Here is a 246,325-nt window from a genome sequence, read left to right on the forward strand (position 1 = left end):
ATAACTATTTTTATCAAACACAATAATAGCGATATCTTTACGTTTGAATATATATCAAAAAATATATTCAAACGTTCGTGACTCGATTGTCAATATTAGTGATGAAATTAAGAGAAGGAATCTTAAATAGTTATTTGAGCCAAGAAAATTTCGAAATTAACTAAATATATCAAGATATCAAAACGAGTGGAAAAAATTAATTTTAATGTTTAAGAATATAGGGACCGAATAGAAAATAAATAAAGAAAACTAGTTTTCATTAGATGCAACTAATAGTTTTCTGAATTATTCACTCTCTGATAATGGTGTCAGAGCACTTGTCCTGCTTGCCCCTCCTTAGTTACGCCACTGTTATCTTCTCTTTGTATAAATTTGTGGTCCTAGTCCACAATTTTATACAAAAATTTGTTCAGAAGTGGATAGATTTGTAAGGAATTTCTGAATTTCATTTATGAAATACCATGTATTCCTTTCTAAATTCAATTTGTCTTTCGTACGTTTTTCCATGAGATTCAAAGAAATCTATAATCCAAGTTTTGTTAGAGACTGACTAAGGCAGGGACATACAGGGCAGTTGCCCCGGGCCCCCACATCAAACGGGTGGGTCCAAATCGAATAGAAATTTTATTTTATGTCTCCTTCTTTAATGAACTTTTTTAAACAAAATATCAGTACAGTGTAAAATCCGTGAGTTTTATGTTCGCTTCTTCATTAATCTATCGTATGAGCACAAAATATCTGTAATTCGTAATTCAGGCTTTCTAGCCCTGAATTCAGCTAAATTTTCGCAATTACGATGGAGAAATCTCACCAATCAAATTTTCTTCTCATATATGAAAAATGAGGTGAAAAATTTAAATACCTCCATAAAGTTCGGTTCTTCATTACTGAAGTAGTGAGGCGGATATATATATATATATATATATATATATATATATATATATATATATATATATATATATATATATATATATATATATATATATATATATATATATATATATATATATATATATATATATATATATATATATATATATATATATATATATATATATATATATATATGTGTGTGTGTGTGTGTGTGTGTGGGGAAAGGCAACGACCAGCATTAATATGTGAAATATATTCATTGAGATTAAAGGGCAAAAGACAAAACATTGCTAACAAAGAGCACATAAAGATACATGAGCGTGAGCTGTACGTCTTACAGGTTCATTACCCAACTCTCGTCAGTCAATAATGGCGGGAAAGCATCATGTGATTAATGACGCAACATGGCCAACATGGCGCCATACAGGAGATGAGATCTGTTAACAGTTCCCACATATATGTGTGTGTAAACATTATTTTTTAAGCCGAAGAGACGAAGAGAGAGAAGAGACGCGTTCGAATTTTAAACTTCGCTGTTATTCCATCCCGGGAGGCATAATTTAGTGGAAGAGATCAGGAAATAAGAGAGAATAAAGTTACTATGGGCTGATATATATATATAGTTTAAGAGGACGGCATCACATCTCATTCTAATTACTAATTACACTCGCAACAATTACTATTATAATAGAGTATATATATATCCCATATTATATTATATAGTGTATATATATATATATCCCATAATAGTGTAATTACTATCTAATTACACTATTATGGGATGGCCCAATCAGGCATCGCCATCTAGTATCCAAAAGAGAAGATAAGTAATGTAACTGCTGCAATATGAATATGAATATGTAATGATATCTCTTAATCTAATTTAAAACCTCATTAATTTTCTAATTTTTATTTTAATTTAGTCCATGCAGTTGTTGATTTTTTGAAAAAAAAATTGTGAGTGTAAACACAAAATTTATGGAAAAAAGACATAATCCTCTAAAAGAAGAGAAATCATAAGATCAGCAGCTCATTCCATTGAAGTTTCCAAAACTTCTTTATTACTAATTTTGAGAAAAGGAAAATTAGTAAAACGAATTTCAAATACCCTCATACCAATTCTTACAGAAAAGAACAAAGCTTTGTAGCCAAGGGATTCTACCTACGTGTTTAAAATGCACTAATGAAATTAATTAAAAATCCAGGAACTATTCGAATATTCAAACTAAAAATGATGAGTAATATCTTTAATTTATTGTTGAATTTAATCAAACTTTTTTTGATAATAAATATTGTGATCTATATTTATTTTCGTTCTTTATCATTATGGAAAAGAGGGAATACTACTTCTTTCTCTTACATTCATATAATGTAAAAACCCGTTTGAATATCTACAGTATTTAGAGAGCTTAATTTCCCTTTGAATATCTTTTGAATATCCGTTGGAACATCTACAATATTAGAATTTATCTGAGCTGAATTTCCCTTTGAACACAATATTTATTTCTTCATCAATGTCGGAATCTCATTAACAATACCACATATGTTCTTATAGTAAATATAATAGTCCTTTAAATGCAGAAAAAACAACTAAAACTAAACATAACTCGCCATTTCTAATTCCATTTCATCTTCTAATATAAAATATCCGTTCATTCGAAGAGATACTTCATTTATGGTGGCTGAAAGCTGAGGCAAGAATTACAACTTCTTTTATTCTTAAAAAGTAAAAGAAGAAGGAGGGGGGGGGGGCAGAAATCTTTATTTAGTTCACGTACAAGACCAAAGATGCAATATTAAGATTTTAACGTCATAACTAGTACCTGGCACTGCAATGACGAAAACAGTCAATTAATGCCAGATCGGGACAAAGGCACAAGGCGGGGTAGCTCTAATTCACGTTGCGGATTTGGCGTTCTTTCTGACCCCCCCCCCCCTTTCTTCCTCCCTCAAGTCATCATCCACCGGAAAACCCACAATGCACTCGCGAACATCATCGTGGTCGGCCATCCCGGCCCTGAGTATCGTGTACGAACTCAAATTAAGGCACACAAGAGGCCAAAAAAAGAAAACGACCAACGGAAAGGCCGCGAAGTCGTGGCATGTAGGACTATGTAAAAAATGATCCTACCTGCCAACGGGTTGAGTGATGGAGATATCAAATCAAGATGGGGGGGCCGGGCCCCACATGGCGCCGATTTCGTAAGGGCCCCCGTTCTTTTTCCGTGGCCCTATCATTAGGCGGCGCCCTAGATTACTACCTACACCGCATACCAATTATTTTCAAAGTACGAGGGGCGGGTTTGCTAGAATTTGGCGCCTTCTCGCTTCATTAGTTGGATCAAATTTCTTTATTTATGACTCGACGTGAATGAATAGATCAACACCAGAACGGAATCGCTTTTGTTAGATATAAAATTTTAACCGGAAAGAGCCTGAGCTTGCTTCATTATGTGATTTTCAAATTTGGTACATTGTAAATACTATAATGCATAACATTATGCATTATAGTATTTACATTTTCATTCAGTATATGCATTTTCAGAAAAAGTTGGTTTGTATGTTTTACGGGGTTTTTTTTTCTTTCTTTTTGACTTTTTCGTATGTAAAGAAATATGATCGTAATATGACTTCGAAAGAATAGAATCATGATAATGTTAAAAAAATATGACCCCGATATTTTGATGAATCTCCACTTTTAAGGCCTCACTGAATTGGAAAAATAAATAAATAATGGAATTATGTCTATCTATATTTCTATTCTTCTGCAAGCACGATAATTCAAAAACGCATAGAGCTAGACAGATGCAATTTAGTAAGTGGTCAATGTGTATATTGTTGTCAAATGTTCAACGAAGTCTATTAATAGGAAACGAGCCTATTTATCCAAGAACACGATAATTACAAAACATATAGATTTAGAGCTGAAAATTTTGTATACATTTTTTTTAGCATGTAAGTGTAAATCTACTAAAAAGTAGATAAATCTATTTAAAATTTTGAACTAAGTCGATCGTGGGTTTATTGCTCTGCCAATCTATTCATTTGCATTCATGTAACGCGAAAACTCAAAAATTAACAACTTAAATGAATGAAATTTGTTATGTGATCTTGTAAAAATTGTTTTCTGTCAAAATTTAGTTTAAATTGACCGATATAAGATGTCTTAAATGCATAGTTTTCTTCACTATACTTATGTGAGGAACTATGAAAATAAAACTCTGAGCATTCGTGGAGCTCATTGCTTTGTCCAATATCCACGACTTTTATATCGGAAGTGGGTGGAAGATAACATTCTTAACTTTACAACTTTATTCAAAACAATGCAAGAAAACTTCGAGAAGACCGCCTGCGCTGATTCTTCTAAATATATCCTTATAAAATGAAAGCATACAAAAAAAGGTAGAAAACATTCGCATTTATTTTAAAATGAAGAAGTCAAGAATTGTACAAATAGCTTCCCATGGTAAAGTAACTGTGCGACCTATGAGATTGAAAAAAAGTGCCTCTCTAGGTAAATTTTAAAAATGAACAAAATTCTCCAAAATCAATCATACTAGGCAGTGAAAAACAAAGCAAGACTCCCAAATCGAGTTTAGTTTCTTATGCAACCTCAAAAATTCTATCTTCATTTAACTTCATTCAGCTGAAGATACCTCAAGATTCTTATAATCTGATGAATTCCTGTAAACTCTGTTTCGTTGTTCATTACTTTAAGACAAAGTTGAAGCAAAATTTATAATAAAAACATTTTAATTTATAATAAAAAAACATATTGTTTAGGACAATCTGCTAATTTTTTTTCTATTTACAAATTTTTATAAAGTATTTTTTTCAAAATGAAAAAAAAATGATTTATGATTTTTTTTTCAGTAAGAAGAATTAAGTACTCATGCTAAATTTTTATACATTATATTTGTTTACCAGACATGCTCCATTTATAAAATCTTATTTGAACTACAGTTTAAAATTGTAAATGATTAAATATATAATTTTAGATTTGAGTGCCATTTTAAAAGTTTGATTATTTTCAAAAAGGAGTTAAATTACTATTACAAAATTAAATTGAATGTTGCGATTAGGATAATTCAAACAAGGCAAATAAATAAAATGAGTTAAAATTGTAAAAACATATAAATGAATAGGCATTGCAGCACTGAGACAAAAAAAAATGTTTTCTATACATTAAGATATTTAATAATAATGATAAAAAAAAATGACGGTAGACTAATCCGACCCTCGTTATTCCGACACTTCCACTAGTCCAAAGCACTTGTTGGAACATGTTATTTGGTGATGATCATTCTTTCAAGTTAAAATTTGAAACTTCTCTTTTTCTGTACACGACTTGTCTGTTTAGTACTTTAATTCGTGAATTATTTTACCATCCATTTTTCAATTTTATTTTTACATCATTAGATAAATTTAAGTGCAGTAAAACTTCAGGAAAGAGAAAAGAAACTTTTTTAAATAATTAATATAATTTATTAACAGTTAACAATTTTTATTTCTGCCTTAGTGGATATCTAGTGCTTGCTGCCCAGTCATTGAAGTTTTTGATTTAATAAACAACATTGTAGTCGACGAACACATTTCTTTTTTTAACAAGAGTCTTTCGAAAGAAGCGAAAGAATTCGATTATTTTCTGATATAAATACAAAAATAAATAAACTCTTTTTTTAGATTCTTTCCGTTCGGAAATAAAAGAAAAACAAATTTTCATAACCTTAATTATTTTCACCTCCAATTTCATAAGGATTGGAGCTATGACGATGACAAATGGCAGAAGAAAAGAGAGAGAGAGAAATTGTAAAAGAGAAAGGTAGAGATCTTCCTAAGAAATTTTCTTAAGAAGGAATCACAAGCTTAGATTAAAAAGCTGTTCAAGTTAAGAGCTCAAAATCTCTTTTCAACTTCTAATTTCTAAACAACTGCAAGAATTAAAAAAAAAATATCCCGAAGTTAAAGTTATTAATACAAGTTCTAGAAAACCGATTATGTACTTAGAAGCCCTTTTTTACCGATCATTCAATAGATTTTACTTCATTACAATAAATTTTGTTCAGAATTTTTAAAAAATCTTCATATTTGGTGTAAATTTATATCTTCATATTTGGTACTCATCAAGCTCAAAGAATCTTCGTGCATAAGCAGACGTCATTCCAATATGTTTTCCGAACTCAGGGAAGCCTGAATCGTGGAGATTCGTCAAAGTCTCGAGTTCAAATCTTTTAACGATTACAATACTTTCTTTTCGTATACGAAAAAGTGAAAAGTTACGATGAAATGAAAATCCTCAACTTACTCTTTTTATTTAATTATTTTTCTTCGAACAGCAGCATGACCTTCTAGAAAATCGCAATTGCAAGGTCAATCTTCAAACTCGATCGAAATCTTCACCCCTTCCTACAGCATATTGCCGGTTAGATCAGATTTAATAAAATTATTACAGTTACGGCGTTCACAAGACAACATAGGCAGATATGCAAGTATACATTTTTCAACTAATGTGGAAGAGGGATTCCATGCACCTAAGATACTTTCGTAATACTAAATTTAGTAATGATTTTTTTACTGAACAATTTTCAAGATCCTGTTATTACAACCATTAAGTCCCCTCAGGAGCTCACCTGCTATTGGTGAGTACGGGCATCCCACCCCCGAGGAACCCAGGGATCTTTACTCCCTTTCAGCTCGCTCTCCTCCACGCCTTCTGCTTTCTGCTGTGTTAATACTTAACCATTTTTTAAAACAAATTATGTGTATTTTAGAACTTTTTTTCACTGTAATTTTATATGTTTATATATTCACCATACGTTTGGTGCAGCATAGCCATGTCTGGCTTTTGCGCCATTAAGATCCAACCAATCAATCAATCAATCATACAACCATTAAGTACGAAGTCAGAGCAATCCTTTTCGATCGAACTAGTTTACGTTTTTAAAATAGCAAATTTTCTAAAAAATATCTGTGCGTGGTATTATCCTCTATGGCGGGTAGTTACCATGCAGGTTTTGGCATCACTGTGATTCGGTCTCTTCTGAATTGTAAATTCGCTTTTCGATTGATTTGTACTTTTCGAAAATTTCTTGTTCATTTTAAAACTAATAATCTGTTACCTTCTTCTTTTAACTATCAAAATAATTTGTAATTGTCGGTTTGAGCTATTTTTTTCATGATTGGACCCCATATAGAAAACCCGTTTAAGTAAGTTCTGTATAATCTCGAGGCATCTATAAAATTTACTAAATATCCATTAGTAAAAGCATATTTTCCCTTTAGATGGAATAATACCTCACGTCAAATTCCATTTTAAATGGAATTACTTCATTCAGAATTTATTCATCCAACAGGTCTTAGTTCGATTTAAAATGGATAAATTGACTCAAAAAATGGTTTATTCTAATGGAAAAGGCCAAGTTCGACAATATTTGCAGATGCAACTTGTTTTTATTGCTTTGAAAGAGAGTCAAAAACTGGAGGTCCGAAATAGTAAGGAAAACTTCTTTCAATATCTGACAATGCCCTAAAAGAATTAGAAATGGCTTATTCTAACATATGTACCTTCCACTATGCATCTTCTAACACACTCCATGTAGATCGGTGATCGGAGATCATTTACCGCACTTTTAACCATCAAAAACACCTGTGCGCGGAATTGCCCATTGCGCCCTTAATGAATTTGAGCTCTAAAATCACAATGATAAAAACAATGTAAATGTATATCATTCTTATGAGGAATTTACCTAAAATCTGTAGCATTTAACTGCCACAATTATAATTTTTTTTCATCAAGTCTTTTGATTATATCGTTTTAATTAGAAATTAAATAAAAGGCTCGGAATTATCAGAAGAAAGGAATTTTACCGAAACGCCAGGCAATAAATGTTTTTATTACAGAAGAAAGAACTCTCCTAATCAAGGTATAATGAAAGAAACAAGCTCATTTTAATTCCAAAATAGGGTGATAAATATGTGCATTATTTTCATGAGATGGAATGGAGGGAAAGAACATGCCTTTTGTGTATAATGAATTAAAATAAAAAAAGGAGTCGTCTGCTTATTATGCATCTGCCATTTTACGTCTGCAGTCTCCTTGACATTTATTGTCCTATTTTAAACCGAGATCTCGTTCTCTTAATACATATCGTTAAATTCTGTTCAGGCGATTTTTTTTTGTTAAAAAAAATCGAAAAACAACAACGACTGACTGCCACCGTAACCTATACTTAAAATGATAGGAACATAGAATTCTGTTGTGCGTGTGTTCTTGTCGGAATCAGACGTTTAAAATCATTATTTGAAAGTAAAAAGAAATCTCCAAATATTTTTTTAAAATGGATGATTGTTTTTCAAGCGTCCTTAAGAAGACTTTCTATATTTCTTCTTTTATTATGTGTTTTTTTTTCTTTGAACAGACAGACCAGGAATTTATTATCCTCGTTCATTTCTTGGAACGTGTGATTAGGGCAGTTATTTTTTTCTAGATAAAGAAATTGATTTAAGAAGATGAAGTAAAAAATGAAGACGTGAAACACAACAACTGAAATTCTTGGAACCATTTCCATATAATTTCTGTTTTCGTCCTTTGTTTGACTCATGCAATAAATGGGCTTCTATTTATTAGTTTATTTGTTATTGGCGATTGAAAAATTTAACCTCTTTTCTTAAGTAAATAGAAAGCCACCAAATCATTCAAAGATTTTGTATCAAAGGAAATGTGGCAATATTTAAAATAATTCTTCAATCGATTCGATGAAATGAATTCTTCAATCTTGTCAAATTTCTCTCTTTCTTATTGGTTTGGAAATTGGATTGGTTTATGCGGGGGGGGGGGATTTGATATATATATTCCTATTCATAGATTAAGAAGAGATATTATAATATGATCATATATCTTTAAAAAACATATAAAACTTGCATTAGGAAATATTATTAAGAAAATGGCAAACCATAAGATTCCATAAACATGCCTCTTGCGATACATTTCATAGAAAAATCTTTTTCTTCAACTTCATAATTGTGTAATGAATTACAAAACTAATTTTAACTAAAAGAAAATTTAATTAAAATAGGTATCAGGAGGATTTTGAGGAAAAATTTTAATGGGGATAGGAATACTTTGTTGGATTAATATCTCATTTTGGTGCAAGACAAATACTTGCCATTTTGTAGCGCTACCAACAGGTGAGTAAGAGGCATTCCGATCTTCAAACGACGATTCACTTAATTGCAACCGAGCCTAGAAATATTGATAGATACATTTATTAAGAAAAATATCATTTTTCTTTCAATAGTTTTTATTTCTAAGGCGTACGTAATCACATGCCTTATTAGCTTTCCTGTCTTTCAACGAGATAGGTCGCAGCATAACTTAAACCATATCTGATGATTTTTAACAAATTTATTTATAAAATTATCTATTTGTAATATGGAAAAAGAATTTACCAAATATTTGTATTCTGCGAAATTTTTACGTCTCTGCTGACACGAAGAGAAAGAAACTCAAGAGGTCGATTTAAAAGAACAAATACTTGCATTCATTTATGAGGTGAGACAGCAAACGATTTGTACAAGTACCTCACAATCATTGAGTATATAAAAGTAAACAAAACATTTGCGAGAATCAAACTATCACCGTTAATAACGCGTGTTCACCTGTTTTTGATTCGTATTCCTCATCTCGTCACTTGGATCTAAATTCAGCCGATAATTTCTTTGGATCGTTTTAACATCGATATAATATATTTTGAACGCTGCACATTTCTAATATTTAGTGGAATTTTTAGGATAGATCATGACTTTATTATGTTTCAAGAAAACACACAGATGCTTATCGAGGGTAATCGGCGTCCAGGTTATAAGATTCATTTTTCACCCCTCAATCGTCATTGGTACTTCAAGCAAATGGAAATGGCATCAGGAGTTAGACATTATTTTTTCAACTAAAAAATTCCATAAATGCACTCGAGACATCTATCTCTTCCCCCCCCCGCCCCATCCTTGGTCCCCAGTTGTTTTACCATTGTCTCATGTCGCAACTCCAAAACCTTTATTGTTAAACCTTTATTATTAAATTGGTCACTAATTAAAGACCCCACAGAGATGCTTAGTGGAAGTTTCGAATCCATTTTATTTTTAAAGTATAATTCTTATCAACTGACGACGGCTAAAAATTAAGAGGTCCAATTTTAGTTTGTTACAATGTACCTTAGATGTGTTCTTAAAAGTTTTGATAGCTCTTTATTTCACCAAACTTTTAAGCAAGAATAAGCAAAAGAAAAAAAAAAGATAATGCTTATAAGATAATGTTAATAAAGATAATAATATTTCATTCAAAAGAGCAAACCAATTATGTTAAAGTGGTCTTTTTATTTATCACGGGCTTTTGAAATGAGGGATTCTGCCAAGAAGTTTTAGCTATAACTTTTTATAGATTATAAATTGTGTATGTAAAACCAAACTTAGAAGTATTTATTACACAATAACTAATTGTTACATCAAATTAGCTGTTGTCGGCTATGCCGATGTGAATACCAAATGATATATATATTTAATAATGCATGTCTCAGAATGCCATCTTATATGCAATATGCTTTTTTTTAATTCTATATTATATTACCTATATAGAAAATACCTTTTTTTTACAAAATATTATAAAATTCATATTATTCTACAACTTTATTTTTAATTAAAATTAGAATGTCATTCATAAAGTTCATTTTGAAATATGGAATCTCGGACGATAAGATATATTTGAAAGTGGTTGAAAAATATTGTTTTTAAAAATAAGGAAAGTAAATTATTAATTAAATGAAGCACTGCGATTGGACAGTCGGAGATAAATAAATTAATTAATTAAATAATTTAAAACATCAATACAATTATCATTTAACAGGATGAAAACGCTAAAGCTGAAATAATTTTTTTTATATGTGGAAACGTAATTTTCAATTAATAAAGAACTATAATTTAATTAACTGAAACCTTCACTAAACCCCTCCCTAAGTTGCACAACAGTTCCGAGCAAAATTTGAAGGAAATATATTTATTTGAATATCTGTAGAGGTCAAATTAGATATTATCAAATTAGTGATCCATCATGATCAAATTAATGACCAGTTTATCGTGTATTGATGTAGAGAAATGCAATTGCGTTGGCATAATTTTCTTATTGTCTTTGCAGAGATCCGAAAATGAACCCTTAGAATGGGCTGCAGATTCAACTAATCAAAGAAAGTTCGCTTTTGAAAATTCTTAGGTAAGATTTTTTTTTAAGTTAAAGCAAGTTTTTTTAAAATGACAATTATATATGTTAGAAACGCTTTGACGAAGAAAATAGTAGTCGTTGTAATTAGTAAAGTAGACTTTGAACTCATTTTTATTAATGTATTAAAAATTAAGAATCTCTGTTTTAATTCTTTCTTTCTTTTTTTTTATTTAATTTATAATTGACAATTGTAAATATTTATAATGAAATGATTTTTTTTCCTTATATTCGTCATTGGCGCCACTATGCTATAAACTCAAAACTGACTTAAATGAATTTTTAAACTGATAATTAAGTTCTGAAAATCAGTAGTGAATTGCTCAGGATCGTTTGTAACGCTTTGCTGAGTTTAAATATATCCTCGCCGCTGATGCAAAATCCCAACCTCGGGCACAAATTTAGACTTTTTTTATATGTGCTAATAAAACAATGTATGAATAAAAGTAGTTATGAGATTTGAATTGAGAATTTTATTTTTTATTTATATTTTATACTAAATTGAAGCAAAGACCAGTGAGCCAAAGTTTGCAATTTTTATTATTTATCTTGATACATTACATTCTCATTTCACTGGACACTTTGAAAATTATTCCTATTATTTTCTTTCGTCAACTATTTTATATTTTAAAGATGGTCTTTTTTTTTTCCATTGATAGGTAAATATTTGTTTCGATTCGATTTTCAGGGTTAGTTTTAGTTTGAGTGTTTTTGAATATTGTGTACAGAGAAAGTCCCACTGAAAGGAAACAAAGAAAACTGGAGGAAAGATTTACATCATTGTGCAAAAGACAAAGCTTAACAAATAAAAATTCGTTATGAAATTTCATATTTTATTTTTAAAAAATTTCATACTTGACTGTAGTAAAGGTTTATGAACTGAGGTCTGATGATTCATAACATTCTCTTTTCAATTGGAGGTTATTGTTAAACTGTTCTTTATTTTTATTTTGCATTCTGCATAGTTTTTTTTTTTTTCGATTAGTAGACCACTATTTATTTTAAACCTATTTTAGTGATTACTTTTAATTTAAATATTCATAAACGTTATATATAGAGAAGATCTCAATGCAAGGAAATTATACCTTACACTTTTATGTTATTGTATATTTACATCTAAATGTACTACAAATAATAATTTGTTTTAATATCGTACGCTCTCTGTCAATATGCAAGAGATTTTCATTACAACTTTGTTTAACTAATCTGTGGCAATCGCATCTGAAATATTGTTAGCAGGATAACAGCCCTTCTATATAAACACATCTTCTAGTTATATAATAATGCATTGTCAACCAGAAAACTCAAATGTACAAAATTTCAAATTTTATTCAATCAATATTAAGTTAATTAGAAGTGTTTTATAATAGCAGATTTTTCCGCCATTCTCCGCCAAGGAGGTCACACTTAAACTTCGGAGGTTACTAAAATCAATTGCTGTTATTTAACCTTCATTGAATATTATTTACACACTCAAGTAAAAATTAAATTATTCTTCGGTCAATCTTTGATCTTATGATTACTATCTTACGTCGTAATTATAGCAATCGAAGCCATTGTTGACAAATTACGTATTCCGTCTTTGTCGTTACTTAAGTATTCATAAATTCAAAAATCGTATTTAATGAGTAGTTAATCGATTCGATTTTATTCTTTCTTTTATAACTTATTCAAATATTCCATTCTGATAGATAGTTTAGCATCGTTCATTTTCATCATGAATGAATGTGCTCTTAAAAATGGATAGTTTGGCTTTAAATCCGTTTTTAAAATGTACGCACTTCTACAACCGTAATCGAAACAACTAATTCATCTCAATAGTTGTTTTTGAAGTGAATATGAATCACAGAATTCTGATGGAAATTGTAATTTCTCTCTTTCGAAATTCCATCGACTCGGTTTTAGAGTACATCATTATTTATCTTAACTACTGAATTAATTTTATTTGTAGACAAAGATCGAAAGATATTTTAAATTCTAATTTCAAGCAAATTTCATAATTTTATTATAAAAGAAATGAAATTTATAATTTTCCTTTCCCCATCCTTTATCTTGTTCTTTTTGTGATTTTAATTTTTTGCAATATTCTATAATATATTATTACCGATTCTATGAATTACATTGTGTGCAGGCTAGGATAAGATATAAGATTCTATATAAAAATTATATATATATATATATTATACATGAGTTTTCAGGATGCTGTCTTTATACATTTCCTTCAAAAAAAAATTAACGACCTCGTTTGGTATGTCCTTTAAAATGCGAAGAATATGTTGAATTATAAAATAATTATTCTAATTTTTTATTAAACTTACATAAGTAATATTATCATGACTTTAATGCTTGAAATAACTTAATAAGTAATAATATAAATTATATATTTATTAATTAAATTGGGTTTTTTTTTCATTATTTTATTGTTAATAAATTAACTTTTGGTAATCTGAATTATAATTGCACATTTGGAATAAAATCGCTTCATAAATAAAGTAGTGTTGCCAATGCACGATTATATTACTATTTTTCATGCAGAATTATAATATTTAAATTCTAAAGACAGATATTATATTATGGGATTGAGAAACAGGAATGAATGATTCATCAGGCAATGGAATCGCGCAAATTTACTAAAAATATTTTTTGATTATCTGTTTGAGATTATTGCATATATGAAAAATTAAAATGACTGTTCGTGAAAAAAAAAATCCTTTTAAAATTTTTTAGATGATTCTAACAAAAATTTATATGAATCCAGCTGCAGTAGAATTTTTTTGTTTCTTCTTTTCACAATTTAGTTTATTAATATTAATTTAACGAATTTTTTATAACAAAATTTTTAAGTGTATGACAAGATTTCTTTATATAAAGATTCGATTGTATTTTTTCAATCCTTATTCTATTTACGCCAACGTTCGATAGTTTATTTTGGTATTATCTTTACCATATAAGCACTTCAGAAAACAAACCTTTATAGGCCTCGTCTTTTTTAATACCCATCTCCCCTAAAACGGTTAGCAGCCGCCCCAAACCGACCCACGTCGATGTTATAGGGTAAATTCTCAAACCGCCCCAAACCGCCCCGCTGGAATCGAGAGGGTTAAGCCAAATACGCTGTCTTCGAAAGAGTTAATTGACATTTCCAATGACGTTCGCAATACATAAAAATGAGTAGATTTGCTGCTGAACCACATCATAATATATGAGTTCTACAGGTGTCACACTGCCTGATTTTATGTTGCAAGGAGTTTAGCTTTTAAAGTTGCTACAGGACCAAGCACCAACAAAGATGCTATTCATTGGCATTACAGTCCTTCTGAATTACTATTATCAACTATTACTTGATTTCCGGCATCTAGCTATTCTCCTTTTATAGTTGCCTCATGATCAAGAACCAATACAGACATTATTCGTTTGCATTACAACCCTCCTAAACTATCATCGGTTGCAGTTAATCGCATCAGATATTCTGCTGTTATAACTGTCATAAGATCAAGAATGAATATACACACCATTCATTTGCATTAAAACGCTTCTGAATCGTCACTGCTGTTGAAATCATTCTGATCATCTACACTTAGAAACAAAATGGTTTAAGAACATTACATAAATTAAAGTATTCAAGTTTCACAGGCATCTCATAAGTTCTTATTTGAATAAAAACAAGTAATAAATATTCAGTAAAGAATGTCAATTAATTAAGTAGTAGTTCCAGAATAGCAAAAAGGCTAAAAAGAAAATGAGAGTCAAGTGTTTAGATACGATCCTTAATACTGGATAGAATCTATCAAATGAGATGCCACTTCCTGTTTTGATAATGCTTCATTAGCATGACATTAGAGATATTTTGAAAGTTTGTAAATTTTGTTGGTGCATTTCATTCTAATGCCTGCCTTAAGGTCGCATTTAAACTGAGAAAAGGGGTAAGCTATCGATATTCAATTGCAGTATTTGCTCTTTTTTTGTTGTTGTGAGTACCAAAAATTTATTTTAAAGAAAACAGCGAAATTTGTCTTGTATTGTCACGGACACTCTCGCTGAAGGATATTAAAAATACAATAAAGTATTTACAATTCATCTGGTTACTATACAGTAAAATAAATCAGAAAGAAAAAAGATATAATTAATGATAAATAAAAAATGATTTAAAGAAACTTCTTGTTTTATTTAAAGTTGAATTAATTTGTTTTTTGTTATCCAACTAATATTTTTCGTAATCCAAATTCTTTTTTCTTTTCGTTTATATTTGCTTGCAAATGTTGGGAAATCTAACAGAAATAGCTTTCGGAAATCTACACGACCCTAGCATTATTATCTTATTTGAGGCCTTAATTCATAGCTTAAAAACCTTGAAAAATAAAACACAGGTAGCTCCAAAAAACAGAATTTCGTAAAAATTATTAATAATTGTATTCCAGTTTAAAAGCTTTGCACAACAGATCGAAGTAGATTATAAGAGCAACAATTTCATCGTGCAAATGTCTTACAATTGTGTGAATATCAGTAGTGAAGCACCTTTTCTGTATATTTCCACACAGTTGAAATTTGAAAAGCTATGTTTTGAAACGATCTATGTAATCTAACCAATGATGAATGATAACCTAATGATGTAATCTAACCAACCCATGGCCTTGGGGGGGGGGGAGGCCCGACCGAAGGTATTACGTTGATGCATAAACATTCGGCTACTGGTCTATCCTTAAAATTTGCGATGAGGATATCTCATATTTTCTGAATTCATCACTAAATCTGACAACAATTTATTTATTATAATTGAAAAAAAAAAAAGATCAAAATTTTACTTTTAAAATTATTTGCTAATATTGAAAGAAATTAATTTATACCTCACCATTTTCAAAACTGACGATGTATTTTTCATTCAATCTAACAATAATTTTGGAAAAAATCATTCATTTGTAAGCAACAATTATTTAAGATATAACTATGAGTCAAATTTCGGTAGTTCATACCCCAGCGTTAAATTCTAAACAATATTCAGAACCATTTTTGCACCACTGCATAGATAGTAAACCAACTATAAACGTTATTAATTAATATCAGGATTCCGTAATATTTATAAAAAGAATTATATATTTAATACAAAAAATCAAAATCAATTTAATACAAAAATAATTAAAATCGTAAAAAAAATCCACATTTTAAAAACCAATAAAGTAATATTTCCAAACATTGTATTTAATAATTTTAGTATTTAAATCAAATTTTGAAAAACGTTAAGAAACAAGGACACCAATTTTAAATACTTTTTCGATGTCTTTCTTCAATGACTCAGAAAAAGTCGCCAAACTGAGTCAATGATATAGAGGCTTGGCGCCTTTCCTGCAACCCACGGTGCTCCTCCCGGCCTTTCCCGCAACAACTTTATCTCGCGCCTTGACCTTGCGCTCACCGGTGCGGTTGATAACAGTGCTCTTACCCTACCGCACAGCCTGCCTCCAAAATCACTTTATTAACTCCGCCATTCATGGTCATCCCGTGGCCTTTGTTGGAATGGAATCGACTTAATGTCGTTTTTTCGAGGAACGCAGATGAAGTTATTAGTGGTTTGGACTGAAGTGGTAGTTCGCGGAACGGAAAAGCACACAAGAACTTTTTTTAAAAAATTTATCAAACGGAACAGTAGCGATTACAGGATCGGAAAAAAAAAGTCGCAAGTTTTATTTTTATTTACTCATTTTTTCGACACTTTCTAGTAACCGAAGGAAGCCGAGAAATGCTTTTGTGTTACCGCCATACAGGTGAAATAAAGACTAGTTCACCAAGCTAGGGTTTTTTTTTAAAAAAAGAAAGAAAAAGAAAAACATGCTTCAAGACTTAAAAAAAAAAAAATTTTTTTAACTGGTGGGCAGGATCGTCCTTAGGAGGCGCGTCACACAAATAAAAACAATTGCGGTAAACAATTTAGGTTTTCAAAATCAAACGGCGTAAAATAAAGAAGAAAAAGAAGAAGGAAAAAAAAAAAAAACAGCAGGAGTATTCTTTCTTTGTTTACGCTTTGTGCTTCGTTATGTAATGAAGGGAACTGACTATAAATTTGAAATGTCTTCTCTTTCTTTTTTCGATTATAAATAAAATTTGATACAGTTTGGATAACAATATGACATACAAATTTCATATATCTGTATGGGACCTGTTTGAATTAGAGAATTCACAGGCTTTTGATGGATTTTGTCCAAAGTTTGATGTAGATCCACAATTGTGGTGATAAAGCCTAAAGCCACATTTACTCGATCTAGTTCTTTGAGTTCTACTGAATTATTGTGTCTAAATGCATTCGGACGAAAAAACAGATTACCTATAAACAAATTTTATTCATCAGTCTCCTTGGGATTTAGAATTATCGCGTTCTGAAGCAGGCCGATATAATTTCAAAAAATTTTGTGAACTAATAGGGATATTAAACGTTTTAATTCATCATTTATTTCGATATGATGAATGATGAAAGCACATTCAAAGGACATTCTAAGAAGACATTTAAAAAATGGACTAATGGAGGTATTAAACGTTTGAATTCATCATTCATTTCGGTATGATGAATGATGAACGTATTAAACGTTTGAATTCCTCATTCATTTCGGAATGATGAATGATAGAAGGACATTCAAATGACATTCTAAGAGGACATTCAAAAATTGGACAAATGGAGGTATTAAACGTTTGAATTCCTCATTCATTTCGGAATGATGAATGATAGGACATTCTAAGAAGACATTTAAAAAATGGACTAATGGAGGTATTAAACGTTTGAATTCCTCATTCATTTCGGAATGATGAATGATAGGACATTCAAAGGACATTCTAAGAAGACATTTAAAAAATGGACTAATGGAGGTATTAAACGTTTGAATTCATCATTCATTTCGGTATGATGAATGATGAACGTATTAAACGTTTGAATTCCTCATTCATTTCGGAATGATGAATGATAGAAGGACATTCAAATGACATTCTAAGAGGACATTCAAAAATTGGACAAATGGAGGTATTAAACGTTTGAATTCATCAATCATTCCGGAATGATGAATGATGAGGGACATTCAAAGGACATTCTAAGAGGACATTCAAAAAATAGTGAGGACTAATGAAAGGTATTAAACGCTTGATTTCCTCATTCATTTCGGAACGATGGAAGGACATTCAAAAGACATTCAAAGGACATTCTAAAAGGATATTCAACACATTTTGTGGACTAATGGAAATATTAAACATTTGAATTTATCACTCATTCCGTAGTCGAATTTTTTCGACAATTCCAATATTTTCTCTTTCTAAATTTTCTGAAGCAGAATGTTCAATACATACATAATTAAATAAAAGTAATAGTAAAAGATTTAAAATTGGATAAAAAAATAATTTTTTAAGTTATAGTAATGGTGACAGGCATATTACTCTTGCCTATCCGAGTTAACGCTACGATCTGATTCTTGATGAGCTGAATCAAGAATCAGATACCAGTCTATGAAGAGGTCCGTTGGAGAGCGTTTGCATTACGGATGGTCAAATATGTCTCCGTCATGAATAAATATATAAATTTTTTTTACAAGTTTGGCTTAAGTTCTCAGAATCGTTGCATCTAGGGAGACAAATGCGAACCAGAACACAAATTACTATCTGTCATATGACAAATATGACAAAAATCTTTCATTTTACTAAGCCAGGATTGAAAACTTATAAAAGCCTTACCAAAATATTATTTAAAATAAGATAAAAGATCCATGACGCGAATAATGAAGATTACGAAACTTTTATAAGAATGAAGGCATTGTATTATCATTATTTAAGATTGATTTCAAATGCCTTCGTTCGGCATTCATGGTGGACTTTTTCAGTACACACTTAAGTCTCCTTCAAAATATTTTTAACCCATTTATATCTTAGATCTCTGTCGTATTCAGAGGGTGTTGTTTTGTTAGATTGAGTCCATTCCGATAATTTAATAATAATAGTAAATTTTTTTGTTTATTTATAAGTCCCATCGTAGCCTCTGTCTCTTTAAAACTAATTACTGTTCAGCAACGGATTGTAAAACCCTCCATGCCTTTGCGCATGCGGTAGGATGGGTTTAATTCGTCAAAATAAGGGTGAAATTAAAGATAAAAGGAGGTGATGTTTACATTTACTAGTATCTAATAGGGGAAATCCATGGTCAAAGGGAATACCGGAAATGCACCCCCTTATGTGGTCGTCTCAGAATCCGTTGACGAACAGTACATTAGATTACATATTCACACAACACAAAGAGTATTTAAAAGATGTAATAAAACAAATTAATTTCACTGCTTTTTTGTATACATTCACCAGTTTAGACTAATTTGCCACAATTTACACTACAAGGTGAAATTGTTCTGAAGTGGTTCATGTGTACCTGTTTCTCTACGCAGACCATGTACATTTATCAAAACATTGAATAACGGGAGATATATATGAAATTTCAGTTGTAGTTACAAAACAAAACTCAGTTTAAAACTTCCGGCTTTTTTTTATCTGATTTATAAACTTTACTTTTTTTTTAATTTAAAAGAAAAATTAAGAACAGCCTGCAATATGGAGCATTTGTACAAGAGATTAAAGGATCCGTGTTAACGTCCGAACTATAGACATCTGTTCTGTAACACTAAACACATAATTTTTTTAGAAAGAAAGCAGTCATCCAATCTCTTAAATAAAAGAGAAAGAGCATACTTAAAATGAAATCAGGCTATTTTAATATACAGAGTTGAAGACTTCATTCTTAGAATAAGTTCTCGAAGTATTTGACTATCAAGATTAATAAATTTATTTCTCAATTCAGAAATCATAGATTTAAATGTTTCATTTGTATTGGCTGGAAAGGTGTCAATTGTAAGCATTCAATAGAGATATTTATATTAAAAAGACACTCCTCTAGTAGCATTTTTATGTTGCGGAAATAAAGAACTAAGACATTTATCTATTGAAATTATTCACGATTTTCTTTTTTTATTTTACAAAGAAACTGAACTATGTTTACGACATGGAAGAAGTGGGCAGTTTGTTGTGAGCATTTCAGTTTTGAGAAATTCAAGATTGCCATAAATTTATAAGAGAGCATTCCCAATCCGTCAGTTTAATTTCCATGAATGGACCATTTCAGTTGCTTTTCGAATTCTAACAACGACCTAATTACAAGTAAGATCGTAAAATTAAGGTTTTAACCTTGAAAAGATCTTTAGCAAAAGAAATTATACTGAACCTTTATTAATAATAAAAAATTAATGAGATCAGATAATTCATAAAAAAAAAAACCCAAACAATTTGCTAAATAGTTATAGAAAATTAAATGATGCTGTCGTTCATTCTGACCTTCTTGTTTTTATATGATAATGAAAAAAATTGTCTGGAAACAACAATAAAAGAAACATCTGCTTCCTCTCCTTTATTTTTTTCCCCCATCGTTCAAGTACAAACAGCATTTAATTATTGGACTATGATATTCCTTTCGGCTTTTTATTATGGACGTTTTTTAATGATCATTTAATTGTTTATTCATGATAATATGTAAGAGATAAACGCTTATTTTAAAGGAAGATTCTGTTAAGCCCATGGGCATTTTAAAACTCATAGAATACTAACTTATTTATAGAACAGGTTGTTAATGAAAAAAAGAAAAGAAAGATAATAGCTTAGTAATTAAATCATTTTATGAATACAAATGCAGTAAAATTAACAATGCAGAATTAGTAAACAGAATTTTAATGAATGTCGTTGTCAATTTAATTATGTATTTTTCTGCGCTCGGGGACTTTTTTTTTCTCGGTAGTTAAAATGGCAAAAACATTTATTGTAAATTCGACCATTTTTCTTTATTTGTTCAATTTATTTAAAAATCATTTGGATTAAAGAGACTCGTCTTTAGAAATCCAGTTATCTAAAGGATGATTATCAATCTATTTTTCTTTTGAAAGTATCTACTTCCTCCTTCAATTTCTGACAAACGCCCCAAAGCAATGCATATCAATGGAACATCTTCGTTACAGGCTGTCGAGGTTTCTATGACTTAATAACGAACGCTTTACAGTCCGGATGATTTACAGGTTGCATAAGATTCTTGTAAATCATTCTGAGCTACGAAGATGCAGTTATTAAGTAATGAGGGGTAACAATATTAACAGAATTAATAAGGCCGAGCTTTTCTTTCTTTCCGGTCATGTGAAATGACAGATTTTCTTGGGGTTGCCAAGTTTGGTTATAGAATTATATGTAATTATGCAGATGAGGAAAATCTTGATGAAAGCAAGCTTGTTTGTTCGAGAAAAAAATTGTACTTCAGGACTTTTTAAATTATTAATGGACGACAATGAATAATGTCGCAAAATCTTTAGCAATGTGTTTCATTTTTGGATCTGAATTTTTTACGTTTGTAAGCCGAAAATACTTTAATTTAAAACATTTATTTGAAAAAATATCAAGCAAATGAACATTTTTCATTTTAATAAAATTTTGTAAACATTTTAAATATAAGGAAATTGATAATAAATATAATATTTAAAAATCCATAATAAATCTATAAAATTAAATATAAATCTGTGATTATAGTAATTTTGACATTTTATTATAGATTTTTAAAAACAGAATTCTTACAAAAGACTCTCCATGTTTATAAATGCTGTAATAATTAAGCAACGTAAAGAAAGAGATAGGGACTTGGATAATTATACCTGACCAAGTGCTAACATTATCCCAATATTTTATAATTTATAGAATTCGTATGTTTTACTTATTTACCTATTCATTTGACAAGTGGCCTTTTAATATTTTTTGATTGACATGCTTGAGCTGCCGTTCAGTCCAGAGGCCCTAGGCAATTTCCTATCCTGCCTAGCTGAAAACTGCAACTGTTTTTAATTGACATTTTGGGCTATTATCTTTAATAGTTAATTAGATAAAATCACTTTTTAAATTTTTTTTCTTTGTGCAGACATTAGTCAGCTATCGCTCATGGAGTTTAATTGTGGAGATGCTTTTAATTTTATCCTTCCCTTCATGGTGTTGTATATTTGTTCCACTTACATTTTTTTAATAATTTAAAATAATTAGTAAAGCATTTAATATGCAAAATTAGCATATTTTTATTACAAATAGATAAATATTTAAACTCATTAATTTTAATAAGTATCTGACCTGGAAATGTGCTTTTTTTTTCCTATACTCATTATTGCATTTATGTAGATTCACAGAGCTGCATCTGAATAATTAGAAGATAGTGTAGTACATACGGATAAAATTATTTTCTTATCAATTTACAAAAATAAAATGTCATGGTATAAGTAATATAAAATTATGCAGTATTGAATTTTATTTATCAATATTATTAACCCTTAACTGGGGATGTGTGGTCTGTGAGACCGCTGGCGATGGATTTTCGGTCACCCCTATACTATTTTTAGCTTAATTGAAGGGATTGATCCTGTAGCTTCCTGTTTTGTGACATTCAATACACGTGCACTTTTTCAACCGATTTCAGCAGATGCTTTTAAAAATAATTCAGTTATTTCTTCGAGCGCGGTCTCTAAGACCGCATCTCCCTGTTAGTGTCCCAGTGATAAACAAGACTTAGCCGATGACGCTAAAACGTGGGCCCCGAAATATCATCCAGTTTACTGATCCTACTATGAAGCAGTGCTCCAGACACTTTTAAATGAAGCAGAAAGTGATTTTAGTGATAAGGATAATTGTACAGAAGAGTTTTTCGATGAAAGTTCACATTCAACTGATTCTAATATGTATGTTCAAACATAATTAATTTTTCTAGTGATAATGTATTTTGAAAAATTTATAAATTATATTAATATACCAAGAGATATATATACAGAATGTATAGGTTGATTTTTATACTAGTTCTTAACCTGTATGTTTAAAATACCCTAGAAAACGTGCTATGAAAGTTACACACGCCGATAAAAAAAGGGCCAATTTTATCCATTGTCATTTTTTATTTTTCATATAATTGTTGAATTTTACATTATATTGTCTTCTATATACCTTCATATACTGTAAAAATAAATATGATTGAAAAAGTAAAAAGTAATATGCCTTTTCAAGAATATTATTTATTGTAACATGTAATTTGAGAAGAAAATGTATGTTCCAACGCATTTACTTTTTTCAATGACAATATATTTTGAAAAATTTCTAAAACATTTCTATATATAGAGAAAAATATCTGCAAAATAGATTGGCAGTTTTTCATACTAATACATTCATTATAAAATTTAATTTGAGTGTAAATGAAATGCGGTCTAGTAGACCGCACCTCCCCAGTTAAGTCCTAAAATTTCACCTCTCCAGTTAAGGGTTAAAAAAAAATTACTCAAAAATAAAATTTGAATCTTCTAGTTTAGTTTTACTCAAAAAATGAAACATTTTTGTCTTCTTGAATCTTCTTGAAAAATTTTTATCCTTTGAAATCATAATAGCTAAACATAATCTATCACAATTCCTATAGCGCCTCAAATGATATTTTAATCATTTTCTTAATAACACGAGTAAAAAGCGAAATTCAGATTCAGATTTAGTAACAAGAATTATCAGAAGAAGAAGAAGAAAAAAAAAAAAAAAGAGATTAATTTATTCTATCACATTTGTCTAAAAGATCGTTTTGACTTTATTAAATATGAGCATAAATATAGATATTTTTAAGAATTTTTCTTCCTTGAAGTCATCCGTATTTTATTTGAATAGATTTTCTTAAACTATAAATCAGAATCTGAAAAAAATAATTTGGAATAATACTGGGTTGTGGGAATTTTGAAAACGCTTTCTTTCAAATTCATCACTATTTGTAATTAAAAGTTATCAAAAAGCAATTTGGATTCCAAGAAATTTCTTACACATTTAGCTACTATAAATAATTATTTTTAATTATTTTTGTACTTATTAACTAATCTTCATTTACTAATGTCGCGAAAAAATTTCCCGTGATAATATGGGAAAGAGGAGGCGCTTAAAAATTATGTTTTTAACATAGTACTACCATTTCGACAACACTATTTTCAGCTAAAAAGCATGGCACTTGCTTTCTTTTAAATTTCTATAAATGCACTATACACATGCGATCTAGAAAAATTTGAAATTATTAGGAAGGATAGTTCGTTCAGCCTGTTATTTTTCAGTCTGCTCAGGGAGCAGGTTGAACTAGCATAAGGAACCTAATTTTCCTCTGCAACATTTTATGCAGCTTACATAAAGATCGAAATTGTTAATTGTAATATTACATTAGAATATTCATAGACGTATATAAGAAGCACAACATAAAATAAGATAAAGGTTAAATATGCACCATGAAAAAAGGGCCACCATAAAATGCCACAGTGCCTATGCAAGGACAACCCATAGGTATTTTTATTACTGTATCTATATCCGTTCATGGTGAAACAATATCGTAAAATATACTCTCTTCGTCCTCTAAGTATCCGTTCAATACATTCAGCGTAAAATTACTTACGGTAAACAAGATATTATGTTCCTATAAAACAAAATATATTTTCAAAATTAACATATTAATTATAATCTATAACTACATATTTGTGTAAGATCAGAAACGTGAGCATAAATTAATGAAATAATTTTAACTGCTTAATCATCAGACATTACGACTTTTTAATGGAATTTATTTCACTCTTCGTTCTATTTCTTTTTGTTTCATACATACTTTTTTTAATGAAAATTCTTGTAGAAATTCTCACAAATCAGAGAGATTAATTTTTTTTTCAAACCTTCGCAAAAAAAGAGATTCAGAATGAAAAAAAAAGAAGTTTGCTCACGACAAGAGCAATCTTATTTACTACAATAGCAACCAGATCCGTGTGTAACTGAAATCGTGATAAAACACCATTCCTCTTTTTTGCAATCTAGAACTGAATGCCGTCACGAATTTTTACAGGGTTTTAAACTGGTTCACTCGTTCTTGCTTTTTCTGTGTACCCACAATTTTCGTATCCCTGAAAGAGATTTCCACCGTTGATTAAGCAGAATCTGGCCTATGAAACAAGATTGATAATTTAAGGTAATTGTTGACCTTCGCTCCGTTATCATATGTTCTTAACTAGATAATCATAACCACCGTTCCGTAGCGAGTGTTAACAGTAGGTTTCTTTGGCAGATTTGATCAGTGAAATTTTTGTTTTAAAGAAAACCTGCTGTATACAATTAAGTTATTTGGGCGTGAGATCATTGTTATATATTATAGAGAAAACCATTAAGTTGCTTCAGCAAACTCTAAATCAAAGCTGTCTTTCTCATTTTTTAAAACCTTTTCGTCCAAAAGAATTCTCAACTCTTATTAAAAAATAGAGAGTTCATTTTTATCTCTTTGTTGCAGCAATAGGGATGCTATTAGTAAACAGTCTATTATTGGAAAATGGCCAGGGAGGGGTATGGTTGCCATTACACCGATCGTTTTCTTTTGTTGTTGTGAACATTTTAGTTTGAAAGGTGCATGGATTGCCAGCCATGTTTTCAAATTTTAATGCTTCTTTGGTATTCAAAAATTTGTGCTTATAATGGTTTGCTTGTCACATAATCTGATTAAAAATCCTAAAAACCCGAATAAAATTACTTCGATGAAAAGTCAAAATTAATAGTTGCGAGATCAGTAAAGGTCTGCTTATATTGTTTGAATAAAAAATTTTTATTATGCATATTTAAGCCTAAAATACGCATGTGATAATGTATCCAAGTAACGGTACCAGCCGAATACTAATAATTAACGAAGGATGATATAGCTAAAGCTTATCTCAGATTTATTGGATAGTTCAAAATAAATGCCCTGATTAAAACCGATTATTATTATTTGATAAATAATAATATTATGAAGATAACTTTATAGTATCGATAGAAGGGAATTCAAAGTCAATTTGTTGAGAAACAAGAAGAGTATATCACATTTCATTTGAAGAACAAAAAATTGGATGAATAATTAAAATACTATAATTAATTTTTTTTCCCTTCAACGAATAGTTTTAACAAATGTTAACACACTACCTCAAAAATTGGTGCCAGAGCTAAATAAAGCTTTTAGCGATGATGAGCAAAGTGGTTCACTTTCACAACTGACACATGCATTTCACATTTTAAATCCCTTCCTATTAGGGACTTCCTTCCAATATCGGACTAAAAGTTCAATACCGGTATTCGGTATTTTTTACATCTTAATACCGGGATACCGGTAGTAGAAATTTTAGAGAAAGAGAGGAAACACAGGTGTTTCTTTATTTGCCAGTTTTATTAGAGAATGTAAGTCCTATATTCCAAATTTTTTTTCTGAATGAATATTTCTATTTAAATAGCGTCTATTTCTTACATCTATCCATTCATCAAATTTAAGACTAAATTTTTCATCGTTTACTTTTAATTGTATTAGCTCGTGTTTCAAAGAACTGCGAGCATAAAATATAGTTCTTCTTAATACTATAAGAAGAACTGTAGCTTATAACAGTTCTTCTTATAGTATTAATCGATGTTGGTAAATTTTTAAAACCACTGGCGGTTAGAGATTTTCTTAATTCAGTAGAAGTGCAAAACACTCGAAATGGCAAGCCATCTAATGATGTCATTTTACTTACAATTTCATCCAAATTAACTTTTTTTTCAAAATAATCTAAAATCCCTGATGGCTTGGGCTTAGAAACTATGCTTAAATCTATATCTTCATCGTAATTAGATTCTTTCCTCTTTAACAAATTTCTATCATGGTTCGTTTTTAAATGTGTATGGAGTCCGTTTGTATTTCCTTCGTTCACTTTAATAACGCTTGAACATTTTTTGCGCTGTACCACCATATTCTTTTCATCGTATAAACAATGAAACCAAACCGAAGTATTATCAGCTGATTTTTTATGTTCTTTAAAGTTATTCTTATTCATTTTCATGGGTTATTATTTAAGAGTATATACATAATAATTCTGAAAAATATTTTGATCCCTAAAGTATGATATGCAAATACAATATGAATAACAAACTCACCAGTTTAAAAAATATCGAAATATTACGCACTTACTCCACAACTACAACCGTGTTTTCACAAATACGAATATCAGACTACGAATCCTGCTGGTGTGCAGTATCGCTCGGAACTGGAATAGAATAGTTTTCACCCGCCTCTTTGGATGATTCACTACCAGTATTTTATGACTTCTTTTGATTGTACGATGCAACTTTATATTCCCAGTCTAATTAATTTCGCCTGTTAGGGAAACATAAAAACAAAAACGTATACTATTTTGCTGTGTTGGCGATCCCTGAACATTTCTTGTAAATATAGATAAAACGGTATTTGAACTTGTGAATACCGATATTACAAAATTCTACAAATGGCTCAAAGTACCGGTATTCGGTATTCCGGTATACCGGTATTGCAATCCTTACTTCCTATGCTTTCAACCCTTTGGAATGGCCGTTGTGGATTGTCATATCGTCATATTTTTATATTGATTACTTAGATCTCCCTATCTAACTCAATTCTATTTATATTTATGGCGACATATAGAAGGTCTTAAGATATTTTCTATATATTCTCAACAAACATCCCCTCCTCTTCATATATGCATCAATTAATCCAGTTGGATTGTATATTGACATGGGAAAAAAATACTTAACAACAATTTTATAGTTTTCATTTATTGGGTTGATCATCTAAAACAGGTTACTATATCTATTCCCGGATAAAAGTGTGGAATATTAATAATTAATGAATCATTCATCTGGTAGGAAAAGTTTAAATAAAAGGTTATATTAAAAAATACAAATAATCATACGTTAAGATTGTTTAAATAAATCAGGAGTAAATTTTTAGAAAGTGTAAATAATTTGAAAAAAAAAATAAGTTTTTATAATTCCATTTAAGGTGTAACACAGAGAAAAATAGCGAACAAAAATTACAGATCGACATCCAAATTTCTTTTTTTTTTAATTCAATTTTCACTGAAAAAACAGAATTATCAAAAAATATCTGTAATCTTGTAGCAATAAAAAAAATGTCTTATAAATTGTAGAATGGCAACAGTCAAATGTAAACAAATCACTATACGAACGTTTCTGATTACTTCATCGAATATTTTTGCAGTTGCACTTGATTCAACACTTCGCTCATTAATGAAGCTGAAAAATATTATTAGAAAATTTCTGAATCGAGTTCACCAAACACTTTATTCAGTTCAGGGAAAACAAAATAGACATCAAACAAAGTTGAATCGAACGAGGAGCATGGTTCGATGGGAAATAATTCTGACTTACCTAAACATATGGATGACTATATTTTCCAAAAATATTATTCCACAAAAATGGTTTTGCATTATCTTACGATTAAAAGAAAATTCTTTTTTAATGATATCATCTCTATACAATGTTTTTACTACTTTTTATAAATTTTTTAACAATTAATTTTTAATATGATGAAATTCAAATTCATCCAATCAAATATTCAGTCCCTAGCTTTTTCAAATGTTAATTTTCATATTGCAAAATGATTTCTTTGGACATTCATTCCGAAGTAGGATTTTCACTCTCGCTTTTATTTACATTTTTTTTTTAAAAAAAATGGCACGTGTTGTAATTTGTTTTGATTTATTCAGTTAAATTCATATTTTTCGGTCATATCCAATAGCAAGGAAAAATTTAAATAAAATATGTGCATTCCAAATTAATATTTAAAAAAAGCAATAATCTGGGTCAGAGGTCTATCTGTTTATTCGAATACAATTTAACACAGTAACTACAAAATGAATATAATTAGATGGATAATATTGGATTCACACATTTAACATCTGTACTGCAGACACCAGTCAAATTTTGCACCAAATGCAACGAGGTGTCTTACGGTCTATCGCGTCGGTCTATAATTTCAGAATCATTTAAACGCGATAGATCAAAGACGAAGTGACTTAAATATATCAAATTTTGTAAGAGATTTTATTTTTTTATTGCAACAGTAGTTCTGTGTAAAATTTTGTTTCAATACAGACGGAGAAAAAATGTGTCTGAAACACAAATTCACTTATACAGGGTGTTCATTAATTATTGTCGGGGTTTCCATACCTCATAACTTTCAAATAAAAAATATTACGCAAAAACTGATTACGTATTCGTGAATTACAACTCAAAGAATTTTAGTAATGATATTAAAGTGTAAAGCTTGCACAATTTACACTTTGTAGGCATTCAGCTGAAGGCGATTATGTATTCGTAAATTACAACTCAAAGAATTATGTATTCGTAAATTACAACTCAAAGAATTATGAATACGTAAATTACAACTCAAAGAATTATGTATTCGTAAAGTACAACTCAAAGAATCGCCTTCAGCTGAATGCCTACAAAGTGTAAATTGTGCAAGCTTTACACTTTAATACCATTACTAAAATTCTTTGAGTTGTAATTTACGAATACGTAATCGGTTTTTGCGTAATATTTTTTATTCGAAAGTTATGAGGTACGGAAACCCCGACAATAATTAATGAACACCCTGTATTAAAGGGTATGCTTGAAAGTTTTGGTTTTCATTCCTGTTGGTTTTTCTACCTCTTCTGTTTTCATCAGTAGGTCTCTTTTAAAGTGGGTTTTTGTTTATATATTTACTTTCTTGTAACATAGGGTAGAATTTATTCCGTTCAATGATCTCCTCTTGCAGAATAGTCACGTGAAGTAGGTTTCGGTTGGTCATTCGACAATAGTTTCCAAGTTATCTTCTTATACAAGTTTTTCTCATGTTTACATATACATATGACTAGAAGTAATAGGATCGAACAAGATGACCGCACTACTCATGGTGTTGCATTTATGAATACTAAGACAGAGATATCCATTGCTGTATACTGTTTCATTTAGCGCATAAAAAATTATTGTAACCTCAAATATTATTATGTTATATGAAATTTGAATAACGTCGTACAGAAAGAAATTGGAGAATAGAAAGCAAAATTTTTAATTTGACCATGAAAATGATAGGGTGAAATTCAATAGATCTGTTTACAAAAATCTTGGAATGGGCTATCAGTCGGAAGAAGAAGAGAGGAAAACTGTGGACATGAAAAAAATGGTCTGAAGTAATGACAGCAAGAATCGGAAGAACTATATTAGAAAACTGAGAAGATAAGAAAAAAAAAAAAAAACTTGAATCAGATAAACAAGGTGTTCATTCGAATTGTGGTACAATAGCTAGTTTCTAAATGATTAGAAATAGGAATATTCTTTAAATGATGTAAAGATTTATGCTGCTTCGGTCAATAAATGTAATGTTGAAAAAATGACAAGGTCTAAATTTTTAAACAATCCTCCGCTTTTTCTAGTCACAGTAAAACATTTGTTCACACTAATACTTCCATTAAAAAGCAGCGAATAAAACTAATAATTATGAAATGACAAATACTAGTATTTTAAATGTTTTTATAGCATTCAAATAGCTTCGTTTAGAAAATCCATCAATCAAAGGGCGACGCTTGCTCGAGGCAGCTGTTTATTGGTTTAAATGAAAGAAATTCAAAATTTCATAACTCTGGCAATTTCAATCCAGAAAATTGAATTATTTAAAAAATGTTAGAATGGCAAAAATATTTTACTAAATTTAACTCATTAGCAGATAATTCGTATAAGAATTTAGATTTCATAATTTTTTCAAGTTACATTTATCGACACAAATATCATAATATATAAATCGTTGCCTCGTTTAAAATCTTTTCCTAATGGACGTCACCCAAGAAATTATACATAAATCGCTATTAATGCGTATATCTCAGAGATCAATAACTCTAAAATAATACCCTTATACATCAGCACTATAAATGGGATCGGGTACATTGCATGATCAGGTCGCTATGAAGAATCCCACAGGTACTTTCGTCAACGGATTCTGAGACGACCACATCTCGACGACTCGATCTCATTAAGAGGTGAGACGCGGAACGATGAGTGCCTTTCCGATATTCCCTTTGACCTTGGATTTCCCCTATAAGATACTAGTAAATGTTAACACCTCACCCTTTCATCCCTATTTTGACGGATTCAACCCATCCTAACACATGTGCAAAAGCGCGAAGGGTTTTACAATCCGTTGCTGAACAAATCCGAAGTTACAAAATATCCGCCACTGGTTCATCCTCTATCACTGGCAAGTATGTACTTTTATCTGAATTATGGCGAACTTATATATACTGCTTACATATTTGAGATTTCTTATCCTCATGTTTGAAATTCTTCCATGTGAACCGAATGATTATTAACCATCATGAATTATTCTTTCTTTGCCTTAACATTTGTGATAACCTGAATGATTGAATCGTTATGAACTTTTAAATATCATTGTAGTAACTGAATGATATCTCCTATTGCGAACGGCTTAATTCTCATACACAAGCATGACTAGTCTTGAATAAAGGTAACTCGCCCTACACCATTAATGTACCTATCAAGGAAGCGAGAACTAATCCCCATACCATTTTGTTCACATAATATTGCTTAAAATACAATCTCTGTTCCAAAAATAGAATTACTTGGATATTCCTTTAAAAATGTTTCTAAAAACATTGCAGAGGTCTTATACGGCTTAAGGATTGCGGCTGGCTTAATCATTTCGTCAAATACTATCGATATAAAACATTTGAAATGGTCATGCGTATTCTGTATAAAACATGTAAAAAAAGTTTTAATATTTGATACATATTTGGTAAATTAGTTGATAATATACAGGGTGATTATAATTAAAGTGACCTTCCTAATCTATGTAGAGTCTGTTCTCATCCGTTGAATCACGATTTAGACATATTATGAACTATGGGCAAATAAAAATTGCAAATAAATAAAAGTTTAAATTTTGTCCGCTGGATGGCGCTTTTCATGTAATGTAAAAAAATCGATATGAAAATTAGGAATGTTTAAAAATACCAATAGTCAGTGCCGTAAAATAGTCATTTTTACCAGGCAAGGGCATTTTATCATCACTCTGCTTCCAACAAAACTGCAGACCGGACTTAAACAACATCAATCTCCTTCTTAATCTTAAAATCATTTTTTACCTTGCTTTACTAATTTTTCTATAAGAATTCTGGTAATACTTTAGCTGCATTGCGAAAATTTTCGAGCTTGAAACGTTTGCGATAAAGAATGACTGAAAAAGATTATTATTATATTTGAAGAGACCATGGAGTTTGGTATGTTGCCAGGAAGAGGATGAAAATGGATTTCAAATGAAAACGTAAGAGAAGTCACTTTTGTTCTGGTTCAAAGAGTATCTGATTCCCAGTGCTCTTCAACAAGTACTCAAGCGGTGGCACTGATTTGTCTCTTTCTTAGTTTACAGTATAAAAGTTCCTACGATCCATTTAATAATGGGATCCATACAAAGTCCACGTGGATCAAAAGTTGCGTCGTCAAGATCCGTGACAACGCGTTGAATTTGTATACTGACTTCTTTTTGGGCAGAATGGAACATTTTATAATCAGGGCTTCTGGACTCTGGAACATTTTATGGTCAGATAAGGCTTATTATACCCTAGATGGAACAATGAATATTCAGAACTGCCGCATTATGGGATACGGCACTTCTTATTGTTACGCACGAACAGTCTCTGCTTTCCGATTGCACTATTGTAAAGACTGGAACGTACTGGAACTTTGATTTCATTCTTGATCCCTTTTCCATTGAGGAGAAAACTTCTGAAGAGCATAAAAAGTGTTCTGTTACGATAGCAAGTCATCCCTGCCTTACCAGAATTCGAATATTCAGGGATTTCTGCCATCATACAAGATGGTGCAATATCCCATGTTATTCAACAAGTGCCATCTCATATTGCAAGACAAGTGCTTTTTCGTGCCCAGTTTGATCACATCATTTCCATTTTTTAAGACATATTTATCTCCTTGTTCTTCAGATTTGAATCTCTTTACTTTCTATTTGTGGGGAATCCTAGATCGAATGAATAACACACTTTGAATACAAGACTAACACAAATGGTTTGCACAGTGGAAAAAAATAATGTGATTAGATAAAGTTGTGTGTACCAAATTAATGTTTTTTATTCTTTATGGGCCGCTTTTTTCGTGTAATGATCGAAATTCGTATTGACGTTTTCTTTCCTCTGAGGTTCAAATAACGTATATGTCTAGTTTCAGCAAAATATGTTAACCATAAATATATATGCATTAGTCTGATTACGATCGTATTAATCATAATCACCCTATACAAAGAGATAAATTCATCTTTTTAAGCATCAGTCACGGCATGCCAATTATAGAATGACTCTTTTTGTTGAAGGAAATAAGATGCATCGTCATATCATTCATAATAAAGTTCATGCCATGATGAAATTGACTTTGGTTGTGACGCGACGTAAATTGAACTAATAAACAAAATGCAAATATATGTGTTGCTTTCAGAGTTTATAAATTTAAGTGCCGGCGCTCTGGCATAAGGGTAGCGCGTCTTCCCCGTAATCTGGGCGTCCTGGGTTCGAGTCCCGGTTTGGGCATGGTTGTTCCTCCGTTGTTCTATCCGTGAGATGTGTGAATGTGCCTTCCTGTAAAAAGGGGTTGTGCAAGCGAATGGGTGATGCGTGAGTAGCAAAGTCGTACTCTTGGCCCTAGTTGCCGCTACTATAAAAACAAGAGACACTCCCCCACCAGCTTAAAATCGCTGTCTTCGTAACAGCGGGCTTGTCCTTGGCAAGTGCCATAAGAAACAACAACAACATAAATTTAGGAAGCTAGATAGTAAGATCTTTGATGTGAAACCATGATTTCAAGTGTACGCCGCGCTCTAATGTAAGGGCTTCGTAATCATGTATTTTTATTTTCAGAGATTGTAAAGGCTAGGATGGTTTGATGGAATCTGATACCAGAGGATTGTAACGACCAGCCATTATGATGGGTATTCATCTGGTTATGTTTTTAGGGATAATGGAGATTGCGATGATGTGAGGGTAAGGTCTCGAATCCAGATACTGGAGGATTTCAATGATGTGCCGCATTTGAAAGTTCGGCATACTTTCAAACTGGGATAAAGTCTCAAATGTGATTGGTGGGGAATGGAAGTTTTTGTATTAAAATATGGTATCAGACGTTGCCTTTTCAGCTCGCCTCGAATCAACACATAACAAAATTCGTCCCGAAGTAGTTTTCGTGTTACTTCAAAACGGTACATTGTTGCATAAACTAAATTTTTCTGGCTTTATAAGAGATAAATATTCTGATAATAAGAATTATTGTGACTTTGGCTGTTTTCCCTCATTCCAACTATCCACTGTATTCATAATATGAGAATAAAAAATCCTGTTACCAATCGAGTTAATTCGCAACGAATTATCTCTGATCATTTTGTTTGTCCTGCTACCATTCAGAAACCTTATTAAAGTTCATTGACTTTTTAATTTCTATCATTCTAAGTGGAAGACAATTCCGAATGCAATTATTTGTGGCTTATTATATTCTCATTAAAATGGTAACGAACATCATGGTACTACTCGTCATCTCTATCCCACGTTAAACTAATGTAAGATCCCCGGGGTCATTATTTAATTAATAAACTCCAATATAAATTCCACCGAATGAAAAATACTTTGCAGATACAAAAAAAGGGAACTAATCTCCATTTTAACTTCATTACCATCTACGTTTTAATTCCGAGTTGGAGGAAAATAAATTAATATCTTCGGCAAGGGTCGCGAACTCAATTTCCGAAGAGCCGTTGCTATTCATGACTAAGCAATCATCCGAGTGCCGTGCCTCATCTTTTCTTTGCAGAAATGCATTAATTTTCAATTTGCTCGTGGCAACAGTGATTTGAAAGGTTCGCTTTCGTGTCCCGAGTGCAGGTGATATATTGCGGCACGGCCACTGTAATTATGTGGATAAATGGAAACACTGTATTACCTTTTAACTTCGCTACATACTAACTTCATTTTGCGCGTAACCACGCCTCGACGTTTAAAGGTCCTACTTAAGATGGGTGTAATTGACCACACTTCAACAACACTCCCACCTGTTGGATTCTGAATGGAATCGAAGGAAAACGGATGACACGAACAGAAATAAAGAAGGCAATAAGATAATTGAGTGGGTGTCTTTCTTATAATTGTTATTGTTCCGATTTTTTAAAAATATGTTTAAATGAGGTATGTGAGGCAAATCCCGTGATAAAAATTGAGATAAATAAATCATTGAAATCAAAACAAAAACCAGCAGGAGCGGTCTTTCTCAAAACTTTCGTTCCCACTCCTTAATAAAGGCGTTATCCCTCTTTCTCACGAGTTAAGATTGGAAGCCTTGAGCCGTGACTACCACGATACTTGAAAGCGGAAAGTGCTCAGGATTTTATTTTCAGAATCTCATATATGAGAGCTTTGTACTTCCTACTATGCTGAGTATGCATTTTTGTCTCCCTTTTTTTCAATCGACTGAAATCAAAATTTGGCTCAGAAAACTATAATTATAATAACAAAATAATGTGCTAAATTTTATTTATGAATTATCGCGTTTTTGAAGTTTGTGATTGTATATTTGTGAATCTATACATCGACAAAAGGTCAACCTCCCGTCGTATTTGACCGTAATTTAAATGGATCTACACTTCAAATTTCAATCATTTCTTTCCTTTATTTCTATTTATCTTGGTTTCTAGATCTCAAACAGATAAATTTCTTTTAAAAAAACTGATAGAAATATTTAAATTTGGTGTAAAGACTATATACCAAATTTCATATGACTAGCTCAAAGCATTTTGGAGTTATTGTATTTATAGATATAATGCCAAGAATATGTTCTTCGGATTCCAGAAGATGTGAAAATGGAAATTCGTCAAAACTTCCAGCTCGAACTTCTTCGAGAAAGTAAAAAAGAATTCAAACCAAAACAACATCATATTCTTACATGATAATACATTTTGAAGTCGTACTGTTATGCTATTTTTAGTCCAGTCCATTATTAAATATAGGAGAAAAGTAAGAATTCGCTTATTTATCCTTTGACTTCTCATCCATATACTTCTGGTGTCTCCTTTCCGAAGGAAGGTTAAGGAAGTAAGAGGATTTGTATGAAAGAAAATACATATATGGAGATGGATTGATTGATTGGATTAAATCTCATTTTGAAAATACATTAAACCAATGTATGACAGGTTAGAGATTCAGTCAAATATATATAACCAACCATAAATATTTATCATAGTTTTGATAAAACGGTCATATATATATATATTTTTCCCTTTTAAAATCATGAAATCCTGAAATGAAAAATGAAATTAAAAATCTACCTCTGTATTAAAGACGACGGCGTTAATATGACATAGATTTATTCTTCACAATAAGTAGACGTACAAACATTTATAGAATAACAATTTTATAGAATAATAACAAAATAAGGTGATGTCACTCAAGCTAAAAGTAATTATACAGAATTGTTTGCTCGCTTGCCGCAACATCCTCCTCATCCTGGTCAACCTCCAGAGGTATAACCAGTTGAATTGGACGGGTAATCTTCTTTCCTTTGACACGAAGGAAGCAGGTTCGAATTCTTCCGTCCCGACCATCGATTAATTTCATCACGAGAGCCTTTCTTCCACATTTGTCGTGGTCGTAGATGTTCTTGTAATAGGACCAAGTCTCCAACTCGTACTCGTGTTGATTGATTGCTTTACATTCCGTAGTTGAAATGTACGTTACTCCAAAAGCTATTCTTTGGACCATCTTTCCAAAATGTATCCAGTAGGTCTTGCTGTTGCCTGTAAATATTTGTGAGCTTGTCATTTCTAGACTCAGGTCCGGATGGGACAGTGGTCAACTTTCGACCAGTTAGGAAATGAGCTGGCGTCAAAACTTCCTCTGCATCATTCGCACCATGCTCATAAATCAAAGGTCTATTGTTGAATGAGGCTTCTATTCTCACTAATACCTTAGTTAAGGCTTCTAGTAATGAGCGACCAAGGGATTTTCGAAGGCAGCGTTTGGTTAGACCTATTAGTCGCTCCCACCATCCACCCCACCAAGCTGCTCGTGATGCAATAAACTTCCACTTTATACCATTGTGAGCATAGAATTGCTGCACTTTCGCTAAAGTCAATGTATTCCAAAGGAGAATGTGTTCTTTGTTTGCGGCATGGAAGGTAGTGGCGCTGTCACTGTATCGGAATCCGAAGTATAAATACAAAAAATTCCGTAAGAAATTAAACTTGCCGATATTTCGTAAAAAGCAGGAAGTATAAATTCACGGTCCTGATTCAAATAGTAGAGTTTTCGGCAATAGAGTTTTCAGAATTGATTGCTTGTTCGCCGCAACACACTGCAAGAAGACAAACAGTCCTCTCTAATTTAATTTTGGAATTCATTGTGAATCTTGTAAGAGAGAAAATGATATCCTGCTTTAGGGAGCGTAAAAAAAATGTTAATTTGGGTACTAGATGACATGTTACTGTGACGACTGCATATTGGCTCTTGTAACGCTTGATTCGTAAAGAAACGAATTTTTATTTAATGCTCCCTTATGAAAGAATTATGTTAACATAGATGACTTTAAACTTAAAAAAAAGAATATTAAATTCTATGTTTTGTAAGATTTGCGAAGTCTCATTTATTTTTAAGTTCTAATTAATGTAATTTTGAGTTTTTAACTTTAGCAAGTGTACCTTCGATTCATTTTATTTAATGTACCTGTGTAATAGATTGTACCTTATTTAATGTTATGTACCTTATTTAATGTAATGCAATTTAATGTACCTGTGTGGATAGATTAAATTTTATATCCAAGTAACTACAATGTTAAAAGAATTAGCTTTTGCAAGTTTGCGAAGTTGCATTTATAAAACTAAAAAGTGACAAAAATTTCTTCCTCTAAAATGACAGATTATGCAAATATTAAAAATGCAATATTAAAAAAAAACTATTTACATTTATATAGAAACATGATCTTTGGTATTCAAATGAATTACAGAACGACCGAAAAAGTAAATATAGCTCTCAGCACTCAATAACAACACGAAACAACTAAATAAACCGATCCTATGGCATTCGTAGTTGTCTTTTAATCCAGGCGGAACTGATAAAAAAAAAGGCCGAGATCTCAATTAAGAACTTTAAAATTTTGTCATGGTTCTAGAATTCATCAAATATGATTAATAAATTAAATCTTAGCTTATTAAAATTCAGATTTTTTTAAAAATTACACGGAGACGTTTAGCAACTTCCTGTAAAATTAAAAACAAACAAACAAAAATAATAATGAAAAACAAATAACTAGCAAAAGAACTACACATTCACTGCAAACATTTAAAAAAACAATATTTAGAAAAATAAAATAGAGTTTTGCAAATACTTACAAATCTTAAAAAGAAAAAATTAATAGCAAGGTTCTGCTTGGGCCAGCCAATTAGAACTGAATAAATTTTAGATTAGTTGCACGAATTCGTTTTATCTTCCGAAATGCATGAAAGCGAAATGTAATTAAAAATAATTAAGTGACTCGACTGTCATGTTACGAACATAATATTACGTGATATCAAAATTTGAGTACCCCCGATGTCATGCACAGTATTGTGAAGTCTTTTTTTTTTCTTTCCTTTTTAAATTATGCGCAATGTAAAAATTAAAATGGCATTGCATATTTGTTATCGATCGTGTAAGATAAACTGTTTCCATTCCTCTGCAGAAATTCTTTTAAAAAATACCCAACAAAGTGCGGAAATTGCAGCTATTTTCGTTTCACAATGAAAAATTAGAACAGGACAACAGCTTTTATTGATGTTGACGTTGAATATATTATTAACTGGACATTCCAGACATGTTTATGGTGATCTTTAACTTTTTAAGCAATTTTGACATTCTTGACTTACAAAGATAAATGACTGAAGGTCGGCAGCTCAAACACAGTTATAAATCAATACATGAGTTTGCGAATGAAGGTCAAACTTCACTTGTTTTATTTATTTAACGTATACAGAGATTTTTTTTTTCACTTTAAGAATACGGAATAATTAAAATTACGGAAAAATGTTAGTGTATTTTTTTTGCTACTTTCTAATGCAATTCCACATCAGGCAATGACATCTAGCTTTTGGCCAAAAAAAAAAAAAAGAATATGTCTCTGCGTATGCATTAAAACGTTACATAATTGGAATAATTAAAAATATTATAAAAGTTTCCAAATTTATTTTATCCACTTAAACAAATTTATCTTTTTCTTTATACAGCATAGTTTTGAGTTATCGATAATAAGTTCAAATAACAATTTAAAAAAAATCTTCCTAAAAAAATGATAAAGTTATTTTCAGTAATAACACATTGATAGTCTTACTCTACAAAAAAATTCAAACCATAATGAATCACTTTTGGTGACCATCTCGTTCGCAGGGTTATTGGTTATGAGTTCAGTTAAATATCTTATCCATTGCTTGATATTCATTATTCTCTTAACAAAATATGTTTAAGCGTGCAATTGTGACAAAGCCGTATTGTTCCATTAGTTTTACACTTATCAATTTTATTCCGTGCATGCATTTTTTTAATGGAATCGAATCCCATGACGTCATAATGTCATTAAAAATTTAAGAGTCTGGGTAATCAATTTTTTTTTTTTTTTTTTGCAGAAATATAATTGCATTACCTTAATTCTCAAGTAAACTTGCCTAAACAATAAATAAATTTTTCCTTCACTAGCTTTCAACAATAAGAGAAAATGTTTGATGGAACAACTGAATTGTAATTTCCTTGTAATAATAAAATCTAAAGTTAAAAATTATGCAAAAAAAAAAAAAAAAAAAAAAAAATCTTCATAATCCAGGAGATAATATCAAGGTAATTAAATTGGATAATTTGAATTGAGTTATTTAATTCAATTTTATTTTTTAAAAATATTAATTATCTAGTTGTAATTTCGGAAATTATCAAAGAACGTCAAAAATCTGATTTAATTTTTAATTAATTAAAATTTTTGCTAAATCATTTCGAGATGCACATTTCCACCCTAAAAAATATAAATATGCAAAATCTTGTAATTCAGTGTAAAACAGTCTGTCTTCTAGAGCGTCATCACATGCGCATGCGCACATATACACACACGACGTTCTCTTTTATCACTTTCTCATGCACAAAGTATAGAAAGAGAAAGTAGTATAGTTGTCAAAAAAATTGAAATTTGAGATTTTGACGAAGCATCATGTTTCAGAATCCCTTGAATGCAAAAACACATTAATGGAATTATGCCTGCCTGTCTGTGAATACGGAAATTCAGAAATGTTTTGAGCTAGGATGGATGAAATTTGGTATGTGGCCTTAATAATAAATTTGCAGGTTTCAATCGATTTTTGATTAAGTTCGTTCAGAGGAAGTCCATTTACAAGACTGTCTGTAGGTCGCGGTGGCCTGGTGGTAAGGTCTCGGCTTCAGAACCGGAGGGTTTCAGGTTCGTGTCCCGATTCCACCGAAGAACCATTGTGTAAGGGGGTCTGCTGCACGTTAAATTCGTCATGACCAAACGTCCTCCCGCTGGTGTGGCGTGGTGTGGAGAGGGGGTGCCAGCTCAGGTGTCTTCCTCGTCATCCAACAGAGGTTCAAAATTACGAAGTCCGTCCCAAAAATAGCCCTAGTGTTGCTTTAAACGGGACGGTAATATAACTAAAGTTAACTAAGACTGTCTGTAAAAGTTAATATGATAATCTACAGAAATAAAATGTGTTACACAGATGTAGCAAACTCAAATGTAGATTTGTGCCGAATTTGGAATCACGTCTATCAAAGGATTGATTGCCTTTTGGTCTGTTCTTCCGCTTGTATGCGAATTTTACTTCTTGAAACAAATTTAAATAAAAGTAAACTTCGTGAGTGATCTTGTGACTACAGTGGTAATTCTATGTCAAATTTTGATTTCGATTAGTCGGAAAAAAATGCATATTGGATTTTCTGTTATCTGGGTAACAATCGCGTGCCAGAGATGAATCGCCAAAGATCGCGAATTATAATGTTTTTCAAGACTATTATTCGCCAATTTATCAATCCATCAATGCAAAGCGCAATATTTCTTTACTGTGTTGTGGATCACAAATCTCATTAGTAAGGGACCCTGATGATAAAAACTGGAGCCTCTGGGACTTCACAACTACAATTTTATTTGGAGAAAAGGGAAGGTATCATCTTTATTAGAGGAGACCCTTCCGCTGGTTCTTTATAGAAGTGACTATCTCGAAACAAGAATTTATAAATTTTAAATACATGTAAATTTTGAGAAGAAAGAAAATTAAAATATAGCTATTTCAAATTTATCAAAAAATGTTTTAGATTTGAATATAGGACCAAACTAGAACGAAATATTATGTTTTACAGGCGTCACTTTTCAATACGATTATTTAAAATCTTGTTTCTTAAAACGAATTAGTCATGCGAAGATAAAGAAAGCACTCAAAATGTTTACTACATTCGAACTCTGGGAAGGCCTTCAGTTTGCAACCACGCCGTTGTTTGTGATACCTAGCCATACAGAGGAATGCTTCGTTTCCTGTTTTTAACGGCAGTTCATTTTATATATTTTGCTTCCTGATATATGAAATATACGAAGGGAAAGCATTCTAATAATCAAAAAATTAAAATCAATATTTTTATCAAATCTCTACATTTCAGACCTCGTTTAGTTCGAAAAAGAGAGTTTTGGAATTTTCTGTTCACCTGTGGACAAGATAACATAAAAACGCTATGCGCCAGATAAGAAAAATTGTATATGTTGTATTTGCCTCAAATTTGCAGAATTTTATCAAACTTTATCAAATACATACTGTGGAAGTTTGTCTGTTTCTCTGTTCCTATGCAAGTAAACAAAATTATAACGAAACGTTAAGAGTTAGAATTGACAAATTTTGGTGTACTTCTTATTCCTTTACTTTTATATTCTTCTTACTTCTTATTTGTTTTCACTTTTTATATATTTTTTCTCAGACCCCATACCAGACACACATAAATAAAAAAAAAAAAAAAAAATATATGCTTTTTCTTTTTCCCCCGAACAAGCGGAAATCAAATCTCTAATTTGCAAACAAATCTTTTCCTCTGGAAAGACTATCTTGACATCTTTATCGCGCAGATTATAGAAACTTGAATAAACATTCGCGAGATAAAAATAAATTCTGGACAAACAAAAAAATCTGAATAGAAAAGATATGAGTGATAAAACACTCATCTGTTTTTGAGTTCATCTGCAAACGTGAAGGGTTTTATTTACTCAGCGATGACTTCAAAATGAGTGTTGGAATAAGACCAAATCGATTCAGAAGAGAGTTAAAATGACTTCTTGGAAAATGGCATCGTTTAGGCGTTCCATCCTATACGTAATTAACGTCAAAACTATTTTCGAAGTTGTATTTCAAACCTACTTCGTTAAAAATTCTTGTCCCAAAAATAAAAAATAAATTCTAGAATAATTTCTTAGAGGTGATTTTAAAACTCCAATCGGTACTAGTGTAAATTTAAAGTCAAGAAAGCTTTGGCACAAAATCTCTTTACTTTTTCTTATACGAAATATGCAAAGAGTGCAATCTAATCGTCAAAAAATCCGAACTCGAAATTTTGATGAATTTTCACATTTCAGCTCTCCTGAATTCGAAAAACATATTTTTGAAATTTTGCCTGTCTGTCCATCAATCTGTGAACACAATTACTCCAAAACTGTTTGAGTTAAATGTATGAAATTTAATATGCAGCCTCTACTCTAATTTTGTAGATATATGTGAAATTTTGAGCGAACCCCATTCAGAGAATGTCTATCTGTCCAGTGTCCGAATATAAAACTATTATAAATAAAAACGGAGAACGGCTGGAAAGATTAAATTTGATACCTAGATTTAGCATTTAAAGTATACAAATTTTTTGCTTAAGCACTCTAAACTTTTAAAGGTCTTTAGTTATCCTTATATTAAATGATTTTTAAAAATTCCATTTCTGCTTTGGTATTTTATATGTTAATTTATTGCAGCAAAATTATATTCCTATTGATTTTTGCATTTATATTTTGCTGATTGTAAATTATGAAATCATTCGATTTTTCTCCTCATTCGATTTTTTCTCCTCAAAATGAAAATTAAATAAGATTAAAAAATATATTCTTGGTTTGTTTCTCTGGAATAATATTTTTTATTCCTTTTTTTTTTTCATTTTATTTTGCATGCAAAAAAGGTTGAAAGGTTGAAAATGCCGAAATATTCGAATGCAAAAAATCTATTACGATGACAATTGCAAAACACACACTCATTTCTCTGGAAAAGATGTGCTTCATTTACATTCATAAATTACTTTCAAATGAGTGTTGGACAGCGACCAAACAGATTAAGGCGCAAGTTAAAACTTCTATCTTCTCGGAACGTGGCATCTTTAAAATGTTCCATCCGGTGCAAAATGGGCGCCAAAAACAATTCTCGGAATCGTATTTTAAGCTCCCTGATGCGAGTGCAGAGCTGACGCTTCAATGAAAGAAAGCATTCAGTAAATAAATATTTCAGCAGAAAAAATAATTATAAAATTTAAAATGAGCTGGTACACATTTCGTATGAACATGTGGCAGTTTCAATTTCACTGACTTATGTTTATTTTACAAAATATTCGAAACCTGTGTGACCTGATGGCAAGATTTAAAACCCTTGAGTAGAGGTTCTAGTGTTCCAGATTTAAGTTCCCCAAAAATAAATAAAATAAAATAGAAAAGGAATTTCCGGAAAGTATCATGAATATCTCTCTGTATATATGACATTAAATTGCATATCTATATATTTTGCTCTTTTTACTTAATGACAAATGGCAACAGTCAAATATAAAAGTGTCATAGAAACGTTTCAGAGTGCTTCATCGAACTTTTTTACTGCTGCTCTTCATTTTTAATGCTTCACTTAAGTAGCGACGTAAAAATATAAGATGGCGGCCAAGCCAATTAGTGAGATCACGCCTCCTCCTCTGTTTTTTGAAACGAGATCATTTTTTTTTCTTTTTCTGATCTGATCTTCGAGGAGCAAAAATACAAAATGTAATTAAAGCTTAATAATACTATACTACTATATAAAGCGTTTTTGAATTGATATGTTTAGTACATTATAAATAATATCAGTGACAATTACGTATCGACAACAATTTAATATAAAATGAATATTTAATATTAATTTAATTCACTAAAAATATTCACTGAAGTAATGTGAAACGTTTGTATGACGATTTGTTTACATTTGATTATTATAATTAGATAATAATAATAATTAGATAATAATATTTCCTTTATCTACTGTTACTGTTAAAAATTCCGAAAAAAAAAACATCCTAAAGCCGTGTCTGTCGGAATTGTGTTTGTCTACGCGGTTTAGTTTAGTTTAGTTATATATTAACGTCCCGTTGTAAAGCAACATTAGGACTATTTTGGGACTGACTTCGTAATTTTGAACCGCGGTCAGATAACGAGGACGACACCTGAGCTGGCATCCCGTCTCCTCACCACACCAGAGGGAGGACGTTTGGCATGACGGATTTAACGTGCAACAGACCCCCTTACACGACGGTTCTTCGGTGGAATCGGGTCTCGAACCTGAAACCCTACGGCTGACAAGCCGAGACCTTACCACCAGGCCACCGCGGCCTTTGACTACGCGGACTTTCACCTGATTGGTTGAAAATTACCCATCTATCCGCTAGGAATAGGCCAGGTTTCTCTGTTTTGGATGCAAATTTCATGCCTGTCGATCCTTGCCTTAAATTTACACACTCCTCAAATATAATTAAATATAATTAAAAATATAATTTTAAAAAAAACTGTTTTACAAACAAGGAGAGGTCTGAAACATGGAGAAATATCAAAATGTCAATCAAATTTTTTGAGATTACACTACTTTCTGTGTATATCATTTTCGTACGACAAGATAAAAAACAAACAAACAAGAAATTGATCTAAAAAGTAAAATTTTATTTAATTCTCTAGATATTGCTTTGCATATATTCACAAAAAAATGTTATCGAACAAAAAAAAAATGTAACAATAAAACTTAAATCACAATATTAGTTTCAGTTATTATTTTCTTATAACATTTAAATAAATTCAAACGATAAAACAAAAATTAGAGAACATACATTTCGTAGAAGCAATAAAGTTTTTTCCAATACCGAATCAAATAACAATAAATTAGCAACTTTATGCATGATTATGCCATGAAATCTAACTCAGATATGCTAATAAGAAGTACAACTCAAAACAGAAACATAATTTTTTAAAAAATCATACTTTCTACTCAATATTTTAATATTCAAAAAAAGTTCTTGATTTAAACATTTTTTTCATTATTCCAGGGAATACATTTTGTAGAAGAATCATGTCATTTTTTAAAAGTTAAAATATTAAAATATTTTAAACTCATTGCCTGTATGCTTTGAAGTTCAATATTTAACAATATTACTTTAATTCCGATTATTTTAAATGTTCTTATGAATATCAAATATTCTTTAAATATATATTTTAATATTGTTATCAACATTGTAAAGGCAAATGGCTGTCTGGAATTTTTCATCATTTCAGAATCACCACAATGTTGATATTTATATGGCGTTTCTTCAACAACAATAAAATGCGTGGTTAATATCTATTCTAGAGAAATTATTTTAACATTTGCAGAAGTCCTGGTTGATTGAGGTTATACCGTGCCTGAAATGCTGTCAATCAGATACATAAGTTCTCCCAATGATGTTCTTCCATCAAAAAACGGTATCCCAAATTCCGCGTATGGAAAACTTACAAAACGTTGATGTAAGAATCTATCTATAGATGTTCTAGTGGTTACTCGTTCGCGCACAAGAAATTTAAAGAATTCTACATTTCCTTTTTCAAAATGGGGGATATTTTCTGGAATCTCTTGCTGTAAAACAACGCCTCTAAATTTCGCCTTGAGAGCGAAAGCGTTCTCGACGAAAAGAAACTCAAAATATTTCTTAACGAATTTCATAAATATTCCAAAACCAATCCTGGACTCCGCCACGTACGCTTTGCTCTTCAGCGGACTTTGAAGCCAAAATTCCATGAACAGTTTCTTGTAATCATAATCCTTAAAATCTCCATGATCTCTTTCGAATATCCTTTCCAACAAGTCTCCGAATCTTCTTTCAAAAAGATAGTGTCTCATCCGATTGACAACAGCCATGAAATACTTCTGTCTGGGCCATTCCAAAAAATGAAGGCAAATCAAATGAAGCATATCGAAATTATAAATGGCTGGATAGTTCGGGCGTATCTCACTTATCAAAAAGCAAGCAATGGCCAGATGATCTTTTATAATACAATGAGGCTTATATAATTCCTTGAAATGGATACAAAAACTATTTGCAATCATCCTGCTTCTAAGTTGTTTTTTCAATTTTCCAAAAAAGAATTTGGTAGCATTGAGGTACCCTTTCGTCACTGAATATTTGAATAATTGGGAATGATTTAATGCCTTACTATCCCAATGATCTATTGGCACCTCTTGTATATAATAAGTCCAGTAAAGTACGATTGGATTTTGATCCGATTTCTTTAAATTCCCCCTGACATAAAAAGACCTTCTTTCCGATAAGCTCATCATATCCCACAAAGAACGTGCCTCCTGTTCCAAGCAAAAAAGGCAAGACAATTCAAACCTCTTTTTTATATCTAATGCCTCATTTTCAGTCAAAATACTTGCAGTTTTCTCGTAATCGATAGTAAAATGCGGAGTCCAGCAAAAATATGACGAAGAGTCAACGCCCATGTCCTTAGCGTGCCTGAAAAACCACTTAAATATCTCGAAGCTTATTGGCCAAAGGTTTTCTAGAATTATATCGATGATTAAATCAGGGACGCCGGTCTGTTCTAAAATTCTTCTCGCTTTGAATTGTAATCGTTTCCACTGACCGTCTGAAAATCCCACAGGAACTTTATCAGCAGCTTTGCAGAACCTTCCTATCATGCGTTGCATATCTTCTGATTCGCAGACGGACAAGACCATTCTCATAGCCGCCAGATACTGCAGCGATTCCAAATCATCAGGTTTCATAACTTCTCTAATTATGTTCCTCATCATGACTTTTTGAGTTAAGATGTTGATGAAAAATCCTTTCAAGACCCCACTGGGAAAAAAAAGAAAAGGGGAAGAAATATTAATTTGTGTACAAATACAGCAGTTTCACTACAGTACGTCCAAACTCCCGAAAGATAAAATATAGATGGCAGGCATTATTAATGTCTGGTTTGGTACGCTTATGTTTGTTGTAATTAGGATTGCGTAATGTTGTGGTTATATTTGACTCCAATTATTGCGACATGTTAGAAAAATAATTTTATTTGCTTTTAAACTTAAGAATTTAAACAATTTAAACTTAAGAAATTTTGACTACAAGCTTCACCGAGGCGAGTGCGTGAGCGTTCTGAAGAAAAAATGACTTTTGAAGGAGTACCCGCTTCTAAACAGAAGCTATCTCCTGTAGTGACAATGGTTGTGAAATTTAGCCCATAGCTTTTGATGAATGACATGGGCGTTCTTTCCTCTTTGGTGGCTAGTAATGGTCTGACGTTCTGAAGAAAAAGGAGGGAATAGCTTTTTTAGAAGCATCGCGCGCATCAATACCCGGATGATGGGCAGCGTGCCAGTTACATCACACACAGCCTCGATGGAGCCTGTAGTTTATAGATTCATATTGATATATGATCTGCATTCACCATTAATTCATGAACCATTACTTAACTATATGATGATTTAAAAAGTTTCTTAAATAGTGTGAAGTAATAAATTAATGTCATTAAAACTAATCCAAAATTATTGCACTCCGGGTAGTAACCCAGAATTACTGCAATAAATCTGAGATACTACCAGGGTATTTTATAATGCAGTAACACTTACGAAGCTAAGTGTGATAAGATTGTCTACCTAAGGGAGTTTTGATGCCATGTATTAGATCATGGCGTTACACGCGAAAGGTTATATCGAATGGATTCATATGAATTCAAACATGTCCCTAATTTGTAACCCTTCTTACACGCTTACCAAGAAGAAGCATTGCAATCGTCAAAAAATTGGAACTGGAGATTTTGACATATCTTCACGTTTAAGATCTCCCTGAGTTCGAAAACCTCATTTTTGGCATTATGCCCGTCTGTTCTGTGACGAAAATTAAGGCAGTGTTTTTAAAAATAATTGTCTGGTCATTGGATGCAATCGAGATACATTTCTTGTGAATGAATTTCGTCATCTCGAAAGCTTGTGTGTGTGCAGTGATCGAGTTCAGACAATTTCTAAACTTTTTCAAACTTGAAGATTTGAATGTAGAAAAATATCTGAAGAATTGTAGAGAATAGAGTCTGAAATGAGACATTCGAGATGGAAATCCCAAACTTGAATTTACTCACGATTACATTACTTTTTCTTTGTATAATTCATCTATGAAAAAATAAAGACTACCTGAAAAGTAGAGATAGATATACCTCAAAATTCGCAATTAGGAGCTGGATCTTGTTTGTGCAAATGCATCCAATTACCAGACAATAACTTTTAAAACCATTTATAAACAATTAAAATTTATAAACAATTAAAACAATTAGTAATAAAACTGTAAATGAATTTACATTTAGTCAACATTTCACAGTACAGAAATTAATGATTGTTGCTAATTCGGTCTTGGAGACAAACGGACGAATTGTTATACAACTAACCAGAAATTTTCCCCCGTATTTTCTCTTACACTAACACAATATGGCGTTAAATTAAACAATCGCTGCGTTAAAAAAAACATACTCTCAGCAAGTTGAAAGGCAAAGCTAGATTCCTTGTCATCAAAATTAATATTTCATGAATCTAATTTCTCACAAAATTAGACTTCGAAAATCACTTTTTAGCCCCTAACGTCCAAAATATTGAAATTATCAAACATTTTAAATGCAAGAGTTGTTGTTCTTAATGAAGCCCTAATTCCACTACTTAGATTTATTTTTCTATTTTCAATACTAAGAAAGTTATAGCGAAATGAAAATTTCAAATCTCTCGACATTTCCACCCCGTTTGAGCTAGATGGTCCATTTACGAACACTTCCGAGGGTTCTTCATTTCTAGCATATTTCAAACCGGTTGAAATAAAAATGAAATTACTACAATTATCTTACTCACAAGATAACATGGGGAAAGCGTTATACGCATATATATAAACTTTTGAACGAAGGGCAATTTAGAGTTCTAGGGACCATGATCGTGAAGATCTACAGAAATGTTCCTAGAGAACCATTGCAAGAGGTTGTCTTCCTATAAGAATCTACCTAAAAATCAATGGTAGATTTTTGATGTTTCCTTTTCTTGTAAGTGGCTTCAAATTTGTTGCTCATCCACAAGGTTGGTGACGAAACCATGCCGAAATTCATTTGTGTAAATTGTTTTCTATTCATTGAGTTCGCAAATAAACAGTAGACATATGATCAACACTTTAATAAATTGAATCCAAAATTTAAGACAGATCTGTAATTGTTACGATGCATCAATATACCTAAGTTCATCCATCTAGATATTCGTGTTTCTGAGTTATTTATTGTGCTCTCACGAAATGGGCGAATCAATGGAGAAACAATATATATTGAGACCCTATGGCAATGCATATTATAAGGCTTTTCTTTTAATAAGTTGGCCAATTTAGTTTCATATTAAAGCATATTTTTAACATCTTAATAAGTCACTTTACACTAAAACTAATTTCAAGAATATTTATATGATGTTCATTGTGGCTTCGTACAACCTAGCATCCAGATTTGTTCATTATTTAAGGAGATGATCGGTTTTTGTAAAAAGTTTAACAACAAATGAACATAATAAAACATGCAGGAATCATGGCAATTATACTAGATGAAATGTTAATATTATATATCGCATGATACACAAGATTTTCATTTTTATATAAATTTATTAATTTGGTAACTAGAAAAACAAAGCTTCTTAATCGATCCGCTTACAAACCTAAGCAGCTGCATAGTCTGCTAAATTGGAAATCCTATGCATAAAACAAAAAAGCATAAATAATCCTAACTACTACACACATCAACAAACTTAAATATATACACATCTTACCTGGCTAAAACAAAATCAGCGCTTTGGTGAATTTCGATGATCAATTAAAATTGATAAAAGGTATCTAGTTCCAGACGAAATAAAATGTAATTGACCGAAAAAAAACTGACCTTAGGTTTATTTTCAAGTAAAATTATCCAAATTTTCGCATATTTCAGCCTTTATCTGAAAAGTAAGTGAATGGCAAAAATGGCATCCAAACCAAAACACAAATGCGAATGAAAATAACTTCGTTGAGGTATATTTGCTGCCATCTAAATTTTGTAATGACTTCTTTTATTCCCTTGACGCCCAAATGGCCTGATGGTAAATTCGTGGAATCGAGTTTGGAGGTTCGAATCCTCATTCCACCGAGGAAATTCAATGTGTATCAATCTGGTGTGCATTTAATCAACCAACGAAATGTTCTCATGTCACTATAATGCAAAAATCTGGAGAATCAGGTGAGGGTTTCTGAATCATCTTTGCCATTTGATTTAAAATTATGATTTCCGTTACAAAGCGACACTCGTGTAGGGTTCAAAATGGAACATCAATATAATTAAAATTAAAAGGTATATTATGGCAGGCATGCTGTCCTTGTTGTCAAAATGTGGCTCGAAGGAAAAGATTTCGATACCCAAAACTCAAATCGCTTCAAATCACCTATCCAGTTCATACTTTGACACGCTAATTAGTTCAAAAATACTTTAGGAACTTTAATTCCCTTGATTGATAGTAGATGGCACTGTATCTGATCTCCCAGTGTAACGCGTGCAGTCACTTTACGGTAACAAGACACCAAGTATGTAGTAATATTGCTCGCCTTTTTCAAGTTAATGTGGCGTAAAACTACTTTAGTGAACCTGCTGTGTAAAAAGTATGATAGCAATAAATGTGACTTAACACCGGACATGACACGATATTTGTTTTCATTTGAACCAAATTTATTAAAACACGGTTCCAAGAAGTAGTATCAAGGATCTCATAGCAACTTGTCTTACATTTGAAAACTTGATTATCATGATAATAATAGTTCTATAATCATGAATTAATGAGAAATTATTTCAAGTCTGCTTTTCTTTATTAGGACGTCGAACTCATTTTGTCATACAAAATGGAATAAAATGTAAAATCAAAATGAGCCCTACAAATACTTAATCCAATCCAGTCGTTTGACTCTTAAGTTAATCAAGGCCCGACATTAATAAAGCTTCATTATCCAACGGAAGAGTTGGTGGTCGGGGCATTATGATGCCGTTGTTTCTTATGGCATTTGTTACAGAAGCCGCTGACGAAGTCGGCGATTTTAAGTCCAGTCGGTGCTGTAACTTCTGAGAGTAAATTACCCTGAGCACCCGACGGTAGAAGTCTGACTTCTAGCTCTAATTAAGATGACACTCACACACTCGCTTGCACAACCCCTTTTTACAGAGGGGGGGGGGCTTTTTCACATATAGAACACGAAGGGGAGGGGATAACCATGTCTGAACCAGGACTCGAACCCAGGATGCACAAATCACGGGGAAGGCGCGCTACACCTAGACCAGGACTCCGGCGGGGCAATATGATAGTAGGGGATAGTAGGATTCATGTCCCTTGGGTTACGAGTTCGAGCCTCGCCGACCGAAGACTCCCCTTGTGTGTGTCTGTGGTAGCTGGCGCACGTATAAATCTGTCGTGGTCAATATAATGCATGAATGAAGTCCGCTGCGTAATGTGAGTTGTGACGTGTGTGAAGCTAAGTCGTGCTCTTACTCAATATTGCAGGTCATTTTGTAATGTTACGGTGATGAAACAAATATGTATTTGTAAATGTGCTGACTAATATCATCTAAATATTTCATTGTTCATAGATATTGTATTTTTGAAATAAATTTATTTGCTAGATAATCTGACTAATTATCATTTTCAATCAGCTTATTTGCCTCTTTTTTTCCCCTCAGCTCAGTGACGCTAGGCTGCTACCTATTCTATTGTTTGCCAACGGATTCTGAAACCCTCAGGGCTTTTGCGCATGCGTTAGAATGGGAGTAATTCAACAAAATAGGGATGAGAGGAAAGATGAAAAGAGGATATATTTACATTTAACAATAAAAGATATTCCGGAAATGCGCACATCCTTCCTCTTCTCATCCCTTGGAAAGATAGACTCGTCGGAAAGTAGTGGTCTCGGAATACCATAACGAACAGTACCTAGGTGATAATTCGCCACTGTTGTGTATCTTAGAGACCCCCTTCCCACTAAAAGAAATAATTTAGTTCCCGATAGTTTTATTCATTGAGATGAAAAGCAACACTCTGTCGAATAGTAAGTATCTCTCTCATCTCCATCAAATACGTGTTGATCCCACAAGTTTTGCGAGACCGTTTCCCACCCCAATTTCTGGAGGCAATAAGAGATAACCCCGCACACAATGCTGCAGTGTCTTCGGAAACGTCATGACGTCATTTGGTTCCAGATCATAAATAAGGCTCGTTACGAAGATGGTGCAGCCGATAGTTGATATGCCTCCGCTTTTTATATGCGAATCTGATATGAAATTGCTTTTGCGTGTAACTTGTCATCGGCTTTAAATCGACGACCTTCTGAACCACTCCGATATTTGGTTTCAGCTCCGCCATATAGATCGGATATCAAAGTCGGCTTCGTGAAACCGCACCACATTACATCCTGTGATTAAAAGTGCGTGTGGTTTCGAATCTTTTATGAATAAGAATCGCTGTTTCCATAGGATGTTTTCCCGTTTTTACAATGGGAGGGAGTTATCGTATGTGGGCCATTATCGTAACCTCAATTCTTTTAAATATTTTGGGTCGTAAAGATGGCAATGTTTGCTGCAATGATGTAAATGTGGCTTGTGGAATCTTTTTTTAAGGAAGCTTAGATAAGCTTATATGAATGCTTGACTTCTAGATCGTCATCAATGACTACCTCTTAACATTATTCTCCATTTCTAAGGCACGCTTCAAAATCGCTGCTTCATTTTACACATTCTAAAAATAGCATTAGTGTTTTCCACCTAAAGCCATGTAATGATTTCGAAAAATTTTATAGCGTACCGATCTCCATATTTGCAACTTCTTAATGAACCAGTAAACACTCAATTTAATTCAGAGTTAAGTTCCCATTCAATTTAATAAAGATGAGTCGCCATTGGCGCCCATCTGGTTCGCCTGGAACAGCGCTCACTAAAATGTTCCATTAAATATTTTATATAACTTGGTCTCTTAAAGATTCTCCAGCAAAATATTTTTAAGTTTTTAATTTTTATAATCATAAAACTTTTAATATTATGCATCTCTCTCTCTCTCTCTAATTTTCTATCAACAACCATTAATTTTAAACTTTAAATTAAAGCAGTAGTAATTAAACTTCAATTTAAACAAAAATATCTTTTGCCGAAATCACACATATTTAAAAAAATATATATGAATACAGCAAACATAATCGTTTGGCATTAATGTCTTATGTGCATTACAGAATAATTTTCATAATTTATGCAATATTTCAAAGAATTATTCAATCAAAATTTCTCAGTCATCAAAATATTCAGCTTTTTATTTCACTTTCACAAGAAATTTAAATGACGTAATAATAATAATTACGGACTCATCATAAAATTCATTTTTTTTGTTTTACTTTTAAAAGGATTTAAATGGCGTAAATAATAATATTTTATTTTATTTCTGTCAATAAATATGCTTCAAAAATTATGGTCTGAATTTTATACAGTCTTTGATTCTAAGGAATCTAATTTGGTCAAATATCCTTGTCACTCCAATTTTAAAAATAAAAAAATAAGAAAAACGTTAATAATAAAAATAAAAAGTTCCAATAATAATAATAATAAAACGTTTCTATCTTCTGAAGTCAAATCTGACGGAATTTTGAAGTTTTGAATTATAAAATAATTTGTTTGTATTTATTTTTACGACTACTGTTTGTGAGATACCCATACTTGTTACAATAATATTTAAATAGGCCGGCCTAAGGGTAGCGCGTCTGCTCCATGATCTGGGCGTCTCTGGGTTCGAGTCCTGGTTCGGGCATGGTTCTTATTCACCCTGTGTTCTATCTATGAGGTGTGTGAAAGAGTTCCCCTGTAAAAAGGGGTTGTGCAAGCGAGTGTGTGAGTGTTATCTTCATATGAGCTAGAAGTCAGACTTGTGCTCAGGAGTCTTTACCCTCAGAAGTTACTGCATCCTCTTTCGGTGGTAATGTGGACAAGACGTCATCAATATTTAAACAGATATTTTGTTAGGTGGCTATGGATACTATAATAATTAAGAAGATGTAATGAAAGCAATATATTCTAACTTGGCCAATTGTCAAAGTCGTCATATCATTTTATAATTCGTAGCAGTTTGAATTTTTTACGAATTCATTTATTTGGCTATCAAACAAACAATATCTTTTTAATCAAACTGCCTGCTGATCTAGACAACTACCTAATTGGAAATCTGCCATTGATTACCCTTTATAGTTATTCTTAGAGGGTTGTGTTTGTTTGTTTGCTTTATGAGTTTCTTTTGTAATTTCGAGTAAAATTCTTATTATTCCTTTACGATTTCTTATAGTGAGTATAGCATCTAAAAAGAAATATTTGTGAAAGTGAAGCTCAAATCAACGAAAGTGACAGCGTAGCAATACATCAACTTGTACGAGGCATAAGTATTGCACCAATTGGGACTGGATTGATACGCGGTTTTTGTTGTATCAGGTTGATACTGTACTAGATTATAGATAATACTTTCATCTGATACTTTTGTATCTAATACACCCAATAACTGATTCACCCAGTAACCAGATATGTGAATTATTTAATCAGTCTTTTAATAAAAAAGTTTATTATTGGTTAAATTCTGTTATTGATTTATGCCTTATTAATTAGCTGCAATGTGCAGTTAAAGGATCCAATTATCAATTATCTTAGAACTTTTAGAATCTTCAATGGTTGTAATAGTAAGATTCAAATATATTTCTTAGAAAAGAATTTATTTTTATAATAGTTTGATTTCCATTTTAGAATTCAGTTTGGTATATTTCTTATGTTTAAACATCAAAATTTAGTTCAAATACCATAACATTTTATCTCTATAGCAGCCGGCGTCCTGGCATAGGAGTAGCGCGTCTTCCCCGTGATCCGGGCGTCCCGGGTTCGAGTCCCGGTTTGGGCATGGTTGTTGTTCTATCTGTGAGATGTGTGAATGGGCCCTACTGTAAAAAGGGGTTGTGCGAGCGAATGAGTGGTGCGTGAGTGACAAAGTCGTACTCTTGGCCTTAGTTGGCGCTGCTAAAAAGAAACAAGAGACGCTCCCCCACCGGCTTAAATCGCTGTCTTCGTAACAGAGGGCTTGTCTATGGTAAGTGCCATAAGAAAAGATAACAACATCTCTGCATCTACTCGCCAAATATTCTTGTGAAGAATTAAAACGTTTGAGGGAACCTAAACTTACTCCATAACGCAACTTTTTCAATAAATGATTTTTTGGACGTTTATGACCAGTACGGAAATGTTGGCAGAAGTTCCAATACCAGATTATCTAAGATCGAAATGGAGAATCTGCCACTCACCGGACTTCCATGTGTTGTGATTCCTCATTTAATATTTTGTGTTTCTTAATGTAATAAGGAAAATTCAGGATAATTTAATAAAGTCAACCTTTCCTCCATTTCCGTTTAAATTTTAACAGACTTTGGTGCATTGCGACTCCTTATTTAACATTTTGTTGTTTCTTATGTCACTTGCCATGGACAAGCCCGCTGTTACGAAGACAGCGGTTTTAAGTCGGTGGGGGATCGTCGCTTGTTTTTAAGCAGCGCCAACTAGGGCCAAGAGTGCGACTTTATTACGATTTTGCACAACCCCTTTTTACAGGAGGGCACATTCACATTTCTCACAGAGAGAACAACAACCATGCCTAAACCGGGACTCGAACGCAGAACGCCCAGATAACGGGGAAGACGCGCTACCCCTATGGCAGGACGCGGGTTAATGTTTTGTGTTTCCTAGTATGATTTTATAAGGTTGCCTTTCCACCAGATGGCTTAAATTTTAAGAGACTTCCATGTGTTGTGACTCCTCTTTTAACGTTTTGTCTTTGTTTCGTAGTATAATAAATAAAACTCAGTATGATTTTATAAAGTCGCCTTTCCACTCATTGGATTTAAATTTTAATACAGATGTTCAGCTTTGGTCATTCTATGGCATAACAAATATCATTTATCAGAGTTGGTATTTCCCCCCCCCCTCTTGAGTTATCATGTTTATAAACTTTCGAATCAACAAGTAGATAAGTGGTCACCTCCCCTTGAAGGATTTCATCTAAAATTTAATATTATCTCTATTTCTGATGATGGAATTATGTATACATTTCATCCATCTAAAGTTTTGCATTTTGTAGTTATCGTGTACTCAAATACACTGAATTAACATCCCTTCGATGGATTTCGTACAGAATTTCATTGAAATCTACAAATTTGATATTAGAATTACATATCAAGTTTCATTCATTCCGTAATAATTGTTCATAGGCAGACAAACCTAATTCTGTGAACATTTAGCGATATGAGATGCGCGAATTTCAAATCACGTCCAGGTCACCAATTTAGTGATATGAGATGCGCGAAGTTCAAATCACGTCCGGGTCACCAATTTAGCGATATGAGATGCACGAAGGGTAGAACCTGGGACCTTCTGGTTAGCAGTCCAGTAACATAACCATTATACAAAAGCAATTGCTCGTGCAGCGTAGTTGTTAACTGCCTTATATGCTATTCACCACAAACGTGCTTTTTGAATTCAGAGATATCTAAACTATTAAAATACCTCAAAATCTCGGCAAACTCTCTCTTAATGCAATATTTTATCTTTTTGCACTTAATAAGTGAAAAATCACTTTTTAGAGATTAACAAAGTAAACATTGACAAAACATCAAACCAGGGGGAGGGGAGAGTATTGAAAGCTACTGAAATGGTGAATAGTAGATTTTCTTTAAGTTACCTAAATAAGAGAGGCCAACTATAGTTCCAAACATTAAAAAAAAAAAAAAAAAACTGTTGAGAGACTTTTGAAGCACCAAAAATCTTTTTTTCTTTCTGTATATTGGTTTATGTGAACATCAACCATTCGAAAAATCAACCTGAACAGTCTCGTTCCACTTTAACAATCGGTAGAATACACAAAATATTTTTCTCCGAGTTCTTTTACACAGTTTCTTCACTTCAAAGGTGATGAAAGAATGGCTCATATTTTTTTTCCCACGGCTGCGTTCGAAATGGTTGAAAACCACCAGGGATACTTCTGACAAGTTCTGTAGACGTCTTCATTGCTCTGAGGAACATTTTGATACTTTGCCAAGCGATGCGTATCGCCCAGAACCTTGAAGTTTTCAACGCTTGCATGTCAACGCGAAGAAACGCTCGCCAGTTGTCGCTCTTCGGAAAGGAAGGAGAATACAAAGAAATAAAGTAAAATAAACCACCATTTGGCGAGGATTGTTTGGTTCTAAATTCCACATTGCCATGTTGACCTTTTTACGCCACTTGTGGGGAAAAAAATAACTGTTTTCGAAATGTTTATCATGAAAAATTTTAATGCCGGACTTTAATCGGTCATTTTTAGAATTAATTAATTATATTTTTAATTAATTTATTTTTTTCTTTATTTATTTCTTCTAGTGCGAGAAACACTCCTAAAGAAATTATTGTAAACGTCAAAAATTTCATTTTAGATCTTCCTGCGTCCAAAATACAAATTTTAGAAATGCCTGTCTTTGTATAAGATTAGTGGCGTAGTATGCACCCCTCCCTTCTGCCTCATAACATGATTTTCTCTCCCTCCTCGTGGTGAGCAACGGCCTAATATGTGTAAATCATTTCAGGAAGATTTTTTTTTTCGCACCCTCATCATATTTAACTTACAAAATGGGATAAGAATTAACATTTTTGTCTCCATGGCATCGACTAAGACAGGCGCTAAAGCCAACGGCTCTCTTTTTCGTCCACCCCTGCCTCTGTATGCGATAATTCAAAATCCAAAGAGTTGGTTGAATGAATTAAATGCGTCATGTAATATTCACGTTGAAATTATAAATCATTTTTCCCCCGTACAAATCCATTGTTAATAATAGGTAATTTTCAGAAATACGCACTCGTTTTTTTCTTTGTCAGTACATGACGATACTAAAAGGAAATATGCTATATTGTGGAAATATACAAGAAAGTCGAAGGAAGAACTATCTCGAATTTAAATAATCTTGCTATTTTTTGTTCTATAGTTTTCTGTAAGGATTTTATATTCTGTCTGTATATATTCTAGATTTCATTTGTTCAAATATTTTAAAAATACTGAAGTTTCTATCGAAAAAGAATGTGTTTTTAACACTTAACTAACTGTAACAATTGGAATGCGTGTAATTAGTTCAACTTTTTTTTTTTTAATCATCTGAACAGAGAATCTTTATTTCTCTATTTCCGACCAAAGCAAGTTGAAATCATTTTTATTGATCCTACTAATAATTCATCCCGGCTTTCTTCTTTTCCATTGTTGATTATAAAAATATGGCTTATTTTTTAGAGGTTGAATAGATTCCAGTAAAAGGTGTGATTTTAATAAAATTCTTGAACTTTCATAATTTAACATAAAATTTATTTTGTTAAAATTAATGTTAAGGATGAACAATTAAGGTTTAACTTTAGAATCATGTAATGATGAAAAGGTTTTCAAGTGCACCCATTTTTTATATACTCTTACTCCTTCTTTTGAGTTTAGTTTATTTGTATTAACGTCCCGTTTGAAGCAACACTAGGGCTATTTTGGAACTTACCTCGTCATTTTGAACCGCGGTCAGATGGCGAGCATGACACCTGAGCTGGCACCCCCCTCTCCACACCACACCAGCTGGAGGACGTTTGGTCAGGACGGATTTAACGTGCAACAGACCCCCTTACACGACGGTTCTTCGGTGGAATCGGGACTCGAACCTGAAACCCTCCGGTTCCGAAGCTGAGACCTTACCACCAAACCACCGCGGCCCCGTCTTTCTTTTGATATAACAGTTGTGGAGAGATACAGACAAAAAAAATTAGAGATGCGTAGCACAATAAAATGAATTATGTTAAACTTCTAAAATGGTACAAGTTATATGTTCATTAAAATTTCATATATATATATATATATATATATATATATATATATATATATATATATATATATATATATATATATATATATATATATATATATATATATATATATTGCAGAGGAAGCCATTAAGACATAACTACACAGAATATTTAATTGAAATTTTTTGCAATTATTAATCCTTTCAATCCAATCGGTTGCTAACGATGACTAGTTAATAATAAAGTAAAAAAATAGACAATAATTTAAGTTAGCAAAGTTCAACTTTTGAGTATTAAAACTGAGTTCTTAAAAACTGTCCTAAAAAAATTGTTTTATTTTTTAAGAAGTTGACATTATTTGGTCCTTATATATTGTGTCAAGGCGAATCGTCTGTTCACCGACTGTATGCCCTCCACAGGAGAGAAAGAAAGAAAAAAGTAAGAAAAGCGCCAGTTGGCGAGTATTGCTTTGTTCCAAAATTCGACAAAAAAAAAAAAAAAAGAGAGAAGGGATTTCTTAAGTGCGAAGGAGTGCCACTCGTCAAACAGTTGACACTTTCCGAGGAGTGGTAATTCTCTTTTTCACCCTCCCATTTTTATTTTTATATTTTTATTTCGAATTCTTTTTCACCCCCTCGCCGTTTTTCGGCTGACACCGTCGCCAATTCAGTGACAGAGGCGACGTTTGTTCAACCGTTTCGAGCCAGGAAGTGGAGATTTGGATTGCCAATGAAATTTCGGGACTGTCGACGGTCGTACGATTTGTCGCGTGTTACCGGGAATTCGATACGCCATTTGTGTCCGCCTACGTGGTTCAGTTTTTTCGTTTGCGGTTTAGAATTTTAAAAAACGAATAAATAAATTTGTGAAAAGAATCTCCCTTTTTTTTCGCCCTGAATAATGAAACTAACTTGTTGCAACACTTTATACAAATTAAGAACGTTTTAAGTTACAGCATTTGAAGTTTAAAATTTCAAATAATTAAAAAGGAGAAAAGAAAAGAGAGAGAGAGAGAGAGAGAGAGATTTGGAGTCTATATTTAAAGAGAAAATAATTTAAAGCTGTGATTCCTTTTTAAGGAGTATATTTGATATGTCTACTATTTTAATGCATGTTTTTAACAACAACAACAGAGGAAAAAATCTGGGATGGGTTTTATCGTAGGCACACCCGCATAGTTTATCTGCATAGCGTGGTAAATATTGAATATACTTAGTTGCATTAATCTATTTATTTATACTTCTTATGAAGAATCATTATTTATTTTCAATAATTACATTACTTATTAGTGTATCTCAAATATCGGCACATTATATTTCGGGATTGGATTTATATTTCACGACTGAGTGTGCGCACATACGTTTGGTTAGAGTTCTCTCTGAATTAATCTGAGGAATGCAATGTCCAACGATCAATTGTTGGAACCACCGGAAAGTCCCAGAATTCCCTATTGCACAGCCAGTGTGTTACCAACCGTAATGAATTAATATATAGAAAGGCATCATGTATAAACAATTTAAATTAAAAAAGTGTAAATATTTTTTACGCATTACGCAAATACAAAATTTGCTAGAGGCATTAACATTCGAGTCATTTAGATGCAAATTGAGTAAAAATTTGGGAGAAAAGTGAAGAAATCTTAAGCCTAATGTTCTGAGATTTAAAAGATGCTTGATTTTAATTTGAATGTGAATATTCATTATATAGGATCAGTAAATTTATTCTTATATGTGGAACCTCGCCTAACAAGCACAATTCATTCAAGCATATTAAGTGAAAAAAAAATCCTTAAGAATCCATGTAAAATGCGTTCCATTCCGAAAAAAAAATTAATCAAACAAATTTATAATAATGTAATTTATTATTTACTAGCTGGTACCAGGCGCGTAGCTACCGAATAAGAAATAATTTTAGAAATATCGTTTGAAATTTGAAATAACTATCTTGTTTAATTAGGAATGATAGAAAGAATGCTATTTATTTTCTTGTCGACAATGAATACATTCATTGAAATTGAGTGATAAATAAATGAGAAGTATAAATAATATATATTTATTTATTTATTATTCGGGTATACTTAGGGTAAACAATATTTTCTGTTTTTCCGTCTTTAGCAAAAAAAATAAATAAATAAATAAATAAATTTCTTGACTCTCAGACTCGTGAGTATCGAACCTACAACTAACTGGCCATGTGAAAAACCTGGATTTTCTAGGTCCAAAGCAATCAGTTGGCAAAGTTTTATCACGATCGATGAACGATACGGCAGCGCATAAAATAAGAGCAAACGAAAATTCATTTTTATACATTATATAATAATATATGCTTTTTTACAAATAAATAAAAAAATAACAAATCTAAAGATATTTGTCTTTGGCTACGCTTTAAAATTTGGCGATGAGACATATAATTATCGTTAAATGAATCTGTAGCCCGCACAGCTATTGATATTATTAAGGCGATGCTTCTGAACGTAATAAGAAACAATTCTTCATGTTGTTAGCTTCTCTCTTATTTCACTGGAAGGTTGTTGCTTTGTTGCGTCTCATTTCCATTTTTCCTGACCAAATCTCTCCCAGTAGCCTTTTTGCTATGAGACATAAGGCAACTTCATAAGCTTTTCGGAGGTCCTTGCTACCTTCTTCCATCCATTCATCGATGTCATTGCTGTCTATCTACAGTCCCATAATAATCTTGTCCAATGACACTATCTTGTTGGTTTAGGCTCTATGGTCACTTGCTCAAACACTTCGGAGTCACGGTCTGTAACGCTACCCGGTCAAAATTTCATGTATGTAGATATAAGAGTTATCTTCAAACAAGCGCTTGAAAAACTAATCAATGCGACTTTGCCACTCGTTCTGCGAAACATCGCTCGCTAAAGGCGCTTTTTTTTAACATTTTGTTTTGCTTTGAGAGATCAATTTATTCTTTAAAAATTCTTTCAAAGAATCACCTTTGTATAGCGAAGAAATATCTATTACATACAAAAAAAATTAGAATATAGAGAAATTATTATTATATATATTCAATGTGCGTCATTTATATTTCAAAATACTGTCACATAAAGAAAAGGTACAAATAATCGATATCTTATGTTAAATATAATCAATGTTCAAAATAAAAGATACTAATCCTATTTTGTTTCCTTTTATTATTGAAATTAAATTATCTGTATCGTTGAGTCATTATGAAAATGATGTAAATCCATTTATATCCCTTAAATATATATTACTTGAATTAAATTCCCCTAGAAGAAATGTATATAATTAAAGTACACTTTGATAAATTAATAGAAACCTTTCCAGACATGACACAATTAATTTATATTTTTTGAATTGACACGTATATTAATCTTCAATTTTTCTAAAACAACAACAACAAAAAATGGATTTGCACTACATTCAAAATAAACTATCCTTGTGAGGGTTTTTTGTTTGTTTGTTTGTTTCTCCTTTTTTAAAAAAAAAAGTGAAATTTGTAGATTCTTATCAAATTTTGAACGAAATCCATTCAGTCTATCTGTCTTTCTGTTCGAATGAAAGTGAGCCATGATAATTACAAAACTGAAAAGATCCAGAAGGGTAATATCTGATAAGCAGTTTTAACATATACTCCTATCAAATATCCCATCCAATCTGGCAATGGGGTGACCGTCAGTCCATCTGTATATTCGTTTGCATGCAAACAATGTATCTCAAAAGATGCAACGACTTCTATCATTGAAATTTTATAGTACTACTAAAATTGTAATTTGATACCAGATTTGTTTTTCAAAAAAACAGAGGAAATGTCTCCCTAAAACTTTCTTGCATGCTGTCTAATAAACTTGTTATGTCAGAGAACGTCTTGAATGACATTGACGTACAGTAGTTGCAAAATGTTAACTTTTGGCTTGAATTTAATATTTTTGCTGAATCTATCCTGTCATCCTTGACGAGTTATTTGGCGATTCACCCCTAGCATGCGGTTAACAGTATCCGAAAATCGAATATGTGTTTTAGACACACTTTTTCTCAATCGATTGATGTCAAACTGACCCGTCTCCGTATAGGACATACTCGCTATAATCATCGTCATCTCATCTTCGGTGAAAGGATACCAATGTGTACTACTTGTAATATTGCTTTTAGTATTAAACATATTTTAATCGAATCTCCCGATTTTAATGTTCATCGTCGTAATTTTTCCTACTCGTCTTCTCTTAAATTGCAAGACCTGGTGGGTGAAACATACCATCCAAATATTTTCAAGTTTCTAAAAACCATTGTCTTTTATTCTTGTATTTAGTAATTTTTGACTTTTGTTCATGTTTCACCTTTTATTCTGCTTTATTGTAATGCTTTTATCACATCAATGTTTTATTTAAATTATTAACATAATTGCACATTAATTTCCTGCATTTTCATGTTGATCCCTTTCGCTTTTATATTTTTAATGTGTTGGTTTTATTGTCGGCCTTTTTTCCTTACCATTTACTTGGCGCAGCATAGCCAAACATGACTTTTGCGCCAAAACAAAAAGACCGAAACAACCAACCAATCAACCTCAACCGATTGAAACAAAACTTTGACACAAAGTTGCACTTACAGCCACAAAATCCCATACCAAATTTGATATATTTATGTTTTTGAATTATCGCGTTTACATGTTTCTGAAAGTAGTGACCGACAGACTTTCAACTCCTTGTTGGATTTGGCACAAAATTTGATATGAGCCAATACTATAGATGTCAAATCTGTGTGCCAAATTTTATCCATCTAGCTCTCTTCGTTTTGTAGTTATATTCGAAATGCTGGAAAAACGGATGTCCTCTGAACAGATTTTCTCGAAATTTATTAACAACCTACACATTTGGTGTCAAGACCGTATACCCAATTTTATCCGTCTAGCTCAAAACTATTTGGAGTTATCTTTGCCACAGACAGATAGACGGACATTTGTTTCGAACACAGGGAGGTCTAAAGTGTGAAGATTCGTAAAAATTCCGAGTTCGAAGTTTTTGATGATTATTATACTTTCTCTGTACTACGTATACAAGCAAAGGCTGCCAAAATACATACATGATTTACTTCTTTATGCTATAAAGCGTGAAACTGAGTCAAAAATAAAGTACCTAGTAAAAGTCTAAGCACTCACGACATTATTTGAATACCATTTTTATTTATTTATTTATTTGGCGCGCGCGCCGGTTGTTAGAACGCCGCCTTTATAAGGGAATGCTCAAGTCAGTTTCGAGGAGATCATTCCTTTTGGTTATTAATAGAGGCTTAATGTCACCGTATTCATTACTCATCGACAAGCCCGAGGGGAATCCCATTTGTCCTTTTGGCAGCAATAATCATCTTGATAAGAAATAAATATTATGAGAATATTACCAGCTGTTCATCGCGCAAAACCGAAATGAATGCACAGTGGCTGTGGTTCATGATGTTTGTGGTCGTCAAAATTGCATAATGATCAAAATGCTTTATTACGATTCCAAATCCTTGAATCATAATGGGGTGGATCAGGGAACTGACAGCCAAATGATCACCTGCTCTTCACAGGTTTGATGTCCTTGATTGGATCCAGTGTTTAGAGATATAAAAGTTCCTTTGCGTCGTGGTTTTTTGCATTTTTTGTTTGTTCGGATGTGAGCCACATCTTTATCACACAGTTTGCCTGAGGTAACTTATACATATTACTTAATTCTTATTTGAATTGTTTGCTAGGCATCAAGGAATGATAGTGAAAACTTGGATTATACACAGGGGGTGTAGCTCAGTGGTAGAGTGTTCGTTTTGCATGTGAAAGACCCCGGGTTCGATCCCCGGCGCCTCCAGTGATTTACTTTTATGGGCCGGGATAGCCTGGTTTGTAGAGCGTTAGATTCGTGTCCCTTAGGTTGCGAATTCGAACCCCACCGGCCGAAGATTCCCCACGTGCTTGGTGGCTGACGCGCGTACAAATCTGTCTTGGTAACAAAGTCCTCCATCTCGAAAGTAATACTACTGGGGGTACTGGATTAGGGGTGATCGTTCTCTGATTCAGATCTAAATGACCATCTGTGGATCAGTGAATGAAGTCCGCCCCGTAAAATGGGTTGTGACGTGTGTGTAGTTAAGTCGTTCTCATGGCCCTAGATGACGCTATTATAAAAACAAGAGACGCTCCCCCACCGGCTTAAAATCGTTGTCTTCGTAACAGCGGGCTTGTCCATGGCAAATGCCATAAGAAACAAAACTTGGGTTATTTTGCGTTTTCATTTCGAATTTATTTTTCCGGTACCACAGATTTACTATCAACATATTGCTCACCCGATGATAGCGCAAACTATATCGGGGCATGGAAGATTCCCTGAATACTTCTACAGATTCGGAAGGATGCAAGGCAGTACATGTATATTTGGAGAAATACACTCAGTACAGTACTCTATAACAGAATGTGTCGTACTCAAAGAAATGAGAGGAATACTCATCATGAATGGTAATTTTAATTTTACAATACTCTGGAAGTTTAAAAGTATTAAAAGAAATGATGGAAAAGATTTCCAACCTTTTACCAACAGTTTGAAGATTCTTTGAATTTTAGTTGGCCGTTGTTTTCTTATGCGAAAATTTGGATAGTTCATGACATAACAGGCAATAACAATAATCCCTGTTTATACGGCTTAGTTCTGTGGTGACAGGGTGACTGGCTGTAATTAAAAAAACGTATTCCTCATAATTCGAATTTATTTTGGTAAATTCGAAAACGAATTAAATGTTTTAAGAAAAATGCTTGAATTTCTGAATTCTTCTTCTCTTAGTTAAATACATCTGAACCTTGTATCCGTATTGATTATATGTGAATAATTAAAATCCCAATTTTGTTCGTGGATTTCAGCCCACTTCTATTAAATATCAGTCTTATATACATATATAAGCTTGGTACATGAGCGTCATTGGACAAGACAAAGTGTTGGTATCTGATCAGGTCCTCGTTTAAGAAATGTAGCTCACCTTAGCCATCGTGAATGTTCAAAACGGGATTCAGATTTTAAAACATGATGGAATTAAACTGCGAATGCTTTTTCTAAGACTGAATTTCTCAATGGCGAGAGAATTGCCGTATCGAAATCACTTGAATACAGACGAACATCTATGTAATGAACTTCGAGAATACTGGGGAAAAAATTTCGATGTACAGAAATTTCACTAAACAAAAATACTTATTCCAAAAGTTTTATCATTTTCATGTTGAAAATAATTGTGTGAATTCAGTTTGTTAAGAGTATAAGTCAGCCATCTAACTCTCCGACCAGCCACGAAGGCACACGGATTTAAACCATAAAAACTGAATGATCGGACCGCCGCAACAGCAACATTGGCGGGAACTGTGGTTGAATCCTAAGGGCCATCACCGGCCACGGTACAACCCTCCCCGAAGGAAGCACATCCCGTCATCGATGGGAGGAGTCAGATCCCCCACCTATTAGTGTGCCCTCCAGGGTGGCGAGATCCAACCACCACGCCGGAAGCCTCTCATCCTCATTTCGAGGAACCCCCCGGGGGATTGTTAAGAGTATAAGTAAGTATAGAGAGGAATAAAAATTTAAAAAAAACTGAAGCATCAAAAATTTTTTTTAATTATAGAAATAACAAATTTACAAAGCAATTGATCCGTTATTGTCAAATTTTCGTACTATTTATTTCTAGTCTTTATTTTTTATTCCTCTTATTCAGTCGTAAACTAATTACAAAGTAAGATTACGTCTTATTATTATCCTTTTTTGGTGAGTGACTCGTTCGCCTAGAATATTGCTTGTATTATTTGCAATAAAATTATAATTTAAAGTTCATGATTCATCCAAGTAAATATTTTTAAGCATCCATTTCTGACAGATATCAAAATATTATATCTGTTTTAATCATTGAAAGCATGAATCATCCTAGTACAGTCAAGTTCCATTACATCATAGCATTATTAGAAATATAGCTTTTAAGATAACCCGTCTTCTAATTTCATTTCAATAATAACTTCATTGTAATGTAACTGCGTTAAAAGTTGTATAAAAATTTATTCAGAAGTGGGCACGCGAAAAAGCTAAAATCGCCCTTCATTTTTGATTAGTTAAAATTCGAATGAAAAGTTTTAAAAAAATCTTTCCGAGATGCATTCTGATCCTTTTAACTATATCTGTAAACAAATCTGTATCTCCAAGTCAAACGGTCTGTCCCGCTGAGTGCCAACCCAAATAAACAATATTTTTATTTATTATTAGTAGAGATAGAGATAAAGACCAGTTTTCGGAACTTAGCAAAAACAGTTCATATAATTTGGATTTTTTTGCTTCAAAATTAATCTGACAACAATTCCAGAAAACACTTTTAATTATCTTTCCAAAAGATCTTTGATAAAATTACACTCGCCAATATAATCTACCCCAATCTCTGAGTTATCAAAAGAAAAAAAATGATAAAACAGATTTTTTTCCTTTTATTTTTCTTTTTTCTCCTGCTTCTTTTATTATCTAATTAATTTCTCTTTATCTCACAGAGCTTCTTCTGCCATCTATATCCATTATTTCGGCTCTCAATCGCATACCAGAAACCTTCCCTTTTCGGAAACAAAATACTTCCCAATTAAATTAACACTCGCGTCATAAAAATGGCATTCCTCCGAATTATCCCACGGTTATTTTTGACGACGAAAAGCTTCCACCAACACTCATTAAGCCTACTTCGTGTCACATCGATGCCAATCCACGAAACGAAATACTTTTTTAAAAAAGAAAAAAATGAAAGACAAAAAAAAAAACGCTGCACAATTAACCTGCATAAGTCAGAGGCCCACTCAATGAATGGTACTCTCGGCCCAGCTCCAAGATGGAGGAAAATAATAACCCTATAATAATAATGACATCTCTTTAAAAGGCAGAACCGAGGCACAGCTGCGCGATGAAGACGGTGGGGCTCCCTTTGGGGGGCTACAGGCAGAGCTACCCCGGGCTATGAAGGGGCTGGCCCCGTTTTGATAGAAGGCAGGTCAACATGCAACAACCGCTTTTTTTGATGATCTTGTTGTAGGCGATTTTTTTTCCAGTGCCTCTCTCACTCCCAGCCGTCAACCTGGTTCTACTCAATCGCGAGGTTTCTAAAACAAAGGTAAAATATATATCAAGTCATCCTGGCTGTCGGTGGTAGAGACGCTATTTCCCCATCTAATTGATTTCGAGTTAGATTAATTTATTCCACGTTCTTCTTCTTCTTCCTTTTCTTCATTTTTTAATTGTATTTTATTCCATTGATGAATTCGCGACGAGCGCAGGTGTTATCATCAGGAGTCGAGGTTCGTGCATTTTAGACTCGGGGAGTTTTGTATTTTGTTGACGCATTTCGGCCTGCACGTAAAGTCCTTCGCTCTTGATGTTTGTGTTCATCACTTTGACAGATTCATTCAAGGGTAATGGCATCCCAGAGCGAGATAGATAACTCGACTTTTTTTTTTTTTTTTGTTATTGTTGTTGTTTTTTCCTTTTAGAAAAAAGCGTACGTGCGATTGGCTTCCAAGTAATCAGTTCAATTTACTCTCTCGAGTTTTATTTTCCCTTTTTTTTCTTCTTTTCCTAGAAATGTTTGTTTACTGAATGATTGTGGGAAATGTAGGAAATAGCAAAATAAACAAAAATTCCACAGATTATTATTTTTTTTAATGTTTCACAAGAACTGAAAAAAAAGTCACGATCACATTATTATTAAGTTCTCGGTTGTGCATGAAATAAAGTTACCTTTTTTTGAAAATGGCAAACAGAATTTTATGTAAACAGAATTTTAAATATTAATCTTTAATAAGGAAATAAATGGTGAAGACTAAAAAGCTTTTTATTTTATCTTATGAAACCACATAATAAAAGTATTTTAAGTGGAAAAACCACTTGATAAAATAAAATTCAGACAGAATCTCAACAACAAAAAGAATAATAATAATAGAAAAAGTTGCATATCCAAGAGAGATAAACAACACAAAAAGGTTTTCAGTCAAGAAACCGCCAATGCAACTAAGAAGGCAATATCTTTCGAACAAATCACTAGAAAAAAAATGTAAGAATAATCGAAAAACACGTTGATCGGACATGTTTATTGATTAATCAGAAAAAATGGTGTCACTTTAGAAATTATAAATTTTTGCACTTGGGATGTTATAAAACGTTTAAGGTATATCCGTTGATTCAAAAGTCCGTTAGCATTTCGTTAGAAAATTCAGTAATTTACGGAATAATGTAAGTAGAGGGTAAAAATTGACCACACACGCTTGAAATGATATGGAATTTTATTAACACCAAAAAAGTGCAAAAAACGATCAATAGATGGCCCTTTATATGATAAAAAAAGCTATATTTAGAATAACAATTGATTTTTAGCAAGGAATATATTCTTTTTAAAGCCCGGTTCCAACAACCTGTGCTTATCTCCAGACGTGCACACTTTCCCCTATTTCCTCTCTCTTGTGGTTTTTCCGGCGTTCTTTGATGTCTTTTCAGTTTACCGACGATTTGCGTACAACTCCACAGCCGGGTTGGTCCAACAATGGGTCAGTTGAAACCAAGAGAGGGGAAAGTGTGCCCTGTCTGCAGACGCACAGGTCATCGGAACGCGGCTTAGAAAATACTCAACTTGTCGACCATTATTCTTCAACAATACCTGTAGCTGTGGAACAATGTTGTGAATAGCATTAAACAGCATATCTGTAAGTGTGAAGAGAAATTGTCGTCAGATGTTGTCTTTTAGCCTCCCTAATGAGGTTGGACGATCGAGATAGACTTACTACTTTAGATAACTTCACAATCAACGACATGCAATGGGGGTTCCAAGAATATTCTGAAACAGTACATGTTCCATATGTTATTATTCACTCTCATGCTATTATACTACTACAAATTTATTTTCCCCAAACGCCTTTGATAACCAGTTGGTTCCTTAGGATTATTAATGTTTGCTAAAAATTTCAATTAAACTTCTTGTATGACTTGGTCTTAATGGTTATTTCAGCGAAATATTTTCAAACCATATTTTGATAGACATATATTATTTAAAAAGATTAAATAGCTCAGATTAATTATACTGCCCATTTTCCTGTCTGTATCTTTATGCATCCAATTATATCACAGGAAAGAGCATCAGTATTTAAAACTTTTTCACCACTGCTCTGTTCTGAAGTTACATCTTCATTGTAAGTACAACAAAATGTCAAAAAGTTTTATTAAAAGCAAAACTTGTGCTAAAATCTATTCAAGAAGGGGGAAAAAAACCGATCATCTATAAAGAGGGAAGATAAAGGCAAATGAAATATTAGTAGCAACAATGGAAACGATTTGAGTTTCATTTCAATAATAAAATATACTGTAAAAAAAAAAAAAAATGAAAATAGAAAAAAGCAAAAGTGTGATTTCATTTTTTTTTTTAATTTTAAGATGGCGTAAAAATCGTTTTTGTATTGCAATATTTTCTTTTATAGGTTAAGGTTTAAAAAGTTAATATTTCAATTAATTTTTAATTTGGTAAATTTTTTTTAATTGCTCTCAGATGCACTTTTTTACCCGCCAAATTTATGCATTGTATACAAAATTTGGAAGCTGAAGGTCATGCGAAGGACCTGTAAAATGCAAACACGTTCGTCTTTATTATTAGTAACGATTAAACCAATGTTGGATATTTATTTATCCTGTCACTTAAATCACCATCAAAGTGTTTCTGTTGTTGCCGACCGTTCTGTTTGCGATTCCATATTCTTTTGTGAAAATTATTATTTGTTATTCTTTTGTTTCTATATGCCTGATTCGCTGTTTAAATCTGTTTTTACTTCGTTTGAATATTTTTGAGTCACCCTGTATTTAAAATTTATGATCTTCAGGATAAAATTTCCTTAGTTAAAACTTTTGTTGCTGTTATTTCTTGATTCTTTTCGATTAAGAATTGTTCATTTTTAATTCAGTTATGTAAAAAAATACATTTTTAGATTCATTAATAGTAATTAAATAAATCGTGAGTAACAAATACTTTTCTTAATCAGGCCAAGACACAAAGTTAAAGGAAGTACAGCTCGTAGACTCAGAAGAAAACTTGAATATGATGCATTATTGTCTCTTATTTACTAAGTCTTATTACTATTAATATTTTCTTAGGATCCGAGATATTAACCTACGTTCTTTGAATAGCCTAACTACGAAAAATAAGTAGAATCGTGCAAACCTTAAACAAATGAGGTAGGGGGAAAAACTGAAAAATATTAAGGAACGAAAAGAAAAGAAATAAGGTTAATCACAACCACATGTTTACAGTTGTCGTATGTTGCAAAATTTTCGTATGTGCATTCTTTTTTTTATATATATCACTAACAGTATGCTAATTAGTGCCGGAATCACTTGCTTTTTTTTTTATTAACAATGCTCTTTTCCCAAATTTTTCCATCAATTCTTTCTTTCAATGTTAGAAATACTTTTTTACGTTTCACAGCTGTTATATCATTAGAAAGCAACTAATAAAATCAGAAGCAATCCCATTCATTATTTAAAACATTCGCAACACTAATTTCTAAATAAATGACATCAATATTTGAAGACAAGAAACATAATAGTTAAAGTTAATTAAGACATATTACTCATGTTATTGCTTTGGCAGATGTATTAACAGGGACTGTGTTTCTGTTATTGTAATTGCTTTATAATCGCTCTAGAATCACAGTCATTGAAATCAATACCAGTGATTATCGACAATCTATTATCATTTCAATCTAATGGATATTTAACATTGATTGTTTTCAGTCACATAATAAGTCAATAATTTGACTGTTTGAAAATGCGGTGAGTAATTCTTTAAGGCAGAAATTAATAATAGTTTAAGGCAACAGTTTTATATTACTAAGTCATATCTTGTTATAAGGTAGTTATATTTTCATATCTTAATAATATCTGGCAAAGAAATTGCGTCTGAAGTGTGTTTATAAACTTTTCAGTTTTCTATATGAATTAGGGAAATATTTAATAGAAATTTGAATGAGCAAAGAAGGTAACTTAAATTGACAACAAATCTTTGCTACAAATGATTTCAAAAGACAGAAAGGCTTTTTGCCGTTTTTAGTCAGTATTTCAACACTAACCAGCAGGAGAGGTCTCCCAAAACTTTCTTATTTGACAGAGAAAAACTCAAAAAATATTTAACTGACATTGGAGATATTTGTACCATTTTGTAGGACATTTATTGGGGAAGGTTTTAGTATTTTGAAGTTATATCAAAATGAAAAAAAGGAGCTTTATAATTCCGATTTTAAATATTTTCCTACTACGATTCGAGCATGCGTAAACCAGCAGTAACTGTGCTTAGCACTTACCCACGCATGTGCGAAAATCTCAAACTGCGCATGCGCAAATAGCAAGAGCTGTGGTATGCATATGCGATACATTTCTTTGTTTAAGTCTGATTTTAATCAGCGGTTTAAAACTCATTATGCTCCAAAAAAGTTAACTGATACAGGAGATATTTGTACCATTTTGTAGGGCATTTATTGGAGAATGAACAACTTCATGTGGTACTTTCTAAAGTTACATCCAAACAAACTCTTTTTGTCTTAGCACTAAGAGGAAAGACAGCCAATATAGTTTACAGATAAATATTATGAAGCAAGCTGAATTTTATTTTCATATCAGATTATACAGAGATGATAAGCAAGTGTGGAACAGTGGGAGCAATGACTTATTTGTATATTTTTAAATTTTAGAACAGCTTTTCTAGTTTGATATATTTAAGCCTTTGGGACTTTGAGCTATCATGTTTATGTGTTTTTAAAAATACAGACAGACAAACGGTCAACCCTTTGTCCGATTTGGTTCAAAATTTGATTGGTGTCTATACTATAGATGTTAAATTTGTGTATTGTATTTCATCTACCTATCTCTCTTCGTTTTGAAGTTATTGTCTTAAATTATATTTGAACAGTCGAACAAACAGACTTCATCTGAGCAGATTTTGTTTAAAATTTAACTGAAATCTACAAATTTGGTATAAAGACCGCATACCAAATTTCATCCGTCTAGCTCAAAGCGTTTTTGAGTTATCTTTGTCGCAAAAATGACAGACAGGCATAATACCACAAATGTCTTTTTCGAATTCAGGGTGATCTAAAATGTGAAGATTCTTCAAATCTCGAGTTCGAATTTTTTTACTATTTTTATACCTTCTCTATACTTCACATACAGGAAAATAAATAGATAATTCAGATCCTGTCTGGGCGCATTTAAAAAGATTAACGAAGAGTCATGACTATGCTGTACAAGGTATGCTATAATAAAATTTCAAAAGGCATCCTTCGAATTCTCCTGAATAATTAAATGTAGAAACGGGATTTTCTTTACAGTAAACTAACACTTATTGCTTATAATATCAGTGCTATGAATAAATACGTGAAATATAAATTATACACACCTGAGGAAATTGTTAAGTCAAATCTTGATTGAAAATACAGTAGCTAATAGCTCTCTTGTGTTGTTGACACACCTGCGCCCGAGGTGAGAAAAATCACAACTAGAGAATTTTTCGTTTAAGAAATGGTGTCAATAACTGCTCTTGAATGTATGTTATAGCTTTGAAAGCGAAGGGGGCGTAGCTCAGATGGTAGAGCGCTCGCTTAGCATACGAGAGGCACCGGGATCGATACCCGGCGCCTCCAATTTTAAATTTAAATCAAAATAAATTTTAAGATTTTCAAGTTTTTTTTTTTGCTTTTTTTACAAATATTTTTTTTATTTTTAAAAAAATACTATTGGCTGATAAAATGAATAAGTTAATAAACCAACCGGCATGGTGTTTCTTAAACTTTCTCGCATGCTATTTAATGAAGATGTTATATCCCAGTATGAAATTCTGGATCCTGGGCAAAGACATGAAATCTCCAAACACTCAGATGTTTATTTTTAGAGTCTCACACATGAGAGCTTTGTTCTTCACAGTATAATAATGGAAACCGGTAATCACAGTATAATTGGTAACCGGTAATTAATTATAGGGCTTTGGCGAACAATAAAAAAAATCAATCTTTTGCCTAAATCTAACGTTATTATTGAATATTGTGAGCAATCTTTGGCAAGCGGTTCATGCACAAGTACCAGAAAAACGAATACATATCTCAGACAAATCGAAACCCAAATTTGACACGAAACTACAACTATGGTTAACAAGTTACACATAAAATTTCATTTTTCTAAATCATTAAGTGTCTGTGTTATTGCATTTATATGCATGTGAAAATGCAGACCGACAGATGGTCCATTCCTTGCCAGATTTGGTTCCTAATTTTATACGGTCCTATATTTTAGATGCTTAACCTGAGTACCAAATTTATATCTACCTAGCTCATTACATTTTATAATTATAGTGTTCACTTGTATTCGAACAATCAGACAGATAGACTTCGTTCAAATAAATTCCATCCAAAATATGACAGAAATCTACAAATTTAGTGCAATGATTTTATGCCAAAATTCATCGGTCTAGAGTCTCTTTCATCGGTCTTTGAGTTATTATGTTTCCAGATAAACAGAATGATAAAAATGTATTTTTTTTGAATTAAGAAAATCTGAAACATCGAGTTTGATTTCTTTTTAACCCTTTCTAGGGCCGTGGGAAGTATGCTTCCCACCAAATTTATCAATCTTTGTATGAAATTATGTAGGTTGGCATAAGTTCAAACATTTTTTTTTTAGGCAGACAGAAACTTAGATGCTTCAGTTCTTTATCTCGCACAAAATGACGTGTCTTGATTTATTACTTAATTTTTAATTAACCAAATTAATTAATGAATCAAATTAAATGTATCTAATAAGCTAAATGAATCCCATTTCTTATTATAATTTCAAGCCTAAAAATATTTTAACATAATATGACTAAAAAAAATGGCCCTTTAAAGGGTTAAATGTTACAATACTTTCTGTTTGAGTTTGAGAAAGTAAAAATTTACTTTTAACAAAAGTAAATAAACAAAACAGCTTTGAAGGATTCTTTTTTTTTTATATTTCGTCTCTCATTTTATTGTTACTTTTTATTCATTTACCTATTTGTCATCATCATTTTACGAAGACAGTATCAAAAGTCTCAGGTAGATGAAACAACAACAAAATTGAAGATTAGATATAGCAGACACCGTGAAATAAACTTGCTAAGTAGCCAACCGCATCGCCTCGAATTTTCTTCCTCTTTGCAACATTCGAGTGGTTTGATAAATACTTTAATTTTTTTTTTTAACTCTCAAAAAGTGATTGCAAATTTCTAAATAAAAGATGTCAGATTTCAAAGGAATTTAAACGCACCTGCTACCTGCTATCTTCTAAAACTTTTGGCATTTTGCTTCATTCAAAGCGAGTCTTACCTATTGTCCATCTATTATCATAAATAATGATAAATCTATTTCCATAAATTCTCTCTGTATAAAGCCAGTGGTACTTCAAACTTCCATATACCAATAGATGTTTACTTGACGCAACACATGTTTAACAAAAAAAAAAAAAAAAAAAAAAAAAAAAAGCGGGCGTTTTTTCTTTAAAATTTTCTCGCATAATAACTCTCTAATTAACTTGTCATGCCAGAGAGCGCTTTGTATGATATTAGAGTTCAATAGTTACGAAATATTAATTTTTGGCGTGAATTAGGATTTTTATTGAATCTGCCGTGTCATCCTTGGCGAGTTATTTGGCGATAAATCAATGCTTGCATTAATGGTATCCGAAAATCGAAATTGTGCTTTAGACACGTTCGATTGAAACATAGATTTGACACAAAACTTCACTTGTAATCAGAAAATCCCATAAAAAATTTGATAAAGCTATTTCGTTTTTGAATGATCGCGCTTATTTATTTTTGGAAGTATAGAAAGTTTTCGTTTTGTTGTTATCGTGTTAATTTATATTCGAATACTCGAACGGACGGACTTCTAAAAAGATTTTACTCAAAACTTGATAGAAACCTGAAAATTTGGTGTAAAGACCGCATATCAAATTTCATCCGTCTAGCTCACAGCGTTTTTGTGATATCTTTGTCATAGACAGATGGACGGACATTTTCCAAAAATGTGTTTTTTTGAACTCTTGGAAGTTTAAAACGTGGAGTTGCGTCAAAATCTCGTGTTCGAATTTTTGGACAATTATTATACTTTCTCTACACTACGGTCAATTGTTCAATTTGCACTTTCTCAGCTCTTGATTATTATTCATTTAGCTTTTTTCTGAATATTATATTGTTCAGCATTTATAAAATTATCCAGGACATGTTATGGATATTGTCTTGCTGGGAGGACTATAAGAATAACATAAGAATGTAATTTTTTTAAAAAAAAATTAGGATCAATCTTCTTAGAAACTAAAGTGCTTTCATACGATTTCTCATTTTATTTAAAAGAGCCTGTAATTCGATTTATATGTCTAGAAACAATACTTAAAGAAATAAATGCTTGTTTCACTTCATTGGATCTTTCATCAATGTCGATATTTGTTAACAGAACCAAAAACGAAGTCAAATATTAAAAATACTAAGAAACCGAAAATCCGGAGCAAAATTAGTTTATTAGAAATTAATTAATTAGTTTAAAATATTTTAATTAGAATTTTTAGTAATTTACTTCAGAAGAAAATACATAATTTATAAATGATTTTATTAATTTATTTTTCCTAATTCAATCTGACATGAAATTTCAATCTGATTAACAAAACAGCCACAATAAAAGTTGTTTACTGGCTTTTGAAAGTTGCATTTGGTTGCAAAGTTGTAACTTACTTAATTGACTTGTGAACATATAAAGCATATTCCAATTTAAAATGTGGTGAAATGGCCTTCAGAAATTCAGCATATATTGAATATATCCTGAATGAAATAAAACTTGAAGTAAAAAATGCAAAATGCTTAAAAAATGATTATTTATTTTAGTCACGATAAATTTTTATCATTTCAAATTGATTTAAATCACGTAAAAAACATTTCAAAATTGCTTTTCAAACGAGATTTTATCTGTTATTTAAATAGACAATCCATAAATCATTTAAAGTTCTGATAAAGACAACAGTAAAGACAATTATTACATAATTATTGTTCATAATGGATATTATCAAACGAAAATTATACAGAGGACAAGAATTTATTTATGAATTCATCGGATGCTGAATGTGTAAAAAATGCGTAATGATTCATTTTTGCCATTAATCACTGAAGTCATTAATCTTATTCGCTTCAGTCTAGAATTGAGAGATTACTATTTAAGAACCATTAAACATTATCATTCAGTTTGTCGGTCCAGTTCTTTTGAATGATTAGTTAGTTTTTATACGGGAGATAATTAAATGGAACTTGAATGATTCGAATCTGTAGGAACGGCGGTAAAAATATGATTCATCCAAAAACTTAATTTACAAAAGATGGAGTATAAAATATTACGTTAAAAAAGATGGAGTAAAACTTAAAGTGACATTTTTTTTTTAAGAATGACAGTAAATAATTATTTTAATATATATAATGTATATTATATTAAATGAACTGCAAGTAATTTAAAAAATAAAGTAATAATAATTTAAAAAGAATTTTGTAATTAAAAATATTATATTTTGATTAAATAAATAATTAATTTTAATACATAAATAATATAAAGTAATTTGCACTTCGGATTTTCGAAAAAAAAAAAATGGATTTAAAATTGGCTACAGATAGAAAAAAAAATGGAGATTTCTGTAAAAGATTTATTTTTAATATTTAACAGTTTCATTAATTGAAATATAGCTAATGGATAATCACTGAATAAATTTAATAAATAATGTCCAAAATTAAAATAAAAAATGAAATATTAAAAAAGCAATTTCAATAATTGAGTGATTATAAAAAAGTTGTATCACTTTAAAATCAACAAATGTGCAATAAGAGAGAGCTATTCATATCTAACGTTTTCTTTTTCTTAAAAAGTGAAAATGGTTTTATTACTCTTTTAACTAAAAGCATTACGTAGTAATAAAGTTCTCCAGTAAATGAAAGACTTTAAGAAATTATTCACTTGAGTTCCTTGGAAACAAAAAGGTACGAAGTATTTAACTTTCGAAAATATTTCAGCAATAAAAACAATTTTTAATTTTTACTCCGAACTAACAAAAAAAAAAATCAAATAGCAGACGATATTTTAATATTGCGTAAATTGATAATTTATGAGATGGAAAAAAATTCTATTTACAGAGTTAAAATTAATTTTAAAAAAATTGCAAAATATAATAATAGAGAAAAAATATATAATATAATAATAGAGTATAATAAATTATAATAACAGAGAAAATAATAATTATGGAGTTAGAACGACTTTATTTAATGAATAATTCTCAATTGATTCCCAATCCACTTTTGAAACCAGTGGGAGTTGTCTCTTTGTAATTTTCTCGCATACTCCATAGTAAAAATGTTATTACCTCTCCCGCTCGAGTAAAAAATTCTGAAATTTAGACAAAATCGTGAGCTTTACCAGTATTTTTTCATTTTCAGATTTTTTTTTCAGAATCTTGCACATGCTTATTTTGTGCTTCGGAAAAAATGAAACATGCATATGTGCATTTTGTGTGCCTTTTGGCGACAGATAGAAACCAAAATTTGGCATAGAATTACAATTTTAGTAACAAGACTATGTATCGAATTTTATTTATCTAAATCTTGCGTTTTTTTTCGCTGTAGCATACATGCGGAAATACAGATGGGAGACGGTCAAACTTTTAACAGATTTAATTCAAACCTTCATTGGGATCTACACTTTTATGCTAAAACACGTGAATCAAATTATATCCATCTAGGTCATTCCTTTTTTTGTAGTTATTGTGTTCATTTGCACATGGATAGGCAGACTTTTTCTTAATGAATTTCATTCAAAAATTTATACATATTCGATATACAAGTATACAAATTCGATCTAAAATCCATTTACCAATTTTCATCTGTCCAATTCTAAGTGGTTTTAAGCTATCATATTTAGAGACGCATGCATAATTCTTTAAATGAAATTCTCGAACTCAAGAAGGGTTCTAAAACGTGAAAATTCACCAAAATCTCGAGTTCAAATATTTTGACAATTTCAATATTACAAAGAAAAGTATTTTTAGTAGTATTATTAAAGTATTTTATTATTAAAAGTATTTAAAAAGTATTTACAATATCAAGTATACAAAGAAAAGTATTTTTCTTTGTATACTTCGTATGAGAGAAAGTAAAAAAAAAATAGTTTAAACTAGAATTTTAAATAACAATTTTTAAATATCAGGGATCGACGCTCTATACATTACAATTCTCTAAATAAAACTAAAAATCCTTAATTTTATTTGGAGCCTAAAGATACGCAGGAATAATTGTGTGGTTATACAAGAGAAATATAGAATTCTACGTGCTGTAGAGTTACCAATGGCTATGGTATCATTCGAGTACATTTTTATGTTTTTGCTACTGCTCTTTTTTAGCAAAATTTAATGATTGATACATAATGTTTTCCCTTCAATTTTTTTAGCACTTACGCATTTTATGTTTAGTTTCATAATGCAGAGAAGAGAATCAAAGATTATGGATATCTTCCTTTTGAATATAGAGAATAGAATAGGGGATTATAGATATCTTCCTTTTGAAAATAGAGAAGATGATCACGGATTATGGATATCTTTCTTTTGAATATAGAGAAGAGAATCGAAGCTTATGCATATCTTCCTTTTGAACATAGAGAAGAAAATCTAGGATTATAGATATCTTCCATTTGAATATAGAGAAGAGAATCCAGGATTATGGATATCTTCCTTTTGAATATAGAATCAAGGATTAGGGATATCTTCCTTTTGAATATAGATTCAAGGATTAGAGATATCTTCCTTTTGAATATAGATTGAAGGATTAGGGATATCTTCCTTTTGAATACAGAGACGAGAATCAAGGGTTAGACATATCTTCTTTTGAATGATTAGATCTGAAAACAGTTAACGTTTCGACATGTCAAATTTCATTTAGGCTTGTTTGAGCTACAGGTTCATATATACATAAACTGTCAATACATCTTTCCTTGTGAATGTGAATGCAATGACAAAAATGCAATTATTTCGATAAATGAAATCTCGTATGGAGTCAGAATATTATTTATTAATTAATCAGTATTGTTAAATCGTTTTTCCCTTGTGTTGATATCATAAACCGGTTCTTTAACCAGTCAAAAGAATAGCAGAAATATTGAATGATGCTCCAACTGCATAGGTTGAGTCCTAAAGGCCACGATACAGCAACTTTTGCAGAAGGAACGTCTCATTGGGGGGAGGGGGGGGCAACTGATCCCACACCTTTTCTGTACCACCATTCCCTTGGAGTATACAAATACTGTATGACATTGATTAATACTCGCAGTATTGTATAACATTGTGGAATATTGATTAATATCATATAATATAGCACAACATTATAAAAATATTGTATAACCTGGTTCCCAGATGGTTCTCATCCCCATTTCTGAGGTGCCTTCCTTTGAATGGTAGTTGGTCATTCCTGTATGAACACCCTTTCGCTCTCTGATTGCAGTAATTCATTTAAATATATGCACATAGGTCACGTGATTATCAATGCCATTTCAAAAGAAAAAGACTTCATCACAGCAAAAGAATTTGTGTCTTTACTTTCTAGATAATGCATTAAAATCCACCATTACTTCATAATAAATTAATTGATAACACATTTGTTATAATAAACTTCAAACTGAGCATCAACGCCAGCAAAAGTTTGAAGCAATAAATTGACTATTCAGTTAATGAATATCAAATATAGAAATATCTCAGGCCGACTGGATTTCAAACTTCCAAGAAAGTCGCCGTCATTTTTTCTTCTATCTAAAAAAGAACAGCAATTAATTTAATGTCAACACTGAAATTTCCCATGATATTTTTCATTTAATAAAACCCATAAATATGAAATAATGCGTTTGGCGCAATTAGAGAAGTAGCCATGAATGTGTCTTCGAACACTTCAAGGCTGATTCCAACTAAGTGGGTGAAGAAAGCTGACAACCAATTAAATGAAATAATTTAGATGTCTGGATTTGTTAAATTGTAGTTACCATTTGACAAAGTTGCAACCGAATTGGATAGCTTCCAAGCGTCGTTTTTATCTCCAAAATTATCTTTCATTTAATCGACAGCATTCATTCCTTATTCTAGAAAATTATGTCGTAAAGTAAAGAGATAAAAAATAACTTATCATATATTAGTCACCTTTGGCATCCAGTTGCTTCACTTGGAATATTGGTTATATTTCATTTCAATTAAATAGTTTAGATATAACTTCATGTCCGTGATTTCCTCGAGTTATCGGATATTAAAGTCGTCTTATTGTAATAGTCTTTCATAGGTTCTATTCATTCTGTACATGGATGTTACCAGGACATTAAAATACTATTAAAAACGTTAATGTGCGCTTCAATTTTTTTCTAAATTTTGTGGTTTTATAACTCCACTTTTTAATTCGTCTTGTAAAATACGTATATTTATACGTATTTTACGTAAATACGTATTCAAGATTCCTTCTTGAATTTTTGATTATGAAAGAAAGTTAAGCTTTTAAATATTTGACCAAACAATGATAACGAATTGAATTTTAGAGCAACATTGTAATTTAATGTAGGGAATTAGGGTAAAAAATATTTTGTTCCAGAGTGAACATTCCCACTCTTCAAAGTATATGTGCGTGCGTGCGTGCTTGCGTGCGTGCTTGCGTGCGTGTGTGCGTGCGTGCGTGCGTGTGTGTGTGTGTGTGTGTGTGTGCGTGTGCGTGTGTGTGTAATCATATAGATATTTTTAAAAAATTCAAATCTAAAAAGAAGTCCAAAAATAAAAATAAGAGAAATGGCAATTTTGAAATTAAAAAAAATAATGATTGAATTTTCATATTCAGCAGTTTTATAATTTACAATGCATAATTAATAACTATATAATAAGTAATTTTAACAAATAAAATAAATAGTATATGAATTATGTAATTTTGATAAACGGATAATTCACAATACTTTAAATATAGTAATTGAATTATAAAACTTCATAATAAAAACTAATAAATTGTTCACAACCACTGTGCATTTAATTGCAAGTGCTCACGCGTGACTAAAATTGATTGTTAAATGAATTGAATTGACTTCAACTGTATTTTAATTCTAATAACGGGAAATATCTTAAATCAGCGGTGTGTGATTCACAGCAAATATTTAGTCCCCAGAGAAATTTTTTTAACTCATGTCAAATAAAAGTTTTACTTCGAACAACAAGCTTTTTTAAAACAATATTTTATCAACGATGTAATTTTTTTTATATCGTTTCTTCATTTTAACGAAAAAATTCTTCAAAATCCAAAGATCGATTCAATGTGAGTGCCTATACAGGGACTATTCAAGATCTTCTAAGACCTAAAGTTTTTCTGATCGTGCCACCACCCTACGCCACTGCTCTTAATCATACTCTTGTGATGACAAGATAAAATGAAAAAAATTTAATAACAACTGAACGAACTTCACTTTTTCCTTTGTTATTAGTCACTCTTCCTTTAAAAGTTGCAACATCATTGTGAAATGCATAAGATAAATCGAATCAAACAGTTAAAGGAAGTCTGGTTTTTAAATGCTGAAAGTTGGCGAATTTGCTGTCTGGTTGAGTAACAGTAAATCCCATCCTTCAGAGTGAAAGAAACTCGAACCAAACAAGTGAAGGATTTGATCAACTCCCCGCTCGGAAAATGATGCATCGCTGTCTTTTGTTGGACTGGATTAGCCATTTGATCGCTCCGCAAAGGGGAGGAGATTGAGCGATCCTCCCTTCAAAAATGTCTTGAGACCTTTTTGTGACCATAAGCTTCTGATGGCTGGATTAGAGTCCAATGAATAAACTCGGGTATTTCTTTGGAATGAAAGAAGATCCGCTTAGAAAAGAAAATGTTCTTTTAAACTTTCCGCGATCCCTTTTTCCTTGCGAACTATTCCTCAATCCTATATGAGCCTAGAAATATTTTACTGGACGCAAAGTGTTATACGGAAAAAAAAAAAGTAAATCCTTAAAGGATCTAATAAGAAAGAAATTAAATTTGAAATTAACATTTTGTCCCAGTTTTTATTCCTGAATGCATTTTCCGATGGCTCAAGCCACCGTTAAGCTCGGGAAAATAATTTGATATTTTTATAACCCAATCACCACTCGCAAGATTATTTTTAAAAAAATTTAATCTTCATCTCTTTTTCTGAAAATTGAACTTACAATAACACCATGTGAAACCGTCGAATAACACTTTTAGAATTAGATTTATTTTTTCGTCCATAAATGCAGATTAATTAAAAAGTACTAATAGGCATTTTCTGACAACTCTGTTTTTTTTCTTCTTTTTTTTTTTAAGATAAAGTTGAATTTTCCGAAAAATAATATAGATATTCAAACTAAAATCTTTGCCAGGTGCTTCGTTCTGTGTAACGCGTGTTTAAATAAAATTCCAAAAATTTCGCTCAAATTAAAAAAAAAAGTAATCAAAAGAACTTTTCACGCTTTCTTTAAAATTTACTTCTGTTAATCAGTTATTTTAACATTCTGCAGTTCATTTTATAGATCTTATTAATACTATATCGTTTCTACTTAAATTTCTCGTCTCAGATTAATAGCATTTTATTTAAATGCAAAAATAAAATTAATTTAAATTTTCCTCCCACCCCCTGCCTTCCCATACCTGAAAGCAAACATGCAGATCTGTTTTAGATAGGGAAACTCAGCAACATAAAGCACTAAAATTGCTATTTTCAAGCAAATCCTATCTTCAAATGGCTTGGAAAGACAGAAAAGAATTCTGCTGTCTCTCAATCAATGTCTAGACACTAAAAGAATATTTAAGATCTAGTTTAAATGTATTCTAATGATTTGATGGTGTGAAAGTTGCATCAGGCGTGTCATTGTAGTGTTTTACAATGCATCATTCCATTTTTTTTTATAAATAATTAAATATAGAAATGGGATCACCTTTACGTTAAATTAACACTTATTGTTCCTAATGTTAGCATAATGAACAAATAAATAAAATATAAAATATATGCATCTGAGGAAACTTTTAAGACGAATGTTAATTGAAACTGCAGCAGCTGATCATTCGCTTGTGTTGTTGACACACCTGCGCCCGAGATGAGGAAAAGTAACAACTAGAAACTGTTTCGTTTACGAAATGGTGTCAATAACTACTCTTGAATACATGTTATAGACTTGGAAGCGAAGGGGGCGTATCTCAGATGGTAGAGCGCTCGCTTAGCATGCGAGAGGTACCGGGATCGATACCCGGCGCCTCCAATTTTGAATTTAAGTCAAAATAAATTTTAGATTTTCAAGCATTTTTTTTCGTGTTTTCTTACAAATGTTTCTAATAATTATTGGCTGATAAAATGAACCAGCCGGCGTAATTTCTCTTAAAATTTTTCGCATGCTATTTAATGAAGATTTTATCTGTGGAACTTGGGCACAGATATGACAGCTCTAAGCACTCAGATGTTTATTTTGAAAGTCTCACATATGAGAGTTGCGTTCTTGACAGCATAATAACGGAAACCAGTAATTGCGTTTTAGATGAATAGTATTAGCATACAATCTATAAAAAAATATCGATGTTTGTTTAAATATAGCGTTATTACTGAATACAGTGAATGATCTTTGGCGATTTTTGGCGATTATTCGTTGGCAAGCGGTTCATGCGCAAGTATCAGGAAATCAAATATATATTTCAGATGCCCTATTTTTGACACATAAATATACTTGACTTGAAACTACAACTGTAATCACTAAATTGCATATAAAATTTAATTTATCTGAATCATTTAATTTTTAGTTATTACAATTATATGCGTGTGGAAATCACAACTATTAGGGTATGTTCCTTTTACAAATGGTGTCAATAACGACTCTTGAATGCAATAATTACTCATCGAAGGCGAAGGGGCATTGCTCAGAAAGTAGAATTCTCACTTAGGAACCGGGTTCGATGCCCGGCGCCTCCAATTTTAAATTTGTCAAAATAAATTTTAAGATTTTCCGAAAAAATATGCAACTTCTGACCAATGTTTTCAAATTGTCAAAAAATACAACTGGCTGATAATAATAAAAAAAATTTTTGGTAGCTAAAAATTGATCTTTAACAATAAATAAATAAATCAGTTTTGAAAAATATTGTTTGCCTTTTATCTCAACTACCATTTATCTTTTATCCTGCTAATGCCCATTTACCAACTTCCTTTTATGTGAAGTTGTGTTCAAATATCTCAGAAAGATCCAGTTGCTGCAAATATAGATATAAAATATTTTATATAAGCAAATTCCATGAAATAAATTCATGTACTCCGAATAGCCGATCGCATCTTCTCGGGTTTTTTTCTTGCCACTTTCTAATTGTTTGATCTAATTGTCTTTCTAAGACATATTCAGGAGAATATGAGTACAAAATTTGGTTGTGATGTAGCTTATAATTTTCACACGGCTAGTGCCTAAACACCTTTTTCTTAATTGGCTTTATGTTAGGCTATTCAAAACCAATTAATAAAATAAATTAAAATTGAAATGGATTTTTTGGTTTACTTCTAATAATTTTTTTAAGATCTTTTTCAAGTAGTCCCCTTTGGAGATTAACTGGTTCGCCGGGAATATTAATTGCATCTAATTTCAATTAAATGGTTTAGGCATTATTGTACGTCAATGGTTCCGTTTAATAGTCACACATTAAGGTCGAATTGTTTTAATTGTCTTACATATGCTCTGCTCATTGTGAATACCAACTTTTCTATTAGAGATCAGTCCCATGACGTTGTAGTTCTATTAAAAAATTAAATATACGATTCATTTATTAAATTTCGTAATATTGCAACTTCACTTTTTTTCTTCTTGTAAATTATACAGATATTAAACAGAATTTTTCTCCTTTGGTTTTCAACAATGGAAGAAAAGCATGCGAATTTATATTTAAAGAAATAATGAAAATGATTCGAATTTCAGGGGCAACAATGTAATCTACAATTGATAATTGCTAAAAAAAATATTAAAATTTTTTTTCCAAAGTTAAAGAAAAATTTGAACAAGAACTATTAAACAAGTATCATTCAAAAGACTTTTTTTTTTTTAAATTTTGAAATAATGTAAAATTTATTTTTGTGCAATAATATTTATGGAAATTATCGTGGAAAAATGTCAAAATTGGACTTAATTTTTAATTAATTAAAATTAAAAAAACCCGCTTCGAGGTGCCCTTGCCAGTTTTCAAGTATATATACAGTCAAACCAGGTTTTGTGCTGTAGATAGGGATTGCATAAAAGAAATCCCTCAAAAAAATATTTCAGAACTTTATAAACAGCTATAATAAATAATTGCTATAACTTATTAAAGAAAAAAATTTTATGCGGTGCATGGGAACTGCATATCGCATAAAAAAGGACCGCACTGAAACAGGTTTGACTGTATGTACCAAATTTGTAAGTCATGAACAGATGAATAAATGCGTCCAAACAGCCCTACAGTTCTTATTAAAACAGGATATTATTACAACTAAACTAAACTAAAGTCTCGTTTAAACTTAGACTAAGTTCTAAACTAAACGTATTATCTTTCATAGAAAGATACTCATAAAAAAACTCGTACTCATTAAAAAATGTTATACTCACTAAAAACTTTCATATTCTCTAATAAAGGTGTTATTCCAGAGAACGTCTCGCAGGGCATTGGCGTGCAATAGTTACAAAATATTAACCTTTGGCTTGAATTTAGTATTTTTACTGAATCTATCGTGTCATCCTTGGCGAGTTATTTGGCGATTAATTCCAGACACACGGTTAATAGTATTCGAAAATTGAATATGTTTTTTAAATGGGTTTTTTCCAAGCGATTGAAACTGAAATTTGACACAGAACTATAATAGTAGTCACAAAATCCCATACCAAATTTAATATATTTAAATCCTTATATCTTAAAATTATTCCATTTATTTATTTCTGAAAGTACAGATCGACAGACAGTTAGTTAACCCTTTTTGGATTTATACCAAAATTTGAAAAGCGTCTAGACTATAGATGTTATTCTGCGTATCGCATTTTATCTATCTATCTCTCTTCGTTTTGTAGTAATCGTCTTAAATTATATTTGAAAAGCCGGACAGACAGACTTCCTCTGAGCGGATTTTACTGAAAATTTGATTGAATTTTACAAATTTGGTGTCAAGACCGTATACCAAATTTCATATGTCTAGATCGAAATGTTTTTGAATTATTTTTGTCACAGACGGATGGACGGGCATACTGATATTTTCCAAAAATGTGTTTTTCGGGTGAGATATAAAACGTGAAAATACGTCAAAATCTCTAGTTCTAATTTTTTTGACGATTATTATACTTTCTCTAAACTACGTATACGAGAAAGTAAAAAAGCTGCCAATACATATATTTAGCCTCCAAAAATTCATTGAATTTTTGTATTGTACATGAAAATCCATGTCACGACCTTATAACTATCTTTCTTATTCACGATTCGTTGAAATAGCAAAGAAATGGAAAGACAATTTATAAAAGTAAAAGCAACTCTGAGGAATAAGTTTAAGGATCATCAACTTAGATCATGAAATTCGCATAAAAGCTAGTATAGTTTAGTCATCATCTTCGTATAATTCATGTAAAATATGCGGATGAGTTCATAATGATAGTTAATTTAATTCACTCATTATCAAGATTTTATCACAATTCTTATCGTGTAAAGTATTAGTAATAAAGTCGCACAATTAAACTGTTATCTTCATATGTTATCAAGTTTACGAGTTATATGAGTTTATAATAATTGAATTATACGAACTTGATACGATTGATTGAATTATACGGTTGAATTATAATTCAATCATTATAAACTCATATAACTCGTACGTAATGAATAATTATTTTCGCTCTGGCAAGCATCCGGATTCCAAATCCTGAATCACCATGATAATAACAAGAGTACTAGGATCAATGACAAAACGGGCATCATTGGCCCATCTACTACTCTTTCAATACGAGGTACGTTCCGACATCGGCAGTCCAACCTAATCAATTACATCACATTTCTGTAATTTACTTATCTGGCAAATTCTCTTCCATGTCTCTTCATGTTCCCTACCTCGGAGAACGCATAATTAGCATAATGAGTTTCATATAAAGTTCATATAATTCAATCATTATCATATTTACTTAATACTTTGTATACTTTAATCATATGAAGACCAAATAGCGATAATTATAATTCAACCATCAAATTCGTGCATATTAACCACTATAATGGATCGTATTAAATCAATCGTCGTTAAGTTCAAACATCAATTCATAGAATTCAATCATTTTCTACTTCAGACAACAAAGACTCGCAAAAAAAAGCGGGGATTTTGAATCAGTTCCGTAACAACAGATTTCTACATGATGGAACGTAAAGGTGTGCTTTTAGTTCGAAATCTTAATGCAAAATCAATCTTCTGTAGGATCTCACTTGTCTGTTTCTTTTTTAATTTTAATTTAAAAATGAGAACAGAAAGACGCTTTAGTTTTAAAATAAACAAATAATAATTTAGAAGTTGACAAGAGCAAGCAACAGCCGTAAAATGAAAACACGGTGTTAGGTGTGATGGTTAATTTAGTTAATAATTACGTGTCGAGTTAATGAATAATCGCATTTTAAGTCTTGCTGAATAAAACATGAACCATTCACTGCAAAAACGGATTGATCCATGTAGAGAGAGATCCTTTCTCTTTTCTTCGTCCAGTTTTGTAAACATCCACATATTCGTTATTCGAATTTTGTTGTGACGCAGAATGTTAAGAAGCTTTTCATTCGTCATATCTTATCTCATGATTTGCTGTTATTCAAACACCAGTAGGTATTTTTACTTTTACAGGTACTTTGAATGAATAGAAATTAGCTTCGAAGTCCTCATTATTTTTAGGAGATTTATACAAATATAAAATCGAACACTTTTTGAGCAGCAATTAATTTTTTAAAGATTTTTTTTTTTTTTTTTTTGAGTTATACGAGGGAAAGTCAAAAAGTAAAGGGACTTTTGAAATTTCTCTTTCCAGAGTTTGGTAACACTGCTAGTATCCAACTCTGAATTAGTGTAGTCGGCAACACTTCTATGCAATGTGTAACTCTTATTCCCGCGTTAGTCGATGGAGGTAGTAGACCTTAAATATGAGAACTCCATTGCCGATTTGCACCATGAAGGACATGAGGGCAGTGATTCGCTTTTTGTTTGCGGAAGGTGTTAAAACAGTGGTTATTATTTGTCGAATGCAAGAGCGGTATTGTTTATCGCGAAGCAAGATCTACGAATGGATAGAGCGCTTCAAACAGATAAGAACTGATATATGTGACGACGAAATTTCGGGTTAGCCATCGACGTCAACTACTGAGAACAATTTGAAAGTCGTTGAGGTTATGAGTGATGGAAAACAGAGGAATATAAAGACAAAATCGTCAATATTTTACATATCAGTCATGGTTTAGCATATTCCATCTTACATGACAGGTTAAATTTTCGGAAAGTATGTGAACGGTGGGTCTGCCAACAACAATAAAGGAGCAACAAAGGAACTGGAATTCGAAGTGTGCGAACACCTGCCATACAGTCCTGACCAGCCTTCAATTTCATTGTTTGGACCATTGAAAAAACTCCTAAGGGGAAGAAGATTTACAACCGACGAAGAAATCATTTTTACGGAGCAAACTTAGTTACTGCAACAGAAAAACATTTTTCCATACGGAATCAAATAATTTGTGAAATTTTAAGAAAAGTGCGTTGAAGTCCAGGTCCGTTAAGTAGAAAAACAATACATGTCTCAGTTCTCCATCATTTGAATAAATGCGCCTCACAAATGGCCCTTTACTTTTTGACACTCCTTCGTATACGCCCGTATTTATTGGTCCATTTGTTGGCGATCGTTTTCCGTAACAGTCTCCAAAAAAAGATAATTAGCGAATTGTTATGCGAGTAAAAATGATGCCATTCCTTCATAGCATCACTGAAAAAGATCGTACTTTCCATTCGGATAAAATTGGTGAATTGATAAGCCTTTATTTATATCGCCAAGAGCTGCCAAGTCGCCAATTCCTAAAAGCAAAATGGTTGTTATTATATATGATATAGTAAATAGGACAATTACAATGCATAAAAGCTTGAAGGTAAAAAAAAATTATTGATTTTTTGCATAAAAATAAAAAACCTTGATGCTTTAATTAGTTAATATTTAACTATAAACGTTTCAATGCAGTGTTTACTTCAATTATAATCTTGTTTCCCAGCATGAGCAACTTGGGAGCTGTAAAGGATATAAATGATAATCATTTGAGAACTTCAAACAAATGGAATTTTTGAAATACAATCATTTTTAATGGCCATATGATTCAGAGATGAAGCACTGGGAATTTAGAAGGCAAAGACGGTGTTAATTCATTATCTAATTGAATAATGTTGATAGTAATACCCTTAATGCACTGGAAACTTAATCATATATATATATATATATATATATATATATATATATATATATATATATTAATTTTCATTAAATGCTTAATAATTTTATCATGATATCCATGGTGCTTTAATTCTATTATAGTATCGTTTTCAGCGCCACTTACTTTTTCAATTTTATTTTGATGAAAAGAAAAACTGATACTCTCTCCCTCTTTCTCTTTTTTTTTCTTTGCTTTAAGCATATTTCACAAATCCTAATTAATAATATTATCGGATTTAACTATAGTTTTTTTTCTGATTCAACACCAGGTGGCGCCTTTCATATGGAATAAAAATTTAATTGCACGACCGTTCTAACCATGGTTTGAACAACTTTCTGACTCTTGGCTCATTTAAAATGGTCTTATGGCCGATAAAAGGTCTAAAAACCTTTGTCAAGGTAAAAAAAAAAAAAAAAAATCATAAAAGTTTTTGTCCACAATATATATATATAATATTTAGGAAATGATTAAGATCTATGATTTGAGCAACATTTTCCAATTTTTGGCGAAAAAGTGGCTCAAACTTCGACAATTACTTTAATAAATTACACCTTATCACACTTTCTGGCTAATGAAAACTTAATCCACAGAAATGATCCGTTGATAGAATTTAACTTGGGAAGGTTGTTAACAATTTTGCATAACGCCTAGTTAAAACTCATTTAAGTATTCCCTTGCCAAAATATCAATTAATAAAACAATTTGAAGTGAAGGGAAAATTATGCTACAAACTCGTCAAATAAGTTATCGATTACGGACCAATAATATATAGTTATTTTCTCCAAGGTATTCGATTGCATTTTCTATTAATCACGGGGACGGCCATTAATATTAGCTGTCAGTTCTGCGATACGAAAGTTATTGATTGTTGTTTTAATTAGGGGGATATCTGTATTTAGCGATGTTTTAACGAAATTGTTCCGTATACTTAAAAGTCATTAGCTGCAGCCATCTTTGCGCGCTCTGCATATCAAGTCTTTTAATTTAAGTACACTGCGACTTTTTTTCTTGTTAGGAGGACGTTATTAATTGATGTATCTATTTAGACAAAGGATCACGTGATGTTGTCAGCTTATTCGTCCGTCTAAAATGGAAATAAGTGCACTTTTTAATGTCTCGCTGCAGGCCAGAGGAAAAACTACCGTTCCAGACATTAAACGAGATACAGTTAACTTTAATAGGTTATTTCTACAGACCCTGGAGCTTTGTTTTGCGGGATTGGATGATATGTCGTTGCCGTTATTAGCAGGACCGGATTATGTCCTGTCGGCAATACTATGTGTGGGTTCCTATTCCCTTTCCCTAATATTCAAAACCAGAATTTGTTTTTCTGCCGATTTTTATTTAATCTCAATATAAACAATGTTTGCATAACAAGTGCTATAAAACACTGAAAATAAAAAGAATTAAAATTTTGAGCACGTTCAAGCGAGTTTAAAAGAATGACGTTAAGTAGAATGGAATAGAATACAGACAAAAGGAAATTGAATAGAACGACAAAAAATTAATGAAATTTAAATATTTTAAACAAAATTTAATCTCCAAGAGTTTTTCTCGCATATTCACTAATAAGGGTGAATTTGTGCCTTAGATGCATTTTTCCCCCAACTGATTGAAAGCAAAATTTGACACAGAACTATAATTGTAGTCCCAAAATCACATATCAAATTTAGTATATTTAAATTATTGCATTTTACATGCTTGTAAAAGTACAGACCGACAGATGGTCAACTCCTCGTTAGATTTGATTCAGAATTTGGTAGGTATTTACACTATTGATGTTAAATCTATGTACCGAATTTTATCTGTCTAGCTCTCTTCGTTTTGTAGTTATCATGTAAAGCGCATATTCATATAGCCAGACAGTGAGATTTTTTCTGAAGTAATTTAGCTCAAAATTTGCTAGAAATCTATAAATTTGGTGTAAAAACTGTATAACAAATTTCATCTATCTTGCTCAAAAGTTTTCTGAATTATCTTTGTCACGGATAGACAGATATTTTCCAGAAATGTGTTTTTCGAATTCAAGGTAATAAGTCCAAAACGTTTAGAATTTTTTTGAAGTTTACAATATTTTTTCTATGTATGCGAGAAAGTAAACATTTTATTGACTTGTGAGGCAGTCATTTAACTGTAAAACAAATTAAAACGCTCCAAAATGTATTTGAAAGCATGGGAAGAAAATTCTATTGACTTGTGAGGCAGTCATTCAACTGTAAAACCAATTAAAACGCTCCAAAATGTATTTGAAAGCATGGGAAGAAAATTCTATTGACTTGTGAGGCAGTCATTTAACTGTAAAACAAATTAAAACGCTCCAAAATGTATTTGAAAGCATGGGAAGAAAATTTTATTGACTTGTGAGGCAGTCATTTAACTGTAAAACAAATTAAAACGCTCCAAAATGTATTTGAAAGCATGGGAAGAAAATTTTATTGACTTGTGAGGCAGTCATTTAACTGTAAAACAAATTAAAACGCTCCAAAATGTATTTGAAAGCATGGGAAGAAAATTTTATTGACTTGTGAGGCAGTCATTTAACTGTAAAACAAATTAAAACGCTCCAAAATGTATTTGAAAGCATGGGAAGAAAATTTTATTGACTTGTGAGGCAGTCATTCAACTGTAAAACAAATTAAAACGCTCCAAAATGTATTTGAAAGCATGGGAAGAAAATTTTATTGACTTGTGAGGCAGTCATTTAACTGTAAAACAAATTAAAACGCTCCAAAATGTATTTGAAAGCATGGGAAGAAAATTTTATTGACTTGTGAGGCAGTCATTTAACTGTAAAACAAATTAAAACGCTCCAAAATGTATTTGAAAGCATGGGAAGAAAATTTTATTGACTTGTGAGGCAGTCATTCAACTGTAAAACAAATTAAAACGCTCCAAAATGTATTTGAAAGCATGGGAAGAAAATTTTATTGACTTGTGAGGCAGTCATTTAACTGTAAAACAAATTAAAACGCTCCAAAATGTATTTGAAAGCATGGGAAGAAAATTTTATTGACTTGTGAGGCAGTCATTTAACTGTAAAACCAATTAACACTCTCCAAATGTATTTGAAAGCATGGGAAGAAAATTCTATTGACTTGTGAGGCAGTCATTTAACTGTAAAACAAATTAAAACGCTCCAAAATGTATTTGAAAGCATGGGAAGAAAATTTTATTGACTTGTGAGGCAGTCATTTAACTGTAAAACAAATTAAAACGCTCCAAAATGTATTTGAAAGCATGGGAAGAAAATTTTATTGACTTGTGAGGCAGTCATTTAACTGTAAAACAAATTAAAACGCTCCAAAATGTATTTGAAAGCATGGGAAGAAAATTTTATTGACTTGTGAGGCAGTCATTCAACTGTAAAACAAATTAAAACGCTCCAAAATGTATTTGAAAGCATGGGAAGAAAATTTTATTGACTTGTGAGGCAGTCATTTAACTGTAAAACAAATTAAAACGCTCCAAAATGTATTTGAAAGCATGGGAAGAAAATTTTATTGACTTGTGAGGCAGTCATTTAACTGTAAAACAAATTAAAACGCTCCAAAATGTATTTGAAAGCATGGGAAGAAAATTTTATTGACTTGTGAGGCAGTCATTTAACTGTAAAACAAATTAAAACGCTCCAAAATGTATTTGAAAGCATGGGAAGAAAATTTTATTGACTTGTGAGGCAGTCATTTAACTGTAAAACAAATTAAAACGCTCCAAAATGTATTTGAAAGCATGGGAAGAAAATTTTATTGACTTGTGAGGCAGTCATTTAACTGTAAAACAAATTAAAACGCTCCAAAATGTATTTGAAAGCATGGGAAGAAAATTTTATTGACTTGTGAGGCAGTCATTCAATTGTAAAACAAATTAAAACGCTCCAAAATGTATTTGAAAGCATGGGAAGAAAATTTTATTGACTTGTGAGGCAGTCATTTAACTGTAAAACAAATTAAAACGCTCCAAAATGTATTTGAAAGCATGGGAAGAAAATTTTATTGACTTGTGAGGCAGTCATTTAACTGTAAAACAAATTAAAACGCTCCAAAATGTATTTGAAAGCATGGGAAGAAAATTTTATTGACTTGTGAGGCAGTCATTTAACTGTAAAACAAATTAAAACGCTCCAAAATGTATTTGAAAGCATGGGAAGAAAATTTTATTGACTTGTGAGGCAGTCATTCAACTGTAAAACAAATTAAAACGCTCCAAAATGTATTTGAAAGCATGTGAAGAAAATTTTATTGACTTGTGAGGCAGTCATTTAACTGTAAAACAAATTAAAACTCTTCAAAATTTATTTGAAAGCATGGGAAGAAAATTCTAAGTATAATATTCTGAAATTTGAATGATACGTGATTTTAATTTGAATGAGGTTTGTGTCCACAGCTATTATAAATCAAATAAAATCAGATCACTAAACCATCCTGAAGATAATGATAGGGGGAAAAAATCTCGAAACATTTTTTTTTTTTTAAATTCTGAGGCGCTTTCTTAATCTGTTTGGTAATCCGGCTCTGGATACTTGGTAGATTGTTAATAGGAATTCAATCTATTGTAATGACTCTTAAGACACAACATGCAATACAGCACAAAAATATCTGAAAACTTTAATGGTCTCTAGAATCCAAAACCAATTTTCGTTTAAAAATTTATAAATATGTGTAAAGTATGGACAATATTATTATTAATAATAAGCGTGATGTATTAACATTAACAACGAATAATGTAATAAATCGATCAAACTTTTTTACGGTTATTGTTTATAATGATCATCGATTACTAGTGAAATTTTGATTAGTTTTGAACGGGCGTGTGACATATAGTTAGGGAAAAAAAAGACAGATTATTAATCTCCGAGTATAGAAATAGATGTGTTTGAAATTTTCATTTCCTTATAACTTCCTTACTATTAAGATAGAAAAGTAATTAAAAGGAAAGGAATCGTTGCCTCATCATGATAAACAACTTTTGTAATAGAAGTTTTACGATAGCCACAGTTGCTGAGAAGTTAGAGGGAGAAAAGTGAGGTCCCTGAAAGTCCTCTTCGCCGCTTTTCTTCTCTGGCCTTATTGTGAGTTCAGAAAAAACACGATGGAACACAATCTTGTCGAGAGAATTACTTGCTGAGGAAAGGTCGAGATGTGTCGGTTCCGTAGTGTAGTGGTTATCACGTTCGCTTTACACGCGAAAGGTCCCCGGTTCGATCCCGGGCGGAACCAGATGTCGGTATTTGCATTTTTAGCTTCTTCATTCTTTCAAAAAAAAAAAAAAAAAAAAAAAATGCAGTGCAATTGTTAGACCGACGAAAAAATTTTTTTTAATATATTTAATTTTTCGTGACTATATTGATCATAAATTTGTTATATTCTATAAATGTTTTGTATTAAAAAGTTTTCTTTCGTTTTTCGAAAATAAATTATGTTTCTATGCTAAACAAAGCACAGAGGATTTATAGTCATTACATTGTTAAATATGATAACTGAAATTAAGTATTCACTTAACATACAACACCAAATGCATTACATTCGTTGCATTCATCGCTGAAACACAACATCAAGAATACAAAGTAATTAATTTGTAAAAATGATTGTTAATCGTTTGCAGTTTAATTTGGATAATAGTATTTCTTTATTAAAAAAACAATAATAACAATAATTTCCCACAAAATAAATACACTGAACAAAATTAAATTATTCCGATTTAAAAAAAAAAAAAAAAAATATCAGCATTGAACAGTTTGCTACGCACAAGAAAAAAAAAATCTGTGTTTCTATCTTTCAATTTTAGAGGTAATTTTTTTTCCCGTAATTTTTTTTAATTCGTCATATTTGTTAACTTCTTTTTGCATCTTTCAAACTGGTTGTCACTATTTTTACATTAGTCACGTGATTATTTCATGCAATTAGCGACTTGTAATCTGTGGATTTATTTATACTATTAGCAAAAATGCTTAAATCATAAATATTAGTTCTTCAAGTACTTATTTGAAACTCATATCACAAAGGATGAGCAATTTTACGAATTCCACGTATGGTATTTAAACTGAAGCACAGTTACACAAAATTAAAACTGGTGCACAGTTCGAAAAATTTTGGAACTATTTTCACATTTAGTACACCTTCGAAAGAAGAATAAACACAAGTTGAAAAGTGAAAATCACTAGAAAAATGTAAACCTCATTTATATATATAGAGAGAGAGAAGGGAAAAAAGTTTTCAGCAGATCACTGGTTCCTCTCGGGATCGAAAGATTACCGCCTAAGGTAAAGGCCCTAAAGAATTGTTGTCATTTCAAAGTGAAAAATAAAAATCATGAAAGTATGGTTCCGCCCGGGATCGAACCGGGGACCTTTCGCGTGTAAAGCGAACGTGATGACCACTACACTACGGAACCGACGGCACTTGCTTCTCAAATTACATCCAGTTCAGTTGATAAATGCCTTAATTGCTTTATATATAGTTGGAGTTATTATATACGATAATATGCTATTAAGCGGTTATAATGCTTATGCAACATTTTTTAAATATTATCTTATTTATTTATTTATTTTGAATTTGCATTTTTGCCCCCCCCCTCCCTTCAACATCCATTTCTAGGTTATATTCGCTATTCTGTAACTGATTTTTTTCCATTGAATTTAATCTTAGTTCTTCAATTTTTGAAACATAATTTGCTGAAAGGCATTTTCCCCCTAAAGACAAAATTGCTTTTATCTTATTGTTTATATATAAAAAAATAAATGATCAGTATAATTTTTTTTTCTTTGAAATAATTCATTTTGTTTATTCAGAAATTTTTTTTTTCTATTGCAATTAATGTTTTTTATTATTTATTCGGTAAGAGGGGGGGGGGATACTTTGGCATAAGTATAAAACATAAGTACCAAAGTTCTCGTCCTTAATACTGGAAACTTCAAAGCTTATAATCCGAGTTCTTTAAAAGTCCACCATATATGTAAAGAGATCCGATGTGGCGAGTGTGTAATATCTTTCAGCTGATGTCGTGCAGAAACTTTCAGACGAACGCATACTCAGGTGTCTCCCTCGTCATCTGACTATAGTACCAAATCACGAAGTTCATTCACAAAATACTCCCTCGTGTTGATTCTAAACTAAATCTGGTTTATTTGGTAAACTTTCTGATTCATCTGTGGCAATCGTTTTCGTTATGATATTTCAATAATAATAATAATAATATTTTTTTATTTATGTTTATTTTGTAAAATCTTTTTATTCTTCTTCATCTAATATTTTTTCTTGTTCATTTCAGTATATATATATATATATATATATATATATATATATATATATATATATATATATATATATATATATATATATATATATATATATATATATATATATATATCAATCTTTTTAATAATATTTCTTATATTTTGTTCAGCAAAATCTTTTTTTTTTATAATCTTTTTTTAAATAATATTTCTTAAGTTTTTTTCAGTAAAACCTTTTTTTTTTTTTTTTTTTTGTTGCATGATTCCACTTTTTAATAATATTCTTTATACTTCATAGAGTAAAATCTTTTTCATTATAAATTCTTTTAATATTATCCATTATGTTTTTTTCAGTGAAATCGCTTTCTTTATAAATTTTTTTCTTCGTAATATTCCCTATGCTTTATTTTGTAAAATCTTCTTTAAAAATCTTTTTTCTTAATAATAATTTATCTTGTGTTACGCTTAGCAAAACCTTTTTATTTTTCATCAATCGTTTTTTTTTTTGGGGGGGGGGAGAGGGCTTAATCCCACAGCTCATCCTTTTTATATCCAGAAATATATATATATATATATATATATATATATATATATATATATATATATATATATATATATATATATATATATATATATATATATATATATATTGGCGGGGTTTGGTTCCTGTCAACATTAGATATGCAAAACTTGTGTGCCACATTTTACCCATCTATTTGTTTATGGTTTGTAATTATCGTGTTCACATGTACTTTCTCTAAGCAAGTGATATTGATGAAAAGGACTTCTTGTTGGGCTTTCAGTTGCTGTAGTGGCATGAGCCTGTAATGACTGGCAAAACTACAGTTGGTATTGTGCGATATGATCCAGTGATATAAAGGAGGAAGATCCTCTGAATAGAAGCTATACCAAAGAAGAATCTATACCAAATCTAGAGAAGAATCTATACCAAACCGGAAAGGGGCCACATGGGCTCTAGAAACGGAGGTGTGGTGTGGTATGGTGTTAAGTGTTCACATGTATTCGGACAACCGGATAGACAGACAGACTGAATTTCTCTGGACAGATTTCGTTCAAAATTTGGTAGAAATTTGCAAATTCGGTGTAAAATCCTTGTCTCAAGTTTCATTGGTCTAGTTCAAAGGGTTGTTGAGTTCATTTTTTCAAAAACAAACAGGCATGATTCCAAATGTTTCGGATTCAAGATGGTCTAAAATAGGAAGAATCATAAAAATCTCAAGTTCAAATTTTTTAAGAGTACATTAATTTCTCTTTGCATGCGAGGAAGTAAAAACGCGCTTGTTTTTATATTTAAAATGTTCGAGTCTTTTAAATCTTTTTAAAAAAATGTCAATTTGATAGTAGAGCTCTTTTTATTCTAATTCCGAACATTTTAATAATTTTTTTTTTTTACTTACAACCGTGTTATTTTGCACGCAAAAATATAGAATGTTTTAAATATATTTATAAATTGAGTGGCAACATTCGTGTAAATCAAGAGAAAAGCTGAACAGCAATATTTCTCGTTTATATGAATAGCAATGAATAGGAAATTAAATTTATTAGTAAAAAAAGTAAATAGTATTGATATTTAATGTGAAGGCAACAGATAAGTTATAACAATCTTCTCAAATATTATTTATTTGTTTATTTTCATATAAAAAAACAGTATAAATATCTGTGAGAATAAAAGTATAACGTTCGTCTGGACGAATTTAATACAAAATGTTTTCATATCGATAATTAGGGTGTCTTAACCACATGCCAGCTTTAATCATCTGGCTCTTTAGGTTTTTTTTCAGTTCTCGCTTACAGATAAGTAAGATTAAATAGATAAAAAAACAGTTGATTTGATTCAAAATCTGGCATCGATCGATATTTCTGATGCTAAAAACGTATACCAAGTTCATCTACATAGGTTTCGATAGTTTTGAATTATCGTGTTCAAACGCACATGGATGAACAGATAAGCTTCCTCTTGAAAGATTTGATTCAAAATTTGATAGATAATTTCAGTTTTAAGACCCCCCCCTATTAAATTTCATTCATCTAGTTTTGCTAGATTTTTGAGTTATCGTGAGCATCAACAGGCAAATTTAACGTCATTTCATGTCTTCTTAATTATGATTATTACAGTTATCAAACGGTTAAATGAAAGAACAGACAAATATTTTAATTCTCTGTCTCTCTCTTTATCCGAGTCTTTAAAAAAAAGGGGGTGAAAAAACCATATGAAAGTCTCAAGGTCGCATATTTCCGAGGATGGTAATTCTCACTTTTTCTATAATTCATATAAGACAAAGTTGACTAAAAAAATAAGGAGAGTGACACTGCAGTAATTATAAAAGCATTTTTAATGTACCTTTCGCTTTTCTTTCCCTTTCACTTCCGAATAAATATCAAGGTAAGAGACTATCTCCTCTTATTTTATAAATTGCCAGTTATCAAAACATTTCATTCTTTTTTTCCCCCTCCTTTTTTCAAAAATATCAGTCATTAAGATTGAAAATTCTGTGAATGTCTTTAAACAGTGCAGACGCAGACAAATAAAATATTACCAAAAGCATACTAGCTCCATGTACACACATCATTACAGCATTTTACTGAGAAAACACGCAATATAGCGATTAAATAAGATGAAGATAAAGACAACGACGGGTTATTTCGAATTCCTGCAGATATAATAAACACTCTGAGATCGCCGAACTTGGCAATAAAATCGCTATGTTTGGAGCTGTGAAACTGGAACTGGCCTGTTTTAAATTTAAAACTCTAAATCAAAAAATACAATGCCTCCTTTTCTTCTGGTGTAAGTATGAATGGCCTTATTATTTCAAGTAATGGTGTTAAAAAGTACCATAAAGATGCGGATGACTTTGCACATTAACTAGACATGAAATCTTAACAGGCAATTTTGGCTTACTAAGATCAAAGGAATATTACATATTTAATATTCCTTTTATATTTCTAAAACAATAGAGTTGTTATGGGTGCCATTAGGGTATTTTCAGACTGAAGTCGTTTTTATAGTAATAAATAATTATTCAAAAGCTCTCTTTATGATAAACACAGTTCGATAGCCCGAATGTTTCTATTTTATAATAGATTATATGTTGTATCCACGACGTGCTTGCTTTTATCTGTTTTATATGGAGATAAGAAAAAACGAAAAATAAATATTTTATTTTCAGTTTCTTAAGATGTTTTAAGACATTCAATTGTAATTAAATTCTTATTTAAATATTTCAGGTAAACGAAATAAAATCTTATTAATGGAATTCTGACCACAAAAACAATTTTAAAAAGACAATTAATATGCTAATTGGACGAATTACAAATTTAAAAAATGCAAACATATTAGAAAATTTTAGGTTAAGCAATAAATGATACCGTAACACAATTTCTAAGAATGACTTATTCTATGCAGTAAAAACAAAGATGAAAATGTTTGGAAAAAAACAACTTTAACATTAGCAACATTTTTGCAGATTAATTCTAATAAAAATAGAATACCTACACATTATGATTAAATTAAATTTGAAAATGGATTAAAACTCAAAAAAAAGCCTTATGAAAAGGACTTCACTGAAAAGCTGATAGTATGAATTTCTCGACAGTGTAGAAATGACTTTTATGCGGTGATATATGCTGTAAAGTTATGGTGGAAAAACGTTAAAACGGTACATTGCACACTTTAACTTCTTGTCAAGACTCTAATTGTTTCTAACGCAGTCGGCCTACCCAGACCCTGAATCATGAACTATTTATTTCCCCCACGAAAAGGAAAACTGAAAAACCGAGACCTGAGTCTCCTCAAAATGCAATAATAACAAAAATAAATTCCAACCGATAAAAAAAAATAACAATAAAGAAGGAATCAGCCCAAGAAGCTAAAATAAAATTTCCAAACATCATGCTGAAGTATTCGGAAAACTTTAACGAAATGTTAGAACAAATAGCGAAAACATGCGCAAAAACTGTAAATAAATTAAACAAAGATTTTATTAAAATCTTTCCAAACTCCACTGAGCAGCATATGGTAATACAAAATTTCAGCAGACAACAGGGTTCGATTTTCAAATTTCATACAAAGACGCCAAGGGGTGTGGAATTATAAAAGGTAGGTTCATTACGCACAAACAAACAAATGAATATTTAATTATACATATATTTCCTATTTGTGTAGTATTGTATATTTAAATTGTTTCTATAAACCTTTCTTCTATTAATTCTTTGTTCTTAAAGATAAAATAATATTCCCAAATAACACTGTAAATTTTTATTTTCTTTTTATCCGTTGCTCTTAAATTTTCACATTAGTCTCGTAACATGAACCTTGAGCTTTAACTTTTCGTTTGAAATTGACACCTTTTACTCACTTCTGTGATTCATATTCACTGCCTAATTGGATAACCATTGCTCCATCGGTAATTAGATAGAAGGTGGGAATCACAGGTGTCAAACATAATAGCAGAAGTCATGTAAAATACAAGCAATGTATTAATAATTTGTTAATTCATAAGCAAATTATTATTAGAAATTTAATTCTTTTAAACATTCATCGATTCCCTTTTAATATCAACACTATATTTACAGGGAATGGTTTCTTACTAACTTTGATTGTCATTTTGTTAACTAAATGGAAAAATAGGAACTCAAAATTTGAAGTCCATCAACGAAAACAAATTGCAATAATTACACTCTCAGTTTAATACACTTAGTAATCAAAGAAAAATTCTAATACAAAATATTTATGTTTTCTGATATATTTAATTTAACGAAAGATTTACAGAACACAACGATATGAAGAGTTTCATTTTCTTAATTAAAATGGTCGAAAGGCGTAACGCTACAAGTTTGAGTTCTCCTTCTAAAAAGATAGTAAAAGCTTGAAACTCACTTCCGGAATTTGAAACTACTTATTTCAAAACAGAAATACGAAACAAAATGACCGATCCAAATTTCTACATGCGGTTTTAATTCTTTTTTAGTTGATAGCTGGTATTTGAAGAATGTCTTTCGGTCCCAAATTGCATCTATGTATTTGAACACATCTGCAGTTACTCAAATAAAAGTTACTCAAATAAAGAAACATTTTTCGAAGTAATTGATTCACACTACTTTTATACCAAAACGTGAGAATGAAAGCGATAAAATATGACGAAATCAACTTCGTTTTCTTTTTCGAATTGTATTGACTTTTCGATGGCAGTGACGTCGTCTCTTATCGTGTGCCTTCTCGTAGATGAAAGTAATTCGAATCGATTGGAATGCTCATACGTATGCAGTCAGAATGGCCGATCGGTTTAGGTCGCAGGATTTAAGCTCTGGTTCTCGAAAGAGAGCGTTGGTTTGAACCCCACTTCTGACACATGTGTGCATTTCTTTTAAAATATTAAATACAGAACAAAACCAGCAAGCTAAAATAGATTTTAACTTTCAGTATTTCATAAGCAGTAAGTTGAAGAACGTCTTTCGGTCCCCAATTCCATCTATTGGAACATGTGCGTAGTTACTCAAATAAGTAGGAAACATTTCTCTAAGTAATTAATTCAGAATCAATTTTTTAAAACAAAGTGAGAAAGAGAGAGCCATTAAAGATATGGCGAAATAAACTTTGTTTCCTTTTTCGAATGTATTGACTTTTCGCCGGCAGTGACGTCTTCTCCGATTGTGTGCCTTCTTATAGATGAAAGTAATTCGAATCGATTGGAATGCTCATACGCATGCAGTCAGAATGGCCGAGCGGTCTAAGGCGCCAGGTTTAAGCTCTGGTTCTCGAAAGGGAGCGTGGGTTCGAACCCCACTTCTGACACGTGTGTGCATTTCTTTTAAAATATTAAATACAGAACAAAACCAGCAAGCTAAAATAGATTTTAACTTTCAGTATTTCATAAGCAGTAAGTTGAAGAACGTCTTTCGGTCCCCAATTCCATCTATTTGAACATGTGCGTAGTTACTCAAATAAGTAAGAAACATTTCTCTAAGTAATTAATTCAGAATCAATTTTTTACCACAAAGTGAGAAAGAGAGAGCCATTAAAGATATGGCGAAATAAACTTTGTTTCCTTTTTCGAATGTATTGACTTTTCGCCGGCAGTGACGTCTTCTCCGATTGTGTGCCTTCTTATAGATGAAAGTAATTCGAATCGATTGGAATGCTCATACGCATGCAGTCAGAATGGCCGAGCGGTCTAAGGCGCCAGGTTTAAGCTCTGGTTCTCGAAAGGGAGCGTGGGTTCGAACCCCACTTCTGACACGTGTGTGCATTTCTTTTAAAATATTAAATACAGAACAAAACCAGCAAGCTAAAATAGATTTTAACTTTCAGTACTTCATAAGCAGTAAGTTGAAGAACGTCTTTCGGTCCCCAATTCCATCTATTTGAACATGTGCGTAGTTACTCAAATAAGTAAGAAACATTTCTCTAAGTAATTAATTCAGAATCAATTTTTTACCACAAAGTGAGAAAGAGAGAGCCATTAAAGATATGGCGAAATAAACTTTGTTTCCTTTTTCGAATGTATTGACTTTTCGCCGGCAGTGAAGTCTTCTCCGATTGTGTGCCTTCTTATAGATGAAAGTAATTCGAATCGATTGGAATGCTCATACGCATGCAGTCAGAATGTCCGAGCGGTCTAAGGCGCCAGATTTAAGCTCTGGTTCTCGAAAGAGAGCGTGGTTTCGAACCCCACTTCTGACACGTGAGTGCATTTCTTTTAAAATATTAAATACAGAACAAAACCAGCAAGCTAAAATAGATTTTAACTTTCAGTATTTCATAAGCAGTAAGTTGAAGAACGTCTTTCGGTCCCCAATTCCATCTATTTGAACATGTGCGTAGTTACTCAAATAAGTAAGAAACATTTCTCTAAGTAATTAATTCAGAATCAATTTTTTACCACAAAGTGAGAAAGAGAGAGCCATTAAAGATATGGCGAAATAAACTTTGTTTCCTTTTTCGAATGTATTGACTTTTCGCCGGCAGTGACGTCTTCTCCGATTGTGTGCCTTCTTACAGGTGAAAGTAATTCGAATCGATTCGAATGCTCATACGCATGCAGTCAGAATGGCCGAGCGGTCTAAGGCGCCAGATTTAAGCTCTGGTTCTCGAAAGAGAGCGTGGGTTCGAACCCCACTTCTGACACATGTGTGCATTTCTTTTAAAATATTAAATACAGAACAAAACCAGCAAGCTAAAATAGATTTTAACTTTCAGTATTTCATAAGCAGTAAGTTGAAGAACGTCTTTCGGTCCCCAATTCCATCTATTTGAACATGTGCGTAGTTACTCAAATACGTAAGAAACATTTCTCTAAGTAATTAATTCAGAATCAATTTTTTACCACAAAGTGAGAAAGAGAGAGCCATTAAAGATATGGCGAAATAAACTTTGTTTCCTTTTTCGAATGTATTGACTTTTCGCCGGCAGTGACGTCTTCTCCGATTGTGTGCCTTCTTATAGATAAAAGTAATTCGAATCGATTGGAATGCTCATACGCATGCAGTCAGAATGTCCGAGCGGTCTAAGGCGCCAGATTTAAGCTCTGGTTCTCGAAAGAGAGCGTGGGTTCGAACCCCACTTCTGACACGTGAGTGCATTTCTTTTAAAATATTAAATACAGAACAAAACCAGCAAGCTAAAATAGATTTTAACTTTCAGTATTTCATAAGCAGTAAGTTGAAGAACGTCTTTCGGTCCCCAATTCCATCTATTTGAACATGTGCGTAGTTACTCAAATAAGTAAGAAACATTTCTCTAAGTAATTAATTCTCAATCAATTTTTTACCACAAAGTGAGAAAGAGAGAGCCATTAAAGATATGGCGAAATAAACTTTGTTTCCTTTTTCGAATGTATTGACTTTTCGCCGGCAGTGACGTCTTCTCCGATTGTGTGCCTTCTTATAGATGAAAGTAATTCGAATCGATTGGAATGCTCATACGCATGCAGTCAGAATGGCCGAGCGGTCTAAGGCGCCAGATTTAAGCTCTGGTTCTCGAAAGAGAGCGTGGGTTCGAACCCCACTTCTGACACGTGTGTGCATTTCTTTTAAAATATTAAATACAGAACAAAACCAGCAAGCTAAAATAGATTTTAACTTTCAGTATTTCATAAGCAGTAAGTTGAAGAACGTCTTTCGGTCCCCAATTCCTTCTATTTGAACATGTGCGTAGTTACTCAAATAAGTAAGAAACATTTCTCTAAGTAATTAATTCAGAAACAATTTTTTGCCACAAAGTGAGAAAGAGAGAGCCATTAAAGATATGGCGAAATAAACTTTGTTTCCTTTTTCGAATGTATTGACTTTTCGCCGGCAGTGACGTCTTCTCCGATTGTGTGCCTTCTTATAGATGAAAGTAATTCGAATCGATTGGAATGCTCATACGCATGCAGTCAGAATGGCCGAGCGGTCTAAGGCGCCAGATTTAAGCTCTGGTTCTCGAAAGAGAGCGTGGGTTCGAACCCCACTTCTGACACATGTGTGCATTTCTTTTAAAATATTAAATACAGAACAAAACCAGCAAGCTAAAATAGATTTTAACTTTCAGTATTTCATAAGCAGTAAGTTGAAGAAAGTCTTTCGGTCCCCAATTCCATCTATTTGAACATGTGCGTAGTTACTCAAATAAGTAAGAAACATTTCTCTAAGTAATTAATTCAGAATCAATTTTTTACCACAAAGTGAGAAAGAGAGGGCCATTAAAGATATGGCGAAATAAACTTTGTTTCCTTTTTCGAATGTATTGACTTTTCGCCGGCAGTGACGTCTTCTCCGATTGTGTGCCTTCTTATAGATGAAAGTAATTCGAATCGATTGGAATGCTCATACGCATGCAGTCAGAATGGCCGAGCGGTCTAAGGCGCCAGATTTAAGCTCTGGTTCTCGAAAGAGAGCGTGGGTTCGAACCCCACTTCTGACACGTGTGTGCATTTCTTTTAAAATATTAAATACAGAACAAAACCAGCAAGCTAAAATAGATTTTAACTTTCAGTATTTCATAAGCAGTAAGTTGAAGAACGTCTTTCGGTCCCCAATTCCATCTATTTGAACATGTGCGTAGTTACTCAAATAAGTAAGAAACATTTCTCTAAGTAATTAATTCAGAATCAATTTTTTACCACAAAGTGAGAAACAGAGAGCCATTAAAGATATGGCGAAATAAACTTTGTTTCCTTTTTCGAATGTATTGACTTTTCGCCGACAGTGACGTCTTCTCCGATTGTGTGCCTTCTTATAGATGAAAGTAATTCGAATCGATTTTAATGCTCATACGCATGCAGTCAGAATGGCCGAGCGGTCTAAGGCGCCAGATTTAAGCTCTGGTTCTCGAAAGAGAGCGTGGGTTCGAACCCCACTTCTGACACATGTGTGCATTTCTTTTAAAATATTAAATACAGAACAAAACCAGCAAGCTAAAATAGATTTTAACTTTCAGTATTTCATAAGCAGTAAGTTGAAGAACGTCTTTCGGTCCCCAATTCCATCTATTTGAACATGTGCGTAGTTACTCAAATAAGTAAGAAACATTTCTCAAAGTAATTAATTCAGAATCAATTTTTTACCACAAAGTGAGAAAGAGAGAGCCATTAAAGATATGGCGAAATAAACTTTGTTTCCTTTTTCGAATGTATTGACTTTTCGCCGGCAGTGACGTCTTCTCCGATTGTGTGCCTTCTTATAGATGAAAGTAATTCGAATCGATTGGAATGCTCATACGCATGCAGTCAGAATGGCCGAGCGGTCTAAGGCGCCAGATTTAAGCTCTGGTTCTCGAAAGAGAGCGTGGGTTCGAACCCCACTTCTGACACATGTGTGCATTTCTTTTAAAATATTATATACAGAACAAAACCAGCAAGCTAAAATAGATTTTAACTTTCAGTATTTCATAAGCAGTAAGTTGAAGAACGTCTTTCGGTCCCCAATTCCATCTATTTGAACATGTGCGTAGTTACTCAAATAAGTAAGAAACATTTCTCTAAGTAATTAATTCAGAATCAATTTTTTACCACAAAGTGAGAAAGAGAGAGCCATTAAAGATATGGCGAAATAAACTTTGTTTCCTTTTTCGAATGTATTGACTTTTCGCCGGCAGTGACGTCTTCTCCGATTGTGTGCCTTCTTATAGATGAAAGTAATTCGAATCGATTGGAAAGCTCATACGCATGCAGTCAGAATGGCCGAGCGGTCTAAGGCGCCAGATTTAAGCTCTGGTTCTCGAAAGAGAGCGTGGGTTCGAACCCCACTTCTGACACGTGTGTGCATTTCTTTTAAAATATTAAATACAGAACAAGACCAGCAAGCTAAAATAGATTTTAACTTTCAGTATTTCATAAGCAGTAAGTTGAAGAACGTCTTTCGGTCCCCAATTCCATCTATTTGAACATGTGCGTAGTTACTCAAATAAGTAAGAAACATTTCTCTAAGTAATTAATTCAGAATCAATTTTTTACCACAAAGTGAGAAAGAGAGAGCCATTAAAGATATGGCGAAATAAACTTTGTTTCCTTTTTCGAATGTATTGACTTTTCGCCGGCAGTGACGTCTTCTCCGATTGTGTGCCTTCTTATAGATGAAAGTAATTCGAATCGATTGGAATGCTCATACGCATGCAGTCAGAATGGCCGAGCGGTCTAAGGCGCCAGATTTAAGCTCTGGTTCTCGAAAGAGAGCGTGGGTTCGAACCCCACTTCTGACACGTGTGTGCATTTCTTTTAAAATATTAAATACAGAACAAAACCAGCAAGCTAAAATAGATTTTAACTTTCAGTATTTCATAAGCAGTAAGTTGAAGAACGTCTTTCGGTCCCCAATTCCATCTATTTGAACATGTGCGTAGTTACTCAAATAAGTAAGAAACATTTCTCTAAGTAATTAATTCAGAATCAATTTTTTACCACAAAGTGAGAAAGAGAGAGCCATTAAAGATATGGCGAAATAAACTTTGTTTCCTTTTTCGAATGTATTGACTTTTCGCCGGCAGTGACGTATTCTCCGATTGTGTGCCTTCTTACAGGTGAAAGTAATTCGAATCGATTGGAATGCTCATACGCATGCAGTCAGAATGGCCGAGCGGTCTAAGGCGCCAGATTTAAGCTCTGGTTCTCGAAAGAGAGCGTGGGTTCGAACCCCACTTCTGACACATGTGTGCATTTCTTTTAAAATATTAAATACAGAACAAAACCAGCAAGCTAAAATAGATTTTAACTTTCAGTATTTCATAAGCAGTAAGTTGAAGAACGTCTTTCGGTCCCCAATTCCATCTATTTGAACATGTGCGTAGTTACTCAAATAAGTAAGAAACATTTCTCTAAGTAATTAATTCAGAATCAATTTTTTACCACAAAGTGAGAAAGAGAGAGCCATTAAAGATATGGCGAAATAAACTTTGTTTCCTTTTTCGAATGTATTGACTTTTCGCCGACAGTGACGTCTTCTCCGATTGTGTGCCTTCTTATAGATGAAAGTAATTCGAATCGATTTTAATGCTCATACGCATGCAGTCAGAATGGCCGAGCGGTCTAAGGCGCCAGATTTAAGCTCTGGTTCTCGAAAGAGAGCGTGGGTTCGAACCCCACTTCTGACACATGTGTGCATTTCTTTTAAAATATTAAATACAGAACAAAACCAGCAAGCTAAAATAGATTTTAACTTTCAGTATTTCATAAGCAGTAAGTTGAAGAACGTCTTTCGGTCCCCAATTCCATCTATTTGAACATGTGCGTAGTTACTCAAATAAGTAAGAAACATTTCTCTAAGTAATTAATTCAGAATCAATTTTTTACCACAAAGTGAGAAAGAGAGAGCCATTAAAGATATGGCGAAATAAACTTTGTTTCCTTTTTCGAATGTATTGACTTTTCGCCGGCAGTGACGTCTTCTCCGATTGTGTGCCTTCTTATAGATGAAAGTAATTCGAATCGATTGGAATGCTCATACGCATGCTGTCAGAATGGCCGAGCGGTCTAAGGCGCCAGATTTAAGCTCTGGTTCTCGAAAGAGAGCGTGGGTTCGAACCCCACTTCTGACACGTGTGTGCATTTCTTTTAAAATATTAAATACAGAACAAAACCAGCAAGCTAAAATAGATTTTAACTTTCAGTATTTCATAAGCAGTAAGTTGAAGAACGTCTTTCGGTCCCCAATTCCATCTATTTGAACATGTGCGTAGTTACTCAAATAAGTAAGAAACATTTCTCTAAGTAATTAATTCAGAATCAATTTTTTACCACAAAGTGAGAAAGAGAGAGCCATTAAAGATATGGCGAAATAAACTTTGTTTCTTTTTTCGAATGTATTGACTTTTCGCCGGCAGTGACGTCTTCTCCGATTGTGTGCCTTCTTATAGATGAAAGTAATTCGAATCGATTGGAATGCTCATACGCATGCTGTCAGAATGGCCGAGCGGTCTAAGGCGCCAGATTTAAGCTCTGGTTCTCGAAAGAGAGCGTGGGTTCGAACCCCACTTCTGACACGTGTGTGCATTTCTTTTAAAATATTAAATACAGAAGAAAACCAGCAAGCTAAAATAGATTTTAACTTTCAGTATTTCATAAGCAGTAAGTTGAAGAACGTCTTTCGGTCCCCAATTCCATCTATTTGAACATGTGCGTAGTTACTCAAATAAGTAAGAAACATTTCTCTAAGTAATTAATTCAGAATCAATTTTTTACCACAAAGTGAGAAAGAGAGAGCCATTAAAGATATGGCGAAATAAACTTTGTTTCCTTTTTCGAATGTATTGACTTTTCGCCGGCAGTGACGTCTTCTCCGATTGTGTGCCTTCTTATAGATGAAAGTAATTCGAATCGATTTTAATGCTCATACGCATGCAGTCAGAATGGCCGAGCGGTCTAAGGCGCCAGATTTAAGCTCTGGTTCTCGAAAGAGAGCGTGGGTTCGAACCCCACTTCTGACACATGTGTGCATTTCTTTTAAAACATTAAATACAGAACAAAACCAGCAAGCTAAAATAGATTTTAACTTTCAGTATTTCATAAGCAGTAAGTTGAAGAACGTCTTTCGGTCCCCAATTCCATCTATTTGAACATGTGCGTAGTTACTCAAATAAGTAAGAAACATTTCTCTAAGTAATTAATTCAGAATCAATTTTTTACCACAAAGTGAGAAAGAGAGAGCCATTAAAGATATGGCGAAATAAACTTTGTTTCCTTTTTCGAATGTATTGACTTTTCGCCGGCAGTGACGTCTTCTCCGATTGTGTGCCTTCTTATAGATGAAAGTAATTCGAATCGATTGGAATGCTCATACGCATGCAGTCAGAATGGCCGAGCGGTCTAAGGCGCCAGATTTAAGCTCTGGTTCTCGAAAGAGAGCGTGGGTTCGAACCCCACTTCTGACACGTGTGTGCATTTCTTTTAAAATATTAAATACAGAACAAGACCAGCAAGCTAAAATAGATTTTAACTTTCAGTATTTCATAAGCAGTAAGTTGAAGAACGTCTTTCGGTCCCCAATTCCATCTATTTGAACATGTGCGTAGTTACTCAAATAAGTAAGAAACATTTCTCTAAGTAATTAATTCAGAATCAATTTTTTACCACAAAGTGAGAAAGAGAGAGCCATTAAAGATATGGCGAAATAAACTTTGTTTCCTTTTTCGAATGTATTGACTTTTCGCCGGCAGTGACGTCTTCTCCGATTGTGTGCCTTCTTATAGATGAAAGTAATTCGAATCGATTGGAATGCTCATACGCATGCAGTCAGAATGGCCGAGCGGTCTAAGGCGCCAGATTTAAGCTCTGGTTCTCGAAAGAGAGCGTGGGTTCGAACCCCACTTCTGACACGTGTGTGCATTTCTTTTAAAATATTAAATACAGAACAAAACCAGCAAGCTAAAATAGATTTTAACTTTCAGTATTTCATAAGCAGTAAGTTGAAGAACGTCTTTCGGTCCCCAATTCCATCTATTTGAACATGTGCGTAGTTACTCAAATAAGTAAGAAACATTTCTCTAAGTAATTAATTCAGAATCAATTTTTTACCACAAAGTGAGAAAGAGAGAGCCATTAAAGATATGGCGAAATAAACTTTGTTTCCTTTTTCGAATGTATTGACTTTTCGCCGGCAGTGACGTCTTCTCCGATTGTGTGCCTTCTTACAGGTGAAAGTAATTCGAATCGATTGGAATGCTCATACGCATGCAGTCAGAATGGCCGAGCGGTCTAAGGCGCCAGATTTAAGCTCTGGTTCTCGAAAGAGAGCGTGGGTTCGAACCCCACTTCTGACACATGTGTGCATTTCTTTTAAAATATTAAATACAGAACAAAACCAGCAAGCTAAAATAGATTTTAACTTTCAGTATTTCATAAGCAGTAAGTTGAAGAACGTCTTTCGGTCCCCAATTCCATCTATTTGAACATGTGCGTAGTTACTCAAATAAGTAAGAAACATTTCTCTAAGTAATTAATTCAGAATCAATTTTTTACCACAAAGTGAGAAAGAGAGAGCCATTAAAGATATGGCGAAATAAACTTTGTTTCCTTTTTCGAATGTATTGACTTTTCGCCGACAGTGACGTCTTCTCCGATTGTGTGCCTTCTTATAGATGAAAGTAATTCGAATCGATTTTAATGCTCATACGCATGCAGTCAGAATGGCCGAGTGGTCTAAGGCGCCAGATTTAAGCTCTGGTTCTCGAAAGAGAGCGTGGGTTCGAACCCCACTTCTGACACATGTGTGCATTTCTTTTAAAATATTAAATACAGAACAAAACCAGCAAGCTAAAATAGATTTTAACTTTCAGTATTTCATAAGCAGTAAGTTGAAGAACGTCTTTCGGTCCCCAATTCCATCTATTTGAACATGTGCGTAGTTACTCAAATAAGTAAGAAACATTTCTCTAAGTAATTAATTCAGAATCAATTTTTTACCACAAAGTGAGAAAGAGAGAGCCATTAAAGATATGGCGAAATAAACTTTGTTTCCTTTTTCGAATGTATTGACTTTTCGCCGGCAGTGACGTCTTCTCCGATTGTGTGCCTTCTTATAGATGAAAGTAATTCGAATCGATTGGAATGCTCATACGCATGCTGTCAGAATGGCCGAGCGGTCTAAGGCGCCAGATTTAAGCTCTGGTTCTCGAAAGAGAGCGTGGGTTCGAACCCCACTTCTGACACGTGTGTGCATTTCTTTTAAAATATTAAATACAGAACAAAACCAGCAAGCTAAAATAGATTTTAACTTTCAGTATTTCATAAGCAGTAAGTTGAAGAACGTCTTTCGGTCCCCAATTCCATCTATTTGAACATGTGCGTAGTTACTCAAATAAGTAAGAAACATTTCTCTAAGTAATTAATTCAGAATCAATTTTTTACCACAAAGTGAGAAAGAGAGAGCCATTAAAGATATGGCGAAATAAACTTTGTTTCCTTTTTCGAATGTATTGACTTTTCGCCGGCAGTGACGTCTTCTCCGATTGTGTGCCTTCTTATAGATGAAAGTAATTCGAATCGATTGGAATGCTCATACGCATGCAGTCAGAATGGCCGAGCGGTCTAAGGCGCCAGATTTAAGCTCTGGTTCTCGAAAGAGAGCGTGGGGTCGAACCCCACTTCTGACACGTGTGTGCATTTCTTTTAAAATATTAAATACAGAACAAGACCAGCAAGCTAAAATAGATTTTAACTTTCAGTATTTCATAAGCAGTAAGTTGAAGAACGTCTTTCGGTCCCCAATTCCATCTATTTGAACATGTGCGTAGTTACTCAAATAAGTAAGAAACATTTCTCTAAGTAATTAATTCAGAATCAATTTTTTACCACAAAGTGAGAAAGAGAGAGCCATTAAAGATATGGCGAAATAAACTTTGTTTCCTTTTTCGAATGTATTGACTTTTCGCCGGCAGTGACGTCTTCTCCGATTGTGTGCCTTCTTATAGATGAAAGTAATTCGAATCGATTGGAATGCTCATACGCATGCAGTCAGAATGGCCGAGCGGTCTAAGGCGCCAGATTTAAGCTCTGGTTCTCGAAAGAGAGCGTGGGTTCGAACCCCACTTCTGACACGTGTGTGCATTTCTTTTAAAATATTAAATACAGAACAAAACCAGCAAGCTAAAATAGATTTTAACTTTCAGTATTTCATAAGCAGTAAGTTGAAGAACGTCTTTCGGTCCCCAATTCCATCTATTTGAACATGTGCGTAGTTACTCAAATAAGTAAGAAACATTTCTCTAAGTAATTAATTCAGAATCAATTTTTTACCACAAAGTGAGAAAGAGAGAGCCATTAAAGATATGGCGAAATAAACTTTGTTTCCTTTTTCGAATGTATTGACTTTTCGCCGGCAGTGACGTCTTCTCCGATTGTGTGCCTTCTTACAGGTGAAAGTAATTCGAATCGATTGGAATGCTCATACGCATGCAGTCAGAATGGCCGAGCGGTCTAAGGCGCCAGATTTAAGCTCTGGTTCTCGAAAGAGAGCGTGGGTTCGAACCCCACTTCTGACACATGTGTGCATTTCTTTTAAAATATTAAATACAGAACAAAACCAGCAAGCTAAAATAGATTTTAACTTTCAGTATTTCATAAGCAGTAAGTTGAAGAACGTCTTTCGGTCCCCAATTCCATCTATTTGAACATGTGCGTAGTTACTCAAATAAGTAAGAAACATTTCTCTAAGTAATTAATTCAGAATCAATTTTTTACCACAAAGTGAGAAAGAGAGAGCCATTAAAGATATGGCGAAATAAACTTTGTTTCCTTTTTCGAATGTATTGACTTTTCGCCGACAGTGACGTCTTCTCCGATTGTGTGCCTTCTTATAGATGAAAGTAATTCGAATCGATTTTAATGCTCATACGCATGCAGTCAGAATGGCCGAGCGGTCTAAGGCGCCAGATTTAAGCTCTGGTTCTCGAAAGACAGCGTGGGTTCGAACCCCACTTCTGACACATGTGTGCATTTCTTTTAAAATATTAAATACAGAACAAAACCAGCAAGCTAAAATAGATTTTAACTTTCAGTATTTCATAAGCAGTAAGTTGAAGAACGTCTTTCGGTCCCCAATTCCATCTATTTGAACATGTGCGTAGTTACTCAAATAAGTAAGAAACATTTCTCTAAGTAATTAATTCAGAATCAATTTTTTACCACAAAGTGAGAAAGAGAGAGCCATTAAAGATATGGCGAAATAAACTTTGTTTCCTTTTTCGAATGTATTGACTTTTCGCCGGCAGTGACGTCTTCTCCGATTGTGTGCCTTCTTATAGATGAAAGTAATTCGAATCGATTGGAATGCTCATACGCATGCTGTCAGAATGGCCGAGCGGTCTAAGGCGCCAGATTTAAGCTCTGGTTCTCGAAAGAGAGCGTGGGTTCGAACCCCACTTCTGACACGTGTGTGCATTTCTTTTAAAATATTAAATACAGAACAAAACCAGCAAGCTAAAATAGATTTTAACTTTCAGTATTTCATAAGCAGTAAGTTGAAGAACGTCTTTCGGTCCCCAATTCCATCTATTTGAACATGTGCGTAGTTACTCAAATAAGTAAGAAACATTTCTCTAAGTAATTAATTCAGAATCAATTTTTTACCACAAAGTGAGAAAGAGAGAGCCATTAAAGATATGGCGAAATAAACTTTGTTTCCTTTTTCGAATGTATTGACTTTTCGCCGGCAGTGACGTCTTCTCCGATTGTGTGCCTTCTTATAGATGAAAGTAATTCGAATCGATTGGAATGCTCATACGCATGCAGTCAGAATGGCCGAGCGGTCTAAGGCGCCAGATTTAAGCTCTGGTTCTCGAAAGAGAGCGTGGGTTCGAACCCCACTTCTGACACGTGTGTGCATTTCTTTTAAAATATTAAATACAGAACAAGACCAGCAAGCTAAAATAGATTTTAACTTTCAGTATTTCATAAGCAGTAAGTTGAAGAACGTCTTTCGGTCCCCAATTCCATCTATTTGAACATGTGCGTAGTTACTCAAATAAGTAAGAAACATTTCTCTAAGTAATTAATTCAGAATCAATTTTTTACCACAAAGTGAGAAAGAGAGAGCCATTAAAGATATGGCGAAATAAACTTTGTTTCCTTTTTCGAATGTATTGACTTTTCGCCGGCAGTGACGTCTTCTCCGATTGTGTGCCTTCTTATAGATGAAAGTAATTCGAATCGATTGGAATGCTCATACGCATGCAGTCAGAATGGCCGAGCGGTCTAAGGCGCCAGATTTAAGCTCTGGTTCTCGAAAGAGAGCGTGGGTTCGAACCCCACTTCTGACACGTGTGTGCATTTCTTTTAAAATATTAAATACAGAACAAAACCAGCAAGCTAAAATAGATTTTAACTTTCAGTATTTCATAAGCAGTAAGTTGAAGAACGTCTTTCGGTCCCCAATTCCATCTATTTGAACATGTGCGTAGTTACTCAAATAAGTAAGAAACATTTCTCTAAGTAATTAATTCAGAATCAATTTTTTACCACAAAGTGAGAAAGAGAGAGCCATTAAAGATATGGCGAAATAAACTTTGTTTCCTTTTTCGAATGTATTGACTTTTCGCCGGCAGTGACGTATTCTCCGATTGTGTGCCTTCTTACAGGTGAAAGTAATTCGAATCGATTGGAATGCTCATACGCATGCAGTCAGAATGGCCGAGCGGTCTAAGGCGCCAGATTTAAGCTCTGGTTCTCGAAAGAGAGCGTGGGTTCGAACCCCACTTCTGACACATGTGTGCATTTCTTTTAAAATATTAAATACAGAACAAAACCAGCAAGCTAAAATAGATTTTAACTTTCAGTATTTCATAAGCAGTAAGTTGAAGAACGTCTTTCGGTCCCCAATTCCATCTATTTGAACATGTGCGTAGTTACTCAAATAAGTAAGAAACATTTCTCTAAGTAATTAATTCAGAATCAATTTTTTACCACAAAGTGAGAAAGAGAGAGCCATTAAAGATATGGCGAAATAAACTTTGTTTCCTTTTTCGAATGTATTGACTTTTCGCCGACAGTGACGTCTTCTCCGATTGTGTGCCTTCTTATAGATGAAAGTAATTCGAATCGATTTTAATGCTCATACGCATGCAGTCAGAATGGCCGAGCGGTCTAAGGCGCCAGATTTAAGCTCTGGTTCTCGAAAGAGAGCGTGGGTTCGAACCCCACTTCTGACACATGTGTGCATTTCTTTTAAAATATTAAATACAGAACAAAACCAGCAAGCTAAAATAGATTTTAACTTTCAGTATTTCATAAGCAGTAAGTTGAAGAACGTCTTTCGGTCCCCAATTCCATCTATTTGAACATGTGCGTAGTTACTCAAATAAGTAAGAAACATTTCTCTAAGTAATTAATTCAGAATCAATTTTTTACCACAAAGTGAGAAAGAGAGAGCCATTAAAGATATGGCGAAATAAACTTTGTTTCCTTTTTCGAATGTATTGACTTTTCGCCGGCAGTGACGTCTTCTCCGATTGTGTGCCTTCTTATAGATGAAAGTAATTCGAATCGATTGGAATGCTCATACGCATGCTGTCAGAATGGCCGAGCGGTCTAAGGCGCCAGATTTAAGCTCTGGTTCTCGAAAGAGAGCGTGGGTTCGAACCCCACTTCTGACACGTGTGTGCATTTCTTTTAAAATATTAAATACAGAACAAAACCAGCAAGCTAAAATAGATTTTAACTTTCAGTATTTCATAAGCAGTAAGTTGAAGAACGTCTTTCGGTCCCCAATTCCATCTATTTGAACATGTGCGTAGTTACTCAAATAAGTAAGAAACATTTCTCTAAGTAATTAATTCAGAATCAATTTTTTACCACAAAGTGAGAAAGAGAGAGCCATTAAAGATATGGCGAAATAAACTTTGTTTCCTTTTTCGAATGTATTGACTTTTCGCCGGCAGTGACGTCTTCTCCGATTGTGTGCCTTCTTATAGATGAAAGTAATTCGAATCGATTGGAATGCTCATACGCATGCTGTCAGAATGGCCGAGCGGTCTAAGGCGCCAGATTTAAGCTCTGGTTCTCGAAAGAGAGCGTGGGTTCGAACCCCACTTCTGACACGTGTGTGCATTTCTTTTAAAATATTAAATACAGAAGAAAACCAGCAAGCTAAAATAGATTTTAACTTTCATTATTTCATAAGCAGTAAGTTGAAGAACGTCTTTCGGTCCCCAATTCCATCTATTTGAACATGTGCGTAGTTACTCAAATAAGTAAGAAACATTTCTCTAAGTAATTAATTCAGAATCAATTTTTTACCACAAAGTGAGAAAGAGAGAGCCATTAAAGACATGGCGAAATAAACTTTGTTTCCTTTTTCGAATGTATTGACTTTTCGCCGGCAGTGACGTCTTCTCCGATTGTGTGCCTTCTTATAGATGAAAGTAATTCGAATCGATTGGAATGCTCATACGCATGCAGTCAGAATGGCCGAGCGGTCTAAGGCGCCAGATTTAAGCTCTGGTTCTCGAAAGAGAGCGTGGGTTCGAACCCCACTTCTGACACATGTGTGCATTTCTTTTAAAATATTAAATACAGAACAAAACCAGCAAGCTAAAATAGATTTTAACTTTCAGTATTTCATAAGCAGTAAGTTGAAGAACGTCTTTCGGTCCCCAATTCCATCTATTTGAACATGTGCGTAGTTACTCAAATAAGTAAGAAACATTTCTCTAAGTAATTAATTCAGAATCAATTTTTTACCACAAAGTGAGAAAGAGAGAGCCATTAAAGATATGGCGAAATAAACTTTGTTTCCTTTTTCGAATGTATTGACTTTTCGCCGGCAGTGACGTCTTCTCCGATTGTGTGCCTTCTTATAGATGAAAGTAATTCGAATCGATTGGAATGCTCATACGCATGCAGTCAGAATGGCCGAGCGGTCTAAGGCGCCAGATTTAAGCTCTGGTTCTCGAAAGAGAGCGTGGGTTCGAACCCCACTTCTGACACGGGTGTGCATTTCTTTTAAAATATTAAATACAGAACAAAACCAGCAAGCTAAAATAGATTTTAACTTTCAGTATTTCATAAGCAGTAAGTTGAAGAACGTCTTTCGGTCCCCAATTCCATCTATTTGAACATGTGCGTAGTTACTCAAATAAGTAAGAAACATTTCTCTAAGTAATTAATTCAGAATCAATTTTTTACCACAAAGTGAGAAAGAGAGAGCCATTAAAGATATGGCGAAATAAACTTTGTTTCCTTTTTCGAATGTATTGACTTTTCGCCGGCAGTGACGTCTTCTCCGATTGTGTGCCTTCTTATAGATGAAAGTAATTCGAATCGATTGGAATGCTCATACGCATGCAGTCAGAATGGCCGAGCGGTCTAAGGCGCCAGATTTAAGCTCTGGTTCTCGAAAGAGAGCGTGGGTTCGAACCCCACTTCTGACACGTGTGTGCATTTCTTTTAAAATATTAAATACAGAACAAAACCAGCAAGCTAAAATAGATTTTAACTTTCAGTATTTCATAAGCAGTAAGTTGAAGAACGTCTTTCGGTCCCCAATTCCATCTATTTGAACATGTGCGTAGTTACTCAAATAAGTAAGAAACATTTCTCTAAGTAATTAATTCAGAATCAATTTTTTACCACAAAGTGAGAAAGAGAGAGCCATTAAAGATATGGCGAAATAAACTTTGTTTCCTTTTTCGAATGTATTGACTTTTCGCCGGCAGTGACGTCTTCTCCGATTGTGTGCCTTCTTATAGATGAAAGTAATTCGAATCGATTTTAATGCTCATACGCATGCAGTCAGAATGGCCGAGCGGTCTAAGGCGCCAGATTTAAGCTCTGGTTCTCGAAAGAGAGCGTGGGTTCGAACCCCACTTCTGACACATGTGTGCATTTCTTTTAAAATATTAAATACAGAACAAAACCAGCAAGCTAAAATAGATTTTAACTTTCAGTATTTCATAAGCAGTAAGTTGAAGAACGTCTTTCGGTCCCCAATTCCATCTATTTGAACATGTGCGTAGTTACTCAAATAAGTAAGAAACATTTCTCTAAGTAATTAATTCAGAATCAATTTTTTACCACAAAGTGAGAAAGAGAGAGCCATTAAAGATATGGCGAAATAAACTTTGTTTCCTTTTTCGAATGTATTGACTTTTCGCCGGCAGTGACGTCTTCTCCGATTGTGTGCCTTCTTATAGATGAAAGTAATTCGAATCGATTGGAATGCTCATACGCATGCTGTCAGAATGGCCGAGCGGTCTAAGGCGCCAGATTTAAGCTCTGGTTCTCGAAAGAGAGGGTGGGTTCGAACCCCACTTCTGACACGTGTGTGCATTTCTTTTAAAATATTAAATACAGAACAAAACCAGCAAGCTAAAATAGATTTTAACTTTCAGTATTTCATAATCAGTAAGTTGAAGAACGTCTTTCGGTCCCCAATTCCATCTATTTGAACATGTGCGTAGTTACTCAAATAAGTAAGAAACATTTCTCTAAGTAATTAATTCAGAATCAATTTTTTACCACAAAGTGAGAAAGAGAGAGCCATTAAAGATATGGCGAAATAAACTTTGTTTCCTTTTTCGAATGTATTGACTTTTCGCCGGCAGTGACGTCTTCTCCGATTGTGCGCCTTCTTATAGATGAAAGTAATTTGAATCGATTGGAATGCTCATACGCATGCAGTCAGAATGGCCGAGCGGTCTAAGGCGCCAGATTTAAGCTCTGGTTCTCGAAAGAGAGCGTGGGTTCGAACCCCACTTCTGACACGTGAGTGCATTTCTTTTAAAATATTAAATACAGAACAAAACCAGCAAACTAAAATAGATTTTAACTTTCAGTATTTCATAAGCAGTAAGTTGAAGAACGTCTTTCGGTCCCCAATTCCATCTATTTGAACATGTGCGTAGTTACTCAAATAAGTAAGAAACATTTCTCTAAGTAATTAATTCTCAATCAATTTTTTACCACAAAGTGAGAAAGAGAGAGCCATTAAAGATATGGCGAAATAAACTTTGTTTCCTTTTTCGAATGTATTGACTTTTCGCCGGCAGTGACGTCTTCTCCGATTGTGCGCCCTCTTATAGATGAAAGTAATTCGAATCGATTGGAATGCTCATACGCATGCAGTCAGAATGGCCGAGCGGTCTAAGGCGCCAGATTTAAGCTCTGGTTCTCGAAAGAGAGCGTGGGTTCGAACCCCACTTCTGACACGTGAGTGCATTTCTTTTAAAATATTAAATACAGAACAAAACCAGCAAGCTAAAATAGATTTTAACTTTCAGTATTTCATAAGCAGTAAGTTGAAGAACGTCTTTCGGTCCCCAATTCCAACTATTTGAACATGTGCGTAGTTACTCAAATAAGTAAGAAACATTTCTCTAAGTAATTAATTCAGAATCAATTTTTTACCACAAAGTGAGAAAGAGAGAGCCATTAAAGATATGGCGAAATAAACTTTGTTTCCTTTTTCGCATGAATTGACTTTTCGCCGGCAGTGACGTCTTCTCCGATTGTGTGCCTTCTTATAGATAAAAGTTATTCGAATCGATTGGAATGCTCATACGCATGCAGTCAGAAGGTTCGAGCAGTCTAAGGCGCCAGATTTAAGCTCTGGTTCTCGAAAGAGAGCGTGGGTTCGAACCCCACTTCTGACACGTGAGTGCATTTCTTTTAAAATATGAAATACAGAACAAAACCAGCAAGCTAAAATAGATTTTAACTTTCAGTACTTCATAAACAGTAAGTTGAAGAACGTCTTTCGGTCCCCAATTCCATCTATTTGAACATGTGCGTAGTTACTCAAATAAGTAAGAAACATTTCTCTAAGTAATTAATTCTCAATCAATTTTTTACCACAAAGTGAGAAAGAGAGAGCCATTAAAGATATGGCGAAATAAACTTTGTTTCCTTTTTCGAATGTATTGACTTTTCGCCGGCAGTGACGTCTTCTCCGATTGTGTGCCTTCTTATAGATGAAAGTAATTCGAATCGATTTGAATGCTCATACTCATGCAGTCAGAATGGCCGAGCGGTCTAAGGCGCCAGATTTAAGCTCTGGTTTTCGAAAGAGAGCGTGGGTTCGAACCCCACTTCTGACACATGTGTGCATTTCTTTTAAAATATTAAATACAGAACAAAACCAGCAAGCTAAAATAGATTTTAACTTTCAGTATTTCATAAGCAGTAAGTTGAAGAACGTCTTTCGGTCCCCAATTCCATCTATTTGAACATGTGCGTAGTTACTCAAATAAGTAAGAAACATTTCTCTAAGTAATTAATTCAGAATCAATTTTTTACCACAAAGTGAGAAAGAGAGAGCCATTAAAGATATGGCGAAATAAACTTAGTTTCCTTTTTCGAAAGTATTGACTTTTTGCCGGCAGTGACGTCTTCTCCGATTGTGTGCCTTCTTATAGATGAAATTAATTCGAATCGATTGGAATGCTCATACGCATGCTGTCAGAATGGCCGAGCGGTCTAAGGCGCCAGATTTAAGCTCTGGTTCTCGAAAGAGAGCGTGGGTTCGAACCCCACTTCTGACACGTGTGTGCATTTCTTTTAAAATATTAAATACAGAACAAAACCGGCAAGCTAAAATAGATTTTAACTTTCAGTACTTCATAAACAGTAAGTTGAAGAACGTCTTTCGGTCCCCAATTCCATCTATTTGAACATGTGCGCAGTTACTCAAATAAGTAAGAAACATTTCTCTAAGTAATTAATTCAGAATCAATTTTTTACCACAAAGTGAGAAAGAGAGAGCCATTAAAGATATGGCGAAATAAACTTTGTTTCCTTTTTCGAATGTATTGACTTTTCGCCGGCAGTGACGTCTTCTCCGATTGTGCGCCTTCTTATAGATGAAAGTAATTCGAATCGATTGGAATGCTCATACGCATGCAGTCAGAATGGCCGAGCGGTCTAAGGCGCCAGATTTAAGCTCTGGTTCTCGAAAGAGAGCGTGGGTTCGAACCCCACTTCTGACACGTGAGTGCATTTCTTTTAAAATATTAAATACAGAACAAAACCAGCAAGCTAAAATAGATTTTAACTTTCAGTATTTCATAAGCAGTAAGTTGAAGAACGTCTTTCGGTCCCCAATTCCATCTATTTGAACATGTGCGTAGTTACTCAAATAAGTAAGAAACATTTCTCTAAGTAATTAATTCTCAATCAATTTTTTACCACAAAGTGAGAAAGAGAGAGCCATTAAAGATATGGCGAAATAAACTTTGTTTCCTTTTTCGAAAGTATTGACTTTTTGCCGGCAGTGACGTCTTCTTCGATTGTGTGCCTTCTTATAGATGAAATTAATTCGAATCGATTGGAATGCTCATACGCATGCTGTCAGAATGGCCGAGCGGTCTAAGGCGCCAGATTTAAGCTCTGGTTCTCGAAAGAGAGCGTGGGTTCGAACCCCACTTCTGACACGTGTGTGCATTTCTTTTAAAATATTAAATACAGAACAAAACCAGCAAGCTAAAATAGATTTTAACTTTCAGTATTTCATAAGCAGTAAGTTGAAGAACGTCTTTCGGTCCCCAATTCCATCTATTTGAACATGTGCGTAGTTACTCAAATAAGTAAGAAACATTTCTCTAAGTAATTAATTCAGAATCAATTTTTTACCACAAAGTGAGAAAGAGAGAGCCATTAAAGATATGGCGAAATAAACTTTGTTTCCTTTTTAGAATGTATTGACTTTTCGCCGGCAGTGACGTCTTCTCCGATTGTGCGCCTTCTTATAGATGAAAGTAATTCGAATCGATAGGAATGCTCATACGCATGCAGTCAGAATGGCCGAGCGGTCTAAGGCGCCAGATTTAAGCTCTGGTTCTCGAAAGAGAGCGTGGGTTCGAACCCCACTTCTGACACGTGAGTGCATTTCTTTTAAAATATTAAATACAGAACAAAACCAGCAAGCTAAAATAGATTTTAACTTTCAGTACTTCATAAACAGTAAGTTGAAGAACGTCTTTCGGTCCCCAATTCCATCTATTTGAACATGTGCGTAGTTACTCAAATAAGTAAGAAACATTTCTCTAAGTAATTAATTCTCAATCAATTTTTTACCACAAAGTGAGAAAGAGAGAGCCATTAAAGATATGGCGAAATAAACTTTGTTTCCTTTTTCGAAAGTATTGACTTTTTGCCGGCAGTGACGTCTTCTCCGATTGTGTGCCTTCTTATAGATGAAATTAATTCGAATCGATTGGAATGCTCATACGCATGCTGTCAGAATGGCCGAGCGGTCTAAGGCGCCAGATTTAAGCTCTGGTTCTCGAAAGAGAGCGTGGGTTCGAACCCCACTTCTGACACGTGAGTGCATTTCTTTTAAAATATTAAATACAGAACAAAACCAGCAAGCTAAAATAGATTTTAACTTTCAGTACTTCATAAACAGTAAGTTGAAGAACGTCTTTCGGTCCCCAATTCCATCTATTTGAACATGTGCGTAGTTACTCAAATAAGTAAGAAACATTTCTCTAAGTAATTAATTCTCAATCAATTTTTTACCACAAAGTGAGAAAGAGAGAGCCATTAAAGATATGGCGAAACAAACTTTGTTTCCTTTTTCGAATGTATTGACTTTTCGCCGGCAGTGACGTCTTCTCCGATTGTGTGCCTTCTTATAGATGAAATTAATTCGAATCGATTGGAATGCTCATACGCATGCTGTCAGAATGGCCGAGCGGTCTAAGGCGCCAGATTTAAGCTCTGGTTCTCGAAAGAGAGCGTGGGTTCGAACCCCACTTCTGACACGTGTGTGCATTTCTTTTAAAATATTAAATACAGAACAAAACCGGCAAGCTAAAATAGATTTTAACTTTCAGTATTTCATAAGCAGTAAGTTGAAGAACGTCTTTCGGTCCCCAATTCCATCTATTTGAACATGTGCGTAGTTACTCAAATAAGTAAGAAACATTTCTCTAAGTAATTAATTCTCAATCAATTTTTTACCACAAAGTGAGAAAGAGAGAGCCATTAAAGATATGGCGAAATAAACTTTGTTTCCTTTTTCGAAAGTATTGACTTTTTGCCGGCAGTGACGTCTTCTCCGATTGTGTGCCTTCTTATAGATGAAATTAATTCGAATCGATTGGAATGCTCATACGCATGCTGTCAGAATGGCCGAGCGGTCTAAGGCGCCCGATTTAAGCTCTGGTTCTCGAAAGAGAGCGTGGGTTCGAACCCCACTTCTGACACGTGTGTGCATTTCTTTTAAAATATTAAATACAGAACAAAACCAGCAAGCTAAAATAGATTTTAACTTTCAGTACTTCATAAACAGTAAGTTGAAGAACGTCTTTCGGTCCCCAATTCCATCTATTTGAACATGTGCGTAGTTACTCAAATAAGTAAGAAACATTTCTCTAAGTAATTAATTCTCAATCAATTTTTTACCACAAAGTGAGAAAGAGAGAGCCATTAAAGATATGGCGAAATAAACTTTGTTTCCTTTTTCGAAAGTATTGACTTTTTGCCGGCAGTGACGTCTTCTTCGATTGTGTGCCTTCTTATAGATGAAATTAATTCGAATCGATTGGAATGCTCATACGCATGCTGTCAGAATGGCCGAGCGGTCTAAGGCGCCAGATTTAAGCTCTGGTTCTCGAAAGAGAGCGTGGGTTCGAACCCCACTTCTGACACGTGTGTGCATTTCTTTTAAAATATTAAATACAGAACAAAACCAGCAAGCTAAAATAGATTTTAACTTTCAGTACTTCATAAACAGTAAGTTGAAGAACGTCTTTCGGTCCCCAATTCCATCTATTTGAACATGTGCGTAGTTACTCAAATAAGTAAGAAACATTTCTCTAAGTAATTAATTCTCAATCAATTTTTTACCACAAAGTGAGAAAGAGAGAGCCATTAAAGATATGGCGAAACAAACTTTGTTTCCTTTTTCGAATGTATTGACTTTTCGCCGGCAGTGACGTCTTCTCCGATTGTGTGCCTTCTTATAGATGAAATTAATTCGAATCGATTGGAATGCTCATACGCATGCTGTCAGAATGGCCGAGCGGTCTAAGGCGCCAGATTTAAGCTCTGGTTCTCGAAAGAGAGCGTGGGTTCGAACCCCACTTCTGACACGTGTGTGCATTTCTTTTAAAATATTAAATACAGAACAAAACCGGCAAGCTAAAATAGATTTTAACTTTCAGTATTTCATAAGCAGTAAGTTGAAGAACGTCTTTCGGTCCCCAATTCCATCTATTTGAACATGTGCGTAGTTACTCAAATAAGTAAGAAACATTTCTCTAAGTAATTAATTCTCAATCAATTTTTTACCACAAAGTGAGAAAGAGAGAGCCATTAAAGATATGGCGAAATAAACTTTGTTTCCTTTTTCGAAAGTATTGACTTTTTGCCGGCAGTGACGTCTTCTCCGATTGTGTGCCTTCTTATAGATGAAATTAATTCGAATCGATTGGAATGCTCATACGCATGCTGTCAGAATGGCCGAGCGGTCTAAGGCGCCCGATTTAAGCTCTGGTTCTCGAAAGAGAGCGTGGGTTCGAACCCCACTTCTGACACGTGTGTGCATTTCTTTTAAAATATTAAATACAGAACAAAACCAGCAAGCTAAAATAGATTTTAACTTTCAGTACTTCATAAACAGTAAGTTGAAGAACGTCTTTCGGTCCCCAATTCCATCTATTTGAACATGTGCGTAGTTACTCAAATAAGTAAGAAACATTTCTCTAAGTAATTAATTCTCAATCAATTTTTTACCACAAAGTGAGAAAGAGAGAGCCATTAAAGATATGGCGAAATAAACTTTGTTTCCTTTTTCGAAAGTATTGACTTTTTGCCGGCAGTGACGTCTTCTTCGATTGTGTGCCTTCTTATAGATGAAATTAATTCGAATCGATTGGAATGCTCATACGCATGCTGTCAGAATGGCCGAGCGGTCTAAGGCGCCAGATTTAAGCTCTGGTTCTCGAAAGAGAGCGTGGGTTCGAACCCCACTTCTGACACGTGTGTGCATTTCTTTTAAAATATTAAATACAGAACAAAACCAGCAAGCTAAAATAGATTTTAACTTTCAGTACTTCATAAACATTAAGTTGAAGAACGTCTTTCGGTCCCCATTTCCATCTATTTGAACATGTGCGTAGTTACTCAAATAAGTAAGAAACATTTCTCTAAGTAATTAATTCAGAATCAATTTTTTACCACAAAGTGAGAAAGAGAGAGCCATTAAAGATATGGCGAAATAAACTTTGTTTCCTTTTTCGAATGTATTGACTTTTCGCCGGCAGTGACGTCTTCTCCGATTGTGTGCCTTCTTATAGATGAAATTAATTCGAATCGATTGGAATGCTCATACGCATGCTGTCAGAATGGCCGAGCGGTCTAAGGCGCCAGGTTTAAGCTCTGGTTCTCGAAAGGGAGCGTGGGTTCGAACCCCACTTCTGACACATGTGTGCATTTCTTTTAAAATATTAAATACAGAACAAAACCAGCAAGCTAAAATAGATTTTAACTTTCAGTATGTCATAAGCAGTAAGTTGAAGAACGTCTTTCGGTCCCCAATTCCATCTATTTGAACATGTGCGTAGTTACTCAAATAAGTAAGAAACATTTCTCTAAGTAATTAATTCAGAATCAATTTTTTACCACAAAGTGAGAAAGAGAGAGCCATTAAAGATATGGCGAAATAAACTTTGTTTCCTTTTTAGAATGTATTGACTTTTCGCCGGCAGTGACGTCTTCTCCGATTGTGCGCCTTCTTATAGATGAAAGTAATTCGAATCGATAGGAATGCTCATACGCATGCAGTCAGAATGGCCGAGCGGTCTAAGGCGCCAGATTTAAGCTCTGGTTCTCGAAAGAGAGCGTGGGTTCGAACCCCACTTCTGACACGTGAGTGCATTTCTTTTAAAATATTAAATACAGAACAAAACCAGCAAGCTAAAATAGATTTTAACTTTCAGTACTTCATAAACAGTAAGTTGAAGAACGTCTTTCGGTCCCCAATTCCATCTATTTGAACATGTGCGTAGTTACTCAAATAAGTAAGAAACATTTCTCTAAGTAATTAATTCTCAATCAATTTTTTACCACAAAGTGAGAAAGAGAGAGCCATTAAAGATATGGCGAAATAAACTTTGTTTCCTTTTTCGAAAGTATTGACTTTTTGCCGGCAGTGACGTCTTCTCCGATTGTGTGCCTTCTTATAGATGAAATTAATTCGAATCGATTGGAATGCTCATACGCATGCTGTCAGAATGGCCGAGCGGTCTAAGGCGCCAGATTTAAGCTCTGGTTCTCGAAAGAGAGCGTGGGTTCGAACCCCACTTCTGACACGTAAGTGCATTTCTTTTAAAATATTAAATACAGAACAAAACCAGCAAGCTAAAATAGATTTTAACTTTCAGTACTTCATAAACAGTAAGTTGAAGAACGTCTTTCGGTCCCCAATTCCATCTATTTGAACATGTGCGTAGTTACTCAAATAAGTAAGAAACATTTCTCTAAGTAATTAATTCTCAATCAATTTTTTACCACAAAGTGAGAAAGAGAGAGCCATTAAAGATATGGCGAAACAAACTTTGTTTCCTTTTTCGAATGTATTGACTTTTCGCCGGCAGTGACGTCTTCTCCGATTGTGTGCCTTCTTATAGATGAAATTAATTCGAATCGATTGGAATGCTCATACGCATGCTGTCAGAATGGCCGAGCGGTCTAAGGCGCCAGATTTAAGCTCTGGTTCTCGAAAGAGAGCGTGGGTTCGAACCCCACTTCTGACACGTGTGTGCATTTCTTTTAAATTATTAAATACAGAACAAAACCGGCAAGCTAAAATAGATTTTAACTTTCAGTACTTCAGTCTAAGGCGCCAGATTTAAGCTCTGGTTCTCGAAAGAGAGCGTGGGTTCGAACCCCACTTCTGACACGTGTGTGCATTTCTTTTAAAATATTAAATACAGAACAAAACCGGCAAGCTAAAATAGATTTTAACTTTCAGTACTTCATAAACAGTAAGTTGAAGAACGTCTTTCGGTCCCCAATTCCATCTATTTGAACATGTGCGTAGTTACTCAAATAAGTAAGAAACATTTCTCTAAGTAATTAATTCAGAATCAATTTTTTACCACAAAGTGAGAAAGAGAGAGCCATTAAAGATATGGCGAAATAAACTTTGTTTCCTTTTTCGAATGTATTGACTTTTCGCCGGCAGTGACGTCTTCTCCGATTGTGCGCCTTCTTATAGATGAAAGTAATTTGAATCGATTGGAATGCTCATACGCATGCAGTCAGAATGGCCGAGCGGTCTAAGGCGCCAGATTTAAGCTCTGGTTCTCGAAAGAGAGCGTGGGTTCGAACCCCACTTCTGACACGTGAGTGCATTTCTTTTAAAATATTAAATACAGAACAAAACCAGCAAGCTAAAATAGATTTTAACTTTCAGTATTTCATAAGCAGTAAGTTGAAGAACGTCTTTCGGTCCCCAATTCCATCTATTTGAACATGTGCGTAGTTACTCAAATAAGTAAGAAACATTTCTCTAAGTAATTAATTCTCAATCAATTTTTTACCACAAAGTGAGAAAGAGAGAGCCATTAAAGATATGGCGAAATAAACTTTGTTTCCTTTTTCGAAAGTATTGACTTTTTGCCGGCAGTGACGTCTTCTCCGATTGTGTGCCTTCTTATAGATGAAATTAATTCGAATCGATTGGAATGCTCATACGCATGCTGTCAGAATGGCCGAGCGGTCTAAGGCGCCCGATTTAAGCTCTGGTTCTCGAAAGAGAGCGTGGGTTCGAACCCCACTTCTGACACGTGTGTGCATTTCTTTTAAAATATTAAATACAGAACAAAACCAGCAAGCTAAAATAGATTTTAACTTTCAGTACTTCATAAACAGTAAGTTGAAGAACGTCTTTCGGTCCCCAATTCCATCTATTTGAACATGTGCGTAGTTACTCAAATAAGTAAGAAACATTTCTCTAAGTAATTAATTCAGAATCAATTTTTTACCACAAAGTGAGAAAGAGAGAGCCATTAAAGATATGGCGAAATAAACTTTGTTTCCTTTTTCGAATGTATTGACTTTTCGCCGGCAGTGACGTCTTCTCCGATTGTGCGCCTTCTTATAGATGAAAGTAATTCGAATCGATTGGAATGCTCATACGCATGCAGTCAGAATGGCCGAGCGGTCTAAGGCGCCAGATTTAAGCTCTGGTTCTCGAAAGAGAGCGTGGGTTCGAACCCCACTTCTGACACGTGAGTGCATTTCTTTTAAAATATTAAATACAGAACAAAACCAGCAAGCTAAAATAGATTTTAACTTTCAGTACTTCATAAACAGTAAGTTGAAGAACGTCTTTCGGTCCCCAATTCCATCTATTTGAACATGTGCGTAGTTACTCAAATAAGTAAGAAACATTTCTCTAAGTAATTAATTCTCAATCAATTTTTTACCACAAAGTGAGAAAGAGAGAGCCATTAAAGATATGGCGAAATAAACTTTGTTTCCTTTTTCGAATGTATTGACTTTTCGCCGGCAGTGACGTCTTCTCCGATTGTGTGCCTTCTTATAGATGAAATTAATTCGAATCGATTGGAATGCTCATACGCATGCTGTCAGAATGGCCGAGCGGTCTAAGGCGCCAGGTTTAAGCTCTGGTTCTCGAAAGGGAGCGTGGGTTCGAACCCCACTTCTGACACATGTGTGCATTTCTTTTAAAATATTAAATACAGAACAAAACCAGCAAGCTAAAATAGATTTTAACTTTCAGTATTTCATAAGCAGTAAGTTGAAGAACGTCTTTCGGTCCCCAATTCCATCTATTTGAACATGTGCGTAGTTACTCAAATAAGTAAGAAACATTTCTCTAAGTAATTAATTAAGAATCAATTTTTTACCACAAAGTGAGAAAGAGAGAGCCATTAAAGATATGGCGAAATAAACTTTGTTTCCTTTTTCGAATGTATTGACTTTTCGCCGGCAGTGACATCTTCTCCGATTGTGTGCCTTCTTATAGATGAAAGTAATTCGAATCGATTGGAATGCTCATACGCATGCAGTCAGAATGGCCGAGCGGTCTAAGGCGCCAGATTTAAGCTCTGGTTCTCGAAAAAGAGCGTGGGTTCGAACCCCACTTCTGACACGTGTGTGCATTTCTTTTAAATTTTTAAATACAGAACAAAACCAGCAAGCTAAAATAGATTTTAACTTTCAGTATTTCATAAGCAGTAAGTTGAAGAACGTTTTTCGGTCCCCAATTCCATCTATTTGAACATGTGCGTAGTTACTCAAATAAGTAAGAAACATTTCTCTAAGTAATTAATTCTCAATCAATTTTTTACCACAAAGTGAGAAAGAGAGAGCCATTAAAGATATGGCGAAACAAACTTTGTTTCCTTTTTCGAATGTATTGACTTTTCGCCGGCAGTGACGTCTTCTCCGATTGTGTGCCTTCTTATAGATGAAATTAATTCGAATCGATTGGAATGCTCATACGCATGCTGTCAGAATGGCCGAGCCGTCTAAGGCGCCAGGTTTAAGCTCTGGTTCTCGAAAGGGAGCGTGGGTTCGAACCCCACTTCTGACACATGTGTGCATTTCTTTTAAAATATTAAATACAGAACAAAACCAGCAAGCTAAAATAGATTTTAACTTTCAGTATTTCATAAGCAGTAAGTTGAAGAACGTCTTTCGGTCCCCAATTCCATCTATTTGAACATGTGCGTAGTTACTCAAATAAGTAAGAAACATTTCTCTAAGTAATTAATTCTCAATCAATTTTTTACCACAAAGTGAGAAAGAGAGAGCCATTAAAGATATGGCGAAATAAACTTTGTTTCCTTTTTCGAAAGTATTGACTTTTTGCCGGCAGTGACGTCTTCTCCGATTGTGTGCCTTCTTATAGATGAAATTAATTCGAATCGATTGGAATGCTCATACGCATGCTGTCAGAATGGCCGAGCGGTCTAAGGCGCCAGATTTAAGCTCTGGTTCTCGAAAGAGAGCGTGGGTTCGAACCCCACTTCTGACACGTGTGTGCATTTCTTTTAAAATATTAAATACAGAACAAAACCGGCAAGCTAAAATAGATTTTAACTTTCAGTACTTCTTAAACAGTAAGTTGAAGAACGTCTTTCGGTCCCCAATTCCATCTATTTGAACATGTGCGTAGTTACTCAAATAAGTAAGAAACATTTCTCTAAGTAATTAATTCAGAATCAATTTTTTACCACAAAGTGAGAAAGAGAGAGCCATTAAAGATATGGCGAAATAAACTTTGTTTCCTTTTTCGAATGTATTGACTTTTCGCCGGCAGTGACGTCTTCTCCGATTGTGCGCCTTCTTATAGATGAAAGTAATTCGAATCGATTGGAATGCTCATACGCATGCAGTCAGAATGGCCGAGCGGTCTAAGGCGCCAGATTTAAGCTCTGGTTCTCGAAAGAGAGCGTGGGTTCGAACCCCACTTCTGACACGTGAGAGCATTTCTTTTAAAATATTAAATACAGAACAAAACCAGCAAGCTAAAATAGATTTTAACTTTCAGTATTTCATAAGCAGTAAGTTGAAGAACGTCTTTCGGTCCCCAATTCCATCTATTTGAACATGTGCGTAGTTACTCAAATAAGTAAGAAACATTTCTCTAAGTAATTAATTCTCAATCAATTTTTTACCACAAAGTGAGAAAGAGAGAGCCATTAAAGATATGGCGAAATAAACTTTGTTTCCTTTTTCGAATGTATTGACTTTTCGCCGGCAGTGACGTCTTCTCCGATTGTGTGCCTCCTTATAGATGAAATTAATTCGAATCGATTGGAATGCTCATACGCATGCTGTCAGAATGGCCGAGCGGTCTAAGGCGCCAGATTTAAGCTCTGGTTCTCGAAAAAGAGCGTGGGTTCGAACCCCACTTCTGACACGTGTGTGCATTTCTTTTAAAATATTAAATACAGAACAAAACCAGCAAGCTAAAATAGATTTTAACTTTCAGTATTTCATAAGCAGTAAGTTGAAGAACGTCTTTCGGTCCCCAATTCCATCTATTTGAACATGTGCGCAGTTACTCAAATAAGTAAGAAACATTTCTCTCAGTAATTAATTCAGAATCAATTTTTTACCACAAAGTGAGAAAGACAGAGCCATTAAAGATATGGCGAAATAAACTTTGTTTCCTTTTTCGAATGTATTGACTTTTCGCCGGCAGTGACGTCTTCTCCGATTGTGTGCCTTCTTATAGATGAAATTAATTCGAATCGATTGGAATGCTCATACGCATGCTGTCAGAATGGCCGAGCCGTCTAAGGCGCCAGGTTTAAGCTCTGGTTCTCGAAAGGGAGCGTGGGTTCGAACCCCACTTCTGACACGTGTGTGCATTTCTTTTAAAATATTAAATACAGAACAAAACCAGCAAGCTAAAATAGATTTTAACTTTCAGTATTTCATAAGCAGTAAGTTGAAGAACGTCTTTCGGTCCCCAATTCCATCTATTTGAACATGTGCGCAGTTACTCAAATAAGTAAGAAACATTTCTCTCAGTAATTAATTCAGAATCAATTTTTTACCACAAAGTGAGAAAGACAGAGCCATTAAAGATATGGCGAAATAAACTTTGTTTCCTTTTTCGAATGTATTGACTTTTCGCCGGCAGTGACGTCTTCTCCGATTGTGTGCCTTCTTATAGATGAAATTAATTCGAATCGATTGGAATGCTCATACGCATGCTGTCAGAATGGCCGAGCCGTCTAAGGCGCCAGGTTTAAGCTCTGGTTCTCGAAAGGGAGCGTGGGTTCGAACCCCACTTCTGACACATGTGTGCATTTCTTTTAAAATATTAAATACAGAACAAAACCAGCAAGCTAAAATAGATTTTAACTTTCAGTACTTCCTAAACAGTAAGTTAAAGAACGTCTTTCGGTCCCCAATTCCATCTATTTGAACATGTGCGTAGTTACTCAAATAAGTAAGAAACATTTCTCTAAGTAATTAATTCAGAATCAATTTTTTACCACAAAGTGAGAAAGAGAGAGCCATTAAAGATATGGCGAAATAAACTTTGTTTCCTTTTTCGAATGTATTGACTTTTCGCCGGCAGTGACGTCTTCTCCGATTGTGCGCCTTCTTATAGATGAAAGTAATTCGAATCGATTGGAATGCTCATACGCATGCAGTCAGAATGGCCGAGCGGTCTAAGGCGCCAGATTTAAGCTCTGGTTCTCGAAAGAGAGCGTGGGTTCGAACCCCACTTCTGACACGTGAGTGCATTTCTTTTAAAATATTAAATACAGAACAAAACCAGCAAGCTAAAATAGATTTTAACTTTCAGTATTTCATAAGCAGTAAGTTGAAGAACGTCTTTCGGTCCCCAATTCCATCTATTTGAACATGTGCGTAGTTACTCAAATAAGTAAGAAACATTTCTCTAAGTAATTAATTCTCAATCAATTTTTTACCACAAAGTGAGAAAGAGAGAGCCATTAAAGATATGGCGAAATAAACTTTGTTTCCTTTTTCGAAAGTATTGACTTTTTGCCGGCAGTGACGTCTTCTCCGATTGTGTGCCTTCTTATAGATGAAATTAATTCGAATCGATTGGAATGCTCATACGCATGCTGTCAGAATGGCCGAGCGGTCTAAGGCGCCCGATTTAAGCTCTGGTTCTCGAAAGAGAGCGTGGGTTCGAACCCCACTTCTGACACGTGTGTGCATTTCTTTTAAAATATTAAATACAGAACAAAACCAGCAAGCTAAAATAGATTTTAACTTTCAGTACTTCATAAACAGTAAGTTGAAGAACGTCTTTCGGTCCCCAATTCCATCTATTTGAACATGTGCGTAGTTACTCAAATAAGTAAGAAACATTTCTCTAAGTAATTAATTCAGAATCAATTTTTTACCACAAAGTGAGAAAGAGAGAGCCATTAAAGATATGGCGAAATAAACTTTGTTTCCTTTTTCGAATGTATTGACTTTTCGCCGGCAGTGACGTCTTCTCCGATTGTGCGCCTTCTTATAGATGAAAGTAATTCGAATCGATTGGAATGCTCATACGCATGCAGTCAGAATGGCCGAGCGGTCTAAGGCGCCAGATTTAAGCTCTGGTTCTCGAAAGAGAGCGTGGGTTCGAACCCCACTTCTGACACGTGAGTGCATTTCTTTTAAAATATTAAATACAGAACAAAACCAGCAAGCTAAAATAGATTTTAACTTTCAGTACTTCATAAACAGTAAGTTGAAGAACGTCTTTCGGTCCCCAATTCCATCTATTTGAACATGTGCGTAGTTACTCAAATAAGTAAGAAACATTTCTCTAAGTAATTAATTCTCAATCAATTTTTTACCACAAAGTGAGAAAGAGAGAGCCATTAAAGATATGGCGAAATAAACTTTGTTTCCTTTTTCGAATGTATTGACTTTTCGCCGGCAGTGACGTCTTCTCCGATTGTGTGCCTTCTTATAGATGAAATTAATTCGAATCGATTGGAATGCTCATACGCATGCTGTCAAAATGGCCGAGCGGTCTAAGGCGCCAGGTTTAAGCTCTGGTTCTCGAAAGGGAGCGTGGGTTCGAACCCCACTTCTGACACATGTGTGCATTTCTTTTAAAATATTAAATACAGAACAAAACCAGCAAGCTAAAATAGATTTTAACTTTCAGTATTTCATAAGCAGTAAGTTGAAGAACGTCTTTCGGTCCCCAATTCCATCTATTTGAACATGTGCGTAGTTACTCAAATAAGTAAGAAACATTTCTCTAAGTAATTAATTAAGAATCAATTTTTTACCACAAAGTGAGAAAGAGAGAGCCATTAAACATATGGCGAAATAAACTTTGTTTCCTTTTTCGAATGTATTGACTTTTCGCCGGCAGTGACGTCTTCTCCGATTGTGTGCCTTCTTATAGATGAAAGTAATTCGAATCGATTGGAATGCTCATACGCATGCAGTCAGAATGGCCGAGCGGTCTAAGGCGCCAGATTTAAGCTCTGGTTCTCGAAAAAGAGCGTGGGTTCGAACCCCACTTCTGACACGTGTGTGCATTTCTTTTAAAATATTAAATACAGAACAAAACCAGCAAGCTAAAATAGATTTTAACTTTCAGTATTTCATAAGCAGTAAGTTGAAGAACGTCTTTCGGTCCCCAATTCCATCTATTTGAACATGTGCGTAGTTACTCAAATAAGTAAGAAACATTTCTCTAAGTAATTAATTCAGAATCAATTTTTTACCACAAAGTGAGAAAGACAGAGCCATTAAAGATATGGCGAAATAAACTTTGTTTCCTTTTTCGAATGTATTGACTTTTCGCCGGCAGTGACGTCTTCTCCGATTGTGTGCCTTCTTATAGATGAAAGTAATTCGAATCGATTGGAATGCTCATACGCATGCAGTCAGAATGTTCGAGCAGTCTAAGGCGCCAGATTTAAGCTCTGGTTCTCGAAAGAGAGCGTGGGTTCGAACCCCACTTCTGACACGTGAGTGCATTTCTTTTAAAATATTAAATACAGAACAAAACCAGCAAGCTAAAATAGATTTTAACTTTCAGTATTTCATAAGCAGTAAGTTGAAGAACGTCTTTCGGTCCCCATTTCCATCTATTTGAACATGTGCGTAGTTACTCAAATAAGTAAGAAACATTTCTCTAAGTAATTAATTCTCAATCAATTTTTTACCACAAAGTGAGAAAGAGAGAGCCATTAAAGATATGGCGAAATAAACTTTGTTTCCTTTTTCGAATGTATTGACTTTTCGCCGGCAGTGACGTCTTCTCCGATTGTGTGCCTTCTTATAGATGAAAGTAATTCGAATCGATTGGAATGCTCATACGCATGCAGTCAGAATGGCCGAGCGGTCTAAGGCGCCAGATTTAAGCTCTGGTTCTCGAAAGAGAGCGTGGGTTCGAACCCCACTTCTGACACATGTGTGCATTTTTTTTATAATATTAAATACAGAACAAAACCAGCAAGCTAAAATAGATTTTAACTTTCAGTATTTCATAAGCAGTAAGTTGAAGAACGTCTTTCGGTCTCCAATTCCATCTATTTGAACATGTGCGTAGTTACTCAAATAAGTAAGAAACATTTCTCTAACTAATTAATTCAGAATCAATTTTTTACCACAAAGTGAGAAAGAGAGAGCCATTAAAGATATGGCGAAATAAACTTTGTTTCCTTTTTCGAATGTATTGACTTTTCGCCGGCAGTGACGTCTTCTCCGATTGTGTGCCTTCTTATAGATGAAAGTAATTCGAATCGATTGGAATGCTCATACGCATGCAGTCAGAATGGCCGAGCGGTCTAAGGCGCCAGATTTAAGCTCTGGTTCTCGAAAGAGAGCGTGGGTTCGAACCCCACTTCTGACACGTGTGTGCATTTCTTTTAAAATATTAAATACAGAACAAAACCAGCAAGCTAAAATAGATTTTAACTTTCAGTACTTCATAAGCAGTAAGTTGAAGAACGTCTTTCGGTCCCCAATTCCATCTATTTGAACATGTGCGTAGTTACTCAAATAAGTAAGAAACATTTCTCTAAGTAATTAATTCAGAATCAATTTTTTACCACAAAGTGAGAAAAAGAGAGCCATTAAAGATATGGCCAAATAAACTTTGTTTCCTTTTTCGAGTGTATTGACTTTTCGCCGGCAGTGACGTCTTCTCCGATTGTGTGCCTTCTTATAGATGAAAGTAATTCGAATCGATTGGAATGCTCATACGCATGCATTCTGAATGGCCGAGCGGTCTAAGGCGCCAGATTTAAGCTCTGGTTCTCGAAAGAGAGCGTGGGTTCGAACCCCACTTCTGACACGTGTGTGCATTTCTTTTAAAATATTAAATACAGAAAAAAACCAGCAAGCTAAAATAGATTTTAACTTTCAGTATTTCATAAGCAGTAAGTTGAAGAACGTCTTTCGGTCCCCAATTCCATCTATTTGAACATGTGCGTAGTTACTCAAATAAGTAAGAAACATTTCTCTAAGTAATTAATTAAGAATCAATTTTTTACCACAAAGTGAGAAAGAGAGAGCCATTAAACATATGGCGAAATAAACTTTGTTTCCTTTTTCGAATGTATTGACTTTTCGCCGGCAGTGACGTCTTCTCCGATTGTGTGCCTTCTTATAGATGAAAGTAATTCGAATCGATTGGAATGCTCATACGCATGCAGTCAGAATGGCCGAGCGGTCTAAGGCGCCAGATTTAAGCTCTGGTTCTCGAAAAAGAGCGTGGGTTCGAACCCCACTTCTGACACGTGTGTGCATTTCTTTTAAAATATTAAATACAGAACAAAACCAGCAAGCTAAAATAGATTTTAACTTTCAGTATTTCATAAGCAGTAAGTTGAAGAACGTCTTTCGGTCCCCAATTCCATCTATTTGAACATGTGCGTAGTTACTCAAATAAGTAAGAAACATTTCTCTAAGTAATTAATTCAGAATCAATTTTTTACCACAAAGTGAGAAAGACAGAGCCATTAAAGATATGGCGAAATAAACTTTGTTTCCTTTTTCGAATGTATTGACTTTTCGCCGGCAGTGACGTCTTCTCCGATTGTGTGCCTTCTTATAGATGAAAGTAATTCGAATCGATTGGAATGCTCATACGCATGCAGTCAGAATGTTCGAGCAGTCTAAGGCGCCAGATTTAAGCTCTGGTTCTCGAAAGAGAGCGTGGGTTCGAACCCCACTTCTGACACGTGAGTGCATTTCTTTTAAAATATTAAATACAGAACAAAACCAGCAAGCTAAAATAGATTTTAACTTTCAGTATTTCATAAGCAGTAAGTTGAAGAACGTCTTTCGGTCCCCATTTCCATCTATTTGAACATGTGCGTAGTTACTCAAATAAGTAAGAAACATTTCTCTAAGTAATTAATTCTCAATCAATTTTTTACCACAAAGTGAGAAAGAGAGAGCCATTAAAGATATGGCGAAATAAACTTTGTTTCCTTTTTCGAATGTATTGACTTTTCGCCGGCAGTGACGTCTTCTCCGATTGTGTGCCTTCTTATAGATGAAAGTAATTCGAATCGATTGGAATGCTCATACGCATGCAGTCAGAATGGCCGAGCGGTCTAAGGCGCCAGATTTAAGCTCTGGTTCTCGAAAGAGAGCGTGGGTTCGAACCCCACTTCTGACACATGTGTGCATTTTTTTTATAATATTAAATACAGAACAAAACCAGCAAGCTAAAATAGATTTTAACTTTCAGTATTTCATAAGCAGTAAGTTGAAGAACGTCTTTCGGTCTCCAATTCCATCTATTTGAACATGTGCGTAGTTACTCAAATAAGTAAGAAACATTTCTCTAACTAATTAATTCAGAATCAATTTTTTACCACAAAGTGAGAAAGAGAGAGCCATTAAAGATATGGCGAAATAAACTTTGTTTCCTTTTTCGAATGTATTGACTTTTCGCCGGCAGTGACGTCTTCTCCGATTGTGTGCCTTCTTATAGATGAAAGTAATTCGAATCGATTGGAATGCTCATACGCATGCAGTCAGAATGGCCGAGCGGTCTAAGGCGCCAGATTTAAGCTCTGGTTCTCGAAAGAGAGCGTGGGTTCGAACCCCACTTCTGACACGTGTGTGCATTTCTTTTAAAATATTAAATACAGAACAAAACCAGCAAGCTAAAATAGATTTTAACTTTCAGTACTTCATAAGCAGTAAGTTGAAGAACGTCTTTCGGTCCCCAATTCCATCTATTTGAACATGTGCGTAGTTACTCAAATAAGTAAGAAACATTTCTCTAAGTAATTAATTCAGAATCAATTTTTTACCACAAAGTGAGAAAAAGAGAGCCATTAAAGATATGGCCAAATAAACTTTGTTTCCTTTTTCGAGTGTATTGACTTTTCGCCGGCAGTGACGTCTTCTCCGATTGTGTGCCTTCTTATAGATGAAAGTAATTCGAATCGATTGGAATGCTCATACGCATGCATTCTGAATGGCCGAGCGGTCTAAGGCGCCAGATTTAAGCTCTGGTTCTCGAAAGAGAGCGTGGGTTCGAACCCCACTTCTGACACGTGTGTGCATTTCTTTTAAAATATTAAATACAGAAAAAAACCAGCAAGCTAAAATAGATTTTAACTTTCAGTATTTCATAAGCAGTAAGTTGAAGAACGTCTTTCGGTCCCCATTTCCATCTATTTGAACATGTGCGTAGTTACTCAAATAAGTAAGAAACATTTCTCTAAGTAATTAATTCTCAATCAATTTTTTACCACAAAGTGAGAAAGAGAGAGCCATTAAAGATATGGCGAAATAAACTTTGTTTCCTTTTTCGAATGTATTGACTTTTCGCCGGCAGTGACGTCTTCTCCGATTGTGTGCCTTCTTATAGATGAAAGTAATTCGAATCGATTGGAATGCTCATACGCATGCAGTCAGAATGGCCGAGCGGTCTAAGGCGCCAGATTTAAGCTCTGGTTCTCGAAAGAGAGCGTGGGTTCGAACCCCACTTCTGACACATGTGTGCATTTTTTTTATAATATTAAATACAGAACAAAACCAGCAAGCTAAAATAGATTTTAACTTTCAGTATTTCATAAGCAGTAAGTTGAAGAACGTCTTTCGGTCTCCAATTCCATCTATTTGAACATGTGCGTAGTTACTCAAATAAGTAAGAAACATTTCTCTAACTAATTAATTCAGAATCAATTTTTTACCACAAAGTGAGAAAGAGAGAGCCATTAAAGATATGGCGAAATAAACTTTGTTTCCTTTTTCGAATGTATTGACTTTTCGCCGGCAGTGACGTCTTCTCCGATTGTGTGCCTTCTTATAGATGAAAGTAATTCGAATCGATTGGAATGCTCATACGCATGCAGTCAGAATGGCCGAGCGGTCTAAGGCGCCAGATTTAAGCTCTGGTTCTCGAAAGAGAGCGTGGGTTCGAACCCCACTTCTGACACGTGTGTGCATTTCTTTTAAAATATTAAATACAGAACAAAACCAGCAAGCTAAAATAGATTTTAACTTTCAGTACTTCATAAGCAGTAAGTTGAAGAACGTCTTTCGGTCCCCAATTCCATCTATTTGAACATGTGCGTAGTTACTCAAATAAGTAAGAAACATTTCTCTAAGTAATTAATTCAGAATCAATTTTTTACCACAAAGTGAGAAAAAGAGAGCCATTAAAGATATGGCCAAATAAACTTTGTTTCCTTTTTCGAGTGTATTGACTTTTCGCCGGCAGTGACGTCTTCTCCGATTGTGTGCCTTCTTATAGATGAAAGTAATTCGAATCGATTGGAATGCTCATACGCATGCAGTCAGAATGGCCGAGCGGTCTAAGGCGCCAGATTTAAGCTCTGGTTCTCGAAAGAGAGCGTGGGTTCGAACCCCACTTCTGACACGTGTGTGCATTTCTTTTAAAATATTAAATACAGAACAAAACCAGCAAGCTAAAATAGATTTTAACTTTCAGTACTTCATAAGCAGTAAGTTGAAGAACGTCTTTCGGTCCCCAATTCCATCTATTTGAACATGTGCGTAGTTACTCAAATAAGTAAGAAACATTTCTCTAAGTAATTAATTCAGAATCAATTTTTTACCACAAAGTGAGAAAAAGAGAGCCATTAAAGATATGGCCAAATAAACTTTGTTTCCTTTTTCGAGTGTATTGACTTTTCGCCGGCAGTGACGTCTTCTCCGATTGTGTGCCTTCTTATAGATGAAAGTAATTCGAATCGATTGGAATGCTCATACGCATGCAGTCAGAATGGCCGAGCGGTCTAAGGCGCCAGATTTAAGCTCTGGTTCTCGAAAGAGAGCGTGGGTTCGAACCCCACTTCTGACACATGTGTGCATTTTTTTTATAATATTAAATACAGAACAAAACCAGCAAGCTAAAATAGATTTTAACTTTCAGTATTTCATAAGCAGTAAGTTGAAGAACGTCTTTCGGTCTCCAATTCCATCTATTTGAACATGTGCGTAGTTACTCAAATAAGTAAGAAACATTTCTCTAACTAATTAATTCAGAATCAATTTTTTACCACAAAGTGAGAAAGAGAGAGCCATTAAAGATATGGCGAAATAAGCTTTGTTTCCTTTTTCGAATGTATTGACTTTTCGCCGGCAGTGACGTCTTCTCCGATTGTGTGCCTTCTTATAGATGAAAGTAATTCGAATCGATTGGAATGCTCATACGCATGCAGTCAGAATGGCCGAGCAGTCTAAGGCGCCAGATTTAAGCTCTGGTTCTCGAATGAGAGCGTGCGTTCGAACCCCACTTCTGACACATGTGTGCATTTCTTTAAAAATATTAAATACAGAACAAAACCAGCAAGCTAAAATAGATTTTAACTTTCAGTATTTCATAAGCAGTAAGTTGAAGAACGTCTTTCGGTCCCCAATTCCATCTATTTGAACATGTGCGTAGTTACTCAAATAAGTAAGAAACATTTCTCTAACTAATTAATTCAGAATCAATTTTTTACCACAAAGTGAGAAAGAGAGAGCCATTAAAGATATGGCGAAATAAACTTTGTTTCCTTTTTCGAATGTATTGACTTTTCGCCGGCAGTGACGTCTTCTCCGATTGTGTGCCTTCTTATAGATGAAAGTAATTCGAATCGATTGGAATGCTCATACGCATGCAGTCAGAATGGCCGAGCGGTCTAAGGCGCCAGATTTAAGCTCTGGTTCTCGAAAGAGAGCGTAGGTTCGAACCCCACTTCTGACACGTGTGTACATTTTTTTTAAAATATTAAATACAGAACAAAACCAGCAAGCTAAAATAGATTTTAACTTTCAGTATTTCATAAGCAGTAAGTTGGAGAACGTCTTTCGGTCTCCAATTCCATCTATTTGAACATGTGCGTAGTTACTCAAATAAGTAAGAAACATTTCTCTAAGTAATTAATTCAGAATCAATTTTTTACCACAAAGTGAGAAAGAGAGAGCCATTAAAGATATGGCGAAATAAACTTTGTTTCCTTTTTCAAATGTATTGACTTTTCGCCGGCAGTGACGTCTTCTCCGATTGTGTGCCTTCTTATAGATGAAAGTTATTCGAATCGATTGGAATGCTCATACGCATGCAGTCAGAATGGCCGAGCTTTCTAAGGCGCCAGATTTAAGCTCTGGTTTTCGAAAGAGAGCGTGGGTTCGAACCCCACTTCTGACACATGTGTGCATTTCTTTTAAAATATTAAATACAGAACAAAACCAGCAAGCTAAAATAGATTTTAACTTTCAGTATTTCATAAGCAGTAAGTTGAAGAACGTCTTTCGGTCCCCAATTCCATCTATTTGAACATGTGCGTAGTTACTCAAATAAGTAAGAAACATTTCTCTAAGTAATTAATTCAGAATCAATTTTTTACCACAAAGTGAGAAAGAGAGAGCCATTAAAGATATGGCGAAATAAACTTTGTTTCCTTTTTCGAATGTATTGACTTTTCGCCGGCAGTGACGTCTTCTCCGATTGTGTGCCTTCTTATAGATGAAAGTAATTCGAATCGATTGGAATGCTCATACGCATGCAGTCAGAATGGCCGAGCGGTCTAAGGCGCCATATTTAAGCTCTGGTTCTCGAAAGAGAGCGTGGGTTCGAACCCCACTTCTGACACGTGTGTGCATTTCTTTTAAAATATTAAATACAGAACAAAACCAGCAAGCTAAAATAGATTTTAACTTTCAGTATTTCATAAGCAGTAAGTTGAAGAACGTCTTTCGGTCCCCAATTCCATCTATTTGAACATGTGCGTAGTTACTCAAATAAGTAAGAAACATTTCTCTAAGTAATTAATTCAGAATCAATTTTTTACCACAAAGTGAGAAAGAGAGAGCCATTAAAGATATGGCGAAATAAACTTTGTTTCCTTTTTCGAATGTATTGACTTTTCGCCGGCAGTGACGTCTTCTCCGATTGTGTGCCTTCTTATAGATGAAAGTTATTCGAATCGATTGGAATGCTCATACGCATGCAGTCAGAATGGCCGAGCTTTCTAAGGCGCCAGATTTAAGCTCTGGTTCTCGAAAGAGAGCGTGGGTTCGAACCCCACTTCTGACACATGTGTGCATTTCTTTAAAAATATTAAATATAGAACAAAACCAGCAAGCAAAATAGATTTTAACTTTCAGTATTTCATAAGCAGTAAGTTGAAGAACGTCTTTCGGTCTCCAATTCCATCTATTTGAACATGTGCGTAGTTACTCAAATAAGTAAGAAACATTTCTCTAAGTAATTAATTCAGAATCAATTTTTTACCACAAAGTGAGAAAGAGAGAGCCATTAAAGATATGGCGAAATAAACTTTGTTTCCTTTTTCGAATGTATTGACTTTTCGCCGGCAGTGACGTCTTCTCCGATTGTGTGCCTTCTTATAGATGAAAGTAATTCGAATCGATTGGAATGCTCATACGCATGCAGTCAGAATGGCCGAGCGGTCTAAGGCGCCAGATTTAAGCTCTGGTTCTCGAAAGAGAGCGTGGGTTCGAACCCCACTTCTGACACGTGTGTACCTTTCTTTTAAAATATTAAATACAGAACAAAACCAGCAAGCTAAAATAGATTTTAACTTTCAGTATTTCATAAGCAGTAAGTTGAAGAACGTCTTTCGGTCCCCAATTCCATCTATTTGAACATGTGCGTAGTTACTCAAATAAGTAAGAAACATTACTCTAAGTAATTAATTCAGAATCAATTTTTTACCACAAAGTGAGAAAGAGAGAGCCATTAAAGATACGGCGAAATAAACTTTGTTTCCTTTTTCGAATGTATTGACTTTTCGCCGGCAGTGACGTCTTCTCCGATTGTGTGCCTTCTTATAGATGAAAGTAATTCGAATCGATTGGAATGCTCAGACGCATGCAGTCAGAATGGCCGAGCGGTCTAAGGCGCCAGATTTAAGCTCTGGTTCTCGAAAGAGAGCGTGGGTTCGAACCCCACTTCTGACACGTGTGTACATTTCTTTTAAAATATTAAATACAGAACAAAACCAGCAAGCTAAAATAGATTTTAACTTTCAGTATTTCATAAGCAGTAAGTTGAAGAACGTCTTTCGGTCTCCAATTCCATCTATTTGAACATGTGCGTAGTTACTCAAATAAGTAAGAAACATTTCTCTAAGTAATTAATTCAGAATCAATTTTTTACCACAAAGTGAGAAAGAGAGAGCCATTAAAGATATGGCGAAATAAACTTTGTTTCCTTTTTCGAATGTATTGACTTTTCGCCGGCAGTGACGTCTTCTCCGATTGTGTGCCTTCTTATAGATGAAAGTTATTCGAATCGATTGGAATGCTCATACGCATGCAGTCAGAATGGCCGAGCGGACTAAGGCGCCAGATTTAAGCTCTGGTTCTCGAAAGAGAGCGTGGGTTCGAACCCCACTTCTGACACGTGTGTACCTTTCTTTTAAAATATTAAATACAGAACAAAACCAGCAAGCTAAAATAGATTTTAACTTTCAGTATTTCATAAGCAGTAAGTTGAAGAACGTCTTTCGGTCCCCAATTCCATCTATTTGAACATGTGCGTAGTTACTCAAATAAGTAAGAAACATTTCTCTAAGTAATTAATTCAGAATCAATTTTTTACCACAAAGTGAGAAAGAGAGAGCCATTAAAGATATGGCGAAATAAACTTTGTTTCCTTTTTCGAATGTATTGACTTTTCGCCGGCAGTGACGTCTTCTCCGATTGTGTGCCTTCTTATAGATGAAAGTTATTCGAATCGATTGGAATGCTCATACGCATGCAGTCAGAATGGCCGAGCGGACTAAGGCGCCAGATTTAAGCTCTGGTTCTCCAGAGAGAGCGTGGGTTCGAACCCCACTTCTGACACGTGTGTACCTTTCTTTTAAAATATTAAATACAGAACAAAACCAGCAAGCTAAAATAGATTTTAACTTTCAGTATTTCATAAGCAGTAAGTTGAAGAACGTCTTTCGGTCCCCAATTCCATCTATTTGAACATGTGCGTAGTTACTCAAATAAGTAAGAAACATTACTCTAAGTAATTAATTCAGAATCAATTTTTTACCACAAAGTGAGAAAGAGAGAGCCATTAAAGATTTGGCGAAATAAACTTTGTTTCCTTTTTCGAATGTATTGACTTTTCGCCGGCAGTGACGTCTTCTCCGATTGTGTGCCTTCTTATAGATGAAAGTAATTCGAATCGATTGGAATGCTCATACGCATGCAGTCAGAATGGCCGAGCGGTCTAAGGCGCCAGATTTAAGCTCTGGTTCTCGAAAGAGAGCGTGGGTTCGAACCCCACTTCTGGCACGTGTGTGCATTTCTTTAAAAATATTAAATATAGAACAAAACCAGCAAGCTAAAATAGATTTTAACTTTCAGTATTTCATAAGCAGTAAGTTGAAGAACGTCTTTCGGTCTCCAATTCCATCTATTTGAACATGTGCGTAGTTACTCAAATAAGTAAGAAACATTTCTCTAAGTAATTAATTCAGAATCAATTTTTTACCACAAAGTGAGAAAGAGAGAGCCATTAAAGATATGGCGAAATAAACTTTGTTTCCTTTTTCGAATGTATTGACTTTTCGCCGGCAGTGACGTCTTCTCCGATTGTGTGCCTTCTTATAGATGAAAGTAATTCGAATCGATTGGAATGCTCATACGCATGCAGTCAGAATGGCCGAGCGGTCTAAGGCGCCAGATTTAAGCTCTGGTTCTCGAAAGAGAGCGTGGGTTCGAACCCCACTTCTGACACGTGTGTACATTTCTTTTAAAATATTAAATACAGAACAAAACCAGCAAGCTAAAATAGATTTTAACTTTCAGTATTTCATAAGCAGTAAGTTGAAGAACGTCTTTCGGTCTCCAATTCCATCTATTTGAACATGTGCGTAGTTACTCAAATAAGTAAGAAACATTTCTCTAAGTAATTAATTCAGAATCAATTTTTTACCACAAAGTGAGAAAGAGAGAGCCATTAAAGATATGGCGAAATAAACTTTGTTTCCTTTTTCGAATGTATTGACTTTTCGCCGGCAGTGACGTCTTCTCCGATTGTGTGCCTTCTTATAGATGAAAGTTATTCGAATCGATTGGAATGCTCATACGCATGCAGTCAGAATGGCCGAGCGGACTAAGGCGCCAGATTTAAGCTCTGGTTCTCGAAAGAGAGCGTGGGTTCGAACCCCACTTCTGACACGTGTGTACCTTTCTTTTAAAATATTAAATACAGAACAAAACCAGCAACCTAAAATAGATTTTAACTTTCAGTATTTCATAAGCAGTAAGTTGAAGAACGTCTTTCGGTCCCCAATTCCATCTATTTGAACATGTGCGTAGTTACTCAAATAAGTAAGAAACATTTCTCTAAGTAATTAATTCAGAATCAATTTTTTACCACAAAGTGAGAAAGAGAGAGCCATTAAAGATATGGCGAAATAAACTTTGTTTCCTTTTTCGAATGTATTGACTTTTCGCCGGCAGTGACGTCTTCTCCGATTGTGTGCCTTCTTATAGATGAAAGTTATTCGAATCGATTGGAATGCTCATACGCATGCAGTCAGAATGGCCGAGCGGACTAAGGCGCCAGATTTAAGCTCTGGTTCTCCAAAGAGAGCGTGGGTTCGAACCCCACTTCTGACACGTGTGTACCTTTCTTTTAAAATATTAAATACAGAACAAAACCAGCAAGCTAAAATAGATTTTAACTTTCAGTATTTCATAAGCAGTAAGTTGAAGAACGTCTTTCGGTCCCCAATTCCATCTATTTGAACATGTGCGTAGTTACTCAAATAAGTAAGAAACATTACTCTAAGTAATTAATTCAGAATCAATTTTTTACCACAAAGTGAGAAAGAGAGAGCCATTAAAGATATGGCGAAATAAACTTTGTTTCCTTTTTCGAATGTATTGACTTTTCGCCGGCAGTGACGTCTTCTCCGATTGTGTGCCTTCTTATAGATGAAAGTAATTCGAATCGATTGGAATGCTCATACGCATGCAGTCAGAATGGCCGAGCGGTCTAAGGCGCCAGATTTAAGCTCTAGTTCTCGAAAGAGAGCGTGGGTTCGAACCCCACTTCTGACACGTGTGTGCATTTCTTTTAAAATATTAAATACAGAACAAAACCAGCAAGCTAAAATAGATTTTAACTTTCAGTATTTCATAAGCAGTAAGTTGAAGAACGTCTTTCGGTCCCCAATTCCATCTATTTGAACATGTGCGTAGTTACTCAAATAAGTAAGAAACATTTCTCTAAGTAATTAATTCAGAATCAATTTTTTACCACAAAGTGAGAAAGAGAGAGCCATTAAAGATATGGCGAAATAAACTTTGTTTCCTTTTTCGAATGTATTGACTTTTCGCCGGCAGTGACGTCTTTTCTGATTGTGTGCCTTCTTATAGATGAAAGTAATTCCAATCGATTGGAATGCTCATACGCATGAAGTCAGAATGGCCGAGCGGTCTAAGGCGCCCGATTTAAGCTCTGGTTCTCGAAAGAGAGCGTGGGTTCGAACCCCACTTCTGGCACGTGTGTGCATTTCTTTTAAAATATTAAATACAGAACAAAACCAGCAAGCTAAAATAGATTTTAACTTTCAGTATTTCATAAGCAGTAAGTTGAAGAACGTCTTTCGGTCCCCAATTCCATCTATTTGAACATGTGCGTAGTTACTCAAATAAGTAAGAAACATTTCTCTAAGTAATTAATTCAGAATCAATTTTTTACCACAAAGAGAGAAAGAGAGAGCCATTAAAGATATGGCGAAATAAACTTTGTTTCCTTTTTCGAATGTATTGACTTTTCGCCGGCAGTGACGTCTTCTCCGATTGTGTGCCTTCTTATAGATGAAAGTTATTCGAATCGATTGGAATGCTCATACGCATGCAGTCAGAATGGCCGAGCGGACTAAGGCGCCAGATTTAAGCTCTGGTTCTCGAAAGAGAGCGTGGGTTCGAACCCCACTTCTGACACGTGTGTACCTTTCTTTTAAAATATTAAATACAGAACAAAACCAGCAAGCTAAAATAGATTTTAACTTTCAGTATTTCATAAGCAGTAAGTTGAAGAACGTCTTTCGGTCCCCAATTCCATCTATTTGAACATGTGCGTAGTTACTCAAATAAGTAAGAAACATTTCTCTAAGTAATTAATTCAGAATCAATTTTTTACCACAAAGTGAGAAAGAGAGAGCCATTAAAGATATGGCGAAATAAACTTTGTTTCCTTTTTCGAATGTATTGACTTTTCGCCGGCAGTGACGTCTTCTCCGATTGTGTGCCTTCTTATAGATGAAAGTTATTCGAATCGATTGGAATGCTCATACGCATGCAGTCAGAATGGCCGAGCGGACTAAGGCGCCAGATTTAAGCTCTGGTTCTCCAAAGAGAGCGTGGGTTCGAACCCCACTTCTGACACGTGTGTACCTTTCTTTTAAAATATTAAATACAGAACAAAACCAGCAAGCTAAAATAGATTTTAACTTTCAGTATTTCATAAGCAGTAAGTTGAAGAACGTCTTTCGGTCCCCAATTCCATCTATTTGAACATGTGCGTAGTTACTCAAATAAGTAAGAAACATTTCTCTAAGTAATTAATTCAGAATCAATTTTTTACCACAAAGTGAGAAAGAGAGAGCCATTAAAGATATGGCGAAATAAACTTTGTTTCCTTTTTCGAATGTATTGACTTTTCGCCGGCAGTGACGTCTTCTCTGATTGTGTGCCTTCTTATAGATGAAAGTAATTCCAATCGATTGGAATGCTCATACGCATGAAGTCAGAATGGCCGAGCGGTCTAAGGCGCCCGATTTAAGCTCTGGTTCTCGAAAGAGAGCGTGGGTTCGAACCCCACTTCTGGCACGTGTGTGCATTTCTTTTAAAATATTAAATACAGAACAAAACCAGCAAGCTAAAATAGATTTTAACTTTCAGTATTTCATAAGCAGTAAGTTGAAGAACGTCTTTCGGTCCCCAATTCCATCTATTTGAACATGTGCGTGGTTACTCAAATAAGTAAGAAACATTTCTCTAAGTAATTAGTTCAGAATCAATTTTTTACCACAAAGTGAGAAAGAGAGAGAGCCATTAAAGATTTGGCGAAATAAACTTTGTTTCCTTTTTCGAATGTATTGACTTTTCGCCGGCAGTGACGTCTTCTCCGATTGTGTGCCTTCTTATAGATGAAAGTAATTCGAATCGATTGGAATGCTCATACGCATGCAGTCAGAATGGCCGAGCGGTCTAAGGCGCCAGATTTAAGCTCTGGTTCTCGAAAGAGAGCGTGGGTTCGAACCCCACTTCTGACACGTGTGTGCATTTTTTTTAAAATATTAAATACAGAACAAAACCAGCAAGCTAAAATAGATTTTAACTTTCAGTATTTCATAAGCAGTAAGTTGAAGAACGTCTTTCGGTCCCCAATTCCATCTATTTGAACATGTGCGTAGTTACTCAAATAAGTAAGAAACATTTCTCTAAGTAATTAATTCAGAATCAATTTTTTACCACAAAGTGAGAAAGAGAGAGCCATTAAAGATATGGCGAAATAAACTTTGTTTCCTTTTTCGAATGTATTGACTTTTCGCCGGCAGTGACGTCTTCTCCGATTGTGTGCCTTCTTATAGATGAAAGTAATTCGAATCGATTGGAATGCTCATACGCATGCAGTCAGAATGGCCGAGCGGTCTAAGGCGCCAGATTTAAGCTCTAGTTCTCGAAAGAGAGCGTGGGTTCGAACCCCACTTCTGACACGTGTGTGCATTTCTTTTAAAATATTAAATACAGAACAAAACCAGCAAGCTAAAATAGATTTTAACTTTCAGTATTTCATAAGCAGTAAGTTGAAGAACGTCTTTCGGTCCCCAATTCCATCTATTTGAACATGTGCGTAGTTACTCAAATAAGTAAGAAACATTTCTCTAAGTAATTAATTCAGAATCAATTTTTTACCACAAAGTGAGAAAGAGAGAGCCATTAAAGATATGGCGAAATAAACTTTGTTTCCTTTTTCGAATGTATTGACTTTTCGCCGGCAGTGACGTCTTCTCTGATTGTGTGCCTTCTTATAGATGAAAGTAATTCCAATCGATTGGAATGCTCATACGCATTAAGTCAGAATGGCCGAGCGGTCTAAGGCGCCCGATTTAAGCTCTGGTTCTCGAAAGAGAGCGTGGGTTCGAACCCCACTTCTGGCACGTGTGTGCATTTCTTTTAAAATATTAAATACAGAACAAAACCAGCAAGCTAAAATAGATTTTAACTTTCAGTATTTCATAAGCAGTAAGTTGAAGAACGTCTTTCGGTCCCCAATTCCATCTATTTGAACATGTGCGTGGTTACTCAAATAAGTAAGAAACATTTCTCTAAGTAATTAGTTCAGAATCAATTTTTTACCACAAAGTGAGAAAGAGAGAGAGCCATTAAAGATTTGGCGAAATAAACTTTGTTTCCTTTTTCGAATGTATTGACTTTTCGCCGGCAGTGACGTCTTCTCCGATTGTGTGCCTTCTTATAGATGAAAGTAATTCGAATCGATTGGAATGCTCATACGCATGCAGTCAGAATGGCCGAGCAGTCTAAGGCGCCAGATTTAAGCTCTGGTTCTCGAAAGAGAGCGTGGGTTCGAACCCCACTTCTGACACGTGTGTGCATTTTTTTTAAAATATTAAATACAGAACAAAACCAGCAAGCTAAAATAGATTTTAACTTTCAGTATTTCATAAGCAGTAAGTTGAAGAACGTCTTTCGGTCCCCAATTCCATCTATTTGAACATGTGCGTAGTTACTCAAATAAGTAAGAAACATTTCTCTAAGTAATTAATTCAGAATCAATTTTTTACCACAAAGTGAGAAAGAGAGAGCCATTAAAGATATGGCGAAATAAACTTTGTTTCCTTTTTCGAATGTATTGACTTTTCGCCGGCAGTGACGTCTTCTCCGATTGTGTGCCTTGTTATAGATGAAAGTAATTCGAATCGATTGGAATGCTCATACGCATGCAGTCAGAATGGCCGAGCGGTCTAAGGCGCCAGATTTAAGCTCTAGTTCTCGAAAGAGAGCGTGGGTTCGAACCCCACTTCTGACACGTGTGTGCATTTCTTTTAAAATATTAAATACAGAACAAAACCAGCAAGCTAAAATAGATTTTAACTTTCAGTATTTCATAAGCAGTAAGTTGAAGAACGTCTTTCGGTCCCCAATTCCATCTATTTGAACATGTGCGTAGTTACTCAAATAAGTAAGAAACATTTCTCTAAGTAATTAATTCAGAATCAATTTTTTACCACAAAGTGAGAAAGAGAGAGCCATTAAAGATATGGCGAAATAAACTTTGTTTCCTTTTTCGAATGTATTGACTTTTCGCCGGCAGTGACGTCTTCTCTGATTGTGTGCCTTCTTATAGATGAAAGTAATTCCAATCGATTGGAATGCTCATACGCATGAAGTCAGAATGGCCGAGCGGTCTAAGGCGCCCGATTTAAGCTCTGGTTCTCGAAAGAGAGCGTGGGTTCGAACCCCACTTCTGGCACGTGTGTGCATTTCTTTTAAAATATTAAATACAGAACAAAACCAGCAAGCTAAAATAGATTTTAACTTTCAGTATTTCATAAGCAGTAAGTTGAAGAACGTCTTTCGGTCCCCAATTCCATCTATTTGAACATGTGCGTGGTTACTCAAATAAGTAAGAAACATTTCTCTAAGTAATTAGTTCAGAATCAATTTTTTACCACAAAGTGAGAAAGAGAGAGAGCCATTAAAGATTTGGCGAAATAAACTTTGTTTCCTTTTTCGAATGTATTGACTTTTCGCCGGCAGTGACGTCTTCTCCGATTGTGTGCCTTCTTATAGATGAAAGTAATTCGAATCGATTGGAATGCTCATACGCATGCAGTCAGAATGGCCGAGCGGTCTAAGGCGCCAGATTTAAGCTCTGGTTCTCGAAAGAGAGCGTGGGTTCGAACCCCACTTCTGACACGTGTGTGCATTTTTTTTAAAATATTAAATACAGAACAAAACCAGCAAGCTAAAATAGATTTTAACTTTCAGTATTTCATAAGCAGTAAGTTGAAGAACGTCTTTCGGTCCCCAATTCCATCTATTTGAACATGTGCGTAGTTACTCAAATAAGTAAGAAACATTTCTCTAAGTAATTAATTCAGAATCAATTTTTTACCACAAAGTGAGAAAGAGAGAGCCATTAAAGATATGGCGAAATAAACTTTGTTTCCTTTTTCGAATGTATTGACTTTTCGCCGGCAGTGACGTCTTCTCCGATTGTGTGCCTTCTTATAGATGAAAGTAATTCGAATCGATTGGAATGCTCATACGCATGCAGTCAGAATGGCCGAGCGGTCTAAGGCGCCAGATTTAAGCTCTGGTTCTCGAAAGAGAGCGTGGGTTCGAACCCCACTTCTGACACGTGTGTACATTTCTTTTAAAATATTAAATACAGAACAAAACCAGCAAGCTAAAATAGATTTTAACTTTCAGTATTTCATAAGCAGTAAGTTGAAGAACGTCTTTCGGTCCCCAATTCCATCTATTTGAACATGTGCGTGGTTACTCAAATAAGTAAGAAACATTTCTCTAAGTAATTAGTTCAGAATCAATTTTTTACCACAAAGTGAGAAAGAGAGAGAGCCATTAAAGATTTGGCGAAATAAACTTTGTTTCCTTTTTCGAATGTATTTACTTTTTGCCGGCAGTGACGTCTTCTCCGATTGTGTGCCTTCTTATAGATGAAAGTAATTCGAATCGATTGGAATGCTCATACGCATGCAGTCAGAATGGCCGAGCGGTCTAAGGCGCCAGATTTAAGCTCTGGTTCTCGAAAGAGAGCGTGGGTTCGAACCCCACTTCTGACACGTGTGTGCATTTTTTTTTAAATATTAAATACAGAACAAAACCAGCAAGCTAAAATAGATTTTAACTTTCAGTATTTCATAAGCAGTAAGTTGAAGAACGTCTTTCGGTCCCCAATTCCATCTATTTGAACATGTGCGTAGTTACTCAAATAAGTAAGAAACATTTCTCTAAGTAATTAATTCAGAATCAATTTTTTACCACAAAGTGAGAAAGAGAGAGCCATTAAAGATATGGCGAAATAAACTTTGTTTCCTTTTTCGAATGTATTGACTTTTCGCCGGCAGTGACGTCTTCTCCGATTGTGTGCCTTGTTATAGATGAAAGTAATTCGAATCGATTGGAATGCTCATACGCATGCAGTCAGAATGGCCGAGCGGTCTAAGGCGCCAGATTTAAGCTCTAGTTCTCGAAAGAGAGCGTGGGTTCGAACCCCACTTCTGACACGTGTGTGCATTTCTTTTAAAATATTAAATACAGAACAAAACCAGCAAGCTAAAATAGATTTTAACTTTCAGTATTTCATAAGCAGTAAGTTGAAGAACGTCTTTCGGTCCCCAATTCCATCTATTTGAACATGTGCGTAGTTACTCAAATAAGTAAGAAACATTTCTCTAAGTAATTAATTCAGAATCAATTTTTTACCACAAAGTGAGAAAGAGAGAGCCATTAAAGATATGGCGAAATAAACTTTGTTTCCTTTTTCGAATGTATTGACTTTTCGCCGGCAGTGACGTCTTCTCTGATTGTGTGCCTTCTTATAGATGAAAGTAATTCCAATCGATTGGAATGCTCATACGCATGAAGTCAGAATGGCCGAGCGGTCTAAGGCGCCCGATTTAAGCTCTGGTTCTCGAAAGAGAGCGTGGGTTCGAACCCCACTTCTGGCACGTGTGTGCATTTCTTTTAAAATATTAAATACAGAACAAAACCAGCAAGCTAAAATAGATATTAACTTTCAGTATTTCATAAGCAGTAAGTTGAAGAACGTCTTTCGGTCCCCAATTCCATCTATTTGAACATGTGCGTGGTTACTCAAATAAGTAAGAAACATTTCTCTAAGTAATTAGTTCAGAATCAATTTTTTACCACAAAGTGAGAAAGAGAGAGAGCCATTAAAGATTTGGCGAAATAAACTTTGTTTCCTTTTTCGAATGTATTGACTTTTCGCCGGCAGTGACGTCTTCTCCGATTGTGTGCCTTCTTATAGATGAAAGTAATTCGAATCGATTGGAATGCTCATACGCATGCAGTCAGAATGGCCGAGCGGTCTAAGGCGCCAGATTTAAGCTCTGGTTCTCGAAAGAGAGCGTGGGTTCGAACCCCACTTCTGACACGTGTGTGCATTTTTTTTAAAATATTAAATACAGAACAAAACCAGCAAGCTAAAATAGATTTTAACTTTCAGTATTTCATAAGCAGTAAGTTGAAGAACGTCTTTCGGTCCCCAATTCCATCTATTTGAACATGTGCGTAGTTACTCAAATAAGTAAGAAACATTTCTCTAAGTAATTAATTCAGAATCAATTTTTTACCACAAAGTGAGAAAGAGAGAGCCATTAAAGATATGGCGAAATAAACTTTGTTTCCTTTTTCGAATGTATTGACTTTTCGCCGGCAGTGACGTCTTCTCCGATTGTGTGCCTTCTTATAGATGAAAGTAATTCGAATCGATTGGAATGCTCATACGCATGCAGTCAGAATGGCCGAGCGGTCTAAGGCGCCAGATTTAAGCTCTGGTTCTCGAAAGAGAGCGTGGGTTCGAACCCCACTTCTGACACGTGTGTACATTTCTTTTAAAATATTAAATACAGAACAAAACCAGCAAGCTAAAATAGATTTTAACTTTCAGTATTTTATAAGCTGTAAGTTGAAGAACGTCTTTCGGTCCCCAATTCCTTCTATTTGAACATGTGCGTAGTTACTCAAATAAGTAAGAAACATTTCTCTAAGTAATTAATTCAGAATCAATTTTTTGCCACAAAGTGAGAAAGAGAGAGCCATTAAAGATATGGCGAAATAAACTTTGTTTCCTTTTTCGAATGTATTGACTTTTCGCCGGCAGTGACGTCTTCTCCGATTGTGTGCCTTCTTATAGATGAAAGTAATTCGAATCGATTGGAATGCTCATACGCATGCAGTCAGAATGGCCGAGCGGTCTAAGGCGCCCGATTTAAGCTCTGGTTCTCGAAAGAGAGCGTGGGTTCGAACCCCACTTCTGACACGTGTGTACCTTTCTTTTAAAATATTAAATACAGAACAAAACCAGCAAGCTAAAATAGATTTTAACTTTCAGTATTTCATAAGCAGTAAGTTGAAGAACGTCTTTCGGTCCCCAATTCCATCTATTTGAACATGTGCGTAGTTACTCAAATAAGTAAGAAACATTTCTCTAAGTAATTAATTCAGAATCAATTTTTTACCACAAAGTGAGAAAGAGAGAGCCATTAAAGATATGGCGAAATAAACTTTGTTTCCTTTTTCGAATGTATTGACTTTTCGCCGGCAGTGACGTCTTCTCCGATTGTGTGCCTTCTTATAGATGAAAGTAATTCGAATCGATTGGAATGCTCATACGCATGCAGTCAGAATGGCCGAGCGGTCTAAGGCGCCAGATTTAAGCTCTAGTTCTCGAAAGAGAGCGTGGGTTCGAACCCCACTTCTGACACGTGTGTGCATTTCTTTTAAAATATTAAATACAGAACAAAACCAGCTAGCTAAAATAGATTTTAACTTTCAGTATTTCATAAGCAGTAAGTTGAAGAACGTCTTTCGGTCCCCAATTCCATCTATTTGAACATGTGCGTAGTTACTCAAATAAGTAAGAAACATTTCTCTAAGTAATTAATTCAGAATCAATTTTTTACCACAAAGTGAGAAAGAGAGAGCCATTAAAGATATGGCGAAATAAACTTTGTTTCCTTTTTCGAATGTATTGACTTTTCGCCGGCAGTGACGTCTTCTCTGATTGTGTGCCTTCTTATAGATGAAAGTAATTCCAATCGATTGGAATGCTCATACGCATGAAGTCAGAATGGCCGAGCGGTCTAAGGCGCCCGATTTAAGCTCTGGTTCTCGAAAGAGAGCGTGGGTTCGAACCTCACTTCTGGCACGTGTGTGCATTTCTTTTAAAATATTAAATACAGAACAAAACCAGCAAGCTAAAATAGATTTTAACTTTCAGTATTTCATAAGCAGTAAGTTGAAGAACGTCTTTCGGTCCCCAATTCCATCTATTTGAACATGTGCGTGGTTACTCAAATAAGTAAGAAACATTTCTCTAAGTAATTAGTTCAGAATCAATTTTTTACCACAAAGTGAGAAAGAGAGAGAGAGCCATTAAAGATTTGGCGAAATAAACTTTGTTTCCTTTTTCGAATGTATTGACTTTTCGCCGGCAGTGACGTCTTCTCCGATTGTGTGCCTTCTTATAGATGAAAGTAATTCGAATCGATTGGAATGCTCATACGCATGCAGTCAGAATGGCCGAGCGGTCTAAGGCGCCAGATTTAAGCTCTGGTTCTCGAAAGAGAGCGTGGGTTCGAACCCCACTTCTGACACGTGTGTGCATTTTTTTTAAAATATTAAATACAGAACAAAACCAGCAAGCTAAAATAGATTTTAACTTTCAGTATTTCATAAGCAGTAAGTTGAAGAACGTCTTTCGGTCCCCAATTCCATCTATTTGAACATGTGCGTAGTTACTCAAATAAGTAAGAAACATTTCTCTAAGTAATTAATTCAGAATCAATTTTTTACCACAAAGTGAGAAAGAGAGAGCCATTAAAGATATGGCGAAATAAACTTTTTTTTCCTTTTTCGAATGTATTGACTTTTCGCCGGCAGTGACGTCTTCTCCGATTGTGTGCCTTCTTATAGATGAAAGTAATTCGAATCGATTGGAATGCTCATACGCCTGCAGTCAGAATGGCCGAGCGGTCTAAGGCGCCAGATTTAAGCTCTGGTTCTCGAAAGAGAGCGTGGGTTCGAACCCCACTTCTGACACGTGTGTACATTTCTTTTAAAATATTAAATACAGAACAAAACCAGCAAGCTAAAATAGATTTTAACTTTCAGTATTTTATAAGCTGTAAGTTGAAGAACGTCTTTCGGTCCCCAATTCCTTCTATTTGAACATGTGCGTAGTTACTCAAATAAGTAAGAAACATTTCTCTAAGTAATTAATTCAGAATCAATTTTTTGCCACAAAGTGAGAAAGAGAGAGCCATTAAAGATATGGCGAAATAAACTTTGTTTCCTTTTTCGAATGTATTGACTTTTCGCCGGCAGTGACGTCTTCTCCGATTGTGTGCCTTCTTATAGATGAAAGTAATTCGAATCGATTGGAATGCTCATACGCATGCAGTCAGAATGGCCGAGCGGTCTAAGGCGCCCGATTTAAGCTCTGGTTCTCGAAAAAGAGCGTGGGTTCGAACCCCACTTCTGGCACGTGTGTGCATTTCTTTTAAAATATTAAATACAGAACAAAACCAGCAAGCTAAAATAGATTTTAACTTTCAGTATTTCATAAGCAGTAAGTTGAAGAACGTCTTTCGGTCCCCAATTCCATCTATTTGAACATGTGCGTAGTTACTCAAATAAGTAAGAAACATTTCTCTAAGTAATTAGTTCAGAATCAATTTTTTACCACAAAGTGAGAAAGAGAGAGAGCCATTAAAGATTTGGCGAAATAAACTTTGTTTCCTTTTTCGAATGTATTGACTTTTCGCCGGCAGTGACGTCTTCTCCGATTGTGTGCCTTCTTATAGATGAAAGTAATTCGAATCGATTGGAATGCTCATACGCATGCAGTCAGAATGGCCGAGCGGTCTAAGGCGCCAGATTTAAGCTCTGGTTCTCGAAAGAGAGCGTGGGTTCGAACCCCACTTCTGACACGTGTGTGCATTTTTTTTAAAATATTAAATACAGAACAAAACCAGCAAGCTAAAATAGATTTTAACTTTCAGTATTTCATAAGCAGTAAGTTGAAGAACGTCTTTCGGTCCCCAATTCCATCTATTTGAACATGTGAGTAGTTACTCAAATAAGTAAGAAACATTTCTCTAAGTAATTAATTCAGAATCAATTTTTTACCACAAAGTGAGAAAGAGAGAGCCATTAAAGATATGGCGAAATAAACTTTGTTTCCTTTTTCGAATGTATTGACTTTTCGCCGGCAGTGACGTCTTCTCCGATTGTGTGCCTTCTTATAGATGAAAGTAATTCGAATCGATTGGAATGCTCATACGCATGCAGTCAGAATGGCCGAGCGGTCTAAGGCGCCAGATTTAAGCTCTGGTTCTCGAAAGAGAGCGTGGGTTCGAACCCCACTTCTGACACGTGTGTACATTTCTTTTAAAATATTAAATACAGAACAAAACCAGCAAGCTAAAATAGATTTTAACCTTCAGTATTTCATAAGCAGTAAGTTGAAGAACGTCTTTCGGTCCCCAATTCCATCTATTTGAACATGTGCGTAGTTACTCAAATAAGTAAGAAACATTTCTCTAAGTAATTAATTCAGAATCAATTTTTTACCACAAAGTGAGAAAGAGAGAGCCATTAAAGATATGGCGAAATAAACTTTGTTTCCTTTTTCGAATGTATTGACTTTTCGCCGGCAGTGACGTCTTCTCCGATTGTGTGCCTTCTTATAGATGAAAGTAATTCGAATCGATTGGAATGCTCATACGCATGCAGTCAGAATGGCCGAGCGGTCTAAGGCGCCAGATTTAAGCTCTGGTTCTCGAAAGAGAGCGTGGGTTCGAACCCCACTTCTGACACGTGTGTGCATTTCTTTTAAAATATTAAATACAGAACAAGACCAGCAAGCTAAAATAGATTTTAACTTTCAGTATTTCATAAGCAGTAAGTTGAAGAACGTCTTTCGGTCCCCAATTCCATCTATTTGAACATGTGCGTAGTTACTCAAATAAGTAAGAAACATTTCTCTAAGTAATTAATTCAGAATCAATTTTTTACCACAAAGTGAGAAAGAGAGAGCCATTAAAGATATGGCGAAATAAACTTTGTTTCCTTTTTCGAATGTATTGACTTTTCGCCGGCAGTGACGTCTTCTCCGATTGTGTGCCTTCTTATAGATGAAAGTAATTCGAATCGATTGGAATGCTCATACGCATGCAGTCAGAATGGCCGAGCGGTCTAAGGCGCCAGATTTAAGCTCTGGTTCTCGAAAGAGAGCGTGGGTTCGAACCCCACTTCTGACACGTGTGTGCATTTCTTTTAAAATATTAAATACAGAACAAAACCAGCAAGCTAAAATAGATTTTAACTTTTAGTATTTCATAAGCAGTAAGTTGAAGTACGTCTTTCGGTCCCCAATTCCATCTATTTGAACATGTGCGTAGTTACTCAAATAAGTAAGAAACATTTCTCTAAGTAATTAATTCAGAATCAATTTTTTACCACAAAGTGAGAAAGAGAGAGCCATTAAAGATATGGCGAAATAAACTTTGTTTCCTTTTTCGAATGTATTGACTTTTCGCCGGCAGTGACGTCTTCTCCGATTGTGTGCCTTCTTATAGATGAAAGTAATTCGAATCGATTGGAATGCTCATACGCATGCAGTCAGAATGGCCGAGGTGTCTAAGGCGCCAGATTTAAGCTCTGGTTCTCGAAAGAGAGCGTGGGTTCGAACCCCACTTCTGACACGTGTGTGCATTTCTTTTAAAATATTAAATACAGAACAAAACCAGCAAGCTAAAATAGATTTTAACTTTCAGTATTTCATAAGCAGTAAGTTGAAGAACGTCTTTCGGTCCCCAATTCCATCTATTTGAACATGTGCGTAGTTACTCAAATAAGTAAGAAACATTTCTCTAAGTAATTAATTCAGAATCAATTTTTTACCACAAAGTGAGAAAGAGAGAGCCATTAAAGATATGGCGAAATAAACTTTGTTTCCTTTTTCGAATGTATTGACTTTTCGCCGGCAGTGACGTCTTCTCCGATTGTGTGCCTTCTTATAGATGAAAGTAATTCGAATCGATTGGAATGCTCATACGCATGCAGTCAGAATGGCCGAGCGGTCTAAGGCGCCAGATTTAAGCTCTGGTTCTCGAAAGAGAGCGTGGGTTCGAACCCCACTTCTGACACGTGTGTGCATTTCTTTTAAAATATTAAATACAGAACAAAACCAGTAAGCTAAAATAGATTTTAACTTTCAGTATTTCATAAGCAGTAAGTTGAAGAACGTCTTTCGGTCCCCAATTCCATCTATTTGAACATGTGCGTAGTTACTCAAATAAGTAAGAAACATTTCTCTAAGTAATTAATTCAGAATCAATTTTTTACCACAAAGTGAGAAAGAGAGAGCCATTAAAGATATGGCGAAATAAACTTTGTTTTCCTTTTTCGAATGTATTGACTTTTCGCCGGCAGTGACGTCTTCTCCGATTGTGTGCCTTCTTATAGATGAAAGTAATTCGAATCGATTTTAATGCTCATACGCATGCAGTCAGAATGGCCGAGCGGTCTAAGGCGCCAGATTTAAGCTCTGGTTCTCGAAAGAGAGCGTGGGTTCGAACCCCACTTCTGACACATGTGTGCATTTCTTTTAAAATATTAAATACAGAACAAAACCAGCAAGCTAAAATAGATTTTAACTTTCAGTATTTCATAAGCAGTAAGTTGAAGAACGTCTTTCGGTCCCCAATTCCATCTATTTGAACATGTGCGTAGTTACTCAAATAAGTAAGAAACATTTCTCTAAGTAATTAATTCAGAATCAATTTTTTACCACAAAGTGAGAAAGAGAGAGCCATTAAAGATATGGCGAAATAAACTTTGTTTCCTTTTTCGAATGTATTGACTTTTCGCCGGCAGTGACGTCTTCTCCGATTGTGTGCCTTCTTATAGATGAAAGTAATTCGAATCGATTGGAATGCTCATACGCATGCTGTCAGAATGGCCGAGCGGTCTAAGGCGCCAGATTTAAGCTCTGGTTCTCGAAAGAGAGCGTGGGTTCGAACCCCACTTCTGACACGTGTGTGCATTTCTTTTAAAATATTAAATACAGAACAAAACCAGCAAGCTACAATAGATTTTAACTTTCAGTATTTCATAATCAGTAAGTTGAAGAACGTCTTTCGGTCCCCAATTCCATCTATTTGAACATGTGCGTAGTTACTCAAATAAGTAAGAAACATTTCTCTAAGTAATTAATTCAGAATCAATTTTTTACCACAAAGTGAGAAAGAGAGAGCCATTAAAGATATGGCGAAATAAACTTTGTTTCCTTTTTCGAATGTATTGACTTTTCGCCGGCAGTGACGTCTTCTCCGATTGTGCGCCTCCTTATAGATGAAAGTAATTCGAATCGATTGGAATGCTCATACGCATGCAGTCAGAATGGCCGAGCGGTCTAAGGCGCCAGATTTAAGCTCTGGTTCTCGAAAGAGAGCGTGGGTTCGAACCCCACTTCTGACACGTGAGTGCATTTCTTTTAAAATATTAAATACAGAACAAAACCAGCAAACTAAAATAGATTTTAACTTTCAGTATTTCATAAGCAGTAAGTTGAAGAACGTCTTTCGGTCCCCAATTCCATCTATTTGAACATGTGCGTAGTTACTCAAATAAGTAAGAAACATTTCTCTAAGTAATTAATTCTCAATCAATTTTTTACCACAAAGTGAGAAAGAGAGAGCCATTAAAGATATGGCGAAATAAACTTTGTTTCCTTTTTCGAATGTATTGACTTTTCGCCGGCAGTGACGTCTTCTCCGATTGTGTGCCTTCTTATAGATGAAAGTAATTCGAATCGATTGGAATGCCCATACGCATGCAGTCAGAATGGCCGAGAGGTCTAAGGTGCCAGATTTAAGCTCTGGTTCTCGAAAGAGAGCGTGGGTTCGAACCCCACTTCTGACACGTGTGTGCATTTCTTTTAAAATATTAAATACAGAACAAAACCAGCAAGCTAAAATAGATTTTAACTTTCAGTATTTCATAAGCAGTAAGTTGAAGAACGTCTTTCGGTCCCCAATTCCATCTATTTGAACATGTGCGTAGTTACTCAAATAAGTAAGAAACATTTCTCTAAGTAATTAATTCAGAATCAATTTTTTACCACAAAGTGAGAAAGAGAGAGCCATTAAAGATATGGCGAAATAAACTTTGTTTCCTTTTTCGAATGTATTGACTTTTCGCCGGCAGTGACGTCTTCTCCGATTGTGTGCCTTCTTATAGATGAAAGTAATTCGAATCGATTGGAATGCTCATACGCATGCTGTCAGAATGGCCGAGCGGTCTAAGGCGCCAGATTTAAGCTCTGGTTCTCGAAAGAGAGCGTGGGTTCGAACCCCACTTCTGACACGTGTGTGCATTTCTTTTAAAATATTAAATACAGAACAAAACCAGCAAGCTAAAATAGATTTTAACTTTCAGTATTTCATAATCAGTAAGTTGAAGAACGTCTTTCGGTCCCCAATTCCATCTATTTGAACATGTGCGTAGTTACTCAAATAAGTAAGAAACATTTCTCTAAGTAATTAATTCAGAATCAATTTTTTACCACAAAGTGAGAAAGAGAGAGCCATTAAAGATATGGCGAAATAAACTTTGTTTCCTTTTTCGAATGTATTGACTTTTCGCCGGCAGTGACGTCTTCTCCGATTGTGCGCCCTCTTATAGATGAAAGTAATTCGAATCGATTGGAATGCTCATACGCATGCAGTCAGAATGGCCGAGCGGTCTAAGGCGCCAGATTTAAGCTCTGGTTCTCGAAAGAGAGCGTGGGTTCGAACCCCACTTCTGACACGTGAGTGCATTTCTTTTAAAATATTAAATACAGAACAAAACCAGCAAGATAAAATAGATTTTAACTTTCAGTATTTCATAAGCAGTAAGTTGAAGAACGTCTTTCGGTCCCCAATTCCATCTATTTGAACATGTGCGTAGTTACTCAAATAAGTAAGAAACATTTCTCTAAGTAATTAATTCAGAATCAATTTTTTACCACAAAGTGAGAAAGATAGAGCCATTAAAGATATGGCAAAATAAACTTTGTTTCCTTTTTCGCATGAATTGACTTTTCGCCGGCAGTGACGTCTTCTCCGATTGTGTGCCTTCTTATAGATAAAAGTTATTCGAATCGATTGGAATGCTCATACGCATGCAGTCAGAATGTTCGAGCAGTCTAAGGCGCCAGATTTAAGCTCTGGTTCTCGAAAGAGAGCGTGGGTTCGAACCCCACTTCTGACACGTGAGTGCATTTCTTTTAAAATATGAAATACAGAACAAAACCAGCAAGCTAAAATAGATTTTAACTTTCAGTACTTCATAAACAGTAAGTTGAAGAACGTCTTTCGGTCCCCAATTCCATCTATTTGAACATGTGCGTAGTTACTCAAATAAGTAAGAAACATTTCTCTAAGTAATTAATTCTCAATCAATTTTTTACCACAAAGTGAGAAAGAGAGAGCCATTAAAGATATGGCGAAATAAACTTTGTTTCCTTTTTCGAATGTATTGACTTTTCGCCGGCAGTGACGTCTTCTCCGATTGTGTGCCTTCTTATAGATGAAAGTAATTCGAATCGATTTGAATGCTCATACTCATGCAGTCAAAATGGCCGAGCGGTCTAAGGCGCCAGATTTAAGCTCTGGTTTTCGAAAGAGAGCGTGGGTTCGAACCCCACTTCTGACACATGTGTGCATTTCTTTTAAAATATTAAATACAGAACAAAACCAGCAAGCTAAAATAGATTTTAACTTTCAGTATTTCATAAGCAGTAAGTTGAAGAACGTCTTTCGGTCCCCAATTCCATCTATTTGAACATGTGCGTAGTTACTCAAATAAGTAAGAAACATTTCTCTAAGTAATTAATTCTCAATCAATTTTTTACCACAAAGTGAGAAAGAGAGAGCCATTAAAGATATGGCGAAATAAACTTTGTTTCCTTTTTCGAAAGTAATGACTTTTTGCCGGCAGTGACGTCTTCTCCGATTGTGTGCCTTCTTATAGATGAAATTAATTCGAATCGATTGGAATGCTCATACGCATGCTGTCAGAATGGCCGAGCGGTCTAAGGCGCCAGATTTAAGCTCTGGTTCTCGAAAGAGAGCGTGGGTTCGAACCCCACTTCTGACACGTGTGTGCATTTCTTTTAAAATATTAAATACAGAACAAAACCGGCAAGCTAAAATAGATTTTAACTTTCAGTACTTCATAAACAGTAAGTTGAAGAACATCTTTCGGTCCCCAATTCCATCTATTTGAACATGTGCGTAGTTACTCAAATAAGTAAGAAACATTTCTCTAAGTAATTAATTCAGAATCAATTTTTTACCACAAAGTGAGAAAGAGAGAGCCATTAAAGATATGGCGAAATAAACTTTGTTTCCTTTTTCGAATGTATTGACTTTTCGCCGGCAGTGACGTCTTCTCTGATTGTGTGCCTTCTTATAGATGAAAGTAATTCCAATCGATTGGAATGCTCATACGCATGAAGTCAGAATGGCCGAGCGGTCTAAGGCGCCCGATTTAAGCTCTGGTTCTCGAAAGAGAGCGTGGGTTCGAACCTCACTTCTGGCACGTGTGTGCATTTCTTTTAAAATATTAAATACAGAACAAAACCAGCAAGCTAAAATAGATTTTAACTTTCAGTATTTCATAAGCAGTAAGTTGAAGAACGTCTTTCGGTCCCCAATTCCATCTATTTGAACATGTGCGTGGTTACTCAAATAAGTAAGAAACATTTCTCTAAGTAATTAGTTCAGAATCAATTTTTTACCACAAAGTGAGAAAGAGAGAGAGAGCCATTAAAGATTTGGCGAAATAAACTTTGTTTCCTTTTTCGAATGTATTGACTTTTCGCCGGCAGTGACGTCTTCTCCGATTGTGTGCCTTCTTATAGATGAAAGTAATTCGAATCGATTGGAATGCTCATACGCATGCAGTCAGAATGGCCGAGCGGTCTAAGGCGCCAGATTTAAGCTCTGGTTCTCGAAAGAGAGCGTGGGTTCGAACCCCACTTCTGACACGTGTGTGCATTTTTTTTAAAATATTAAATACAGAACAAAACCAGCAAGCTAAAATAGATTTTAACTTTCAGTATTTCATAAGCAGTAAGTTGAAGAACGTCTTTCGGTCCCCAATTCCATCTATTTGAACATGTGCGTAGTTACTCAAATAAGTAAGAAACATTTCTCTAAGTAATTAATTCAGAATCAATTTTTTACCACAAAGTGAGAAAGAGAGAGCCATTAAAGATATGGCGAAATAAACTTTTTTTTCCTTTTTCGAATGTATTGACTTTTCGCCGGCAGTGACGTCTTCTCCGATTGTGTGCCTTCTTATAGATGAAAGTAATTCGAATCGATTGGAATGCTCATACGCCTGCAGTCAGAATGGCCGAGCGGTCTAAGGCGCCAGATTTAAGCTCTGGTTCTCGAAAGAGAGCGTGGGTTCGAACCCCACTTCTGACACGTGTGTACATTTCTTTTAAAATATTAAATACAGAACAAAACCAGCAAGCTAAAATAGATTTTAACTTTCAGTATTTTATAAGCTGTAAGTTGAAGAACGTCTTTCGGTCCCCAATTCCTTCTATTTGAACATGTGCGTAGTTACTCAAATAAGTAAGAAACATTTCTCTAAGTAATTAATTCAGAATCAATTTTTTGCCACAAAGTGAGAAAGAGAGAGCCATTAAAGATATGGCGAAATAAACTTTGTTTCCTTTTTCGAATGTATTGACTTTTCGCCGGCAGTGACGTCTTCTCCGATTGTGTGCCTTCTTATAGATGAAAGTAATTCGAATCGATTGGAATGCTCATACGCATGCAGTCAGAATGGCCGAGCGGTCTAAGGCGCCCGATTTAAGCTCTGGTTCTCGAAAAAGAGCGTGGGTTCGAACCCCACTTCTGGCACGTGTGTGCATTTCTTTTAAAATATTAAATACAGAACAAAACCAGCAAGCTAAAATAGATTTTAACTTTCAGTATTTCATAAGCAGTAAGTTGAAGAACGTCTTTCGGTCCCCAATTCCATCTATTTGAACATGTGCGTAGTTACTCAAATAAGTAAGAAACATTTCTCTAAGTAATTAGTTCAGAATCAATTTTTTACCACAAAGTGAGAAAGAGAGAGAGCCATTAAAGATTTGGCGAAATAAACTTTGTTTCCTTTTTCGAATGTATTGACTTTTCGCCGGCAGTGACGTCTTCTCCGATTGTGTGCCTTCTTATAGATGAAAGTAATTCGAATCGATTGGAATGCTCATACGCATGCAGTCAGAATGGCCGAGCGGTCTAAGGCGCCAGATTTAAGCTCTGGTTCTCGAAAGAGAGCGTGGGTTCGAACCCCACTTCTGACACGTGTGTGCATTTTTTTTAAAATATTAAATACAGAACAAAACCAGCAAGCTAAAATAGATTTTAACTTTCAGTATTTCATAAGCAGTAAGTTGAAGAACGTCTTTCGGTCCCCAATTCCATCTATTTGAACATGTGAGTAGTTACTCAAATAAGTAAGAAACATTTCTCTAAGTAATTAATTCAGAATCAATTTTTTACCACAAAGTGAGAAAGAGAGAGCCATTAAAGATATGGCGAAATAAACTTTGTTTCCTTTTTCGAATGTATTGACTTTTCGCCGGCAGTGACGTCTTCTCCGATTGTGTGCCTTCTTATAGATGAAAGTAATTCGAATCGATTGGAATGCTCATACGCATGCAGTCAGAATGGCCGAGCGGTCTAAGGCGCCAGATTTAAGCTCTGGTTCTCGAAAGAGAGCGTGGGTTCGAACCCCACTTCTGACACGTGTGTACATTTCTTTTAAAATATTAAATACAGAACAAAACCAGCAAGCTAAAATAGATTTTAACCTTCAGTATTTCATAAGCAGTAAGTTGAAGAACGTCTTTCGGTCCCCAATTCCATCTATTTGAACATGTGCGTAGTTACTCAAATAAGTAAGAAACATTTCTCTAAGTAATTAATTCAGAATCAATTTTTTACCACAAAGTGAGAAAGAGAGAGCCATTAAAGATATGGCGAAATAAACTTTGTTTCCTTTTTCGAATGTATTGACTTTTCGCCGGCAGTGACGTCTTCTCCGATTGTGTGCCTTCTTATAGATGAAAGTAATTCGAATCGATTGGAATGCTCATACGCATGCAGTCAGAATGGCCGAGCGGTCTAAGGCGCCAGATTTAAGCTCTGGTTCTCGAAAGAGAGCGTGGGTTCGAACCCCACTTCTGACACGTGTGTGCATTTCTTTTAAAATATTAAATACAGAACAAGACCAGCAAGCTAAAATAGATTTTAACTTTCAGTATTTCATAAGCAGTAAGTTGAAGAACGTCTTTCGGTCCCCAATTCCATCTATTTGAACATGTGCGTAGTTACTCAAATAAGTAAGAAACATTTCTCTAAGTAATTAATTCAGAATCAATTTTTTACCACAAAGTGAGAAAGAGAGAGCCATTAAAGATATGGCGAAATAAACTTTGTTTCCTTTTTCGAATGTATTGACTTTTCGCCGGCAGTGACGTCTTCTCCGATTGTGTGCCTTCTTATAGATGAAAGTAATTCGAATCGATTGGAATGCTCATACGCATGCAGTCAGAATGGCCGAGCGGTCTAAGGCGCCAGATTTAAGCTCTGGTTCTCGAAAGAGAGCGTGGGTTCGAACCCCACTTCTGACACGTGTGTGCATTTCTTTTAAAATATTAAATACAGAACAAAACCAGCAAGCTAAAATAGATTTTAACTTTTAGTATTTCATAAGCAGTAAGTTGAAGTACGTCTTTCGGTCCCCAATTCCATCTATTTGAACATGTGCGTAGTTACTCAAATAAGTAAGAAACATTTCTCTAAGTAATTAATTCAGAATCAATTTTTTACCACAAAGTGAGAAAGAGAGAGCCATTAAAGATATGGCGAAATAAACTTTGTTTCCTTTTTCGAATGTATTGACTTTTCGCCGGCAGTGACGTCTTCTCCGATTGTGTGCCTTCTTATAGATGAAAGTAATTCGAATCGATTGGAATGCTCATACGCATGCAGTCAGAATGGCCGAGGTGTCTAAGGCGCCAGATTTAAGCTCTGGTTCTCGAAAGAGAGCGTGGGTTCGAACCCCACTTCTGACACGTGTGTGCATTTCTTTTAAAATATTAAATACAGAACAAAACCAGCAAGCTAAAATAGATTTTAACTTTCAGTATTTCATAAGCAGTAAGTTGAAGAACGTCTTTCGGTCCCCAATTCCATCTATTTGAACATGTGCGTAGTTACTCAAATAAGTAAGAAACATTTCTCTAAGTAATTAATTCAGAATCAATTTTTTACCACAAAGTGAGAAAGAGAGAGCCATTAAAGATATGGCGAAATAAACTTTGTTTCCTTTTTCGAATGTATTGACTTTTCGCCGGCAGTGACGTCTTCTCCGATTGTGTGCCTTCTTATAGATGAAAGTAATTCGAATCGATTGGAATGCTCATACGCATGCAGTCAGAATGGCCGAGCGGTCTAAGGCGCCAGATTTAAGCTCTGGTTCTCGAAAGAGAGCGTGGGTTCGAACCCCACTTCTGACACGTGTGTGCATTTCTTTTAAAATATTAAATACAGAACAAAACCAGTAAGCTAAAATAGATTTTAACTTTCAGTATTTCATAAGCAGTAAGTTGAAGAACGTCTTTCGGTCCCCAATTCCATCTATTTGAACATGTGCGTAGTTACTCAAATAAGTAAGAAACATTTCTCTAAGTAATTAATTCAGAATCAATTTTTTACCACAAAGTGAGAAAGAGAGAGCCATTAAAGATATGGCGAAATAAACTTTGTTTTCCTTTTTCGAATGTATTGACTTTTCGCCGGCAGTGACGTCTTCTCCGATTGTGTGCCTTCTTATAGATGAAAGTAATTCGAATCGATTTTAATGCTCATACGCATGCAGTCAGAATGGCCGAGCGGTCTAAGGCGCCAGATTTAAGCTCTGGTTCTCGAAAGAGAGCGTGGGTTCGAACCCCACTTCTGACACATGTGTGCATTTCTTTTAAAATATTAAATACAGAACAAAACCAGCAAGCTAAAATAGATTTTAACTTTCAGTATTTCATAAGCAGTAAGTTGAAGAACGTCTTTCGGTCCCCAATTCCATCTATTTGAACATGTGCGTAGTTACTCAAATAAGTAAGAAACATTTCTCTAAGTAATTAATTCAGAATCAATTTTTTACCACAAAGTGAGAAAGAGAGAGCCATTAAAGATATGGCGAAATAAACTTTGTTTCCTTTTTCGAATGTATTGACTTTTCGCCGGCAGTGACGTCTTCTCCGATTGTGTGCCTTCTTATAGATGAAAGTAATTCGAATCGATTGGAATGCTCATACGCATGCTGTCAGAATGGCCGAGCGGTCTAAGGCGCCAGATTTAAGCTCTGGTTCTCGAAAGAGAGCGTGGGTTCGAACCCCACTTCTGACACGTGTGTGCATTTCTTTTAAAATATTAAATACAGAACAAAACCAGCAAGCTACAATAGATTTTAACTTTCAGTATTTCATAATCAGTAAGTTGAAGAACGTCTTTCGGTCCCCAATTCCATCTATTTGAACATGTGCGTAGTTACTCAAATAAGTAAGAAACATTTCTCTAAGTAATTAATTCAGAATCAATTTTTTACCACAAAGTGAGAAAGAGAGAGCCATTAAAGATATGGCGAAATAAACTTTGTTTCCTTTTTCGAATGTATTGACTTTTCGCCGGCAGTGACGTCTTCTCCGATTGTGCGCCTCCTTATAGATGAAAGTAATTCGAATCGATTGGAATGCTCATACGCATGCAGTCAGAATGGCCGAGCGGTCTAAGGCGCCAGATTTAAGCTCTGGTTCTCGAAAGAGAGCGTGGGTTCGAACCCCACTTCTGACACGTGAGTGCATTTCTTTTAAAATATTAAATACAGAACAAAACCAGCAAACTAAAATAGATTTTAACTTTCAGTATTTCATAAGCAGTAAGTTGAAGAACGTCTTTCGGTCCCCAATTCCATCTATTTGAACATGTGCGTAGTTACTCAAATAAGTAAGAAACATTTCTCTAAGTAATTAATTCTCAATCAATTTTTTACCACAAAGTGAGAAAGAGAGAGCCATTAAAGATATGGCGAAATAAACTTTGTTTCCTTTTTCGAATGTATTGACTTTTCGCCGGCAGTGACGTCTTCTCCGATTGTGTGCCTTCTTATAGATGAAAGTAATTCGAATCGATTGGAATGCCCATACGCATGCAGTCAGAATGGCCGAGAGGTCTAAGGTGCCAGATTTAAGCTCTGGTTCTCGAAAGAGAGCGTGGGTTCGAACCCCACTTCTGACACGTGTGTGCATTTCTTTTAAAATATTAAATACAGAACAAAACCAGCAAGCTAAAATAGATTTTAACTTTCAGTATTTCATAAGCAGTAAGTTGAAGAACGTCTTTCGGTCCCCAATTCCATCTATTTGAACATGTGCGTAGTTACTCAAATAAGTAAGAAACATTTCTCTAAGTAATTAATTCAGAATCAATTTTTTACCACAAAGTGAGAAAGAGAGAGCCATTAAAGATATGGCGAAATAAACTTTGTTTCCTTTTTCGAATGTATTGACTTTTCGCCGGCAGTGACGTCTTCTCCGATTGTGTGCCTTCTTATAGATGAAAGTAATTCGAATCGATTGGAATGCTCATACGCATGCTGTCAGAATGGCCGAGCGGTCTAAGGCGCCAGATTTAAGCTCTGGTTCTCGAAAGAGAGCGTGGGTTCGAACCCCACTTCTGACACGTGTGTGCATTTCTTTTAAAATATTAAATACAGAACAAAACCAGCAAGCTAAAATAGATTTTAACTTTCAGTATTTCATAATCAGTAAGTTGAAGAACGTCTTTCGGTCCCCAATTCCATCTATTTGAACATGTGCGTAGTTACTCAAATAAGTAAGAAACATTTCTCTAAGTAATTAATTCAGAATCAATTTTTTACCACAAAGTGAGAAAGAGAGAGCCATTAAAGATATGGCGAAATAAACTTTGTTTCCTTTTTCGAATGTATTGACTTTTCGCCGGCAGTGACGTCTTCTCCGATTGTGCGCCCTCTTATAGATGAAAGTAATTCGAATCGATTGGAATGCTCATACGCATGCAGTCAGAATGGCCGAGCGGTCTAAGGCGCCAGATTTAAGCTCTGGTTCTCGAAAGAGAGCGTGGGTTCGAACCCCACTTCTGACACGTGAGTGCATTTCTTTTAAAATATTAAATACAGAACAAAACCAGCAAGATAAAATAGATTTTAACTTTCAGTATTTCATAAGCAGTAAGTTGAAGAACGTCTTTCGGTCCCCAATTCCATCTATTTGAACATGTGCGTAGTTACTCAAATAAGTAAGAAACATTTCTCTAAGTAATTAATTCAGAATCAATTTTTTACCACAAAGTGAGAAAGATAGAGCCATTAAAGATATGGCAAAATAAACTTTGTTTCCTTTTTCGCATGAATTGACTTTTCGCCGGCAGTGACGTCTTCTCCGATTGTGTGCCTTCTTATAGATAAAAGTTATTCGAATCGATTGGAATGCTCATACGCATGCAGTCAGAATGTTCGAGCAGTCTAAGGCGCCAGATTTAAGCTCTGGTTCTCGAAAGAGAGCGTGGGTTCGAACCCCACTTCTGACACGTGAGTGCATTTCTTTTAAAATATGAAATACAGAACAAAACCAGCAAGCTAAAATAGATTTTAACTTTCAGTACTTCATAAACAGTAAGTTGAAGAACGTCTTTCGGTCCCCAATTCCATCTATTTGAACATGTGCGTAGTTACTCAAATAAGTAAGAAACATTTCTCTAAGTAATTAATTCTCAATCAATTTTTTACCACAAAGTGAGAAAGAGAGAGCCATTAAAGATATGGCGAAATAAACTTTGTTTCCTTTTTCGAATGTATTGACTTTTCGCCGGCAGTGACGTCTTCTCCGATTGTGTGCCTTCTTATAGATGAAAGTAATTCGAATCGATTTGAATGCTCATACTCATGCAGTCAAAATGGCCGAGCGGTCTAAGGCGCCAGATTTAAGCTCTGGTTTTCGAAAGAGAGCGTGGGTTCGAACCCCACTTCTGACACATGTGTGCATTTCTTTTAAAATATTAAATACAGAACAAAACCAGCAAGCTAAAATAGATTTTAACTTTCAGTATTTCATAAGCAGTAAGTTGAAGAACGTCTTTCGGTCCCCAATTCCATCTATTTGAACATGTGCGTAGTTACTCAAATAAGTAAGAAACATTTCTCTAAGTAATTAATTCTCAATCAATTTTTTACCACAAAGTGAGAAAGAGAGAGCCATTAAAGATATGGCGAAATAAACTTTGTTTCCTTTTTCGAAAGTAATGACTTTTTGCCGGCAGTGACGTCTTCTCCGATTGTGTGCCTTCTTATAGATGAAATTAATTCGAATCGATTGGAATGCTCATACGCATGCTGTCAGAATGGCCGAGCGGTCTAAGGCGCCAGATTTAAGCTCTGGTTCTCGAAAGAGAGCGTGGGTTCGAACCCCACTTCTGACACGTGTGTGCATTTCTTTTAAAATATTAAATACAGAACAAAACCGGCAAGCTAAAATAGATTTTAACTTTCAGTACTTCATAAACAGTAAGTTGAAGAACATCTTTCGGTCCCCAATTCCATCTATTTGAACATGTGCGTAGTTACTCAAATAAGTAAGAAACATTTCTCTAAGTAATTAATTCAGAATCAATTTTTTACCACAAAGTGAGAAAGAGAGAGCCATTAAAGATATGGCGAAATAAACTTTGTTTCCTTTTTCGAATGTATTGACTTTTCGCCGGCAGTGACGTCTTCTCCGATTGTGCGCCTTCTTATAGATGAAAGTAATTCGAATCGATTGGAATGCTCATACGCATGCAGTCAGAATGGCCGAGCGGTCTAAGGCGCCAGATTTAAGCTCTGGTTCTCGAAAGAGAGCGTGGGTTCGAACCCCACTTCTGACACGTGAGTGCATTTCTTTTAAAATATTAAATACAGAACAAAACCAGCAAGCTAAAATAGATTTTAACTTTCAGTATTTCATAAGCAGTAAGTTGAAGAACGTCTTTCGGTCCCCAATTCCATCTATTTGAACATGTGCGTAGTTACTCAAATAAGTAAGAAACATTTCTCTAAGTAATTAATTCTCAATCAATTTTTTACCACAAAGTGAGAAAGAGAGAGCCATTAAAGATATGGCGAAATAAACTTTGTTTCCTTTTTCGAAAGTATTGACTTTTTGCCGGCAGTGACGTCTTCTCCGATTGTGTGCCTTCTTATAGATGAAATTAATTCGAATCGATTGGAATGCTCATACGCATGCTGTCAGAATGGCCGAGCGGTCTAAGGCGCCAGATTTAAGCTCTGGTTCTCGAAAGAGAGCGTGGGTTCGAACCCCACTTCTGACACGTGTGTGCATTTCTTTTAAAATATTAAATACAGAACAAAACCAGCAAGCTAAAATAGATTTTAACTTTCAGTACTTCATAAACATTAAGTTGAAGAACGTCTTTCGGTCCCCATTTCCATCTATTTGAACATGTGCGTAGTTACTCAAATAAGTAAGAAACATTTCTCTAAGTAATTAATTCAGAATCAATTTTTTACCACAAAGTGAGAAAGAGAGAGCCATTAAAGATATGGCGAAATAAACTTTGTTTCCTTTTTCGAATGTATTGACTTTTCGCCGGCAGTGACGTCTTCTCCGATTGTGCGCCTTCTTATAGATGAAAGTAATTCGAATCGATTGGAATGCTCATACGCATGCAGTCAGAATGGCCGAGCGGTCTAAGGCGCCAGATTTAAGCTCTGGTTCTCGAAAGAGAGCGTGGGTTCGAACCCCACTTCTGACACGTGAGTGCATTTCTTTTAAAATATTAAATACAGAACAAAACCAGCAAGCTAAAATAGATTTTAACTTTCAGTACTTCATAAACAGTAAGTTGAAGAACGTCTTTCGGTCCCCAATTCCATCTATTTGAACATGTGCGTAGTTACTCAAATAAGTAAGAAACATTTCTCTAAGTAATTAATTCTCAATCAATTTTTTACCACAAAGTGAGAAAGAGAGAGCCATTAAAGATATGGCGAAATAAACTTTGTTTCCTTTTTCGAATGTATTGACTTTTCGCCGGCAGTGACGTCTTCTCCGATTGTGCGCCTTCTTATAGATGAAAGTAATTCGAATCGATTGGAATGCTCATACGCATGCAGTCAGAATGGCCGAGCGGTCTAAGGCGCCAGATTTAAGCTCTGGTTCTCGAAAGAGAGCGTGGGTTCGAACCCCACTTCTGACACATGTGTGCATTTCTTTTAAAATATTAAATACAGAACAAAACCAGCAAGCTAAAATAGATTTTAACTTTCAGTATTTCATAAGCAGTAAGTTGAAGAACGTCTTTCGGTCCCCAATTCCATCTATTTGAACATGTGCGTAGTTACTCAAATAAGTAAGAAACATTTCTCTAAGTAATTAATTCTCAATCAATTTTTTACCACAAAGTGAGAAAGAGAGAGCCATTAAAGATATGGCGAAATAAACTTTGTTTCCTTTTTCGAAAGTAATGACTTTTTGCCGGCAGTGACGTCTTCTCCGATTGTGTGCCTTCTTATAGATGAAATTAATTCGAATCGATTGGAATGCTCATACGCATGCTGTCAGAATGGCCGAGCGGTCTAAGGCGCCAGATTTAAGCTCTGGTTCTCGAAAGAGAGCGTGGGTTCGAACCCCACTTCTGACACGTGTGTGCATTTCTTTTAAAATATTAAATACAGAACAAAACCGGCAAGCTAAAATAGATTTTAACTTTCAGTACTTCATAAACAGTAAGTTGAAGAACATCTTTCGGTCCCCAATTCCATCTATTTGAACATGTGCGTAGTTACTCAAATAAGTAAGAAACATTTCTCTAAGTAATTAATTCAGAATCAATTTTTTACCACAAAGTGAGAAAGAGAGAGCCATTAAAGATATGGCGAAATAAACTTTGTTTCCTTTTTCGAATGTATTGACTTTTCGCCGGCAGTGACGTCTTCTCCGATTGTGCGCCTTCTTATAGATGAAAGTAATTCGAATCGATTGGAATGCTCATACGCATGCAGTCAGAATGGCCGAGCGGTCTAAGGCGCCAGATTTAAGCTCTGGTTCTCGAAAGAGAGCGTGGGTTCGAACCCCACTTCTGACACGTGAGTGCATTTCTTTTAAAATATTAAATACAGAACAAAACCAGCAAGCTAAAATAGATTTTAACTTTCAGTATTTCATAAGCAGTAAGTTGAAGAACGTCTTTCGGTCCCCAATTCCATCTATTTGAACATGTGCGTAGTTACTCAAATAAGTAAGAAACATTTCTCTAAGTAATTAATTCTCAATCAATTTTTTACCACAAAGTGAGAAAGAGAGAGCCATTAAAGATATGGCGAAATAAACTTTGTTTCCTTTTTCGAAAGTATTGACTTTTTGCCGGCAGTGACGTCTTCTCCGATTGTGTGCCTTCTTATAGATGAAATTAATTCGAATCGATTGGAATGCTCATACGCATGCTGTCAGAATGGCCGAGCGGTCTAAGGCGCCAGATTTAAGCTCTGGTTCTCGAAAGAGAGCGTGGGTTCGAACCCCACTTCTGACACGTGTGTGCATTTCTTTTAAAATATTAAATACAGAACAAAACCAGCAAGCTAAAATAGATTTTAACTTTCAGTACTTCATAAACATTAAGTTGAAGAACGTCTTTCGGTCCCCATTTCCATCTATTTGAACATGTGCGTAGTTACTCAAATAAGTAAGAAACATTTCTCTAAGTAATTAATTCTCAATCAATTTTTTACCACAAAGTGAGAAAGAGAGAGCCATTAAAGATATGGCGAAATAAACTTTGTTTCCTTTTTCGAAAGTATTGACTTTTTGCCGGCAGTGACGTCTTCTCCGATTGTGTGCCTTCTTATAGATGAAATTAATTCGAATCGATTGGAATGCTCATACGCATGCTGTCAGAATGGCCGAGCGGTCTAAGGCGCCAGATTTAAGCTCTGGTTCTCGAAAGAGAGCGTGGGTTCGAACCCCACTTCTGACACGTGTGTGCATTTCTTTTAAAATATTAAATACAGAACAAAACCAGCAAGCTAAAATAGATTTTAACTTTCAGTACTTCATAAACATTAAGTTGAAGAACGTCTTTCGGTCCCCATTTCCATCTATTTGAACATGTGCGTAGTTACTCAAATAAGTAAGAAACATTTCTCTAAGTAATTAATTCAGAATCAATTTTTTACCACAAAGTGAGAAAGAGAGAGCCATTAAAGATATGGCGAAATAAACTTTGTTTCCTTTTTCGAATGTATTGACTTTTCGCCGGCAGTGACGTCTTCTCCGATTGTGCGCCTTCTTATAGATGAAAGTAATTCGAATCGATTGGAATGCTCATACGCATGCAGTCAGAATGGCCGAGCGGTCTAAGGCGCCAGATTTAAGCTCTGGTTCTCGAAAGAGAGCGTGGGTTCGAACCCCACTTCTGACACGTGAGTGCATTTCTTTTAAAATATTAAATACAGAACAAAACCAGCAAGCTAAAATAGATTTTAACTTTCAGTACTTCATAAACAGTAAGTTGAAGAACGTCTTTCGGTCCCCAATTCCATCTATTTGAACATGTGCGTAGTTACTCAAATAAGTAAGAAACATTTCTCTAAGTAATTAATTCTCAATCAATTTTTTACCACAAAGTGAGAAAGAGAGAGCCATTAAAGATATGGCGAAATAAACTTTGTTTCCTTTTTCGAATGTATTGACTTTTCGCCGGCAGTGACGTCTTCTCCGATTGTGCGCCTTCTTATAGATGAAAGTAATTCGAATCGATTGGAATGCTCATACGCATGCAGTCAGAATGGCCGAGCGGTCTAAGGCGCCAGATTTAAGCTCTGGTTCTCGAAAGAGAGCGTGGGTTCGAACCCCACTTCTGACACATGTGTGCATTTCTTTTAAAATATTAAATACAGAACAAAACCAGCAAGCTAAAATAGATTTTAACTTTCAGTATTTCATAAGCAGTAAGTTGAAGAACGTCTTTCGGTCCCCAATTCCATCTATTTGAACATGTGCGTAGTTACTCAAATAAGTAAGAAACATTTCTCTAAGTAATTAATTCTCAATCAATTTTTTACCACAAAGTGAGAAAGAGAGAGCCATTAAAGATATGGCGAAATAAACTTTGTTTCCTTTTTCGAAAGTAATGACTTTTTGCCGGCAGTGACGTCTTCTCCGATTGTGTGCCTTCTTATAGATGAAATTAATTCGAATCGATTGGAATGCTCATACGCATGCTGTCAGAATGGCCGAGCGGTCTAAGGCGCCAGATTTAAGCTCTGGTTCTCGAAAGAGAGCGTGGGTTCGAACCCCACTTCTGACACGTGTGTGCATTTCTTTTAAAATATTAAATACAGAACAAAACCGGCAAGCTAAAATAGATTTTAACTTTCAGTACTTCATAAACAGTAAGTTGAAGAACATCTTTCGGTCCCCAATTCCATCTATTTGAACATGTGCGTAGTTACTCAAATAAGTAAGAAACATTTCTCTAAGTAATTAATTCAGAATCAATTTTTTACCACAAAGTGAGAAAGAGAGAGCCATTAAAGATATGGCGAAATAAACTTTGTTTCCTTTTTCGAATGTATTGACTTTTCGCCGGCAGTGACGTCTTCTCCGATTGTGCGCCTTCTTATAGATGAAAGTAATTCGAATCGATTGGAATGCTCATACGCATGCAGTCAGAATGGCCGAGCGGTCTAAGGCGCCAGATTTAAGCTCTGGTTCTCGAAAGAGAGCGTGGGTTCGAACCCCACTTCTGACACGTGAGTGCATTTCTTTTAAAATATTAAATACAGAACAAAACCAGCAAGCTAAAATAGATTTTAACTTTCAGTATTTCATAAGCAGTAAGTTGAAGAACGTCTTTCGGTCCCCAATTCCATCTATTTGAACATGTGCGTAGTTACTCAAATAAGTAAGAAACATTTCTCTAAGTAATTAATTCTCAATCAATTTTTTACCACAAAGTGAGAAAGAGAGAGCCATTAAAGATATGGCGAAATAAACTTTGTTTCCTTTTTCGAAAGTATTGACTTTTTGCCGGCAGTGACGTCTTCTCCGATTGTGTGCCTTCTTATAGATGAAATTAATTCGAATCGATTGGAATGCTCATACGCATGCTGTCAGAATGGCCGAGCGGTCTAAGGCGCCAGATTTAAGCTCTGGTTCTCGAAAGAGAGCGTGGGTTCGAACCCCACTTCTGACACGTGTGTGCATTTCTTTTAAAATATTAAATACAGAACAAAACCAGCAAGCTAAAATAGATTTTAACTTTCAGTACTTCATAAACATTAAGTTGAAGAACGTCTTTCGGTCCCCATTTCCATCTATTTGAACATGTGCGTAGTTACTCAAATAAGTAAGAAACATTTCTCTAAGTAATTAATTCAGAATCAATTTTTTACCACAAAGTGAGAAAGAGAGAGCCATTAAAGATATGGCGAAATAAACTTTGTTTCCTTTTTCGAATGTATTGACTTTTCGCCGGCAGTGACGTCTTCTCCGATTGTGCGCCTTCTTATAGATGAAAGTAATTCGAATCGATTGGAATGCTCATACGCATGCAGTCAGAATGGCCGAGCGGTCTAAGGCGCCAGATTTAAGCTCTGGTTCTCGAAAGAGAGCGTGGGTTCGAACCCCACTTCTGACACGTGAGTGCATTTCTTTTAAAATATTAAATACAGAACAAAACCAGCAAGCTAAAATAGATTTTAACTTTCAGTACTTCATAAACAGTAAGTTGAAGAACGTCTTTCGGTCCCCAATTCCATCTATTTGAACATGTGCGTAGTTACTCAAATAAGTAAGAAACATTTCTCTAAGTAATTAATTCTCAATCAATTTTTTACCACAAAGTGAGAAAGAGAGAGCCATTAAAGATATGGCGAAATAAACTTTGTTTCCTTTTTCGAATGTATTGACTTTTCGCCGGCAGTGACGTCTTCTCCGATTGTGCGCCTTCTTATAGATGAAAGTAATTCGAATCGATTGGAATGCTCATACGCATGCAGTCAGAATGGCCGAGCGGTCTAAGGCGCCAGATTTAAGCTCTGGTTCTCGAAAGAGAGCGTGGGTTCGAACCCCACTTCTGACACGTGAGTGCATTTCTTTTAAAATATTAAATACAGAACAAAACCAGCAAACTAAAATAGATTTTAACTTTCAGTATTTCATAAGCAGTAAGTTGAAGAACGTCTTTCGGTCCCCAATTCCATCTATTTGAACATGTGCGTAGTTACTCAAATAAGTAAGAAACATTTCTCTAAGTAATTAATTCTCAATCAATTTTTTACCACAAAGTGAGAAAGAGAGAGCCATTAAAGATATGGCGAAATAAACTTTGTTTCCTTTTTCGAATGTATTGACTTTTCGCCGGCAGTGACGTCTTCTCCGATTGTGCGCCTTCTTATAGATGAAAGTAATTCGAATCGATTGGAATGCTCATACGCATGCAGTCAGAATGGCCGAGCGGTCTAAGGCGCCAGATTTAAGCTCTGGTTCTCGAAAGAGAGCGTGGGTTCGAACCCCACTTCTGACACGTGAGTGCATTTCTTTTAAAATATTAAATACAGAACAAAACCAGCAAACTAAAATAGATTTTAACTTTCAGTATTTCATAAGCAGTAAGTTGAAGAACGTCTTTCGGTCCCCAATTCCATCTATTTGAACATGTGCGTAGTTACTCAAATAAGTAAGAAACATTTCTCTAAGTAATTATTTCTCAATCAATTTTTTACCACAAAGTGAGAAAGAGAGAGCCATTAAAGATATGGCGAAATAAACTTTGTTTCCTTTTTCGAATGTATTGACTTTTCGCCGGCAGTGACGTCTTCTCCGATTGTGTGCCTTCTTATAGATGAAAGTAATTCGAATCGATTGGAATGCCCATACGCATGCAGTCAGAATGGCCGAGAGGTCTAAGGCGCAAGATTTAAGCTCTGGTTCTCGAAAGAGAGCGTGGGTTCGAACCCCACTTCTGACACGTGTGTGCATTTCTTTTAAAATATTAAATACAGAACAAAACCAGCAAGCTAAAATAGATTTTAACTTTCAGTATTTCATAAGCAGTAAGTTGAAGAACGTCTTTCGGTCCCCAATTCCATCTATTTGAACATGTGCGTAGTTACTCAAATAAGTAAGAAACATTTCTCTAAGTAATTAATTCAGAATCAATTTTTTACCACAAAGTGAGAAAGAGAGAGCCATTAAAGATATGGCGAAATAAACTTTGTTTCCTTTTTCGAATGTATTGACTTTTCGCCGGCAGTGACGTCTTCTCCGATTGTGTGCCTTCTTATAGATGAAAGTAATTCGAATCGATTGGAATGCTCATACGCATGCTGTCAGAATGGCCGAGCGGTCTAAGGCGCCAGATTTAAGCTCTGGTTCTCGAAAGAGAGCGTGGGTTCGAACCCCACTTCTGACACGTGTGTGCATTTCTTTTAAAATATTAAATACAGAACAAAACCAGCAAGCTAAAATAGATTTTAACTTTCAGTATTTCATAATCAGTAAGTTGAAGAACGTCTTTCGGTCCCCAATTCCATCTATTTGAACATGTGCGTAGTTACTCAAATAAGTAAGAAACATTTCTCTAAGTAATTAATTCAGAATCAATTTTTTACCACAAAGTGAGAAAGAGAGAGCCATTAAAGATATGGCGAAATAAACTTTGTTTCCTTTTTCGAATGTATTGACTTTTCGCCGGCAGTGACGTCTTCTCCGATTGTGCGCCTTCTTATAGATGAAAGTAATTCGAATCGATTGGAATGCTCATACGCATGCAGTCAGAATGGCCGAGCGGTCTAAGGCGCCAGATTTAAGCTCTGGTTCTCGAAAGAGAGCGTGGGTTCGAACCCCACTTCTGACACGTGAGTGCATTTCTTTTAAAATATTAAATACAGAACAAAACCAGCAAACTAAAATAGATTTTAACTTTCAGTATTTCATAAGCAGTAAGTTGAAGAACGTCTTTCGGTCCCCAATTCCATCTATTTGAACATGTGCGTAGTTACTCAAATAAGTAAGAAACATTTCTCTAAGTAATTAATTCTCAATCAATTTTTTACCACAAAGTGAGAAAGAGAGAGCCATTAAAGATATGGCGAAATAAACTTTGTTTCCTTTTTCGAATGTATTGACTTTTCGCCGGCAGTGACGTCTTCTCCGATTGTGTGCCTTCTTATAGGTGAAAGTAATTCGAATCGATTGGAATGCCCATACGCATGCAGTCAGAATGGCCGAGCGGTCTAAGGCGCAAGGTTTAAGCTCTGGTTCTCGAAAGGGAGCGTGGGTTCGAACCCCACTTCTGACACATGTGTGCATTTCTTTTAAAATATTAAATACAGAACAAAACCAGCAAGCTAAAATAGATTTTAACTTTCAGTATTTCATAAACAGTAAGTTGAAGAACGTCTTTCGGTCCCCAATTCCATCTATGTGAACATGTGCGTAGTTACTCAAATAAGTAAGAAACATTTCTCTAAGTAATTAATTCAGAATCAATTTTTTACCACAAAGTGAGAAAGAGAGAGCCATTAAAGATATGGCGAAATAAACTTTGTTTCCTTTTTCGAATGTATTGACTTTTCGCCGGCAGTGACGTCTTCTCCGATTGTGCGCCCTCTTATAGATGAAAGTAATTCGAATCGATTGGAATGCTCATACGCATGCAGTCAGAATGGCCGAGCGGTCTAAGGCGCCAGATTTAAGCTCTGGTTCTCGAAAGAGAGCGTGGGTTCGAACCCCACTTCTGACACGTGAGTGCATTTCTTTTAAAATATTAAATACAGAACAAAACCAGCAAGATAAAATAGATTTTAACTTTCAGTATTTCATAAGCAGTAAGTTGAAGAACGTCTTTCGGTCCCCAATTCCATCTATTTGAACATGTGCGTAGTTACTCAAATAAGTAAGAAACATTTCTCTAAGTAATTAATTCAGAATCAATTTTTTACCACAAAGTGAGAAAGATAGAGCCATTAAAGATATGGCGAAATAAACTTTGTTTCCTTTTTCGCATGAATTGACTTTTCGCCGGCAGTGACGTCTTCTCCGATTGTGTGCCTTCTTATAGATAAAAGTTATTCGAATCGATTGGAATGCTCATACGCATGCAGTCAGAATGTTCGAGCAGTCTAAGGCGCCAGATTTAAGCTCTGGTTCTCGAAAGAGAGCGTGGGTTCGAACCCCACTTCTGACACGTGAGTGCATTTCTTTTAAAATATGAAATACAGAACAAAACCAGCAAGCTAAAATAGATTTTAACTTTCAGTACTTCATAAACAGTAAGTTGAAGAACGTCTTTCGGTCCCCAATTCCATCTATTTGAACATGTGCGTAGTTACTCAAATAAGTAAGAAACATTTCTCTAAGTAATTAATTCTCAATCAATTTTTTACCACAAAGTGAGAAAGAGAGAGCCATTAAAGATATGGCGAAATAAACTTTGTTTCCTTTTTCGAATGTATTGACTTTTCGCCGGCAGTGACGTCTTCTCCGATTGTGTGCCTTCTTATAGATGAAAGTAATTCGAATCGATTTGAATGCTCATACTCATGCAGTCAAAATGGCCGAGCGGTCTAAGGCGCCAGATTTAAGCTCTGGTTTTCGAAAGAGAGCGTGGGTTCGAACCCCACTTCTGACACATGTGTGCATTTCTTTTAAAATATTAAATACAGAACAAAACCAGCAAGCTAAAATAGATTTTAACTTTCAGTATTTCATAAGCAGTAAGTTGAAGAACGTCTTTCGGTCCCCAATTCCATCTATTTGAACATGTGCGTAGTTACTCAAATAAGTAAGAAACATTTCTCTAAGTAATTAATTCTCAATCAATTTTTTACCACAAAGTGAGAAAGAGAGAGCCATTAAAGATATGGCGAAATAAACTTTGTTTCCTTTTTCGAAAGTAATGACTTTTTGCCGGCAGTGACGTCTTCTCCGATTGTGTGCCTTCTTATAGATGAAATTAATTCGAATCGATTGGAATGCTCATACGCATGCTGTCAGAATGGCCGAGCGGTCTAAGGCGCCAGATTTAAGCTCTGGTTCTCGAAAGAGAGCGTGGGTTCGAACCCCACTTCTGACACGTGTGTGCATTTCTTTTAAAATATTAAATACAGAACAAAACCGGCAAGCTAAAATAGATTTTAACTTTCAGTACTTCATAAACAGTAAGTTGAAGAACATCTTTCGGTCCCCAATTCCATCTATTTGAACATGTGCGTAGTTACTCAAATAAGTAAGAAACATTTCTCTAAGTAATTAATTCAGAATCAATTTTTTACCACAAAGTGAGAAAGAGAGAGCCATTAAAGATATGGCGAAATAAACTTTGTTTCCTTTTTCGAATGTATTGACTTTTCGCCGGCAGTGACGTCTTCTCCGATTGTGCGCCTTCTTATAGATGAAAGTAATTCGAATCGATTGGAATGCTCATACGCATGCAGTCAGAATGGCCGAGCGGTCTAAGGCGCCAGATTTAAGCTCTGGTTCTCGAAAGAGAGCGTGGGTTCGAACCCCACTTCTGACACGTGAGTGCATTTCTTTTAAAATATTAAATACAGAACAAAACCAGCAAGCTAAAATAGATTTTAACTTTCAGTATTTCATAAGCAGTAAGTTGAAGAACGTCTTTCGGTCCCCAATTCCATCTATTTGAACATGTGCGTAGTTACTCAAATAAGTAAGAAACATTTCTCTAAGTAATTAATTCTCAATCAATTTTTTACCACAAAGTGAGAAAGAGAGAGCCATTAAAGATATGGCGAAATAAACTTTGTTTCCTTTTTCGAAAGTATTGACTTTTTGCCGGCAGTGACGTCTTCTCCGATTGTGTGCCTTCTTATAGATGAAATTAATTCGAATCGATTGGAATGCTCATACGCATGCTGTCAGAATGGCCGAGCGGTCTAAGGCGCCAGATTTAAGCTCTGGTTCTCGAAAGAGAGCGTGGGTTCGAACCCCACTTCTGACACGTGTGTGCATTTCTTTTAAAATATTAAATACAGAACAAAACCAGCAAGCTAAAACAGATTTTAACTTTCAGTACTTCATAAACATTAAGTTGAAGAACGTCTTTCGGTCCCCATTTCCATCTATTTGAACATGTGCGTAGTTACTCAAATAAGTAAGAAACATTTCTCTAAGTAATTAATTCAGAATCAATTTTTTACCACAAAGTGAGAAAGAGAGAGCCATTAAAGATATGGCGAAATAAACTTTGTTTCCTTTTTCGAATGTATTGACTTTTCGCCGGCAGTGACGTCTTCTCCGATTGTGCGCCTTCTTATAGATGAAAGTAATTCGAATCGATTGGAATGCTCATACGCATGCTGTCAGAATGGCCGAGCGGTCTAAGGCGCCAGATTTAAGCTCTGGTTCTCGAAAGAGAGCGTGGGTTCGAACCCCACTTCTGACACGTGAGTGCATTTCTTTTAAAATATTAAATACAGAACAAAACCAGCAAGCTAAAATAGATTTTAACTTTCAGTACTTCATAAACAGTAAGTTGAAGAACGTCTTTCGGTCCCCAATTCCATCTATTTGAACATGTGCGTAGTTACTCAAATAAGTAAGAAACATTTCTCTAAGTAATTAATTCTCAATCAATTTTTTACCACAAAGTGAGAAAGAGAGAGCCATTAAAGATATGGCGAAATAAACTTTGTTTCCTTTTTCGAATGTATTGACTTTTCGCCGGCAGTGACGTCTTCTCCGATTGTGTGCCTTCTTATAGATGAAATTAATTCGAATCGATTGGAATGCTCATACGCATGCTGTCAGAATGGCCGAGCGGTCTAAGGCGCCAGGTTTAAGCTCTGGTTCTCGAAAGGGAGCGTGGGTTCGAACCCCACTTCTGACACATGTGTGCATTTCTTTTAAAATATTAAATACAGAACAAAACCAGCAAGCTAAAATAGATTTTAACTTTCAGTATTTCATAAGCAGTAAGTTGAAGAACGTCTTTCGGTCCCCAATTCCATCTATTTGAACATGTGCGTAGTTACTCAAATAAGTAAGAAACATTTCTCTAAGTAATTAATTCAGAATCAATTTTTTACCACAAAGTGAGAAAGAGAGAGCCATTAAAGATATGGCGAAATAAACTTTGTTTCCTTTTTCGAATGTATTGACTTTTCGCCGGCAGTGACGTCTTCTCCGATTGTGCGCCTTCTTATAGATGAAAGTAATTCGAATCGATTGGAATGCTCATACGCATGCAGTCAGAATGGCCGAGCGGTCTAAGGCGCCAGATTTAAGCTCTGGTTCTCGAAAGAGAGCGTGGGTTCGAACCCCACTTCTGACACGTGAGTGCATTTCTTTTAAAATATTAAATACAGAACAAAACCAGCAAGCTAAAATAGATTTTAACTTTCAGTACTTCATAAACAGTAAGTTGAAGAACGTCTTTCGGTCCCCAATTCCATCTATTTGAACATGTGCGTAGTTACTCAAATAAGTAAGAAACATTTCTCTAAGTAATTAATTCAGAATCAATTTTTTACCACAAAGTGAGAAAGAGAGAGCCATTAAAGATATGGCGAAATAAACTTTGTTTCCTTTTTCGAAAGTATTGACTTTTTGCCGGCAGTGACGTCTTCTCCGATTGTGTGCCTTCTTATAGATGAAATTAATTCGAATCGATTGGAATGCTCATACGCATGCTGCCAGAATGGCCGAGCGGTCTAAGGCGCCAGATTTAAGCTCTGGTTCTCGAAAGAGAGCGTGGGTTCGAACCCCACTTCTGACACGTGTGTGCATTTCTTTTAAAATATTAAATACAGAACAAAACCGGCAAGCTAAAATAGATTTTAACTTTCAGTACTTCATAAACCGTAAGTTGAAGAACGTCTTTCGGTCCCCAATTCCATCTATTTGAACATGTGCGTAGTTACTCAAATAAGTAAGAAACATTTCTCTAAGTAATTAATTCAGAATCAATTTTTTACCACAAAGTGAGAAAGAGAGAGCCATTAAAGATATGGCGAAATAAAATTTGTTTCCTTTTTCGAATGTATTGACTTTTCGCCGGCAGTGACGTCTTCTCCGATTGTGCGCCTTCTTATAGATGAAAGTAATTCGAATCGATTGGAATGCTCTTACGCATGCAGTCAGAATGGCCGAGCGGTCTAAGGCGCCAGATTTAAGCTCTGGTTCTCGAAAGAGAGCGTGGGTTCGAACCCCACTTCTGACACGTGAGTGCATTTCTTTTAAAATATTAAATACAGAACAAAACCGGCAAGCTAAAATAGATTTTAACTTTCAGTACTTCATAAACAGTAAGTTGAAGAACGTCTTTCGGTCCCCAATTCCATCTATTTGAACATGTGCGTAGTTACTCAAATAAGTAAGAAACATTTCTCTAAGTAATTAATTCAGAATCAATTTTTTACCACAAAGTGAGAAAGAGAGAGCCATTAAAGATATTGCGAAATAAACTTTGTTTCCTTTTTCGAATGTATTGACTTTTCGCCGGCAGTGACGTCTTCTCCGATTGTGCGCCTTCTTATAGATGAAAGTAATTCGAATCGATTGGAATGCTCATACGCATGCAGTCAGAATGGCCGAGCGGTCTAAGGCGCCAGATTTAAGCTCTGGTTCTCGAAAGAGAGCGTGGGTTCGAACCCCACTTCTGAAACGTGAGTGCATTTCTTTTAAAATATTAAATACAGAACAAAACCAGCAAGCTAAAATAGATTTTAACTTTCAGTATTTCATAAGCAGTAAGTTGAAGAACGTCTTTCGGTCCCCAATTCCATCTATTTGAACATGTGCGTAGTTACACAAATAAGTAAGAAACATTTCTCTAAGTAATTAATTCTCAATCAATTTTTTACCACAAAGTGAGAAAGAGAGAGTCATTAAAGATATGGCGAAATAAACTTTGTTTCCTTTTTCGAAAGTATTGACTTTTTGCCGGCAGTGACGTCTTCTCCGATTGTGTGCCTTCTTATAGATGAAATTAATTCGAATCGATTGGAATGCTCATACGCATGCTGTCAGAATGGCCGAGCGGTCTAAGGCGCCCGATTTAAGCTCTGGTTCTCGAAAGAGAGCGTGGGTTCGAACCCCACTTCTGACACGTGTGTGCATTTCTTTTAAAATATTAAATACAGAACAAAACCAGCAAGCTAAAATAGATTTTAACTTTCAGTACTTCATAAACAGTAAGTTGAAGAACGTCTTTCGGTCCCCAATTCCATCTATTTGAACATGTGCGTAGTTACTCAAATAAGTAAGAAACATTTCTCTAAGTAATTAATTCAGAATCAATTTTTTACCACAAAGTGAGAAAGAGAGAGCCATTAAAGATATGGCGAAATAAACTTTGTTTCCTTTTTCGAATGTATTGACTTTTCGCCGGCAGTGACGTCTTCTCCGATTGTGCGCCTTCTTATAGATGAAAGTAATTCGAATCGATTGGAATGCTCATACGCATGCAGTCAGAATGGCCGAGCGGTCTAAGGCGCCAGATTTAAGCTCTGGTTCTCGAAAGAGAGCGTGGGTTCGAACCCCACTTCTGACACGTGAGTGCATTTCTTTTAAAATATTAAATACAGAACAAAACCAGCAAGCTAAAATAGATTTTAACTTTCAGTACTTCATAAACAGTAAGTTGAAGAAAGTCTTTCGGTCCCCAATTCCATCTATTTGAACATGTGCGTAGTTACTCAAATAAGTAAGAAACATTTCTCTAAGTAATTAATTCTCAATCAATTTTTTACCACAAAGTGAGAAAGAGAGAGCCATTAAAGATATGGCGAAATAAACTTTGTTTCCTTTTTCGAATGTATTGACTTTTCGCCGGCAGTGACGTATTCTCCGATTGTGTGCCTTCTTATAGATGAAATTAATTCGAATCGATTGGAATGCTCATACGCATGCTGTCAGAATGGCCGAGCGGTCTAAGGCGCAAGTTTAAGCTCTGGTTCTCGAAAGGGAGCGTGGGTTCGAACCCCACTTCTGACACATGTGTGCATTTCTTTTAAAATATTAAATACAGAACAAAACCAGCAAGCTAAAATAGATTTTAACTTTCAGTATTTCATAAGCAGTAAGTTGAAGAACGTCTTTCGGTCCCCAATTCCATCTATTTGAACATGTGCGTAGTTACTCAAATAAGTAAGAAACATTTCTCTAAGTAATTAATTCAGAATCAATTTTTTACCACAAAGTGAGAAAGAGAGAGCCATTAAAGATATGGCGAAATAAACTTTGTTTCCTTTTTCGAATGTATTGACTTTTCGCCGGCAGTGACGTCTTCTCCGATTGTGTGTCTTCTTATAGATGAAAGTAATTCGAATCGATTGGAATGCTCATACGCATGCAGTCAGAATGGCCGAGCGGTCTAAGGCGCCAGATTTAAGCTCTGGTTCTCGAAAAAGAGCGTGGGTTCGAACCCCACTTCTGACACGTGTGTGCATTTCTTTTAAAATATTAAATACAGAACAAAACCAGCAAGCTAAAATAGATTTTAACTTTCAGTATTTCATAAGAAGTAAGTTGAAGAACGTCTTTCGGTCCCCAATTCCATCTATTTGAACATGTGCGTAGTTACTCAAATAAGTAAGAAACATTTCTCTAAGTAATTAATTCAGAATCAATTTTTTACCACAAAGTGAGAAAGACAGAGCCATTAAAGATATGGCGAAATAAACTTTGTTTCCTTTTTCGAATGTATTGACTTTTCGCCGGCAGTGACGTCTTCTCCGATTGTGTGCCTTCTTATAGATGAAAGTAATTCGAATCGATTGGAATGCTCATACGCATGCAGTCAGAATGTTCGAGCAGTCTAAGGCGCCAGATTTAAGCTCTGGTTCTCGAAAGAGAGCGTGGGTTCGAACCCCACTTCTGACACGTGAGTGCATTTCTTTTAAAATATTAAATACAGAACAAAACCAGCAAGCTAAAATAGATTTTAACTTTCAGTATTTCATAAGCAGTAAGTTAAAGAACGTCTTTCGGTCCCCATTTCCATCTATTTGAACATGTGCGTAGTTACTCAAATAAGTAAGAAACATTTCTCTAAGTAATTAATTCTCAATCAATTTTTTACCACAAAGTGAGAAAGAGAGAGCCATTAAATATATGGCAAAATAAACTTTGTTTCCTTTTTCGAATGTATTGACTTTTCGCCGGCAGTGACGTCTTCTCCGATTGTGTGCCTTCTTATAGATGAAAGTAATTCGAATCGATTGGAATGCTCATACGCATGCTGTCAGAATGGCCGAGCGGTCTAAGGCGCCAGGTTTAAGCTCTGGTTCTCGAAAGGGAGCGTGGGTTCGAACCCCACTTCTGACACATGTGTGCATTTCTTTTAAAATATTAAATACAGAACAAAACCAGCAAGCTAAAATAGATTTTAACTTTCAGTATTTCATAAGCAGTAAGTTGAAGAACGTCTTTCGGTCCCCAATTCCATCTATTTGAACATGTGCGTAGTTACTCAAATAAGTAAGAAACATTTCTCTAAGTAATTAATTCAGAATCAATTTTTTACCACAAAGTGAGAAAGAGAGAGCCATTAAAGATATGGCGAAATAAACTTTGTTTCCTTTTTCGAATGTATTGACTTTTCGCCGGCAGTGACGTCTTCTCCGATTGTGCGCCTTCTTATAGATGAAAGTAATTCGAATCGATTGGAATGCTCATACGCATGCAGTCAGAATGGCCGAGCGGTCTAAGGCGCCAGATTTAAGCTCTGGTTCTCGAAAGAGAGCGTGGGTTCGAACCCCACTTCTGACACGTGTGTACATTTCTTTTAAAATATTAAATACAGAACAAAACCAGCAAGCTAAAATAGATTTTAACTTTCAGTACTTCATAAACAGTAAGTTGAAGAACGTCTTTCGGTCCCCAATTCCATCTATTTGAACATGTGCGTAGTTACTCAAATAAGTAAGAAACATTTCTCTAAGTAATTAATTCAGAATCAATTTTTTACCACAAAGTGAGAAAGAGAGAGCCATTAAAGATATGGCGAAATAAACTTTGTTTCCTTTTTCGAATGTATTGACTTTTCGCCGGCAGTGACGTCTTCTCCGATTGTGCGCCTTCTTATAGATGAAAGTAATTCGAATCGATTGGAATGCTCATACGCATGCAGTCAGAATGGCCGAGCGGTCTAAGGCGCCAGATTTAAGCTCTGGTTCTCGAAAGAGAGCGTGGGTTCGAACCCCACTTCTGACACGTGAGTGCATTTCTTTTAAAATATTAAATACAGAACAAAACCAGCAAGCTAAAATAGATTTTAACTTTCAGTACTTCATAAACAGTAAGTTGAAGAAAGTCTTTCGGTCCCCAATTCCATCTATTTGAACATGTGCGTAGTTACTCAAATAAGTAAGAAACATTTCTCTAAGTAATTAATTCTCAATCAATTTTTTACCACAAAGTGAGAAAGAGAGAGCCATTAAAGATATGGCGAAATAAACTTTGTTTCCTTTTTCGAATGTATTGACTTTTCGCCGGCAGTGATGTATTCTCCGATTGTGTGCCTTCTTATAGATGAAATTAATTCGAATCGATTGGAATGCTCATACGCATGCTGTCAGAATGGCCGAGCGGTCTAAGGCGCAAGTTTAAGCTCTGGTTCTCGAAAGGGAGCGTGGGTTCGAACCCCACTTCTGACACATGTGTGCATTTCTTTTAAAATATTAAATACAGAACAAAACCAGCAAGCTAAAATAGATTTTAACTTTCAGTATTTCATAAGCAGTAAGTTGAAGAACGTCTTTCGGTCCCCAATTCCATCTATTTGAACATGTGCGTAGTTACTCAAATAAGTAAGAAACATTTCTCTAAGTAATTAATTCAGAATCAATTTTTTACCACAAAGTGAGAAAGAGAGAGCCATTAAAGATATGGCGAAATAAACTTTGTTTCCTTTTTCGAATGTATTGACTTTTCGCCGGCAGTGACGTCTTCTCCGATTGTGTGTCTTCTTATAGATGAAAGTAATTCGAATCGATTGGAATGCTCATACGCATGCAGTCAGAATGGCCGAGCGGTCTAAGGCGCCAGATTTAAGCTCTGGTTCTCGAAAAAGAGCGTGGGTTCGAACCCCACTTCTGACACGTGTGTGCATTTCTTTTAAAATATTAAATACAGAACAAAACCAGCAAGCTAAAATAGATTTTAACTTTCAGTATTTCATAAGAAGTAAGTTGAAGAACGTCTTTCGGTCCCCAATTCCATCTATTTGAACATGTGCGTAGTTACTCAAATAAGTAAGAAACATTTCTCTAAGTAATTAATTCAGAATCAATTTTTTACCACAAAGTGAGAAAGACAGAGCCATTAAAGATATGGCGAAATAAACTTTGTTTCCTTTTTCGAATGTATTGACTTTTCGCCGGCAGTGACGTCTTCTCCGATTGTGTGCCTTCTTATAGATGAAAGTAATTCGAATCGATTGGAATGCTCATACGCATGCAGTCAGAATGTTCGAGCAGTCTAAGGCGCCAGATTTAAGCTCTGGTTCTCGAAAGAGAGCGTGGGTTCGAACCCCACTTCTGACACGTGAGTGCATTTCTTTTAAAATATTAAATACAGAACAAAACCAGCAAGCTAAAATAGATTTTAACTTTCAGTATTTCATAAGCAGTAAGTTAAAGAACGTCTTTCGGTCCCCATTTCCATCTATTTGAACATGTGCGTAGTTACTCAAATAAGTAAGAAACATTTCTCTAAGTAATTAATTCTCAATCAATTTTTTACCACAAAGTGAGAAAGAGAGAGCCATTAAATATATGGCAAAATAAACTTTGTTTCCTTTTTCGAATGTATTGACTTTTCGCCGGCAGTGACGTCTTCTCCGATTGTGTGCCTTCTTATAGATGAAAGTAATTCGAATCGATTGGAATGCTCATACGCATGCTGTCAGAATGGCCGAGCGGTCTAAGGCGCCAGGTTTAAGCTCTGGTTCTCGAAAGGGAGCGTGGGTTCGAACCCCACTTCTGACACATGTGTGCATTTCTTTTAAAATATTAAATACAGAACAAAACCAGCAAGCTAAAATAGATTTTAACTTTCAGTATTTCATAAGCAGTAAGTTGAAGAACGTCTTTCGGTCCCCAATTCCATCTATTTGAACATGTGCGTAGTTACTCAAATAAGTAAGAAACATTTCTCTAAGTAATTAATTCAGAATCAATTTTTTACCACAAAGTGAGAAAGAGAGAGCCATTAAAGATATGGCGAAATAAACTTTGTTTCCTTTTTCGAATGTATTGACTTTTCGCCGGCAGTGACGTCTTCTCCGATTGTGCGCCTTCTTATAGATGAAAGTAATTCGAATCGATTGGAATGCTCATACGCATGCAGTCAGAATGGCCGAGCGGTCTAAGGCGCCAGATTTAAGCTCTGGTTCTCGAAAGAGAGCGTGGGTTCGAACCCCACTTCTGACACGTGAGTGCATTTCTTTTAAAATATTAAATACAGAACAAAACCAGCAAGCTAAAATAGATTTTAACTTTCAGTACTTCATAAACAGTAAGTTGAAGAACGTCTTTCGGTCCCCAATTCCATCTATTTGAACATGTGCGTAGTTACTCAAATAAGTAAGAAACATTTCTCTAAGTAATTAATTCTCAATCAATTTTTTACCACAAAGTGAGAAAGAGAGAGCCATTAAAGATATGGCGAAATAAACTTTGTTTCCTTTTTCGAAAGTATTGACTTTTTGCCGGCAGTGACGTCTTCTCCGATTGTGTGCCTTCTTATAGATGAAATTAATTCGAATCGATTGGAATGCTCATACGCATGCTGTCAGAATGGCCGAGCGGTCTAAGGCGCCCGATTTAAGCTCTGGTTCTCGAAAGAGAGCGTGGGTTCGAACCCCACTTCTGACACGTGTGTGCATTTCTTTTAAAATATTAAATACAGAACAAAACCAGCAAGCTAAAATAGATTTTAACTTTCAGTATTTCATAAGCAGTAAGTTGAAGAACGTCTTTCGGTCCCCAATTCCATCTATTTGAACATGTGCGTAGTTACTCAAATAAGTAAGAAACATTTCTCTAAGTAATTAATTCAGAATCAATTTTTTACCACAAAGTGAGAAAGAGAGAGCCATTAAAGATATGGCGAAATAAACTTTGTTTCCTTTTTCGAATGTATTGACTTTTCGCCGGCAGTGACGTCTTCTCCGATTGTGTGCCTTCTTATAGATGAAAGTAATTCGAATCGATTGGAATGCTCATACGCATGCAGTCAGAATGGCCGAGCAGTCTAAGGCGCCAGATTTAAGCTCTGGTTCTCGAATGAGAGCGTGGGTTCGAACCCCACTTCTGACACATATGTGCATTTCTTTAAAAATATTAAATACAGAACAAAACCAGCAAGCTAAAATATATTTTAACTTTCAGTATTTCATAAGCAGTAAATTGAAGAACGTCTTTCGGTCCCCAATTCCATCTATTTGAACATGTGCGTAGTTACTCAAATAAGTAAGAAACATTTCTCTAACTAATTAATTCAGAATCAATTTTTTACCACAAAGTGAGAAAGAGAGAGCCATTAAAGATATGGCGAAATAAACTTTGTTTCCTTTTTCGAATGTATTGACTTTTCGCCGGCAGTGACGTCTTCTCCGATTGTGTGCCTTCTTATAGATGAAAGTAATTCGAATCGATTGGAATGCTCATACGCATGCAGTCAGAATGGCCGAGCGGTCTAAGGCGCCAGATTTAAGCTCTGGTTCTCGAAAGGGAGCGTGGGTTCGAACCCCACTTCTGACACGTGTGTACATTTCTTTTAAAATATTAAATACAGAACAAAACCAACAAGCTAAAATAGATTTTAACTTTCAGTATTTCATAAGCAGTAAGTTGAAGAACGTCTTTCGGTCCCCAATTCCTTCTATTTGAACATGTGCGTAGTTACTCAAATAAGTAAGAAACATTTCTCTAAGTAATTAATTCAGAATCAATTTTTTGCCACAAAGTGAGAAAGAGAGAGCCATTAAAGATATGGCGAAATAAACTTTGTTTCCTTTTTCGAATGTATTGACTTTTCGCCGGCAGTGACGTCTTCTCCGATTGTGTGCCTTCTTATAGATGAAAGTAATTCGAATCGATTGGAATGCTCATACGCATGCAGTCAGAATGGCCAAGCGGTCTAAGGCGCCAGATTTAAGCTCTGGTTCTCGAAAGAGAGCGTGGGTTCGAACCCCATTTCTGACACATGTGTGCATTTCTTTTAAAATATTAAATACAGAACAAAACCAGCAAGCTAAAATAGATTTTAACTTTCAGTATTTCATAAGCAGTAAGTTGAAGAAAGTCTTTCGGTCCCCAATTCCATCTATTTGAACATGTGCGTAGTTACTCAAATAAGTAAGAAACATTACTCTAAGTAATTAATTCAGAATCAATTTTTTACCACAAAGTGAGAAAGAGAGAGCCATTAAAGATATGGCGAAATAAACTTTGTTTCCTTTTTCGAATGTATTGACTTTTCGCCGGCAGTGACGTCTTCTCCGATTGTGTGCCTTCTTATAGATGAAAGTAATTCGAATCGATTGGAATGCTCATACGCATGCAGTCAGAATGGCCGAGCGGTCTAAGGCGCCAGATTTAAGCTCTGGTTCTCGAAAGAGAGCGTGGGTTCGAACCCCACTTCTGACACGTGTGTACATTTCTTTTAAAATATTAAATACAGAACAAAACCTGCAAGCTAAAATAGATTTTAACTTTCAGTATTTCATAAGCAGTAAGTTGAAGAACGTCTTTCGGTCCCCAATTCCATCTATTTGAACATGTGCCTAGTTACTCAAATAAGTAAGAAACATTTCTCTAATTAATTAATTCAGAATCAATTTTTTACCACAAAGTGAGAAAGAGAGAGCCATTAAAGATATGGCGAAATAAACTTTGTTTCCTTTTTCGAATGTATTGACTTTTCGCCGGCAGTGACGTCTTCTCCGATTGTGTGCCTTCTTATAGATGAAAGTAATTCGAATCGATAGGAATGCTCATACGCATGCAGTCAGAATGGCCGAGCGGTCTAAGGCGCCGGATTTAAGCTCTGGTTCTCGAAAGAGAGCGTGGGTTCGAACCCCACTTCTGACACATGTGTGCATTTCTTTAAAAATATTAAATATAGAACAAAACCAGCAAGCTAAAATAGATTTTAACTTTCAGTATTTCATAAGCAGTAAGTTGAAGAACGTCTTTCGGTCTCCAATTCCATCTATTTGAACATGTGCGTAGTTACTCAAATAAGTAAGAAACATTTCTCTAAGTAATTAATTCAGAATCAATTTTTTACCACAAAGTGAGAAAGAGAGAGCCATTAAAGATATGGCGAAATAAACTTTGTTTCCTTTTTCGAATGTATTGACTTTTCGCCGGCAGTGACGTCTTCTCCGATTGTGTGCCTTCTTATAGATGAAAGTTATTCGAATCGATTGGAATGCTCATACGCATGCAGTCAGAATGGCCGAGCTTTCTAAGGCGCCAGATTTAAGCTCTGGTTCTCGAAAGAGAGCGTGGGTTCGAACCCCACTTCTGACACATGTGTGCATTTCTTTAAAAATATTAAATATAGAACAAAACCAGCAAGCTAAAATAGATTTTAACTTTCAGTATTTCATAAGCAGTAAGTTGAAGAACGTCTTTCGGTCTCCAATTCCATCTATTTGAACATGTGCGTAGTTACTCAAATAAGTAAGAAACATTTCTCTAAGTAATTAATTCAGAATCAATTTTTTACCACAAAGTGAGAAAGAGAGAGCCATTAAAGATATGGCGAAATAAACTTTGTTTCCTTTTTCGAATGTATTGACTTTTCGCCGGCAGTGACGTCTTCTCCGATTGTGTGCCTTCTTATAGATGAAAGTAATTCGAATCGATTGGAATGCTCATACGCATGCAGTCAGAATGGCCGAGCGGTCTAAGGAACCAGATTTAAGCTCTGGTTCTCGAAAGAGAGCGTGGGTTCGAACCCCACTTCTGACACGTGTGTACCTTTCTTTTAAAATATTAAATACAGAACAAAACCAGCAAGCTAAAATAGATTTTAACTTTCAGTATTTCATAAGCAGTAAGTTGAAGAACGTCTTTCGGTCCCCAATTCCATCTATTTGAACATGTGCGTAGTTACTCAAATAAGTAAGAAACATTACTCTAAGTAATTAATTCAGAATCAATTTTTTGCCACAAAGTGAGAAAGAGAGAGCCATTAAAGATATGGCGAAATAAACTTTGTTTCCTTTTTCGAATGTATTGACTTTTCGCCGGCAGTGACGTCTTCTCCGATTGTGTGCCTTCTTATAGATGAAAGTAATTCGAATCGATTGGAATGCTCATACGCATGCAGTCAGAATGGCCAAGCGGTCTAAGGCGCCAGATTTAAGCTCTGGTTCTCGAAAGAGAGCGTGGGTTCGAACCCCATTTCTGACACATGTGTGCATTTCTTTTAAAATATTAAATACAGAACAAAACCAGCAAGCTAAAATAGATTTTAACTTTCAGTATTTCATAAGCAGTAAGTTGAAGAAAGTCTTTCGGTCCCCAATTCCATCTATTTGAACATGTGCGTAGTTACTCAAATAAGTAAGAAACATTACTCTAAGTAATTAATTCAGAATCAATTTTTTACCACAAAGTGAGAAAGAGAGAGCCATTAAAGATATGGCGAAATAAACTTTGTTTCCTTTTTCGAATGTATTGACTTTTCGCCGGCAGTGACGTCTTCTCCGATTGTGTGCCTTCTTATAGATGAAAGTAATTCGAATCGATTGGAATGCTCATACGCATGCAGTCAGAATGGCCGAGCGGTCTAAGGCGCCAGATTTAAGCTCTGGTTCTCGAAAGAGAGCGTGGGTTCGAACCCCACTTCTGACACGTGTGTACATTTCTTTTAAAATATTAAATACAGAACAAAACCTGCAAGCTAAAATAGATTTTAACTTTCAGTATTTCATAAGCAGTAAGTTGAAGAACGTCTTTCGGTCCCCAATTCCATCTATTTGAACATGTGCCTAGTTACTCAAATAAGTAAGAAACATTTCTCTAATTAATTAATTCAGAATCAATTTTTTACCACAAAGTGAGAAAGAGAGAGCCATTAAAGATATGGCGAAATAAACTTTGTTTCCTTTTTCGAATGTATTGACTTTTCGCCGGCAGTGACGTCTTCTCCGATTGTGTGCCTTCTTATAGATGAAAGTAATTCGAATCGATAGGAATGCTCATACGCATGCAGTCAGAATGGCCGAGCGGTCTAAGGCGCCGGATTTAAGCTCTGGTTCTCGAAAGAGAGCGTGGGTTCGAACCCCACTTCTGACACATGTGTGCATTTCTTTTAAAATATTAAATACAGAACAAAACCAGCAAGCTAAAATAGATTTTAACTTTCAGTATTTCATAAGCAGTAAGTTGGAGAACGTCTTTCGGTCTCCAATTCCATCTATTTGAACATGTGCGTAGTTACTCAAATAAGTAAGAAACATTTCTCTAAGTAATTAATTCAGAATCAATTTTTTACCACAAAGTGAGAAAGAGAGAGCCATTAAAGATATGGCGAAATAAACTTTGTTTCCTTTTTCAAATGTATTGACTTTTCGCCGGCAGTGACGTCTTCTCCGATTGTGTGCCTTCTTATAGATGAAAGTAATTCGAATCGATTGGAATGCTCATACGCATGCAGTCAGAATGGCCGAGCTTTCTAAGGCGCCAGATTTAAGCTCTGGTTCTCGAAAGAGAGCGTGGGTTCGAACCCCACTTCTGACACATGTGTGCATTTCTTTAAAAATATTAAATATAGAACAAAACCAGCAAGCTAAAATAGATTTTAACTTTCAGTATTTCATAAGCAGTAAGTTGAAGAACGTCTTTCGGTCCCCAATTCCATCTATTTGAACATGTGCCTAGTTACTCAAATAAGTAAGAAACATTTCTCTAATTAATTAATTCAGAATCAATTTTTTACCACAAAGTGAGAAAGAGAGAGCCATTAAAGATATGGCGAAATAAACTTTGTTTCCTTTTTCGAATGTATTGACTTTTCGCCGGCAGTGACGTCTTCTCCGATTGTGTGCCTTCTTATAGATGAAAGTAATTCGAATCGATAGGAATGCTCATACGCATGCAGTCAGAATGGCCGAGCGGTCTAAGGCGCCGGATTTAAGCTCTGGTTCTCGAAAGAGAGCGTGGGTTCGAACCCCACTTCTGACACATGTGTGCATTTCTTTAAAAATATTAAATATAGAACAAAACCAGCAAGCTAAAATAGATTTTAACTTTCAGTATTTCATAAGCAGTAAGTTGAAGAACGTCTTTCGGTCTCCAATTCCATCTATTTGAACATGTGCGTAGTTACTCAAATAAGTAAGAAACATTTCTCTAAGTAATTAATTCAGAATCAATTTTTTACCACAAAGTGAGAAAGAGAGAGCCATTAAAGATATGGCGAAATAAACTTTGTTTCCTTTTTCGAATGTATTGACTTTTCGCCGGCAGTGACGTCTTCTCCGATTGTGTGCCTTCTTATAGATGAAAGTTATTCGAATCGATTGGAATGCTCATACGCATGCAGTCAGAATGGCCGAGCTTTCTAAGGCGCCAGATTTAAGCTCTGGTTCTCGAAAGAGAGCGTGGGTTCGAACCCCACTTCTGACACATGTGTGCATTTCTTTAAAAATATTAAATATAGAACAAAACCAGCAAGCTAAAATAGATTTTAACTTTCAGTATTTCATAAGCAGTAAGTTGAAGAACGTCTTTCGGTCTCCAATTCCATCTATTTGAACATGTGCGTAGTTACTCAAATAAGTAAGAAACATTTCTCTAAGTAATTAATTCAGAATCAATTTTTTACCACAAAGTGAGAAAGAGAGAGCCATTAAAGATATGGCGAAATAAACTTTGTTTCCTTTTTCGAATGTATTGACTTTTCGCCGGCAGTGACGTCTTCTCCGATTGTGTGCCTTCTTATAGATGAAAGTAATTCGAATCGATTGGAATGCTCATACGCATGCAGTCAGAATGGCCGAGCGGTCTAAGGAACCAGATTTAAGCTCTGGTTCTCGAAAGAGAGCGTGGGTTCGAACCCCACTTCTGACACGTGTGTACCTTTCTTTTAAAATATTAAATACAGAACAAAACCAGCAAGCTAAAATAGATTTTAACTTTCAGTATTTCATAAGCAGTAAGTTGAAGAACGTCTTTCGGTCCCCAATTCCATCTATTTGAACATGTGCGTAGTTACTCAAATAAGTAAGAAACATTACTCTAAGTAATTAATTCAGAATCAATTTTTTGCCACAAAGTGAGAAAGAGAGAGCCATTAAAGATATGGCGAAATAAACTTTGTTTCCTTTTTCGAATGTATTGACTTTTCGCCGGCAGTGACGTCTTCTCCGATTGTGTGCCTTCTTATAGATGAAAGTAATTCGAATCGATTGGAATGCTCATACGCATGCAGTCAGAATGGCCAAGCGGTCTAAGGCGCCAGATTTAAGCTCTGGTTCTCGAAAGAGAGCGTGGGTTCGAACCCCATTTCTGACACATGTGTGCATTTCTTTTAAAATATTAAATACAGAACAAAACCAGCAAGCTAAAATAGATTTTAACTTTCAGTATTTCATAAGCAGTAAGTTGAAGAAAGTCTTTCGGTCCCCAATTCCATCTATTTGAACATGTGCGTAGTTACTCAAATAAGTAAGAAACATTACTCTAAGTAATTAATTCAGAATCAATTTTTTACCACAAAGTGAGAAAGAGAGAGCCATTAAAGATATGGCGAAATAAACTTTGTTTCCTTTTTCGAATGTATTGACTTTTCGCCGGCAGTGACGTCTTCTCCGATTGTGTGCCTTCTTATAGATGAAAGTAATTCGAATCGATTGGAATGCTCATACGCATGCAGTCAGAATGGCCGAGCGGTCTAAGGCGCCAGATTTAAGCTCTGGTTCTCGAAAGAGAGCGTGGGTTCGAACCCCACTTCTGACACGTGTGTACATTTCTTTTAAAATATTAAATACAGAACAAAACCTGCAAGCTAAAATAGATTTTAACTTTCAGTATTTCATAAGCAGTAAGTTGAAGAACGTCTTTCGGTCCCCAATTCCATCTATTTGAACATGTGCCTAGTTACTCAAATAAGTAAGAAACATTTCTCTAATTAATTAATTCAGAATCAATTTTTTACCACAAAGTGAGAAAGAGAGAGCCATTAAAGATATGGCGAAATAAACTTTGTTTCCTTTTTCGAATGTATTGACTTTTCGCCGGCAGTGACGTCTTCTCCGATTGTGTGCCTTCTTATAGATGAAAGTAATTCGAATCGATAGGAATGCTCATACGCATGCAGTCAGAATGGCCGAGCGGTCTAAGGCGCCGGATTTAAGCTCTGGTTCTCGAAAGAGAGCGTGGGTTCGAACCCCACTTCTGACACATGTGTGCATTTCTTTTAAAATATTAAATACAGAACAAAACCAGCAAGCTAAAATAGATTTTAACTTTCAGTATTTCATAAGCAGTAAGTTGGAGAACGTCTTTCGGTCTCCAATTCCATCTATTTGAACATGTGCGTAGTTACTCAAATAAGTAAGAAACATTTCTCTAAGTAATTAATTCAGAATCAATTTTTTACCACAAAGTGAGAAAGAGAGAGCCATTAAAGATATGGCGAAATAAACTTTGTTTCCTTTTTCAAATGTATTGACTTTTCGCCGGCAGTGACGTCTTCTCCGATTGTGTGCCTTCTTATAGATGAAAGTAATTCGAATCGATTGGAATGCTCATACGCATGCAGTCAGAATGGCCGAGCTTTCTAAGGCGCCAGATTTAAGCTCTGGTTCTCGAAAGAGAGCGTGGGTTCGAACCCCACTTCTGACACATGTGTGCATTTCTTTAAAAATATTAAATATAGAACAAAACCAGCAAGCTAAAATAGATTTTAACTTTCAGTATTTCATAAGCAGTAAGTTGAAGAACGTCTTTCGGTCTCCAATTCCATCTATTTGAACATGTGCGTAGTTACTCAAATAAGTAAGAAACATTTCTCTAAGTAATTAATTCAGAATCAATTTTTTACCACAAAGTGAGAAAGAGAGAGCCATTAAAGATATGGCGAAATAAACTTTGTTTCCTTTTTCGAATGTATTGACTTTTCGCCGGCAGTGACGTCTTCTCCGATTGTGTGCCTTCTTATAGATGAAAGTTATTCGAATCGATTGGAATGCTCATACGCATGCAGTCAGAATGGCCGAGCTTTCTAAGGCGCCAGATTTAAGCTCTGGTTCTCGAAAGAGAGCGTGGGTTCGAACCCCACTTCTGACACATGTGTGCATTTCTTTAAAAATATTAAATATAGAACAAAACCAGCAAGCTAAAATAGATTTTAACTTTCAGTATTTCATAAGCAGTAAGTTGAAGAACGTCTTTCGGTCTCCAATTCCATCTATTTGAACATGTGCGTAGTTACTCAAATAAGTAAGAAACATTTCTCTAAGTAATTAATTCAGAATCAATTTTTTACCACAAAGTGAGAAAGAGAGAGCCATTAAAGATATGGCGAAATAAACTTTGTTTCCTTTTTCGAATGTATTGACTTTTCGCCGGCAGTGACGTCTTCTCCGATTGTGTGCCTTCTTATAGATGAAAGTAATTCGAATCGATTGGAATGCTCATACGCATGCAGTCAGAATGGCCGAGCGGTCTAAGGAACCAGATTTAAGCTCTGGTTCTCGAAAGAGAGCGTGGGTTCGAACCCCACTTCTGACACGTGTGTACCTTTCTTTTAAAATATTAAATACAGAACAAAACCAGCAAGCTAAAATAGATTTTAACTTTCAGTATTTCATAAGCAGTAAGTTGAAGAACGTCTTTCGGTCCCCAATTCCATCTATTTGAACATGTGCGTAGTTACTCAAATAAGTAAGAAACATTACTCTAAGTAATTAATTCAGAATCAATTTTTTACCACAAAGGGAGAAAGAGAGAGCCATTAAAGATAGGCCAAATAAACTTTGTTTCCTTTTTCTAATGTATTGACTTTTCGCCGGCAGTGACGTCTTCTCCGATTGTGTGCCTTCTTATAGATGAAAGTAATTCGAATCGATTGGAATGCTCATACGCATGCAGTCAGAATGGCCGAGCGGTCTAAGGCGCCAGATTTAAGCTCTGGTTCTCGAAAGAGAGCGTGGGTTCGAACCCCACTTCTGACACGTGTGTACATTTCTTTTAAAATATTAAATACAGAACAAAACCAGCAAGCTAAAATAGATTTTAACTTTCAGTATTTCATAAGCAGTAAGTTGAAGAACGGCTTTCGGTCTCCAATTCCATCTATTTGAACATGTGCGTAGTTACTCAAATAAGTAAGAAACATTTCTCTAAGTAATTAATTCAGAATCAATTTTTTACCACAAAGGGAGAAAGAGAGAGCCATTAAAGATATGGCGAAATAAACTTTGTTTCCTTTTTCGAATGTATTGACTTTTCGCCGGCAGTGACGTCTTCTCCGATTGTGTGCCTTCTTATAGATGAAAGTAATTCGAATCGATTGGAATGCTCATACGCATGCAGTCAGAATGGCCGAGCGGTCTAAGGCGCCAGATTTAAGCTCTGGTTCTCGAAAGAGAGCGTGGGTTCGAACCCCACTTCTGACACGTGTGTACATTTCTTTTAAAATATTAAATACAGAACAAAACCTGCAAGCTAAAATAGATTTTAACTTTCAGTATTTCATAAGCAGTAAGTTGAAGAACGTCTTTCGGTCCCCAATTCCATCTATTTGAACATGTGCCTAGTTACTCAAATAAGTAAGAAACATTTCTCTAATTAATTAATTCAGAATCAATTTTTTACCACAAAGTGAGAAAGAGAGAGCCATTAAAGATATGGCGAAATAAACTTTGTTTCCTTTTTCGAATGTATTGACTTTTCGCCGGCAGTGACGTCTTCTCCGATTGTGTGCCTTCTTATAGATGAAAGTAATTCGAATCGATAGGAATGCTCATACGCATGCAGTCAGAATGGCCGAGCGGTCTAAGGCGCCGGATTTAAGCTCTGGTTCTCGAAAGAGAGCGTGGGTTCGAACCCCACTTCTGACACATGTGTGCATTTCTTTAAAAATATTAAATATAGAACAAAACCAGCAAGCTAAAATAGATTTTAACTTTCAGTATTTCATAAGCAGTAAGTTGAAGAACGTCTTTCGGTCTCCAATTCCATCTATTTGAACATGTGCGTAGTTACTCAAATAAGTAAGAAACATTTCTCTAAGTAATTAATTCAGAATCAATTTTTTACCACAAAGTGAGAAAGAGAGAGCCATTAAAGATATGGCGAAATAAACTTTGTTTCCTTTTTCGAATGTATTGACTTTTCGCCGGCAGTGACGTCTTCTCCGATTGTGTGCCTTCTTATAGATGAAAGTTATTCGAATCGATTGGAATGCTCATACGCATGCAGTCAGAATGGCCGAGCTTTCTAAGGCGCCAGATTTAAGCTCTGGTTCTCGAAAGAGAGCGTGGGTTCGAACCCCACTTCTGACACATGTGTGCATTTCTTTAAAAATATTAAATATAGAACAAAACCAGCAAGCTAAAATAGATTTTAACTTTCAGTATTTCATAAGCAGTAAGTTGAAGAACGTCTTTCGGTCTCCAATTCCATCTATTTGAACATGTGCGTAGTTACTCAAATAAGTAAGAAACATTTCTCTAAGTAATTAATTCAGAATCAATTTTTTACCACAAAGTGAGAAAGAGAGAGCCATTAAAGATATGGCGAAATAAACTTTGTTTCCTTTTTCGAATGTATTGACTTTTCGCCGGCAGTGACGTCTTCTCCGATTGTGTGCCTTCTTATAGATGAAAGTAATTCGAATCGATTGGAATGCTCATACGCATGCAGTCAGAATGGCCGAGCGGTCTAAGGAACCAGATTTAAGCTCTGGTTCTCGAAAGAGAGCGTGGGTTCGAACCCCACTTCTGACACGTGTGTACCTTTCTTTTAAAATATTAAATACAGAACAAAACCAGCAAGCTAAAATAGATTTTAACTTTCAGTATTTCATAAGCAGTAAGTTGAAGAACGTCTTTCGGTCCCCAATTCCATCTATTTGAACATGTGCGTAGTTACTCAAATAAGTAAGAAACATTACTCTAAGTAATTAATTCAGAATCAATTTTTTGCCACAAAGTGAGAAAGAGAGAGCCATTAAAGATATGGCGAAATAAACTTTGTTTCCTTTTTCGAATGTATTGACTTTTCGCCGGCAGTGACGTCTTCTCCGATTGTGTGCCTTCTTATAGATGAAAGTAATTCGAATCGATTGGAATGCTCATACGCATGCAGTCAGAATGGCCAAGCGGTCTAAGGCGCCAGATTTAAGCTCTGGTTCTCGAAAGAGAGCGTGGGTTCGAACCCCATTTCTGACACATGTGTGCATTTCTTTTAAAATATTAAATACAGAACAAAACCAGCAAGCTAAAATAGATTTTAACTTTCAGTATTTCATAAGCAGTAAGTTGAAGAAAGTCTTTCGGTCCCCAATTCCATCTATTTGAACATGTGCGTAGTTACTCAAATAAGTAAGAAACATTACTCTAAGTAATTAATTCAGAATCAATTTTTTACCACAAAGTGAGAAAGAGAGAGCCATTAAAGATATGGCGAAATAAACTTTGTTTCCTTTTTCGAATGTATTGACTTTTCGCCGGCAGTGACGTCTTCTCCGATTGTGTGCCTTCTTATAGATGAAAGTAATTCGAATCGATTGGAATGCTCATACGCATGCAGTCAGAATGGCCGAGCGGTCTAAGGCGCCAGATTTAAGCTCTGGTTCTCGAAAGAGAGCGTGGGTTCGAACCCCACTTCTGACACGTGTGTACATTTCTTTTAAAATATTAAATACAGAACAAAACCTGCAAGCTAAAATAGATTTTAACTTTCAGTATTTCATAAGCAGTAAGTTGAAGAACGTCTTTCGGTCCCCAATTCCATCTATTTGAACATGTGCCTAGTTACTCAAATAAGTAAGAAACATTTCTCTAATTAATTAATTCAGAATCAATTTTTTACCACAAAGTGAGAAAGAGAGAGCCATTAAAGATATGGCGAAATAAACTTTGTTTCCTTTTTCGAATGTATTGACTTTTCGCCGGCAGTGACGTCTTCTCCGATTGTGTGCCTTCTTATAGATGAAAGTAATTCGAATCGATAGGAATGCTCATACGCATGCAGTCAGAATGGCCGAGCGGTCTAAGGCGCCGGATTTAAGCTCTGGTTCTCGAAAGAGAGCGTGGGTTCGAACCCCACTTCTGACACATGTGTGCATTTCTTTTAAAATATTAAATACAGAACAAAACCAGCAAGCTAAAATAGATTTTAACTTTCAGTATTTCATAAGCAGTAAGTTGGAGAACGTCTTTCGGTCTCCAATTCCATCTATTTGAACATGTGCGTAGTTACTCAAATAAGTAAGAAACATTTCTCTAAGTAATTAATTCAGAATCAATTTTTTACCACAAAGTGAGAAAGAGAGAGCCATTAAAGATATGGCGAAATAAACTTTGTTTCCTTTTTCAAATGTATTGACTTTTCGCCGGCAGTGACGTCTTCTCCGATTGTGTGCCTTCTTATAGATGAAAGTAATTCGAATCGATTGGAATGCTCATACGCATGCAGTCAGAATGGCCGAGCTTTCTAAGGCGCCAGATTTAAGCTCTGGTTCTCGAAAGAGAGCGTGGGTTCGAACCCCACTTCTGACACATGTGTGCATTTCTTTAAAAATATTAAATATAGAACAAAACCAGCAAGCTAAAATAGATTTTAACTTTCAGTATTTCATAAGCAGTAAGTTGAAGAACGTCTTTCGGTCTCCAATTCCATCTATTTGAACATGTGCGTAGTTACTCAAATAAGTAAGAAACATTTCTCTAAGTAATTAATTCAGAATCAATTTTTTACCACAAAGTGAGAAAGAGAGAGCCATTAAAGATATGGCGAAATAAACTTTGTTTCCTTTTTCGAATGTATTGACTTTTCGCCGGCAGTGACGTCTTCTCCGATTGTGTGCCTTCTTATAGATGAAAGTTATTCGAATCGATTGGAATGCTCATACGCATGCAGTCAGAATGGCCGAGCTTTCTAAGGCGCCAGATTTAAGCTCTGGTTCTCGAAAGAGAGCGTGGGTTCGAACCCCACTTCTGACACATGTGTGCATTTCTTTAAAAATATTAAATATAGAACAAAACCAGCAAGCTAAAATAGATTTTAACTTTCAGTATTTCATAAGCAGTAAGTTGAAGAACGTCTTTCGGTCTCCAATTCCATCTATTTGAACATGTGCGTAGTTACTCAAATAAGTAAGAAACATTTCTCTAAGTAATTAATTCAGAATCAATTTTTTACCACAAAGTGAGAAAGAGAGAGCCATTAAAGATATGGCGAAATAAACTTTGTTTCCTTTTTCGAATGTATTGACTTTTCGCCGGCAGTGACGTCTTCTCCGATTGTGTGCCTTCTTATAGATGAAAGTAATTCGAATCGATTGGAATGCTCATACGCATGCAGTCAGAATGGCCGAGCGGTCTAAGGAACCAGATTTAAGCTCTGGTTCTCGAAAGAGAGCGTGGGTTCGAACCCCACTTCTGACACGTGTGTACCTTTCTTTTAAAATATTAAATACAGAACAAAACCAGCAAGCTAAAATAGATTTTAACTTTCAGTATTTCATAAGCAGTAAGTTGAAGAACGTCTTTCGGTCCCCAATTCCATCTATTTGAACATGTGCGTAGTTACTCAAATAAGTAAGAAACATTACTCTAAGTAATTAATTCAGAATCAATTTTTTACCACAAAGGGAGAAAGAGAGAGCCATTAAAGATAGGCCAAATAAACTTTGTTTCCTTTTTCTAATGTATTGACTTTTCGCCGGCAGTGACGTCTTCTCCGATTGTGTGCCTTCTTATAGATGAAAGTAATTCGAATCGATTGGAATGCTCATACGCATGCAGTCAGAATGGCCGAGCGGTCTAAGGCGCCAGATTTAAGCTCTGGTTCTCGAAAGAGAGCGTGGGTTCGAACCCCACTTCTGACACGTGTGTACATTTCTTTTAAAATATTAAATACAGAACAAAACCAGCAAGCTAAAATAGATTTTAACTTTCAGTATTTCATAAGCAGTAAGTTGAAGAACGGCTTTCGGTCTCCAATTCCATCTATTTGAACATGTGCGTAGTTACTCAAATAAGTAAGAAACATTTCTCTAAGTAATTAATTCAGAATCAATTTTTTACCACAAAGGGAGAAAGAGAGAGCCATTAAAGATATGGCGAAATAAACTTTGTTTCCTTTTTCGAATGTATTGACTTTTCGCCGGCAGTGACGTCTTCTCCGATTGTGTGCCTTCTTATAGATGAAAGTTATTCGAATCGATTGGAATGCTCATACGCATGCAGTCAGAATGGCCGAGCGGACTAAGGCGCTAGATTTAAGCTCTGGTTCTCCAAAGAGAGCGTGGGTTCGAACCCCACTTCTGACACGTGTGTACCTTTCTTTTAAAATATTAAATACAGAACAAAACCAGCAAGCTAAAATAGATTTTAACTTTCAGTATTTCATAAGCAGTAAGTTGAAGAACGTCTTTCGGTCCCCAATTCCATCTATTTGAACATGTGCGTAGTTACTCAAATAAGTAAGAAACATTACTCTAAGTAATTAATTCAGAATCAATTTTTTACCACAAAGTGAGAAAGAGAGAGCCATTAAAGATATGGCGAAATAAACTTTGTTTCCTTTTTCGAATGTATTGACTTTTCGCCGGCAGTGACGTCTTCTCCGATTGTGTGCCTTCTTATAGATGAAAGTAATTCGAATCGATTGGAATGCTCATACGCATGCAGTCAGAATGGCCGAGCGGTCTAAGGCGCCAGATTTAAGCTCTAGTTCTCGAAAGAGAGCGTGGGTTCGAACCCCACTTCTGACACGTGTGTGCATTTCTTTTAAAATATTAAATACAGAACAAAACCAGCAAGCTAAAATAGATTTTAACTTTCAGTATTTCATAAGCAGTAAGTTGAAGAACGTCTTTCGGTCCCCAATTCCATCTATTTGAACATGTGCGTAGTTACTCAAATAAGTAAGAAACATTTCTCTAAGTAATTAATTCAGAATCAATTTTTTACCACAAAGTGAGAAAGAGAGAGCCATTAAAGATATGGCGAAATAAACTTTGTTTCCTTTTTCGAATGTATTGACTTTTCGCCGGCAGTGACGTCTTCTCCGATTGTGTGCCTTCTTATAGATGAAAGTAATTCGAATCGATTGGAATGCTCATACGCATGCAGTCAGAATGGCCGAGCGGTCTAAGGAACCAGATTTAAGCTCTGGTTCTCGAAAGAGAGCGTGGGTTCGAACCCCACTTCTGACACGTGTGTACCTTTCTTTTAAAATATTAAATACAGAACAAAACCAGCAAGCTAAAATAGATTTTAACTTTCAGTATTTCATAAGCAGTAAGTTGAAGAACGTCTTTCGGTCCCCAATTCCATCTATTTGAACATGTGCGTAGTTACTCAAATAAGTAAGAAACATTACTCTAAGTAATTAATTCAGAATCAATTTTTTACCACAAAGGGAGAAAGAGAGAGCCATTAAAGATAGGCCAAATAAACTTTGTTTCCTTTTTCTAATGTATTGACTTTTCGCCGGCAGTGACGTCTTCTCCGATTGTGTGCCTTCTTATAGATGAAAGTAATTCGAATCGATTGGAATGCTCATACGCATGCAGTCAGAATGGCCGAGCGGTCTAAGGCGCCAGATTTAAGCTCTGGTTCTCGAAAGAGAGCGTGGGTTCGAACCCCACTTCTGACACGTGTGTACATTTCTTTTAAAATATTAAATACAGAACAAAACCAGCAAGCTAAAATAGATTTTAACTTTCAGTATTTCATAAGCAGTAAGTTGAAGAACGGCTTTCGGTCTCCAATTCCATCTATTTGAACATGTGCGTAGTTACTCAAATAAGTAAGAAACATTTCTCTAAGTAATTAATTCAGAATCAATTTTTTACCACAAAGGGAGAAAGAGAGAGCCATTAAAGATATGGCGAAATAAACTTTGTTTCCTTTTTCGAATGTATTGACTTTTCGCCGGCAGTGACGTCTTCTCCGATTGTGTGCCTTCTTATAGATGAAAGTAATTCGAATCGATTGGAATGCTCATACGCATGCAGTCAGAATGGCCGAGCGGTCTAAGGCGCCAGATTTAAGCTCTGGTTCTCGAAAGAGAGCGTGGGTTCGAACCCCACTTCTGACACGTGTGTACATTTCTTTTAAAATATTAAATACAGAACAAAACCTGCAAGCTAAAATAGATTTTAACTTTCAGTATTTCATAAGCAGTAAGTTGAAGAACGTCTTTCGGTCCCCAATTCCATCTATTTGAACATGTGCCTAGTTACTCAAATAAGTAAGAAACATTTCTCTAATTAATTAATTCAGAATCAATTTTTTACCACAAAGTGAGAAAGAGAGAGCCATTAAAGATATGGCGAAATAAACTTTGTTTCCTTTTTCGAATGTATTGACTTTTCGCCGGCAGTGACGTCTTCTCCGATTGTGTGCCTTCTTATAGATGAAAGTAATTCGAATCGATAGGAATGCTCATACGCATGCAGTCAGAATGGCCGAGCGGTCTAAGGCGCCGGATTTAAGCTCTGGTTCTCGAAAGAGAGCGTGGGTTCGAACCCCACTTCTGACACATGTGTGCATTTCTTTAAAAATATTAAATATAGAACAAAACCAGCAAGCTAAAATAGATTTTAACTTTCAGTATTTCATAAGCAGTAAGTTGAAGAACGTCTTTCGGTCTCCAATTCCATCTATTTGAACATGTGCGTAGTTACTCAAATAAGTAAGAAACATTTCTCTAAGTAATTAATTCAGAATCAATTTTTTACCACAAAGTGAGAAAGAGAGAGCCATTAAAGATATGGCGAAATAAACTTTGTTTCCTTTTTCGAATGTATTGACTTTTCGCCGGCAGTGACGTCTTCTCCGATTGTGTGCCTTCTTATAGATGAAAGTTATTCGAATCGATTGGAATGCTCATACGCATGCAGTCAGAATGGCCGAGCTTTCTAAGGCGCCAGATTTAAGCTCTGGTTCTCGAAAGAGAGCGTGGGTTCGAACCCCACTTCTGACACATGTGTGCATTTCTTTAAAAATATTAAATATAGAACAAAACCAGCAAGCTAAAATAGATTTTAACTTTCAGTATTTCATAAGCAGTAAGTTGAAGAACGTCTTTCGGTCTCCAATTCCATCTATTTGAACATGTGCGTAGTTACTCAAATAAGTAAGAAACATTTCTCTAAGTAATTAATTCAGAATCAATTTTTTACCACAAAGTGAGAAAGAGAGAGCCATTAAAGATATGGCGAAATAAACTTTGTTTCCTTTTTCGAATGTATTGACTTTTCGCCGGCAGTGACGTCTTCTCCGATTGTGTGCCTTCTTATAGATGAAAGTAATTCGAATCGATTGGAATGCTCATACGCATGCAGTCAGAATGGCCGAGCGGTCTAAGGAACCAGATTTAAGCTCTGGTTCTCGAAAGAGAGCGTGGGTTCGAACCCCACTTCTGACACGTGTGTACCTTTCTTTTAAAATATTAAATACAGAACAAAACCAGCAAGCTAAAATAGATTTTAACTTTCAGTATTTCATAAGCAGTAAGTTGAAGAACGTCTTTCGGTCCCCAATTCCATCTATTTGAACATGTGCGTAGTTACTCAAATAAGTAAGAAACATTACTCTAAGTAATTAATTCAGAATCAATTTTTTGCCACAAAGTGAGAAAGAGAGAGCCATTAAAGATATGGCGAAATAAACTTTGTTTCCTTTTTCGAATGTATTGACTTTTCGCCGGCAGTGACGTCTTCTCCGATTGTGTGCCTTCTTATAGATGAAAGTAATTCGAATCGATTGGAATGCTCATACGCATGCAGTCAGAATGGCCAAGCGGTCTAAGGCGCCAGATTTAAGCTCTGGTTCTCGAAAGAGAGCGTGGGTTCGAACCCCATTTCTGACACATGTGTGCATTTCTTTTAAAATATTAAATACAGAACAAAACCAGCAAGCTAAAATAGATTTTAACTTTCAGTATTTCATAAGCAGTAAGTTGAAGAAAGTCTTTCGGTCCCCAATTCCATCTATTTGAACATGTGCGTAGTTACTCAAATAAGTAAGAAACATTACTCTAAGTAATTAATTCAGAATCAATTTTTTACCACAAAGTGAGAAAGAGAGAGCCATTAAAGATATGGCGAAATAAACTTTGTTTCCTTTTTCGAATGTATTGACTTTTCGCCGGCAGTGACGTCTTCTCCGATTGTGTGCCTTCTTATAGATGAAAGTAATTCGAATCGATTGGAATGCTCATACGCATGCAGTCAGAATGGCCGAGCGGTCTAAGGCGCCAGATTTAAGCTCTGGTTCTCGAAAGAGAGCGTGGGTTCGAACCCCACTTCTGACACGTGTGTACATTTCTTTTAAAATATTAAATACAGAACAAAACCTGCAAGCTAAAATAGATTTTAACTTTCAGTATTTCATAAGCAGTAAGTTGAAGAACGTCTTTCGGTCCCCAATTCCATCTATTTGAACATGTGCCTAGTTACTCAAATAAGTAAGAAACATTTCTCTAATTAATTAATTCAGAATCAATTTTTTACCACAAAGTGAGAAAGAGAGAGCCATTAAAGATATGGCGAAATAAACTTTGTTTCCTTTTTCGAATGTATTGACTTTTCGCCGGCAGTGACGTCTTCTCCGATTGTGTGCCTTCTTATAGATGAAAGTAATTCGAATCGATAGGAATGCTCATACGCATGCAGTCAGAATGGCCGAGCGGTCTAAGGCGCCGGATTTAAGCTCTGGTTCTCGAAAGAGAGCGTGGGTTCGAACCCCACTTCTGACACATGTGTGCATTTCTTTTAAAATATTAAATACAGAACAAAACCAGCAAGCTAAAATAGATTTTAACTTTCAGTATTTCATAAGCAGTAAGTTGGAGAACGTCTTTCGGTCTCCAATTCCATCTATTTGAACATGTGCGTAGTTACTCAAATAAGTAAGAAACATTTCTCTAAGTAATTAATTCAGAATCAATTTTTTACCACAAAGTGAGAAAGAGAGAGCCATTAAAGATATGGCGAAATAAACTTTGTTTCCTTTTTCAAATGTATTGACTTTTCGCCGGCAGTGACGTCTTCTCCGATTGTGTGCCTTCTTATAGATGAAAGTAATTCGAATCGATTGGAATGCTCATACGCATGCAGTCAGAATGGCCGAGCTTTCTAAGGCGCCAGATTTAAGCTCTGGTTCTCGAAAGAGAGCGTGGGTTCGAACCCCACTTCTGACACATGTGTGCATTTCTTTAAAAATATTAAATATAGAACAAAACCAGCAAGCTAAAATAGATTTTAACTTTCAGTATTTCATAAGCAGTAAGTTGAAGAACGTCTTTCGGTCTCCAATTCCATCTATTTGAACATGTGCGTAGTTACTCAAATAAGTAAGAAACATTTCTCTAAGTAATTAATTCAGAATCAATTTTTTACCACAAAGTGAGAAAGAGAGAGCCATTAAAGATATGGCGAAATGAACTTTGTTTCCTTTTTCGAATGTATTGACTTTTCGCCGGCAGTGACGTCTTCTCCGATTGTGTGCCTTCTTATAGATGAAAGTTATTCGAATCGATTGGAATGCTCATACGCATGCAGTCAGAATGGCCGAGCGGTCTAAGGAACCAGATTTAAGCTCTGGTTCTCGAAAGAGAGCGTGGGTTCGAACCCCACTTCTGACACGTGTGTACCTTTCTTTTAAAATATTAAATACAGAACAAAACCAGCAAGCTAAAATAGATTTTAACTTTCAGTATTTCATAAGCAGTAAGTTGAAGAACGTCTTTCGGTCCCCAATTCCATCTATTTGAACATGTGCGTAGTTACTCAAATAAGTAAGAAACATTACTCTAAGTAATTAATTCAGAATCAATTTTTTACCACAAAGGGAGAAAGAGAGAGCCATTAAAGATAGGCCAAATAAACTTTGTTTCCTTTTTCTAATGTATTGACTTTTCGCCGGCAGTGACGTCTTCTCCGATTGTGTGCCTTCTTATAGATGAAAGTAATTCGAATCGATTGGAATGCTCATACGCATGCAGTCAGAATGGCCGAGCGGTCTAAGGCGCCAGATTTAAGCTCTGGTTCTCGAAAGAGAGCGTGGGTTCGAACCCCACTTCTGACACGTGTGTACATTTCTTTTAAAATATTAAATACAGAACAAAACCAGCAAGCTAAAATAGATTTTAACTTTCAGTATTTCATAAGCAGTAAGTTGAAGAACGGCTTTCGGTCTCCAATTCCATCTATTTGAACATGTGCGTAGTTACTCAAATAAGTAAGAAACATTTCTCTAAGTAATTAATTCAGAATCAATTTTTTACCACAAAGGGAGAAAGAGAGAGCCATTAAAGATATGGCGAAATAAACTTTGTTTCCTTTTTCGAATGTATTGACTTTTCGCCGGCAGTGACGTCTTCTCCGATTGTGTGCCTTCTTATAGATGAAAGTTATTCGAATCGATTGGAATGCTCATACGCATGCAGTCAGAATGGCCGAGCGGACTAAGGCGCTAGATTTAAGCTCTGGTTCTCCAAAGAGAGCGTGGGTTCGAACCCCACTTCTGACACGTGTGTACCTTTCTTTTAAAATATTAAATACAGAACAAAACCAGCAAGCTAAAATAGATTTTAACTTTCAGTATTTCATAAGCAGTAAGTTGAAGAACGTCTTTCGGTCCCCAATTCCATCTATTTGAACATGTGCGTAGTTACTCAAATAAGTAAGAAACATTACTCTAAGTAATTAATTCAGAATCAATTTTTTACCACAAAGTGAGAAAGAGAGAGCCATTAAAGATATGGCGAAATAAACTTTGTTTCCTTTTTCGAATGTATTGACTTTTCGCCGGCAGTGACGTCTTCTCCGATTGTGTGCCTTCTTATAGATGAAAGTAATTCGAATCGATTGGAATGCTCATACGCATGCAGTCAGAATGGCCGAGCGGTCTAAGGCGCCAGATTTAAGCTCTAGTTCTCGAAAGAGAGCGTGGGTTCGAACCCCACTTCTGACACGTGTGTGCATTTCTTTTAAAATATTAAATACAGAACAAAACCAGCAAGCTAAAATAGATTTTAACTTTCAGTATTTCATAAGCAGTAAGTTGAAGAACGTCTTTCGGTCCCCAATTCCATCTATTTGAACATGTGCGTAGTTACTCAAATAAGTAAGAAACATTTCTCTAAGTAATTAATTCAGAATCAATTTTTTACCACAAAGTGAGAAAGAGAGAGCCATTAAAGATATGGCGAAATAAACTTTGTTTCCTTTTTCGAATGTATTGACTTTTCGCCGGCAGTGACGTCTTCTCCGATTGTGTGCCTTCTTATAGATGAAAGTAATTCGAATCGATTGGAATGCTCATACGCATGAAGTCAGAATGGCCGAGCGGTCTAAGGCGCCCGATTTAAGCTCTGGTTCTCGAAAGAGAGCGTGGGTTCGAACCCCACTTCTGGCACGTGTGTGCATTTCTTTTAAAATATTAAATACAGAACAAAACCAGCAAGCTAAAATAGATTTTAACTTTCAGTATTTCATAAGCAGTAAGTTGAAGAACGTCTTTCGGTCCCCAATTCCATCTATTTGAACATGTGCGTGGTTACTCAAATAAGTAAGAAACATTTCTCTAAGTAATTAGTTCAGAATCAATTTTTTACCACAAAGTGAGAAAGAGAGAGAGCCATTAAAGATTTGGCGAAATAAACTTTGTTTCCTTTTTCGAATGTATTGACTTTTCGCCGGCAGTGACGTCTTCTCCGATTGTGTGCCTTCTTATAGATGAAAGTAATTCGAATCGATTGGAATGCTCATACGCATGAAGTCAGAATGGCCGAGCGGTCTAAGGCGCCAGATTTAAGCTCTGGTTCTCGAAAGAGAGCGTGGGTTCGAACCCCACTTCTGACACGTGTGTACATTTCTTTTAAAATATTAAATACAGAACAAAACCAGCAAGCTAAAATAGATTTTAACTTTCAGTATTTCATAAGCTGTAAGTTGAAGAACGTCTTTCGGTCCCCAATTCCTTTTATTTGAACATGTGCGTAGTTACTCAAATAAGTAAGAAACATTTCTCTAAGTAATTAATTCAGAATCAATTTTTTGCCACAAAGTGAGAAAGAGAGAGCCATTAAAGATATGGCGAAATAAACTTTGTTTCCTTTTTCGAATGTATTGACTTTTCGCCGGCAGTGACGTCTTCTCCGATTGTGTGCCTTCTTATAGATGAGAGTAATTCGAATCGATTGGAATGCTCATACGCATGCAGTCAGAATGGCCGAGCGGTCTAAGGCGCCCGATTTAAGCTCTGGTTCTCGAAAGAGAGCGTGGGTTCGAACCCCACTTCTGGCACGTGTGTGCATTTCTTTTAAAATATTAAATACAGAACAAAACCAGCAAGCTAAAATAGATTTTAACTTTCAGTATTTCATAAGCAGTAAGTTGAAGAACGTCTTTCGGTCCCCAATTCCATCTATTTGAACATGTGCGTAGTTACTCAAATAAGTAAGAAACATTTCTCTAAGTAATTAGTTCAGAATCAATTTTTTACCACAAAGTGATAAAGAGAGAGCCATTAAAGATATGGCGAAATAAACTTTGTTTCCTTTTTCGAATGTATTGACTTTTCGCCGGCAGTGACGTCTTCTCCGATTTTGTGCCTTCTTATAGATGAGAGTAATTCGAATCGATTGCAATGCTCATACGCATGCAGTCAGAATGGCCGAGCGGTCTAAGGCGCCCGATTTAAGCTCTGGTTCTCGAAAGAGAGCGTGGGTTCGAACCCCACTTCTGGCACGTGTGTGCATTTCTTTTAAAATATTAAATACAGAACAAAACCAGCAAGCTAAAATAGATTTTAACTTTCAGTATTTCATAAGCAGTAAGTTGAAGAACGTCTTTCGGTCCCCAATTCCATCTATTTGAACATGTGCGTAGTTACTCAAATAAGTAAGAAACATTTCTCTAAGTAATTAGTTCAGAATCAATTTTTTACCACAAAGTGAGAAAGAGAGAGAGCCATTAAAGATTTGGCGAAATAAACTTTGTTTCCTTTTTCGAATGTATTGACTTTTCGCCGGCAGTGACGTCTTCTCCGATTGTGTGCCTTCTTATAGATGAAAGTAATTCGAATCGATTGGAATGCTCATACGCATGCAGTCAGAATGGCCGAGCGGTCTAAGGCGCCAGATTTAAGCTCTGGTTCTCGAAAGAGAGCGTGGGTTCGAACCCCACTTCTGACACGTGTGTGCATTTTTTTAAAAATATTAAATACAGAACAAAACCAGCAAGCTAAAATAGATTTTAACTTTCAGTATTTCATAAGCAGTAAGTTGAAGAACGTCTTTCGGTCCCCAATTCCATCTATTTGAACATGTGCGTAGTTACTCAAATAAGTAAGAAACATTTCTCTAAGTAATTAATTCAGAATCAATTTTTTACCACAAAGTGAGAAAGAGAGAGCCATTAAAGATATGGCGAAATAAACTTTGTTTCCTTTTTCGAATGTATTGACTTTTCGCCGGCAGTGACGTCTTCTCCGATTGTGTGCCTTCTTATAGATGAAAGTAATTCGAATCGATTGGAATGCTCATACGCATGCAGTCAGAATGGCCGAGCGGTCTAAGGCGCCAGATTTAAGCTCTGGTTCTCGAAAGAGAGCGTGGGTTCGAACCCCACTTCTGACACATGTGTGCATTTCTTTTAAAATATTAAATACAGAACAAAACCAGCAAGCTAAAATAGATTTTAACTTTCAGTATTTCATAAGCAGTAAGTTGAAGAACGTCTTTCGGTCCGCAATTCCTTCTATTTGAACATGTGCGTAGTTACTCAAATAAGTAAGAAACATTTCTCAAAGTAATTAATTCAGAATCAATTTTTTGCCACAAAGTGAGAAAGAGAGAGCCATTAAAGATATGGCGAAATAAACTTTGTTTCCTTTTTCGAATGTATTGACTTTTCGCCGGCAGTGACGTCTTCTCCGATTGTGTGCATTCTTATAGATGAAAGTTATTCGAATCAATTGGAATGCTCATACGCATGCAGTCAGAATGGCCGAGCGGTCTAAGGCGCCAGATTTAAGCTCTGGTTCTCGAAAGAGAGCGTGGGTTCGAACCCCACTTCTGACACATGTGTGCATTTCTTTTAAAATATTAAATACAGAAAAAAACCAGCAAGCTAAAATAGATTTTAACTTTCAATATTTCATAAGCAGTAAGTTGAAGAACGTCTTTCGGTCCCCAATTCCATCTATTTGAACATGTGCGTAGTTACTCAAATAAGTAAGAAACATTTCTCTAAGTAATTAATTCAGAATCAATTTTTTACCACAAAGTGAGAAAGAGAGAGCCATTAAAGATATGGCGAAATAAACTTTGTTTCCTTTTTCGAATGTATTGACTTTTCGCCGGCAGTGACGTCTTCTCCGATTGTGTGCCTTCTTATAGATGAAAGTAATTCGAATCGATTGGAATGCTCATACGCATGCAGTCAGAATGGCCGAGCGGTCTAAGGTGCCAGATTTAAGCTTTGGTTCTCGAAAGAGAGCGTGGGTTCGAACCCCACTTCTGACACCTGTGTGCATTTCTTTTAAAATATTAAATACAGAACAAAACCAGCAAGCTAAAATAGATTTTAACTTTCAGTATTTCATAAGCAGTAAGTTGAAGAACGTCTTTCGGTCCCCAATTCCATCTATTTGAACATGTGCGTAGTTACTCAAATAAGTAAGAAACATTTCTCTAAGTAATTAGTTCAGAATCAATTTTTTACCACAAAGTGAGAAAGAGAGAGAGCCATTAAAGATTTGGCGAAATAAACTTTGTTTCCTTTTTCGAATGTATTGACTTTTCGCCGGCAGTGACGTCTTCTCCGATTGTGTGCCTTCTTATAGATGAAAGTAATTCGAATCGATTGGAATGCTCATACGCATGCAGTCAGAATGGCCGAGCGGTCTAAGGCGCCAGATTTAAGCTCTGGTTCTCGAAAGAGAGCGTGGGTTCGAACCCCACTTCTGACACGTGTGTGCATTTTTTTAAAAATATTAAATACAGAACAAAACCAGCAAGCTAAAATAGATTTTAACTTTCAGTATTTCATAAGCAGTAAGTTGAAGAACGTCTTTCGGTCCCCAATTCCATCTATTTGAACATGTGCGTAGTTACTCAAATAAGTAAGAAACATTTCTCTAAGTAATTAATTCAGAATCAATTTTTTACCACAAAGTGAGAAAGAGAGAGCCATTAAAGATATGGCGAAATAAACTTTGTTTCCTTTTTCGAATGTATTGACTTTTCGCCGGCAGTGACGTCTTCTCCGATTGTGTGCCTTCTTATAGATGAAAGTAATTCGAATCGATTGGAATGCTCATACGCATGCAGTCAGAATGGCCGAGCGGTCTAAGGCGCCAGATTTAAGCTCTGGTTCTCGAAAGAGAGCGTGGGTTCGAACCCCACTTCTGACACATGTGTGCATTTCTTTTAAAATATTAAATACAGAACAAAACCAGCAAGCTAAAATAGATTTTAACTTTCAGTATTTCATAAGCAGTAAGTTGAAGAACGTCTTTCGGTCCGCAATTCCTTCTATTTGAACATGTGCGTAGTTACTCAAATAAGTAAGAAACATTTCTCAAAGTAATTAATTCAGAATCAATTTTTTGCCACAAAGTGAGAAAGAGAGAGCCATTAAAGATATGGCGAAATAAACTTTGTTTCCTTTTTCGAATGTATTGACTTTTCGCCGGCAGTGACGTCTTCTCCGATTGTGTGCATTCTTATAGATGAAAGTTATTCGAATCAATTGGAATGCTCATACGCATGCAGTCAGAATGGCCGAGCGGTCTAAGGCGCCAGATTTAAGCTCTGGTTCTCGAAAGAGAGCGTGGGTTCGAACCCCACTTCTGACACATGTGTGCATTTCTTTTAAAATATTAAATACAGAAAAAAACCAGCAAGCTAAAATAGATTTTAACTTTCAATATTTCATAAGCAGTAAGTTGAAGAACGTCTTTCGGTCCCCAATTCCATCTATTTGAACATGTGCGTAGTTACTCAAATAAGTAAGAAACATTTCTCTAAGTAATTAATTCAGAATCAATTTTTTACCACAAAGTGAGAAAGAGAGAGCCATTAAAGATATGGCGAAATAAACTTTGTTTCCTTTTTCGAATGTATTGACTTTTCGCCGGCAGTGACGTCTTCTCCGATTGTGTGCCTTCTTATAGATGAAAGTAATTCGAATCGATTGGAATGCTCATACGCATGCAGTCAGAATGGCCGAGCGGTCTAAGGCGCCAGATTTAAGCTTTGGTTCTCGAAAGAGAGCGTGGGTTCGAACCCCACTTCTGACACCTGTGTGCATTTCTTTTAAAATATTAAATACAGAACAAAACCAGCAAGCTAAAATAGATTTTAACTTTCAGTATTTCATAAGCAGTAAGTTGAAGAACGTCTTTCGGTCCCCAATTCCATCTATTTGAACATGTGCGTAGTTACTCAAATAAGTAAGAAACATTTCTCTAAGTAATTAATTCAGAATCAATTTTTTACCACAAAGTGAGAAAGAGAGAGCCATTAAAGATATGGCGAAATAAACTTTGTTTCCTTTTTCGAATGTATTGACTTTTCGCCGGCAGTGACGTCTTCTCCGATTGTGTGCCTTCTTATAGATGAAAGTAATTCGAATCGATTGGAATGCTCATACGCATGCAGTCAGAATGGCCGAGCGGTCTAAGGCGCCAGATTTAAGCTCTGGTTCTCGAAAGAGAGCGTGGGTTCGAATCCCACTTCTGACACGTGTGTGCATTTTTTTTTAAAATATTAAATACAGAACAAAACCAGCAAGCTAAAATAGATTTTAACTTTCAGTATTTCATAAGCAGTAAGTTGAAGAACGTCTTTCGGTCCCCAATTCCATCTATTTGAACATGTGCGTAGTTACTCAAATAAGTAAGAAACATTTCTCTAAGTAATTAATTCAGAATCAATTTTTTACCACAAAGTGAGAAAGAGAGAGCCATTAAAGATATGGTGAAATAAACTTTGTTTCCTTTTTCGAATGTATTGACTTTTCGCCGGCAGTGACGTCTTCTCCGATTGTGTGCCTTCTTATAGATGAAAGTAATTCGAATCGATTGGAATGCTCATACGCATGCAGTCAGAATGGCCGAGCGGTCTAAGGCGCCAGATTTAAGCTCTGGTTCTCGAAAGAGAGCGTGGGTTCGAACCCCACTTCTGACACGTGTGTACATTTCTTTTAAAATATTAAATACAGAACAAAACCAGCAAGCTAAAATAGATTTTAACTTTCAGTATTTCATAAGCAGTAAGTTGAAGAACGTCTTTCGGTCCCCAATTCCTTCTATTTGAACATGTGCGTAGTTACTCAAATAAGTAAGAAACATTTCTCTAAGTAATTAATTCAGAATCAATTTTTTACCACAAAGTGAGAAAGAGAGAGCCATTAAAGATATGGCGAAATAAACTTTGTTTCCTTTTTCAAATGTATTGACTTTTCGCCGGCAGTGACGTCTTCTCCGATTGTGTGCCTTGTTATAGATGAAAGTAATTCGAATCGATTGGAATGCTCATACGCATGCAGTCAGAATGGCCGAGCGGTCTAAGGCGCCAGATTTAAGCTCTGGCTCTCGAAAGAGAGCGTGGGTTCGAACCCCACTTCTGACACATGTGTGCATTTCTTTTAAAATATTAAATACAGAACAAAACCAGCAAGCTAAAATAGATTTTAAGTTTCAGTATTTCATAAGCAGTAAGTTGAAGAACGTCTTTCGGTCCCCAATTCCATCTATTTGAACATGTGCGTAGTTACTCAAATAAGTAAGAAACATTTCTCTAAGTAATTAATTCAGAATCAATTTTTTACCACAAAGTGAGAAAGAGAGAGCCATTAAAGATATGGCGAAATAAACTTTGTTTCCTTTTTCGAATGTATTGACTTTTCGCCGGCAGTGACGTCTTCTCCGATTGTGTGCCATCTTATAGATGAAAGTAATTCGAAACGATTGGAATGCTCATACGCATGCAGTCAGAATGGCCGAGCGGTCTAAGGCGCCAGATTTAAGCTCTGGTTCTCGAAAGAGAGCGTGGGTTCGAACCCCACTTCTGACACGTGTGTACATTTCTTTTAAAATATTAAATACAGAACAAAACCAGCAAGCTAAAATAGATTTTAACTTTCAGTATTTCATAAGCAGTAAGTTGAAGAACGTCTTTCGGTCCCCAATTCCTTCTATTTGAACATGTGCGTAGTTACTCAAATAAGTAAGAAACATTTCTCTAAGTAATTAATTCAGAATCAATTTTTTGCCACAAAGTGAGAGAGAGAGAGCCATTAAAGATATGACGAAATAAACTTTGTTTCCTTTTTCGAATGTATTGACTTTTCGCCGGCAGTGACGTCTTCTCCGATTGTGTGCCTTGTTATAGTTGAAAGTAATTCGAATCGATTGGAATGCTCATACGCATGCAGTCAGAATGGCCGAGCGGTCTAAGGCGCCATATTTAAGCTCTGGTTCTCGAAAGAGAGCGTGGGTTCGAACCCCACTTCTGACACGTGTGTGCATTTCTTTTAAAATATTAAATACAGAACAAAACCAGCAAGCTAAAATAGATTTTAACTTTCAGTATTTCATAAGCAGTAAGTTGAAGAACGTCTTTCGGTCCCCAATTCCATCTATTTGAACATGTGCGTAGTTACTCAAATAAGTAAGAAACATTTCTCTAAGTAATTAATTCAGAATCAATTTTTTACCACAAAGTGAGAAAGAGAGAGCCATTAAAGATATGGCGAAATAAACTTTGTTTCCTTTTTCGAATGTATTGACTTTTCGCCGGCAGTGACGTCTTCTCCGATTGTGTGCCATCTTATAGATGAAAGTAATTCGAATCGATTGGAATGCTCATGCGCATGCAGTCAGAATGGCCGAGCGGTCTAAGGCGCCAGATTTAAGCTCTGGTTCTCGAAAGAAAGCGTGGGTTCAAACCCCACTTCTGACACATGTGTGCATTTTTTTTAAAATATTAAATACAGAACAAAACCAGCAAGCTAAAATAGATTTTAACTTTCAGTATTTCATAAGCAGTAAGTTGAAGAACGTCTTTCGGTCTCCAATTCCATCTATTTGAACATGTGCGTAGTTACTCAAATAAGTAAGAAACATTTCTCTAACTAATTAATTCAGAATCAATTTTTTAATACAAAGTGAGAAAGAGAGAGCCATTAAAGATATGGCGAAATAAACTTTGTTTCCTTTTTCGAATGTATTGACTTTTCGCCGGCAGTGACGTCTTCTCCGATTGTGTGCCTTCTTATAGATGAAAGTAATTCGAATCGATTGGAATGCTCATACGCATGCAGTCAGAATGGCCGAGCGGTCTAAGGCGCCAGATTTAAGCTCTGGTTCTCGAAAGAGAGCGTGGGTTCGAACCCCACTTCTGACACGTGTGTACATTTCTTTTAAAATATTAAATACAGAACAAAACCAGCAAGCTAAAATAGATTTTAACTTTCAGTATTTCATAAGCAGTAAGTTGAAGAACGTCTTTCGGTCCCCAATTCCTTCTATTTGAACATGTGCGTTGTTACTCAAATAAGTAAGAAACATTTCTCTAAGTAATTAATTCAGAATCAATTTTTTACCACAAAGTGAGAAAGAGAGAGCCACTAAAGATATGGCGAAATAAACTTTGTTTCCTTTTTCGAATGTATTGACTTTTCGCCGGCAGTGACGTCTTCTCCGATTGTGTGCCTTCTTATAGATGAAAGTAATTCGAATCGATTGGAATGCTCATACGCATGCAGTCAGAATGGCCGAGCGGTCTAAGGCGCCAGATTTAAGCTCTGGTTCTCGAAAGAGAGCGTGGGTTCGAACCCCACTTCCGACACGTGTGTACATTTCTTTTAAAATATTAAATACAGAACAAAACCAGCAAGCTAAAATAGATTTTAACTTTCAGTATTTCATAAGCAGTAAGTTGAAGAACGTCTTTCGGTTCCCAATTCCATCTATTTGAACAAGTGCGTAGTTACTCAAATAAGTAAGAAACATTTCTCTAAGTAATTAATTCAGAATCAATTTTTTACCACAAAGTGAGAAAGAGAGAGCCATTAAAGATATGGCGAAATAAACTTTGTTTCCTTTTTCGAATGTATTGACTTTTCGCCGGCAGTGACGTCTTCTCCGATTGTGTGCCTTCTTATAGATGAAAGTAATTCGAATCGATTGGAATGCTCATACGCATGCAGTCAGAATGGCCGAGCGGTCTAAGGCGCCAGATTTAAGCTCTGGTTCTCGAAAGAGAGCGTGGGTTCGAACCCCACTTCTGACACATGTGTGCATTTCTTTTAAAATATTAAATACAGAACAAAACCAGCAAGCTAAAATAGATTTTAACTTTCAGTATTTCATAAGCAGTAAGTTGAAGAACGTCTTTCGGTCCCCAATTCCATCTATTTGAACATGTGCGTAGATACTCAAATAAGTAAGAAACATTTCTCTAAGTAATTAATTCAGAATCAATTTTTTACCACAAAGTGAGAAAGAGAGAGCCATTAAAGATATGGCGAAATAAACTTTGTTTCCTTTTTCGAATGTATTGACTTTTCGCCGGCAGTGATGTCTTCTCCGATTGTGTGCCTTCTTATAGATGAAAGTAATTCGAATCGATTGGAATGCTCATACGCATGCAGTCAGAATGGCCGAGCGGTCTAAGGCGCCAGATTTAAGCTCTGGTTCTCGAAAGAGAGCGTGGGTTCGAAACCCACTTCTGACTCATGTGTGCATTTTTTTTTAAATATTAAATACAGAACAAAACCAGCAAGCTAAAATAGATTTTAACTTTCAGTATTTCATAAGCAGTAAGTTGAAGAACGTCTATCGGTCTCCAATTCCATCTATTTGAACATGTGCGTAGTTACTCAAATAAGTAAGAAACATTTCTCTAACTAATTAATTCAGAATCAATTTTTTACCACAAAGTGAGAAAGAGAGAGCCATTAAAGATATGGCGAAATAAACTTTGTTTCCTTTTTCGAATGTATTGACTTTTCGCCGGCAGTGACGTCTTCTCCGATTGTGTGCCTTCTTATAGATGAAAGTAATTCGAATCGATTGGAATGCTCATACGCATGCAGTCAGAATGGCCGAGCGGTCTAAGGCGCCATATTTAAGCTCTGGTTCTCGAAAGAGAGCGTGGTTTCGAACCCCACTTCTGACACGTGTGTAAATTTCTTTTAAAATATTAAATACAGAACAAAACCAGCAAGCTAAAATAGATTTTAACTTTCAGTATTTCATAAGCAGTAAGTTGAAGAACGTCTTTCGGTCCCCAATTCCATCTATTTGAACATGTGCGTAGTTACTCAAATAAGTAAGAAACATTTCTCTAAGTAATTAATTCAGAATCAATTTTTTACCACAAAGTGAGAAAGAGAGAGCCATTAAAGATATGACGAAATAAACTTTGTTTCCTTTTTCGAATGTATTGACTTTTCGTAGGCAGTGACGTCTTCTCCGATTGTGTGCCTTCTTATAGATGAAAGTAATTCGAATCGATTGGAATGCTCATACGCATGCAGTCAGAATTGCCGAGCGGTCTAAGGCGCCCGATTTAAGCTCTGGTTCTCGAAAGAGAGCGTGGGTTCGAACCCCACTTCTGACACGTGTGTGCATTTCTTTTAAAATATTAAATACAGAACAAAACCAGCAAGCTAAAATAGATTTTAACTTTCAGTATTTCATAAGCAGTAACTTGAAGAACGTCTTTCGGTCCCCAATTCGATCTATTTGAACATGTGCGTAGTTACTCAAATAAGTAAGAAACATTTCTCTAAGTAATTAATTCAGAATCAATTTTTTACCACAAAGTGAGAAAGAGAGAGCCATTAAAGATTTGGCGAAATAAACTTTGTTTCCTTTTTCGAATGTATTGACTTTTCGCCGGCAGTGACGTCTTCTCCGATTGTGTGCCTTCTTATAGATGAAAGTAATTCGAATCGATTGGAATGCTCATACGCATGCAGTCAGAATGGCCGAGCGGTCTAAGGCGCCAGATTTAAGCTCTGGTTCTCGAAAGAGAGCGTGGGTTCGAACCCCACTTCTGACACATGTGTGCATTTCTTTTAAAATATGAAATACAGAACAAAACCAGCAAGCTAAAATAAGTTTTAACTTTCAGTATTTCATAAGCAGTAAGTTGAAGAACGTCTTTCGGTCCCCAATTCCATCTATTTGAACATTTGCGTAGTTACTCAAATAAGTAAGAAACATTTCTCTAACTAATTAATTCAGAATCAATTTTTTACCACAAAGTGAGAAAGAGAGAGCCATTAAAGATATGGCGAAATAAACTTTGTTTCCTTTTTCGAATGTATTGACTTTTCGCCGGCAGTGACGTCTTCTCCGATTGTGTGCCTTCTTATAGATGAAAGTAATTCGAATCGATTGGAATGCTCATACGCATGCAGTCAGAATGGCCGAGCGGTCTAAGGCGCCCGATTTAAGCTCTGGTTCTCGAAAAAGAGCGTGGGTTCGAACCCCACTTCTGGCACGTGTGTGCATTTCTTTTAAAATATTAAATACAGAACAAAACCAGCAAGCTAAAATAGATTTTAACTTTCAGTATTTCATAAGCAGTAACTTGAAGAACGTCTTTCGGTCCCCAATTCGATCTATTTGAACATGTGCGTAGTTACTCAAATAAGTAAGAAACATTTCTCTAAGTAATTAATTCAGAATCAATTTTTTACCACAAAGTGAGAAAGAGAGAGCCATTAAAGATTTGGCGAAATAAACTTTGTTTCCTTTTTCGAATGTATTGACTTTTCGCCGGCAGTGACGTCTTCTCCGATTGTGTGCCTTCTTATAGATGAAAGTAATTCGAATCGATTGGAATGCTCATACGCATGCAGTCAGAATGGCCGAGCGGTCTAAGGCGCCAGATTTAAGCTCTGGTTCTCGAAAGAGAGCGTGGGTTCGAACCCCACTTCTGACACATGTGTGCATTTCTTTTAAAATATGAAATACAGAACAAAACCAGCAAGCTAAAATAAGTTTTAACTTTCAGTATTTCATAAGCAGTAAGTTGAAGAACGTCTTTCGGTCCCCAATTCCATCTATTTGAACATTTGCGTAGTTACTCAAATAAGTAAGAAACATTTCTCTAACTAATTAATTCAGAATCAATTTTTTACCACAAAGTGACCAAGAGAGAGCCATTAAAGATATGGCGAAATAAACTTTGTTTCCTTTTTCGAATGTATTGACTTTTCGCCGGCAGTGACGTCTTCTCCGATTGTGTGCCTTCTTATAGATGAAAGTAATTCGAATCGATTGGAATGCTTATACGCATGCAGTCAGAATGGCCGAGCGGTCTAAGGCGCCATATTTAAGCTCTGGTTCTCGAAAGAGAGCGTGGGTTCGAACCCCACTTCTGACACATGTGTGCATTTCTTTTAAAATATGAAATACAGAACAAAACCAGCAAGCTAAAATAGATTTTAACTTTCAGTATTTCATAAGCAGTAAGTTGAAGAACGTCTTTCGGTCTCCAATTCCATCTATTTGAACATGTGCGTAGTTACTCAAATAAGTAAGAAACATTTCTCTAAGTAATTAATTCAGAATCTATTTTTTACCACAAAGTGAGAAAGAGAGAGCCATTAAAGATATGGCGAAATAAACTTTGTTTCCTTTTTCGAATGTATTGACTTTTCGCCGGCAGTGACGTCTTCTCCGATTGTGTGCCTTCTTATAGATGTAAGTAATTCGAATCGATTGGAATGCTCATACGCATGCAGTCAGAATGGCCGAGCGGTCTAAGGCGCCAGATTTAAGCTCTGGTTCTCGAAAGAGAGCGTGGGTTCGAACCCCACTTCTGACACGTGTGTGCATTTCTTTTAAAATATTAAATACAGAACAAAACCAGCAAGCTAAAATAGATTTTAACTTTCAGTATTTCATAAGCAGTAAGTTGAAGAACGTCTTTCGGTCCCCAATTCCATCTATTTGAACATGTGCGTAGTTACTCAAATAAGTAAGAAACATTTCTCTAAGTAATTAATTCAGAATCAATTTTTTACAACAAAGTGAGAAAGAGAGAGCCATTAAATATATGGCGAAATAAACTTTGTTTCCTTTTTCGAATGTATTGACTTTTCGCCGGCAGTGACGTCTTCTCCGATTGTGTGCCTTCTTATAGATGAAAGTAATTCGAATCCATTGGAATGCTCATACGCATGCAGTCAGAATGGCCGAGCGGTCTAAGGCGCCATATTTAAGCTCTGGTTCTCGAAAGAGAGCGTGGGTTCGAACCCCACTTCTGACACGTGTGTGCATTTCTTTTAAAATATTAAATACAGAACAAAACCAGCAAGCTAAAATAGATTTTAACTTTCAGTATTTCATAAGCAGTAAGTTGAAGAACGTCTTTCGGTTCCCAATTCCATCTATTTGAACATGTGCGTAGTTACTCAAATAAGTAAGAAACATTTCTCTAAGTAATTAATTCAGAATCAATTTTTTACCACAAAGTGAGAAAGAGAGAGCCATTAAAGATATGGCGAAATAAACTTTGTTTCCTTTTTCGAATGTATTGACTTTTCGCCGGCAGTGACGTCTTCTCCGATTGTGTGCCTTCTTATAGATGAAAGTAATTCGAATCGATTGGAATGCTCATACGCATGCAGTCAGAATGGCCGAGCGGTCTAAGGCGCCAGATTTAAGCTCTCGTTCTCGAAAGAGAGCGTGGGTTCGAACCCCACTTCTGACACGTGTGTGCATTTCTTTTAAAATATTAAATACAGAACAAAACCAGCAAGCTAAAATAGATTTTAACTTTCAGTATTTCATAAGCAGTAAGTTGAAGAACGTCTTTCGGTCCCCAATTCCATCTATTTGAACATGTGCGTAGTTACTCAAATAAGTAAGAAACATTTCTCTAAGTAATTAATTCAGAATCAATTTTTTACCACAAAGTGAGAAAGAGAGAGCCATTAAAGATATGGCGAAATAAACTTTGTTTCCTTTTTCGAATGTATTGACTTTTCGCCGGCAGTGACGTCTTCTCCGATTGTGTGCCTTCTTATAGATGAAAGTAATTCGAATCGATTGGAATGCTCATACGCATGCAGTCAGAATGGCCGAGCGGTCTAAGGCGCCATATTTAAGCTCTGGTTCTCGAAAGAGAGCGTGGGTTCGAACCCCACTTCTGACACGTGTGTGCATTTCTTTTAAAATATTAAATACAGAACAAAACCAGCAAGCTAAAATAGATTTTAACTTTCAGTATTTCATAAGCAGTAAGTTGAAGAACGTCTTTCGGTCCCCAATTCCATCTATTTGAACATGTGCGTAGTTACTCAAATAAGTAAGAAACATTTCTCTAAGTAATTAATTCAGAATCAATTTTTTACCACAAAGTGAGAAAGAGAGAGCCATTAAAGATATGGCGAAATAAACTTTGTTTCCTTTTTCGAATGTATTGACTTTTCGCCGGCAGTGACGTCTTCTCCGATTGTGTGCCTTCTTATAGATGAAAGTAATTCGAATCGATTGGAATGCTCATACGCATGCAGTCAGAATGGCCGAGCGGTCTAAGGCGCCATATTTAAGCTCTGGTTCTCGAAAGAGAGCGTGGGTTCGAACCCCACTTCTGACACGTGTGTGCATTTCTTTTAAAATATTAAATACAGAACAAAACCAGCAAGCTAAAATAGATTTTAACTTTCAGTATTTCATAAGCAGTAAGTTGAAGAACGTCTTTCGGTCCCCAATTCCATCTATTTGAACATGTGCGTAGTTACTCAAATAAGTAAGAAACATTTCTCTAAGTAATTAATTCAGAATCAATTTTTTACCACAAAGTGAGAAAGAGAGAGCCATTAAAGATATGGCGAAATAAACTTTGTTTCCTTTTTCGAATGTATTGACTTTTCGCCGGCAGTGACGTCTTCTCCGATTGTGTGCCTTCTTATAGATGAAAGTAATTCGAATCGATTGGAATGCTCATACGCATGCAGTCAGAATGGCCGAGCGGTCTAAGGCGCCATATTTAAGCTCTGGTTCTCGAAAGAGAGCGTGGGTTCGAACCCCACTTCTGACACGTGTGTGCATTTCTTTTAAAATATTAAATACAGAACAAAACCAGCAAGCTAAAATAGATTTTAACTTTCAGTATTTCAAAAGCAGTAAGTTGAAGAACGTCTTTCGGTCCCCAATTCCATCTATTTGAACATGTGCGTAGTTACTCAAATAAGTAAGAAACATTTCTCTAAGTAATTAATTCAGAATCAATTTTTTACCACAAAGTGAGAAAGAGAGAGCCATTAAAGATATGGCGAAATAAACTTTGTTTCCTTTTTCGAATGTATTGACTTTTCGCCGGCAGTGACGTCTTCTCCGATTGTGTGCCTTCTTATAGATGAAAGTAATTCGAATCGATTGGAATGCTCATACGCATGCATTCTGAATGGCCGAGCGGTCTAAGGCGCCAGATTTAAGCTCTGGTTCTCGAAAGAGAGCGTGGGTTCGAACCCCACTTCTGACACATGTGTGCATTTCTTTTAAAATATTAAATACAGAACAAAACCAGCAAGCTAAAATAGATTTTAACTTTCAGTATTTCATAAGCAGGAAGTTGAAGAACGTCTTTCGGTCCCCAATTCCATCTATTTGAACATGTGCGTAGTTACTCAAATAAGTAAGAAACATTTCTCTAAGTAATTAATTCAGAATCAATTTTTTACCACAAAGTGAGAAAGAGAGAGCCATTAAAGATATGGCGAAATAAACTTTGTTTCCTTTTTCGAATGTATTGACTTTTCGCCGGCAGTGACGTCTTCTCCGATTGTGTGCCTTCTTATAGATGAAAGTAATTCGAATCGATTGGAATGCTCATACGCATGCAGTCAGAATGGCCGAGCGGTCTAAGGCGCCAGATTTAAGCTCTCGTTCTCGAAAGAGAGCGTGGGTTCGAACCCCACTTCTGACACGTGTGTGCATTTCTTTTAAAATATTAAATACAGAACAAAACCAGCAAGCTAAAATAGATTTTAACTTTCAGTATTTCATAAGCAGTAAGTTGAAGAACGTCTTTCGGTCTCCAATTCCATCTATTTGAACATGTGCGTAGTTACTCAAATAAGTAAGAAACATTTCTCTAAGTAATTAATTCAGAATCAATTTTTTACCACAAAGTGAGAAAGAGAGAGCCATTAAAGATATGGCGAAATAAACTTTGTTTCCTTTTTCGAATGTATTGACTTTTCGCCGGCAGTGACGTCTTCTCCGATTGTGTGCCTTCTTATAGATGAAAGTAATTCGAATCGATTGGAATGCTCATACGCATGCAGTCAGAATGGCCGAGCGGTCTAAGGCGCCATATTTAAGCTCTGGTTCTCGAAAGAGAGCGTGGGTTCGAACCCCACTTCTGACACGTGTGTGCATTTCTTTTAAAATATTAAATACAGAACAAAACCAGCAAGCTAAAATAGATTTTAACTTTCAGTATTTCATAAGCAGTAAGTTGAAGAACGTCTTTCGGTCCCCAATTCCATCTATTTGAACATGTGCGTAGTTACTCAAATAAGTAAGAAACATTTCTCTAAGTAATTAATTCAGAATCAATTTTTTACCACAAAGTGAGAAAGAGAGAGCCATTAAAGATATGGCGAAATAAACTTTGTTTCCTTTTTCGAATGTATTGACTTTTCGCCGGCAGTGACGTCTTCTCCGATTGTGTGCCTTCTTATAGATGAAAGTAATTCGAATCGATTGGAATGCTCATACGCATGCAGTCAGAATGGCCGAGCGGTCTAAGGCGCCATATTTAAGCTCTGGTTCTCGAAAGAGAGCGTGGGTTCGAACCCCACTTCTGACACGTGTGTGCATTTCTTTTAAAATATTAAATACAGAACAAAACCAGCAAGCTAAAATAGATTTTAACTTTCAGTATTTCATAAGCAGTAAGTTGAAGAACGTCTTTCGGTCCCCAATTCCATCTATTTGAACATGTGCGTAGTTACTCAAATAAGTAAGAAACATTTCTCTAAGTAATTAATTCAGAATCAATTTTTTACCACAAAGTGAGAAAGAGAGAGCCATTAAAGATATGGCGAAATAAACTTTGTTTCCTTTTTCGAATGTATTGACTTTTCGCCGGCAGTGACGTCTTCTCCGATTGTGTGCCTTCTTATAGATGAAAGTAATTCGAATCGATTGGAATGCTCATACGCATGCAGTCAGAATGGCCGAGCGGTCTAAGGCGCCATATTTAAGCTCTGGTTCTCGAAAGAGAGCGTGGGTTCGAACCCCACTTCTGACACGTGTGTGCATTTCTTTTAAAATATTAAATACAGAACAAAACCAGCAAGCTAAAATAGATTTTAACTTTCAGTATTTCAAAAGCAGTAAGTTGAAGAACGTCTTTCGGTCCCCAATTCCATCTATTTGAACATGTGCGTAGTTACTCAAATAAGTAAGAAACATTTCTCTAAGTAATTAATTCAGAATCAATTTTTTACCACAAAGTGAGAAAGAGAGAGCCATTAAAGATATGGCGAAATAAACTTTGTTTCCTTTTTCGAATGTATTGACTTTTCGCCGGCAGTGACGTCTTCTCCGATTGTGTGCCTTCTTATAGATGAAAGTAATTCGAATCGATTGGAATGCTCATACGCATGCATTCTGAATGGCCGAGCGGTCTAAGGCGCCAGATTTAAGCTCTGGTTTTCGAAAGAGAGCGTGGGTTCGAACCCCACTTCTGACACATGTGTGCATTTCTTTTAAAATATTAAATACAGAACAAAACCAGCAAGCTAAAATAGATTTTAACTTTCAGTATTTCATAAGCAGGAAGTTGAAGAACGTCTTTCGGTCCCCAATTCCATCTATTTGAACATGTGCGTAGTTACTCAAATAAGTAAGAAACATTTCTCTAAGTAATAAATTCAGAATCAATTTTTTACCACAAAGTGAGAAAGAGAGAGCCATTAAAGATATGGCGAAATAAACTTTGTTTCCTTTTTCGAATGTATTGACTTTTCGCCGGCAGTGACGTCTTCTCCGATTGTGTGCCTTCTTATAGATGAAAGTAATTCGAATCGATTTGAATGCTCATACGCATGCAGTCAGAATGGCCGAGCGGTCTAAGGCGCCATATTTAAGCTCTGGTTCTCGAAAGAGAGCGTGGGTTCGAACCCCACTTCTGACACATGTGTGCATTTCTTTTAAAATATTAAATACAGAACAAAACCAGCAAGCTAAAATAGATTTTAACTTTCAGTATTTCATAAGCAGTAAGTTGAAGAACGTCTTTCGGTCCCCAATTCCATCTATTTGAACATGTGCGTAGTTACTCAAATAAGTAAGAAACATTTTTCTAAGTAATTGATTCACAATCATTTTTTTACCACAAAGTGAGAGAAAGCGATAAAAAATATGACGAAACAATCTTCGTTTTCTTTTTCGAATTGTATTGATTTTTCAATGGCCGTGACGGCGTCTCCTATTGTGTGCTTTCTCATAGATGAAAGTAATGGGGTCAATTCATGTGACGTAAAAGTCACGTGTGATGTACTTCTTGCGCATGGCATTTAAGTTTCATCCGCAGCGCTTTCGTCGATCAGTCTGCCATTAACGTTCTCCGCCAAGTATGAAGCGGATTTTTTTGTTTATATTTGAAGTTATAATTTTTGAGTCATTTTCTTTCCTCTTATTATATGTTAAAAGAATAAATACTGGTGTGCTGATTTATGCATGCTTTAATGCGAAACACAAGAGTGACTGTCTTGATAAAATGTTTTCTTATTTTCCTTTCAACAATCCTGACTTGGGTTGATAGCTTTGGTATAGATTTTTTCAAGCCTTCGAAGTCGGTGATATGCTCCGATCGTTTGGAAGAACTCATTCAGTGTGTGTCCATTTATTAAATATAGCTCTTCCAGTAATTTGTTAGAAAAACTCTTCGAAGAAAAAGAAATCGGTAAGCGATTTGCAGTCATAAACAATCAAACAAAATTATGAGTGCATTTCTAATTTACTTTATTCACATTTGATGAAATTTCTGATAATTTTGAATATGCTTAGAAGGTTTTAAAATGTTTGCATGAATATTACATTGCATTTTTTTACAAAATCTTATCTAAATTTAATTAATGTAAGTACACAAATTCTTGTTGCAAAAATAATAACTGCTATAATGCTAAACTTAGGTGGAAGTGAATATTACGAGTTTCCTAATTACATTTGCAGATTTGTGATGGATTCAAAGGGAATTGATATCAAACAAATTTTCTTTTCTTAAAAATGAAATGGCAATAGTTTATTGTATTTAAACTGAAATTGACTGTTATCATAATATCATGTTATATCATTTTGCACCTCAGTGATTTCTGTTTTAATAAATATGGGTCTTTTCATTGAAAATCAGTTGCCATATCAGCATTTATTTATTCCCAACTTCATTGCTACATGCATGTTTCACTTTTTTTTCTATTTTTTTAACATATCAATTTTGAATTATAAAATTCTGTAAAAGCATAAAAGTGTTTCTTCTAACTCATCTTAATCTCTCTTCTCTCTCTCTCACTCTCTGTATATATATATATATATATATATATATATATATATATATATATATATATATATATATATATATATATATATATATATCATGACCTTATTCTTGTTTATTAAATTTACTGTATTGTATGTTTTATTTTATGATATTCATTCAATGTAACTTTAACATTTAAAAAAATTTCATAAATGTTCTGCTTTAAAAGTATATTGTTCAACATAATGTTTTTATTCGTGATAAAAAAAAACTGTTGTTTAGTATTTAGAATGTTTCTGTTGAATAAAATTGATTTCATCATTTACATTAACATTCTTGTCATACTGTGTTTATATTTTTTCTAAGTGTCCAGAAAAATAAATGTTGATAAATAGTTTTTTAGTTTTTTGAATTAGTGAGTACATTGAAACATCCATTTGATCATCTTTTTAAAAATAATTATCACATATATTTTATCTCTATCTCTCTCTTTCTATATATATATATATATATATATATATATATATATATATTTGTAATGTGTAAATAAAAATTATGAAAGCGTGATTTTGTTTGTTTTCCTTTAATGATTTCTATAAATTAAAATGAAATTATTTATTCATAAGTTGCATAGATTTAAAAAAAAAAGATATCCATACCTTCTATATTTCATAATTTGAAATTGTAAACATAATTTATTCGATATATACTAATTTGAGTTTCATGTTCTTTCCTCTGAGCAAACTGAAAACATCAAAGTCTCAATATTTATAAAAGTAATTACATAAGAAAAAAAATATATAATAATTTTATTAGTAAGCTTTAAAATATTAACTTATCTAAGAGTAATAATTATTTTTAAAAAGAACTAACTGGGGGGAACTATATTCATAAGATTCAACATTCAATAATATTTAAATAATATGTAAAAAAGGACATATGTAATTTTTCAAAAACACTGCCACAATCATTTGTAAAAATGTATCCTTGGGATAAAAAAGGAAGGGAGGAAAGGATATGGGAAAGAAAAGAATAAAGTGGCACCAAACGAATTATAAAGCGATGTTAATTAATTATGCAAAAACAATAATAATTAATTAATTAAATAGTAATTAAAATTTTAATGCAAGAAATAAAATTATATAACTAAGAAAATTTGGAGAAAATGATTCAAAATAATATCTTTAAAAAAATCAGAAGTTTTTAATAATTGATTGGCTAGCGTAATATTTACTAAACCAATGGTTTCGTCAACGTTATCGGCAGACATCACGACATGCGCAGAACGGTTGAAAATTGAACAGAAGTGGTTTGTTTGGTACCTGACACGTGACCGTGAATTGACCCCATTCGAATCGATTGGAATGCTCGTACGTATGCAGTCAGAATGGCCGAGCGGTCTAAGGCGCCAGATTTAAGCTATGGTTCTCTAAAGAGAGCGTGGGTTCGAACCCCACTTCTGATACATGTGTGCATTTCTTTTAAAATATTAAATTCAGAACAACACCAGCAAGTTTAAAATAGATTCGATGTTTTCGAAAAATAAAGCTAGTAGTAAACTGTTCTTCTTTACCACTTAACTGTTTTGTTTCCCTTACTATCTAATAAGATGACACCTTCTATTTTGGGAATATTTTTTTATTTTGATTCAAATGTAAATCCATTGAATACTTCACTTTTCTATGTATTCGAAGTCATTTTTATATTTAATTATAATCGTTATAAATGATTTATTTTTTGCTTACAACTTTCAAATTTCGATAATACGATACACGTTCTTCATACGGGGAAAACAGTTAAGCGGTTAAGCATATTTTTTTAGTGTGTGTGTCTCTTTACTTTGATTGTTTTGGAATCACGGTCTTTGCCTCTTTCTTACTTATTCATCGTTTTAAGGTAAGATGCTATGTATGATTTCTCAAACACTTTTTTGTAGTTTAAAAGAACTTTACATTATTCTTTCATGTTTTTGATTGATGGAGTTCATATTACGGAGGAGAGAACAGCTTGCGAAAGAAATTCGACTGAAAAGACTATAAGAAAATCAAATAGTAACGAAGCATTTAGGCTTAGGCGAGTGAGATAATGTCCACATCAGCGTACACAAAACAAGTAATCTTTTGATTTTTGTTATAATTATGTCTACATTTTCTAAAATATACGGTTTTACATATAGGGGAGATACATATACTTCTAATTAAAATAAAAAAACTACTGATTGTCTGGTTTTACAATATATATATATATGTAATGATATCTCTTTACCTAATTTACATCTTAATTTATTTCCAAATTTTCATATTAATTTCATTCTAAAATAATCTTTTATTTCCTGATCCAATTCCACCTTTTTTATTTCATTAACGCTACACGAGTTCTGTAAAACTGCTTTAATCAGTAGGTTCTCACACTCCGAGTGAAGGGAGAAAAATCCTTAATGCTTTGCAACATTCTTTTAAAAATGCCTAAATCCTCTTACCTGAATCGACACATATCAAAGATATCCTATCAGAATCTCATGCTCTAATATAATTAAAAAAAAATAAATTTGGTCTCTTTCACTCTTCAGCTCTTGTATTACTCATGAACGGAGGTCATTTCGTCATTGCTTCTTGTACATAAATTATGCCTCTAGAAATGGAATAAATCGAAAATGGAAATAAGTTTAAACATTCAAAATGCCTTCTCTTCGGCTTGAAACTGCTTATATATATATATATATATATATATATATATATATATATATATATATATATATATATATATATATATATATATATATATATATATATATATATATATATATATATATAATTTAAAAGAGCATCCATTGGACTTTCAAACACATATGATGTCGAAATTTCATATTTATGTTTTATTATATACTATCCTTTATGTTATTATTGTGAACTATGTGTAATTTATCACTTTTATCGATCTTCCATGTTATTATGAAAGATCTATACTTAGCAAATGTCATGTCGACATTCCTCAGGGTTTAGTTATATTAACGTCCCGTTGTAAAGCAACACTAGGGCTGTTTTGGGACGGACCTCGTCATTTTGAACCGTGGTCAGATGACGAGGATGATACGTACGACCTCAGGGACGTAGACGCTTAGCATATATTTGAAATATTTACTAAATATGATTTTGTTCTCACTTACATTAAGAGATGTCAACATTCAGTGAATGTTGGATGAAAATATTTTTTGTCAGGTTGTTATAAAAATGCAACACTTTACTTTCTCGTATACGTAATATAAAGAAAATATTGTAATCTTCAAAAAAATTCTAACTTGAGATTTTGATGAATCTCCATCTTTTAGACCTCTGTCAGTTCAAAAAACGCATTTTTGGAAAATGTCCGTCCATCTGTCTATGACAAAGATAACTCAAAAAAGCTTTGCTCTAGAAGTTTTTATACCACATTTGGAGATTTCTATAAAGATTTTGAGCAAAATCAGATCAGAGGAAGTCTGTCAGTCCCATTGTGCGAATATAATTTAACATGAACAACTACAAAAGAAAATACAGGCCAACAGACGACATCGTATTATCGTAACATCGTATGACAAATTCAACAGCCCCTTGTTGGATTTGCATCAAAATTTGATAAGAGTAAGATATAGTACAGACCGAAGGATAGGAGAAAAATTGAATAGGAGTCTATAATCTGTGCACCAAATTTTATTCATCTAGCTCTCTTGTAGTTCTCATGTTATATTCAAACATCCGGACAAACAGACTTCCTTTTCGAGTTATCGCGTTTACACGTTTTTGAAAGCACAAGCCCACAAGCCTTTGTTTGGTTTGGTTCAAAATTTGATAGGTGTTCTATTCTGTGGATGTAAAATCTGCATACCGAATTTTTTCAATCTACATCTTTTTATTTTGCAGATATCGTGTTAACTTATATTCCAACAATTAGATGGACATCCTTTGAATACATTTGATAGAAATTAACAATTTAGGTGTAAAGATCATATACGAAATTTCATCTGCCTGGCTCAAAGCGTTTTTTGAGATATCTTTGGCAGAGGCAAACATTTTTTTTTTCAGATGTGTAAAATTCAGGGATGTATAAAATGTGGAGATTCGTCAAATTTTTGAGTTCGAATTCTTTGACGATTATAATACTTTCTCTATATTTCGTATTGCACTAGAAAGTAAAGCGTTTGAGAAACATGGAGCTTCGGTATCAAATCAATTATCTAACTGAACTCCTGAAAGTTACCACTCTCGTTTTTGCTGAGCTTATCCATCGATAAAACATACAAATAAAATCCAAAAGAATATTCCGATCACTTCCTCGCAACCTTTTAAACCTGATGTCAGATTCTTAACATTAAATAATGACATATGATCTTAAGCTTTCAACATTGTATTTTTCAATCAGCGTTATTTTTACATAGTATCCTCCTTTTACGTGTCGTGTCATGTTACATTGGCCTTTATATTTTATTCAAAAAATTCTCTGAACAGGTTTGGCATCATTATTCTTTTTTGTTTTGTTTTTTCTTTTACATGAAAAAATTTTTTGCTGATAAGTGTTCGCAATCATGAAATCCGCCAAAACTTGCCAGCTTTTACTTTCCCGGTAATAAATTCAGATTTAGCTGATATTTCTTTCAACGGCGTCCACAGAAGCCGAATCATAAACAAATAAAACTCGGAATAAAAAGAAAAAAAATATCTTTCCCGATAATGCATTAATGAGGGCCAGTTCAACAAAGGTCACTTAGTTACAGTTGCCGTGATTTTTTTTCTCTCTTGAATGTTATCTGATTCATCAAGTGGCCTGCGGGCAGTTTATTATTCATTTTTTTTTCTTCTGGAGTTGATGAGAACGTATTATGAGAAGAAGATGTAAGGAAGAATCCTCTTTATCTTGCGAAAATATATGGAATCTCTTGAGGTTTAAATTCTCCGTTCTGACAAGAAAAGACAGGAAAGATTTGGCGCAAGAATTTTAATGCGAGGCATTTTGCTGATTAAAGTGATTGCTGAATGTCGTGGACCCTTCTTGATTTATCAAGGTGGTTCTGTTTTGAATGGTTTTTTAAGGGGCAAAATTTTGCAGCATTTGTCTCTTTGATGTTTAGCATTCGTTTGTCAAAATAAGTGATGTGACCACGTTCAAATTAATAGTTTGAAAAATGCTATAAAATACTTATATTTTTGGTATTTTTGCAAAAAATAAATTTAAAAAAAATACGTATGAAATAAGAATATATAATTAAAAAGCGAAACTTGAAAACATTAAAACATTGCATTTTCAAAACCTGACACACACACATCTAAGTCAGTTAATCGATCAGCTGGTTAAATAAGAATACTGGTTATATATTGATTATACATTTCATTTCAGATAAGTCGATTAGATATAATTTCATGTTCATAACTCCACCTAACTGTCTGACATCAAAGCCATGTTATTTTACCTATAAGCTCTGTTTATTGTGCACATGAAACTTTCTAATGGAGATAATTTCTATGACATCATAACACTATTTTTAAAAAGTAAATGTCTTGTTCATCTAACTTTGGAGGCACTGTAATTATTTTTTTTTTTTTTTTGTCTTGTAAACAAATTACGCAGATATTATTTAACAGGTTCTTTCTTCTCTAATTTTTGGCAACGGAAAAAATACACGATTAAATATTTGTTGAAGGAATGGAAATTGGACTGAATTTCAGGGAATGGTTTGAATAATTTCCCTTGTTGTAAATTAAGTGTGTGTGTGTGTGTGTGTGTGTGTGTGTGTGTGTGTGTGTGTGTGTGTGTGTGTGTGTGTGTGTGTGTGTGTGTGTGTGTGTGTGTGTGTGTGTGTGTGTGTGTGTGTGTGTGTGTGTGTGTGTGTGTGTGTGTGTGTGTGTGTGTGTGTTTTAAAAAGTTACCAAAGTTTAAGAAAAATTTGCACGGCCATTTAATTATTATAATTAAAAGACAACTTTTAATTTTGAAGCGGTGCAAAATTCACTTTTGTGCAATGATATTTTTGAAATTTATTGTAAAAAAAATGTCCAAATTCAGCTTAAATTCTAAAAAAATATCTCCCAGATGCACATTTCATATATATATATACAGGGCCGGCCTTCTGGTACTGGCGGATGCAATGTACCGGTGCCCCCATTAAGGGGCCCTAAGATGCTGAAGAACTAAAATAATGTTCTGAATAATAGCGATATGGAAAGAAGAGGGGAAGAAATTTAACTGGAACAATCGACTTGTTGAAATATACGAAGTTTACAGATATATTATAGTCTGATGCAAGTGTGCAACATATTATAAACATAAAGTAGATTTAAGGTCATTTATCTTATCTTCTAGATTACATTGCATATAGTATTTTGATAATTTATACCATAGAATGCTTAATATTATTAGATTAATATTAATCTATTAATATTATTATTAGATTAATATTAATTATATGTGCATGCCAAGGAAATAATTTTTCTGAAGTAATTAATAGCAAAAACAAACTCGCGTAATAAATAAACAAGCAATAAAATTATATACTCTGTTTGTAATTTTTTTTTTACTTCACAAAAAATTTAGGGCCAGAAATGGTTTTTTGTACCCAGGCCCTTTTATAGAGAAGGCCGGCTCTTTATGCATATATATATATATTGGTTAAATTGATTAAAAGGTGAATAAAGCATTTTAGTTTAGAAGTTTTTCAAGTGATGAAATGTATTTCTATTCATTTCTTAAACAGTATGATTTGACTTTTAAATAGGCTTGGAACAATATAAAAGCTGAATTTCATAAAATAATTAATTTTTTCAAACATAAACAGCGAGAGATAAAATAAGTAGAATTAAATGAACAATTAAATGAATAAATATATATAAAAAGTGGTATAAAATATATTAAATAGAGTTATTAAAATATACTGTAGAACTATTATATGAGCGAAAATGAATCGATTTCTAGAATAATAAAATTCGATCTTCGGAAACGGTGATATCCGAGGAAATGCAATATCAAATACAAAATAATGCTCAAATACTAACAGACTTCAGCTCATCAATGTTTGCTACAATCCGATATTTAAAAAAATGTAAATAAAATGTGAATTCAGGAAAATTTTGAATAGATGAAGCGGAAGAAAATACCATTCCTGTCATAACACTTCTGGGTTTACACGCATTTTTTATTCACGCACTTAAAAAAAAGAAGTTAAAGCAGAAACTGATTAGAGGCCAAAGCAGCATTACTGATATCTGTTGACAAATTCTTATAGAGAGATTTTTAAGCACTCAGATAACATAACTGGTCTTCTATTATCTTGAATAGTTCAGAAAAGAACATAAAAGTTGATCTATCAAGAAAACTAGCCCTTTGATACCTAATCTCTCCTCTGAATATAACATTATGAACAAAAATATATGCTATGAACCACGCAGATTTTCTAATTTGAAGCAAAGTCACGAGAATAACAGTGCGTTTAAGATACCTTTTTGAACAAAAACTGAAAAATAATCCAACCATGCTCACTTAGTATTAAATATTCTGCGCTTATCAGTTTCTAATTTACAGTAAACAAAACAATCCATTTTACCAGTTGACTGCAAATTTGGTGAAAATATCTAGGTTAGTCCAATTATTTAGCCATTATCCGTGGGAATTATGGTTTTATATATCCTTAAAATATTGTTTTCATACATTTTAAGAATTTCTTTAAAATGCAAATTGATCATTAATCTGAAAATGATTATACACCTTCTGTTTTAGTTTTTGATTGAAATTTCCTGAGGACGTTGTTTCTCATGGTTAAAAAACAATTTATCATCCAAATTACTCTCAAAGTAATTCATCCCACGTTTTATGTAATCGCATAGTTTTAAAGGATACCATTATGAGATTCATATTGTACAGTACGTTTTTTTTTTTTTTTTCTTTCTATATAAATTTTCATGTCTTATTAGAATGTTTTGGCCATTACTAGAAAACAGGAAAATTACCAGAAAGAATTGATAAAGACTTTTTTAGAACTTCTTTAAGTGCTTTTCTGATTTTAAATAAAAATGCGATCAATCAAAAGTTCTCACAACCAGACAGCTGAAAGAGGTGAAGAAATTTTATAAAGCTTATGTGATTGGGTATCAAGAAAAGTGGAAGAAAAATTACTTCATGAGCACTCATAATGCCGGTTATACTTCCACGAGAATTTCTAAAAGTCCAAAACGATGAATGATACACATTTTCATTAAGCCAAAAAACATAGCTAATACTTTTAGTTTAACCCTTTCTAGGGCCGTGGGAAGTATGCTTCCCATCAAATTTATCAATATTTATGTGAAATTATGTAGGTTGGCATAAGTTCTGACACATTTTTTTAGAAAGACAGAAACTTAGATGCATCAGTTCTTTATCTCACACAAAATGATGTGTCTTGATTTGTTACTTAGTTATTAATTAACCAAATTAATTAATTAATCAAATTAAATTTATCTAATAAGCTAAATGAATCTTTTTTCCTATTCTAATTTTAAGCCTAAAAATATTTTAACATAATATGACTAGAAAAAAAATGGCCCTTTAAAGGGTTAATATACAATATTTTAGCAGTAAAGAAAGATAACTTTTTTCATGAGTCTAATTTTAGGGACAATGTTTAGTTACATTAACATGCTCTTTTAAAGCAACACTAGGGCTTTTTCTGGACAGACCTCGAAATTTTGATCCCCAGTCAGATGATGAGGATGACGCCTGAGCTGGCGCCCCCCTCTCCAAGTTTCCACTTAACAACACACCAGCGGAAGGACGTTTGGCCTCGACGGACTTAGCGTGCACCAGACCCGCTTACACGACGGTTCTTCGGATCTCGAAACTGAGGCTCTGCGGTTCCGAAGCCGGGACCTTACCACCAGATCACTGCGGCCGAAATATATGGTGTTTTCATTCATTCGTTTCAGACATTTAATATTTTTTTACTCATTATTTCTACTGGATACGCACAAATTTTGCTTAAATAAGTATTATAAATCCTTTTATTTTATTAAAACGTAATTTTTATATACAATTATTAATTAAAAATTGCAACCTCAAACCCTCATAAACACTCATTTTAGTTTTTATATCAGCATCCGTTTCTATTGTTTCTGATTGCAATAATTAGGCAATGATGTAAGAAAAAAATATTGATAATTCGTTCACTTTTTTTATTGGTAAAACTATAATGTAATAATTGAACCATTTATATTATTATAGTCATTTAGATAATATTAAAATTTATAAAAGTAAAATATAAAAATTTATATTTTACTTGTATAAATTATTTAAGATAGATTTAATTATGAAAGTAGTGAAATTAGCGTACAATTATATATCATAATGTACTATTAAATATGTAAAATTAAATAAGTAAATGTGCTATTATATATCATAGTAGTGAGAAGAATTCTAAAAGATATGCCGATTAAGCATTCTGCCGGGTAATCGCTTGTCTTGGTGAGTTGAATAATTTGCTCAGCTGATTAATGAATCGTAACATCTTTTTCTACATCTCCCAGGAGTATTACAACACTGCATTCCAGAAAGAATCGATTTAACCCCTTAATCGTACATCATTCGTGAATCGAATTAATATTTCGTTCAAAAACGCTGAAATTTAATTCGAAAATTTCACAAAATCTACAAGCATTTCAAATACTCTAGATTCTTAATTGAATCAGTAAGATAATATATTTCCTAAGCGAAAGATGTATTAATAAATTTCTTATAAAATAAATAAATAATAATAATAAAAGACATGTGTGGTCTCCCCGAAACTTTCTTGCACACTGCGTAATTAATGTAGTGTACTATTAATTGTTAAGCCTGCTAGTAATATTTACGAAAGATCCTATTATAATACGATATTCGGCAATGAATCGCCGAGATTTGGTTAAAACACAAGTATCAGAAAATCGAATATGCATTTTAGATGTCTTTTTCTCCGAACCGATTGAAACAAAATCTGACACAAAACTATAACTATAGTCACAAAATCAAATACAAAATTTTCTTTATTTAAGTTATTACTTTTTAGAGTCATCGAGTTTAGAGAACAACAGGCAGTGTTGTTGTTGTCTATCTCCAAGATCAGCAGGGCTAGATCAGGTCCATGATATTGTGCACCCTAAAAAGGTCCAAAAGCATCAGTGGACTGTTTGTCATATCCCGTCTGGAAAACCCCAGGCAGGCAAGGATGTGTTCAGGTGAAGCCTGCACCTTAGAGTAAATGGTGCAAACATCAAAGCACTTGGAGTCACCAGAATATTTAATGATCTAAGATGACCACTGAGGAAGCGAGTGAGGGTGGTTTGATCTTGTCGGCTGCAAACAAGATCCAGAGAGCCACCCGGATGATCACTTCGATACCAGTGTTGCACTGGTGGAACACAGCAAGAAATTTTATTCCTGTTTTTAGCGATGGAAAAAAGCTCGGTAAAGGTGAGAGGGGCAGAAGGTATGAAAGCCTCTTTAGCACCGGACTTGGCCAGGAAGTCGGCAATCTCATTACCCCTGATATCAACATGGGAGAGAATCCATTGCAGGTGAATCTGATGAGTTGAGGAAAGGTGCTCCAGTTTTTTAAGGATAGTTAATCTCCTGGCGAAACCCAACTCTGACACATATATGTACTTTAGATTTTAAATACATGTATCAAGTTCTAATTGTCTTAATTTTGTAGTTATTGTGTGTCTTATATTCGGACTGCGGAACAGACAGATTTCCTCTGAATGGACTTTGTTCAAAATTTAGTAGACATATAGAAATTTGAAGTAGAAGCCGAAAACCAAATTTCATGCGTGAGGCTTAAAGTAGTTTTGAGCTATTGTGTTAAGGACAGACAGACAGTCCCGATTCCAAAGATGTGTTTTTCTGACTCAGGAAAATCTTGAATGTAGAAATTGGTCAAAATATCAAATCCGAATTCTTTGAGGATTATAATACTTTCTTTCCGCACTCGGGAATGGGGAAAACCTTTACATGTTTTATTCGGAATTATAAAGCTTTGCCCACTTATGGGTAAACTAACTTTAAAAAAAAATTGCCAGCTCTTAATAAATAATTATTGCAGTGCTTCTAATTTCGGAGCTAACCACGGCCAGATTAAACCCTCTAGGAGCCCCTTTATTCTCTCCAAGTTTCTAAAACAACCCTTTTTTCATTGGTTTTAATTTTAATCTCTATATAAGTAATTTGAAGTGCAAGTTCTGACCACCTGAAATTGTAAAATGTTTCATTTTCTGGTATTTGCAAGAAATTTGGTTTCATAGCTGTGTCTATAAAAAAAAATACAAATTTAAAATAATTTCAAACAAAATAGTAAAATGAATGATTAAATTTTTTAACACAATTTAAATACTACTTTAATATAAAATTTAATATAAAATCAGATGATTTTTAAATTATAAAGCAGCATAATTTGTTATACACACACACACACACATATAAAGAGAAATCTAAAATTTGTAAACGTGAATTAATTAGGGATACATAAAAATACCTTCCCCAAATTTAAACGGTATTTGATTTTATTTAAATATGTTCAAATCACAATTCGCTGCGGTGGTCTAGTGAATGCGTCGGGACTAAACGTCCTCCCGCTTGGTGGTGTGGAAATTAGGAGAGAGGTGTGACAGCTCAGATGTTGTTCTCGTCATCTGGC

At 34.7% G+C, this 246,325-nt stretch overlaps 1 protein-coding gene and 285 non-coding genes across 288 annotated transcripts; 284 read left to right on the top strand and 2 right to left on the bottom strand.

The window, feature by feature from the left end:
* Nucleotides 1-45,245: 45,245 nt before the first annotated feature.
* LOC129988605 (uncharacterized) lies at nt 45,246-52,360 on the bottom strand. 3 transcript variants are annotated; one of them, XM_056096865.1, is made up of 2 exons: nt 52,281-52,360; nt 45,246-47,241 (listed from the first exon to the last, which is right to left on the bottom strand). In XM_056096865.1, the coding sequence occupies exon 2, from the start codon at nt 47,193-47,195 to the stop codon at nt 45,795-45,797; it is 1,401 nt and encodes a 466-aa protein (XP_055952840.1). In that variant the 5' UTR covers nt 47,196-47,241; nt 52,281-52,360; the 3' UTR covers nt 45,246-45,794. The 3 variants fall into 3 exon arrangements, with proteins under 3 accessions (XP_055952840.1, XP_055952839.1, XP_055952838.1); XM_056096864.1 differs by lacking the exon at nt 52,281-52,360 and adding an exon at nt 50,327-50,410; XM_056096863.1 differs by lacking the exon at nt 52,281-52,360 and adding an exon at nt 50,217-50,401.
* A 12,718-nt stretch (nt 52,361-65,078) lies between these two features.
* On the top strand, nt 65,079-65,150 carry Trnaa-ugc (transfer RNA alanine (anticodon UGC)). Its single transcript has one exon. It is a non-coding gene; the product is annotated as a tRNA-Ala (tRNA).
* An 8,788-nt stretch (nt 65,151-73,938) lies between these two features.
* Trnaa-agc (transfer RNA alanine (anticodon AGC)) lies at nt 73,939-74,011 on the top strand. Its single transcript has one exon. It is a non-coding gene; the product is annotated as a tRNA-Ala (tRNA).
* A 10,590-nt stretch (nt 74,012-84,601) lies between these two features.
* Nucleotides 84,602-84,674, top strand: Trnaa-agc (transfer RNA alanine (anticodon AGC)). The gene has a single exon. It is a non-coding gene; the product is annotated as a tRNA-Ala (tRNA).
* An 11,360-nt stretch (nt 84,675-96,034) lies between these two features.
* On the top strand, nt 96,035-96,107 carry Trnav-uac (transfer RNA valine (anticodon UAC)). The gene has a single exon. It is a non-coding gene; the product is annotated as a tRNA-Val (tRNA).
* Nucleotides 96,108-97,208: 1,101 nt separating this feature from the next.
* On the bottom strand, nt 97,209-97,281 carry Trnav-uac (transfer RNA valine (anticodon UAC)). Its single transcript has one exon. It is a non-coding gene; the product is annotated as a tRNA-Val (tRNA).
* A 6,572-nt stretch (nt 97,282-103,853) lies between these two features.
* Trnal-uaa (transfer RNA leucine (anticodon UAA)) lies at nt 103,854-103,937 on the top strand. The gene has a single exon. It is a non-coding gene; the product is annotated as a tRNA-Leu (tRNA).
* A 360-nt stretch (nt 103,938-104,297) lies between these two features.
* On the top strand, nt 104,298-104,381 carry Trnal-uaa (transfer RNA leucine (anticodon UAA)). Its single transcript has one exon. It is a non-coding gene; the product is annotated as a tRNA-Leu (tRNA).
* Nucleotides 104,382-104,741: 360 nt separating this feature from the next.
* Nucleotides 104,742-104,825, top strand: Trnal-uaa (transfer RNA leucine (anticodon UAA)). Its single transcript has one exon. It is a non-coding gene; the product is annotated as a tRNA-Leu (tRNA).
* A 360-nt stretch (nt 104,826-105,185) lies between these two features.
* Nucleotides 105,186-105,269, top strand: Trnal-uaa (transfer RNA leucine (anticodon UAA)). The gene has a single exon. It is a non-coding gene; the product is annotated as a tRNA-Leu (tRNA).
* Nucleotides 105,270-105,629: 360 nt separating this feature from the next.
* Nucleotides 105,630-105,713, top strand: Trnal-uaa (transfer RNA leucine (anticodon UAA)). Its single transcript has one exon. It is a non-coding gene; the product is annotated as a tRNA-Leu (tRNA).
* A 360-nt stretch (nt 105,714-106,073) lies between these two features.
* On the top strand, nt 106,074-106,157 carry Trnal-uaa (transfer RNA leucine (anticodon UAA)). The gene has a single exon. It is a non-coding gene; the product is annotated as a tRNA-Leu (tRNA).
* A 360-nt stretch (nt 106,158-106,517) lies between these two features.
* On the top strand, nt 106,518-106,601 carry Trnal-uaa (transfer RNA leucine (anticodon UAA)). The gene has a single exon. It is a non-coding gene; the product is annotated as a tRNA-Leu (tRNA).
* A 360-nt stretch (nt 106,602-106,961) lies between these two features.
* Trnal-uaa (transfer RNA leucine (anticodon UAA)) lies at nt 106,962-107,045 on the top strand. The gene has a single exon. It is a non-coding gene; the product is annotated as a tRNA-Leu (tRNA).
* Nucleotides 107,046-107,405: 360 nt separating this feature from the next.
* Nucleotides 107,406-107,489, top strand: Trnal-uaa (transfer RNA leucine (anticodon UAA)). Its single transcript has one exon. It is a non-coding gene; the product is annotated as a tRNA-Leu (tRNA).
* Nucleotides 107,490-107,849: 360 nt separating this feature from the next.
* On the top strand, nt 107,850-107,933 carry Trnal-uaa (transfer RNA leucine (anticodon UAA)). The gene has a single exon. It is a non-coding gene; the product is annotated as a tRNA-Leu (tRNA).
* A 360-nt stretch (nt 107,934-108,293) lies between these two features.
* Trnal-uaa (transfer RNA leucine (anticodon UAA)) lies at nt 108,294-108,377 on the top strand. Its single transcript has one exon. It is a non-coding gene; the product is annotated as a tRNA-Leu (tRNA).
* A 360-nt stretch (nt 108,378-108,737) lies between these two features.
* Trnal-uaa (transfer RNA leucine (anticodon UAA)) lies at nt 108,738-108,821 on the top strand. Its single transcript has one exon. It is a non-coding gene; the product is annotated as a tRNA-Leu (tRNA).
* Nucleotides 108,822-109,181: 360 nt separating this feature from the next.
* Nucleotides 109,182-109,265, top strand: Trnal-uaa (transfer RNA leucine (anticodon UAA)). Its single transcript has one exon. It is a non-coding gene; the product is annotated as a tRNA-Leu (tRNA).
* A 360-nt stretch (nt 109,266-109,625) lies between these two features.
* On the top strand, nt 109,626-109,709 carry Trnal-uaa (transfer RNA leucine (anticodon UAA)). The gene has a single exon. It is a non-coding gene; the product is annotated as a tRNA-Leu (tRNA).
* A 360-nt stretch (nt 109,710-110,069) lies between these two features.
* Nucleotides 110,070-110,153, top strand: Trnal-uaa (transfer RNA leucine (anticodon UAA)). The gene has a single exon. It is a non-coding gene; the product is annotated as a tRNA-Leu (tRNA).
* A 360-nt stretch (nt 110,154-110,513) lies between these two features.
* Trnal-uaa (transfer RNA leucine (anticodon UAA)) lies at nt 110,514-110,597 on the top strand. The gene has a single exon. It is a non-coding gene; the product is annotated as a tRNA-Leu (tRNA).
* A 360-nt stretch (nt 110,598-110,957) lies between these two features.
* On the top strand, nt 110,958-111,041 carry Trnal-uaa (transfer RNA leucine (anticodon UAA)). Its single transcript has one exon. It is a non-coding gene; the product is annotated as a tRNA-Leu (tRNA).
* A 360-nt stretch (nt 111,042-111,401) lies between these two features.
* Trnal-uaa (transfer RNA leucine (anticodon UAA)) lies at nt 111,402-111,485 on the top strand. The gene has a single exon. It is a non-coding gene; the product is annotated as a tRNA-Leu (tRNA).
* A 360-nt stretch (nt 111,486-111,845) lies between these two features.
* On the top strand, nt 111,846-111,929 carry Trnal-uaa (transfer RNA leucine (anticodon UAA)). Its single transcript has one exon. It is a non-coding gene; the product is annotated as a tRNA-Leu (tRNA).
* A 360-nt stretch (nt 111,930-112,289) lies between these two features.
* On the top strand, nt 112,290-112,373 carry Trnal-uaa (transfer RNA leucine (anticodon UAA)). Its single transcript has one exon. It is a non-coding gene; the product is annotated as a tRNA-Leu (tRNA).
* A 360-nt stretch (nt 112,374-112,733) lies between these two features.
* Nucleotides 112,734-112,817, top strand: Trnal-uaa (transfer RNA leucine (anticodon UAA)). Its single transcript has one exon. It is a non-coding gene; the product is annotated as a tRNA-Leu (tRNA).
* A 360-nt stretch (nt 112,818-113,177) lies between these two features.
* Nucleotides 113,178-113,261, top strand: Trnal-uaa (transfer RNA leucine (anticodon UAA)). The gene has a single exon. It is a non-coding gene; the product is annotated as a tRNA-Leu (tRNA).
* A 360-nt stretch (nt 113,262-113,621) lies between these two features.
* Trnal-uaa (transfer RNA leucine (anticodon UAA)) lies at nt 113,622-113,705 on the top strand. The gene has a single exon. It is a non-coding gene; the product is annotated as a tRNA-Leu (tRNA).
* Nucleotides 113,706-114,065: 360 nt separating this feature from the next.
* Trnal-uaa (transfer RNA leucine (anticodon UAA)) lies at nt 114,066-114,149 on the top strand. Its single transcript has one exon. It is a non-coding gene; the product is annotated as a tRNA-Leu (tRNA).
* A 360-nt stretch (nt 114,150-114,509) lies between these two features.
* Nucleotides 114,510-114,593, top strand: Trnal-uaa (transfer RNA leucine (anticodon UAA)). Its single transcript has one exon. It is a non-coding gene; the product is annotated as a tRNA-Leu (tRNA).
* A 360-nt stretch (nt 114,594-114,953) lies between these two features.
* Nucleotides 114,954-115,037, top strand: Trnal-uaa (transfer RNA leucine (anticodon UAA)). Its single transcript has one exon. It is a non-coding gene; the product is annotated as a tRNA-Leu (tRNA).
* A 360-nt stretch (nt 115,038-115,397) lies between these two features.
* Nucleotides 115,398-115,481, top strand: Trnal-uaa (transfer RNA leucine (anticodon UAA)). The gene has a single exon. It is a non-coding gene; the product is annotated as a tRNA-Leu (tRNA).
* Nucleotides 115,482-115,841: 360 nt separating this feature from the next.
* Nucleotides 115,842-115,925, top strand: Trnal-uaa (transfer RNA leucine (anticodon UAA)). The gene has a single exon. It is a non-coding gene; the product is annotated as a tRNA-Leu (tRNA).
* Nucleotides 115,926-116,285: 360 nt separating this feature from the next.
* Trnal-uaa (transfer RNA leucine (anticodon UAA)) lies at nt 116,286-116,369 on the top strand. Its single transcript has one exon. It is a non-coding gene; the product is annotated as a tRNA-Leu (tRNA).
* A 360-nt stretch (nt 116,370-116,729) lies between these two features.
* On the top strand, nt 116,730-116,813 carry Trnal-uaa (transfer RNA leucine (anticodon UAA)). The gene has a single exon. It is a non-coding gene; the product is annotated as a tRNA-Leu (tRNA).
* A 360-nt stretch (nt 116,814-117,173) lies between these two features.
* On the top strand, nt 117,174-117,257 carry Trnal-uaa (transfer RNA leucine (anticodon UAA)). The gene has a single exon. It is a non-coding gene; the product is annotated as a tRNA-Leu (tRNA).
* A 360-nt stretch (nt 117,258-117,617) lies between these two features.
* Trnal-uaa (transfer RNA leucine (anticodon UAA)) lies at nt 117,618-117,701 on the top strand. Its single transcript has one exon. It is a non-coding gene; the product is annotated as a tRNA-Leu (tRNA).
* Nucleotides 117,702-118,061: 360 nt separating this feature from the next.
* On the top strand, nt 118,062-118,145 carry Trnal-uaa (transfer RNA leucine (anticodon UAA)). The gene has a single exon. It is a non-coding gene; the product is annotated as a tRNA-Leu (tRNA).
* Nucleotides 118,146-118,505: 360 nt separating this feature from the next.
* On the top strand, nt 118,506-118,589 carry Trnal-uaa (transfer RNA leucine (anticodon UAA)). The gene has a single exon. It is a non-coding gene; the product is annotated as a tRNA-Leu (tRNA).
* Nucleotides 118,590-118,949: 360 nt separating this feature from the next.
* Trnal-uaa (transfer RNA leucine (anticodon UAA)) lies at nt 118,950-119,033 on the top strand. Its single transcript has one exon. It is a non-coding gene; the product is annotated as a tRNA-Leu (tRNA).
* Nucleotides 119,034-119,393: 360 nt separating this feature from the next.
* On the top strand, nt 119,394-119,477 carry Trnal-uaa (transfer RNA leucine (anticodon UAA)). Its single transcript has one exon. It is a non-coding gene; the product is annotated as a tRNA-Leu (tRNA).
* Nucleotides 119,478-119,837: 360 nt separating this feature from the next.
* On the top strand, nt 119,838-119,921 carry Trnal-uaa (transfer RNA leucine (anticodon UAA)). Its single transcript has one exon. It is a non-coding gene; the product is annotated as a tRNA-Leu (tRNA).
* A 360-nt stretch (nt 119,922-120,281) lies between these two features.
* Nucleotides 120,282-120,365, top strand: Trnal-uaa (transfer RNA leucine (anticodon UAA)). Its single transcript has one exon. It is a non-coding gene; the product is annotated as a tRNA-Leu (tRNA).
* Nucleotides 120,366-120,725: 360 nt separating this feature from the next.
* Trnal-uaa (transfer RNA leucine (anticodon UAA)) lies at nt 120,726-120,809 on the top strand. Its single transcript has one exon. It is a non-coding gene; the product is annotated as a tRNA-Leu (tRNA).
* A 360-nt stretch (nt 120,810-121,169) lies between these two features.
* Nucleotides 121,170-121,253, top strand: Trnal-uaa (transfer RNA leucine (anticodon UAA)). Its single transcript has one exon. It is a non-coding gene; the product is annotated as a tRNA-Leu (tRNA).
* Nucleotides 121,254-122,057: 804 nt separating this feature from the next.
* On the top strand, nt 122,058-122,141 carry Trnal-uaa (transfer RNA leucine (anticodon UAA)). Its single transcript has one exon. It is a non-coding gene; the product is annotated as a tRNA-Leu (tRNA).
* A 360-nt stretch (nt 122,142-122,501) lies between these two features.
* Trnal-uaa (transfer RNA leucine (anticodon UAA)) lies at nt 122,502-122,585 on the top strand. The gene has a single exon. It is a non-coding gene; the product is annotated as a tRNA-Leu (tRNA).
* Nucleotides 122,586-122,945: 360 nt separating this feature from the next.
* Nucleotides 122,946-123,029, top strand: Trnal-uaa (transfer RNA leucine (anticodon UAA)). The gene has a single exon. It is a non-coding gene; the product is annotated as a tRNA-Leu (tRNA).
* A 360-nt stretch (nt 123,030-123,389) lies between these two features.
* Nucleotides 123,390-123,473, top strand: Trnal-uaa (transfer RNA leucine (anticodon UAA)). Its single transcript has one exon. It is a non-coding gene; the product is annotated as a tRNA-Leu (tRNA).
* Nucleotides 123,474-123,833: 360 nt separating this feature from the next.
* Nucleotides 123,834-123,917, top strand: Trnal-uaa (transfer RNA leucine (anticodon UAA)). The gene has a single exon. It is a non-coding gene; the product is annotated as a tRNA-Leu (tRNA).
* Nucleotides 123,918-124,277: 360 nt separating this feature from the next.
* Trnal-uaa (transfer RNA leucine (anticodon UAA)) lies at nt 124,278-124,361 on the top strand. Its single transcript has one exon. It is a non-coding gene; the product is annotated as a tRNA-Leu (tRNA).
* Nucleotides 124,362-124,721: 360 nt separating this feature from the next.
* On the top strand, nt 124,722-124,805 carry Trnal-uaa (transfer RNA leucine (anticodon UAA)). The gene has a single exon. It is a non-coding gene; the product is annotated as a tRNA-Leu (tRNA).
* A 360-nt stretch (nt 124,806-125,165) lies between these two features.
* On the top strand, nt 125,166-125,249 carry Trnal-uaa (transfer RNA leucine (anticodon UAA)). Its single transcript has one exon. It is a non-coding gene; the product is annotated as a tRNA-Leu (tRNA).
* A 360-nt stretch (nt 125,250-125,609) lies between these two features.
* On the top strand, nt 125,610-125,693 carry Trnal-uaa (transfer RNA leucine (anticodon UAA)). Its single transcript has one exon. It is a non-coding gene; the product is annotated as a tRNA-Leu (tRNA).
* Nucleotides 125,694-126,053: 360 nt separating this feature from the next.
* On the top strand, nt 126,054-126,137 carry Trnal-uaa (transfer RNA leucine (anticodon UAA)). Its single transcript has one exon. It is a non-coding gene; the product is annotated as a tRNA-Leu (tRNA).
* Nucleotides 126,138-126,497: 360 nt separating this feature from the next.
* Nucleotides 126,498-126,581, top strand: Trnal-uaa (transfer RNA leucine (anticodon UAA)). The gene has a single exon. It is a non-coding gene; the product is annotated as a tRNA-Leu (tRNA).
* Nucleotides 126,582-126,941: 360 nt separating this feature from the next.
* On the top strand, nt 126,942-127,025 carry Trnal-uaa (transfer RNA leucine (anticodon UAA)). Its single transcript has one exon. It is a non-coding gene; the product is annotated as a tRNA-Leu (tRNA).
* Nucleotides 127,026-127,385: 360 nt separating this feature from the next.
* On the top strand, nt 127,386-127,469 carry Trnal-uaa (transfer RNA leucine (anticodon UAA)). Its single transcript has one exon. It is a non-coding gene; the product is annotated as a tRNA-Leu (tRNA).
* A 360-nt stretch (nt 127,470-127,829) lies between these two features.
* Nucleotides 127,830-127,913, top strand: Trnal-uaa (transfer RNA leucine (anticodon UAA)). Its single transcript has one exon. It is a non-coding gene; the product is annotated as a tRNA-Leu (tRNA).
* A 360-nt stretch (nt 127,914-128,273) lies between these two features.
* On the top strand, nt 128,274-128,357 carry Trnal-uaa (transfer RNA leucine (anticodon UAA)). Its single transcript has one exon. It is a non-coding gene; the product is annotated as a tRNA-Leu (tRNA).
* Nucleotides 128,358-128,717: 360 nt separating this feature from the next.
* Nucleotides 128,718-128,801, top strand: Trnal-uaa (transfer RNA leucine (anticodon UAA)). The gene has a single exon. It is a non-coding gene; the product is annotated as a tRNA-Leu (tRNA).
* Nucleotides 128,802-129,307: 506 nt separating this feature from the next.
* On the top strand, nt 129,308-129,391 carry Trnal-uaa (transfer RNA leucine (anticodon UAA)). The gene has a single exon. It is a non-coding gene; the product is annotated as a tRNA-Leu (tRNA).
* Nucleotides 129,392-129,751: 360 nt separating this feature from the next.
* Nucleotides 129,752-129,835, top strand: Trnal-uaa (transfer RNA leucine (anticodon UAA)). Its single transcript has one exon. It is a non-coding gene; the product is annotated as a tRNA-Leu (tRNA).
* Nucleotides 129,836-130,195: 360 nt separating this feature from the next.
* Nucleotides 130,196-130,279, top strand: Trnal-uaa (transfer RNA leucine (anticodon UAA)). The gene has a single exon. It is a non-coding gene; the product is annotated as a tRNA-Leu (tRNA).
* Nucleotides 130,280-130,639: 360 nt separating this feature from the next.
* On the top strand, nt 130,640-130,723 carry Trnal-uaa (transfer RNA leucine (anticodon UAA)). Its single transcript has one exon. It is a non-coding gene; the product is annotated as a tRNA-Leu (tRNA).
* Nucleotides 130,724-131,083: 360 nt separating this feature from the next.
* Nucleotides 131,084-131,167, top strand: Trnal-uaa (transfer RNA leucine (anticodon UAA)). Its single transcript has one exon. It is a non-coding gene; the product is annotated as a tRNA-Leu (tRNA).
* Nucleotides 131,168-131,527: 360 nt separating this feature from the next.
* Trnal-uaa (transfer RNA leucine (anticodon UAA)) lies at nt 131,528-131,611 on the top strand. Its single transcript has one exon. It is a non-coding gene; the product is annotated as a tRNA-Leu (tRNA).
* Nucleotides 131,612-131,971: 360 nt separating this feature from the next.
* Nucleotides 131,972-132,055, top strand: Trnal-uaa (transfer RNA leucine (anticodon UAA)). The gene has a single exon. It is a non-coding gene; the product is annotated as a tRNA-Leu (tRNA).
* Nucleotides 132,056-132,415: 360 nt separating this feature from the next.
* Trnal-uaa (transfer RNA leucine (anticodon UAA)) lies at nt 132,416-132,499 on the top strand. The gene has a single exon. It is a non-coding gene; the product is annotated as a tRNA-Leu (tRNA).
* Nucleotides 132,500-132,859: 360 nt separating this feature from the next.
* On the top strand, nt 132,860-132,943 carry Trnal-uaa (transfer RNA leucine (anticodon UAA)). The gene has a single exon. It is a non-coding gene; the product is annotated as a tRNA-Leu (tRNA).
* A 360-nt stretch (nt 132,944-133,303) lies between these two features.
* Nucleotides 133,304-133,387, top strand: Trnal-uaa (transfer RNA leucine (anticodon UAA)). Its single transcript has one exon. It is a non-coding gene; the product is annotated as a tRNA-Leu (tRNA).
* A 360-nt stretch (nt 133,388-133,747) lies between these two features.
* Trnal-uaa (transfer RNA leucine (anticodon UAA)) lies at nt 133,748-133,831 on the top strand. Its single transcript has one exon. It is a non-coding gene; the product is annotated as a tRNA-Leu (tRNA).
* A 360-nt stretch (nt 133,832-134,191) lies between these two features.
* On the top strand, nt 134,192-134,275 carry Trnal-uaa (transfer RNA leucine (anticodon UAA)). The gene has a single exon. It is a non-coding gene; the product is annotated as a tRNA-Leu (tRNA).
* A 360-nt stretch (nt 134,276-134,635) lies between these two features.
* Nucleotides 134,636-134,719, top strand: Trnal-uaa (transfer RNA leucine (anticodon UAA)). The gene has a single exon. It is a non-coding gene; the product is annotated as a tRNA-Leu (tRNA).
* Nucleotides 134,720-135,079: 360 nt separating this feature from the next.
* Trnal-uaa (transfer RNA leucine (anticodon UAA)) lies at nt 135,080-135,163 on the top strand. The gene has a single exon. It is a non-coding gene; the product is annotated as a tRNA-Leu (tRNA).
* A 360-nt stretch (nt 135,164-135,523) lies between these two features.
* Trnal-uaa (transfer RNA leucine (anticodon UAA)) lies at nt 135,524-135,607 on the top strand. Its single transcript has one exon. It is a non-coding gene; the product is annotated as a tRNA-Leu (tRNA).
* A 360-nt stretch (nt 135,608-135,967) lies between these two features.
* Trnal-uaa (transfer RNA leucine (anticodon UAA)) lies at nt 135,968-136,051 on the top strand. The gene has a single exon. It is a non-coding gene; the product is annotated as a tRNA-Leu (tRNA).
* An 804-nt stretch (nt 136,052-136,855) lies between these two features.
* On the top strand, nt 136,856-136,939 carry Trnal-uaa (transfer RNA leucine (anticodon UAA)). Its single transcript has one exon. It is a non-coding gene; the product is annotated as a tRNA-Leu (tRNA).
* A 360-nt stretch (nt 136,940-137,299) lies between these two features.
* Nucleotides 137,300-137,383, top strand: Trnal-uaa (transfer RNA leucine (anticodon UAA)). The gene has a single exon. It is a non-coding gene; the product is annotated as a tRNA-Leu (tRNA).
* Nucleotides 137,384-137,743: 360 nt separating this feature from the next.
* On the top strand, nt 137,744-137,827 carry Trnal-uaa (transfer RNA leucine (anticodon UAA)). Its single transcript has one exon. It is a non-coding gene; the product is annotated as a tRNA-Leu (tRNA).
* Nucleotides 137,828-138,187: 360 nt separating this feature from the next.
* Nucleotides 138,188-138,271, top strand: Trnal-uaa (transfer RNA leucine (anticodon UAA)). Its single transcript has one exon. It is a non-coding gene; the product is annotated as a tRNA-Leu (tRNA).
* An 804-nt stretch (nt 138,272-139,075) lies between these two features.
* Trnal-uaa (transfer RNA leucine (anticodon UAA)) lies at nt 139,076-139,159 on the top strand. The gene has a single exon. It is a non-coding gene; the product is annotated as a tRNA-Leu (tRNA).
* A 360-nt stretch (nt 139,160-139,519) lies between these two features.
* Trnal-uaa (transfer RNA leucine (anticodon UAA)) lies at nt 139,520-139,603 on the top strand. The gene has a single exon. It is a non-coding gene; the product is annotated as a tRNA-Leu (tRNA).
* A 360-nt stretch (nt 139,604-139,963) lies between these two features.
* On the top strand, nt 139,964-140,047 carry Trnal-uaa (transfer RNA leucine (anticodon UAA)). The gene has a single exon. It is a non-coding gene; the product is annotated as a tRNA-Leu (tRNA).
* A 360-nt stretch (nt 140,048-140,407) lies between these two features.
* Trnal-uaa (transfer RNA leucine (anticodon UAA)) lies at nt 140,408-140,491 on the top strand. Its single transcript has one exon. It is a non-coding gene; the product is annotated as a tRNA-Leu (tRNA).
* Nucleotides 140,492-140,851: 360 nt separating this feature from the next.
* On the top strand, nt 140,852-140,935 carry Trnal-uaa (transfer RNA leucine (anticodon UAA)). Its single transcript has one exon. It is a non-coding gene; the product is annotated as a tRNA-Leu (tRNA).
* A 360-nt stretch (nt 140,936-141,295) lies between these two features.
* Nucleotides 141,296-141,379, top strand: Trnal-uaa (transfer RNA leucine (anticodon UAA)). Its single transcript has one exon. It is a non-coding gene; the product is annotated as a tRNA-Leu (tRNA).
* Nucleotides 141,380-141,739: 360 nt separating this feature from the next.
* Nucleotides 141,740-141,823, top strand: Trnal-uaa (transfer RNA leucine (anticodon UAA)). Its single transcript has one exon. It is a non-coding gene; the product is annotated as a tRNA-Leu (tRNA).
* A 360-nt stretch (nt 141,824-142,183) lies between these two features.
* Nucleotides 142,184-142,267, top strand: Trnal-uaa (transfer RNA leucine (anticodon UAA)). The gene has a single exon. It is a non-coding gene; the product is annotated as a tRNA-Leu (tRNA).
* A 360-nt stretch (nt 142,268-142,627) lies between these two features.
* Nucleotides 142,628-142,711, top strand: Trnal-uaa (transfer RNA leucine (anticodon UAA)). Its single transcript has one exon. It is a non-coding gene; the product is annotated as a tRNA-Leu (tRNA).
* Nucleotides 142,712-143,071: 360 nt separating this feature from the next.
* Nucleotides 143,072-143,155, top strand: Trnal-uaa (transfer RNA leucine (anticodon UAA)). The gene has a single exon. It is a non-coding gene; the product is annotated as a tRNA-Leu (tRNA).
* A 360-nt stretch (nt 143,156-143,515) lies between these two features.
* Nucleotides 143,516-143,599, top strand: Trnal-uaa (transfer RNA leucine (anticodon UAA)). Its single transcript has one exon. It is a non-coding gene; the product is annotated as a tRNA-Leu (tRNA).
* Nucleotides 143,600-143,959: 360 nt separating this feature from the next.
* On the top strand, nt 143,960-144,043 carry Trnal-uaa (transfer RNA leucine (anticodon UAA)). The gene has a single exon. It is a non-coding gene; the product is annotated as a tRNA-Leu (tRNA).
* Nucleotides 144,044-144,402: 359 nt separating this feature from the next.
* On the top strand, nt 144,403-144,486 carry Trnal-uaa (transfer RNA leucine (anticodon UAA)). The gene has a single exon. It is a non-coding gene; the product is annotated as a tRNA-Leu (tRNA).
* Nucleotides 144,487-144,846: 360 nt separating this feature from the next.
* Nucleotides 144,847-144,930, top strand: Trnal-uaa (transfer RNA leucine (anticodon UAA)). The gene has a single exon. It is a non-coding gene; the product is annotated as a tRNA-Leu (tRNA).
* A 360-nt stretch (nt 144,931-145,290) lies between these two features.
* On the top strand, nt 145,291-145,374 carry Trnal-uaa (transfer RNA leucine (anticodon UAA)). Its single transcript has one exon. It is a non-coding gene; the product is annotated as a tRNA-Leu (tRNA).
* Nucleotides 145,375-145,734: 360 nt separating this feature from the next.
* On the top strand, nt 145,735-145,818 carry Trnal-uaa (transfer RNA leucine (anticodon UAA)). Its single transcript has one exon. It is a non-coding gene; the product is annotated as a tRNA-Leu (tRNA).
* A 360-nt stretch (nt 145,819-146,178) lies between these two features.
* Nucleotides 146,179-146,262, top strand: Trnal-uaa (transfer RNA leucine (anticodon UAA)). Its single transcript has one exon. It is a non-coding gene; the product is annotated as a tRNA-Leu (tRNA).
* A 360-nt stretch (nt 146,263-146,622) lies between these two features.
* Nucleotides 146,623-146,706, top strand: Trnal-uaa (transfer RNA leucine (anticodon UAA)). Its single transcript has one exon. It is a non-coding gene; the product is annotated as a tRNA-Leu (tRNA).
* A 360-nt stretch (nt 146,707-147,066) lies between these two features.
* Trnal-uaa (transfer RNA leucine (anticodon UAA)) lies at nt 147,067-147,150 on the top strand. The gene has a single exon. It is a non-coding gene; the product is annotated as a tRNA-Leu (tRNA).
* Nucleotides 147,151-147,510: 360 nt separating this feature from the next.
* On the top strand, nt 147,511-147,594 carry Trnal-uaa (transfer RNA leucine (anticodon UAA)). The gene has a single exon. It is a non-coding gene; the product is annotated as a tRNA-Leu (tRNA).
* Nucleotides 147,595-147,954: 360 nt separating this feature from the next.
* Trnal-uaa (transfer RNA leucine (anticodon UAA)) lies at nt 147,955-148,038 on the top strand. The gene has a single exon. It is a non-coding gene; the product is annotated as a tRNA-Leu (tRNA).
* Nucleotides 148,039-148,398: 360 nt separating this feature from the next.
* Nucleotides 148,399-148,482, top strand: Trnal-uaa (transfer RNA leucine (anticodon UAA)). The gene has a single exon. It is a non-coding gene; the product is annotated as a tRNA-Leu (tRNA).
* Nucleotides 148,483-148,842: 360 nt separating this feature from the next.
* Nucleotides 148,843-148,926, top strand: Trnal-uaa (transfer RNA leucine (anticodon UAA)). Its single transcript has one exon. It is a non-coding gene; the product is annotated as a tRNA-Leu (tRNA).
* Nucleotides 148,927-149,286: 360 nt separating this feature from the next.
* On the top strand, nt 149,287-149,370 carry Trnal-uaa (transfer RNA leucine (anticodon UAA)). The gene has a single exon. It is a non-coding gene; the product is annotated as a tRNA-Leu (tRNA).
* A 360-nt stretch (nt 149,371-149,730) lies between these two features.
* Nucleotides 149,731-149,814, top strand: Trnal-uaa (transfer RNA leucine (anticodon UAA)). The gene has a single exon. It is a non-coding gene; the product is annotated as a tRNA-Leu (tRNA).
* A 362-nt stretch (nt 149,815-150,176) lies between these two features.
* Trnal-uaa (transfer RNA leucine (anticodon UAA)) lies at nt 150,177-150,260 on the top strand. Its single transcript has one exon. It is a non-coding gene; the product is annotated as a tRNA-Leu (tRNA).
* A 360-nt stretch (nt 150,261-150,620) lies between these two features.
* Nucleotides 150,621-150,704, top strand: Trnal-uaa (transfer RNA leucine (anticodon UAA)). Its single transcript has one exon. It is a non-coding gene; the product is annotated as a tRNA-Leu (tRNA).
* Nucleotides 150,705-151,064: 360 nt separating this feature from the next.
* On the top strand, nt 151,065-151,148 carry Trnal-uaa (transfer RNA leucine (anticodon UAA)). Its single transcript has one exon. It is a non-coding gene; the product is annotated as a tRNA-Leu (tRNA).
* Nucleotides 151,149-151,510: 362 nt separating this feature from the next.
* Trnal-uaa (transfer RNA leucine (anticodon UAA)) lies at nt 151,511-151,594 on the top strand. Its single transcript has one exon. It is a non-coding gene; the product is annotated as a tRNA-Leu (tRNA).
* Nucleotides 151,595-151,954: 360 nt separating this feature from the next.
* Trnal-uaa (transfer RNA leucine (anticodon UAA)) lies at nt 151,955-152,038 on the top strand. The gene has a single exon. It is a non-coding gene; the product is annotated as a tRNA-Leu (tRNA).
* Nucleotides 152,039-152,398: 360 nt separating this feature from the next.
* Nucleotides 152,399-152,482, top strand: Trnal-uaa (transfer RNA leucine (anticodon UAA)). Its single transcript has one exon. It is a non-coding gene; the product is annotated as a tRNA-Leu (tRNA).
* Nucleotides 152,483-152,844: 362 nt separating this feature from the next.
* On the top strand, nt 152,845-152,928 carry Trnal-uaa (transfer RNA leucine (anticodon UAA)). The gene has a single exon. It is a non-coding gene; the product is annotated as a tRNA-Leu (tRNA).
* Nucleotides 152,929-153,288: 360 nt separating this feature from the next.
* On the top strand, nt 153,289-153,372 carry Trnal-uaa (transfer RNA leucine (anticodon UAA)). The gene has a single exon. It is a non-coding gene; the product is annotated as a tRNA-Leu (tRNA).
* Nucleotides 153,373-153,734: 362 nt separating this feature from the next.
* Nucleotides 153,735-153,818, top strand: Trnal-uaa (transfer RNA leucine (anticodon UAA)). The gene has a single exon. It is a non-coding gene; the product is annotated as a tRNA-Leu (tRNA).
* A 360-nt stretch (nt 153,819-154,178) lies between these two features.
* On the top strand, nt 154,179-154,262 carry Trnal-uaa (transfer RNA leucine (anticodon UAA)). The gene has a single exon. It is a non-coding gene; the product is annotated as a tRNA-Leu (tRNA).
* A 360-nt stretch (nt 154,263-154,622) lies between these two features.
* Trnal-uaa (transfer RNA leucine (anticodon UAA)) lies at nt 154,623-154,706 on the top strand. The gene has a single exon. It is a non-coding gene; the product is annotated as a tRNA-Leu (tRNA).
* A 362-nt stretch (nt 154,707-155,068) lies between these two features.
* On the top strand, nt 155,069-155,152 carry Trnal-uaa (transfer RNA leucine (anticodon UAA)). Its single transcript has one exon. It is a non-coding gene; the product is annotated as a tRNA-Leu (tRNA).
* A 360-nt stretch (nt 155,153-155,512) lies between these two features.
* Trnal-uaa (transfer RNA leucine (anticodon UAA)) lies at nt 155,513-155,596 on the top strand. The gene has a single exon. It is a non-coding gene; the product is annotated as a tRNA-Leu (tRNA).
* Nucleotides 155,597-155,956: 360 nt separating this feature from the next.
* Nucleotides 155,957-156,040, top strand: Trnal-uaa (transfer RNA leucine (anticodon UAA)). Its single transcript has one exon. It is a non-coding gene; the product is annotated as a tRNA-Leu (tRNA).
* A 360-nt stretch (nt 156,041-156,400) lies between these two features.
* Nucleotides 156,401-156,484, top strand: Trnal-uaa (transfer RNA leucine (anticodon UAA)). Its single transcript has one exon. It is a non-coding gene; the product is annotated as a tRNA-Leu (tRNA).
* Nucleotides 156,485-157,292: 808 nt separating this feature from the next.
* Trnal-uaa (transfer RNA leucine (anticodon UAA)) lies at nt 157,293-157,376 on the top strand. Its single transcript has one exon. It is a non-coding gene; the product is annotated as a tRNA-Leu (tRNA).
* A 361-nt stretch (nt 157,377-157,737) lies between these two features.
* Nucleotides 157,738-157,821, top strand: Trnal-uaa (transfer RNA leucine (anticodon UAA)). Its single transcript has one exon. It is a non-coding gene; the product is annotated as a tRNA-Leu (tRNA).
* A 360-nt stretch (nt 157,822-158,181) lies between these two features.
* Trnal-uaa (transfer RNA leucine (anticodon UAA)) lies at nt 158,182-158,265 on the top strand. Its single transcript has one exon. It is a non-coding gene; the product is annotated as a tRNA-Leu (tRNA).
* Nucleotides 158,266-158,627: 362 nt separating this feature from the next.
* Trnal-uaa (transfer RNA leucine (anticodon UAA)) lies at nt 158,628-158,711 on the top strand. The gene has a single exon. It is a non-coding gene; the product is annotated as a tRNA-Leu (tRNA).
* A 360-nt stretch (nt 158,712-159,071) lies between these two features.
* Nucleotides 159,072-159,155, top strand: Trnal-uaa (transfer RNA leucine (anticodon UAA)). Its single transcript has one exon. It is a non-coding gene; the product is annotated as a tRNA-Leu (tRNA).
* A 360-nt stretch (nt 159,156-159,515) lies between these two features.
* On the top strand, nt 159,516-159,599 carry Trnal-uaa (transfer RNA leucine (anticodon UAA)). The gene has a single exon. It is a non-coding gene; the product is annotated as a tRNA-Leu (tRNA).
* Nucleotides 159,600-159,959: 360 nt separating this feature from the next.
* Nucleotides 159,960-160,043, top strand: Trnal-uaa (transfer RNA leucine (anticodon UAA)). The gene has a single exon. It is a non-coding gene; the product is annotated as a tRNA-Leu (tRNA).
* Nucleotides 160,044-160,403: 360 nt separating this feature from the next.
* Nucleotides 160,404-160,487, top strand: Trnal-uaa (transfer RNA leucine (anticodon UAA)). The gene has a single exon. It is a non-coding gene; the product is annotated as a tRNA-Leu (tRNA).
* Nucleotides 160,488-160,847: 360 nt separating this feature from the next.
* On the top strand, nt 160,848-160,931 carry Trnal-uaa (transfer RNA leucine (anticodon UAA)). The gene has a single exon. It is a non-coding gene; the product is annotated as a tRNA-Leu (tRNA).
* Nucleotides 160,932-161,292: 361 nt separating this feature from the next.
* Trnal-uaa (transfer RNA leucine (anticodon UAA)) lies at nt 161,293-161,376 on the top strand. Its single transcript has one exon. It is a non-coding gene; the product is annotated as a tRNA-Leu (tRNA).
* A 360-nt stretch (nt 161,377-161,736) lies between these two features.
* Nucleotides 161,737-161,820, top strand: Trnal-uaa (transfer RNA leucine (anticodon UAA)). The gene has a single exon. It is a non-coding gene; the product is annotated as a tRNA-Leu (tRNA).
* Nucleotides 161,821-162,180: 360 nt separating this feature from the next.
* On the top strand, nt 162,181-162,264 carry Trnal-uaa (transfer RNA leucine (anticodon UAA)). Its single transcript has one exon. It is a non-coding gene; the product is annotated as a tRNA-Leu (tRNA).
* Nucleotides 162,265-162,624: 360 nt separating this feature from the next.
* On the top strand, nt 162,625-162,708 carry Trnal-uaa (transfer RNA leucine (anticodon UAA)). The gene has a single exon. It is a non-coding gene; the product is annotated as a tRNA-Leu (tRNA).
* Nucleotides 162,709-163,068: 360 nt separating this feature from the next.
* Trnal-uaa (transfer RNA leucine (anticodon UAA)) lies at nt 163,069-163,152 on the top strand. Its single transcript has one exon. It is a non-coding gene; the product is annotated as a tRNA-Leu (tRNA).
* A 360-nt stretch (nt 163,153-163,512) lies between these two features.
* Trnal-uaa (transfer RNA leucine (anticodon UAA)) lies at nt 163,513-163,596 on the top strand. The gene has a single exon. It is a non-coding gene; the product is annotated as a tRNA-Leu (tRNA).
* Nucleotides 163,597-164,400: 804 nt separating this feature from the next.
* Trnal-uaa (transfer RNA leucine (anticodon UAA)) lies at nt 164,401-164,484 on the top strand. Its single transcript has one exon. It is a non-coding gene; the product is annotated as a tRNA-Leu (tRNA).
* A 360-nt stretch (nt 164,485-164,844) lies between these two features.
* Trnal-uaa (transfer RNA leucine (anticodon UAA)) lies at nt 164,845-164,928 on the top strand. The gene has a single exon. It is a non-coding gene; the product is annotated as a tRNA-Leu (tRNA).
* An 808-nt stretch (nt 164,929-165,736) lies between these two features.
* On the top strand, nt 165,737-165,820 carry Trnal-uaa (transfer RNA leucine (anticodon UAA)). Its single transcript has one exon. It is a non-coding gene; the product is annotated as a tRNA-Leu (tRNA).
* A 361-nt stretch (nt 165,821-166,181) lies between these two features.
* On the top strand, nt 166,182-166,265 carry Trnal-uaa (transfer RNA leucine (anticodon UAA)). The gene has a single exon. It is a non-coding gene; the product is annotated as a tRNA-Leu (tRNA).
* A 360-nt stretch (nt 166,266-166,625) lies between these two features.
* Trnal-uaa (transfer RNA leucine (anticodon UAA)) lies at nt 166,626-166,709 on the top strand. Its single transcript has one exon. It is a non-coding gene; the product is annotated as a tRNA-Leu (tRNA).
* Nucleotides 166,710-167,071: 362 nt separating this feature from the next.
* Trnal-uaa (transfer RNA leucine (anticodon UAA)) lies at nt 167,072-167,155 on the top strand. The gene has a single exon. It is a non-coding gene; the product is annotated as a tRNA-Leu (tRNA).
* A 360-nt stretch (nt 167,156-167,515) lies between these two features.
* On the top strand, nt 167,516-167,599 carry Trnal-uaa (transfer RNA leucine (anticodon UAA)). Its single transcript has one exon. It is a non-coding gene; the product is annotated as a tRNA-Leu (tRNA).
* Nucleotides 167,600-167,959: 360 nt separating this feature from the next.
* On the top strand, nt 167,960-168,043 carry Trnal-uaa (transfer RNA leucine (anticodon UAA)). The gene has a single exon. It is a non-coding gene; the product is annotated as a tRNA-Leu (tRNA).
* Nucleotides 168,044-168,403: 360 nt separating this feature from the next.
* Nucleotides 168,404-168,487, top strand: Trnal-uaa (transfer RNA leucine (anticodon UAA)). The gene has a single exon. It is a non-coding gene; the product is annotated as a tRNA-Leu (tRNA).
* A 360-nt stretch (nt 168,488-168,847) lies between these two features.
* Nucleotides 168,848-168,931, top strand: Trnal-uaa (transfer RNA leucine (anticodon UAA)). The gene has a single exon. It is a non-coding gene; the product is annotated as a tRNA-Leu (tRNA).
* Nucleotides 168,932-169,291: 360 nt separating this feature from the next.
* Nucleotides 169,292-169,375, top strand: Trnal-uaa (transfer RNA leucine (anticodon UAA)). The gene has a single exon. It is a non-coding gene; the product is annotated as a tRNA-Leu (tRNA).
* A 361-nt stretch (nt 169,376-169,736) lies between these two features.
* Trnal-uaa (transfer RNA leucine (anticodon UAA)) lies at nt 169,737-169,820 on the top strand. Its single transcript has one exon. It is a non-coding gene; the product is annotated as a tRNA-Leu (tRNA).
* A 360-nt stretch (nt 169,821-170,180) lies between these two features.
* Nucleotides 170,181-170,264, top strand: Trnal-uaa (transfer RNA leucine (anticodon UAA)). Its single transcript has one exon. It is a non-coding gene; the product is annotated as a tRNA-Leu (tRNA).
* Nucleotides 170,265-170,624: 360 nt separating this feature from the next.
* Trnal-uaa (transfer RNA leucine (anticodon UAA)) lies at nt 170,625-170,708 on the top strand. The gene has a single exon. It is a non-coding gene; the product is annotated as a tRNA-Leu (tRNA).
* Nucleotides 170,709-171,068: 360 nt separating this feature from the next.
* On the top strand, nt 171,069-171,152 carry Trnal-uaa (transfer RNA leucine (anticodon UAA)). The gene has a single exon. It is a non-coding gene; the product is annotated as a tRNA-Leu (tRNA).
* A 360-nt stretch (nt 171,153-171,512) lies between these two features.
* On the top strand, nt 171,513-171,596 carry Trnal-uaa (transfer RNA leucine (anticodon UAA)). The gene has a single exon. It is a non-coding gene; the product is annotated as a tRNA-Leu (tRNA).
* Nucleotides 171,597-171,956: 360 nt separating this feature from the next.
* On the top strand, nt 171,957-172,040 carry Trnal-uaa (transfer RNA leucine (anticodon UAA)). The gene has a single exon. It is a non-coding gene; the product is annotated as a tRNA-Leu (tRNA).
* An 804-nt stretch (nt 172,041-172,844) lies between these two features.
* Trnal-uaa (transfer RNA leucine (anticodon UAA)) lies at nt 172,845-172,928 on the top strand. The gene has a single exon. It is a non-coding gene; the product is annotated as a tRNA-Leu (tRNA).
* A 360-nt stretch (nt 172,929-173,288) lies between these two features.
* On the top strand, nt 173,289-173,372 carry Trnal-uaa (transfer RNA leucine (anticodon UAA)). The gene has a single exon. It is a non-coding gene; the product is annotated as a tRNA-Leu (tRNA).
* A 360-nt stretch (nt 173,373-173,732) lies between these two features.
* Nucleotides 173,733-173,816, top strand: Trnal-uaa (transfer RNA leucine (anticodon UAA)). The gene has a single exon. It is a non-coding gene; the product is annotated as a tRNA-Leu (tRNA).
* Nucleotides 173,817-174,176: 360 nt separating this feature from the next.
* Nucleotides 174,177-174,260, top strand: Trnal-uaa (transfer RNA leucine (anticodon UAA)). Its single transcript has one exon. It is a non-coding gene; the product is annotated as a tRNA-Leu (tRNA).
* A 360-nt stretch (nt 174,261-174,620) lies between these two features.
* Nucleotides 174,621-174,704, top strand: Trnal-uaa (transfer RNA leucine (anticodon UAA)). The gene has a single exon. It is a non-coding gene; the product is annotated as a tRNA-Leu (tRNA).
* Nucleotides 174,705-175,064: 360 nt separating this feature from the next.
* Nucleotides 175,065-175,148, top strand: Trnal-uaa (transfer RNA leucine (anticodon UAA)). Its single transcript has one exon. It is a non-coding gene; the product is annotated as a tRNA-Leu (tRNA).
* A 360-nt stretch (nt 175,149-175,508) lies between these two features.
* Trnal-uaa (transfer RNA leucine (anticodon UAA)) lies at nt 175,509-175,592 on the top strand. Its single transcript has one exon. It is a non-coding gene; the product is annotated as a tRNA-Leu (tRNA).
* Nucleotides 175,593-175,952: 360 nt separating this feature from the next.
* Trnal-uaa (transfer RNA leucine (anticodon UAA)) lies at nt 175,953-176,036 on the top strand. Its single transcript has one exon. It is a non-coding gene; the product is annotated as a tRNA-Leu (tRNA).
* A 360-nt stretch (nt 176,037-176,396) lies between these two features.
* Trnal-uaa (transfer RNA leucine (anticodon UAA)) lies at nt 176,397-176,480 on the top strand. Its single transcript has one exon. It is a non-coding gene; the product is annotated as a tRNA-Leu (tRNA).
* A 360-nt stretch (nt 176,481-176,840) lies between these two features.
* Trnal-uaa (transfer RNA leucine (anticodon UAA)) lies at nt 176,841-176,924 on the top strand. Its single transcript has one exon. It is a non-coding gene; the product is annotated as a tRNA-Leu (tRNA).
* Nucleotides 176,925-177,284: 360 nt separating this feature from the next.
* Trnal-uaa (transfer RNA leucine (anticodon UAA)) lies at nt 177,285-177,368 on the top strand. Its single transcript has one exon. It is a non-coding gene; the product is annotated as a tRNA-Leu (tRNA).
* Nucleotides 177,369-177,728: 360 nt separating this feature from the next.
* Trnal-uaa (transfer RNA leucine (anticodon UAA)) lies at nt 177,729-177,812 on the top strand. The gene has a single exon. It is a non-coding gene; the product is annotated as a tRNA-Leu (tRNA).
* A 360-nt stretch (nt 177,813-178,172) lies between these two features.
* On the top strand, nt 178,173-178,256 carry Trnal-uaa (transfer RNA leucine (anticodon UAA)). Its single transcript has one exon. It is a non-coding gene; the product is annotated as a tRNA-Leu (tRNA).
* A 360-nt stretch (nt 178,257-178,616) lies between these two features.
* Nucleotides 178,617-178,700, top strand: Trnal-uaa (transfer RNA leucine (anticodon UAA)). The gene has a single exon. It is a non-coding gene; the product is annotated as a tRNA-Leu (tRNA).
* Nucleotides 178,701-179,060: 360 nt separating this feature from the next.
* Nucleotides 179,061-179,144, top strand: Trnal-uaa (transfer RNA leucine (anticodon UAA)). Its single transcript has one exon. It is a non-coding gene; the product is annotated as a tRNA-Leu (tRNA).
* Nucleotides 179,145-179,504: 360 nt separating this feature from the next.
* Nucleotides 179,505-179,588, top strand: Trnal-uaa (transfer RNA leucine (anticodon UAA)). The gene has a single exon. It is a non-coding gene; the product is annotated as a tRNA-Leu (tRNA).
* A 360-nt stretch (nt 179,589-179,948) lies between these two features.
* Nucleotides 179,949-180,032, top strand: Trnal-uaa (transfer RNA leucine (anticodon UAA)). The gene has a single exon. It is a non-coding gene; the product is annotated as a tRNA-Leu (tRNA).
* A 360-nt stretch (nt 180,033-180,392) lies between these two features.
* Trnal-uaa (transfer RNA leucine (anticodon UAA)) lies at nt 180,393-180,476 on the top strand. The gene has a single exon. It is a non-coding gene; the product is annotated as a tRNA-Leu (tRNA).
* A 360-nt stretch (nt 180,477-180,836) lies between these two features.
* Nucleotides 180,837-180,920, top strand: Trnal-uaa (transfer RNA leucine (anticodon UAA)). The gene has a single exon. It is a non-coding gene; the product is annotated as a tRNA-Leu (tRNA).
* Nucleotides 180,921-181,280: 360 nt separating this feature from the next.
* Nucleotides 181,281-181,364, top strand: Trnal-uaa (transfer RNA leucine (anticodon UAA)). Its single transcript has one exon. It is a non-coding gene; the product is annotated as a tRNA-Leu (tRNA).
* Nucleotides 181,365-181,724: 360 nt separating this feature from the next.
* Nucleotides 181,725-181,808, top strand: Trnal-uaa (transfer RNA leucine (anticodon UAA)). The gene has a single exon. It is a non-coding gene; the product is annotated as a tRNA-Leu (tRNA).
* Nucleotides 181,809-182,168: 360 nt separating this feature from the next.
* Nucleotides 182,169-182,252, top strand: Trnal-uaa (transfer RNA leucine (anticodon UAA)). The gene has a single exon. It is a non-coding gene; the product is annotated as a tRNA-Leu (tRNA).
* Nucleotides 182,253-182,612: 360 nt separating this feature from the next.
* Nucleotides 182,613-182,696, top strand: Trnal-uaa (transfer RNA leucine (anticodon UAA)). Its single transcript has one exon. It is a non-coding gene; the product is annotated as a tRNA-Leu (tRNA).
* Nucleotides 182,697-183,500: 804 nt separating this feature from the next.
* Trnal-uaa (transfer RNA leucine (anticodon UAA)) lies at nt 183,501-183,584 on the top strand. The gene has a single exon. It is a non-coding gene; the product is annotated as a tRNA-Leu (tRNA).
* A 360-nt stretch (nt 183,585-183,944) lies between these two features.
* Nucleotides 183,945-184,028, top strand: Trnal-uaa (transfer RNA leucine (anticodon UAA)). The gene has a single exon. It is a non-coding gene; the product is annotated as a tRNA-Leu (tRNA).
* Nucleotides 184,029-184,388: 360 nt separating this feature from the next.
* Nucleotides 184,389-184,472, top strand: Trnal-uaa (transfer RNA leucine (anticodon UAA)). The gene has a single exon. It is a non-coding gene; the product is annotated as a tRNA-Leu (tRNA).
* A 360-nt stretch (nt 184,473-184,832) lies between these two features.
* Nucleotides 184,833-184,916, top strand: Trnal-uaa (transfer RNA leucine (anticodon UAA)). Its single transcript has one exon. It is a non-coding gene; the product is annotated as a tRNA-Leu (tRNA).
* Nucleotides 184,917-185,276: 360 nt separating this feature from the next.
* Trnal-uaa (transfer RNA leucine (anticodon UAA)) lies at nt 185,277-185,360 on the top strand. The gene has a single exon. It is a non-coding gene; the product is annotated as a tRNA-Leu (tRNA).
* A 360-nt stretch (nt 185,361-185,720) lies between these two features.
* Nucleotides 185,721-185,804, top strand: Trnal-uaa (transfer RNA leucine (anticodon UAA)). Its single transcript has one exon. It is a non-coding gene; the product is annotated as a tRNA-Leu (tRNA).
* Nucleotides 185,805-186,164: 360 nt separating this feature from the next.
* Trnal-uaa (transfer RNA leucine (anticodon UAA)) lies at nt 186,165-186,248 on the top strand. Its single transcript has one exon. It is a non-coding gene; the product is annotated as a tRNA-Leu (tRNA).
* A 360-nt stretch (nt 186,249-186,608) lies between these two features.
* Trnal-uaa (transfer RNA leucine (anticodon UAA)) lies at nt 186,609-186,692 on the top strand. Its single transcript has one exon. It is a non-coding gene; the product is annotated as a tRNA-Leu (tRNA).
* A 360-nt stretch (nt 186,693-187,052) lies between these two features.
* Trnal-uaa (transfer RNA leucine (anticodon UAA)) lies at nt 187,053-187,136 on the top strand. Its single transcript has one exon. It is a non-coding gene; the product is annotated as a tRNA-Leu (tRNA).
* Nucleotides 187,137-187,496: 360 nt separating this feature from the next.
* On the top strand, nt 187,497-187,580 carry Trnal-uaa (transfer RNA leucine (anticodon UAA)). Its single transcript has one exon. It is a non-coding gene; the product is annotated as a tRNA-Leu (tRNA).
* A 360-nt stretch (nt 187,581-187,940) lies between these two features.
* On the top strand, nt 187,941-188,024 carry Trnal-uaa (transfer RNA leucine (anticodon UAA)). Its single transcript has one exon. It is a non-coding gene; the product is annotated as a tRNA-Leu (tRNA).
* Nucleotides 188,025-188,384: 360 nt separating this feature from the next.
* Nucleotides 188,385-188,468, top strand: Trnal-uaa (transfer RNA leucine (anticodon UAA)). The gene has a single exon. It is a non-coding gene; the product is annotated as a tRNA-Leu (tRNA).
* An 803-nt stretch (nt 188,469-189,271) lies between these two features.
* Trnal-uaa (transfer RNA leucine (anticodon UAA)) lies at nt 189,272-189,355 on the top strand. Its single transcript has one exon. It is a non-coding gene; the product is annotated as a tRNA-Leu (tRNA).
* Nucleotides 189,356-190,159: 804 nt separating this feature from the next.
* Trnal-uaa (transfer RNA leucine (anticodon UAA)) lies at nt 190,160-190,243 on the top strand. Its single transcript has one exon. It is a non-coding gene; the product is annotated as a tRNA-Leu (tRNA).
* A 360-nt stretch (nt 190,244-190,603) lies between these two features.
* Nucleotides 190,604-190,687, top strand: Trnal-uaa (transfer RNA leucine (anticodon UAA)). The gene has a single exon. It is a non-coding gene; the product is annotated as a tRNA-Leu (tRNA).
* A 360-nt stretch (nt 190,688-191,047) lies between these two features.
* Nucleotides 191,048-191,131, top strand: Trnal-uaa (transfer RNA leucine (anticodon UAA)). The gene has a single exon. It is a non-coding gene; the product is annotated as a tRNA-Leu (tRNA).
* An 803-nt stretch (nt 191,132-191,934) lies between these two features.
* On the top strand, nt 191,935-192,018 carry Trnal-uaa (transfer RNA leucine (anticodon UAA)). The gene has a single exon. It is a non-coding gene; the product is annotated as a tRNA-Leu (tRNA).
* Nucleotides 192,019-192,822: 804 nt separating this feature from the next.
* Trnal-uaa (transfer RNA leucine (anticodon UAA)) lies at nt 192,823-192,906 on the top strand. The gene has a single exon. It is a non-coding gene; the product is annotated as a tRNA-Leu (tRNA).
* A 360-nt stretch (nt 192,907-193,266) lies between these two features.
* Nucleotides 193,267-193,350, top strand: Trnal-uaa (transfer RNA leucine (anticodon UAA)). Its single transcript has one exon. It is a non-coding gene; the product is annotated as a tRNA-Leu (tRNA).
* Nucleotides 193,351-193,710: 360 nt separating this feature from the next.
* Nucleotides 193,711-193,794, top strand: Trnal-uaa (transfer RNA leucine (anticodon UAA)). The gene has a single exon. It is a non-coding gene; the product is annotated as a tRNA-Leu (tRNA).
* A 360-nt stretch (nt 193,795-194,154) lies between these two features.
* On the top strand, nt 194,155-194,238 carry Trnal-uaa (transfer RNA leucine (anticodon UAA)). Its single transcript has one exon. It is a non-coding gene; the product is annotated as a tRNA-Leu (tRNA).
* A 360-nt stretch (nt 194,239-194,598) lies between these two features.
* Nucleotides 194,599-194,682, top strand: Trnal-uaa (transfer RNA leucine (anticodon UAA)). Its single transcript has one exon. It is a non-coding gene; the product is annotated as a tRNA-Leu (tRNA).
* A 360-nt stretch (nt 194,683-195,042) lies between these two features.
* Trnal-uaa (transfer RNA leucine (anticodon UAA)) lies at nt 195,043-195,126 on the top strand. The gene has a single exon. It is a non-coding gene; the product is annotated as a tRNA-Leu (tRNA).
* Nucleotides 195,127-195,486: 360 nt separating this feature from the next.
* On the top strand, nt 195,487-195,570 carry Trnal-uaa (transfer RNA leucine (anticodon UAA)). Its single transcript has one exon. It is a non-coding gene; the product is annotated as a tRNA-Leu (tRNA).
* Nucleotides 195,571-195,930: 360 nt separating this feature from the next.
* On the top strand, nt 195,931-196,014 carry Trnal-uaa (transfer RNA leucine (anticodon UAA)). The gene has a single exon. It is a non-coding gene; the product is annotated as a tRNA-Leu (tRNA).
* A 360-nt stretch (nt 196,015-196,374) lies between these two features.
* Nucleotides 196,375-196,458, top strand: Trnal-uaa (transfer RNA leucine (anticodon UAA)). Its single transcript has one exon. It is a non-coding gene; the product is annotated as a tRNA-Leu (tRNA).
* Nucleotides 196,459-196,818: 360 nt separating this feature from the next.
* Trnal-uaa (transfer RNA leucine (anticodon UAA)) lies at nt 196,819-196,902 on the top strand. Its single transcript has one exon. It is a non-coding gene; the product is annotated as a tRNA-Leu (tRNA).
* Nucleotides 196,903-197,262: 360 nt separating this feature from the next.
* Trnal-uaa (transfer RNA leucine (anticodon UAA)) lies at nt 197,263-197,346 on the top strand. Its single transcript has one exon. It is a non-coding gene; the product is annotated as a tRNA-Leu (tRNA).
* A 360-nt stretch (nt 197,347-197,706) lies between these two features.
* Nucleotides 197,707-197,790, top strand: Trnal-uaa (transfer RNA leucine (anticodon UAA)). Its single transcript has one exon. It is a non-coding gene; the product is annotated as a tRNA-Leu (tRNA).
* A 360-nt stretch (nt 197,791-198,150) lies between these two features.
* Trnal-uaa (transfer RNA leucine (anticodon UAA)) lies at nt 198,151-198,234 on the top strand. Its single transcript has one exon. It is a non-coding gene; the product is annotated as a tRNA-Leu (tRNA).
* Nucleotides 198,235-198,594: 360 nt separating this feature from the next.
* On the top strand, nt 198,595-198,678 carry Trnal-uaa (transfer RNA leucine (anticodon UAA)). The gene has a single exon. It is a non-coding gene; the product is annotated as a tRNA-Leu (tRNA).
* A 360-nt stretch (nt 198,679-199,038) lies between these two features.
* On the top strand, nt 199,039-199,122 carry Trnal-uaa (transfer RNA leucine (anticodon UAA)). The gene has a single exon. It is a non-coding gene; the product is annotated as a tRNA-Leu (tRNA).
* A 360-nt stretch (nt 199,123-199,482) lies between these two features.
* On the top strand, nt 199,483-199,566 carry Trnal-uaa (transfer RNA leucine (anticodon UAA)). The gene has a single exon. It is a non-coding gene; the product is annotated as a tRNA-Leu (tRNA).
* A 360-nt stretch (nt 199,567-199,926) lies between these two features.
* On the top strand, nt 199,927-200,010 carry Trnal-uaa (transfer RNA leucine (anticodon UAA)). The gene has a single exon. It is a non-coding gene; the product is annotated as a tRNA-Leu (tRNA).
* A 360-nt stretch (nt 200,011-200,370) lies between these two features.
* Trnal-uaa (transfer RNA leucine (anticodon UAA)) lies at nt 200,371-200,454 on the top strand. Its single transcript has one exon. It is a non-coding gene; the product is annotated as a tRNA-Leu (tRNA).
* A 360-nt stretch (nt 200,455-200,814) lies between these two features.
* Nucleotides 200,815-200,898, top strand: Trnal-uaa (transfer RNA leucine (anticodon UAA)). Its single transcript has one exon. It is a non-coding gene; the product is annotated as a tRNA-Leu (tRNA).
* Nucleotides 200,899-201,258: 360 nt separating this feature from the next.
* Nucleotides 201,259-201,342, top strand: Trnal-uaa (transfer RNA leucine (anticodon UAA)). Its single transcript has one exon. It is a non-coding gene; the product is annotated as a tRNA-Leu (tRNA).
* Nucleotides 201,343-201,702: 360 nt separating this feature from the next.
* Nucleotides 201,703-201,786, top strand: Trnal-uaa (transfer RNA leucine (anticodon UAA)). Its single transcript has one exon. It is a non-coding gene; the product is annotated as a tRNA-Leu (tRNA).
* Nucleotides 201,787-202,146: 360 nt separating this feature from the next.
* Nucleotides 202,147-202,230, top strand: Trnal-uaa (transfer RNA leucine (anticodon UAA)). Its single transcript has one exon. It is a non-coding gene; the product is annotated as a tRNA-Leu (tRNA).
* Nucleotides 202,231-202,590: 360 nt separating this feature from the next.
* Nucleotides 202,591-202,674, top strand: Trnal-uaa (transfer RNA leucine (anticodon UAA)). Its single transcript has one exon. It is a non-coding gene; the product is annotated as a tRNA-Leu (tRNA).
* Nucleotides 202,675-203,033: 359 nt separating this feature from the next.
* Nucleotides 203,034-203,117, top strand: Trnal-uaa (transfer RNA leucine (anticodon UAA)). Its single transcript has one exon. It is a non-coding gene; the product is annotated as a tRNA-Leu (tRNA).
* Nucleotides 203,118-203,477: 360 nt separating this feature from the next.
* Trnal-uaa (transfer RNA leucine (anticodon UAA)) lies at nt 203,478-203,561 on the top strand. The gene has a single exon. It is a non-coding gene; the product is annotated as a tRNA-Leu (tRNA).
* A 360-nt stretch (nt 203,562-203,921) lies between these two features.
* Nucleotides 203,922-204,005, top strand: Trnal-uaa (transfer RNA leucine (anticodon UAA)). Its single transcript has one exon. It is a non-coding gene; the product is annotated as a tRNA-Leu (tRNA).
* Nucleotides 204,006-204,365: 360 nt separating this feature from the next.
* Trnal-uaa (transfer RNA leucine (anticodon UAA)) lies at nt 204,366-204,449 on the top strand. The gene has a single exon. It is a non-coding gene; the product is annotated as a tRNA-Leu (tRNA).
* A 360-nt stretch (nt 204,450-204,809) lies between these two features.
* Nucleotides 204,810-204,893, top strand: Trnal-uaa (transfer RNA leucine (anticodon UAA)). Its single transcript has one exon. It is a non-coding gene; the product is annotated as a tRNA-Leu (tRNA).
* A 360-nt stretch (nt 204,894-205,253) lies between these two features.
* Trnal-uaa (transfer RNA leucine (anticodon UAA)) lies at nt 205,254-205,337 on the top strand. Its single transcript has one exon. It is a non-coding gene; the product is annotated as a tRNA-Leu (tRNA).
* Nucleotides 205,338-205,697: 360 nt separating this feature from the next.
* On the top strand, nt 205,698-205,781 carry Trnal-uaa (transfer RNA leucine (anticodon UAA)). The gene has a single exon. It is a non-coding gene; the product is annotated as a tRNA-Leu (tRNA).
* Nucleotides 205,782-206,141: 360 nt separating this feature from the next.
* Nucleotides 206,142-206,225, top strand: Trnal-uaa (transfer RNA leucine (anticodon UAA)). Its single transcript has one exon. It is a non-coding gene; the product is annotated as a tRNA-Leu (tRNA).
* A 360-nt stretch (nt 206,226-206,585) lies between these two features.
* Trnal-uaa (transfer RNA leucine (anticodon UAA)) lies at nt 206,586-206,669 on the top strand. Its single transcript has one exon. It is a non-coding gene; the product is annotated as a tRNA-Leu (tRNA).
* Nucleotides 206,670-207,029: 360 nt separating this feature from the next.
* Nucleotides 207,030-207,113, top strand: Trnal-uaa (transfer RNA leucine (anticodon UAA)). The gene has a single exon. It is a non-coding gene; the product is annotated as a tRNA-Leu (tRNA).
* Nucleotides 207,114-207,473: 360 nt separating this feature from the next.
* Trnal-uaa (transfer RNA leucine (anticodon UAA)) lies at nt 207,474-207,557 on the top strand. The gene has a single exon. It is a non-coding gene; the product is annotated as a tRNA-Leu (tRNA).
* Nucleotides 207,558-207,916: 359 nt separating this feature from the next.
* Nucleotides 207,917-208,000, top strand: Trnal-uaa (transfer RNA leucine (anticodon UAA)). The gene has a single exon. It is a non-coding gene; the product is annotated as a tRNA-Leu (tRNA).
* Nucleotides 208,001-208,360: 360 nt separating this feature from the next.
* Nucleotides 208,361-208,444, top strand: Trnal-uaa (transfer RNA leucine (anticodon UAA)). Its single transcript has one exon. It is a non-coding gene; the product is annotated as a tRNA-Leu (tRNA).
* Nucleotides 208,445-208,804: 360 nt separating this feature from the next.
* Nucleotides 208,805-208,888, top strand: Trnal-uaa (transfer RNA leucine (anticodon UAA)). Its single transcript has one exon. It is a non-coding gene; the product is annotated as a tRNA-Leu (tRNA).
* Nucleotides 208,889-209,248: 360 nt separating this feature from the next.
* On the top strand, nt 209,249-209,332 carry Trnal-uaa (transfer RNA leucine (anticodon UAA)). The gene has a single exon. It is a non-coding gene; the product is annotated as a tRNA-Leu (tRNA).
* Nucleotides 209,333-209,691: 359 nt separating this feature from the next.
* Trnal-uaa (transfer RNA leucine (anticodon UAA)) lies at nt 209,692-209,775 on the top strand. The gene has a single exon. It is a non-coding gene; the product is annotated as a tRNA-Leu (tRNA).
* Nucleotides 209,776-210,135: 360 nt separating this feature from the next.
* Trnal-uaa (transfer RNA leucine (anticodon UAA)) lies at nt 210,136-210,219 on the top strand. The gene has a single exon. It is a non-coding gene; the product is annotated as a tRNA-Leu (tRNA).
* Nucleotides 210,220-210,579: 360 nt separating this feature from the next.
* Nucleotides 210,580-210,663, top strand: Trnal-uaa (transfer RNA leucine (anticodon UAA)). Its single transcript has one exon. It is a non-coding gene; the product is annotated as a tRNA-Leu (tRNA).
* Nucleotides 210,664-211,023: 360 nt separating this feature from the next.
* Nucleotides 211,024-211,107, top strand: Trnal-uaa (transfer RNA leucine (anticodon UAA)). The gene has a single exon. It is a non-coding gene; the product is annotated as a tRNA-Leu (tRNA).
* A 360-nt stretch (nt 211,108-211,467) lies between these two features.
* On the top strand, nt 211,468-211,551 carry Trnal-uaa (transfer RNA leucine (anticodon UAA)). The gene has a single exon. It is a non-coding gene; the product is annotated as a tRNA-Leu (tRNA).
* A 360-nt stretch (nt 211,552-211,911) lies between these two features.
* Trnal-uaa (transfer RNA leucine (anticodon UAA)) lies at nt 211,912-211,995 on the top strand. Its single transcript has one exon. It is a non-coding gene; the product is annotated as a tRNA-Leu (tRNA).
* A 360-nt stretch (nt 211,996-212,355) lies between these two features.
* Trnal-uaa (transfer RNA leucine (anticodon UAA)) lies at nt 212,356-212,439 on the top strand. Its single transcript has one exon. It is a non-coding gene; the product is annotated as a tRNA-Leu (tRNA).
* Nucleotides 212,440-212,799: 360 nt separating this feature from the next.
* Nucleotides 212,800-212,883, top strand: Trnal-uaa (transfer RNA leucine (anticodon UAA)). Its single transcript has one exon. It is a non-coding gene; the product is annotated as a tRNA-Leu (tRNA).
* Nucleotides 212,884-213,243: 360 nt separating this feature from the next.
* On the top strand, nt 213,244-213,327 carry Trnal-uaa (transfer RNA leucine (anticodon UAA)). The gene has a single exon. It is a non-coding gene; the product is annotated as a tRNA-Leu (tRNA).
* Nucleotides 213,328-213,687: 360 nt separating this feature from the next.
* Nucleotides 213,688-213,771, top strand: Trnal-uaa (transfer RNA leucine (anticodon UAA)). The gene has a single exon. It is a non-coding gene; the product is annotated as a tRNA-Leu (tRNA).
* A 359-nt stretch (nt 213,772-214,130) lies between these two features.
* Nucleotides 214,131-214,214, top strand: Trnal-uaa (transfer RNA leucine (anticodon UAA)). The gene has a single exon. It is a non-coding gene; the product is annotated as a tRNA-Leu (tRNA).
* Nucleotides 214,215-214,574: 360 nt separating this feature from the next.
* Trnal-uaa (transfer RNA leucine (anticodon UAA)) lies at nt 214,575-214,658 on the top strand. The gene has a single exon. It is a non-coding gene; the product is annotated as a tRNA-Leu (tRNA).
* Nucleotides 214,659-215,018: 360 nt separating this feature from the next.
* On the top strand, nt 215,019-215,102 carry Trnal-uaa (transfer RNA leucine (anticodon UAA)). Its single transcript has one exon. It is a non-coding gene; the product is annotated as a tRNA-Leu (tRNA).
* A 360-nt stretch (nt 215,103-215,462) lies between these two features.
* Trnal-uaa (transfer RNA leucine (anticodon UAA)) lies at nt 215,463-215,546 on the top strand. Its single transcript has one exon. It is a non-coding gene; the product is annotated as a tRNA-Leu (tRNA).
* Nucleotides 215,547-215,908: 362 nt separating this feature from the next.
* Nucleotides 215,909-215,992, top strand: Trnal-uaa (transfer RNA leucine (anticodon UAA)). Its single transcript has one exon. It is a non-coding gene; the product is annotated as a tRNA-Leu (tRNA).
* A 360-nt stretch (nt 215,993-216,352) lies between these two features.
* Trnal-uaa (transfer RNA leucine (anticodon UAA)) lies at nt 216,353-216,436 on the top strand. The gene has a single exon. It is a non-coding gene; the product is annotated as a tRNA-Leu (tRNA).
* Nucleotides 216,437-216,796: 360 nt separating this feature from the next.
* Nucleotides 216,797-216,880, top strand: Trnal-uaa (transfer RNA leucine (anticodon UAA)). The gene has a single exon. It is a non-coding gene; the product is annotated as a tRNA-Leu (tRNA).
* Nucleotides 216,881-217,242: 362 nt separating this feature from the next.
* Nucleotides 217,243-217,326, top strand: Trnal-uaa (transfer RNA leucine (anticodon UAA)). The gene has a single exon. It is a non-coding gene; the product is annotated as a tRNA-Leu (tRNA).
* A 360-nt stretch (nt 217,327-217,686) lies between these two features.
* Nucleotides 217,687-217,770, top strand: Trnal-uaa (transfer RNA leucine (anticodon UAA)). Its single transcript has one exon. It is a non-coding gene; the product is annotated as a tRNA-Leu (tRNA).
* A 360-nt stretch (nt 217,771-218,130) lies between these two features.
* Trnal-uaa (transfer RNA leucine (anticodon UAA)) lies at nt 218,131-218,214 on the top strand. The gene has a single exon. It is a non-coding gene; the product is annotated as a tRNA-Leu (tRNA).
* A 360-nt stretch (nt 218,215-218,574) lies between these two features.
* On the top strand, nt 218,575-218,658 carry Trnal-uaa (transfer RNA leucine (anticodon UAA)). Its single transcript has one exon. It is a non-coding gene; the product is annotated as a tRNA-Leu (tRNA).
* Nucleotides 218,659-219,020: 362 nt separating this feature from the next.
* On the top strand, nt 219,021-219,104 carry Trnal-uaa (transfer RNA leucine (anticodon UAA)). Its single transcript has one exon. It is a non-coding gene; the product is annotated as a tRNA-Leu (tRNA).
* Nucleotides 219,105-219,464: 360 nt separating this feature from the next.
* Trnal-uaa (transfer RNA leucine (anticodon UAA)) lies at nt 219,465-219,548 on the top strand. The gene has a single exon. It is a non-coding gene; the product is annotated as a tRNA-Leu (tRNA).
* Nucleotides 219,549-219,908: 360 nt separating this feature from the next.
* Trnal-uaa (transfer RNA leucine (anticodon UAA)) lies at nt 219,909-219,992 on the top strand. Its single transcript has one exon. It is a non-coding gene; the product is annotated as a tRNA-Leu (tRNA).
* Nucleotides 219,993-220,352: 360 nt separating this feature from the next.
* On the top strand, nt 220,353-220,436 carry Trnal-uaa (transfer RNA leucine (anticodon UAA)). Its single transcript has one exon. It is a non-coding gene; the product is annotated as a tRNA-Leu (tRNA).
* Nucleotides 220,437-220,796: 360 nt separating this feature from the next.
* Nucleotides 220,797-220,880, top strand: Trnal-uaa (transfer RNA leucine (anticodon UAA)). Its single transcript has one exon. It is a non-coding gene; the product is annotated as a tRNA-Leu (tRNA).
* A 361-nt stretch (nt 220,881-221,241) lies between these two features.
* Nucleotides 221,242-221,325, top strand: Trnal-uaa (transfer RNA leucine (anticodon UAA)). The gene has a single exon. It is a non-coding gene; the product is annotated as a tRNA-Leu (tRNA).
* Nucleotides 221,326-221,685: 360 nt separating this feature from the next.
* On the top strand, nt 221,686-221,769 carry Trnal-uaa (transfer RNA leucine (anticodon UAA)). Its single transcript has one exon. It is a non-coding gene; the product is annotated as a tRNA-Leu (tRNA).
* Nucleotides 221,770-222,129: 360 nt separating this feature from the next.
* Nucleotides 222,130-222,213, top strand: Trnal-uaa (transfer RNA leucine (anticodon UAA)). Its single transcript has one exon. It is a non-coding gene; the product is annotated as a tRNA-Leu (tRNA).
* Nucleotides 222,214-222,573: 360 nt separating this feature from the next.
* On the top strand, nt 222,574-222,657 carry Trnal-uaa (transfer RNA leucine (anticodon UAA)). The gene has a single exon. It is a non-coding gene; the product is annotated as a tRNA-Leu (tRNA).
* A 360-nt stretch (nt 222,658-223,017) lies between these two features.
* Nucleotides 223,018-223,101, top strand: Trnal-uaa (transfer RNA leucine (anticodon UAA)). Its single transcript has one exon. It is a non-coding gene; the product is annotated as a tRNA-Leu (tRNA).
* A 360-nt stretch (nt 223,102-223,461) lies between these two features.
* On the top strand, nt 223,462-223,545 carry Trnal-uaa (transfer RNA leucine (anticodon UAA)). Its single transcript has one exon. It is a non-coding gene; the product is annotated as a tRNA-Leu (tRNA).
* A 360-nt stretch (nt 223,546-223,905) lies between these two features.
* On the top strand, nt 223,906-223,989 carry Trnal-uaa (transfer RNA leucine (anticodon UAA)). Its single transcript has one exon. It is a non-coding gene; the product is annotated as a tRNA-Leu (tRNA).
* A 360-nt stretch (nt 223,990-224,349) lies between these two features.
* On the top strand, nt 224,350-224,433 carry Trnal-uaa (transfer RNA leucine (anticodon UAA)). Its single transcript has one exon. It is a non-coding gene; the product is annotated as a tRNA-Leu (tRNA).
* Nucleotides 224,434-224,793: 360 nt separating this feature from the next.
* Nucleotides 224,794-224,877, top strand: Trnal-uaa (transfer RNA leucine (anticodon UAA)). The gene has a single exon. It is a non-coding gene; the product is annotated as a tRNA-Leu (tRNA).
* Nucleotides 224,878-225,681: 804 nt separating this feature from the next.
* Trnal-uaa (transfer RNA leucine (anticodon UAA)) lies at nt 225,682-225,765 on the top strand. Its single transcript has one exon. It is a non-coding gene; the product is annotated as a tRNA-Leu (tRNA).
* Nucleotides 225,766-226,125: 360 nt separating this feature from the next.
* Trnal-uaa (transfer RNA leucine (anticodon UAA)) lies at nt 226,126-226,209 on the top strand. Its single transcript has one exon. It is a non-coding gene; the product is annotated as a tRNA-Leu (tRNA).
* A 360-nt stretch (nt 226,210-226,569) lies between these two features.
* On the top strand, nt 226,570-226,653 carry Trnal-uaa (transfer RNA leucine (anticodon UAA)). The gene has a single exon. It is a non-coding gene; the product is annotated as a tRNA-Leu (tRNA).
* Nucleotides 226,654-227,013: 360 nt separating this feature from the next.
* Nucleotides 227,014-227,097, top strand: Trnal-uaa (transfer RNA leucine (anticodon UAA)). Its single transcript has one exon. It is a non-coding gene; the product is annotated as a tRNA-Leu (tRNA).
* A 360-nt stretch (nt 227,098-227,457) lies between these two features.
* Nucleotides 227,458-227,541, top strand: Trnal-uaa (transfer RNA leucine (anticodon UAA)). The gene has a single exon. It is a non-coding gene; the product is annotated as a tRNA-Leu (tRNA).
* A 360-nt stretch (nt 227,542-227,901) lies between these two features.
* On the top strand, nt 227,902-227,985 carry Trnal-uaa (transfer RNA leucine (anticodon UAA)). Its single transcript has one exon. It is a non-coding gene; the product is annotated as a tRNA-Leu (tRNA).
* Nucleotides 227,986-228,345: 360 nt separating this feature from the next.
* On the top strand, nt 228,346-228,429 carry Trnal-uaa (transfer RNA leucine (anticodon UAA)). Its single transcript has one exon. It is a non-coding gene; the product is annotated as a tRNA-Leu (tRNA).
* Nucleotides 228,430-228,789: 360 nt separating this feature from the next.
* Nucleotides 228,790-228,873, top strand: Trnal-uaa (transfer RNA leucine (anticodon UAA)). Its single transcript has one exon. It is a non-coding gene; the product is annotated as a tRNA-Leu (tRNA).
* Nucleotides 228,874-229,233: 360 nt separating this feature from the next.
* On the top strand, nt 229,234-229,317 carry Trnal-uaa (transfer RNA leucine (anticodon UAA)). The gene has a single exon. It is a non-coding gene; the product is annotated as a tRNA-Leu (tRNA).
* Nucleotides 229,318-229,677: 360 nt separating this feature from the next.
* Trnal-uaa (transfer RNA leucine (anticodon UAA)) lies at nt 229,678-229,761 on the top strand. The gene has a single exon. It is a non-coding gene; the product is annotated as a tRNA-Leu (tRNA).
* A 360-nt stretch (nt 229,762-230,121) lies between these two features.
* On the top strand, nt 230,122-230,205 carry Trnal-uaa (transfer RNA leucine (anticodon UAA)). The gene has a single exon. It is a non-coding gene; the product is annotated as a tRNA-Leu (tRNA).
* Nucleotides 230,206-230,565: 360 nt separating this feature from the next.
* Trnal-uaa (transfer RNA leucine (anticodon UAA)) lies at nt 230,566-230,649 on the top strand. The gene has a single exon. It is a non-coding gene; the product is annotated as a tRNA-Leu (tRNA).
* Nucleotides 230,650-231,009: 360 nt separating this feature from the next.
* On the top strand, nt 231,010-231,093 carry Trnal-uaa (transfer RNA leucine (anticodon UAA)). The gene has a single exon. It is a non-coding gene; the product is annotated as a tRNA-Leu (tRNA).
* Nucleotides 231,094-231,453: 360 nt separating this feature from the next.
* Trnal-uaa (transfer RNA leucine (anticodon UAA)) lies at nt 231,454-231,537 on the top strand. Its single transcript has one exon. It is a non-coding gene; the product is annotated as a tRNA-Leu (tRNA).
* A 360-nt stretch (nt 231,538-231,897) lies between these two features.
* On the top strand, nt 231,898-231,981 carry Trnal-uaa (transfer RNA leucine (anticodon UAA)). The gene has a single exon. It is a non-coding gene; the product is annotated as a tRNA-Leu (tRNA).
* Nucleotides 231,982-232,341: 360 nt separating this feature from the next.
* Nucleotides 232,342-232,425, top strand: Trnal-uaa (transfer RNA leucine (anticodon UAA)). The gene has a single exon. It is a non-coding gene; the product is annotated as a tRNA-Leu (tRNA).
* Nucleotides 232,426-232,785: 360 nt separating this feature from the next.
* On the top strand, nt 232,786-232,869 carry Trnal-uaa (transfer RNA leucine (anticodon UAA)). The gene has a single exon. It is a non-coding gene; the product is annotated as a tRNA-Leu (tRNA).
* A 360-nt stretch (nt 232,870-233,229) lies between these two features.
* On the top strand, nt 233,230-233,313 carry Trnal-uaa (transfer RNA leucine (anticodon UAA)). Its single transcript has one exon. It is a non-coding gene; the product is annotated as a tRNA-Leu (tRNA).
* A 2,725-nt stretch (nt 233,314-236,038) lies between these two features.
* Nucleotides 236,039-236,122, top strand: Trnal-uaa (transfer RNA leucine (anticodon UAA)). Its single transcript has one exon. It is a non-coding gene; the product is annotated as a tRNA-Leu (tRNA).
* The last annotated feature ends 10,203 nt before the right edge of the window (nt 236,123-246,325 follow it).

Source organism: Argiope bruennichi, chromosome 10 (assembly GCF_947563725.1).
Source record: "Argiope bruennichi chromosome 10, qqArgBrue1.1, whole genome shotgun sequence".
Classification (NCBI taxonomy): domain Eukaryota; kingdom Metazoa; phylum Arthropoda; class Arachnida; order Araneae; family Araneidae; genus Argiope; species Argiope bruennichi.

Bases quoted from the DNA above. Each gene is read 5' to 3' on its own strand.
- LOC129988605 (XM_056096865.1), bottom strand. From the start codon at position 47,195: ATGATGAGGAACATAATTAGAGAAGTTATGAAACCTGATGATTTGGAA.